Genomic DNA, 237,807 nt, shown 5'->3' on the forward strand with positions numbered 1-237,807 from the left:
TTCGTCCGGGGCCTCCGCATATCTTTTATCCACCCTCACAATCTCCCCCACTAATCTCTCCCTTTCTTTGCCCTCTTGTTTCTCCTTGTGAGCTCTGATGGAGATCAACTCTCCCCTAACCACCCCCTTCAGCACTTCCCGTCCTACCCCCACCTGGACCTCACCATCGTCATTGGCCTCCAGGTACCTCTCAATACATCCCCGCACCCTTCCACAGACCCCTTCATCCGCCAATAGTCCCACCTCCAGTCGCCAGAGTGGGCGCTGCTCCCTCTCTCCTAATTCCAGATCCACCCAGTGCGGGGCATGGTCTGAAACGGCTATGGCCGAGTACTCCGTTCCTGCCACCTTTGAGATCAGTGCCCTACTCAAAACAAAAAAATCTATCCGGGAGTATACCTTGTGGACGTAGGAGAAAAAGGAGAACACTTTGGCCAACGGCCTAGCAAATCTCCACGGATCCACTCCCCCCATTTGCTCCATGAACCCCCTAAGCACCTTGGCCGCTGCCGGCCTTCTTCCGGTCCTGGATCTAGACCGGTCTAGCCCTGGATCCAGTACAGTATTGAAATCCCCCCCCCCCCATTACCAGGCTTCCCACCTCCAGGTCCGGGATACGTCCCAACATCCGCTTCATAAATCCCGCGTCATCCCAGTTCGGGGCATATATATTTACCAGCACGACCTCCTTTCCCTGCAATCTACCACTCACCATCACACATCTACCCCCGTTATCCACCACTATATTCCTAGCCTCGAACGACACCCGTTTCCCCACCAATATCGCCACCCCCCTATTTTTCGCATCCAACCCTGAGTGGAACACCTGTCCCACCCATCCTTTCCTTAACCTAACCTGATCCGCCACCTTCAGATGCATCTCCTGAAGCATGACTACATCCGCCTTCAGTCTTTTTAAGTGCGCGAACACTCGGGCCCAGTTAATCGGCCCGTTCAGGCCTCTCACATTCCATGTGATCAGCCGGATTGGGGGGCCACCGGCCACCCACCCCCCCCGCCGACTAGCCATCCCCTAATCTAGGCCAGCCCCCCGTCCGGGTCCCGCGCACCCACCCATCCCCCAGGCGGCGCCTTCCCGTCCCGACCACCTCTTCTCTTGCTATCTCCCCCTTGCTCTCAGCAGCAGCAACTCAGTTAGTCCCCCCCCCGCCCGATCCCCATCTAGCATGGTTACTCCCCCCATGATGCTTCCGAAAGTCAGCTAACTCTAACTGACCCCGGCTTCCCCCGTTCTCTCCTTGACCCCCCTGTGCGTGGAACCCTCTTCCTTCCTGCGCCTATCTTCCCGCCATCATCTCCATAGTGCGGGGAAAAAAAACGCGCTTTCCTATCGGCCCCGCCCCCTATTGCGCAGCTCCCTCATTCCCCATCCCCCCTCTCAGTCCCTTTTTCCACCGGCGCCCACATTTCTCCGTGTCCCCACATCAAGAGGAGAGAAATTCCCCATCTATCGTTTCAATACTATGAACCTCCCATTCCCCAATTTACACTTCTGTACAACTACCTCGTTGTCTTCCCCCCCAACATCAGTCTCTCAGTTCTAGTCCAGTTTCTCCTCTTGGATGAAGGTCCGTGCCTCAGCCGCCGTTTCGAAGTAGTAGTGCTTGCCCTGGTGCGTGGCCCACACTCGCGCCGGCTGCAGCATCCCAAATTTTATTTTCTTCCTGTGAAGCACCGCCTTGGCCCGATTGAAGCTCGCCCTCCTTCTCGCCACCTCCGCGCTCCAGTCCTGATACATTCGTATCACCGCATTCTCCCACCTGCTACTCCGTACCTTCTTGGCCCAGCTCAAGACAGCCTCTCTGTCCGTGAAGCGGTGGAATCTCACCGCTATCGCCCTTGGTAGTTCTCCAGCCTTTGGTCTTCTCACAAGGACCCGGTGAGCCCCTTCCACCTCCAGGGGGCCCGCGGGGGCCTCAGCTCCCATTAGCGTATGGAGCATCGTGCTCACATAAGCCCCAACGTCAGCTCCCTCCATTCCTTCGGGGAGACATAGAATCCGGAGGTTCTTCCTCCTCGAGCTGTTCTCCAGGGCTTCGAGCCTTTCGATACACCTCTTATGTTAGCCTCATGCGTCTCCGTTTTTACCACAAGGCCCTGTATCTCATCCTCGTTTTCGGCTGCCTTTGCCTTCACCACATGGAGTTTTATCGCCTGGGCCTTTTGTGTTTCTTTCAGCCCATCGATTGCCAATAACATCGGCGCCAGCACCTCCTTCTTTAGTTCCTCCACACACCGTCGGAGGAATTCCTGCTGGTCCGGGCCCCACGTCGTCTGGGCTCCATCCGCCGCCATCTTGCTTCTTCCTTCTCGTGTCTGCCGCTGCTCCAGAGGATCCTTCGCAATCTGGCCACTGCCACTGGTCTTTTCCATACACACCCGGGGGTGGCACCTTCCTTCGTCACCTCACACTGGGTTTGGTCTGAAAAAATTTCCGTTGGGGCTCCCGAGAAGAGCCCAAAAGTCCGTTAGAACGGGAGCTGCCGAAACGTCTGGCTTAGCAGTGCATCGCCGCAACCGGAACTATTGAAGCCACAGTTCTAGCCACTTGTGCTACCATGCCACACTGAGATCCAGGAAGGGGCTTTTCAGTCACTGGAAGGAGGTGGTTGAGGAGGATTCCTCATAATGAGCTTTCCCAAATGGGAGAGTAGGGAAATCCCTCTGCAAGTTCCACAGTCCGACCTGTCTCCCTCCTTGAAGATGGTCACAATTGAGACTTCCGGGTGCGGCGATGACCAGCTAAGTCGCACGTTTCGGCACCTCCCGTTTCAACGGACTTTTGGGCTCTTATCGGGAGCCCCAACGGAAATTTTCAAAGGCTAAACCCAGTGTGAGGCGACATAGGAAAGAGTCCCGCCGGGTGTGGATGGAAAGAAGTGATAGTAGTGGCCAGATTGTGGAGGATCCTCTGGAGCAGTGGCAGAGAAGGGAAGGGAGAAGCAAGATGGCGGCTGAGGGAGCCCAGTTGGTAAGGGGCCTGGAACAGCAGGAGTTCCTCCGGCGATGTGTGGAGGAGCTCAAGAAGGAGGTGCTGGCGCCGATGACGCAGGCGATTGAGGGGCTGAAGGAGACGCAAAAGACCCAAGAGATGGAGCTCCGTGGAGTGAAGGTAAAGGCTGCCGAAAATGAAGACGCGATACAGGGCTTGGTGGCGAAGACGGAGACTCATGAGGCGCTACACAAGAGGTGTATGGAGAGATTGGAAGCCCTGCAAAATAGCTCGAGGAGGAAGAACTTAAGGATTTTGGGTCTTCCCGAAGGGGCAGAGGGAGCGGACGTTGGGGCGTACGTGAGCGTGATGCTTCATACCTTAATGAGAGCTGAGGCCCCGACGGACCCCCTGGAAGTGGAGGGAGCGTACCGGGTCCTCGTGAGAAGACCAAAGGCAGGGGAAATACTGCGAGCAATAGTGGTGAGATTCCACCGCTACAAGGACAGGGAGATGGTCCTGAGATGGGCTAAGACGACACGGAGCAGCAGATGGGAGAACGCGGTGATCCGCGTCTACCAAGATTGGAGTGTGGAGGTGGCGAGAAGGAGGGCGAGTTTCAATCGGGCCAAGGCGGTGCTCCACAGGAAGAAAGTAAAATTCGGAATGTTGCAGCCGGCAAGACTGTGGGTTACACACCAGGGCAAACACCACTACTTCGAGACAGCAGAGGAGGCGTGGACATTCATTCAAGAGGAGAAGTTGGACTAGATTTGGGAAAGGATGTTTGGAATGAAGTAGCGAGGTGGTGGCAAGAAATTGTAAATCAGATGGGGGAATTTTTTCCCCTCGAAGGGGGGGATACACGAAGAAATGTGGCCGCCGGTGGGGAAGGGGATGGGGAAGGAGAGAGGGAGCTGCACCATTAGGGGTGGGGCTGAGAGAGAAGCGCGGGCTCTGTTCCCGCGCTATGAAAACTGTGGCGGGAAAAAGGGGCGTAGGAACGAGGGGGCCTCACACACAGGGAGGCTAAGGATAAACGGGGGAAGCCGAGGTCAGCCAGAGTTTGCTGACTCCGGGAAGCAATATGGGGGGTGCAATCAAGCTAGAGCGGGGGCGGGGGGGGGGGGGGGATTAACTGGGTTGCTGCTGCTGTCAAGGGGAAGAAGGGGGAGCTGTTACAAGATGGGATGGTCGGGACGGGAGGGTGCTGTCTGGGGGACAAGCGGTTGCGTGGGAACCGGGTGAGGAACTGGTTTAAAAAAGGGGATGGCTAGTCGACGAGGGGGTAAAGAGCCCCCCAACCCGGTTGACCACGTGGAACGTGAGAGGGTTGAATGGGCCGATTAAGAGGGCAAGGGTATTTGCGCACCTAAAGAAGCTAAAGGCAGACGTGGTTATGCTTCAGGAGACGCACCTGAAACTGGTGGATCAGGTCAGATTCAGAAAAGGATGGGTGGGACAGGTATTCCACTCGGGCTTGGATGCGAAAAATAGAGGGGTGGCAATACTGGTGGGGAAAAGGGTATTGTTTGAGGCGAAGACCACAGTGGCGGACAGTGGGGGTAGGTACGTGATGGTGAGTGGCAGATTGCAAGGTGAAGCGGTGGTGCTGGTGAACGTATATGCCCCGAACTGGGATGATGCGAACTTTATGAAGCGTATGTTGGGGCGCATCCCGGACCTGGAGATGGGAAAGTTGGTAATGGGGGGGGACTTCAACACGGTGCTGGACCCAGGGCTGGACCGGTCCAGATCTAGGAGCGGGAGGAGGCCGGCAGCGGCCAAGGTGCTTAAGGGCTTTATGGAGCAGATTGGAGGAGTGGATCCCTGGAGATTTACTAGACCGAGGAGTAAAGAGTTTTCCTTCTTCTCCCACGTCCATAGAGTGTACTCCCGGAAAGATTTCTTTGTCCTGGGAAGGGCGCTGATCCCGAAGGTGGCAGGAGCGGAGTACCTCCCACAGATAGTCCCGTTCTTTACGCAAAGAGTAGTGAGGCCGTGGAATGCCCTACCTGCTACAGTGGTGAACTCGCCAACATTGAGGGCATTTAAAAGTTTATTGGATAAACATATGGATGATAATGGCATAGTGTAGGTTGGATGGCTTTTGTTTCGGTGCAACATCGTGGGCCGAAGGGCCTGTACTGCGCTGTATTGTTCTATGTTCTATGTTCTAGTACTCGGATATAGCCATTTCAGATCATGCTCCACATTGGGTAGATCTGGAACTAGGTGAGGAAAAGGAGCAACGCCCGCTTTGGAGATTGGACATGGGACTGTTGGCGGACGAGGGGGTATGTGGAAGGGTGAGGGGATGTATTGAAAGATACCTAGAGGTCAATGATGACGGAGAGGTCCAGGTGTGAGTAGTCTGGGAGGCGCTGAAAGCGGTGGTGAGAGGGGAGCTGATCTCTATAAGGGCCCATAAGGGGAAACAAGAGGGTAAAGAAAGGGAGAGACTGATTGGGGAGATTTTGAGGGTGGATAGGCAATATGCGGAGGCTCCGGACGAAGGGCTATACAGGGAAAGACGTAGACTACACACGGACTTTGACTTGTTGACCACGGGTAAGGCGGAGACGCAGTGGAGGAAGGCACAGGGAGTACAGTATGAATACGGAGAGAAGGCGAGCCGACTGCTGGCCCAACAACTTAGGAAGAGGGGGGCGGCGAGAGAGATCGGAGGAGTTAGAGACGAGGATGGAACAGAGAGCGGAGAGGGTGAACGGGGTATTTAAGGTATTCTACGAGAGGCTGTATAAGGCCCAACCCCCGGAAGGGAAAGAGGGAATGATGCATTTCCTAGACCAGTTGGAGTTCCCGAAGGTTGAGGAGCAGGAGAGGACAGGACTGGGAGCGCAGATTGAGGTAGAGGAGGTAACATGCAGGCAGGGAAGGCCCCGGGACCAGATGGGTTCCCGGTGGAATTCTATAGGAAATATGAGGACCTGCTGGCCCCACTCCTGACGAGAACCTTCAATGAGGCTAAGGAAAGGGGGACACTACCCCCGACGATGTCGGAGGCGACGATATCGCTGATCCTGAAAAGAGACAAAGACCCGCTGCAGTGCGGGTCATACAGGCCTATCTCCCTCCTGAACGTAGATGCCAAGTTATTGGCCAAAGTGATGGCGACAAGGATAGAGGATTGTGTCCCTGGGGTGGTGCATGATGACCAAACAGGATTTGTTAAAGGGAGGCAATTGAATACCAATATACGGAGGTTGTTAGGGGTGATGATGATGCCCCCACCGGAGGGGGAGGCGGAGATAGTGGTGGCTATGGATGCAGAGAAGGCATTTGATAGAGTGGAGTGGGACTATCTGTGGGAGGTACTGAAGAGATTTGGATTTGGAGAAGGGTTTCATTAGATGGGTTCGGCTCCTATACGGGGCTCCGGTGGCAAGTGTGATTATGAACAGGCAACGATCCGACTACATCCGACTATATAGGGGCACAAGACAGGGGTGCCCCCTGTCCCCGTTACTGTTTGCGTTGGCAATTGACCATAGCACTGAGGGGCTCCAGGAAGTAGAGAGGGGTACTTAGAGGATGAGAAGAACATCGGGTGTCATTATACGCGGATGATCTGCTGTTATATGTCGCGGACCCAGTGGAGGGGATACCTGAGATAATGCAGACACTCAGGGAGTTTGGAGAGTTTTCGGGATACAAACTGAATATGGGAAGAGTGAACTGTTTGTGATGCACCCCGGGGAACAGGGCAGGGGAATAGACGAGCTGCCGCTGAGGAGGGTAACAAGAGATTTCCGGTATTTAGGGATCCAGGTGGCCAGGGACTGGGGAACCTTGCATAAGCTTAACTTGACGCGACTGGTAGTGCAGATGGAGGAGGACTTTAAGAGGTGGGATATGGTGCCCCTGTCATTGGCGGGCAGGGTGCAGGCGGTTAAAATGGTGGTCCTCCCGAGGTTTCTTTTTGTGTTTCAGTGCCTCCCCATACTGATTACAAAGACCTTTTTTAAGAAGGTGGACAGGAGCATCATGAGCTTTGTGTGGGCCGGAAAGACCCCAAGGGTAAAGAGGGGGTTCCTGCAGCGCAGTAGAGATAGAGGGGGATTGGCACTGCCGAGTCTGAGTGATTATTATTGGGCCGCTAACGTGTTTATGATATGTAAGTGGATGAGGGAAGAAGAAGGAGCGGCGTGGAAAAGGCTGGAGATGGCATCCTGTAGGGGAACTAGCTTAAAAGCACTGGCAACGGCGCCGCTGCCGTTCTCCCCGAAAAGGTACACCACAAACCCAGTGGTGATGGCGACTCTGAAGATTTGGGGGCAGTGGAGACGACATAGGGGAGTGACGGGGGCCTCAATGTGGTCGCCGATAAGGAACAACCACAGGTTCGTCCCGAGAAGGATAGACGGGGGATTTGAATCTTGGCAGCGAGCAGGAATTGCAAAACTGAAGGACTTGTTCTTGGACAGGACGTTCGCGAGTCTGGGAGCACTAACAGAAAAATACGGGTTGCCACCTGGGAATGCATTTCGTTATATGCAAGTGAGGGCATTTGTAAGGCAACAGATAAGGGAATTTCCGCAGCTCCCGGCGCAAGGGATCCAGGACAGAGTGATTTCGGGGGCATGGGTGGGTGACAGTAAGGTGTCCGATATATACAGGGAAATGAGAGACGAGGGGGAGACGATGATAGAGGAATTGAAAGGAAAATGGGAGGGGGAGCTGGAGGAAGAGATTGAGGAGGGGCTGTGGGCAGATGCCCTAAGTAGGGTAAATTCCTCGTCCTCGTGTGCCAGGCTCAGCCTGATCCAATTCAAGGTACGACACAGGGCGCATATGACGGGAGCAAGATTGAGCAGGTTTTTTGGGGTGGAGGATAGGTGCGGGAGGTGCGCGGGAAGCCCTGCGAACCACACCCACATGTTTTGGTCATGTCCGATAATGCACGGGTTCTGGGTGGGTGTGGCAAATGTGATTTCAAAGGTGGTGGGGGTCCCGGTCAAACCAAGCTGGGGGTTGGCTATATTCGGGGTTGCAGATGAGCCAGGAGTGCAGGAGGCGAGAGAGGCCGATGTTTTGGCCTTTGCGTCCCTAGTAGCCCGGCGAAGGATTCTACTTATGTGGAAAGAAGCTAAACCCACGGGCGTGGAGGCCTGGATAAACAACATGGCAGGGTTTATAAAATTGGAGCGGATAAAGTACGCATTAAGAGGTTCGGCTCAGGGGTTCACCAGGCGGTGGCAACCGTTCCTCGACTATCTCGCAGAACGATAAGGGAAAATAGGAAAGACAACAGCAACAACCCAGGGGGGAGGGTGCATTCGGGTCTTTTTTTTTTGTGTGTTGTTACATAATTGTTGTTCATATTTATCTTCTCAATGTTACTATTTCTTTTTGTTTTTTATTTGTGTTGGCACTTGCCGTTAGTTAATCTATTATTTTTAAAACGATCAATGTATATACTGTTACAAAGTTGTAAAAATGGAAAATTCTTGGTTGATCGAAAAACTTTAATAAAATATATATATTTTTTAAAAGATGGTCACAATTAAGGAGTCTCTGAGAATGCTCACTTCATTCCAGACAAGGGTGATGAGATTGTGGATTCTCATCAAGATTACCTCTCCTCCGCATTTTAATACTTCTGCGGGGATTTCATCTGTGCCAGAGGCCTTGTTTTTCAGCTGTTGGATGGCTTTTTCAAACTCATGGCAAACTGGGGTTGTGCTGAGATGGCAGCGGCTAGTGTGTTGAGGGATGGTGTCGAGGGCACTTGGATCGAAGACTGTGTCTTAGTTGAGGTCCTTGAAGTTCTCTCCACAGCTGGCATTGAGTGCCTCTGTCTTTGATGAGTGCCTCTCCGCTATTTGGCTCACAGTGGAATGGGTTCCTGGATACTCAGAGTGTAAGTGGTTTTTAAAAAGATTTTCCAATTAAGGGGCAATATACCGTGCCCAATCCACCTACCCTGCACAAATGTGGGTTGTGGGGGTGTGACCCACACAGGCACAGGGAGAATGTGCAAACTCTACACGGACAGTGACCTGGGGCCGGGATCAAACCCGGGTCCTTGGGGGCATGAAGCAGCATGTGCTAATCACTGCGCCACCCCTTGCAAAGGTTTTAACCACATCGTGGTTGCGGGCAGGTTACTGAATCTACTGCACTCTTTCCACCTACCATCTGTTTTTTAGGTTGCAGGTTATTTATTGCACCTTGGCCTTGTCTGAAGGCTTCTTTAACCTCACGAGTTTTGGTGGAGCTGCTAGTTCAGGAATGCCTTGCGTTTGCGGTCAAGGAGATCCTGGGTCTCCTGGTCGTCCTATTCGAACCAGTCTGGTCAAGAGCCGGTGTCTCCTCGCCGATGCCGACTTTTAAGGTGGACCAAGTGCTGTGAGCATTCTGTGATTCTGGCTTGTTGGTCGTTGGCAAGTTAGCTGAGGCGCCGACTGTGTAGCACTTTCTTCACAGGATCTTTGAGTCCAGCACATTTGAGTATCCTGCAGCAGTTTTTTTTGTCTGTGCCGGTTTGGGGCCAGGATGCTGGAGCGGATTAGTCAGTGGTCAGTCCAGCAGGGGGAGTTCATTGAGATGTCTGACCTTTTTGTTTTTTTTTTACACAGTGAAGCTGACCCCATAAGAGTTGATGTTCTTCTTCTAGTTTGCCTTTCCAGAAGGTGTATCTGCCACTTTGTTCTTTAAGCTGGTCTTCTCCTGCCAGTTGTGTCTCGCTCAAGGTGGCAATATTAATGTTGTGGTGCTGGAGTTCCTGGGCTATAATTGCAGTGTGGCATTCAGGTCTGTTGCTGCTGTCTATAAGGGTCCTGACATTTCAGATCCCAAAATTAATTTGGGTGGGTGGAAGATGTCTGTGCATGGATTCTTTTAAAGTGGGGTAGTCGTTGCACACCAACCACCACACAGTTCCAGCGGCAGGGAAATCTGAGCCGACTAGAGACCAGACTTTGCTGTAGGACGGGGACTAACAAACACGCTGGTAGGGAGCGGCATTGACCAGGCGAATAAAGATAGTAGCCAATCTTGCCCATAGTGCTAGTGCATCAAAATTACAGTCACCGAGTGGATAGGGGGGGACACTGATGCGATGGGCAAGTTTATTTAAAACTGTGACAAGACAGATGTCAAAGCTCAATTTGTTAGCAAGGCTAAAAATAGGAACCACATCAATGTCAATCTTTCAAAGCCTCTGGATTGATCAAAGATTTGACGTGGATCAGAAGGAACCAAGGTCTTGGATACCAGCACTGATGGAATGTAAACAGCAGATACTACAAGCTACTAACACAGGTTAACTTCCTGCTGCTTGCTCTATTCAAATTGCTTTATTAGGTATCTGGATTAATTGGAGATTACAGATTGTCAGATATTTCCTTGTGCCTTGATGATATACCCGTTACATATCATCTATGTCAGTATACATCTAGATTTTGTCAGCCACTTTACCTGCATAACTTAGATTTGTCTGTCCTCACACATCTTGGCACATACAGCTTTTTTGATGTTGATAATTGATGACCTGTCTTTCACTCAATGTATGTGGAAGAATGCATTTCTCAGAGCAATTCAGCAACCTCCCTGTCATTCTATCCTTCAAATCTTTTTGGTTTATTTTTGATTCCCAGGTCTTACTGGCTGCAGCATAAGCCATTTTTGCTGTTGCCAGATGCTGAGCTGATAGTTGCATGATTCAGTCCACCAGCTTCTCGAGGGCAATTAGGGATGGACAATAAAAGCTGGCCTTTAAATTTGGCAACATTTATCCTGGCATGGTTTTACCATGTGGATTCAAAAATGGGTCTTGAGTTTGAAGTTTTAATTGGATGAGCCTGTGGTCCACCCAACATCAAGCTACCCCACAGCTTATGACTACAACATTTGACATCCTTTAGTCAGTTAGGTGTCAATGATAGCAATACAATGAAGGCACTTTGATGCTATGAAGACTCATGACAATGTTGGTAAGGAAAGCATCCTAATGAGCAGTATTTCATCATTGTTGGATTTCCCTATGCCAAGTCTAATCTTTTTCAAAGCATAACCTAGTGTTAATTTATGGTTCCCTTGGGAGTTTTTTTTGGTGTGGCTAGGGGCTAGGTGGCATTAGAAAAACATAATTAACAAGAACCAGGACTGCCTACTTCTATCCGCAGAGTCATGCATCAACTTCAATATACAATATTAGTTACTTGACTTTAGAACCAGGTAGCACAAATATACTGATACCAATTTGGAGTAGGTCCAAGATAGTTGCACTTCTCTTCAAATTGTAAAATCTACAATTTCTGTTCCATTTGAAAGGTTTCAGGTCAACATATTGTGAATTTAAAATACTTTGTTTAGCAGTGTTGGTCAAGAATTCTAACTTTGCTGCAAAATAATGCAGAAGGAAAACTTAATTCAGTCGCACTTTACAGATTGCACACGGATGCAAGTAAACTGATGTTTCTTTTATTTAATAAATTTAAAGTGCCCAATTCCTTTTTATTTCCAATTAAGGGGCATTTTAGCTACCTACCCTATACATCTTTGGGTTGTGGGGGTGAGACCCACACAGACACGAGGAGAATGTGCAAACGCCACATGGACAGTGACGCAGGGCCAGAATCAAACCTGGATCCTTGGTGCACTGCTAACCGCTGCACTAACCTTGTAAACTTGTTATTTATTCATTCACAGGATGGGAGTCTCGTTGGCTAGGCCAGCACTTATTGTCCATCCCTTTTTGAAAATAAATTTAGAGTACCCAATTCATTTTTTCCAATTAAGGGGTAATTTAGCGTGGCCAATCCACCTACCCTGCACATCTTTGGGTTGTGGGGGCAAAACCCTCGCAAACACGGGGAGAATGTGTAAACTCCACATGGACAGTGACCCAGAGCCGGGATCGAACCTGGGACCTCGGCGCCGTGAGGCAGCAGTGCGATCCACTGTGCCACCATGCTGCCCCTATTGTCCATCCCTAATTGCTCTTGAGAAGCTGGTGGTGACAAGATGCTAGCCTTCTATAAGAATTTAATATCAGTCTGTGAAAACAATTTAGAAACAGCTCAAATGGTAGTTTTCATATTTTTAGTACCTCTTCTGCTGTGGTGTCAGGCAATACTTGTAATTATAGCTGGAGATAAATAAGGGATCTGCAGAATTGTCGAGTTAATTCTAATAGTTAACTAGAAAGGTAAAAGCTCACTTGGGAAAGAATGTTATACAGATATAAGTCAAAGGACATCATGCCCTTCCCTACACTCGTTTACTTCAGGGTAATTATAAGATGCAATATAATAAAATGGTGGATTCTCCAGTCATTTGAAGGTGAGTGTTCAGCAAGGAGACCAACTGTTCATTGTCTAGAATACTGTTGTCTCGAATTTGATTAATCCAAATCTTGATTTGCAGATCCAATTGCAAATATTACACACAAAATCACTGCTATGTGGTGAAGGCACTGGTTTTTCTGCACGCTCACTTGTCCTGTTGGGTCCTGATTCTTTTCTCACCAAATGTTGAGATGCTGGATGACAGACTTCTCAATTTACATCTGTCCATGATTCAGAGAAATAAATGGTAGCGGTTCTACCTTCGATAGACGTAACCATGAACAAAATCCACAAACTGAATCTAAAATATGGCTGTTTTCAACATTCAGCAGGGTATTGGATTGAATTTTACATTTTAAAAACACTCTACATCTGTGGTTTTGCACATGAAGACGCATAATTGAGCACGGTTAGAGGTGATGGGAAGAATGGTAAAAGAGATGTGTTTGGAAGGGCAACAGAGCATTGCTGTTTCATTGCAGTGACTGATGAATTTGAATGGAGTGACTGTTTAAGGATGAAAGGGACAGACATTTCAGGGCTGGTTTAAGGAGGGTGAAATCAGCTGTCACATTCCAGGAACATTTCAGCTCCAAAGTGCTTCTCTGTGAAGGACGAGGATGGTTCTCAGTGTCTAGAAGTTACATTAAAACTGACTTCGATAGACCAGAATAATGTGGCTCAGCCAAGTGCAGTGAAGTGTACAGCGGGCCAAAGACAATGGTGCAAAAGTAATTATAACATTTTCTTACAGGCAAGTATTGCATTTATAATAATTTTGCCAGAGACAATGGCTGTCAAGTCTTAAGTGCATTTTGAAACTGAATATTTAGACATACAGTAATTTTAACATACAATAAATTGGTAGGCTTAAGATAGTAGAGAGTTGGTGAACTTCAAGAAAACAGAAATGTTCTCAATATAATGTAAGATGTCACAAAAGACTGTCAAACCAGTGTTTTCTTTCGAAGTTCTTGAAGGGTATAGCAGCAGTTTATAACATTATTTCCCATCTGCTTCCCAATTTTTGTTAGAAACCAAAAGGAGATTATCCAATAAAAGTTATAACAGCTCTAATTCATTTTTTATCAAAACCTGGTGTTCGAAAAACACAAAAATTGTTTCCACTAGAGTTACACAGTGAGCCCACATGGCAGACAAGGCATAGCTCCAATCAGCAGTCTTTATTTATGTAGAGATATGTATTAAAACCAGCCACTTACAAAGTGCCAGTTTGAGCAAAAAGACTAGAAGAAACTGATGTGAAATTTACATTACAATACATACCAGCAAGCTTATGCTGGTTTGGATCAGTATCTCACCTGGGGACTGGAAACCTCTGTTCCTGTGCTGCCTATAATACAATATAATATTACAAATTTTATTATCCAAGTCACAGTAGCCAAACCACAAATAAACCAGTGCTCTGCTACAGATTTATAATGCAAGATTTCCAGGTTAAGATGCAAGGTGTCATTCATGCAAAGAAATACCATTATACCAAGAGGAAACAATACAAGCAATACAAGTTTGTGACATAACTTAAAAATCCAAATTGGGCAGAAAATTAATCTGGGAAGGAACAGAGTAGAAACTGCAACCCTTTTCAAAACTAAACCAAAAACCCTGATCTTAAGTAGCCGATGAGAAAAAACCTCACTTAAAAATTTCCAAAGTAGTTTATTTTACAGTACACATTGACGTTCGTTAATTGTCATCAGAAATCAGTAGATTCTGAAACAGAGCATGACTGAACAAAGGTTAAGCAACTGTTATTTTTTGGTCACCCAGTGATCCAAATCTGACCAATTTTGTTCTAAAAAAAGTTGCTGTTATCAAGAGGGTTTTTGTCCCCTACCCTGAAGGCAGCTGGTGCTGATGATATAGAGCAGCATAGTCCAAAAACAGTTGATCTAATTTCTTGTTGGCAAACCATGCACTTTCATCTTAGTTGGTGTCCATTTTGTCTTCTTCATTTTTTCTATTCTCACCATTCTCTTCAGCAGGAGGACTCGAGGAAGCAGATGAACTGTTGTAATGGCTATTTGTGTCTCTACGTTGGTAGAAAAGAACATATGCTGCTTTTGTCTAGGAAAAATAGAAATCACAGTTAGTGTCATGTTCTGATGCTGGGGGCAATGCAAATCATGAAACAATAAGGCATTTGCTGCTTCTTCCTCGATCTCCTTTCCTAATCCATTTCTTGACCTGACTCAAGTCATTCACGGCTATTAAGGGAGTGGGCAATAAGGTGGCAGATGGGGCATAATATGGGCAAATGCCCAGTTACTCACTTTGGTAGTGTGAAGAGAAAAACAGAAAAAAGTATGAATGTCTAAATATGTTGATGTTCAGATTTGGGTGTACTCAAGGTTAGCACTCAATACAGGAAGACAAATAGTTCAGTGGTCTTTACTGCAAGGGCATTGAGTACAAGAATAAAAAGTACTCTTCCTCCAAATGTAGGGTTTTGATGAGACCATATAAGGTGTACTGTGGTCAGTTTTGGTCTTATATTATGTGGGAAGATATTCTCTGGAGTTCAGAAGAATGGGAAATCTCATCAAAATGTACAAGGCTCTGAAGGGCTCGACAGGGTGCACATGGAGACTGTTTCTGCTAGCTGGGAAATCTAGTACCTGAAGGCACAGCCTCAGGTTAAGGGGTTGGTCATTTAGGATTGAAGTAAGGAAGAATCTTTTCATTCAAATTGCAATTGTTCGAAATTGTGAATGTTCCATCATTGAGTTCATTCAGGATAAACAGATTTTTGGTGCCTCAGGTATTCAAAGGAAGGGAATGAGCAGGAAAATTAAGTTGAGGCAGAAGGTCAGTCATGATTATACTGAATGGCAGAGCAGACTCCAGGGCTGCTTGGTAAACTTGCTATTTATGCTCAATCCCTCTCTCTGGCAGCAGAGAACAAGCTAGTCTGTTCGCAACCATGGTGTCATATTTGATCTTGAAATGAGTTTCTGACCTCTGAGTCATGCCATCACTAAAACCACCCATTCTACCTCCGTAACATCGCCCAACTTTGCCCATCTCAACTCATAAGCTATAAAAACCATCCCATCCTATTATTTCTTGCAGCTAAAAAAACAAACCTGCGATACAAAAGACTCTGGGAATCTTTTCCAACCAAGTTCTGCAAACTGAGTTTTCTAAGCTGTCAGAAAATCACATTTGGAAGCCAATGCGCAGAACAAGTATCCAAACTAAAGTACTTCCTTTTGTGTTTCAGATAATGCAATCTTAGCGGGGCAGATGTGTTTCTGTGCCCATGGGCTTGTGAGTAAGAGTTGTTTCTGACTACTGCCCAGTGATCCCTGACAGAAAGTGCAGTTGTGGATGATAGGCAAGGGAAGGATCAGGCACCAATATGATGGCCTTCCTAAAAAGAAAAGACAGGATATTCCAAACATCCAAGTGCCTTTGTAATATAGGTAATCTGGCAGAGTTGATTGACAGATAAATATTGATACCACAGGATCTTTTATATCCACCTGAGGGGGCATACGATCCTTGGCTTGTTAGCACCTCTGACTGCAGAGGGCCATTAGTGGGTGTCAGCTTTGCTTTTGTGCTCAAACCCTGGAATGGGACTAGAACCCACAACCTTCTGACTGAGGTGAGTATGTCACCAACTGAGCCACAGCAGACAACAGTCAAACAGTATGCAGACATAGAAAAAATGGGTTCTTGGGTGAAGTACCAGAGGGTTTTAAGAGCTTGGACAGAACACCAGCAAATAAAAAAAACACTTTCAAAAGAGAAACCTGGGAGGGGCGGAGGAATCTAAATATTTGTTATTTTGCTTTTTCCAAAAAACCTGGACTCTGCTAATGCTGCTTTATTAGTGCTAGAAATGCACTCTCAAGAGCCTCACTCATTGCCAGAATTTTCCTTTAAGGGAAACATCTTTCACTCAGTCAAGTGGTTGGAAATTCAATGTTGAGAACCATTATTTTGAACTCAGGCACTTCCCTCGGAACATTAGCACTTTGCACTACCTACTTATTTTGCAAGGAACATGCTTGGAAGCTGATCATGTGCTCCGATGTGTATGTGAAGAATAGGAAAGTAGAGGATGGAACTTTGAGGTGACCATGTTTGAATGGGAGTGGAAGACATGCAAGCACCTGGTGAAATGGAATTATTAATGGGCAGTGACCAAAAGTTGAAAATGGAGGACTAGCAGTAGAGGAGATAAAAGTTGTTCAAAACAAAGGATGAAGTCCAATTTTATGCATTGGCATCACCATGACATCAGTGTTTTACTAGGGTTGACTGGATGATATGGTTGAGAAGCTGGGTTGGAGGGAAACAAACAGGAAATGATGCTAGAAATACAAGGTTAAAAGTAAAAAATATGAAGACTCTATTCGCTCATCAAGTGAGGTCAACAAGCAGCTCGGACTTTGATTTGTTCTGCCTTAATCTTAGGAGTGAAACACTTTTCATTTTTATTTTCCAATTAAGGGGCAATTTAGCATGGCCAATCAATCTACCCTGCACTCTTTTGAGCTGCGAGGATGAGATCCACACAGACATGGGGAGAATGTGCAAACTCCACACGGACAGTGACTCCGAGGCTGGGATCGAATCTGGGTCCTTGGCGCTGTGAGGCAGCCGTGCTAACCACTGTGCCACAATGCCGCCCTGTGAAACTCATTTTGAAGAGAAAATGTCACTTTGCTGCATTTATGGAGATGTTTTTCAGGACACATTGGCAGCAAGTGACAAAGTGAATTCATGAGATTGTAATATATCAGCTAGTGGGAACAGTAAATGTGACCTTGTCAGTGTCATCTATACCGGGAGAACAAGTTTGTTAAAAAAGCGAAACAGTCAGGCATTTCACACATCCTGGTCAGGAGGAGGCTGAGGACTAGGGCATTGATTGATATTTGGAATATTTGGGAATATGTATTAACAAAGAAATTTAGGAAAGAAATGTCAGGGTAGATGAAAATCTCAAATCCAAAACTCAAACTCTCCGCATCTATCAGATTAGTTTGTCCCCAGATTGTGGAACTGGACATATGACTGTTCTATGCAAGCAAATACTCAATTAATTTTTTAAATGAGAAATTTCCAAATGAACCATTATATTTTCTGTACTGTAATTAGTGTAACTTACTACAATCTGATCTTCTGATGCTCCTGATACACTACTGTCATCAAAGTAATACCATTGTCCATCAATTTTATTTTTAGCATATGCAGTATCTGTTGGCAGAAAGACATAGCAAGTTATACATTTACATCCACAAAGATGTTAATGTCCTTCAATTTTCAGTTAACAAATGAAAAGACAAGTTACTTACAATGGCCGCCTCCCATTCCTCCATAGTGGTTAGTTACTGCAACAAGGTCATAGATGCAAGGACCAGCTTTGGGGTTGTAGACAAACTCAGACATGTTCAGATCCCTACAAGCCCAATAAAAGAAAAATCTTTAACAATAATGTTTCAGAAAATATAGAATATGCATTTACAAAGACTCAACAATGCACTGACAACTTCGTTCCACACAATAGAAATCTTGAAGCAAGCTATTTACTCATACCTCAATAACCTCATTTTAATAAGGGATAAGGGACTTGGCAACAATTAAATAGGCAGAAAAGTTAGCAAACAGGATGATAGATCAACAATGGAGAACGTTGAAGCAACACTACAATGGAAATTGAGTGAAAACCCGCACAATCTTGGAATTTTATTTCTATGTTCCCAAGGATTTAATGATACTCAACCCGAAAATAGAAGCTGCCACTAAAACAAAATGGATATTGAAAATTAGTTCAATTACCTGAAGTAGGAAAATCCAACCCTAACCCAGTGAAAGGAACAAATACCATTGTGACCCAGTGAATCGAGAGAGTAATAGATACCGTGGAAATCAAGCAATTTAGAGCAGGGACACCAAAAATGAAGAGTCATTCATTTATAAATTAATAATATGAATTTGAGTGTTGGCACAGCAACAAATTTACAAAGTGATGGATGAACAGGCATACCAAATAATTAAAGGGAATGTAGTGAGCACCAGAAGACCAAGTCAATAAAATAATTGGGTGGAGGCACAATGCATCAATATATTCATTAAAAAATAAATTTAGAGTGCCCAATTCATTTTTTTCCAATTAAGGGGCAATTTAGCATGGCCAATCCACCTATCCTGCACATCTTTGGGTTGTGGGGGCGCAACCCACGCAAGCACGGGGAGAATGTGCAAACTCCACACGGACAGTGACCCAGAGCCGGGATCGAACCTGGGACCTCGGCGCCGTGAGGCAACAGGGCTAACCCACTGCGCCACCATGCTACCCTCATCGGCATATTCATAAAGCAATGGGTAGATAAACAAAGGAATTGGAGGGTACTAGTGAAGTAATAAATTCAGAAAGATAGGCTTTAACTTAAAGAGCTCCTTAGCGTATTATTTTAGCTAAAAGTTAGTACTATATTTTTATATAGTGTTAGCAAATCACATAATAATAATAATCTTTGTCACAAGTAAGCTTGCATTAACACTGCAATGAAGTTACTGTGAAAAGCCCCTCTTCGCCACATTCTGGCGCCTGTTCGGGTACACTGAGGGAGAATTCAGAATGTCCAAATTACCTAACAACACGTCTTTCGAGACATGTGGGAAGAAACAGGAGCACCTGGAGGAAACTCACGCAGACACGAGGAGAACGTGCAGACTCCACACAGTCAGTGACCCGAGCCAGGAATCGAACCTGGGACCCTGGAGCTGTGAAGCAACAGTGCTCCCCACTGTGCCTAAGCAGACCTATACTTCAACAATGTGCCACTGGCTACGTCATTACAAATATGCATTGCTATGAGCAAAGTGACCGAGGAAGTGGTGAGGGCTGCAGAGAAGTATGGAAACTGCAAAAAGTAATGGGAGTGAGTACAAGGCCCAAGGTGGTAAGCCAGTAAAGTAACTATATCACCAGGGAAGCAGGGTTTGGTAGGGTGATGATAGTAGGGAAGCCTGCAAATGTAAGAGGAAGCTATACATGCCTTGCTTAAACTGAGTAGAAAGATACAAGGACACATATATAATTTGGAATTAGACCACCTAAAGGGAATGACAACCTGTTTCAGAAATTTACCAAAATTCGGTGCCAGGCGACGTAGGGAAGCTGAATGAGAAGGACTGTCAACAATTTCCAATAGTAAATATCAACAAAAAAAAACAACCAAAAATCACAATGCAGTAAGGCCGGTGTGAAGCAAGGTGTTTGTTAATTACCTTAAGTCAATTTTCCCTGACTTTTCACAAGGAGATTCAAGACCATGTGTAACTTTTGTGGTTAATGGGCGACATGTTGGCGTAGTGATTAGCACTGCTGCCTCACAGTACCGAGGACCCAGTTCGCTCCTGGGTCACTGTCCATGTGGAGTTTGCACATTCCCCCTGTGTCTGCGTGGGTCTCACCCCCACAACCCAAAGATATGCAGGGTAGGTGGATTGGCCATGCTAAATTGCCTCTTAATTGGAAAAAAAATAATTGGGTGCTCTAAATTTATTTTTAAAAAACCTTTGTGGTTAAGAGGGGTTAGAGAACATTAAATAATTAGACTAGGACACCCAGAACTAATTCAGTTCCAAGTCATACATTCTGTGCTCATTTTTATAAAGAAGTATGGATAGGTGCATGATTTTAATGGACTTGAACATCAAAAACAAAGATCTTAATGTGCTGATGGCACAAAGTTCTAGTATACAGCAACTGGAAGAGAGAACTTCAGAAAGACAAAGGATGCTGCAGAACGAACAGGCAAATGGTACATGCGATTAATATGGCAAAGTATGGGTCATGTATTTTGGTAAGAAAGATAATACACAGTGCTAAGTGCTAAAGCATGCAAATGAACAGAGACCGCAGGGTTGAAATACATAATTTCTTAAAAATTAAAGTAAATAAAAATATCTAATAGGTCAACAGCCTTTTGGGTTTCACAAACAAGGATGGAAAACAAGTGCAAAGAGTCAACCATACACTTATACAAGAATATTGTGTATAGCGAACAGAGAAAGATATTTTCCATTGGTGGGATGTTGAAAGTCTCCAACATGGAAAAAAAACATTAATACTCTACAACTAATCAATTCTATGATCAGTAGCCGACATTGGTGTGCAACTTGGGAGATCAAATCAGCCTTTACAGGTAACCAACAATGGATTTGCACAGGGATTAGGCCTCGCACCAGCTCTATTCAACATATATACAATTGATTTCCTTCCCACAAAGTACCCTTGGGTCTTTGGATTAGTAGTCCACAGACAACAGCACTACACCGCCATCTTCCCCCTAGCTTTCCAGGCTAAAAAACTTCAGGGCATTGACTCACTGAAGATCTATGTTCTCTGGAAACCTACTTCAGAAAATGGACATTTCGACCAACAGTGCCAGGACGGTTGTTTCAACCTTCCACATGAATACTCGAAGGCCAGGAAAGAACTTCACGTCCAATTCTGTGGCCGACCACTCACCCACAACCCAAAGCCAAAATATCTTGGCATTACTCCTGACCAGCAACACCTTCAGAACACCAGAGTTAAATTCAAGCCATCAGTGAATCTCATATGGAAATTGGTAGGTACCACCTGGGGGAGCAGAGCCAGCACATTGCACACTGCTTCACTCCCCCTGGTTTATCTAACAGCAGAGCACTGTTGTTCAACCTGGCTCAGGAATCGCCACACAAATGCAGATATCCATCTCTGGGAAGCCACAAGGATTATTTCTGGAATGTTGAGACAAACACAACTTGAGTGGCTTCCTGTGCTACCTTGAAGCTTCAAGGCCATAGCGAACACTGGGGCAGAGGAATTGGCTTTTGAATGCTCAAAGAATTAATATAGACAACAGACTGAAGGGCCTTTACAAATGCTATAGACTTTACTTCCTCCATTCAAAAAGAAACAGACAATGAATTTTAAGAGGAACTTGGACTGAACTTCATCTTTGCTACTAAGTTCATTTTTCTGATAGTTTGAAGGCACAACATTATACCCACTCAGCATGTATAGGGTTCAACCAATAAATGTTACAAGAGGCACAAGTCGATTTCGGCGTGAGAACAGCTGGTGAGTGGTGAGTCAGTTTCAGCGGGAGCATTGCGGAAGGAGGTTGCTGGGAGGTAAGTCAACCTTTAAAAGCACTTGTCTTTGCAGGGGCAGGCCAGTCGATTTCGGCGGCGTGAGAACAGCTGGTGAGTGGTGAGTCAGTTTCAGCGGGAGCATTGCGGAAGGAGGTTGCTGGGAGGTAAGTCAACCTTTAAAAGCACTTGTCTTTGCAGGGGCAGGCCAGTCGATTTCGGCGGCGTGAGAACAGCTGGTGAGTGGTGAGTCAGTTTCGGCGGGAGCATTGCGGAAGGAGGTTGCTGGGAGGTAAGTCAACCTTTAAAAGCACTTGTCTTTGCAGGGGCAGGCCAGTCGATTTCGGCGGGAGAACAGCTGGTGAGTGGTGAGTCAGTTTCAGCGGGAGCATTGCGGAAGGAGGTTGCTGGGAGGTAAGTCAACCTTTAAAAGCACTTGTCTTTGCAGGGGCAGGCCAGTCGATTTCGGCGGCGTGAGAACAGCTGGTGAGTGGTGAGTCAGTTTCAGCGGGAGCATTGCGGAAGGAGGTTGCTGGGAGGTAAGTCAACCTTTAAAAGCACTTGTCTTTGCAGGGGCAGGCCAGTCGATTTCGGCGGCGTGAGAACAGCTGGTGAGTGGTGAGTCAGTTTCAGCGGGAGCATTGCGGAAGGAGGTTGCTGGGAGGTAAGTCAACCTTTAAAAGCACTTGTCTTTGCAGGGGCAGGCCAGTCGATTTCGGCGTGAGAACAGCTGGTGAGTGGTGAGTCAGTTTCAGCGGGAGCATTGCGGAAGGAGGTTGCTGGGAGGTAAGTCAACCTTGAAAAGCACTTGTCTTTGCAGGGGCAGGCCAGTCGATTTCGGCGGCGTGAGAACAGCTGGTGAGTGGTGAGTCAGTTTCAGCGGGAGCATTGCGGAAGGAGGTTGCTGGGAGGTAAGTCAACCTTTAAAAGCACTTGTCTTTGCAGGGGCAGGCCAGTCGATTTCGGCGGCGTGAGAACAGCTGGCTGGTTAGTCAATTTCAGCAGGAGCTGAGAATTTTTTTTATTTTTTTTTATTTTTTATTTTAAATTAGTTTTTTAGGCGGGAACAGGAAGTCGACCCGCGGACGTCTGGGAAGACCCTCCCCAATAAATTCTGGTGGAGAGGAAACCCGAGACACTACACGTGTAGTGTCTCCCACCCGCCCTCCTCCTCTAACCTAATAATAAAACCCATTGGTCTGAGGTAAGTACCATATTTTATTATATTATTATTATTTTTTAGCCAGATCTTGGTAGAAAGTTAGAGGAATGGCAGGGAAGGGAGTGCAATGTTCCTCCTGCAGGATGTTTGAGGTGAGGGATGCAGTTAGTGTCCCTGCTGATTTTACCTGCAGGAAGTGCTGCCATCTCCAGCTCCTCCAAGACCGAGTTAGGGAACTGGAGCTGGAGTTGGAAGAACTTCGGATCATTCGGGAGGCAGAAGGGGTCATAGATAGCAGCTTCAGGGAATTAGTTACACCAAAGATTGGAGATAGGTGGGTAACTGTAAGAGGGACTGGGAAAAAACAGTCAGTGCAGGGATCCCCTGCGGTCGTACCCCTGAGAAACAAGTATACCGCTTTGGATACTTGTGGGGGGGGGGGACTTACCAGGGGTAAGCCATGGGGTACGGGCCTCTGGCACGGAGTCTGTCCCTGTTGCTCAGAAGGGAAGGGGGGAGAGGAGCAGAGCATTAGTAATTGGGGACTCTATAGTCAGGGGCACAGATAGGAGATTTTGTGGGAGCGTGAGAGACTCACGTTTGGTATGTTGCCTCCCAGGTGCAAGGGTACGTGATGTCTCGGATCGTGTTTTCCGGGTCCTTAGGGGGGAGGGGGAGCAGCCCCAAGTCGTGGTCCACATTGGCACCAACGACATAGGTAGGAAAGGGGACAAGGATGTCAGGCAGGCTTTCAGGGAGCTAGGATGGAAGCTCAGAACTAGAACAAACAGAGTTGTTATCTCTGGGTTGTTGCCCGTGCCACGTGATAGTGAGATGAGGAATAAGGAGAGAGAGCATTTAAACACGTGGCTACAGGGATGGTGCAGGCGGGAGGGATTCAGATTTTTGGATAACTGGGGCTCTTTCTGGGGAAGGTGGGACCTCTACAGACAGGATGGTCTACATCTGAACCTGAGGGGCACAAATATCCTGGGGGGGAGATTTGTTAGTGCTCTTTGGGGGGGTTTAAACTAATGCAGCAGGGGCATGGGAACCTGGATTGTAGTTTTAGGGTAAGGGAGAATGAGAGTATAGAGGTCAGGAGCACAGATTTGACGTCGCAGGAGGGGGCCAGTGTTCAGGTAGGTGGTTTGAAGTGTGTCTACTTCAATGCCAGGAGTATACGAAACAAGGTAGGGGAACTGGCAGCGTGGGTTGGTACCTGGTACTTCGATGTTGTGGCCATTTCGGAGACATGGATAGAGCAGGGACAGGAATAGATGTTGCAGGTTCCGGGGTTTAGGTGTTTTAGTAAGCTCAGAGAAGGAGGCAAAAGAGGGGGAGGTGTGGCGCTGCTAGTAAAGAGCAGTATTACGGTGGCGGAGAGGATGCTAGATGGGGACTCTTCTGCCGAGGTAGTATGGGCTGAAGTTAGAAACAGGAAATGAGAGGTCACCCTGTTGGGAGTTTTTTTATAGGCCTCCTAATAGTTCTAGGGATGTAGAGGAAAGGATGGCGAAGATGATTCTGGATATGAGCGATAGTAACAGGGTAGTTATTATGGGAGATTTTAACTTTCCAAATATTGACTGGAAAAGATATAGTTCGAGTACAATAGATGGGTCGTTTTTTGTACAGTGTGTGCAGGAGGGTTTCCTGAAACAATATGTTGACAGGCCAACAAGAGGCGAGGCCACGTTGGATTTGGTTTTGGGTAATGAACCAGACCAGGTGTTGGATTTGGAGGTAGGAGAGCACTTTGGGGACAGTGACCACAATTCGGTGACGTTTACGTTAATGATGGAAAGGGATAAGTATACACCGCAGGGCAAGAGTTATAGCTGGGGGAAGGGCAATTATGATGCCATTAGACGTGACTTGGGGGGGATAAGGTGGAGAGGTAGGCTGCAAGTGTTGGGCACACTGGATAAGTGGGGCTTGTTCAAGGATCAGCTACTGCGTGTTCTTGATAAGTATGTACCGGTCAGACAGGGAGGAAGGCGTCGAGCGAGGGAACCGTGGTTTACCATGGAAGTGGAATCTCTTGTTAAGAGGAAGAAGGAGGCCTATGTGAAGATGAAGTGTGAAGTTTCGGTTGGGGCGATGGATAGTTACAAGGTAGCGAGGAAGGATCTAAAGAGAGAGCTAAGACGAGCAAGGAGGGGACATGAGAAGTATTTGGCAGGAAGGATCAAGGAAAACCCAAAAGCTTTCTATAGGTATGTCAGGAATAAGCGAATGACTAGGGAAAGAGTAGGACCAGTCAAGGACAGGGATGGGAAATTGTGTGTGGAGTCTGAAGAGATAGGCGAGATACTAAATGAATATTTTTCGTCAGTATTCACTCAGGAAAAAGATAATGTTGTGGAGGAGAATGCTGAGCCCCAGGCTAATAGAATAGATGGCATTGAGGTACGTAGGGAAGAGGTGTTGGCAATTCTGGACAGGCTGAAAATAGATAAGTCCCCGGGACCTGATGGGATTTATCCTAGGATTCTCTGGGAGGCCAGGGAAGAGATTGCTGGACCTTTGGCTTTGATTTTTATGTCATCATTGGCTACAGGAATAGTGCCAGAGGACTGGAGGACAGCAAATGTGGTCCCTTTGTTCAAAAAGGGGAGCAGAGACAACCCCGGCAACTATAGGCCGGTGAGCCTCACGTCTGTAGTGGGTAAAGTCTTGGAGGGGATTATAAGAGACAAGATTTATAATCATCTAGATAGGAATAATATGATCAGGGATAGTCAGCATGGCTTTGTGAAGGGTAGGTCCTGCCTCACAAACCTTATTGAGTTCTTTGATAAGGTGACTGAACAGGTAGACGAGGGTAGAGCAGTTGATGTGGTGTATATGGATTTCAGCAAAGCGTTTGATAAGGTTCCCCACGGTAAGCTATTGCAAAAAATACGGAGGCTGGGGATTGAGGGTGATTTAGAGATGTGGATCAGAAATTGGCTAGCTGAAAGAAGACAGAGGGTGGTGGTTGATGGGAAATGTTCAGAATGGAGTACAGTCACAAGTGGAGTACCACAAGGATCTGTTCTGGGGCCGTTGCTGTTTGTCATTTTTATCAATGACCTAGAGGAAGGCGCAGAAGGGTGGGTGAGTAAATTTGCAGACAATACTAAAGTCGGTGGTGTTGTCGATAGTGTGGAAGGATGTAGCAGATTACAGAGGGATATAGATAAGCTGAAGAGCTGGGCCGAGAGGTGGCAAATGGAGTTTAATGTAGAGAAGTGTGAGGTGATTCACTTTGGAAGGAATAACAGGAATGCGGAATATTTGGCTAATGGTAAAGTTCTTGAAAGTGTGGATGAGCAGAGGGATCTAGGTGTCCATGTACATAGATCCCTGAAAGTTGCCACCCAGGTTGATAGGGTTGTGAAGAAGGCCTATGGAGTGTTGGCCTTTATTGGTAGAGGGATTGAGTTCCGGAGTCGGGAGGTCATGTTGCAGCTGTACAGAACTCTGGTACGGCCGCATTTGGAGTATTGCGTACAGTTCTGGTCACCGCATTATAGGAAGGACGTGGAGGCTTTGGAGCGGGTGCAGAGGAGATTTACCAGGATGTTGCCTGGTATGGAGGGAAAATCTTATGAGGAAAGGCTGATGGACTTGAGGTTGTTTTCGTTGGAGAGAAGAAGGTTAAGAGGAGACTTAATAGAGGCATACAAAATGATCAGGGGGTTGGATAGGGTGGACAGTGAGAGTCTTCTCCCACGGATGGATATGGCTGGCACGAGGGGACATAACTTTAAACTGAGGGGTAATAGATATAGGACAGAGGTCAGAGGTAGGTTCTTTACGCAAAGAGTAGTGAGGCCGTGGAATGCCCTACCTGCTACAGTGGTGAACTCGCCAACATTGAGGGCATTTAAAAGTTTATTGGATAAACATATGGATGATAATGGCATAGTGTAGGTTGGATGGCTTTTGTTTCGGTGCAACATCGTGGGCCGAAGGGCCTGTACTGCGCTGTATTGTTCTATGTTCTATGTTCTAAGATTAAACTGAAGACAAAGATCCTAATTTCAGACTTTGATTTTGCCAATATTAACTACGCAAAAATAACAAATTGAATAACATTTTTCATGCATATAGCACCTTTAAAATGAAAATATATGCCACATCACTTCACACAGCTAATCAGACAAAAATGAATGTTGAACCAAAAGGAGATATTAGGAAGTGACATCAAAATTAGACGAGATGGAGGGGTTTAAGTGAAATAATTCCAGGACCTGGTGCTTGGACAGCTGAAGGGACAAGCATTAACTAATTGTGAATTGAAAAGGGCAGGGGATACGGAGGGACTAGAAGTAGAGAAATTACAGGGCTGATACAAAAAAATACAACTTTCTTCCCTTCCACTGGTCAAATTTAGTAGCATTGCAATGTGTTGCAAAGTACCGATCCAGGCTAACTGGAATCACCTGTTCTTTTCAATTTAATATTCAAGTTTCATATAGTGTTTAATTTGCAAAACTGCCCCAAGAGGCTACAGGTGCTCTGTTCCTGCAATACGTTCTTCAATGCCTAATGACGAATTAGTGTTTGTACAGGCCAGTAAATAGGCTAAAATGATGGTTATAAAAACATATTCTGCTGCTGGAGAGAGATCAGTTAAGTTTCAAGCAGCAGCTCGAAAGGATAATGCATCAATGAGGCTGTTCCATTAAATAGAAGGTTATCCAAAAATCAGTTTCTTCCTGTTAATCATTTTTAGTTTCATACCCTTTCATATTAATAGTTCAGGAAGTATACAGGTTATTGTTAAGGATTATAGGAGAACCCACAACCTGTGCATTGTGTATCGGCGTGGAGAACATACGGCCCAGGTTCTCGAACAGCAATTTTAATGATTTTTGTTGTAAAAATGCAGTAATTTTAAATAAAAACTCTAATACACCGTAAAACAAACCAGTCTGAATGTCTCACCTTATAGGAAACTCCACTAAAGTGTCAAGTTTATCTCTCCAATATCTATTATATGAGAAACGCTTCAGATGTACCACGAGGATCTTTGGTAGTGACCACAAGTCAAACTTCTTCGTGGCCTGCTGGTGCTTTTTACAGGTGGGGCAGTACCTGTGGAGACAAGTAGCAGTAAGGTACTAATGCTTCATTTTCTCAAAGATGCTCTGAATATGAAATAGAAATTGATTACTGGACATTACATTCATTTTAACAACCTTTTTGCCTCCCTTTCCCTATTTTGTTCTCCTTCAGTACTCAGCTCCTGAAGATGTTGACTCCTTACTGGGATAGTTCCATTACTATACAAAGTAAAGGTTTATCAGGTAACTATTTGATCCAAGCCCAACCCTAAAATCCTCACAATTGCCCTTCCACCAAGAGTCATGGGGTAGAGATGTGGAATATGAACGCAGAGCAATTTTACCTTGTTTACCCAAGGGAATTATCAATTGTTCCTCTTACTCTAGTCCTGACTCCACAACCAATTAACTCAGCACCTACCAGCATACATTGCCACTTGATGCCTGGTGCTTGGACGAGCCAACCCATCGTAAGAGCTGTTTGCAGTTTGATAACTTCAATGTGGTCAAATTCTCCTTCACCACCCTCCCCCAACTCATGTATCCTTTTCTTTTGCTGCCTTTAGTTTCAATCCTATATTTACCTATTGAAATGCAGCAGGTGTCTGACTTCAAGTACAATTTACTCCAACCAAGTCTACATTAATTTACTTCTTAGATTTCGTTTTCAGAGAATGTTTTTTCCTAAGGAATAGATTCGGATTTTTTTCTGCCGGAAACTATAGGCAAGAAGTACAATGTCCATATATTCTTTTATTTCCAGCCAAGAGTGTACTGTGTTTTGATTTCTGACAGCTTCTGGAGCTGGCACGGAATGTTGGACATGCAGAATTCCCACCCCTTAGGGAGATAAAAAAGTAATTTCCACTGAAAATTCAATAACTTGGATGATAATTAGTGAAGCTGAATTGAGGTGAATAAGACCAGCTTTCAAAAATTCTACATTTTAATCATTGTGGAAATGAAATACTCTGAGTATTAACTATTCCAGGCACACCAGTAGAGCATTTCCCATTGGTAGGTGAAGCGAATGAACTTGCAAAGTGACGTTCTGATTAAGACAGGTTGGCAACAGTCGATGGCCCGTAACTTCAGAGTGGCAATCTCCAGCAGACTTACCCACGCTGGGATTTCAAAGCTTGTCTCACCTAATCTTCCTCACTGGAGCAGTGAAGCGCAATACTGGCTGCATTGGCATGAAGTAACTGGAGGCAGAGAGATAAAGAACGCCCCCTTTTTACAGTACCAGCTACTGCAAAGGAGGTATTTAAAGGGACAGTTAGACATTGGGGGGGGGGGGGGGGGGGGGGGAGAGGAGAGAGAGAGAGAGAAAGAGAGGGTGGGGGGGAGCAGTTGTGTGTGGGAGCTGACCCATGCGGGGGCTGGATTTTAAAAAAAGAATAGCTTTTTAAAATAAAATTTAGAGTACCCAATTTTTTTTCCCCCAATTAAGGGGCAATTTAGTGTGACCTATCCTAAACAGTTTTGGTTTGTGGGGGTGGAACCCAGGCAGACACGGGGAGAATGTGCAAACTCCATACAGACAGTGACCTGGGCCCGGGATTGAACATTGAACCCGGGTCCTCAGTGCCGTAGGCAGCAGTGCTAACCACGCGCCACCGTGCCGCCCTTTAAAAAAAAGTTACTCTGTAGTTAGAAGTGATTTTGTTTCCACTAACTCTTTCAGAGTGACTGTCAGGGTAAAACTGGCAGAACCATTCACAGTTAGCGATTTAAATAACTTCTGTCAGACGGTTCCTAGCCCAGCACAATTGTCCAGAGGATGTTAGCACTTCTGGGCAATTGCTGGATAAACCCTTACATGGGAACTTCCTAGAGGGTCTTCACAGTGCATCATTGGACATCCCCTAAATGGGACACTGGGGAACCAGGGAGTTATTGACCAATCTATTTTAAAGAAATACCGGAACAACATTGCTAAGAATTCTATTATTTTAGTTTACTCAAACTTCCCTGCTTACCACAAAAATAACCAGTTCAAATCCCAAACAAAATTAGGTTTTGAACTTTCAACATCTTGAATCAGAAGTAACCATTGCTTTGTTTCCAAGGAAACCTCTAATTTCAAAATTGCCTTTGACTGGGGTGGGCACAGTAGGAGGTTTTACAACATCAGGTTAAAGTCCACCAGGTTTGTTTGGAATCACTAGTTTTCGGACCGTAGCTCCTTCATGAGGTGAGTATTTTTAAAGTTATGCATTTGCAATGTATTCTCAAGGGCGGCACAATGGTTAGCACTGCTGCCTCACGCCGACGAAGGCCCTGGTTCGATCCCAGCCCCGGGTCACCGTCCTTGTGGAGTTTGCACATTCTCCCAGTGTCTGCATGGGTTTCACCCCCACAACCCAAAGATGTGCAGGGTAGGTGGATTGGTCACGCTAAATTACCCCTTAATTAGAAAAAATTAATGGGTACTCTAAATTTATTTTTAAAACGACAATATATTCTCTACATTTCTGAATTGGTTGTGATGCTTCTTTTGAAAGTTTCTGTTTGTATTATTTAGGACGGTTTCTTCTGCTTTACACAAATTATTATTTAAATGATAAAATATTAAAACATGCTGCTGTGCAGAGAGACCTGGGTGTGCTAGTGCATGATTCGCAAAAAGTTGGCTTACAGGTGCAACAGGTGATTAAGAAGGCAAATGGAGTTTTGTCCTTCATTGCTAGAGGTATGGAGTTTAAGACTAGGGAGGTTATGCTGCAATTGTATAAGGTGTTAGTGAGGCCACACCTGGAGTATTGTGTTCAGTTTTGGTCTCCTTACCTGAGAAAGAACGTACTGGCGCTGGCAGGGTGTGCAGAGGAGATTCACTAGGTTAATCCCAGAGTTGAGGGGGTTGGATTACGAGGAGAGGTTGAGTAGACTGGGACTGTACTCGTTGGAATGTAGAAGGATGAGGGGGGATCTTATAGAAACATATAAGATTATGAAGGGAATAGACAGGATAGATGCGGGCAGGTTGTTTCCACTGGTGGGTGAAAGCAGAACTAGGGGGCATAGCCTCAAAATAAGGGGAAGTAGATTTAGGACTGAGCTTAGGAGGAACTTCTTCACCCAAAGGGTTGTGAATCTATGGAATTCCTTGCCCAGTGAAGCTGTTGAGGCTCCTTCATTAAATGTTTTTAAGATAAAGATAGATAGTTTTTTGAAGAATAAAGGGATTAAGGGTATGGGTGTTTGGGCCGGTAAGTGGAGCTGAGTCCACAAAAGATCAGCCATGATCTCATTGAATGGCGGAGCAGGCTCGGGGGGCCAGGTGGCCTACTCCTGCTCCTAGTTCTTATGTAAACTGATTGATACACAGCCTTTTCATCTCTGGGACCAGGAATCCAATTTAGCCCAAACTGATGGGAATGGGTATTTTTTGAATACTGGCTGCAAAACACATTCCTATACGAAGTTTCAACAGTCTTGCGCAATTTCCTAATAGGCAATATCAGTTGAGCACTATTGGTGGGTAGCCGATTTGGCGAATTAAACAAAAAACGGTGCTCTTCAGAGAATAGGGATGCGGCGTGGTGGGTCGAAAGAGAATAAACTTTCCTCACAATCTGTATTGTACTTGATGTGGGACACTAGCAGAGAGGAAATATGCCATTCCCTCATCCCCAGTCTTGATGAATAGGAAAATGAAAACAGCAAAAGGCTAATAAAGTCAAATAATTAAGTTATTTTAATTTTTTAATGTGAAAAACAATAAACCTTCCCAAGGTGTCAAAATACATTAATGCTTTCAGTACACTGTAAACTTGCATCCACATGATAACTCGAAATAACATTATGAAGTTTTGTAGATGTGATGATTCACTGGATGATTAGCTGAAGTCATTCTGCTGTAATTAGTTGAGATTGTCTTTTTTAAAAGAGTTTTTATTGCCATTTTTTGCAGATCAGTTTAACATAGTGCACCTGATATTTACATGTTGTGACGTTTCTATTTAGAAATTTTACATCAATTCTCTCCATCCCCCATCCCTGTTTCTCCCCTCCCCCGCCCCTCCTCCCACCATTGGTAGTCTGGTTCTTTACCCTGAAGGCTGCCACTGAAGTTGCCTTTTTTCTTTTCTTTTTAAAAAAAAAAGATATTTATTAAAGTTTTTTAACAAAACAAAACAATTTTTTCCCCTTACAAACAATAACCCCCCCCACATAACAAAATAACGCAAAATTGCCCTGAGCAAGATATATACATGGTAAGATGATATATTTACAGAGCTTTATACACTGGCTCTCGCCCGTTTCGTGCCAGTTTCCCGCACCCTCCATGTTATCCCCCGCTCGTCCGTCCCCTCAAACAATCTCTCGTTCCCCCCTCAAACAATCTCTCGTTTCCCCCCCCCCCCCCCCCCCCCCCAGGGTTGCTACTGCTGCTGACCGACCTTCCTCTAACGCTCCGCGAGGTAGTCTAAGAACGGTTGCCACCGCCTGTAGAACCCCTGCGCAGACCCCCTTAAGGCAAACTTAATCCTTTCCAACTTTATGAACCCAGCCATGTCGTTTGTCCAGGCCTCCACGCGAGGGGGCTTCGCCTCCTTCCACATTAGCACGATCCTTCGCCGGGCTATTAGGGACGCAAAGGCCAGAATGCCGGCCTCTTTCGCCTCCTGCACTCCCAGCTCGTCCACTACTCCAAATATTGCTAGCCCCCAGCTTGGCTTGACCCGGACTTTCACCACCTGAGATATTGCTCCCGCCACTCCTCTCCAGAACCCCTCCAGTGCCGGGCATGACCAAAACATATGGACATGGTTCGCCGGACTCCCTGAACACTTTCCACATCTGTCCTCTACCCCAAAGAACCTACTCAACCTCGCCCCGTCAAGTGCGCTCTTAAATTGTATCAGGCTGAGCCTGGCACATGAGGAGGAGGAATTGACCCTACCCAGGGCATCAGCCCACAAACCTTCCTCGATCTCCTCCCCCAACTCCTCCTCCCATTTACCCTTCAACTCTTCTGCTAGCGCTTCCCCCTCTTCTTTCATCTCTTGGTGTATTGCCGAAACCTTGCAGTCCACGACCCATACACCCGAGATCACCCTGTCTTGAATTTCCTGTGTCGGGAGCAGCGGGAATTCCCTGACCTGTCGCCTCACAAAAGCCCTCACCTGCATATATCTGAATGCATTTCCCGGGGGTAGCTCAAATTTCTCCTCCAGTGCCCCTAGGCTCGCAAATGTCCCGTCGATGAACAGGTCCCCCATTCTTCTAATCCCTGCTTGGTGCCAGCCCTGGAACCCCCCGTCCATCTTCCCCGGGACAAACCGGTGGTTACCCCTGATCGGGGACCACACCGAGGCTCCCACTGCACCCCTATGCCGTCTCCACTGGCCCCAGATCCTTAACGTTGCCGCCACCATCGGGCTCGTGGTGTACTTTGATGGCGAGAGCGGCAACGGCGCCGTCACCAGCGCCCCCAAGCTCGTTCCTTTGCAGGACGCCATCTCCATCCTCTTCCATGCCACCCCCTCTCCCTCCATAACCCACTTACAGATCATCGCCACGTTAGCTGCCCAGTAGTTTACGAGTGGGGGAGATTTATGCTGCCTAGCTCCCTAGGTTTGGCAGCGCCAGCCCTCCTCGGTCCCTACTGCGCTCCAGGTACCCTCTCCTTACCCTCAGGGTTTTGTTCACCCACACAAACCCCATAATACTCCTACCTACTCTCTTGAAAAAGCCTTTGGTGATCACGATGGGGAGGCACTGGAACACAAACAAAAACCTCGGAAGGACCACCATATTTACCAACTGCACTCTACCCGCCAACGAGAGCGGCAACATGTCCAATCTTTTGAAGTCCACCTCCATTTGGTCCACCAACCTCGTCAGATTCAGTTTGTGTAGGGCCCCCCAGCCCCTGGCTATCTGGATCCCTCGATACCAAAAACTCCCCTCCGCCCTCCTCAGCAGTAGGTCCCCTATCCCTCTTTCTTGGTCCCCTGCCTGTAGTACAAAAAGCTCGCTCTTCCCTACATTGAGCTTATAGCCCGAGAACTCCCCAAACTCCCTCAAAGTCTGCATGACCTCCACCATCCCCTCCATTGGGTCCGCCACATACAGCAGCAGGTCGTCCACGTATAGCCACACCCGATGATCTTCCCCCCCCGCGACCACCCCCCTCCATTTTTTAGACTCCCTCAGTGATATGGCCAAGGGTTCGATCGCCAATGCAAACAACACGGGGGACAAAGGGCACCCCTGCTTCGTTCCTCGGTACAGCCGAAAGTACTCCGACCTCCGCAGGTTCGTCACCACACTCACCACCGGGGCGCTGTAAAGGAGCTTAACCCAGCTAATAAACCCTCCCACGAACCCAAACCTGCGCAACACCTCCTAGAGGTACTCCCACTCAACTCGGTCAAAGGCCTTATCCGCGTCCATGGCTGCCACTATCTCCGCCTCGCCCTCCTCCGATGGCATCATTATCACGTTTAAGAGCCGCCGCACATTCGTATTTAATTACCTGCCCTTTACAAATCCCGTCTGGTCCTCATGTATCACCCCCGGGACACAGTCCTCAATCCTCGTGGCCAGCACTTTTGCCAATAGCTTAGCGTCCACATTTAGGAGCGAAATCGGCCTGTACGATCCACATTGCAGTGGGTCCTTGTCTCGCTTCAGGATCAAGGAAATTGTCGCCTCCGACATTGTCGGGGGCAGGGACCCCTCCTCTCTTGCCTTGTTAAAGGTCCTCACTAGTAGCGGGGCCAACAGGTCCACATACTTTCTATAGAACGCCACCGGGAACCCGTCCAGCCCCGGGGCCTTCCCCGCCTGCATGCTCCCCAAACCCTTACTCAGCTCCTCCAACCCGATTGGTGCCCCCAAACCAGCCACCTCTTGCTCCTCCACCCTCGGGAACCGCAGTTGGTCCAGGAATCTTCCCATCCCCTCTTCTCCCCCTGGGGGCTGGGATCTGTGCAGCTCTTCGTAGAAGGCCTTGAATACCTTATTTATTTCCGTTGCACTCTGGACCATAGCTCCCCCACCATCTTTGACTCCCCCTATTTCCCTCGCTGCCGCCCTCTTACGGAGCTGGTGTGCCAGCATCCGACTGGCCTTTTCCCCGTACTCGTAGGTCGCCCCCTGCGCTTTCCTCCACTGTGCCTCCACCTTCCCCGTGGTCAACAGGTCAAACTCTGTCTGGAGCCGTCGCCTTTCCCCAAGTAATCTTTCCTCCGGGGCCTCTGCGTATCTCCTGTCCACTCGCAAAATCTCCCCCACTAACCTCTCCCTTTCCCTGCCCTCAGTCTTCTCCCTATGAGCCCTGATGGAGATTAGCTCTCCCCTGATCACCGCCTTCAACGCCTCCCATACCACCCCCACTCGCACCTCCCCGTTGTCGTTGGCCTCCAAGTACCTTTCGATACACCCCCTTACCTTACCACACACCACCTCATCTGCCAACAGTCCCACATCCAACCGCCACAGCGGGCGTTGGTCCCTCTCCTCTCCCAAGCCCCACTTCCACCCAGTGCGGGGCATGGTCCGACACGGCTATGGCCGAATACTCCGTCCCCTCCACCCTTGGGATGAGCGCCCTGCCCAAAGAAGTCTATCCGGGAGTATGCCTTGTGCACGTGGGAGAAGAAAGAAAATTCCCTGGCCTGCGGTCTTGCGAACCTCCATGGGTCTACATCCCCCCATCTGGTCCATAAACCCCCGAAGCACCCTGGCCGCCGCCGGCCTCTTTCCCGTCCTTGATCTGGAGCGGTGTAGTGCTGGGTCCAGCACTGTGTTGAAGTCCCCTCCCATTATCAGTCCTCCTACCTCCAGGTCCGGGATGCGCCCCAACATGCGCTTCATGAATCCAGCATCATCCCAGTTCGGGGCGTATACATTTACCAACACCACCCACGTCCCTTGCAACCTGCCACTCACCATCACGTATCTCCCTCCATTGTCCGCTACGATAGTCTTGGCCTCAAATGACACATGTTTTCCCACCAGAATTGCCACCCCTCTGTTTTTCGCGTCCAGTCCCGAGTGAAATACCTGTCCTACCCATCCCCTGCTTAACCTAACCTGGTCCCCCACCTTCAGGTGTGTCTCTTGGAGCATAGCCACATCTACCTTCAGTCCCTTCAAGTGCGCGAACACTCGAGCCCTCTTCACCGGCCCATTCAGGCCCCTCACGTTCCACGTTATCAGCAAGATTGGAGGCCCCCCCCCCCCCCCCCCCACTCTTCCCGCCGACTAGCCATCTCCTTTTCTGGGCCAGTCCCGTGTCCGAGTCTCCCTCGCCTCCGTCCCGGCCACCTCTTCTGTGTCCCATTCCCTTTCAGCCAGTGCAGCAGCAACCCTGTTCTCCTCCTCTCCCCCCCCCCCCCGCTAGACCCCTGTCTAGCTTTTTTGCTCCCCCATATCACTCCCGTAAGTCAGCTGACGCCTGCTGACCCTGGCTTCCCCAGCCATCCCTTTGACCCCCCCGTGTGGGAATCTCCCCATCAGTAGGTGTTCCTACGCTCCCCCTCCCACCTTTCTACCCGCGCGCGGGAGAAAAACCCCGCGCTTTCCAGAGCCTGCCCCCCCCGACGCAGTTTCTGTTGCGGCCTTGTCTCTCGTCCCCAGCCCATATAACATTCCCTGCGCGTGCTTACCCCCCTATTTACAACCGCCATCATACTTCAACCCTCAAATACCCCCCACCCTCACAAACCCTCAATTAGAATCCAACTTTTCAGTTACTATAAAGGTCCACGTCTCTTCGGGCGTTTCGAAGTAATGGTGTTGGCCGTTATATGTGATCCACAGTCGCGCTGGCTGCAACATTCAAAATTTCACTCCTTTCCGATGCAGCACCACTTTGGCCCGGTTGAAAGCCGCTCTCCGCTTAGCGACCACCATGCTCCAGTCCGGGTATATTCTAATCTCAGCATTGTCCCACTTGCTGCTCCGCTCCTTCTTGGCCCATTTCAGGACCCTCTCTCTATCGGTGAACCGTTGAAATCTCACCACCATCGCCCTTGGCGGCTCGTTTGCTTTGGGCTTCCTTGCCAGCACCCGGTGCGCCCCTTCCAGCTCCAGCAACCCCGGGGGGGCCTCCGCGCCCATCAGTGCCCCGATCATCGTGCCCGCATATGCCGCGGCGTCAGCCCCCTCCACTCCTTCTGGGAGACCCAGGATCCTCAAATTGTTTCTCCTCTACCTGTTCTCCAGGTCTTCGAGTCTTCCCGCCCACGTCTTGTGTAGCGCCTCGTGCCGCTCCACTTTCACCGCCAGGCCCAAGAGCTCGTCCTCATTCTCACTCACTTTGTCCTGGATCTCCTGGATCTTCACCTCACGGGCTTTCTGGGTTGCCCCAAGTCCTTCAATTATTGCCAGCATCGGCGCCACCATCTCCTTGCGCAGCTCCTCGAAGCAGCGCTTAATGAATTCTTGCATCTCTTCTTTGTCCCCGGCCGCCGCCATTTTGTTTATTTTACCCTTCTTCTCCCGCTGCTCCAGTGCCGTTTTTTTTTGGCCGTTTCGCTGCGTGTCTGGTCCATACAGGTTAGTGGGGGACCTCTCTCCTCTCTTCCCCACGGGTTGGCTGTGTAAAAAATCCCGTTGGGGCTCTTCTATCGAGCCCGAAAGTCCGTCTTCGCGGGAGCTGCCGATTCGTGCGGCTTAGCTCCGCATAGCCGCAACCGGAAGTCAAGTTGCCTTTTTTCTAAGCGACAAAATCTTGTCCCCTCAGCTGTTCTTTCCTGGCACCAACCTTTGCCCTGGGTGCTGTATTACTGTGCTCTGCTCCTCTCTTCTGTGGTTCCTGTTGTTGTCTTTGTGGCTTCCTGCCCGCTCCCCCCTCCCTTTCTCCATGTCTCTCTCTACGACTCCCCTGGGTTCCCTCCTTGCCTCCCCTCCCCTCTCTGCTCCTCTCGATTATGTGTGCTCTTGTCTACTCTCCTCAGTACCCCCTCCCCCCACTCTTCCCAGTCACTGTTTGCTTCGAGCAGGTCTTGGAACAAGCTGATGAATAGCCCCACACTTTGTGGAAGCCCTCGGCCGACCCTCGGATGGTGTACTTGATCATCTCCAGGTGAAGAAATTCCGACAGTTCTGTCAGCCTGTCTTCAGCTGTGGGCGGTGCTGCTGATCGCTGGCCAAGCAAGATTGCCTGGTGTGTGATTAGGGATGCAAAAGCCAGGGCATCGGCCTTCTTCCTCGTATGTAGTTCTGGCTGGTCCAATACCCCGAAGACTGCCAGTTATGGCCTTTTTGCCAAGCTACAAAATCTTGCCCCCTCAGCTGATTACAAACTGCATTTAACTCAGATTTGAGCCAACCCATAATCACAGAAAGGTCACAGCACTCAATTGCAAAAACACTGGGAAAGATGAAAGGGGATGGTACCTGAATTTAAAAAAAAAAAGGGGGGGGGGTGGTTGAAAGTGGCTTTATTGTGTACTAACCAAAGATCATGCTCTCCCAAGGTTTCCATCGTTGTAAATAAGTCTATACACTCTCTCAATGCAACTGAGCTTCTCTTCTTCTGAGGCTGTGACATACTTTCATGCTTTTCATAAGCCTGTAGAAGTGACAAGAAGTGGTAAATTATTCTAATTTCATACATATTTTTCAACGATACCACCAGTATAAAATTCTTTAGTCCAAATTTATTTTCTTGGCAAACACCAACAACATCACAAATAAATTAGATCATATTAAATCATTAATGATTACCAGCCGTCTAATCTATTTGATTACACCACTATATTATTCCCACATATTTTTAATCTCTACTTATTTTTCAGTTTAACCAACTACCTTTCACGGAATCATTCCAGCCAATAGCTGGAAGATTGTCAATCTGATCATATTGCCAGTTCAACCACTAATCATCTTTCAACACCAGGTTAAAGTCCAACAGATTTGTTTCGAATCACTAGCCTTCCTCGGGTCAATATTCCATTGAACTTTAACCTGGTGTTGTAAGACTTCTTACTGTGCTCACCCCAGTCCAACATTGGCATCTCCACATCATAATTATCTTTCATTCAAGAAAAGCCTGACCTTCACTAAGCAACCATTTTTTCAAAATTAAAAAACCATGATAAAAGATTGGGGCCCACACTAGAGGTCACCACAAATGTCAACGATCTTAGAAGAGAAGACAAAGTAATCAGGAAATCTCTGTTCTCCAAGATCTTAAACATTTGGGTTACTTCAAGCTTTCATCATGGTGTTTCGAAATTAAAGATAAAAGTAGTTAGGTGATGCTCTATTTGGATTTTAAGCCCTAAAAATTAGACCTTGCTCTGTGCAAATTAGCTGCCATATTTGACTACAAACAGTGTCTGTATTTCACCAGCAAATCATGGAGTCGAAAACTGTTTTGGGACACCTCAAGGTGTGAAAGATATTAAAGCAACTTTGTGCTAACTGGCACACTACCAACCGCAATTCTCTACTAACTGGAATTTCTGATGTTCCCCAACCACAAATCATTCAAATCATCCGCCCAGCGACCCGACCCGGAGAGGCCCGCCCAACAACGCGACCTACCTGGTGATGGAAGAAAGGAAAAATCCACGTGGAGGCCCAACCGGGCCTACTTCTAGATCCGACCCCAGGAGCGCCCAGGGAGGGAACAGACCATGGGACCCAGCCCAAACTGCCTCAGGAAGCCCCTGCCCACGACCCTAGAAACGGCGGAGACCCCGCGCGAGGACCAAATGCGCTGCAAGGTATTCCCGCGCCCGCAGAACGCCGGGACCCATCCGGATCACAAACATGCCCCCCAAGCAACCCCTCTACCTCAACCAGTGCCCGGGAACCCTGCCAGACGCGACCCCAGATACGTAAACAGCGCCCTGGTCCCCGCCAGACGCAACCACATACCTTCCACAAGAGCTGTCATCTGCCATCGGATCCCAGGATCATCCAGCAGCAGCCGCCGACCGAGGAAGCGAGGGAAACGCGGCGGTCTTCAGGTTAGACTGAAGCAACGCGGTTTCAAGACCCCTCTCCCCAGCATACTCCTGGCAAACATCCAAGCGATCGAAAACAAGCTGATGAACTTAACGCCAGACTTACCTCTCAGAAGGAAGCAAGAGACTGCTGTGTGCTCTGTTTCACAGAGACATGGCTCACCCCCGCCTCACCGGACTGTGCCATACAACCTGAAGGCTTCTCAATTCACCGGGCGGACCGCACAACATCATCAGGCAAAGCGAAGGGTGGAGGGGTTTGCCTCCTCATCAACTCCTCCTGGTGCTTGGATGTGGCGACTCTGGCGACCTACTGTTCCCCAGACCTGGAATACCTGACCGTGAAGTGCCGCCCATATTATCTTCCACATGAGTTCACTTCAGCCATTATCACAGCGGTCTACATCCTACCCCAGGCAGAAGTGAGGAAGGCGCTGGACGAACTATACACAGTAATAAACAACTACGAAACAGAACACCCGGAGGCCTTGTTCATCGTGGCCGGAGACTTCAACAAGGCCAACCTCAAGAGTGTACTGCCAAAATTCCACCAGCACATCTCCTGACCCACCAGGGGCGACAACACTCTTGATCTGATACTGCTACTCAAAAATCAAGGGCGCCTACTGTTTCATCCCCCGACCGCACTTTGGGAAATCAGACCTTAAGACGGTGCTCCTCCTCCCGGCATACAAGCAGAAACTTAAGTGGGAGAATCCAGCTAAGAAGGTGGTGCAGTGCTGGTCCGAGGGGACAGAAGAGCTCTTACGTGACTGCTTAGAGACAGTGGACTGGTCCATATTTAAGAACTCAGCGACCAACTTAAATGAGTATGCCACCACTGTCACAGACTTCATCAGCAAATGTGTGGACGACTGCGTGCCAAAGAAAGCAGTACGTGCGTTCCCCAACCGGAAACCATGGCTCAATCGTAAGATTGACTCCCTACTGAAGGACAGATCTGAGGCGTTCAAGGCAGGCGACCCTGTCCTATACAAGAAATCCAAGTACGACCTCCGCAAAGCCATCAGAGATGCCAAGAGAGAATATTAAACCAAGCTCAAGTCACAGACTCTCGGCGGTTGTGGCAAGGACTAAACAACATAATGGGCTACAAAGCGAAGCCGACAGTATCTCTGGCAGCAGCGCACCCCTCCTCGATGAACTCAATGCATTCTATGCTCGGTTCGAGCAGGTAACCAACAATCCGCTGTCGAGTGCCCCAGCAGCCCATAATTTACCCATACCCAGCATCACAGCTTCCAAAGTCAGATTGGCCTTCCTGAAAGTGAACCCTCGGAAGGCGACGGGCCCGGACGGGATCCCTGGTCGTGCACTCAGAGCCTGCGCGGACCAGCTGGCAAAGGTATTCGCGGACATCTTTAACCTGTCCCTACTCCACTCCAAGGTCCCCATCTGCTTCAAGAAGACCACCATCATACCGGTACCAAAGAAGAACCAGGCAACGTGCCTCAATGACTACCGACCAGTGGCCCTGACTTCAGTCGTAATGAAGTGCTTCGAGAGGTTGATCATGAAGCGCATCACCTCCACACTCCCAGAATGCCGTGATCCACTGCAATTCGCATACCGCTGCAACCGGTCCACATCAGACACCATTTCCCTGGCCCTACACTCATCCCTAGAGCATCTCGAAAACAAGGACTCCTACATTAGACTCCTATTTATTGACTACAGCTCCGCCTTCAACACCATAATCTCAGCCAAGCTCATATCAAAGCTCCAAAACCTAGGACTTGGCTCCCCACTCTACAACTGGATCCTCGATTTTCTGACCAACAGACCACAATCAGTAAGAATGAACAACAACACCTCCTCCACAATAGTCCTCAATACCGGCGCCCCGCAACGCTACGTACTTAGCCCCCTACTCTACTCCCTGTACACACACGACTGCGTGGCAAAACTTGGTTCCAACTCCATCTACAGGTTTGCTGACGATACGACCATAGTGGACCGGATCTCGAATAACGACGAGTCCGAATAAAGGAGGGAGATAGAGAATCTAGTGGAGTGGTGTAGCGACAACAATCTCTTCCTCAATGCCCGCAAAACTAAAGAGCTGGTAATTGACTTCAGGAAGCAAAGTACTGGACACACCCCTGTCAGCATCAACGGGGCCGAGGTGGAGATGGTGAGCGACGCTACCACCAAGAAAGCACAACAGCGCCTATATTTCCTCAGGAAACTAAGGAAATTTGGCATGTCCACATTAACCCGTACCAACTTTTACAGATGCACCATAGAAAGCATCCTATCTGGCTGCATCACAGCCTGGTATGGCAACTGCTCGGCCCAGGACCGCAAGAAACTTCAGAGAATCGTGAACACCGCCCAGTCCATCACACGAACCTGCCTCCCATCCATTGACTCCATCTACACCTCCCGCTGCCTGGGGAAAGCGGACAGCATAATCAAAGATCCCTCCCACCCGGCTTACTCACTCTTCCAACTTCTTCCATTGAGCAGGAGATACAGAAGTCTGAGAACATGCACGAACAGACTCAAAAACAGCTTCTTCCCCACTGTCACCTAAATGACCCTCTTATGGACTGACCTCATTAACACTACACCCTGTATGCTTCATCCAATGCTAGTGCTTATGTAGTTACATTGTATATGTTGTGTTGCCCTATTATGTATTTTCTTTTATTCCCTTTTCTTCTCATGTACTTAATGGTCTGTTGAGCTGCTCGCAGAAAAATACTTTTCATTGTACCTCGGTCCACGTGACAATAAACAAATCCAATCCAATCCATTACTTTACCAACTGGAAGCAATTATGAAATTATTCGAAACCCGTACCTGTATACTGTATTATTTTATACTTTATGTTTTAATGTTCTGTTGAAGATTAATTGCAGATTGGTTTATGCTCCAAGCATTGTGCTATATTCCATTGGTAAATGGAACCCACTTTTTTTTTGGAAATATTTTTATTGAACTTTTAACATTTTATGTCAAAATGTTACAAAACAATACCAAACACATGGATCAAAAGATTACAAACGACAACAATAACCCCAGTAACAGAAATGCGACCTAAACAACCCCCCCACTAACAGCTAACAGTGACCAATTCCTTAAAGTACAATATGAATGGTCGCTATCGACCAACCCCCTCACTGTAAACTTAACCTTTGAGGTACGAAAACTCCAAAGTCATCTAGCCACACTGAAGACTAGGTGGCGTCGCTGTCTCCAGCTCAGCAGAATTCGCTTCCGAGCAATCAACAAAGTGAATGCCAGGGTATCCGCTCCCCCACCTGTCCTCAACGAGGCTGGTTTGATACCCCAAATACAGCTGCTAATGGACAGGGCTCTAAATAAGCATTTAGGATTGCTGATATGATGAAGATAGACCCCCAAAAACTCAACAATTTGGGACAGGACCAGAACATGTGTGTAAGGTTCGTGGGCCCCCTCGAACACCGCTCGCACCTATCTACAAACCCTGCAAAAAAATCGACTCATTCTGGCCTTAGTGAGGTGCATCCAAAAGACTATCTTGAGCTGCATCAAGTTCAACCTCACACAGGATGTCGTAGCATTCACCCTGCAGAGGGACTCACTCCACACCTCCTCATTCAATATGGGTTCCAGTTCCTCCTCTCACCTGGCCTTCACCTCTTCTACCGAGACTGTCTCTTTCCCCAAGGTCCGTCATATATCACATGCGTGCTGTCCTCTGCCGACTCCACGCAGGAGAGAACCCTCTCCAATAAAGTGGATGGCGGCACGACCGGGAGTGTCTGACATTTTGGCCAAACAAAATCCCATATCGGGAAGTACCTGAATGTATCCAAACCCACAAGTCCTGCTTTCTCCTTCAACTCCTCTAAGCTGGCAAACCGCCCCTCCAAAAACAAATCCCTCACCCTCTCCAGCTCCTTAGTTTTCCACCCCCCCATATGTGCCATCCAATTTAGCCAGTTCAAACAAATGATTCCTACAGAAAGGGGTCCATCTTGACACTGCTCATAGCTAAATATGTTGACGGAGTTGCTGCCATATTTTTAAAGTGGAGACAACTACCGGGCTCGAAGAACATTTTGCCAGAGCAAACAGCAGAGGCGCTGCCACCAGCGCCTCCAGGCTAGACCCTTTGCACGAGCCCCGACTCCATCCGCACCCAGGTAACGTCCTGGTTACCAGTCCACCCCAAATAGCTTCTCTGCCTAATAATAAAACATTAAATTCGGCAGCCCCAGCACCCCCACTGCTTATCCCTCTATAGGACCCCACTCCGAATCAGGGAAGTTCTCCCCGACCAAATGAAACCCGCTGAGCCACTCCATCCCCCGGAAGAATGACTTGGGTAGAAAAACTGGGAGGCATTGAAATAAAAACAAGTATCGCAGTAAGATGTTCATCTTCATGGATTGAACCCGGCCTGCCAGTGACAATGGAAGGATGTCCCGCCTCAGTAGATCCGCCTTGATCCTGTTCGGCAGGCTGGTGTAATTCAATTTGCGAAGCCACACCTAATTCCGCGCCACCTGGACACCACTCCCGATACCGGAAACTAGCCCCAGCCAGGTAGAACAGTAGACCCCCAACAAAGCTCTCTATCCCCCCCCCTCCCCAAGGACTAACCATAAAATACTCGCTCTTTCCAAATTTATAACCCGAGAAGGATAGAAGGACGCTTTGGATAGATCTCGGGAACTCATATTAGTGCGAGATGCAAATTTGTCAGAAAATAATCCCGCTCTTTCGGTATTCATATCGCGACATCAAACGAGATCAGGGTATATCTCGCGAGTCGCGCAGATCCCGGAAGTAGAATCTCCCAGCAATATTGGTTGCTTTGCGCCGCCTTTCGGGCACAATGCGACCAGTAGATCCCGTCCAACATGCAGCTGTATCTTTAGCTTCTTTCCTCCACCCAAAGTTTTCTCCTTTTTTACCTCTCCACCCTGCCACTTTTTGCAGTAAGCCACACTACATACAATATGCTGCAATAGTGGTTAAAAAGTTCGAAAGAAAATCCATCTACCTCAGCTTCTTGATCATCATAATACATCTTTTTGACCTCCGGATCCCAGTCTATAGCAACTGTGGAATGTGCTGGAGAAAAACAAATATTGCCATGTGAATCACAGAGTGAAAATTCAGTCAAATTAATTGGTGACAGGCCAGTTTTGACTAGACTGGTGCTAATGGTCCCATATAAAAATAAAATATTGTACGTCCCAGGCATCCCTTCCCGCTTATGACTTATACCCAGCAAATCGATGGTAGATAGGAATCACAATTACAATTCCTAAATGTGTACTGGCAAAATTAAGTCGAAAGTTCATCAATTGGAAATTTTGATCTGTACAAAATCTGATGACTCATTCTAAATGCATCAAATTTCCCCAGAAACATGTTGCGCTGTTGTCATTTTTAACTACTTGAATTTCCAGCCCAAATTTACATTCCTCATTTTAAAGAAAACCAGAATGGCATTCGGATTGTGGAGAGAGAGAGGGGAGAGAGATAGAGAGAGAGAGAGAGAGAGAGGCGAGAGAAAGAGTGACAGAGAGGGAAACAAGAGGAAAAAGCAAACTTTTAGAATGTAGTAAATTGTAATCTATATAATGTAACAATTCTCCACTCACCAAGTGTATGCGTCAATAAATTATTTAGTCAAGCATGTTTCCATTTTAAAAAAATAAACTACAATGATAACATTTTTATTTATTTACAGGGCGAGAGCTTCACTGGCCAGGCCAGCCTTTATTGCCCATCCCTAGCTGCCCTTGAGAAGGTGGTGGTGAGCTGCCTTCTTGAACCACTGCAGTCCCTGTGGTGGAGGTACACCCACAGTACTGTTAGGGAGGGAGTTCCAGGATTTTGACCCAGCGACAGTGAAGGAACAGCGATATATTTCCAAGTCAGGATGGTGAGTGACTTGGAGGGGAACCTGCAGATGGTCGTGTTCCCAGGTATCAGATATCAGAAAGTAAAAGACTATTCTGCACAAATCTAGCAAATATCTTTTGATGTGGTAATGAGATTACTGAACAAGATCTATCCAATGCATGTAATTTACTTGGATTTTCAGAAGCTGCTTAATAAATTAATGCCTATAAAGCCTTTGACTGATGTTTTAAGCCATATCTTAAGGTTTAAACTTAGTGTGTCTCCTTTGGGATATTGAATTGGGGCAAGTTCTGTTAGGAGAAATTGTGTATGATCTGTGGGAAGAAGAGTCTTAAACAGTCTTTTTTTATTCCAAGCACTTAATATTTTTGGTTGAGCATCATCTTAAACTTTGTGTGGCTTACAGTTTAACTTGAGGAACGCCCCATCTTCCGTAATAGAGCTGAAATCTGAGGTGCCATAGGCATTCACCACACTGAAGCTGAAGAGTTTCTTTTTACAGTTCTGCTTATTGCCTTTGGTGGTGCGTTTGGTGGGCCCATTTTCCATTTTATCATTCTCGTCAGCTGCAGAACCATCTGATTGGCTGTTTTCAGGTTCAGAATTATTTTCCTCATTATCTCCCGCTACATTTTGAAGATCCATCTCCTCCTCAGCTAAAGAAAGTAAAACACAAAAATGAACAGATGGAAGTCATCAGAAATCTTAAAAGAAACAAATTCATAAAATTCAGTTGCTAATTGAAGTTTCAACACATTACGGTATCACCTAAAAACATTTATCCTTTAAAGCTTTCAGACATCATTCTCAATCAAATGCTTAATGATAGAATTATTAACAGAAACAGAATGATAGAAGCTTTTAGTTTCCTGGGCAGGCAAACTGTACGGGAATAGTCTAATAGTCTTTTTGTAATAAACATTTTATTGAGGTATTTATGGTTTTACAACAACAACAAAATAAACAATGTACATGAAAATATAAACATAGTGCAAAAGCCGTCTTCCTCCCTTACAGGTCCCACCTTTACTAATCCCCTACTCTAAACTAAGCTAACCCTCCCGTGACGGTTAATTTTCCCCAAAGAAGTTGACAAACGGCTGCCACCTCCAGGCGAACCCCAACACTGACTCTCTCAAGACGAACTTGATTTTCTCCAAACAGAGAAAGTTAGCCAGGTCTCCGTAATTGGGGGCTTTGGGTCCCTCCAAGCTAATAGTATCCGTCTCCGGGCTACCAGGGAAGCAAAGGCAAGAACGTCTGCCTCTTTCTCTTCCTGGATCTTCCGACATTCTGAAAATCTTGACTCGGTGCCACCCTTGTTTTTAATACCTTGGACATGACATCCGCAAACCCCTGCCAGAATCCCCGAAGCTTCGGGCATGCCCAGAACATATGGACATGGTTTGCTGACCCTCCCTCACACCTTGCGCACCTATCTTCTACCCAAAGAACCTGCTCATCCGGGCCACTGTCATGTGGGCCCGGTGAACGACTTTAAATTGTATCAGGCAGAGCCTAGCACATGTTGTGAACGTGTTGACTCTACTCAACGCATCTGCCCAGAGACCATACACTATCTCACCTCCTAACTCCTCCTCCCACTTACGTTTCAACTCCTCGGTCTGCGTCTCCTCTGACCCCATGAGTTCCTTGTAAATGTCAGAAACCTTCCCTTCCCCCACCCTGGAAACTACCCTGTCCTGTATCCCCCTTGGTGGTAGGAGCGGGAAGGTTGAGACCTGCCTGCGTAGGTAGTCCTGCACCTGCAGGTACCTAAACTCATTTCCCCTCGCCAATCCAAATTTCTCCTCCAGCTCCCTCAGGCCAGAAAAGCTCCCCTCCATAAACATATCCCCATCCTCTCAATCCCTGCTCTCTGCCATCTCCGGAACCCTCCATCCAGCCACCCCGAGGCAAATCGGTGATTATTACAGATTGGAGACCACACCGATGTTCCCTCCGCTCCCACATGCCTCCTCCATTGCCCCCAGACCCTCAGGGCTGCCACCACCACGGGACTGGTGGAGTACCGTGCCGGTGGGAACCGCAGAGGCGCCGTTACCAATGCCCCCAAACTGGTGCCCTTGCATGATGCAGCCTCCACACGCACTCATACTGACCCCCTCCCCACCACCCACTTCCTGATCATGGTTATATTCGCCGCCCATTAATAATTACTAAAGTTCAGCAGCGCCAGCCCGCGCACCCCCCTGGCTCTGCTCCAGCATCCCCTTTTTTACTCGCGGGGCCTTACCCACCCATACAAAGCCAGTGATCACCTTATTGACCCGTTTAAAGAAGGACCGTGGAATAAAGATGGGGAGAGACTGAAACACAAACAGGAATCTCGGGAGGACCGTCATTTTCACTGTCTGCACCTTCCCAGCTAGTGACAACGGAAGCACGTCCCACAGTCGAAAACTGTCCTTCATTTGGTCTACTAATGGGGCCAAATTTAACTTGTGTAGCCATTCCCGTGCCACCTGGATGCCTAGATACCTACCACCCTAAATGGCAGCTCCCCCAATCACCTCTCCTGCCCCCTTGCTTAGACCGCAAACATCTCACTTTTCCCCATATTTAGTTTATACCCCAAAAACCGGCCAAATTCCCCCATTTAGCCCTCTCACATTCCATGTGATCAGCCTAGTTGGGGGGCACATCGCCCCCCCCTTTCGCCGATCAGCCATCACCTTTCTTGGGCCAATCTCCAGCCCGCCCCCAGGCAGCCTCCGCCCCCAACCTTCTTTGTCCCACAGCAAATGCCCCTCCTCTATCAGCAGAACATTTCCCCCCCCCCCCCTATGTAAACCAACCCCCTCAACAAGCATAAAATCTGCTCACCCCCCACTGTGTTTCCGTGAGCTAGCCCGCCCAGCTAGCTTGGTGACACCCGTCCATGGTGCCAGACATTCTCCCACCTATTGTTATGGGGCGTTATGTATGCCCCAGAGTCCGCTCATTCGTACCCCTCTGGGAAACTGACGATTCTCAAGTTCTGCCGGCGGGACCTATTCTCTGGTTCCTCCACCTTCTCCAGGAGCTTCTTCTGCTAGTCTCGTAGCATCCCCACCTCCAACTCCACCGCAGTTTGATGTTCCTCCTGCTCAGCCAGCACCTTCTCTACTTTCTGGTTCGCCCGGTCTTGGACATCCAGTCTAAGTTCCAGCCGCGCAATCGATTCTTTAATCGGGTCCAAGCATTCCTGTTTCTGCTTGGCAAAGCCCTCCTGAATAAACTGCATCAGCTGCTCCGTCGACCACTGGGTCGACAAGCCAGGACTCCGGTCGTCCGCCATGCTTTATCCCACTGCGGCTTCAGCCCAAGCCTTCTCTGTTCGTCTATTTCTTCCTTTGCGAGCAATTCTAGGCCTCTCCATGCACCGATGTAGGAATCCACTCCACAATTACCTCCGCGATCAATTTACCGAATGAAGTCCGACAGAAATTGGGGGAAAAGGTCCAAAGGTCCGACCCGAGCGGGAGCCACCAAATGTGAGACCTACTCCTTCATAGCTGCCACTGGAAGCCCTAATAGTCTTTTTGTTAAAGTATTTTTATTCCACAAATTTTGTATGTTTTTACAATTTACAACACCCCTCATCACACCCAAGCCAACAGCCCCCCCCTCCCCCCACACAGTCAATGGTAACCAACTCCTCGAAATGCATGATAAACAAACCCCAACAATTGTAGAACCCAGAACTCATCTCCCCCTCCCGGAACAAATTTCACTTTTCCCAGGGTCAAAGCTCCAGCAGGTCTCCCCCCGTCACGCCAAGGCACAGGGTGGAGAAGCTGACCTCTACCCAACAAGACCCCCATGCGAGCAATCAGCGAAGAAAACATCTTCCCCTGCTCCCGCCTGCAGCCAACACCCCAAATATGGCTTCTTGGGGACCAGGCTCCACCGTACCCCAAAATGGTGCTAAACACCATCCTCCAAAACCTTTCTAACTTCGGGCAGGACCAGAACATATGCACATGGTTCGCAGCGCCCCGACCACATCGCTCACAGATATCCTCCTCCACCCCCTCAAACAGCCAGCTCATCCTAGGCTTTGTATGGTGCGCCCTGTATTCGACCGTCAGCTGTATCAGCCCCAGCCTCGCTCACAAGGGGATCGTCTTTAAAGAGGGACATTTCAAAGAGAAGGAAAGATAGGTCAAACAAAGCAGGAGCTCTAAAGTGTGCAAGATGAAGCAAAAAAAAAAGATGTGCATGACAGCCGTCAGGTTTATGATACAAGTGAGGACCAGGCCAAGAGTTAAGGGGGGAATAAAAGTATGAGAAGGAACTGGCTTTAAAGGGAATCCAATAGTCTTCTATAGGTGTATAAATAGTCGAAGAGAAGAGGAGGGGAGGGGAAGGTTGATTAATGACCAAAGGGGATTATTTATGCAATGAGGAAGAGGGCATAGATAGGATACTAAATTAGTACTTTGCATCTGCCTTTACCGGGGAAGATGCCGCCAAGTCACAGTGAAAGAGGAGGTGTTGTGTTCACTAAAGATTGATAGAGGCTCAGGAGGACGGTCTGTACGTAAAGTTGAAAAGCCACCAGGGCCTGATGAGATGCATCTGAAGATGTTAAGGGAAGCAAAGGGGGAAATTACAGAAGCATTGGCCATAGTCTTCTAATCCATTTTACATACAGGAGTGGTGCCAGACAATTGCCAATGTTATAATTCTTGCTCAAAAAGACAGGTGCACGAGTACAGCCCGCAATATAGACCAGTCAGCTTAACTTTGGTTGAGAAAGCTTTCAGAAACAATAGTCCGGGACAAAATTGTCAATTGGACAAATATGGGTTATTTAAGGAGCGCCAACACGGGTTTGTTAAACTTCATTCAGTTTTTGTTGATGAGGCAACAGACAGATTTAATGAAGGTTGTGGGGTTGATGTAGTATCCATGGAAAAACAAAATGTCACATAACAGGCTTATCAGCAAAGTTAAAACCAGTGGAATAAAAGGGATAGTGGTAGCACAGGTACAAAGTTGACTGAGTGGTAGGAAACAGTAGAAGTGAATGGTTGTTTTGCAGACAAATGGAAGGTATACAGAACAGATTTAAAGTCAACTGGACAATGATTTGCAAGATATTAAGAATCAAAACAAGGTTTTGCAACACATCTTTGTAGAAAGACAGACTTGCATTAATATTGCTCCTTACAACAATAGTTGCTCAACCCGGTCATCCATTTGCTGAGTAAAATTTCTCATTGCAGATTGTGAAACATTTATGAAATTATTCTGCCTGCACACTGGTAAAAATGTACTTCACCGGAGTATCTAACTCCATCTGCTCGCAAATAGCAGGAAGATACAAGGAAAATCAAGCAGCAATTCTTACTGCTTTCCAGTAAATGGAAACTATCACAAGAAGACACAGTAATCTATGAAAACAGATTTCACTATGCCAGCTCAACAAATTACATACTTGCTGCTTTGCTTTTAAATTGACATTTCTTGCTTGCTATAAAACATACCTAGGTTAATATATAGAGTAACCGTACCTTCATCATTAATACCATTTATCGTACTGGACAGGCCGTTGTCTGTGCTCTGATTTCCAGAGTTATGACTTTCATACATTTCCTTGCACAATTTCACGTAACGGCTGAAATGAAAAATGGGATGAATGTACATTCGTTAGGCCAATTACATCAAGTTTATGGTTTAAATAAGCTTTCATTTAATTCTCATTTGAAATCTATAACAAAGGGCAGTCTCAATTTTAACAAGTTTACCTTCTGGACACGCAGACTTAACTTTACTGCAAATCACAGGCAATTGCATCCATGTGGTAATACTGTTTTATTTACAGAACTGAAAATCCCTCATATTTACAGCTCTCAAAAACAGCTTAATGGTGATTTCAAACTAACAGTATAGAGCAGACAAGCCTAAATCTAGTCTCTGGTGAGAGTCGCAAGAGCACAAGAAATGAGGAATAGACCATATGACCTGTTGACCTTGCTCTGCCATTCAACACGATCATGGCTTAACTTGGACTTCAACACCACTTTCCCACCCATTCCCCATATCAATTGATTCACTGAGACACCAAAACTCCACCCATTCCAGCCGAGTCAATGATGGAGCATCCACAACCCCCGGGGGCAGAAAGTTTCAAAGATTCACAGCTCTGAGGTGAAGAAATTTCTCATATCAGTCTGAAATGATTGTCCCTTTATTCTGAGACTGTACTCCCTGCCAGGGAACACAACCTCATAGCACTGTATCTATTCTGACATGCATCTTTAGAATTTTGTACGTTTCAACCATATCCTTAGTCAGATAGCAGTTTTGTCAGTCTTAAACTGGATTAGTAAATTAGTAAATGTCACAACAGCCTGGGCTAGTGCGTGGTCAATTCCAGCCCGACTTGACCCAGAGTCGCTACACAATTGAATGAACCAATAATTCTTGGATACATACCCAAAGTCTTTGGCCCTTGGCTGCCCAATAATTACAGAAACCAGATTTGCCAATTTATTTATCAATGTTTTTATTGAACGTTTAACATTTATATTAAAAATTTACAAAGCAAAACTAGATGGCGTTGCCTGCCTCTCACACAGCATTCTGCAATCAACAAGGCGAGTGCCAGGGCATGCGCCCCGCACCCTTCCAACACCCCAAATAACGGACAGGGCTGTAAAACAACGCTTTGTATTGCTGATGCGGTGCTGAAGAAAGACCCCCAAAAACCCACCAATTTGGGACAGGACCAGAACCTGTGCGTGTGGTTTGCGGGCCCCCTCGAACACCGCTCGCATCTGTCTTCAACTCCCACAAAAACATAGACTCATTCAGGCTTTGGTGTGCCTTAAACACCACCCTGCTGGATCAAACTCACCCTCGCACAGGATGAAATAGTATTCATCCTGTGGAGGGACTCATTCCACACCTCTCCTCCAACATGAGGGGCAGCACGGTAGCATTGTGGGTAGCACAATTGCTTCACAGCTCCAGGGTCCCAGGTTCAACTCCGACTTGGGTCAATGTCTGTGCGGAGTCTGCACATCCTCCCCGTGTGTGCGTGGGTTTCCTCCGGGTGCTCCGGTTTCCTCCCACAGTCCAAAGATGTGCAGGTTAGGTGGATTGGCCATGATAAATTGCCCTTAGTGTCCAAAATTGCCCGTAGTGTTGGGTGGGGTTACTGGGTTATGGGGATAGGGTGGAGGTGTTGACCTTGGATAGGGTCCTCTTTCCAAGAGCCGGTGCAGACTCGATGGGCTGAATGACCTCCTTCTGCACTGTAAATTCTATGATAAGTCCCAGCTCCTTCTCCTACCTGGCCTTCACCTCTTCTACTGAGATCTGCTCTTCCCCCAAGATCCGTCCTCATATCCAGGCATGCTGCCCTTTTCTGACTCTGCACGGGAGAGCATCCTGTCCAATAAAGTGGACGGTGACGCTACTGTGAATGTCTGAAATGTCCGCTGAACAAAATTCTTTATCTGAAAATACCTGAATGTATCCAACCCGACAAGTCCTGCTTTCTCCCTCAACCTCTCCAAGCTGGCAAACCGTCCCTCCAATAACAGATCCCTCACCCTCTCTTGCCCCTTTCGGTTCCACCACCTAAATATGGTATCCAATTTAGCCGGCTCAAACAAATGATTCCTGCAGATTTTTTTTTTGGGGGGGGGGGGGGGGGGGAATGTGGGCGTCGCTGGCTGGGCCAGCAGTTGTTGCCCGTCCCTAATTACCCTCAAACTGAGTGGCTCGCTAGGCCATTTCAGAGGGGACAGTTAAGAGTCAACCACATTGCTGTGTGGGTATGGAGTCACATATAGGCCAGACCGGCAGATTTCTTTCCCTGAATGACTTTAGTGAACGAGATGGGTTTTTATGACAATCAGCAATGGTGTCAAGGTCACCATTATACTTTTAATTCCATATTTTTACTGACTTCAAATTACAACATCTGCCATGGCAGGATTTGTACCCAGGACCCCAGATCATTACCCTGGGCCTCTGGATTCCTACAGATAGGAGCCCAGCTTGACACTCCCCCCAGCCCAGCTTGACACTCCCCCCAGCTTAAAATGCTGATGGTGTTGCCTCCAGTCGGGCGGCACAGTAGCACAGTGGTTAGCATTGTTGCTTCACAGTGCCAGGATCCCAGGTTCGATTCCCGGCTTGAGTCACCGTCTGTGCGGAGTCTGCACTTCTCCCCGTGTCTGCGTGGGTTTCCTCCGGGTGCTCCGGTTTCTCCCAGTGCACCCAAACAGGTGCGAGAGTATGGCGACTAGGGGATTTTCACAGTAACTTCATTGCAGTGTTAATGTAAGCTGACTTGTGATACTAATAAAGATTATTATATTTTCAAAGTGGAGACGACCACTGGATTCAAAGAATATTTCGCCGGAGCAAATGGCAGAGATGGTGTCACCAGCACCTCCAGACTAGACCCTTTGCATGGCCCTGACTCAATCCGTTCCTGGTCACCACATCACCCAGCCAATAATAAAAAATCAAATTCGGCTGTGGCAGCCACTGATGCTCCTCTGAATCCGAGGAGTTCTCCCCATCCAAATGAAACCCGCTATGAGCTGCTTCATCCCCCTGAAGAACGCCTTAGGTATAAAAACTGAGAGGCACTGAAAAAAAACAAGAATTGCAGCAAGATATTCATCTTAATGTATTGAATCTGGCCCATCAGTGACAACAGAAGCCTGTCCCACCTCTGTAGATCTGCCTGGACTCTGCTTGCCAGTCTAGTGTTATTCAATTTGCAAAGCCACGCCCATTCCTGAACCAGCTGGATCCCCAGATACTGGAAACTAGTCCCAACCAGTTGGAATGGCCAATCCAGGTCCTCCCCCCGAAGGGCTAACCACAAAATACTTGCTCTTCCCAAAGTTCAATTTATACCCCGAGAAGGAGCTAAACCTCTTCAATATACCCATGACATCCCCATAATTAGCCCCGGATCCTTACATACAACAAGAGGTTATCTGCATAAAGGGACACCCTGTGTTTTACTCCACCCCTCACAATCCCTTTCCACTTGTCCAAGGCCTCAAAGCAATAGCCAATGGCTCGATTGCCAATGCAAGCAAAAGAGGAGAGACAACATCCCTGCCTCGCCCCCCTATGAAGCCAAAATGATCCCGAATTCGTGATGTTAGTGCACACACTAGATGACGGAGCTTTGTGTAACAGTCACAGCCATGACACAAACCTAGGACCCAGCCCAAACATCTCCATAACTGCGAAAAGGCAGCCCCACTCAACCTTATCAACCATTTTTTCTGCGTCCAGAGTCCCGGTTATCTCCGGTTCCAACCCCACCACTGGTGTAAGAACTATGTTAAGTAGCTGCCTCGCGTTGGACGACGGTTTTCTGCCCTTCACAAGTACGGTCTGATATTCCCTCACCATCTCCAGGAGACAGGGCTTCAACCTCAATGCTAAGAGCTTAACCAACAGCTTCACATCCATAATGAGCAGCGAAATAGGGTAGGATAACGAGCACTCTGTGGGGTCCTTATCCTTCTTCAGGAGGAAGGAGATGGACGCCTGCACCACTATCTTCGGGAGAGAACCCCGCTGCAGTGAATCGTTAAAACATCTGCAACACCAACGGGGCAAACTGATCTGCGCACTTCTTATAGAATTCTTCTAGGAACCCATCTGGCCCTGGCGTCTTCCTCGTCTGCATCTGTATTTGTTTCAGATGGTTGTCTTTCGCACACAATTCTTCAAACCAGGCTTTCAGGTCGAGATTTCTGCTTTCCAGTCTGGTTTTCACTGTAGATTCATTCAGATTCTGTGAACAGCGATGCTGGGAGAGAGAGAGAGGGAGAGAGCTGGTCCTTGTCCCTGTGCCATGTCTCAACTCTGCTTTCCTTAGGTCTCTGGAAATCATCGCACTCAGGCAGGATCCAATCACCAGCTGTTACCAGTAGAGCACAGCCTTTTGGCCAATTCAATGGCCACCAGCCAACCAAACGAACCGAGTGCCACTTGGGTGCCGCAGAGTCTGCGTTTTTCTGTCCAAAGCTAGCAGAGTTCTCAGTTGTAACTCCTGAATTCCTCATTCTCTCTGCTGCTTGATGTAAAAATATATGGGGCTGGTTTAGCACAGAGCTAAATCGCTGGCTTTGAAAGCAAATCAAGGCAGGCCAGCAGCACGGTTCAATTCCCGTACCAGCCTCCCCGAACAGGCACCGAAGGCCTACTTGTGACAATAAGCGATTTTCATTCATTTCATTCATAAGGGCAGCACAGTAGCACAAGTGGATGGCACTGTGGCTTCACAGCGCCAGGGTCCCAGGTTCGATTCCCCACTGGGTCACTGTCTGTGCGGAGTCTGCACGTTCTCCCCGTGTCTGCGTGGGTTTTCTCCAGGTACCCCGGTTTCCTCCCACAGTCCAAAGACGTGCAGGTTAGGTGGATTGGCCATGATCAATTGCCCTTAGTGACCAAAAAGGTTAGGAAGGGTTATTGGGATAGGCTGGAAGTGAGGGCATAAGTGGATCAGTGCAGACTCGATGGGTCGAATGGCCTCCTTCTGCACTGTATGTTCTATGTTCATGTCCCTTATGCATCCATGGATCAAAAATAAAGGGGAAATAAGGAGTCAACAGGAAGGGCCTCTGCATAACAAATAAACAAGGGCAAAGCATTTGGTTGATTTCCTATTTCCAGAAGACCGAGTGTCTGAGTTGAATGGCTAACATAACTTTCATTAGTATTTTATTTTCTTTGGCTGAGGACCTACGGGATGGATTACCTTTGCAAAGTATTCAGGTGGATTTAATTTTAATTTGAAGCACAAAATTAATTGCAATTTAAAAAAAAAGTTTGATGAAACTTATGGCTATATGGCTGCACTGTAGTAATTCGAGACATGCATATCCAGCCTGCAGTGATGTAGAAGACCATGGAAGTGAGCTAGCGAAAAAGTAGCACCGTCACTAAGCTGCGGGAGCTTGCCCAGTAGAATTGCATTGGTTAATCAAATTCATTGTTTCAAGCTGCTGTCCACCATCATCACTGACAGATCTTGAACCATCAGTATATTTCCCTTGCGTTAAGCGCCAAAATGCTTTCTTCAGAGATAAAGTTTGGAAAAACAAAACTGGATGGATGACAGCACACAAATATCACATTCCTGTTACATCTCTCTTAAAATCCAAACAGCACTGGAATGGACAAAGCTAATAAACTCTGTCACAAATATGCCGGGAAGGAAGCTGCTTAGAATGCACTACAGGGTCAGAAATGCCTGGATTGTGAAGGGAAGTAGTTTGAAACTTGCATTGGAGACAGTGGAAGTTTTACATTAGTCCCTGCGATGAGAGACTGAGTAAATTGAAGTTCAGACGAATGAGAGATGATTTTGAAGGGGCTCAACAGGGGAGATACCAAGGGATTGTTTTCCGTGTCTTGGCAATCTAGAAAAAGGGCAAAGTCTCAGGAAAAGGAGCCGATCATTTCGGACCAAGATGAGAAGAAATCTCATCACTCAAAGGGTTGTGAATCTTTAAGATTTTCTACCCTGGACTTCCGGTTGCGGCTATGCTGAGCTAAGTTCGGCAGCTCCCGCCAGAAATGGACTTTCGGGCTCTTTATAGGGGCCCCAGTGGCATTTGTTCGACGGTTCCCAGTGTGGGAAGGTGACAGTACGATTTTCCCGGCACTGTATGGATTGGAGCGGTGAAAAAAGTAATTCTGGTGCAGCAAAAAGTGCGAGGGAGGAAAGCCAAGATGGCGGCGGGTGGAGACCAGGCAGCGTGGCAGTGGTCGCAAGAGCAGCAGTAGTTTCTCAAGCGCTGCTTCACGGAATTGAAAGCAGAGCTGCTGGAGCCGATGAAGGCTTCGATCGACAAGCTGGTCGAGACCCAGAAGGTCCAAGGGCCGGCAATCCAGATGGTGCGGCAGAAGGCCTCGGAGAATGAGGACGAGATATTGGGCCTGGCGGTGAAGGTGGTGGTGCACGAGGCGCTGCATAAGAAATGGCAGAAGTTCGAGGACATGGAGAATCGGTCGAGGAGGAAGAACCTGCGGATTCTGGGTCTCCCGAAGGGTGTGAAGGGGTCGGATGCTGGAGCAAATGTGGTCACGATGCTGAACACGTTGATGGGCGCGGGTGCCTTCCCGAGGCCTCTGGAGCTGGATGGGGCCCACCGAGCGGTACTGGTGTGGTTCCACCGCTTGGTGGACAGGGAGTGTGTCCTAAGATGGGCAAAAAAGGAGCGGAGCAGCAGGTGGGAGAATGCAGAGGTCCGTATATACCAGGACTGGAGCGCGGAGTGGCCCAGAAGAGGGCCGGGTACAATCGGGCTAAGGCGGTTCTGCATCGGAAGGGGGTGAAATTCGGGATGCTGCAGCCGGCGCGACTGTGGGTCACGTTTAAGGACCGGCACCATTACTTTGAGACACCGGAGGAGGCGTGGACCTTTATTCAGGCCGAAAAGTGGGACACGGACTGAGGGTTGGTTGTAAGGGGAGGTCGCGTGGGGCTACTGTGATTACTGTGCTTTGGGGGCTGTTCTGTATTGTTCCTTTGGGTGCTGGGTGGGGTAGGGTGAAATGGTTCGAAGTGGAGGTTTTGTGAGAGTGTGGGCGTCGGTGGTTGGAAGGACGGGGCCCCCGTTGGGGAGGCTGGGATTAGGCCGCAAAAGGGAGCTGTGCCAGAAAGGGTGGGGCCGGTTTGATGGAAACGCGGGCTTTTTCCCGTGCTAGGGAAGGAAGGGGGCAGGGCCGGGGAGGGGGGGGGGGGGGGGGGTGTTGGAGAGGAGTGCCCGCTGATGGACACGAAGGGGGGAGAGAGAGACTACCACACTGGGAGGGTCGATGGAGTGGCGGGAGTGGCCGGGGTCAGCAGGAGTCAGCTGACTTACGGGAGTGTTATGGGGGGAGCAACGCAGCTAAGGGGGGGACCTAGCTTTTGCGGGGGGGGGGGGGGGCGGGGGGACACGACCTGGGTTGCTGCTGCAATGTCCAAAGGGGAGCTGGAGCTCGGAGAGAGAGTCGGGGCGGGGGTCTGCCGATGGGGGGGAATGGAGAGTGCGGGAGGCGCGGGCACGTGGCTAGCCTAGAAAAGGGGATGGCTAATCGGCAGGCGGAGGGCGGTGGGAAGCCCCCTGAACCGGCTGATGACTTGGAATGTGAGAGGCCTGAACGGGCCGGTCAAGAGGGTCCGTGTGTTCGCGCACCTGAAGGCAGATGTGGTTATGCTCCAGGACACACATTCGAGGGTGGCAGGTCAGGTTAGGTTGAGAAAGGAGTGGGTAGGGCAGGTTTTCCACTCGGGGTTGGACGTAAAGAATCGAGGGGTGGCAATTTTGGTGGGGAAGCGGGTGTCGTTTGAGGCACTGAACATCGTGGCAGACAATGGAGGTAGGTATGTGATGGTGAGGGGTAAGCTGCAGGGGGTTGGTATTAGTGAATGTATATGCCCCGAATTGGGACGATGCCGGATTTATGCGGTGCATGTTGGGCCGGATTCCGGACCTGGAGGCAGGGAGCTTGATAATGGGGGCAGACTTCAACACGGTACTGGATCCAGCATTGGACCGCTCCAGGTCCAGGACGGGTAAGAGGCCGGCGGCGGCCAAGGTGCTGAGGGGTTTATGGACCAGATGGGATGAGTGGACCCATGGAGGTTTGTCAGGCTGGGGAATTTTCTTTTTTTCCCCACATCCATAAAGCCGACTCCCGGTTAGACTTCTTCGTTATGAGTAGGTCACTAATCCCGAGGGTGGAGGACACGGAGTATTCAGCCACAGACATCTCAGACCATGCCCCGCATTGGGTGGAGCTGGAACTAGGGGAGGAGAGGGACCAGCGCCCGCTGTGGCGCCTGGATGTGGGCTTGCTGGTGGATGAGGTGGTGAGCGGGCGGATCCGGGGGTGCATTGAAAGCTATCTAGTGGCTAACGATAATGGGGAGGTACAGGTGGGGGTTGGCTGGGAGGGGCTGAAGGCGGTGAGTAGGGGTGAGCTAATCTCCACTAGGGCCCACAAGAAGGAGAGGAGAGAGGGGGAGAGATTGGTGGGGGAGATATTAAGTGTGGATAGGAGGTATGCAGAGGTCCCCGAGGAGGGACTACTCAAGGAGCGACGAAGCCTCCAGGCCGAGTTCGACCCGTTGACCACCAAGAAGGCAGAGGTGCAGTGGAGGACAGCGCAAGGGGCGGTGTACGAGTACGGGGAGAAGGCTAGCCGGATGTTGGCACACCAGCTTCAGAAGCGGGAGGCAGCGAGGGAGATTGGGGGAGTTAGGAATAAAGGGGAGAACACGGTGCGGTGGGAATAAATGGGGTATTTAGAGACTTTTATGAGGGGCTGTATAGGTCTGAGCACCCGACGGAGGGGGGATGCGTTGATTTTTGGATCGACTGAGGTTCCCGAGTGAGGAGGAGGAGCAGGTGCCTGGGCTTGGGGCCGGACCGGTAGGGCTGGAGGAGCTGATTAAGGGGCTGGGGAGTATGCAGGCGGGGAAGGCACCGGGGCCAGATGGGTTCCCGGTGGAATTTTACCAGAAGTACATGGACCTGCTGGGCCCTCTATTAGTGAGGACTTTCAATGAGGCGAGGGAGTGGGAGGCTACCCCCAACGATGTCCAGGGCACTGATCTCGCTGATCTTGAAACGGGACAAGGACCCATTACTGTGTGGGTCGTATAGGCCAATCTCTCTCCTCAACGTGGACGCGAAGCTGTTAGCGAAGGTGTTGGCTACCAGAATTGAGGACTGTGTCCCGGGGGTGATTCACGAGGACCAGGCGGGTTTTGTTAAGGGAAGACAGCTGGATACCAATGTGCGGAGGCTCCTTAACGTAATCATGATGCCTGCAGTGGAGGGGGAAGCGGAGATAGTGGCGACGATGGACGCGGAGAAGGCCTTCGATAGGGTGGAGTGGGGGTACCTCTGGTAAGTGTTGAGGAGGTTTGGGTTCGGGGAGGGGTTCATTAGTTGGGTTAGGCTACTTTACGAAGCCCCGGTGGCGAGTGTGGCCACGAATCGGAGGAGGTCGGAATACTTTTGGCTGTACCGGGGACGAGGCAGGGGTGCCCCTATCCCCCTTGCTATTTGCATTGGCAGTTGAGCCTCTGGCTATGGCTCTAAGGGAGTCCAGGAACTGGAGGGGGCTGGTCCGGGGGGGGGGGGGGGGGGGGGGGGGAACACCGGGTTTCGTTGTATGCCGATGACCTGTTACTGTATGTGGCGGACCCAGTGGGGGGGATGCCAGAGGTGATGCGGATCCTCAGGGAGTTTGGGGACTTTTCCGGGTACAAGCTCAACGTGGGGAAGAGTGAGCTCTTTGTGGTACACCCAGGGGACCAGGGAAGGGGGATAGACGAGCTTCCACTGAAGAGGGCGGAAAGGAGTTTTCGGTGCCTGGGAATCCAAGTGGCCAGGAGCTGGGGAGCCCTACACAAGCTCAACTTGACGAGGCTGGTGGAGAAAATAGAGGAGCAGTTTAAAAGGTGGGATATGCTGCCACTCGCCCTGGCGGGTAGGGTACAGTTGGTGAAGATGACAGTGCTCCTGAGGTTCCTTTTTATATTCCAGTGCCTCCCCATCCTGATCCCTTAGGCCTTTTTTAAGCGGGTCAGTAGGAGCATCATGGGATTTGTGTGGGCGAAAAAGACCCCAAGGGTGAGAAGGGTGTTTCTGGAGCGGAGTAGGGGCAGAGGAGGGTTAGCGTTACCTAATCTGTGTGGGTATTACTGGGCTGCCAATGTGGCGTTGATAGGCAAGTGGGTAATGGAGGGGGAGGCGTGGAAGAGGCTGGAGATGGCGTCCTGTGTGGGCACAAGTCTGGGAGCGCTGGTGACAGCACCGCTGCCGCTCCCGCCGACTAGGTACATCACAAGTCCGGTGGTGGCGGCGACTTTGAAAATTTGGGGGCAGTGGAGACGCTACAGGGATGAGGTAGAGGCTTTGGTTTGGTCCCCGATCCGGGAGAACCATCGGTTCGTCCCGGGGAGAATGGATGGCGGGTTCCTGAGCTGGCACAGGGCAGGAATTAGAAGGATGGGGGATCTGTTTTTAGATGGGACATTTGCGAGCCTTGGGGCGCTGGAGGAAAAATTTGGGCTTCCCCCTGGAAATGCCTTCAGGTACATGCAGGTAAGGCCGTTTGTAAGATGGCAGGTGAGGGATTTCCTGCTGCTTCCAGCACTCAGGATCCAGGATAGGGTGCTCTCGGGGGGGTGGGTTGGAGAGGGCAGGGTCTCGGCGATTTACCAGGAGATGCAGGAGGAGGAGGAGACCTCGGTGGAGGAGCTAAAGGGTAAATGGGAGGAGGAGCTTGGGGAGGAGATAGACGAGGGTGCGTGGGCGGACGCCCTGGGTAGGGTTTATTCTTCCTCCTCTTGCGCCAGGCTTAGCCTGATACAATTTAAGGTTCTTCACAGAGCGCATATGACAGGGGCGAGGCTGAGCAGGTTCTTTGGGGTGGAAGACAGGTGTGGGAGGTGCTCAGGGAGCCCAGCAAATCACACCCACATGTTCTGGGCGTGCCCAGCGCTGGATGGGTTCTGGATGGGTATTGCGAGGACGGTGTCTAAGGTGGTGAACACCCGGGTTAAGCAGAGCTGGGGGTTAGCACTATTTGGGGGATCGGACAAGCCGGGAGTGCAGGAGGCGAAAGAGGCCGGTATTCTGGCCTTTGCGTCCCTGGTAGCCCTGCTACAGTGGAAAGATGCGAGGCCCCGAGCGTGGAAGCCTGGATCAGCGACATGGCAGGGTACATTAAATTGGAGAGGATAACATTTGCCTTACGAGGGTCTGTGCAAGGGTTCTTCAGGCGGTGGCAACCGTTGCTAAACTTTCTAGCGGAGCGTTAGGAGGTGGTCAGCAGCAGCAGCAACCCAGAGGGGGGGTAGGTGTTTTGTGTTTTCTACTGTTTATTATTGCTTAATGGGGGGTTTGTATATTGGGGGAATTCGTGATGTAGTTGTAAGATATTTATTTATGTGTTCTTTGTTTTTCTTTTTTCTGTAAGGGGGGGTTTGTTGAAAATATGTAAATATTTGACTAAAAATATTTCTTTAAAAAAAAAATTCTACCCTGGAGGATTCTGGATGCTTCATCATTGAATATATCTAACGTTGAAATAGTCAAATGTTTGATCTCATGGAGAATCCTGCAATACGGGGAGAAGGTGGGAAAGTTCACAGTGTCGACTAATGGTCACAAGCTGCACCTGCATCTGCCACGGTGCCAAAACAAATAAACAGATTTGCTCATCAAATGTCCTCCTTCCCTTGCTTGTGAACTCAATCCCTACTTTAATGATTTATTAAGCCTGATCTTTGCCTGTTTGGACCTTTGGACTAGATATTAAGTCATGACCCAGTCGACATGCTTCACTGGCTCAAGCCGGTATTAAAAGTTACATAAATAAATAAGAGTAAGGAGGACCTGGCCGCCATTCTTTCCTCAACTAATACAACCAAACAGATTATGTGGCCATTTGATCTCATTACAGTTTATGAGATCCTGCATAACAGTAGCTGCAGTTAACTGCATGCGTAATAAGTGGTAGAAATGTTAAATGCACATTTTTTCTTTCAAATAGCCAAACATAAAGTTTCCATTATGTAAAATTGGCCAGGGTATTTTCAAACGTGGTCCCCAAAGCACATGAATCATTTTAATCTTGGTATTTGATCAACTATCTATAAACATGCTATGAAGGAATTTTTCATAATGGGCTGCCTCAATTGTGGCAGGAATATTTGGAGGCTAGATGGCAAATTTATACAGTCGATGTCTACTTAAAGAAATTTCAAGGATAATAATAATAATGTATCCAAGTTATAATATGAGACTGTGAAAATAACTTGGATATTAATTATGACCCAGTAACTTTCTGGTTTAAAAATGGCAAATTTGATATTATTCTCCCAAGTGCACACACATGAAATAGTATTCATCCTGTGGAGGGACTCATTCCACACCTCTCCTCCAACATGAGGGGCAGCACGGTAGCATTGTGGATAGCACAATTGCTTCACAGCTCCAGGGTCCCAGGTTCGATTCCGGCTTGGGTCACTGTCTGTGCGGAGTCTGCACATCCTCCCCGTGTGTGCGTGGGTTTCCTCCGGGTGCTCCGGTTTCCTCCCACAGTCCAAAGATGTGCAAGTTAGGTGGATTGGCCATGCTAAATTGCCCTTAGTGTCCAAAATTGCCCTTAGTGTTGGGTGGGGTTACTGGGTTATGGGGATAGGGTGGAGGTGTTGACCTTGGGTAGGGTGCTCTTTCCAAGAGCCAGTGCAGACTCGATGGGCCAAATGGCCTCCTTCTGCACTGTAAATTCTATGATTCTATGATAAGTAGAACCTTGGATTCTGGCAATTAAATCAGTCTGATTTTAATACAAAGGGTTATAGAATTTTGCTGGTGGTTTAAGGATAGCACGCTGCAGTTACATTCAACTTCCTATGAAATCTGAGAAGTAGCGGCCTTGCTCTTGGCGAATCGGGTCCTCATTTATCAGATATTTGGTTATAGTGATGTAGTGATTACAGCACAGTATGGAACTTGCAATGCAGAGGTGACACATTCATAGCAATTTGCAAAACCATGATCAGTAACTCTTGTGTTTTGTGGGCTAGTATCAGAAAAATGACTGCGAAAGAAACTGGCTTGTTGTAAAAACAAAGTATTTTGCTTCAGAGAAAGGAATCTGCCGCCCCTACCTATAGTATAATATATAAATACCCCACTGACTGAACAAACCATACAATCGACAGAGAAAACTGACATACAATAACAGCATTGTCCACATAACTGAAACATTTTTCAAATAAATAATTTATTCCACATTGCTTATCATATAAATACTGTTGACTATTTCATTTTCCACGGCTGAGCGAACATGCAATTGAACACTTAAATGCCTGGACAACTTGACATTCTGGAAGGATTTGAATTGCAACTTACCATTATAAAAAGGCAACACAGGAACTGGAAACGTACACATTCACAAACAAATTAGAAGTAGCTAAGATGCCAGACACTTAGACAATTGAAGAAGACTGTAACAATGGACAGTTATTTAAAAGTTTATCAATTACAAGGAGCTTTTAACAGAACCACAAATGTGGCAGCAAAAATAAGACAGTTCTGCTCAAGTAAATGTGCAAAAACAAACTTAGCTGAACAAAGCAGCTGAAAGATTTTTTCCTCACAATATGAGGATATTGGTAAACTTACGAAATTCGCGCAAGGACTAGTTCATAGAGGCTGTCCACAGTAACATTATCCCTTGGAATAGAGACCAATAGAGGTTGACCAAACAGAATAGTGCCAGCAGGTGTATTCGAGGATCGCATCCTTTTCTCACGGAAGTAAACTGGTAGATTGATCAATTTCGAACTGTCAGAGTCTTCCTCTCGAACACTTGGGACCTCATAGCTGGAAAATATAAGGTGTTGATCAGCAGCTGCAAGAAAATAAACTTCATACAGAAATTAAACAAAAAATGGGCACAGTTACAGAACATCATTCTGCGATAGAATTGACTGATAAGACTGTGGTTCGATTCTGCACCCCCCCCCCCCCCCCCAAATTCAGTATTATGTTGAGATGTTACAGCAAGGAGTTGTCTGCAGGCTGCTTACAAACTTGTTAATCAGTTGTGGGAGCAATGAGTGCTATTTGGCTAAACGAGAGTGCTTTGTAGTTGGGTGAAAATGGAGTTCAAGGATGCTTGATTGCAGTTGGGAAGATCACAATTGTGACCTATGAAAAGCAGTGGGGCGGAGCACAGCACTCCAGAACAAAAACAGTGAGGTTAGCTGGTGGCCGAGCTCAAAGTGACTATTCAGAAGGTGACTTGCGGCAGTGGAGGCAGCTGATTGGTGAGTAACAATCAGGTGGGGGTTTCTTCCCTTTAACGCTTTCCGGGATGTTAGTTTTGGAAGTAGCTAGTGTTTAAAGGAGAGGAAGGTACCTTGCGCAACCTGTACTCGAAATTGAAGGCAAAAACAAAGAGCTCAGCTCAAGGGTATGGCAGGAGAACCCAGCCCCGTGGAATGCTCATCCTGCAATATGTGGGAAATAAGGGACACTTCCAGTGTCTCTGGTTATCACGTGTGCAGGAATTGTATCCAGTTGCAGCTCTTGAATGACCGCATTGCATGGCTAGAGCTGCGGGTGGACTCACTAAGGAGCATCCATGATGTTGAGGTCACATGCCAGCAATGATTGGACAGGCAGAAAAGCATTGGGAGACCACTAGGAAGAGTCATAGGTGTAGGCAGGTAACGCAGGAGTCCCCTGTGCTCATTTTCCCCTCAAACTGTTGGATACTGTTTTTGGGGGGGGGGGGGGGGGAGAGGAGGAAGGAGGAGTGTTCTCGGGGAAAGGATCAACAGCCATGTTTGTGGCACGATGGTTGGTTCTGCTGGGGAGGAAAAACATTCTGGAGTGCTTTTGTGACAGGGGACTCTATTGTAAGGGGTGCTGACCAAGTGTTTCTGTGGCTGCAAATGAGACTCTCGAATTGCATCCCTGGTGCCTAGGTCAGAGATGTCTCATTATGAAGGGGCAGTGAGCAGCCAATGGTCGTGGTACACGTCGGTACCAGCGACATGTGTAGAATAAGGGATAAGGCTCTGCAACAGGAGTTCTACGGTTATCATCTGGTGCCATGCTCAGAGTATAGGAATAGGAAGATAGGTCAGATGAACATAGAACATAGAACGATACAGCGCAGTACAGGCCCTTCGGCCCACGATGTTGCACCGAAACAAAAGCCATCTAACCTACACGATGCCATTATCATCCATATGCTTATCCAATAAACTTTTAAATGCCCTCAATGTTGGTGAGTTCACGACTGTTGCAGGTAGGGCATTCCATGGCCTCACCACTCTTTGCGTAAAGAACCCACCTCTGACCTCTGTCCTATATCTATTACCCTCAGTTTAAAGCTATGTCCCCTCGTGCCAGCCATTTCCATCCGCAGGAGAAGGCTCTCACTGTCCACCCTATCTAACCCCCTGATCATTTTGTATACCTCTATTAAGTCTCCTCTTAACCTTCTTCTCTCCAACGAAAACAACCTCAAGTCCATCAGCCTTTCCTCATAAGATTTTCCCTCCATACCAGGCAACATCCTGGTAAATCTCCTCTGCACCTGCTCCAAAGCCTCCACGTCCTTCCTATAATGCGGTGACCAGAACTGTACGCAATACTCCAAATGCGGCCGTACCAGAGTTCTGTACAGCTGCAACATGACCTCCTGACTCCGGAACTCAATCCCTCTACCAATAAAGGCCAACACTCCATAGGCCTTCTTCACAACCCTATCAACCTGGGTGGTAACTTTCAGGGATCTATGTACATGGACACCTAGATCCCTCTGCTCATCAACACTTCCAAGAACTTTACCATTAGCCAAATATTCCGCATTCCTGTTATTCCTTCCAAAGTGAATCACCTCACACTTCTCTACATTAAACTCCATTTGCCACCTCTCAGCCAGCTCTGCAGCTTATCTATGTCCCTCTGTAACCTGCTACATCCTTCCACACTGTCGACAACACCACCGACTTTAGTGTCGTCTGCAAATTTACTCATCCACCCTTCTGCGCCTTCCTCTAGGTCATTGATAAAGATGACAAACAGCAACTGCCCCAGAACAGATCCTTGTGGTACACCACTTGTAACCGAACTCCATTCTGAACATTTCCCATCAACCACCACCCTCTCTCTTCTTTCAGCTAGCCAATTTCTGATCCACATCTCTAAATCACCCTCAATCCCCAGCCTCCGTATTTTCTGCAATAGCCTACCGTGGGGAACCTTATCAAACGCTTTACTGAAATCCATATACATCACATCAACTGCTCTACCCTCGTCTACCTGTTCAGTCACCTTCTCAAAGAACTCGATAAGGTTTGTGAGGCATGACCTACCCTTCACAAAGCCATGCTGACTATCCCTGATCATATTATTCCTATCTAGATGATTATAAATCTTGCCTCTTATAATCCCCTCCAAGACTTTACCCACTACAGACGTGAGGCTCACCGGTCTATAGTTACCGGGGTTGTCTCTGCTCCCCTTTTTGAACAAAGGGACCACATTTGCTATCCTCCAGTCCTCTGGCACTATTTCTGTAGCCAATGATGACATAAAAATCAAAGCCAAAGGTCCAGCAATCTCTTCCCTGGCCTCCCAGAGAATCCTAGGATAAATCCCATCAGGCCCCGGGGACTTATCTATTTTCAGCCTGTCCAGAATTGCCAACACCTCTTCCCTACGTACCTCGATGCCATCTATTCTAATAGCCTGGGTCTCAGCATTCTCCTCCACAACATTATCTTTTTCCTGAGTGAATACTGACGAAAAATATTCATTTAGTATCTCGCCTATCTCTTCAGACTCCACACACAACTTCCCATCCCTGTCCTTGACTGGTCCTACTCTTACCCTAGTCATTTGCTTATTCCTGACATACCTATAGAAAGCTTTTGGGTTTTCCTTGATCCTACCTGCCAAATACTTCTCATGTCCCCTCCTTGCTCGTCTTAGCTCTCTCTTTAGATCCTTCCTCGCTACCTTGTAACTATCCATCGCCCCAACTGAAACTTCACACCTCATCTTCACATAGGCCTCCTTCTTCCTCTTAACAAGAGATTCCACTTCTTTGGTAAACCACGGTTCCCTCGCTCTACGCCTTCCTCCCTGCCTGACCGGTACGTACTTATCAAGAACACGCAGTAGCTGATCCTTGAACAAGCTCCACTTATCCAGTGTGCCCAACACTTGCAGCCTACTTCTCCAACCTATCCCCCCAAGTCACGTCTAATGGCATAATTGCCCTTCCCCCAGCTATAACTCTTGCCCTGCGGTGTATACTTATCCCTTTCCATCACTAACGTAAACGTCGCCGAATTGTGGTCACTGTCCCCAAAGTGCTCTCCTACCTCCAAATCCAACACCTGGCCTGGTTCATTACCCAAAACCAAATCCAACGTGGCCTCGCCTCTTGTTGGCCTGTCAACATATTGTGTCAGGAAACCCTCCTGCACACACTGTACAAAAAACGACCCATCTAATGTACTCGAACTATATCTTTTCCAGTCAATATTTGGAAAGTTAAAGTCTTTCATAATAACTACCCTGTTACTTTCGCTCTTATCCAGGATCATCCTCGCCATCCTTTCCTCTTCATCCCTAGAACTATTTGGAGGCCTATAGAAAACTCCCAACAGGGTGACCTCTCCTTTCCTGTTTCTAACCTCAGCCCATACTACCTCGGAAGATGAGTCCCCATCTAGCATCCTCTCCGCCACCGTCATACTGCTCTTGACTAGCAGTGCCACACCTCCCCCTCTTTTGCCTCCTTCTCTGAGCTTACTAAAACACCTAAACCCCGGAACCTGCAACATCCATTCCTGTCCCTGCTCTATCCATGTCTCCGAAATGGCCACAACATCGAAGTCCCAGGTACCAACCCATGCTGCCAGTTCCCCAACCTTATTTAGTATGCTCCTGGCATTGAAGTAGACACACTTCAAACCACCTACCTGAACACCGGCCCCCTCCTGCGACATCAAATCTGTGCTCCTGACCTCTATACTCTCATTCTCCCGTACCCTAAAACTATAATCCAGGTTCCCATGCCCCTGCTGCATTAGTTTAAACCCCCCCAAAGAGCACTAACAAATCTCCCCCCCAGGATATTTGTGCCCCTCAGGTTCAGATGTAGACCATCCTGTCTGTAGAGGTCCCACCTTCCCCAGAAAGAGCCCCAGTTATCCAGAAATCGGAATTCCTCCCGCCTGCACCATCCCTGTAGCCACGTGTTTAATTGCTCTCTCCCCCTATTCCTCATCTCATTATCACGTGGCACGGGCAACAACCCAGAGATAACAACTCTGTTTGTTCTAGTTCTGAGCTTCCATCCTAGCTCCCTGAAAGCCTGCCTGACATCCTTGTCCCCTTTCCTACCTATGTCATTAGTGCCAATGTGGACCACGACTTGGGGCTGCTCCCCCTCCCCCTTAAGGACCTGGAAAACACGATCCGAGACATCACGTCCCCTTGCACCTGGGAGGCAACATACCAAACGTGAGTCTCTCTCGCTCCCACAAAATCTCCTATCTGTGCCCCTGACTATCGAGTCCCCAATTACTAATGCTCTGCTCCTCTCCCCCCTTCCCTTCTGAGCAACAGGGACAGACTCCGTGCCAGAGGCCCGTACCCCATGGCTTACCCCTGGTAAGTCCCCCCCCCCCCCCCCCCCCACAAGTATCCAAAGCGGTATACTTGTTTCTCAGGGGAACGACCGCAGGGGATCCCTGCACTGACTGCTTCTTCCCAGTCCCTCATACAGTTACCCACCTATCTCCAATCTTTGGTGTAACTAATTCCCTGAAGCTGCTATCTACGACCCCCTCTGCCTCCCGAATGATCCGAAGTTCTTCCAACTCCAGCTCCAGTTCCCTAACTCGGTCTTGGAGGAGCTGGAGATGGCAGCACTTCCTGCAGGTAAAGTGTGACTAAAGGGTTGGTGAAGCAGAGAGGGCTTGAGATTTTTGGATCATCGAGACAGTTTATGGGGTAGGTGGGACCTGTACAAGCTGCATCCGAGCTGGAATGGGTCCAATATCCTTGCTGGGAGGTTTGCTCATGCTGTTGGGGAGGTTTTAAACAAATTTGACAGGGGAATGGGACACAGAACAGATGTACAGTTGGGAGCGAGTACGTTTTTGGGCCAGTACGTAGATTGTCTGACTAGGAATGGGACAGTGCTAGACCTAATCGGAGGAACTGAAGCCGGTCAAGTGGTTGAAGTGACAGTGGGTGAAGATTTTGAGGATAGAATAGAAAGGGATAAGGATAGTCCTGAAATCAAATGTCTGAATTGGTGGAAGACAGATTTCAATATCATTAGGCAGGACCTGGTAAACGTAGACTGGGAGCAGCTACTTGCAGGTAAATCTAGATTTGGAAAGTGGGAGTCTGTTAAAAATGAAAGTGAGAGGTCAGGGCCAATGTATTCCGCGAAGAATGAAGGGCAAAGGTGGCTTGTCCAGGGAACCCTGGATGCCAAGAGTATTGACGGTTTGATGAAGAAAAAAGAAGGAAGCATATGGTAGGCACTAAAATTTGGGCCGGCCCTTCAGGCGTATATTTTGTGGAGGGGGTGCTAAAAAAATTAGAAGCGTAAAGAGGGGCCATGAAATAACATTGGCAGATCGGATTAAGAAAAATCCCACGGCATTTTAAAAGTATATTAAGAGCAAGAGGATGACCAGGGAAAGAGTGAGGCCCATTAGGGACCAAAGTGGCAATCTGTGCGTGGAGCCAGAGGATGTGGGCGACATCTTAAATATTTTTCATCTATATTCACCAAGGAGAAAGACATGACAGCTGGAGATTTCAGTTGGGACAGTGAAATTCTAGAGCACGTTAAGATTAATATTGGGCGTTTTAGCAGGCATAAAGGCACATAAATCCCCAGCGCCTGATGAGATGTATCGTAGGCTGTTATGGGAGACATGGGAGGAGATTGCTGAAGCCCTGACCATGAGACATAGGAGCAGAATTAGGCCATTCGGCCCATGAAGTCTGCTCCGCCATTCAATCATGGCTGATATTTTTCTCATCCCCATTCTCCTGCCTTCTACCCATAACCCCTGATCCCCTTAATGACAGAGATATTTAAATCTTCGTTAGCCACAGGTGAAGTGCCAGATGACTGAAGGATAGCTAATGTTGTACCTTTATTCAAGGAAGACAGCAGGGATAAGCCAGGTAATCACAGGCCAATTAGTCTAACGTCAGTGGTATTGGAAAAATTCTGAGGGACAGGATTAATCAACACTTGGAAAGGCAGGGGTTGATCAGGGATAGTCAGCATAGATTTGTTGGCGGGAGATCCTGTCTAACTAATTTAATTGAGTTTCTTGAAAAGGTAACGAAATATATTGATGAAGGTAGCACAATTGATTTGGTTTACATGGACTTCAGTAAGGGCTTTGACAAGATCCCACATAGAAGGCTGGTCCAAAAGGTTAGAGCTTTTGGGGTCCAAGGCAAGTTAGCAAATTTGATTCAAAATTGGATTGTTAATATGAGGCAAAGGGTGATGGTGGAGAGTTGTTTTGTGATTGGAAGCCTGTAATCAGCAGTGTACCACAGGGATCATAGATGTCATAAAATCTACAGTGCAGAAGGAGGACATTTGGCCCGAGTCTGCCCAGCCCTCGGAAAGAGTACCCTACTTAAGCCCATGCCTATCCCCGTAACCCAGTGAACCCAACTAACCATTTGGACTTTAAGGGACAATTTAGCATGGCCAATCCACCTAACCTGCACATCTTTGGACAGTGGGAGGTAATTGGAGCACCCAGAGGAAACCTACGCAGAGACGGGGAGAAAGTGCAAACTCCACACAGTCACCCGAGGGCAGAATTGAACTCGGGTCTCTGGAGCTGTGAGGCAGCAGTGCTAATCATTGTGCCACCGTAACGCCCAAGTACTGGGACTCTTGCTGTTTATTATATACATTATCGATCTCCATGTGAATGTAGAAGGTATAATTAGTAAGTTTGTAAATGACACGAAAATTGGTGGTGCTGGAGGAGTCTTAGTTTACAGACTTATATTGATCAGCTGGTAAATTGGGTAGAGCAACGGCTGATAGAATTTATTCCTTATAAGTGTGAGGTGATGCATTTTGGGAGGTCTAATTAGGGCAGGATATACACAATGAACGGTAGGTGCTGAGGGAGTACTGAGGAACAAAAGGACCTGGGACCTTGATGTACATGTCCATGGTCCCCGAAGTTGGCAGCACAGGTAGAAAAGGTGGTTAAGGCAGCATACGGAACGCTTGCCTTCATTAGATGGAGAATATAGCAGGAAGGTCTTGGTACAACTGTATAAAATGTTACTTAGGCCACAGATGGAATATTGTGTGCAGCTCTGGTTGCCTCTGGAAGGACATGATTGTACAGGAGGGGGTGCAGAGGAGATTCACCAGGGTGTTGCCTGGGATGGAAAGTTTCAGTTATGAGGAAAGACTGGATAGGCTGGGTTTGTTTTCCCTGGAGTAGAGGAGGTTGAAGGGGGATCTAATAGAGGTGTACAAAATTATGAGAGGCATAGATAGGATAGATCGCAAAAATCTTTTCCCTGTAGCAGAGGTGTCTAAGACCAGAGGGCATAGGTTTAGGGTGAGGAGTAAGTGGCTTAGAAGGGACCAGAGGAAGCATTCTTTTCAGCCAGAGGGTGGTTGAAACATGGAGATCGCTGCCTGAGAGGGTAGAGGAGGCAGCTACTCTCGCAACATTTAAGTAGCATCTGGATGAGCACTTAATTCGGCATGGCATAGTAGGCTATGGACCAAGTGCTGGTAGGTGGGATTTGTATAGATTGGTATTTGATGGTTGGCAAAGACATGGTGAGCCGAAAGGCCTGTGTGCTGTATGGCTCTCTGACTCAGACTGCCCACACGCTCATACTTTGGAGGGTGCCTTAAAGACGAAGGGGGGGGGGGGGGGGGGGGGAATTTAACATTAGACTCTCTCACAGGATTCAAAAAAAGGCCCTGCCCAAAAGTATCAATTCACACTAACACATCACCCAAATAATCATGCCTGTCCTCAAATGTCCTTAATTCAGTTAAGGGCACTAGATAGCAATCAGGAACAATGACCCTGTGATTACTTTGCTCCTTGCGATAGCCAAATGAGCGTTGATATTTGCTCAAATTTAAAGTTCAGTGCTTTGTATGGCCCAATATATTAAATTCACGAGGCCAACCTACCAATGGATTAAGATGATATTTTTCACAAAATGATAAAAACATTATGCTTTTACTAATTAAATGGATGTACTTTTTTTTTTCTGACAAATTTTAAAGCATTTTCCACAGCGCAAAACTAGGGCCTACAAAGATCTAGGCCGATGTTCCCTCTAAGCTGCTCAGCCTGCAATAATCTGGAAGTACCGTGAAGTACAGTAAACAGATTGTGCATAAAGAAAGATTTGAAGGGAAACTGAAGAAAACCACACGAGCTACAAACTACTTGTCACCATTAAAATAGACACTGGAAACAGATGGCTTTTACACTCACACAAAAATATCATCCCTGTCCATAATGTGGTTCAAGGCTTCATCTTGTCGGTAGGTTTTGTGGAACCGATGATTATAAACATCAGCTACTACCATCTGATAAAGAAATATAAAGGAGTTATACATAGCTTTATTTTGAAGCTGTAAAATTACTTCATGAGATCAATTACAATTTAATATATCTCCACTGAGATGATGGGAATTTGGCATAAGTGATGGGGTTTTTTTAGTACTTGGAGAATGCCAATTTTTAATACTGCAGATATTTGGGTAAAAGTTAGCAACGGTGAGTGAGTAACACGTTCAGGGAGTTGTCAATCCCTTAAACTCTCACTTGAGATGGGTAGCTTGTTTGAACATTCTCCATCAATAATCAACTTGGCTCCTGACACTTCATAAAGAATCTAGGTGTTGAAGGTCACCAGGCTATCCATAGGGGCCATCACAAGTGTACCTAATGCAATATCTATGGGGCAGCAAGGTAGCGCAGTGGTTACCACTGCAGTCTCATGGCGCTGAGATCCCAGGTTCGATCCCGGCACTGGGTCACTGTCCGTGTAGAGTTTGCACATTCTCTCCGTGTTTGCATGGGTTTCACCCCCACAACACAAAGATGTGTCAGGTAGGTGGATTGGCCACGCTAAATTGCCCCTTAATTGGAAAAAATTAATTGAGTACTCTAAATCTAGAAGAAAAAAAGTGCAATATCCACCCCAATGACTGCAAAGCACAATTACTTTTTAAACAAGCACAGCAGATTGTGATCACAAGTAGAAGCCCTGACTGGAGCCTCAGCCACACCCATCTCCTCACGACCACCACTAATAAAACCTGGCCAGGTCAATTACGTTCCCATCACTAATATTAGAGAAATCTAAGAATTTTATTTTCCAGAACTGAGTACCCTAGAATTTACAGTGAAGAATTAGGCCATTCAGCCCATCAAGTCTGCACCGACCCTTAGAAAGAGAACCCTAACTAAGGCCACACCCCTACTCTATCCCCGTAACCCAGTAACTATACCTAAGCTTTCTTTGGACACTAAGGGCAATTTATCTTTTTAAAAAAAAAAATGTATTGACGTTTTCACAAAATAGCAACAACAAAATGGAAAAAGAACCCAATAGAATTAAATACAAAACAAAATAAAACAACCCCGTGCCCCCCTCCCCCCAATACATAAATAATAAATTAACACCCCGAATTAACACATAGCAAATATATACACCCCTCAGATCCCCCAGTGTAGACAACCAAAAATAAAATAGAACCCCCCCCCGGTTGCTGCTGCTGCTCACCATTGTCTACCGTTCTGTCAGGAAGTCCAAGAACGGTTGCCACCGCCTGAAAAACCCTTGCACCGATCCCCTTAAGGCAAATTTCAAATTTCACCCTCTCCAATTTAATAAACCCCGCCATATCGTTGATCCAGGATTCCACGCTTGGGGGCCTCGCATCCTTCCACTGAAGAAGAATCCTTCGCCGGGCTACCAGGGACGCAAAGGCCAGAATACCGGCCTCTTTCGCCTCCTGCATTCCTGGCTCCCCTGCAACCCCAAATATTGCGAGCCCCCAGCCCGATTTGACCCTGGATCCTACCACCCTCGACACCGTCCTTGCTACGCCCTTCCAAAACTCCTCCAGCGCTGGGCATGCCCAGAACATATGGGTGTGGTTTGCTGGGCACCCTAAGCACCTAACACAGCTGTCCTCACCCCCAAAAAACCGGCTCATCCTTGTTCTGGTCATGTGTACCCTGTGCAGCACCTTAAACTGTATGAGGCTGAGCCTCGCGCACAAAGAGGAAGAGTTCACCCTCCCAAGGGCATCTGCCCACTTACCTTTCAACTCCACCACCGAGGCCTCCTCCTCCTCCTGCATCACCTGATAAGTTGCCGAGATCTTCCCCTCTCCAAACCCCCCCCCCCCCCGCGAACTTCCCATCCACAAACAGGTCCCCCAACCTTCTTATCCCTGCCCTGTGCCACCCCAACAACCCTCCATCTATTCTCCCTGGGACAAACCGGTGGTTCCCCCGTATTGGGGTCCACACCAAGGCACCCACCTCCCCCCTGTGCCGCCTCCACTGCTCCCAGATTTTGAGGGTAGCCGCCACCACCGGGCTTGTGGTATACCTCATTGGAGAGAGCGGCAGCGCCGCCATTGCCAGCGCCTCCAGACTCGTACCCTCACAAGACGCCGTCTCAAGCCTCTTCCATGCAGCCCCTTCCCCCTCCATCACCCACTTGCGCAGCATCGCCACATTGGTGGCCCAGTAGTACCCAGAGAGGTTGGGCAGTGCCAGCCTCAGCCCCCCCCCCCCATCCCTACTCCACTCCAGGAACACCTTTCTCACCCTCCGAGTCCCTCGCGCCCACACAAACCCTGTTATGCTCCTGTTGACCCGCCTAAAGAAGGCCTTCGGGATAAGAATGGGGAGGCACTGGAACAGGAGCAAAAACCTTGGGAGCACCGTCATCTTAACTGACTGCACCTTACCCGCCAGGGACAGCGGGCAACGCGTCCCACCTCTTAAACTCCTCCATTTGCTCCACTAGCCTTGTGAAATGAAGTCGATGCAGGGCCCCCCAGCTCCTGGCCACCTGGACCCCCAAATACCTGAAGCTCCTCGCCGCCCTTTCTAGTGGGAGCTCGCCAATCCCCCTCTCCTGGTCCCCTGGGTGAACCACAAACATCTCGCTCTTCCCCATGTTGAGCTTGTACCCTGAGAAACCCCGAACTCCCTGAGAATCCTCATTACCTCCGGCATTCCCCCCCACCGGGTCCGCCACATATAGCAGCAAGTCGTCCGCATAGAGCGACATCCTATGCTCCTCCCCACCCCACACCAACCCCCTCCAGTTCCTCGACTCCCTCAGTGCCATAGCCAAGGGTTCAATCGCCCGTGCGAAGAGCAGGGGGAACAGGGGACACCCCTGCCTCATCACTCGATGCAACCGAAAGTACTCAGACCTCCTCTAGTTCGTGGCCACACTCGCCATCGGGACCTCGTACAACAGCCTAACCCACCTGACAAACCCCTTCCCAAAACCAAACCTCTTCAGCACCTCCCACAGGTACCCCCACTCTACCCTATCAAAGGACTTCTCAGTGTCCATCGCCACCACTATCTCCGCCTCCCCCTCCCTCGCCGGCATCATAATAACGTTCAGGAGCCTCCGCACACACGCGTTCAACTGCCTCCCTGTCACGAACCCCGTCTGGTCTTCGTGAATCACCTGCGGCACCCAGTCCTCAATCCTCATGGTTAAGACCTTCGCCAGCACCGTGGCATTTACGTTTAACAATGAAATCGGCCTGTAAGACCCACACTGCAGGGGATCCTTGTCCCGCTTCAGGATCATGGAGATCAGTGCCCGGGACATCGTCGGGGGCAAAGCCCCCCCCCCCCCCCTTGCCTGATTGAAGGTCCTAACCAGCAACGGGCCCAACAGGTCCACATACTTTTTGTAGAATTCGACCGGTAAACTGTCCGGCCCCGGTGCCTTCCCCACCTGTATGATCCCTATCCCTTTGGCCAGCTCCTCCAGCCCAATCAGGGCCCCTAATCCCGCCACCAGTCCCTCCCTCCACGTTCAGGAACCTCAATTGGTCCAGAAAGCGGCCCATCCCTCCCTCCTCCAGTGGGGGCTCGGACCAATACACTTCCTCATAAAAGTCCCTGAAGACCCCATTGATGCCAACCCCACTCCGCACCACACTCCCTCCCCTATCCTTAACTCCTCCGATCTCCCTAGCTACGCCTCGCTTCCGAAGCTGATGCGCCAGCATCCGGCTTGCCTTTTCCCCATGTTCATAAACCGCCCCCTGGGCCTTCCTCCACTGCGCCTCCGCCTTCCTGGTGGTCAACAGGTCGAATTCGGCCTGGAGGCTACACCTCTCCCTCAGCAGTCCCTCCTCCGGCACCTCCGCGTACCTCCTGTCTACCCTCACCATCTCTCCCACCAGCCTCTCCCTCTGCTCGCTCCTCTCCTTGTGGGCCCGAATGGAGATCAGCTCTCCCCTAACCACCACCTTCAGCACCTCCCAGACCATCCCCACTCGGACCTCCCCGTTATCGCTGGCCTCCAGGTATCTCTCTATGCTTCCTCGGACACGCTCACCCACCTCCTCGTCTGCCATCAGCCCCACCTCCAAGCTCCACAACGGGCGCTGGTCCCTCTCCTCCCCCAGTCTAGGTCTACCCAATGCGGGGCGTGCTCTGAAATGGCTATCGCCGAGTACTCGGTATCCTCTACTCTCGCTATCAGCGCCCTGCTCATAATAAAAAAGTCGATCTGGGAATAGGCCTTATGAACATGCGAGAAGAATGGAAATTCCCTCGCCCCCGGCATTGCAAATCTCCAAGGGTCCACCCCTCCCATCTGGTCCATAAAGCCCCTCAGCACTTCAGCCGCCGCCGGCTTCCTACCCGTCCTAGACCTGGAGCAGTCCAGTGCCGGATCCAACACAGTGTTAAAGCCCCCCCCCGCCCCCCATTAACAGGCCCCCCACTTCCAAGTCCGGGATCCGACCCAACATGCGCCGCATAAAACCCGCATCGTCCCAGTTCGGGGCGTACACGTTGACCAGTACCAGCCTCTCTCCCTGCAACTTACCACTTACCATTATGTACCTACTGCCATTGTCTGTCACACTGCTCGACGCCTCGAACGACACCCTCTTTCCCACCAAGATCGCCAACCCCTGATTTTTGGCATCCAGCCCCGAAGGAAACACCTGACCTACCCACCCCTTCCTCAATCTTACCTGGTCTGCCACCTTCAGGTGTGTCTCCTGGAGCATGACCTCAGCCCCTTCAAGTGTGCGAACACCCGGGCCCGCTTGACCGGCCAGTTCAGTCCCCTTACATTCCAGGTTATCAGCCGGATCTGGGGACTACCCGCCCCCCCTCCCCCGCCGACTAGCCATAACCCCTCCTCGGCCAGCCACGCGCCCGCACCCCACGCCGGCCCGTTCCCCACGGCGACAGACCCCCGTCCCAACCCCCTCTATACACTCCAGCGCGCCCTTGACCATACCAGCAGCAACCCGGTTGATCCCCCCCCCAAAGCTAGGACCCCTCCAAGCTGCTCTCCCGCAAGTCAGCTGACTCCTGATGACCCCGGCCACTCCCACCTCTCCTTCGACTCCTCCTATTGTGGGACATCCCCTCCTCCTCCATTACCCATCAGCAGGCTCTCCGCCTCCCCCTTCCATCCCAAGCGCGGGAAGCAACCCTCGCTTGCCCGCCCCGCCCCACCAGCCTTCAGCACAGGAAAAAGCCCGTGCTTTCCACCTGCCCGGCCCCACCACCTCTGACGCAGCTCCTTTTACAGGCCCAGTTCCCTCACCCCCGACTCGGGCCTCACCCGCGGGGCCCCATCCCCCATACTGGCCATCCACGCCTACTTCATTTACTTGCCCCCCCTCCAAGAGCCCACCCGACAGACCCAACCAAAACAGTGCCCAACCCACCCTAACCACCCACACCGAATCAAAATAAAACAAGAGCAAAGAACCCCCCCTCAAAATGTAACACACCAACATCAATCCCCGACCACCCATCCTGACCCTCAGTTTGTGTCCAGCTTCTCGGTCTGAACAAAGGCCCACGCCTCCTCCGGGGACTCAAAATAATGGTGCCGGTCCTTGTAGGTAACCCACAGTCGCGCCGGCTGCAGCATGCCAAACATCACCTCCTTCCTGTGCAGCACCGCTTTCACCCGGTTGTACGCAGCCCTCTTCTTCGCCATCTCCGCGCTCCAGTCCTGATATATTCGAACCTCCGCATTCTCCCACCTGCTGCTCCTCTCTTTCTTGGTCCATCTGAGCACGCACTCCCGATCAGCGAACCGATGAAATCGCACCAGCACCGCCCGTGGCGGCTCGTTAGCCTTGGGCCTCCTCGCCAGCAGACTGGAAGGACCCCGCTCCCATCAGCGAGTTTAACATGGTGACCATAGGCCCCCACGTCTGACCCCTCCAGCCCCTCCGGGAGGCGCAGGATCCGCAGATTCTTCCGCCTCGACCGATTCTCCATCTCCTCGAACCGTTCCTGCCATTTCTTGTGGAGCGCCTTGTGCGCCTCCACTTTTACCGCTAGGCCCAAGATCTCGTCCTCGTTATCGGAGATCTTTTGTCGGACCTCGTGGATCGCCACCCCCTGGGCCGTCTGGGTCTCCAGCAGCTTATCGATAGAAGCCTTCATCGGCTCCAGCAGGTCCGCTTTGAGCTCTCTGAAGCAGCGCTGGATAACCTCTGCTGCTCCTGTGCCCATTGCATCCACACAGCCTGGTCCCCACCCGCCGCCATCTTGCTCTTCTTCCTTCGCACTTTCTTTGGGTTCACCACCACTTTTTTAGTCGCCCAGCTCCTGGTCCAAGCCATACACTGTCGGGGAAATGTTGCAGTCTTCTTCCCACAACGGGAAATGTCGAAAAAATTCCGTTGGGGGCCCTGAAAATAGCCCAAAAGTCCGTTCCAAGTGGGAGCTGCCGAACGTGCGACTTAGCTCTGCATAGCCGCAACCGGAAGTCAAGGGCAATTTATCATGATCAATCCACCTAATCTACACATCTTTGGACTGTGGGAGTAAACCGAAGCACCCGGACGAAACGGGGAGAACGTTGCAGACTCCGCACAGACAGTGACCCAAGCCGGGAATGGAACCTGGGACCCTGGAGCTGTGAAGCAACTGTGCTAACCACTGTGCTACCGTGCTGTCCAAGTCAAGTCAGAACAGGAAGAGTCCCAAATACATTCCTATTATTAAAGATCACAGTTAATGAAGCAAAACTATCACAAAACAGGAAATATCCCCAAATGTTCAGATTCAGATTGTATCCCCAGGTCAGATCAGTCAGGTATTTTGAGAACTCACTGATGCACCAGCATGCACAGAGTGCAGGAATATAACTTCTAAAATGAATACACAAATTCTAATGTTAAATTTCAGTCATGACTGGAACAGCTTACCTTTTCTGCAGCAACTCCTGAGATTTGAAAAAGGGCTGTACACAGGTCAGAGATTGCACCCATCTTTGGAACAACTATTCTATACTGTAAAATAAAGTCATCATTTAACAGGTCACAGAAGAATTTGCTAAAAATAAAATCAACTGTTTAGTGAGAACAGGAAATGTCATTATTTTCTCAGCCACATATCTTGTCTGTGTATCTGTGTGGACAACCAGTAAGCACAGAAGTTCGCTGCATACTACTTACCGCCTATTCCTTACTATCTGTATTCAAAGTTTGAACAGACTTATTCCCCCACCATTGCTAATCATGCAAATTAATAATTCTGTTAACGATTTTCAAAGGACCAATAACAACGACAACGCTGAGCCATTCAGTACAGATATTATGAAGCACCGAATCAGAAATTTACACCCAGGGGCAATAAATGTTCGCCTAGCCTGTGAAGCCCATATTTCTTGAATCAATGTTAAAAAAGTAGGGGGAGGGCGAATTTGGCTCATTTTTGTGTTGGATCCTTGCTAAAGTAACCTAAAATTAATTTCCTGCACTCTTCCCATTTGCTTAGTTTAAAAATGAGTTCTCCGGATGTGGCCGTCACTGGCTAAGCTCGCATTTTGCATTGCCCATCATTAATTGCTCTTGAGGCGGTGGTGGTAAACCACTTTCTTGAACCGCTGCAGTCCAGGTACATGCACAGTGCTGGAAGGAAGGGAATGCTAGGATTTTGAAGTTCCAAGTCAGGGTAATGTGTGGCTTGGAACTTGCTTATTTCTTCCTCGGGTTCAAATCTTTATCTAATGTTCCCTTGAAAGATGCCACAGTTTGTGTCTCAAGAATTCATGCTCAAATAAAATGATTTCTTCTAACCTGTCGCTTTCAAAAATTTAAATCAATCATTCCTCATCACTGAATCTTCAATTCGAGGAAATTGTCTTTCATATGCAAAACAAGTCATGTTAAAAACCTACGGCCAATCTTGTCTTAGCCTTTTCTGCTTTGGTGGAAATGTTTCCAGTATTTCAAGTCTCTCCTCCTAACCATAGTTTCTTACCTTTACTATGTTGATCACCAAGCATTAGTTTATTGCAGAGAACCTGATCTTACCTGAGTTGGCCGAGATGAGTCTGCCCGTACAAGAAAGATTTCCATTGTGCGGTCCTTCTTCATAGGTAACGGAAGAGTTAAGTAACAGAAGGGATCAAATGTCACAGAAATTTTGGAACATTCAGGACAAACTAGGGTGGATTTAAAAAGCCCATGGAAGATGTCCACAATGATAGAGTTGTTTCTTAACCTGTGGTTTTCCCACGCTTCTTTAGCTACCACCTACAACCAGAAAGGGGACAAGAATATTTGATTGTGCTGTTCATCATTAATGAATGACCGACAGTATTACACGCTTTATTACATGTTCAGGATGTCCCAAAGCACTTCACAACTAATAGAATTTTCTAAGGTGGAATTACTGATTGCCACATCAGCAAGTCAGGTAGCCAATTTGAATGCAACGTTCTACAAGCAGATGAAAGCAAATCCAGTTCTGGTGGCAATATCTAATGCCAATGTTTTGACCAAGGCAGCAGAACCTGCTGCTCTTCTTTGAATAATACCATCTGATATCTGAGCAGCTAGACAGCAGCTCAGTTTAACATCGCAACTGAAAAATTGTACTTCAGACAGCACAGTATTATGAGAAAGTGATGGCCTGAATAACATACTCAAGTCAGCATTGGAGCTTTGAATCTTTAACCTTTTGAGCCAGAGGCACTTTAGCTGATATTATAGATGAACATGCAAGAAACAATTTTTGCTAGAACTTTGTGAACAGGGCTGACAACAGACTTGTCCCCAGCAACTTTTGAACCAACCAAGGGAATGGAATAAGCTTTCTCTTGCTATTACTATTCGCAAAAGTTCATCATTAAAAAATATGCATAAGAATGAACTGGTTTGTAAATTGTCACGAGGTGTAAGAAGACATATAAAATATAACTGATAAAAGCATGCAAATAAATTGTAGGACAACAGAAGTATGAACTACCAAAATAGATGTCATTTAATGTCATATGATGCGACAGAATTGTATATTCCTTAAAATGCTCCTTGAGATTTTCATGGATTCAATCAGAGGGATATTTTGATAGTCAAGCACAGGAGCCAAATAAAATAAACTCCTTCGTTTGTATGGGTGGATGCAATGCTGGCTGGAGTTTAAAACTCTCCTGTTAAAGAAGTTAAACAAGAGCAAATAGACAATGCTAGTTAAACTGTCCAGTAACCTTGAAGGTGACACATGATCAGTTTAGAATTGTATTATTGCCTGGACACCATATTTGTACTGAACATTTGTATTTGTACTGAACAAACTTTTCATATTTGTACCATTTGTACTGTATACCAAAAGGTTTTGCCGCAATCAGTCGGTGATCGCTTGAAAATATACTAGGAGGTACTTCAGTGCACATGGCATTCACTGTCCAGTTACTCCTCCCCTCAGTCATGCTTGAAAAATCTGTTGAATGGATTTATAATAATGGATATATTTCCAAACAATGGATCGATAGTAAACAATATATGTCCAAACAGTGATTTTGAGGAAAATTTAATATTTATCCTACAAAATGTATGTGAAATGTTTTGCAACAGCCCGAGGATGTGAAAGGCACTGTAAACCAAATAACAAAACATGCTTTACTCAATGTCCAAGATGCAATAAGGAGACTTGCATTATTTAAAGGGTTATTCAGCCACACCCACCTCATCTTCCCTACCATTGGCATCTTTAAGTTCTAAGTAGGGCTTTTTCTTCACACGATTTAAATCTTCATGTAAACCATCTAAAAGAAATGCAAGCAGCTCTTGAGAATCCTGTTGCTGGTATCCTGAAAACTGGGGTGCAAAACACCCAACCTGTGTCTGGAGAAAGAAAATGTTTCATACTCAGCTGGATGACTCTCTAGTTTTAAACATACACTTTATTTAAAAATACTTAGAAGGCAGAGTTTTTAGAAGCAATTTCAATTAGTCTAGTAATAACTTACTAAGATTCCGTCAAATGTTTCACCAGAAACTCTCGTTCTGGGCAACTCAAAAACGTAAATATTTACCGGAAACAAGGACAAATTGTGTATTACTTCCTACCTAATTCTAAATCATACAACTCAACTCTGAAAATGATAAAACAGCTTTGGCAGCCTGCAAAGAATGCAAAATGAAAGTATTTATCCTCTCCACCCCAATTTATGCTCCAATATTTTAGTCATGGTCTAGTATCACAGTAACATTTTAAAGCCCATCATTGCTTTTCTTTTGTTTTTTGAGGTCAGATGGATGGTTAATTTGGAGCACTTGTGGGAGAAACAAGATAAAGCAGTATAACGTCGAGTCGAACATACATATTTTAAAAAACAAACATTTTTTAAGATCTAGTAAATTCTGCAATTTAACTATTAGATTAAAGTTGTGTGGTTCATTGGAGATTTCATCAGATCCACCAGTGCTCTGAGGTTTTGAATAGTTTTTGCATCTTATACTATTGTTTTGCTTGACAATAGAAGTTAACACTACCGTTCTTACTCTTCGCGGTCCTCAAGACTTAGACTGATGTTTGGAAATGTTGTTAGCAGGGTAAATCAGAAATGCAGAGCAATTTCTTCTTGCAAGGTAGTTATCATTAAAATACTGCTCTTTTCAACCAACGTAACATTTAAAAAAGTTTTAATTACAACAGCATTTGTTTCTTTTCATTAATTGTAGCTTCTAATCTTAGATTAGATGAAATGAAATGAAATGAAAATCGCTTATTGTCACAAGTAGGCTTCAAATGAAGTTACTGTGAAAAGCCCCTAGTCGCCACATTCCGGCGCATGTTCGGGGAGGCTGTTACGGGAATCGAACCGTGCTGCCGGCCTGCCTTGGTCTGCTTTCAAAGCCAGCGATTTAGCCCTGTGCTAACCAGCCCCTAGATTAGTTTGTTCATTTAACTTCTCCTTAATTTCCCTGACAGAACTGCTTTCTCCCATTACGAAGTTGTTTGTCACCAAGCCCAAAATTATATCTCAGGGATAATTCTTCATATTCAAAAACAAAACATTCTGTAATTTGCTTTGGCCTCCTTAATCAGAAAGCTGTGCAATAAATGTGATTTGATAAGAGAGGGGAAATATAAATCCAAAAGCTGCCTTTCCATGAGTTTGGTATAGCATGTAAACAGGTGGAAACACAACGCAACAAGTCTTCCTTTTGTTAGATGGGCAGATACACAACCAGAACGCATTCTTATTTTGGGAATTATATGGCAATTATTTGTGTTATATGGAAATTACATTTGGGCATCTGCTGCAACATATTTTATAAAAATATTGATGAACAAATTTGTTAGTGAAGTTATTTACAAAGACTCACTTGCGCACTCAGTATTTGGATGAAAGATACAGCATAGCACAAACATTAAATCTAATGAACAGATCACAAGCATGTAAACCCGCTTCAAACTGTGCAAGGGTAAAAGATATGGGGACAAAACGTTGCTGATATGAAACAGAAGATGCCACTGAAATTCTTGATTTTAAACTCATCCCATCTTTGAGGTGCTGGCCTTAGACTAGTAATAAAATATAAGCTTCAATGATCATTAGGAGCCAAGTAATTCAAAAGAATCTAACAGGACTTACTTTGAACATCCGTGGCGCCACGTAAGAGCTTCTCCCCGACCACATCTGTTTGATAAGTTCAGCATAGGCTTCAGCAATTTCTCCCCTCATTCCCAAAGGGTTTTCCCGATTTAGCTCTTCTTCATACTTTCCTTGCAGGAAGTAATCAGTCAATGGACCAGTATTACTCAAACACTAAAAGAGAGATCAGAAATGGAGAATGCTCTTAAACCGTGTTCAAATATGTGCCTATGAAATTACTATTGTAAGATTGTTAGGGAGCGAGAATACAATTTAAGATCCAGCGACTCATGTATTGAAGCAGGATGAGAACTTTGAATATTTGTGAAGTCTTACCTGCAATGCTGAGTTCATGAAGCAAGTATTACCAAGATTACTTAGACCACAAAGACCTGCTTGGCTTGGTGCATGAGATTCTCTATAATTATAAGAACTATTGTATGAAGATCCATACCCACTCAATCTGAAAAAACAAACACAATATCAACTAAATTCATGGCAATTGGAAATAAGTTTATATATTCTACCTAGAACATATGAAATGTGCAAATTTAAGAAAATGGCTAGATCAGGCAATGACCACATAACAAATCAAACTGTGTAAAATTGTCAGCAAAATTATGTGCTACTTAGGACAACCATACAAAACAGCATCATTAGACATCAAAATTACAGTGCACCACAATGACAGCAAGTAAAAACTGAACCGCAACCCAAAATGCTGAACATGTCAACCAGTCTTCACAGTCATGAGACACTTTTATCTTTTCTAGAAGGTTTTCCCTACAAATAGAAAATACTGTAAAAGATATTTTGTCAAAGCTTTTTGTCTTGCGCTCATCCGGACAAGCGCACGAATACCAACATCAGGGGAAACAACAACTTTAAATTGGATGAGAAGAGTGCGCGGATTGGTTAGCAAGTGAACTCTGATTGCTAGAGGCATTCCCATGGAGAATGCACCAATTAATGGTGACTGACAGTTAACTGCCAAGCGTTATTTGAAAATTTAAACCAGGCAGCTCGACTCTGATTAGTCATGGCATTGCCCTCAGAAATGAACCAGCAAATGGCTTTCACCGATTTAGTTTAGCTCTGTGTACATGTTCTTTCTGTCTGAAAAGAACAGGGCCTTATGTATTTATATATGTCGTTTTCACCATTTGGCGTGATTCCACGATTGGACAATATTTGTCAAATAATCCTCAATATGCTAAAAAGTAGGTTGACAACCAATTTAAGATTGAATGTTGTTGGGATTGCAGTATGATGCATTTGCGTGTCCTGGAAGCTACATATATTAATACACAAAGCCCTGTCCTTTGCAGACAGAAAGTACATGTACACAGCTAAACAATATCAGTGACAGCTATTTGTTGGTTTATTCCTCGGGGCAATGCCTTGGCCAATCAGAGTCAAGCCACATGGTTTAAATTCTCAAACAAAGCTTGGCAGTTAACTGTCAGCCACCATTATCTGGTGCATTCTCCATGGCAATGTCTCCATCAATCGGAGTCCACTTTTCAACCAATCAGCACACTTCTTATACAGCATAAAGTTATTGTTTCTGCTGACATTGTTATTCTTGTGACTGTCCTGAGTGCAAGATGAAAAACTTTGACAAAATGCCTTTTCAGCAATACTCTGATTACCAAACGACAATTTAAACACAGTAAAAGTTAGCTGAGCACATCTACAGTATCAAGGGAACCAGACAAAACAATAAGGCCATGCAATAGAATTTTTCAATGCTACTTTTAACCAGTTCAAAGTGAATGGTATAACAAATATTCATCTGAAAACATTAGAAAGAATACACTCGAGTTTGAGGTTTGTTGAAATAGTGAACACAAACTAGATTCATTATTGCAGCATGCTCGCAACTTTTATTTCAGAAATGTTAAAAATACAGGCCCCAAATAATTATTTTCTTCACAACAGAAAACTGGAGGTAAGAAACAACAGCTTTACAAAACTGGCAAACTTCCAGGAGCTGGATCACGATTATAGGGGAATAACAAAAGGATATCTTCATTTGTCATTGCACTGCAGCAGCAATTGGTCAACTGCTCGTCAGATATAAAGAGACTATGCTACAAAGAAATCAAAATTTCTCAGGATGTTTACATCAAGGAATTTAATAAATTTCAAGATACTTCCATCATTGCTTTTGATGGAGAGGGAGAACACCAATTATTTCAAAATGTAATAAAATGTACATTTCTATTTTACAACAGTTTATGATTTAACTTTACGTGGGTCAAATGAGCAGACTCAACAGGGACCTCAATCTGCGGTTAGACTGGACCCTTATACAGCCAAGATCCTTATGTGAAATTGTGTATGACAGACGGATAGGATAAATGAACAGAAAAGAGAAAATATAGGTTTAGGTGTGAGTGAAGAAAGACTTTGAAATTAAAGCCACCGGGTCACATTTTTTAGTTTGAATTAAAAACTGATTGAGCCATTTAAGGCAATGTCTTTCCACCATGCAGGCACACTCACCCCCTGGTGGAGCTGGAGCTGTTTAATATGTAGCTGGAGTTGCTGGAGTTGTTGCTCTCACCATTAGAGACTGTAGAAGGGGAGGACAAGGACGAGTAGGAGTTGCAGCTAGTCGAGGATTTTGGAGAGGTAGATAAATTTCTGCTGGTGGCAGTGCTGGATCTGTCAGAAAAAAAAAAGGGACGAACACTGATTTACAAATCATATTGCCAGATGCAAGGCAACACTGCCAAGACAATGCTTTTAAGAGCAGTCTTGCATGCCTAGCAATACAATTACTCGAAGAGCTGAGCAAGGGGGATTATAAATGTTATTCTGTCAGAAGTTAATTGATCACTATAGAATGGTAACTGGAACAAGAGTTTGTATGTCTATCTATCATGAGGATCCTCATTGCCTCCGGTGATTCCAGAAAAGCGAAATGAAAGAAATAATAAATAATGGAGGGAAAGAGATAAAAAGGGACAGAATATGATGTTTGGTCATTGTGTTGTAGGGTACTGGGAGAATGCTAGAAACCTCAGTAGGTTTCCCACAGTTCAACCTTGTGACAATGGAAAATGATGACCCATGTCCCATTACAAACACAAATACACAGATGCAATCCTGTCACTGTGCGGCTTTGTCCTCTCTGGATAAAAAGCGAAACTAGGAAAACGTACAATCCTGTGAATTATAAAGCAGTAGACCAAATGCTTTGTCTAGAACTGTCATTTTAAGCTGACAATTACTGACTCCATTTATTAAATCCACTTTTTAAAATTTAAAAACACGTTTTTCCTGTTGCACAATAACAGGCTTATGAGGTGAAGCTATATTTGAAGATATTCCGAGAATTAATGTAGCCAGGTTCTTTTGCTCACTCCTTTTTCTACCAACATTGTCCCTAATCCATCATCCGTACAGGCATGGACTTCTTTAAGATGTGGTTCCATGGGAGCACGCACCATCAATTTCACAGAAGCTTTTGGGTTGCTCCCTACATCATAACTGAGCTTTATCTTGCTTTTATCCAATATCTATTCAAATGAACTTCTATATCGGGCTATCGGATAGAAATCAGAGGCAGGTAAAGATTGTCCCTTTGACCTATGAACTCGAGGCAAATTAAAACACCGTTACCACATGGCTGGAGTCAGCTAATTCCAACATGGATTAGAAATCAAACCAGAGGCCTTCCTGATCTACATGGCTCAACTACCCATGGAAAACCTATCAGTTGCCACCTGAAAATAACATTGAAAATAACAGCAAAACCCATGTTGTACCCAGAATTCAAGAATACTTCTGGGCGGCATGGCAGCACAGTGGCTTCACAGCTCCAGGGTCCCAGGTCTCCTTCAGCACTGTAAATTCTATGAAATTCTATCTATGAAATTTTCATATCAAAATGCCAGTGAAACTTGAAATCTACAGCTTTCTTTTTCAAAAAAGTGTATTTCCCATATATCATTCAATCAAGCCCAGGTTGCCATTGGTCTAATCTGGAAATTGACTGCAAATTTCCTTCAGTAATCTGATGCCATAACAGTGCTCTTAATTCTCCCCATTCTGCAGTGCATATGTACCACACCCTGGGCTACTTCAACATCTTTTAAAATCCATGTGTACAAGCACAGAAATTGCATTTTGCATGTTTACAATGCACGATAGTCCACAGAACAAACAGAAAGATATAATGTGCGAACGATGGACTTCAAAGGCAGACTCAATAGAATCTTTCTTTTCTAACTTTATTACAAGATTCCAACTAATAGAAACAACAGAAGTGGACTCTGCACATGCTTAATGTTTGACCAGGTAACATTTTCCTCCAACCTTAACTGCCTGGTACATATCTTTTTGGCCATAAAAATCTAAACAATGTAGACATTCAATTGATACCAAATAGGTGGCAAAGTTAGGAGTGTCCAGGCAACTGAAAAAGTTTGCTATTGTCTTAGACTATTAAACCGTCAATATGAAATAAAACAAAATACAGCTTATTGCTCCAAGAACAGCTACACAAATCTGTATGGCTCAACTACCCTCTAGGTAGTTCAAAAATGAAACCAAGTGTATGATTTTGTGCAATTCCAGGCTTAAATAATCACACTCATATATCCATCTCATGGTAAATGACATAGCCAATAGGGAAAACAGGACATTCTTAAACATCCACATCCCATTAAATGCTACTTTTAGATTGGCTAAATATGTTGCCCCATTAGATTTGCCTTTAAAAAATAAATGAGTTCGGAGTCTGATGCAGACAATATGAAAGTGCCAAGATATTTGTACTCGCATAAAAATATTAGTCCTCAGCCACTTTTCCCCAGTATTATTAGCATCCATCTGAATAAAATGGCAGCAATGTAGAAAAATGTAAATGATAATTTAATTATTTGTTTATAGAAATACTAACATGAGAAATAATTCAAAATAATTTTAGGAACTAACAGATTGAAAATACAATTCTCAAAACACTTGTGCTTAAAAGCTAAAGCTGAAAGTAAACACACAGTTCATAGAACATAGAAAATACAGCACAGAACAGGCCCTTCGGCCCACGATGTTGTGCCGAACCTTTGTCCTAGATTAATCATAGATTATCATTGAATCTACAGTGCAGAAGGAGGCCATTCGGCCCCCTGAGTCTGCACCAGCTCTTGGAAAGAGCACCCTACCCAAACTCAACACCTCCACCCAACACCAAGGGCAATTTGGACATTAAGGGCAATTTATCATTGGCCAATTCACCTAACCCGCACATCTTTGGACTGTGGGAGGAAACCGGAGCACCCGGAGGAAACCCACGCAGACACGGGGAGGACGTGCAGACTCCACACAGACAATGACCCAAGCCGAAATCGAACCTGGGACCATGGATCTGTGAAGCAATTGTGCTATCCACAATGCTACCGTTCTCCTGCCTTTAGCTGTAGATGCAGGTATAAACTGCCCAAATTACCTGACAGCTTTTGTAGATCCACCCGTTGGCAAATTTAATGAGCTGCCATGAGATGCACAAATTGCCCTTCTGCATGGTACTTGGAGATTGATAGAAAGGTAAATTGTTGTAGGCAAGCAACAGCAGCCGCCGCGTAAAAGCACCATTATTTTCTTCCCAACTTCCTCGGACTACAAACCCTCCATGGCCCATAGATCAAGGAAACAAATTTCTGACATCCACCAACAGGAGTAATTCTAACATGAAAGCACAAGGTAGCTTTGGCCACCTGGCCTCTCCAGAACACCTCCGAAAGTTCAGAAGAAGAAGAATCGCTTATTGTCACAAGTAGGCTTCAATGAAGTTACTGTGAAAAGCTCCCAGTCGCCACATTCTGGCACCTGTTCGGGGAGGCCGGTACAAGAATTGAACCCGCGCTGCTGCCTTGTTCTGCATTACAAGCCAGCTGTTTAGCCCAGTGTGCTAAACCAGCTCCTGCACGTGCCAAATCAAACTTCATGTCAAATTGCAAGTCAACTTCAGGTAACCACACTTTTTCCTCGAGTACGGGAGGAAATTTATGTTTTGTAACACTTCTCAATGTACTTCAGACAATTACTTAAGGGCGCAATAAATTATGTGAATGGCAACTTGGTATTTACATAGTGCCTTTTAAGCATTCTCACATAGTCTAAAACAAACTTTGACCACAAAGTCGCAGAAATATTAAGCCAGAATAATAAATGATTCTATATATAAATCACACTTTTCTTCCACACATTAAGTTACTTTATTGTAGAGAGGTTTAGTTTGTCTTTCATTTAATTGACCTTATATGCATTGTGACGCCCTCTGGATCCCCCCCACCCCCCACCCCCCCCCACCCCCACCCCCACCCCGGGTTTTGGCTATGTTTTGCTTTTATTTTCCGGGAAAGCTCCCTCCTCTTCTCTTCATTTGTGGTTTCCCCACCTTCCTTCCGTCTTCTCTCCCCACTGCCCCCGGGTTGTGCAATCCATTGGTTCCTCATCTATCTTGGTTTTTTATTAACTTACTCCTCGTTGCGGGCCTCAAACAGGTTTTGAAACAGGCCAACAAATTGCTCCCAAGTATCCAGGAAGCCTTCCACCGACCCTCGGTGGGAGGAATTCCCAGGTGGAGAAATTCCGAGAGGTCAGCGAACCAGCCTGCTGCTGTGCGTGGTGGTGCTGCTGATCGCCAGCCTAGCAGGTTTCTCGGACGTGCGATTAGGGAAGCGAAAGCAAGGGCGTTAGCCCCCTTCTCCATGTGTAGGTCTGGCTGTTCTGATACCGAGAAGTTTGCCACTATCGGGCATGGCTTCATCCTCACTCCCACAACCTTGGACATTGCCTCGTAGAAGGCTATCCAGAACCCAGCTAGTTTGGGACAAGCCCAGAACATGTGAATGTGGTTGGCCGGGCCCCTCTGGCACCGTTCACATTTATTTGCCACTTCCGCTACCACTGGGCTCGTTGTGTATCTTGTTAAGGGGGTGGGAGTGCTGCTGTAGCCAGGGCCCGGAGGGCCGTTCCTTTACATGAGGCCTCCTCCATTTGTACCCAATCTGTGCCGGGTTCTTGTACCCACCCCTCACTCTTTCTGCCCAGCCATTGCTGCCCAGTGGTAGTATTGTAGGTTTGGTAAAGCCAAGCCCCCTTTGATTTTCCTTCTTTGCAATGTCGGTTTGGGAATTCTTGGGTTTTTACCCCCCCCCCCCACCCAACACAAATGCCATGATTAGACTGTTTACATTTTGGAAAAAGGTCTTGGGGATGAAGATCGGTCTGCACTCTCCCTGCCAGGGAGAGGGGGAGTGAGCCCCACCTTTGAAAGGCCTTTTTTATTTCCTCCACAAGGAAGGCCAGGTTCCACTTGTGGATCTGTGTACAGACTCTGGCTATCTGGAGCCCCAGGTAACGGAATCTGTTCTGGGACGGTTTAAACGGGAGCCCCTCCAGCTCTGTCCCTCCCATATTTGGGTTCACTGGGAACGCCTCACTTTTGCCCAGGTTAGGTTTGTAGCCCGAAAAGGTTCCAAACTGAGGCTTTGCAGTATTGCCGTCAGTCCCTCCTGTGGCTTTGAGACATAGAGGAGCAGGTTAGCTGCATAGAGTGAAACTCTGTGCTCTCTAGCTCCTCTCCGGATTCCCTTCCAGCTTTTCGCATCCCGCTGGGCTATTGCTTGGGGTTCAATCCCTAAAGTGAACAAGAGTGGGGACAGGGGGCAGCCCTGTCTTGTTCCTCTCTGTAGCTGGAAGTATTCAGAGCTGGTGGTGTTAGTTCAAATACTCGCTTTGGGACCGTTGTACAGGAGCCTCACCCAGGCAGTGAACCCCGTTCCTAGCCCAAACCGTTCCAGTACCTCGAGGAGGTAGTTCCATTTGACTCTGTCGAAGGCCTTTTCTGCGTCCAGGGAGACGATCACCTCCGGTGATCTCTCACCGGGAGGGGTCATTATTACGTTCAGCAGCTGCCTGATGTTCGTTATGAGCTGCCTACCCTTGACAAAGCCCATTTGGTCCTCTGCAACCACCTCTGGCACGCAGCCCTCCAGCCTTTTGGCCAGGACCTTTGCGCGTATTTTCGCATCCACGTTCAGCAGTAAACTGGGTCTGTATGATCCACATTCCGTAGGATTTTTATCGTTTTTGGGTATCAGTGAAATTGTGGCCTGTGCTAGTGTGAGGGGCAGAGTGCCCCTTGCCAGTGAGTTGACGAAAATGCCCCTTAGGTGTGGGGCCAGGACTGGTGCACATTTTTTGTAGAAGTCCGCCAGGAAGCCGTCAGGTCCCAGTGCCTTCCTCGCCTGCATGGAGCTGATGCTCTCCATGATTTCTTCCAGATCTATTGGTGCTTCCAGCACCCCCCGTCTCTCTTCCCCCACAACTGGTAGTTCCAGTCTGTCCAGGAACTGTTTCATCCCCGCATCCTTGTTGGGGGGCTCAGAGGTGTACAGTGCCCGGTAGAAGGTCTTAAATGCCAGAATGACCTCCTTTGGTTCTGTTATCAGTCTGCCTCTGCTACCCTTTACCTGCGCTATTTCCCTCGTGGCTGCCTGCTTTCTCAGCTGGTGAGCCAATAGGCAGCCAGCCTGGTCTCCGTGTTCGTAGAAGGTCCCCCGTGTCTAGCAGAGTTGGTACACTGCTTTCCTAGTGGATAGGTTTAAGTCCATTTGCAGCTTTTCCTCTCCGTCAGCAGCTCCACAGTCAGGGCCTTGGAATATTTTCTGTCGACTTCCAGACTGGAGTCCACCAGTTTTTGCCTGGCCACCCTCTCTTCCCTATCTCTGCTTCCCTTGTAGGCTATGATCTCTCCTCTAATCACGGTCTTCAGTGCCTCCCAAAACGTGGAGGGTGCGACTCCCCGTTTTGGTTGTTACTATGCCCGCGATATTTTTTGGCAGAAGGCCTTGTCGGCCAGGAGGTCCGTGTCCAGCCTCCATGCGGGGCGCTGGGCATGGCCTGTCTCCAACCTTACATCCATGTAATGTGGAGCGTGGTCGGAGATAACGATTGCGGAGTAATCCGCTCCCGTGATCCCTGGAAGCACCGATTTCCCCACTGCAAAGTCAATACGGGTGCACACCTTGTGCACTTGTGAAAAGTATGAGAATTCCTTTTCTCCTGGATGCAGGAACCTCCATTAGTCCATTGCCCCACCTGTTCCATAAAAGCTCCTTAGTTCCTTAGCCACGCCAGTCTTTTTCACTGTTCTGGGGTTTGATCTGTCGGTCAGTGGATCCAGAACGCAGTTAAAATCGCCCCCCATAATCAGTTGATGTGTGTCAATGTCAGGGATTTCTGCCATGTTCTTCTTTATGAATTCTGTGTCATCCCAGTTGGGAGCGTACACATTTACCAGTACAACTGGTGCCCCTTCCAGGACACCGCTGACCACGACGTATCTTCCCCGTGGGTCCGTAACTGTCTTGGTTTCTGTAAACCTCGTCCTCTTGTTAATTAGTATTGCTGCCCCCCTAGCCCCCGTCCCGTAACATGAGTGGTACGTCGGTCCCATCCAGCCCTTCCTTACCAGCAGTCGGTCCTTCACCCTCAGATGCATCTCTTGTAAGTAGATTATGCCTGCTTTTAGACTTCTTAGGTAGGCGAAGACTCTGGATCTTTTCAGTGGGCCGTTGAGTCCCCTTACGTTCTAGGTGACAATCCTGGTGGGGGGGGGGGTTTCTGACAACACGGTCCTGCAGGGTCACCCATATTTAACCTGTCGATGCGCCCCTGCACTCCGGGGTTTCCCTTTGTTAGGGGGCCGTCCAAAATGACCACGTTCGCCGCTCTCACCATGAGGTCGGGCCCTAGCGCTCCAGGGTTTCCCTTTGGCCAGGGGGCACCCAACATGGCCGCCAGCTATGTGGACGCCACGTGGATGCGCCCCTGCACTCCAGAGTGTCCCTTCGCCCTGGTTCCCTCCCGAGTGGCTGTTTGCGGCGGCATCTTGGTTCTTCACCCTTCTCCATGCCTGCCGAGGCCTGTGTCCGTTCTGCTTCTCTGCCTCAACCTTCTCATTGCTTCTTTTTTGTTCTGCGCTCCTCCCCCTATCCCCCTCCCTAGTCCCTGTCCCTCCCGTGTTTTTCCCCCCCTTCTGCCCCTCATCCCCTCCTCTTTGTGCCAGGCGCTCCCTCTCCCCCGAGAGGCACACCGTGGCCCTCCTTTCTTTCTGCCCTCCTGTGTTGACCCTCATAGCTAGGGCGGTAGCTCCCCTCCCACTACTTGACCAGCTCTGGCCCTGCTTTACCTTCCTTCTTCCACCCCTTGTCTCGCCCTCCTGTCTCCTCATCTCACCCTCGCTCCCCTTGCTCTGCTCCCCCTCCTCACATTGAGGGAAGAGACGAGCCCGAAAACAAGGCAGTACAGTCCTGCGTAAAACAGAAAACAAATGTGTACAGTTCATGATCTTATTGTCTCTGTTTGCGGTCTGACCTCCCCTCTTTGTTCCGGTTCTTTTATCCCCCCGCCCCTGTGGCTTTCCTTGTGGTTGCGGCTGTTCCTCCCTCAATTTGTTTGATTTAACGAACTCTCCAGCCTTTGCTGGGGTGTTGAAATCCAGTTCCTTTCCCTTGAATGTTATCCAGAGTCTGGCCGGGAATAACATCCCAAATCGCACCCCACTTTTGCAGAGTGCTGATTTTGATCTGTTGAACTCGGCCCTCTTTTTGTCAGGTCCGCCCCAATGTCTTGGTACATCCTTCTATTCTTCCCTTCCCACAGGCACTATTTTGGCTGATGGGCCCACCTTAGGATTTTTTCCCGATCCTAGAACCGGTGCAGCTTCGCAATAATCGCTCTGGGCTGCTCCCCGGCTTTGGGCCTGGGTCGAAGCGACCTGTGTGCCCTGTCCATTTCTGGGGGCTTTGGAAAGCCCTCCCTCCCCACTAGTTTGTCTAGCATTTGGGCGATGTAGCCCGTTGGGTCTCTGCCCTCCATCCCTCTGGCAGACCCACTATTCTGCCGTCTGGACCTGATTTCCTGGTCCTCCACTTTCCCTCTTAGGCTCCCCGGGCGTTACCAACCTTCTCACCTCGGTTTCCAGAGCTACAATCCTGTCGCTCTGGTCCGAGGCGGCCTTTTCCAACTCCACGATTGTTTTCTCCTGCGCCTTCACCTTTCTTCCCAGGCCTTCGATGGTTCGCAGCATTTTGTCTGTCGTCTCCGAAAGCACCTCCTTCATCTTCTTGTGGAGCTCCGTCCTGATCGCCTCCTTTATGCCGTTTAGCTCACTTTTCATAACGCTTCTCCATTCTTCCTCTTGTGCGGGGAGGGGGATGGTCGCCACGCTCTGTTCCTGCTCCGCTGTTCGGCTCCCCAGCGTTTCCCCTTCCTGGTTCACCTGAACCTCTTTCTTGCCTCGTGGGGCCGTCTGCCTGTGCGTCCGCAGCTCCTGCCCTTTTCCTTTGCTGTTGCTCCTTACATCTCGCCGTTCCCCCGATTTATTGTTATTTGCAGGCATATTCCTTTCATGTGTCTTTCGCCCTTTGCTGGGTTTTGGTGGAAAGAATTTTTTTTTAAACATTTTAAAATTAAAAAAAAAAAAAAAAAAAAATTTTTTAAATTTCAGGAGAAAAAAAATGTATCCTCTCCGTGCTCTTTGAGCCCTCCGACTATAAAGTTCTTTCTTAGGGATCAAAGTCGCGATCCCCGATCCTCCTCCACGTGCAGTCGCTCCGCTGAACTCACTGGGACCAGTTTCTCCTCTCTCGCCCTTTTTAAATCTCCGGCTCCTTAGAACGGAGCTTTGACAGGACGAGGAAAGCAGTGCCTACTTCGAATGGCTCTAATTTTTTTTAAAAACCACCGGGGAACCCCCGAAAAAGACCGGAACATTGAGGATCGGCGGGAGCCTATCCTTAACGCAGCCGCTCCGCTCGCGAACGCCACCGGAACCCCTACTTCCCATCTTAAACAAAGGGACAACATTGGCTATTCCCCAGTCCTCCGAAGCCTCGTCTGTGGTCAAAGATGATGCAAAGATATCCGTTCATGCCCAAGCTATTTTTCTCTTGCCTCTGACAGTAACCTGGGATATATCCCATCCGACCTAGGAGGCTTGACTACCTCAAAGCAGAATAAGACCGAGTCAGCTGAAAACATGACTGTTAATGGTGGAGTGATAGAAATTGGGTATTTGCAAGAGTCCAGGATTGAACAAGCGTACAGCTGTAGGGCAGGAGGAGGTTACTTGGATAGGCAAGAGTAAGATCGCAGAGGGATTTGAACGCAAGGATAAGGGTTCGAAAATTGATATCTTGCTGGACCAAAAGCCAATATACCGGACTAAAAGCCAGTATACATCAAATTTGTGCACGATCTCACAAACAGCAATACCATGGCAAAGCAGTTGATAATTTTTGGTGGTTTCAAGGCAGACATATCGGTCAACAGAACATCCCGGTATTTGAGTAATGTCATGTGATGAACGCAAGAAATTGTCTTTTTTTTAAGTAAAGTTATTAAAACCTGGGTTAAGGTGCATACAGACAGTATGTCGGCGAAAGCTGCGATTAAGGGGTCATAAAAGTGAGTTAATCATTGATTTTGCAGGTTGAGGCGTTCTGCTAATGGCATATTGTTTATGTTTAAAGGGCAACTGTGGTGTAGATAATTTGAGGGGTACTGTGTTTGGTCCTGGCTAAATAGGGTCATGGGACATCTTGTGGGAGGAGACAGAGAACACCTTATGCTTTGTGTACAGATGATGCAATTAAGGGAAGGAGCCAGGTCTGTCTGACAAGTTAGTTCTTCCTCAGCTTTTAATCTGAACAGAGGTGTTTCAGCTTTGGTCCTGAAAGGTTCTCTCGCCAAAGAGTCTGCACAGAGGCAAGCAAGTAGAAACCTGATTTTTAAACTTTTGAGTGGTATTTGGACTATATTGGTTTGCTTCAGGAATACCTGAACCACCCAGAAAGATAGATGATACCTTGTACAACATTTAATCCAAAATCTGGCATTTTAGTACAGTAACGCACTGGCTTGTTGACCAATGGCTCTCATCTCCAAATTACAAAATTCAAACCCAACTCAGTAAATTGAGATTATATGTTCATTTCCAGGAATTGGGCTTCAACTTTTGAGATCTAATGGATGATGGCAGCACCAACACTGCAAAAGAAATAATGATACCTAATTGATTATAAAATGTTTCACAACATCTAGAAGTTGTGAAAGGTGTTAGAAAAATGCTTTCTTTCAAATTGAACCCACTGAAATTGATGAAAAACCTTTGTTCAAAGTCAAGATCACAAACAGAATAAATTAGAATTCCAACAGCTTTCATGTTCTTCACAAAATCATAATACAAAACATTCAGCAGTGGAATGTAGCAAACATTATTGGGGTAAGTTAGTTTGCTGTAACAAGTGAATTTTTGTGGATCCTGAAAAAAATAATTCTGAAAAAAAGTTAACTGCCTTTTGATTTGAACTACAAATTTTAAATTGTAAGTCAAAATATTTGAAATGTTCAAGAATATAAAGCCGTTTAAATTTTGAAAGTTAACTCATTGCACCTGCAACATTTTTTTCACTTTGATAGTTTCAGAACTAGGGATGACTTCTCTCATCTGGTTAAATTTGTGCAGCGAGCACCTTGAATGATCCCTGAAGGGCAGCACGGTAGCACTGTTGCTTCACAGCTCCAGGGTCCTAGGTTCGATTCCCGGCGTGGGTCACTGGCTGTGTGCAGTCTGCACGTTCTCCCTGGTTCTGCGTGGGTTTCCTCTGGGTGCTCCAGTTTCCTCCCACAAGTCCCGAAAGACATTCTGTTAGGTAATTTGGACATTCTGAATTCTCCCTCTGTGTACTCGAACAGGAGCCGGAATGTGGCGGCTAGGGGTTTTTCACAGTAACTTCATTGCAGTGTTAATGTAAGCCTACTTGTGACAATAAAGATTATTAAAAAGAAAGTAGGCCAGCATCTGCTCTGGTGGGTGGAACTTCTAAATGATGACGATATAAAACTTAAAGTCATCATTCCCATTAAAAGGTTTTGGTGTCAGCAAATTGGAGGCAATTTATTTTTTGATTAGATTTCACCTTGAAACTGGGACAAGGGAAGAAAGGGTACCACTAAACATCAGAAAGAAAAAATGTCAAATACAGCAAGACTTAAAATTGAATCTTTAGGCTGCCCACCACTTTAACCATTGGGGCAGCCTGCCCTGAAATCTTTAAAGACAATGCTGAGAATGACAAAATATCCTGAGAAAATGTGGACACTTTAAAAGCACACACTTACTGACCACTTAAGGGAATCAATTCAAATGCTAGTCTCAAGAAGAAAACAGGATGCAAAATGCTCCTGTTGCCTCCAGAGTTTTAATGTTAAACACGCATTACCACTGCCTCAAGAAATTACGGTTGCCTCCAGAGTTTTAATGTTAAACACGCATTACCACTGCCTCAAGAAATTACGGTATACCACATTATCATAACTTACTTTGCTTGAGATGTTTGCCTTGGCCATGTTCCATCATCATTCTTCTGTTCTATTACTAAAACCTGAAAAAGATGCAATATACTTGGTTAATACCAGATCAGTGCTTCACAGCACAACCAGGCTAACTGCATTGGGACTTAGTTTTAAAGTGGCATCTCTCGCTGTCCTTTTATTACCACTTATTTACGAACCCAAGACAACAGACATGTAGTCTGCTCTCATTTCTATGCCAATGCCGCAAGATAATAAATGTGACCCAGTAGGGAAGTGCTTAGTTTCTGCCTTGTCCTTTCAAATGCTTCAAATAAGGATGTTGTATATGGTGTATTGTTCATGAGAATCAGTTGTGCTGAATTTGATACAACATACTAAAACAGCAGACTTGAGGATATGCTGTTAACCTTCATTTTCTTCCTCCCGCACCTAACCTGATCCTACATTAATCAACAAAGTTATTCTTAACCAGATAGCAGAAACTCCAAATTATTTCTGCTTCCTTTATAGTGGTGCCTGGATTCTACAAGCCCTTCCCACATCTGTATGGGTGCAATCACAAGTCGGACCTTACACATAAGAAATAGGAGGGTAGGCCATTTGTGCCCTCGAGCCTGTTCCACCATTCAATTAATTCATGACTGATCTTATTCTGGCCTTAATCTCTATGCCGCCCAGAATCCTTGATTCTCTTGTAGGTCAAAATTTCAGGCCACAAAGTTTAGAACATTACAAGAAACAAATTAGGGTTACAGAAAGGTTAGTAAAGAATCACCAGAACAATGGTTAAATATGAAGAATTTCAAAAGAAATGTTTGAAAAATACTTTTAAAACCTGAAATAGCGAAGGTTAAAGGCATTTCGATCAGATATTTTCAAATGTGAAAGATGATTTTGCGAGTTGGCAAATTTGTAACAAGAGGACAATAATGGCAGAAATACTCCACACAGGGTTGTTAGAACATGGAACGCTTCACCATAAATAGTTACAGAACAGAGACTATCACTTAAAAGTGAATTGATTTTGTAACAGAAGAGGTGGGAAATAGAAAGAATATGATTAAGAGCAGTGAAAGATTAGCATAGATGGTTCCAATCAGCTATAAATATAAACTTGTTTCAATAGCAAATAAGGGAATTAAGACAAAACTACAACTCACCTACTAAAAATTAAATCTACCTGCTGTCTTGTACCATATGTCACTGATGCGAAATCAAGAATCCTCTTAATTGCAAACAGGCCATCAGCGACAACCATCAATCTGACATAGCTGGTATTTTACAGCAGTTGTAGACCAGAAATCTGCTGTGCGACTTCCGGGTGCGGCGATGACCAGCTGAGTCGCACGTTTCGGCAGCTCCCGGTGAAACGGACTTTTGGGCTCTTGATAGGAGCCCCAACGGCAATTTTGATGGCTAAAAACACTGTGCGGTAAACCAGAAGGGAATCCCCCCTGGATACGGATGAAAAAAGGAGGAGAAAGTGGCCGGATTGCAGTGGATCCTTTAGAACAGCGGCAAGGAAGGCAAGCAAAAACCAAGATGGCGTCGGAAGGTGGCAGTTTAACATGGGGCCCTGAACAACAAGAGTTCTTGAAATGCTGTGTGGAAGAGATAAAAAAGGAAATGAAGAAAGAGCTGTTGGCCCCGATACTACAGGCGATCGAAGGGCTAAAGGAGGAACAAAAGACCCAGGAGCGGGAGCTTCGGGTCGTGAAGGCAAAGGCAGCCGAGAATGAGGATGACATACAGGGCCTGGTGGTGAAGACGGAGACGCATGAGGCACTTCAGAAACGATGTGTGGAAAGGTTGGAGGCACTGGAGAACAACGCAAGGAGGAACAACCTGAGATTCTTGGTCTTCCTGAAGGTGTGGAGGGAGCGGACGTCGGGGCATATGTGAGCACGATGCTGCACTCGTTAATGGGAGCGGAGGCCCCGGCGGGTCCGTTGGAGGTGGAGGGAGCATACCGAGTGATGGCGCGAGGGCCGAGAGCAGGAGAAATTCCCAGAGCCATAGTGGTGAGATTCCTCCGTTTTAAGGATAGAGAAATGGTCCTTAGATGGGCAAAGAAAACTCGGAGCAGTAAATGGGAGAACGCGGTGATCCGCGTTTATCAAGACTGGAGTGCGGAGGTGGCGAGAAGGAGGGCGAGCTTTAATCGGGCCAAGGCGGTGCTTCATAAAAAGATAAAATTTGGAATGCTGCAACCGGCAAGACTGCGGGTCACATATCGAGGGAGGCACCACTACTTTGAGACGGCGGATGAAGCGTGGACTTTTATTGTGGAAGAAAAACTGGAATGAGCGGGTTATTAAAAAGAACGTTTGAACAAAGTGGTGGGGCGAATGTGGGGGGCAAAGAGGGGGGTTAAAAAGGGGGAAAAGAGGAGTTTTATGTACTAATCCTGCGATGTGGTAACCTTTCTCTCTTCCACAGGTGGGGATGTGGGGAGATGGGGAGGTGGAGGAGATGGGGAGTTGGCCATTGGGGGCGGGGCCAAGGGAGAAGGGCAGGCTTGGTTCCCGCGCTATGATAATCATGGCGGGAATAGAGAAGCAGGAAGGAGGGGGCGTCGCACGGTGCGACCCGAGGTCACGGGGGGAAGCCGAGGTCGGCCAGAGTTTGCTGACTTCTGGGAGCAACATGGGGGGAGTAATTACGCTAGCGGGGGATCTAGCGGGGGGGGTGGGAGGCGGGAATTACTGGGTTGCTGCTGCTGGGGAGAGGGGGGAGCTGGTATGGGAGGGGATGGGCGGGGGGGCACGGCCTGGGGGAGATACAGCTGCGTGGAAACCGGGTGAGGAGCTGGAAAAAGGGGATGGCTAATCGACAAGGGGGGGGGGGTAGGAAGCCCCCCAACCCGGCTGATCACGTGGAACGTGAGAGGGCTGAACGGGCCGATAAAGAGGGCACGGGTACTCGCACACCTTAAGAAACTTAAGGCAGATGTGGTTATGTTGCAGGAAACGCACCTGAAACTGATAGACCAGGTTAGGCTACGCAAAGGATGGGTGGGGCAGGTGTTCCATTCGGGGCTAGATGCGAAAAACAGGGGGTGTGGCTATATTAGTGGGGAAGCGGGTAATGTTCGAGGCAAAGACTATAGTGGCGGATAACGGGGGCAGATACGTGATGGTGAGTGGCAAACTACAGGGGGAGACGGTGGTTTTGGTAAACGTATATGCCCCGAACTGGGATGATGCCAATTTTATGAGGCGGATGCTAGGACGCATTCCGGACCTAGAGATGGGAAAGCTGATAATGGGGGGGAGATTTTAATACGGTGTTGGAAGCAGGGCTGGATAGGTCGAAGTCCAGGACTGGAAGGAGGCCGGCAGCAGCCAAGGTACTTAAAGATTTTATGGAGCAGATGGGAGGTGTAGACCCGTGGAGATTTAGCAGACCTAGGAATAAGGAGTTCTCGTTTTTCTCCTATGTCCATAAAGTCTACTCGCGAATAGACTTTTTTGTGCTGGGAAGGGGGTTGATCCCGAAGGTGAGGGGAACGGAGTATACGGCTATAGCCATTTCGGATCACGCTCCACACTGGGTAAGACTTGGAGATAGGGGAGGAAACAGGAGGGCGCCCACCCTGGAGAATGGACATGGGACTAATGGCAGATGAGGGGGTGTGTCTAAGGGTGAGGGGGTGCATTGAAAAGTACTTGGAACTCAATGATAATGGGGAGGTCCAGGTGGGAGTGGTCTGGGAGGCGTTGAAGGCGGTGGTTAGAGGGGAGCTGATATCAATCAGGGCACATAAAGGGAAGCACGAGAGTAAGGTTCGGGAGCGGTTGCTGCATGAACTTTTGAGGGTGGACAGACAATATGCGGAAGCACCGGAGGAGGGACTGTACAGGGAAAGGCAAAGGCTACATGTAGAATTTGACTTGCTGACTACGGGCATTGCAGAGGCACAATGGAGGAAGGCACAGGGTGTACAGTACGAATATGGGGAGAAGGCGAGCAGGTTGCTGGCACACCAATTGAGGAAAAGGGGAGCAGCGAGGGAAATAGGGGGAGTGAGGGATGAGGAAGGAGAGATGGAGCGGGGAGCGGAGAGAGTGAATGGAGTGTTCAAGACATTTTATAAAAAATTATATGAAGCTCAACCCCCGGATGGGAGGGAGAGAATGATGGGCTTCTTGGATCGGCTGGAATTTCCCAAGGTGAAAGAGCAGGAAAGGGTGGGACTGGGAGCACAGATCGAGGTAGAAGAAGTGGTGAAAGGAATTAGGAGCATGCAGGCGGGAAAGGCCCCGGGACCGGATGGATTCCCAGTCGAATTCTATAGAAAATATGTGGACTTGCTCGCCCCGGTATTGACGAGGACCTTTAACGAGGCAAAGGAAAGGGGACAACTGCCCCCGACTATGTCTGAAGCAACGATATCGCTTCTCTTAAAGAAGGAAAAGGACCCGCTACAATGCGGGTCCTATAGACCTATTTCCCTCCTAAATGTAGATGCCAAGATCCTGGCCAAGGTAATGGCAATGAGAATAGAGGAATGTGTCCCGGGGGTGGTCCACGAGGACCAAACTGGGTTTGTGAAGGGGAGACAGCTGAACACGAATATACGGAGGCTGTTAGGGGTAATGATGATGGCCCCACCAGAGGGGGAAACCGAGATAGTAGTGGCGATGGTTGCCGAGAAAGCATTTGATAGAGTGGAGTGGGATTATTTGTGGGAGGTGTTGAGGAGATTTGGTTTTGGAGAGGGGTATGTTAGATGGGTGCAGCTGTTGTATAGGGCCCCGATGGCGAGCTTGGTCACGAATGGACGGGGATCTGCATATTTTCGGCTCCATAGAGGGACAAGGCAGGGATGCCCTCTGTCCCCATTATTGTTTGCACTGGCGATTGAGACCCTGGCGATAGCGTTGAGGGGTTCCAAGAAGTGGAGGGGAGTACTTGGAGGAGGAGAAGAACACCGGGTATCTTTGTATGCGGACGATTTGCTACTATACGTGGCAGACCCGGCGGAGGGGATGCCAGAAATAATGCGGATACTTGGGGAGTTTGGGGATTTTTCAGGGTATAAATTGAACATGGGGAAAAGTGAGTTGTTTGTGGTGCATCCAGGGGAGCAGAGTAGAGAAATAGAGGACCTACCGTTGAGGAAGGTAACAGGGCACTTTCGTTACCTGGGGATCCAGATGGCCAAGAATTGGGGCACATTGCATAGGTTAAATTTAACGCGGTTGGTGGAACAAATGGAGGAGGATTTCAAGAGATGGGATATGGTATCCCTGTCACTGGCAGGGAGGGTGCAGGCAGTTAAGATGGTGGTCCTCCCGAGATTCCTCTTTGTGTTTCAGTGCCTCCCGGTGGTGATCACGAAGGCTTTTTTTAAAAGGATCGAAAAGAGCATCATGGGTTTTGTGTGGGCCGGGAAGACCCCGAGAGTGAGGAAGGGATTCTTACAGCGTAGCAGGGATAGGGGGGGGCTGGCACTACCGAGCCTAAGTGAGTATTATTGGGCCGCTAATATTTCAATGGTGAGTAAGTGGATGGGAGAGGAGGAGGGAGCGGCGTGGAAGAGATTAGCGAGGGCGTCCTGTAGGGGGACTAGCCTACAGGCTATGGTGACAGCCCCATTGCCGTTCTCACCGAGGAACTACACCACAAGCCCGGTGGTGGTGGCTACACTGAAGATTTGGGGACAGTGGAGACGGCATAGGGGAAAGACTGGAGCCTTGGGGGGGTCCCCGATAAGAAACAACCATAGGTTTGCCCCGGGGGGAATGGATGGGGGATATGGAATGTGGCAAAGAGCAGGAATAACGCAACTGAAATATCTGTTTGTGGATGGGAAGTTCGCGAGTCTGGGAGCGCTGACCGAGAAATATGGGTTGCCCCAAGGGAATGCATTCAGGTATATGCAACTGAGGGCTTTTGCGAGGCAACAGGTGAGGGAATTCCCGCAGCTCCCGACACAAGAGGTGCAGGACAGAGTGATCTCAAAGACATGGGTGGGGGATGGTAAGGTGTCAGATATATATAGGGAAATGAGGGATGAAGGGGAGACTATGGTAGATGAACTAAAAGGGAAATGGGAAGAAGAGCTGGGGGAGGAGATCGAGGAGGGGCTGTGGGCAGATGCCCTAAGCAGGGTAAACTCGTCGTCCTCGTGTGCCAGGCTAAGCCTGATTCAGTTTAAGGTATTACACAGGGCGCATATGACTGGAGCACGGCTCAGTAAATTTTTTGGGGTGGAGGATAGGTGTGCGAGGTGCTCGAGAAGCCCAGCGAATCATACCCATATGTTTTGGTCATGCCCGACACTACAGGGGTTTTGGATGGGGGTGACAAAGGTGCTTTCAAAAGTAGTCGGGGTCCGGGTCGAACCAAGCTGGGGGTTGGCTATATTTGGGGTTGCACAAGAGCCGGGAGTGCAGGAGGCGAGAGAGGCCGATGTTTTGGCCTTTGCGTCCCTAGTAGCCCGGCGCAGGATATTGCTAATGTGGAAAGAAGCCAAGCCCCCGGGGGTGGAGACCTGGATAAATGACATGGCGGGGTTTATAAAGCTAGAGCGGATTAAGTTTGTTCTAAGGGGGTCGGCTCAAGGGTTCACCAGGCGGTGGCAACCGTTCGTCGAATACCTCGCAGAAAGATAGATGGAATGGAAAAAAGAAGGCAGCAGCAGCAGCCCAGGATCGGGGGGGGGGGGGGGGGGGGGGGAACCAGAAGGACTCTCAGGGTTGTTAATATATACTGTATAATATGTATAGGTCGTTGCGACAGATAATTATATATTGGACTGTTAAATTATATTTTTGGAGAGTGTTACTTGTGATAAGGCAGTTGCCAATTAGGGTTAGTTTTCATTTTTGTTATTTATTATTTATTCATTTTCTGTTTATAAAATAGGTCATTGTTATTTGTGTTGTTATAATATTGTGTAAAGGATGCACAATGTACTGTGTTGGTTGACCAAAAATTTTCAATAAAATATTTATTAAAAAAAAGAAATCTGCTGTGCAATTGTCAGCTTTAACTTCAGTACATGCCTGTAGACTACACCACCAAACTAAAAGTTCATCATAATTCAGCGACTCAAAGCGAAATCAAGCTTTATTTGTGGTAAAGGCAGTCACAGCTTCTGCAATTCCCATTTCCCTTTGCTTTCGAAGCATAGAATTCCTCCAGCGCAGAAGGAGGCCATTTAGCCCACCGAGTCTGCACCGACCCAACAGCTTTCTGCTTTTCAATTACACCAAACTCCAGACTTTATGCCTTTGTCACCCGTTATCAACCACGATGTTTGACTGTTCTTAATAACACTTGTACATAAACAAGAACCACCTCTGAATACAGCTATCAAGCAAGGATAAACAAATCTACTTTAAAACCACTTGTCTGTTCCTTACCAGTAGTTCATCTTATGTGACTGCTTAGAGACAGTGGACTGGTCCATATTTAAGAACTCAGCGACCAATTTAAATGAGTATGCCACCACTGTCACAGACTTCATCAGCAAATGTGTGGACGACTGCGTGCCAAAGAAAGCAGTACGTGCGTTCCCCAACCGGAAACCATGGCTCAATCGCGAGATTGGCTCCCTACTGAAGGACAGATCTGAGGCTTTCAAGACAGACGATCCTGACCTATACAAGAAATCCAGGTATGACTTCCGCAAAGCCATCCGAGATGCCAAGAGAGAATATCAAACCAAGCTAGAGTCACAGGCAGACTCTCGGCGGTTGTGGCAAGGACTAAACAACATGACGGGCTACAAAGCGAAGTCGCACAGTATCTCTGGCAGCCGCGCTCCCCTCCCCGATGAACTCAATGCATTCTATGCTCGGTTCGAGAAGGTAACCAACAATCCGCTGTCGAGTGCCCCAGCAGCCCATAATTCGCCCATACCCACCATCACAGCTTCCGAAGTCAATTTGGCCTTCCTGAAAGTGAACCCTTGGAAAGCGACGGGCCCAGATGGGATCCCTGGTCGTGCACTCAGAGCCTGCGCGGACCAGCTGGCAGAGGTATTCGTGGACATCTTTAATCTGTTCCTACTCCACTCCGAGGTCCCCACCTGCTTCAAGAAGACCACCATCATACCGGTACCAAAGAAGAACCAGGCAACGTGCCTCAATGACTACCGTCCAGTGGCCCTGACCTCCGTCATAATTAAGTGCTTCGAGAGGTTGACCATGAAGCACATCACCTCCATACTCCCAGAATGGCTTGATCCACTGCAAGTCGCATACCGCTACAACCGGTCCACAGCAGGCGCCATTTCCCTGGCCCTACACTCATCCCTAGAGCATCTTGAAAACAAGGACTCCTACATCAGACTCCTATTTATTGACTACAGCTCAGCCTTCAACACCATAATCCCAGCCAAGCTCATATCAAAGCTCCAAAACCTAGGACTTGGCTCCCCACTCTGCAACTGGATCCTCGATTTTATTTTTTTTAAAAATTATTTCTATTAAGGTTTTCACAGAATATCAATAACAAAATGAAAAAGGAACCCAACAGGGTTAAATACAAAACACAGTCAAAAAACAACCCTCCATACCCCCCTCCCCCCGTACATAAATAATAAATTAACACCCTGACTTAAAACAAAGCCAACATAGCAAATATTTACACCCCCTCAGATCTCCCAGTGTAAATAAACATAAAGTAAACCTCCCCCCCACCCCCGTGCTGCTGCTGCCTTTGACCAATGTCTACCGTTCTGTCAGGAAGTTTAAGAACCCTTGTACCGACCCTCTCAAGGCGAATTTCACCCTCTCCAACTTAATAAACCCCGCCATATCGCTGATCCAGGATTCCACGCTTGGGGGCCTCGCGTCGTTCCACTGAAGAAGAATCCTCCGCCGGGCTACCAGGGACGCAAAGGTAAGAATACCGGCCTCTTTCGCCTCCTGCATTCCTGGCTCCTCTGCCACCCCAAATATTGCGAGCCCCCAGCCCGGTTTGAACCTGGATCGGACCACCCTCGACACCGTCCTCGCTACGTCCTTCCAAAATTCCTCCAGCGCTGGGCATGCCCAGAACATATGGGTGTGGTTTGCTGGGCTCCCTGAGCACCTAACACACCTGTCCTCACCCCAAAAAACCAGCTCATCCTTGTCCCGGTCATGTGTGCCCTGTGCAGCACCTTAAACTGTATGAGGCTGAGCCTCGCGCATGAAGATGAAAAGTTCACCCTTTCCATTACTTTGCCTACCACCGAAGTAAGACTAACTGGCCTGTAATTCCCAGGGTTATCCCTAGTTCCTTTTTTGAACAGGGGCACGACATTCGCCACTCTCCAATCCCTTGGTACCACCCCTGTTGACAGTGAGGACGAAAAGATCATTGCCAACGGCTCTGCAATTTCATCTCTTGCTTCCCATAGAATCCTTGGATATATCCCGTCAGGCCCGGGGGACTTGTCTATCCTCAAGTTTTTCAAAATGCCCAACACATCTTCCTTCCTGACAAGTATTTCCTCGAGCTTACCAATCTGTTTCACACTGTCTTCTCCAACAATATCGCCCCTCTCATTTGTAAATACAGAAGAAAAATACTCATTCAAGACCTCTCCTATCTCTTCAGACTCAATACACAATCTCCCGCTACTGTCCTTGATCGGACCTACCCTCGCTCTAGTCATTCTCATATTTCTCACATATGTGTAAAAGGCCTTGGGGTTTTCCTTGATCCTACCCGCCAAAGATTGTTCATGCCCTCTCTTAGCTCTCCTAATCCCTTTCTTCAGTTCCCTCCTGGCTATCTTGTATCCCTCCAATGCCCTGTCTGAACCTTGTTTCCTCAGCCTTACATAAGTCACCTTTTTCCTCTTAACAAGACATTCAACCTCTCTTGTCAACCATGGTTCCCTCACTCGACCATCTCTTCCCTGCCTGACAGGGACATACATATCAAGGACACGTAGCACCTGTTCCTTGAACAAGTTCCACATTTCACTTGTGTCCTTCCCTGCCAGCCTATGTTCCCAACTTATGCACTTCAATTCTTGTCTGACAACATCGTATTTACCCTTCCCCCAATTGTAAACCTTGCCCTGTTGCACGTACCTATCCCTCTCCATTACTAAAGTGAAAGTCACAGAATTGTGGTCACTATCTCCAAAATGCTCCCCCACTAACAAATCTATCACTTGCCCTGGCTCATTACCCAGTACTAAATCCAATATTGCCCCTCCTCTTGTCGGACAATCTACATACTGTGTTAGAAAAGCTTCCTGGACACACTGCACAAACACCACCCCATCCAAACTATTTGATCTAAAGAGTTTCCACTCAATATTTGGGAAGTTAAAGTCGCCCATGACTACTACCCTATGACTTCTGCACCTTTCCAAAATCTGTTTCCCAATCTGTTCCTCCACATCTCTGTTACTATTGGGGGGCCTATAGAAAACTCCTAACAAGGTGACTGCTCCTTTCCTATTTCTGACTTCAACCCATACTACCTCAATAGGGTGATACTCCTCGAACTGCCTTTCTGCAGCTGTTATACTATCTCTAATTAATAATGCCACCCCCCCACCTCTTTTACCACCCTCCCTAATCTTATTGAAACATCTATAACCAGGGACCTCCAACAACCATTTCTGCCCCTCTTCTATCCAAGTTTCCGTGATGGCCACCACATCGTAGTCCCAAGTACTGATCCATGCCTTAAGTTCACCCACCTTATTCCTGATGCTTCTTGCGTTGAAGTATACACACTTCAACCCATCTCCGTGCCTGCAAATACTCTCCTTTGTCAGTGTTCCCTTCCCCACTGCCTCATTACATGCTTTGGCGTCCTGAATATCGGCTACCTTAGTTGCTGGACTACAAATCCGGTTCCCATTCCCCTGCCAAATTAGTTTAAACCCTCCCGAAGAGTACTAGCAAACCTCCCATTACACAAATCAGTGGTTGCATGTCTACACTGGTTTTATCTCATGTATTTTGCAAAAACCCACACCATTGCAGCTGGGATATCACAAGAAACTGGTTTTAAAAAGTCTCCATGCTTGAATTTTCATAACTCCAGATACCATGATTTGTAATGAAAGTCAAAATGTTAATTATTAAAAGGATGCAAACGTAAAATGTAATGGTGGCTGAAAACTGTGCCCTTATTTTTCAAACCCTTACACTTGGTGTTGCATTTCCATAGAAACTCAATTCATGATGATAGATCAAAATACAAAGCTGCTTATTCACATTGGATTACATAGGATATACGGCCCACAAACAGGCCATTCGTCAACCAGTGCACATCAGCATTTATATTCCACTCGAGCCTTCTCCCATCTTTTCTCATCCAAATCTCCCATTGTAACAATCTATTTTCTTCTCCTTTATACACTTGTCTAGATTCCCCTTAAATACATCTATGCTGGTCACAAGAAAGTAGCACTATTTACAGTCCTGGTGATAGCGATGACAGGAAGCAGCAAAATATGGAATTTCACAATATATTGGTTAACTGCCACTAAAAACTCTCTACAAAACTGATTCAAAAACATCCTCTTTAGAACTACATTTTGTCTTATCACAGTGCTTAACTTTCATTTTGGGATCAATGTGGACCAAGTAGGGCAGGTCGAAGGTGGGAGGGGGCACAGAGAGAGCTGGAAAACATCTGCAAAAATCACTTTCTCATAAATTCCACCCACTTGGATTTCTTCAGCCAGAGGGTGGTGAATCTGTGGAACTCTACTGCAGAAGGGTGTGGAGGCCAAATCAGTGTCTTTAAGACAGAGATAGATAGGTTCTTGATTAATAAGGGGATCAGGGGTTATGGGGAGAAAAACATATCAGTCATGATTGAATGGCAGAGCAGACTCGATGGGCTGAATGACCTAATTCTGCTCCTATGTCTTATGGTCTTAAATTGTGCTTTTCACGCTTCCAAAACGTGACCTGCCCTCACCCTCAGCCCCACTGTCTCCATACAAAACAGTAAAATGGAATACCCACCTGTCCCTGATACAGACCAGCATCTTGTACAGTGCTATCTGGCTTGTTAAGCTGCTCGTAAGTATTTGTCATGTACCTATTCCACAACCTCGTCTCCTTCCCAACTGAAATATTGAACAGTTTTCGCATCTCCTTTTCTATTGTATCTATTGAAAGAACACAAATGTAAATGTCAATGAAACATTCAAATTTATCAGAAATATTAATTATCAAATGCAACAATCCTAATTGGGTCACTGACCAACAGAAAGCAAGATCATTCCGGAAACATCTACAATAAGTAAACAATTTTGAAAGTTATCGTCACAATGTTAATTGGCAGACCATTTTAATTAAATGGGTATGAAAGCATGATGTGTACCAGGTCGAAGGTGGGAGGGGGCACAGAGAGAGCCAAAGATGTGCAGATTAGGTGGATTGGCCATGCTAAATTGCCCTTAGTGTTCAAAATTGCCCTTGGTGTTGGGTGGGGTTGCTGGGTTATGGGGATAGGGTGGAGGTGTGGGCTTGGGTAGGGTGCTCTTTCAAAGAGCCGGTGCAGACTCGATGGGCTGAATGGCCTCCTTCTGCACTGTAAATTCTATGAAATTTCACTGATGCAGAGTAGACAACCTGGGACTTATTCATATATGAATTAGGAGGAATAGGCCATTCGGCCCTCAAGTCTACTCCACCATTTAATAACGTTGCGGCTAATCTGATTGTGTCCTTAACTCCACATTCCGCCTAAACCCAGAAATGTTTGACTCCCTTGTTAGTCAAGAATCTATCTCCCTCAATGGTAAAAATATTCAATGGCCCAGACTCCACTGCGCTCCGGAGAAGACAGTTCCAAAGACACATGACCCTCAGAAAACATTTCCTCTTTTAAGCTGAGCCCCTTAGTTCCAGTCTCTCCCACAAGGGGAAAAATCCTTTTAGCATTCACCCTATCAAGTTCCCCCAGGATCTTGTGTCTCAATAAGATCAGCTCTCAATCTTCTGAACTCCAATGCAGTTTCAACAGAGACGAGAGAGAATTCTGATTTTTCTGTGGCAAAAATCAGGAGAGAAATCATTTTAAACTGAGTCATTGAAACCAACAAAAATGGGTAATTATGGTCAAAACAGCACTTAGCTGGTGGTATCCAAGTGATGAAATTGAGTTCTTTCTGCCCTCAGTCAATAGCTGAGTCGGATTTATAGGTATTTCTTTATTTTATTTCAACCCGCTTGCAAGCCTCACTCACCCTGACAAAGATCAGAGACCACAGCCTCCGACTTCTCCAGAGTGAGTGAACAAAGAGAGACAAAGTATGTGTTCTCATTTACATTCATGTAGCATCAAGTTTCACATACACCCGACCAAATAAGGTAATGGTAACGAATGCATGATTCTCATAGGTCTTTCTCACACATTCGTTGACCTGGCCAGAGAACCTGATCTTCACAATTACTGATCCTGATAGACCCACTATACATTCCTCAGCCCTGGGGCCCCTTTCTCCCAGCATCCTTTGCAGCATCCTTTGCACAAAGAACCGGTCCTAATGGTTACCCATCCCCCTCCCGGCCATGCTTTGCCCAGCCCCTTTGTCCATTCCCTGCAACCCGAATTAATGTCTATAAATGCACTATCCTAATCTTCTGCTTTCCTATATTAGGTATACCTCTACACTATCCTAACTGGTCATCCCAGTCTAATGCCCTTTTCTTTAGTTCAATTCCTCACAAGATGTGGCCGCTTCCCAGGGAATGCTCATGGTTCGGATAGTGGATGAAGAGGGTGGGTAAACCAAAGACAAATATCAAAGGGGAACAAAAAAGGTAGATTGACAAAAACCATTTTACTGGTTGGGGAGACTAGGAATAGAGCTTACAAATTAAAGTGGAAGATTCCAGGAGTGAATTCACACACCAGGAGTGATGGAACTTAAAAGTTCTCGTCTGCAAACTGCGATTGATATACTCTTTGCTAACCAATGGTATTGAGGAATGTTGTCTAAATAGGATCAGCAGCGATTGCATTAAATGGTGGAGCATTCTCATAGGGCTAAATGCTCCACTACGGTTCCAAATCTTGAATGAAAAACAAGAATTCCTAATTCTCATAACTTGGCTCCAAGTTATGAGATGAAAATGGGATGAAATGAAAATCGCTCATTGTCACAAGTAGGCTTCAAATGAAGTTACTGTGAAAAGCCCCTGGTCGCCACATTCCGGCGCCTGTTCGGGGAGGCTGGTACGGGAATTGAACTGTGCTGCTGGCCTGCCTTGGTCTGCTTTCAAAGCCAGTGATTTAGCTCTGTGCTAAACCAGCCCCAGATGGATGAAACAGTCTAGCAGTAGAGATGATGATTTGGTTGAAAGTCTTTTTCTGTACCTATACTTGGCAAAACCTCACTCAAGGGCAGCGTGGTGGCACTGTGGTTAGCACAGTTGCTTCACAGCTCCCAGGTTCGATTCCTGGCTTGGGTCACTGTCTGTGTGGAGTCTATACGTCCTCCCTGTGTCTGTGTGGGTTTCCGCCGGGTATTCCGGTTTCCTCCCACATTCCAAAGATGTGCAGGTTAGGTGGATTGGCAATGCTAAATTGCCCGTAAGTGTCCAAAAAGGTTAGGTGGGGTTACTGGGTTACAGGGATAGGGTGGAGGCGGGGGCTTAAGTAGGGTGCTCTTTCCAAGGGCCGCTGCAGACTTGATGGGCCGAATGGCCTCCTGCACTGTAAATTCAATGGTTCTAAGTATATGTAAAACAAGGTGGTGCGATGGCTTGCACGGATGCCTCATGGAGCCTAGGACCCAGGTTCAGTCCGAGCCCCGGGTCACTGTCCTTGTGGAGTTTGCACATTCTCCCCGTGTTTGCGTGGGTCTCACCCTCACAACCCAAAGATGTGCAAGGTAGGTGGATTGGCCAAGCTAAGTTGCCCCTTTATTTGATAAAAAAATTGGGTACATTAAATTTTTTTTTATTTTTTAAAAGTATATGTAAAACAAAATAGCATGGATTTTGGGACTAACTTTATTTCGTAAATAACACACTTAATTCTGTGGCTTATGTAGCAAAATGTAAATAACTTTTGTCAAATTGATGAGTCAGTCATGATAAAACATTTGGAATTAGACTTCCGGTTGCAGCCATGCCTGAATAGGTCGCACGTTCGGCAGCTCCTGCCGGGAACGGACTTTAGGGCTCTCTAGAGGGGCCCCAACGGCACTTGTTCGATGGCTTCCAGTGTAGGAAGGTGACAGCAAGGTCCCCCCGACCGTGTATGGATTGGACCAAGAGTGGAGCGGTGAAAACAGGGATCTTGGAGGAACGAAAAGTGAGAGGGAGAAAAAGCAAGATGGCGGTGGGTGGAGACCAAGCAGCATGGGCGCAGTGGTCGCAGGAGCAGCAGGAGTTTCTTAAACCCTGCTTTGAGGAGCTGAAGACAGAGATGCTGGCGCCAATGAAGGCAGCGATTGAGAAGCTAGTGGAGACCCAGAGGGCGGCGATCCAGGAGGTGCGACAAAAAGCCTCGGAGAACGAGGATGAGATCTTGGGCCTGGCGGTGAAGGTGGAGGCACACGAGGCGCTGCACAAGAGGTGGGCCGAAAGACTTAAGGACCTGGAGAAAAGGTCGATGAGGAAGAATCTTCGGATTCTGGGTCTTCCTGAAGGAGTTGAGGGGCCCGATACCGGGGCATATGTGAGCACGATGCTCAATTCGCTGTTGGGCGCGGGAGCCTTCCCGGGCCCCCTGGAGCTAGATGGGGCTCATCGGGTCCTGGCAAGGAGACCCAAGGCCAACGGGCCGCCAAGGGCTGTAGTGCTGAGGTTTCACCGCTTTCTGGATAGAGAGTGTGCCTTGAGATGGGCCAAGAAAGAGCGGAGCAGCAGGTGGGAGAACATGGAGATCCGAATCTACCAGGCCTGGAGTGCAGAGGTGGCCAAGAAGAGAGCTGGCTTTAAGCGGGCCAAGGCGGTGCTCCATCAGAAGGGGGTGAAGTTCGGTATGCTGCAGCCAGCGCGATTGTGGGTCACATTCCAAGATCGGCACCACTATTTCGAAATGCTGGAGGAGGCTTGGAGCTTTATACAGACTGAAAAGTTGGACTCAAATTGAGAGTCTGTGGTTGGGGGGGGGGGGTCCGCCGTCTGGAGAACTGGAGGGTGCGGGAGGAGCGGGCACATGACTGACCTAGAAAAGAAGATGGCTAGTCGGCTGGGGGTGAGAAGCCCCCCAATCCGGCTGATAACTTGGAATGTGAGGGGCCTGAATGGGCCGGTTAAGAGGGCCCGAGTGTTCGCGCACTTAAAGGGACTGAAGGCAGACGTGGTCATGCTTCAGGAGACACATTTGAAGGTGGCAGACCAGGTCAGGTTGAGAAAGGGATGGGTAGGACAGGTATTCCATTCGGGGCTGGATGCGAAGAACAGAGGGGTTGCAATACTGGTGGGGAAGCAGGTGTCGTTTGAGGCAATGAATATTGTAGTGGATAATGGAGGTCGATATGTGATGGTGAGCGGTAGGTTGCAGGGGGTGTGGGTGGTACTGGTAAACGTATATGCCCCGAACTGGGATGATGCCGGATTTATGAAGCGCATGCTGGGTCGGATTCCGGACCTGGAGGCAGGAAGCTTGATAATGGGGGGGGGATTTCAACACGGTGCTGTGTCCAGCATTAGATCGCTCCAGATCCAAGACGGGAAGAGGCCGGCTGCAGCCAAGGTGCTTAGGGGGTTTATAGACCAGATGGGGGGAGTGGACCCATGGAGGTTTGCTAGGCCCCTGGCCAGGGAATTCTCATTCTTTTCCCATATACCTAGAGCCTACTCCGGATAGATTTTTTTGTTTTGAGTAGGGCGCTAATCCCGAAAGTGGAAGGAACGGAGTATTCGGCCATAGCCATCTCAGACCACGCCCCGCACTGGGTGGAGCTGGAGTTAGGAGAGGAGAGGGACCAGCGCCCGCTGTGGCGTCTGGATGTGGGATTACTGGCGGATGAGGTGGTGTGCGGGAGGGTGCGGGGGTGCATTGAGAGATACTTGGAGGCCAATGATAACGGAGAGGTGCAAGTGGGGGTAGTCTGGGAGGCGCTGAAGGTGGTGGTCAGGGGAGAGTTAATCTCCATTAGGGCCCACAGGGAGAAGAGAGAGGGCAGGGAGAGGGAGAGGTTGGTGGGGGAGATCTTATGGGTGGACAGGAGATATGCAGAGGCCCCCGAGGAGGGGCTACTTAGGGAGCGGCGAAGCCTCCAGACGGAGTTTGACCTGTTGACCACAGGGAAAGCAGAGGCACAGTGGAGGAAAGCACAGGGGGCGACGTACGAGTATGGGGAGAAGGCGAGCCAGATGCTGGCACACCAGCTCCGTAAGAGGGTGGCAGCGAGGGAGATAGGTGGAGTTAAGGATAGCAGGGGGAATACGGTGCGGAGAGAGTAAATGAGGTATTTAAGGACTTCTATGAGGAGCTGTACAGATCTGAGCCCCCAGTGGGGGAAGAGGGGATGCGATGATTTTTAGATCAACTGAGGTTCCCGAGGGTGGAGGAGCAGGAGGTGGCTGGTTTACGGGTGCCAATTGGGTTGGAGGAGCTGGTTAAAGGATTGGGGAACATGCAGGCAGGGAAGGCCCCGGGGCCAGATGGGTTCCCGGTCGAGTTTTATAGGAAATATGTGGACCTGCTAGGCCTGTTGTTAGTGAGGACTTTCAATGAGGCAAGGGAGGGGGGGGGGGGGGGGGGGCCTGCCCCCAACAATGTCCGGGGTGCTGATCTCGCTGATTCTGAAGCGGGAGAAGGACCCACTGCAATGTGGGTCGTATAGACCGATCTCGCTCCTCAATGTGGATGCTAAGTTGCTGGCAAAAGTGCTGGCTACGAGAATTGAGGACTGTGGCCCTGGGGTGATTCATGAGGACCAGACGGAATTTGTAAAGGGCAGGCAGCTAAACACTAATGTGCGGAGAGGCTCCTCAACGTGATTATGATGCCATCGGTGGAGGGAGAAGCGGAGGTAGTGGCAGCTATGGACGCGGAGTAGGCCTTCGACCGGGTGGAGTGGGAGTATCTTTAGGAAGTGTTGCGGAGGTTTGGGTTCGGGGAGGCGTTTATCAGTTGGGTCAGGCTCCTATATAGAGCCCCGGTGGCGAGTGTGGCTACGAATCGGCAGAGGTCGGAGTACTTTCGGCTGTACCGAGGGACGAGGCAGGGGTGCCCCCTGTCCCCGTTGTTGTTTGCATTGGCAATCGAGCCTTTGGCCATGGCACTAAGGGAGTCCAGGAAATGGAGGGGGTTGGTCCGAGGGGGAGAGGAACATCGGGCGGTGCTGTATGCGGATGACCTGTTGCTGTATGTGGCAGATCCAGTGGAGGGGATGGTGGAGGTCATGCGGATCCTAAGGGAGTTTGGGGACTTCTCGGGCTATAAGCTCAACATAGGGAAAAGTGAGCTCTTTGTGGTGCATCCAGGGGACCAGGGAAGGGGGATAGACGACCTACCATTGAAGAGGGCGGAAAGGAACTTTTGGTACTTGGGGATCCAGGTGGCTGGGAGCTGGGGGGTCCTGCACAAGCTCAATTTGACGCGGTTGGTGGAGCAGATGGAGGAGGATTTCAAAAGATGGGATGTGCTGCCACTCTCGCTAGTGAGCAGGGTACAGTCGGTTAAAATGACTGTCCTCCCGAGGTTTCTCTTTGTGTTCCAGTGCCTTCCCATTATGATTACCAAGGCCTTTTTTAAACGGGTAGGTAGGAGCATCATGGGTTTCGTGTGGGCAAATAAGACCCCGAGGGTAAAGAGGGTGTTCCTGGAGCGTAGCAGGGACAGGGAGGGCTGGCGCTGCCGAATCTGTGCAGCTACTATTGGGCAGCCAACGTGGCGATGATCCGGAAGTGGGTAATAGAGGGAGAGGGGGTGGCGTGGAAGAGGTTGGAGATGGCGTCCTGCAGGGGCACGAGCCTGAGGGCGCTGGTGGCGGCACCGCTGCCGCTCTCGCTGACAAGGTACACCACGATTCCGGTGGTGGCGACAACGTTGAAGATCTGGGGGCAGTGGAGACGGCATAGGGGCGAGGTGGGAGCCTCGGTTTGGTCCCCGATTCGGGAGAACCATCGGTTCGTCCCGGGAACGATGGATGGGGGGTTTCGGAGCTGGCAGCGGGCAGAGATCAGAGGAATGGAGGACCTGTTTATAGATGGGACGTTTGCGAGCCTAGGGGCGCTGGAGGAGAAGTTTGGGTTACCCCCGGGAAATGCGTTCAGGTATATGCAAGTGAGGGCGTTTGTGAGGCGGCAGGTGAGGGAATTCCCATTGCTCCCGGCACAGAGGATTCAGGACAGGGTGATTTTGGGTGTATGGGTCGGAGAAGGCAAGGTTTTGGCGATCTATCAAGAGATGAAAGTAGAGGAGGAGGTTTCAGTAGAGGAGCTAAAGGGCAAGTGGGAGGAGCAGCTTGGGAAGGAGATTGATGAGGGTCTGTGGGCTGATGCCCTGAGTAGGGTTAACTCCTTTTCCTCTTTCGCCAGGCTCAGCCTAATACAATTCAAGGTTACTCACAGAGCGCATATGACACGGGCGAGGTTGAGTAGGTTCTTTGGGGTGGAGGACAGAAGTGGGAGGTGCGCGGGAAGCCCGGCGAATCACGTTCACATGTTCTGGTCGTGCCCGGCACTGGAGGGGTTTCGCGAGGACTATGTCCAAGGTGGTGAAAGTCCAGGTCAAGCCGAGCTGGGGGTTGGCACTATTTGGGGTAATGGACGAGCCGGAAGTGCAGGAGGCGAAAGAGGCCGGTATCCTGGCCTTTGCGTCCCTGGTAGCCCGGCGGAGGATCTTGCTATTATGGAAGGACGTGAAGCCCCCCAGTATGGAAGCCTGGATAAACGACATGGCAGGGTTCATTAAGTAGGAGAGGATAAAGTTTGCCTTGAGAGGGTCGGTGCAGGGGTTCTTCAGGCGGTGGCAACCGTTTCTAGACTATCTCACGGAGCGCTAGGAGGAGGTCAGCAGCAGCAGCAATCCGAGGGGGGGTGTCTCTGTCGGGGGTGTTTCTGGGCGGGGGTTTCCCCAAGGGTACTTTTGAATGTTATGGGGGGGGGGGTTAATATATGTGGGAGAAACCCAATGTATCAGTAGTTTATTATTTTTGATTGTGTTCTTTCTTCTTTTTGTTAGGGGGGGGGGTTTGTTTGTTATAAAATTTTGTTGGAAAAATTTGAATAAACATATTTTTTAAAAAACCATTCGGAATTAAGGAAGTAACCCATTAAAAAACATCTGCTTTTGGAAATCACAAATGCCTTCTAATTGCCTCACTGCAGGTAAAAGGCTGCAACACCAATTCCAAAAGTCTAAAAACCACCATCTTGCACCACTTCTCCAGCCAAACATTCACATGGATTATCTTCCCGATTATGTATTTAGCAGCATATACAACCAGAGAGCAATCCAGAGATTAACACCATTGAGGTCCCATTCTTTCATCTTTTCCCTAACTCTTGAAACTTTGCCTGTAGGACAACACCGTTCCTCTAAATCATTGATTTTAACTTGGATTACCACTTCGAGCTGTTGCTATCCTTCTTGTAGAATGCCTTTGTTCACTTTTCCCAAGTAACTTCATTTTCTCTACCCATCCCCGCAGGTCTTAGGTTACATTATAAATTTGCTATATAGCTGAAAGTAATCCAAGCAACCCATATCCTACCAAATCAGATGTAGGTAATTACGGAAGCAATAAGCAATATACATTCAATGCTCGATTCAAAGGAAATCTGAAACAACTGCAAAGCTTAAAAATCTTGCCAGAGTTTCAGGTATCAAGAAATTAATTTTTAGTAATAGCAAATTCCAAGAAGTTGGATTAAAAAGCAATATCTTGCTCGACATTTCAGTTTTATATGGTATAATCATCAAGATATACTTCACTGATCATAAGGTTTGGAGATAAGTGACATGGTTAACTCTCTTAATCCAGAAGTGATCAGAGTTGGGCAGCACGGTGGTGCAGTAGTTAACATTGCTACCTCACGGTGCTAAAGACCCGGGGTTGATCCCGGCCCTGGGTCACTGTCCGAGTGGAGATTGCACATTCTCCCGGTGTCTACGTGGGTCTCACCCCCCACAACTCAAAGATGTGCAGGGTAGGTGGATTGACCACGCTAAATTGCCCCTGAATTGGAAAAAAAAAATTAATTGGGTACTTTAAATTTTAAAAAGGAAGCGATCAGAGTTCTACTTTAGTTTCCAGTCACAATTTATACTCTAGTCCTTAGAGTAAACTGGCTATTCTAATGTTGCTTTTGCTTGTCATAAGTAGTGTCAGAATGAAATTACTCAAATCCAACACCAGAAATAAGCAAACTGGAGTGATACATTTGCCATCCGTTAACTGTAAGAAAAGGTGGTAAATCTAACCCCATGGCCTGCTGAATTGAGTGCAATGAACTGTGGATGTCTATGCAGGACTGATCTGCTCCATGTGGGAATCTGAAGGAGTGTTATACACAACTCAAAGTGAAACTTTACATTTGTCTCATCCACAGACTGTTTGAGTGCTGCCACTTGTTACATCTGCCTTGGACAGCTGTTATCTCGGGGACCAGGAATTATAATTATAATAGAAACAATACAAGTGGTTTACTGAGTAGGGGGCAATAATCCACAACTTGCAAATCTGCAAAACTGCTATTTCTGCAGATTAGCAGCTCAAAATCTAAATTACTTGCTTTCTTGGCTGCAATGTGATGTCATCATGCACAGTGTGACTTCTTGCATACTCTCAAAGCCCTCAAGGACTCAAGTTATCCACAAGTCTGCAGCCATGAAAACTGAAGACAATATCCCCCACCGCAAAGCGGCAATCAGGACAGGAGGCTCGGGCGGCGTGTGGCACAGTGGATAGCACTGGGACTGCGGCGCTGAGGACCCGAGTTCGAATCCCGGCCTTGGGTCTCTGTCCATGTGGAATTTGCACATTCTCCCCATGTCTGCGTGGGTTTCACCCCCACAACTCAAAGATGTGCAGGTTAGGTGGATTGGCCATGCTAAATTGCCCCTTAATTGGGAAAATAAATAATTGGGTACTCTAAATTTATTAAAAAAAGAAACCGGACAGGCTACAAAAGGAGATGCAAGAATCAAGACCCGACACAAAAAATGAAACTTGGTATTATAGTAAATCTATTAATGAAACTCTCATTCAGATTTGACATCAACCAAGAAATTTATTGTAAAAAGCTAGCAATGCAGCTTGTGCTTTTTCCATCTCTCTACTGTTACCAGCTCTCCATGATTTGTCACTGCTTCTCCCAATCATGTCATCTCTCCATTACCCACACCTTCGGAATCTGAACCCTTCCCTTCTGCTGGATAGGAAAAATGTTTTTTGTTGGGTGGCAGTGGTGGGTTAGTCTGCTGCGGTTGCTTTCTTAGTGACTGCACTTCTTGCTGGTTCTCTTCTAATTAGGTACTTTATGTCAGTAGTTATAATGCACCCATCTAAACTGGTACCTTTTTAAAACATAAGGTAAACGGTTGTACATAATTTGGTAATGTGATGTATAATCTACATCATCGTCCAACAAAAAATCTTTGAAATCGCTGCAGGAATTGACTTCAACGTCAGGAATCAAAGAGCACTAGCTAAACTGGAGTCATTGGGAATCAGGAGGAAAACTCTCTGCTGGTTGGAGTCATACCTGGCATAAAGGAAGATGGTTGTGGTGGTTGGAGGTCAATCATCACAGCTCCAGGACATAACTAACTGCAGGAGTTCCGCAGGTTAGTGTCCTAGGCAGAACCATCTTCAGCTGTTTCATCAATGACCACCCTTCCATCATAAGGTCAGAAGTGGGGATGTTGCAGCTGACTGCACAATGTTCAGCACCATTCTCAAATCCTCAGATAATGAAGCAGTCCATGTCCAAATGCAGCAAGACTGGACAATATCCGGGCTTGGGCTGCCAAGTGGCAAGTTAAATTTATGCCACACAAGTGCCAGGCAATGACCATCTCCTACAAGAGAGGATCTAACCATCGCCCTTGACATTCAACGGCATTACCATCGCTGAATCCCCCACAGTCAACATCCTAGTCCAGAAACTGAACTGGACTAGCCATATTAATACAATGGCTACCAGGGAAGGTCAAAGACTAGGAATCCGACAGCGAGTAACTCACCACCTTTTTTGGAGAAAAATCTCTAAACCATAATATTCACAAATAAAGGAAATGTAGATAGGATATTTAATAATTGTTATGAGCTCATGTAAGTGATGTAGGCTTTGAGGTCTTACTAAAAGCAGTTTTTTCAAAACCATTTGGGACTGATAAGGAATTTCTTGGTGAATCTTTAAAATTCTCAACCGCAAAGGTCAGTCAATGAGCATGTTTAAGACAGATGGATTGATTTCTTGAGATGAAACACCTCAAAGAATTTGGGGATAATTGCAGAAAATGGCCATGGTCTAGTTGAATAATGCAATGTTTAGGATCAAAGCACGAGTTTAAAAAAACATGCAATCATATTTTACACCAGAACAATGTCCAGAAGTAACAAAGATTGGAAGGGTTTTTACCTATGGTATCTGCTTTGCTGAAATGGCGTGTCACCACATTTTCCATGTTGTTGTTCTCACACAATTTCAATTCTAGGAGGTAAACCTCTACTTTACAGTGCTTTACAAACATTCCATGCTCAACCACCTGTGAACAGAATGCATCATTACATTAAAAAAACACAAAGCTAACAGATTATGGAAATACATACAGAGAAACAAAGTTATATCTTGGTATGAATACACAATCCCCTCCACCCCAAAGCCACACATTTTTTGTCTTTCAAAATATACAGGCAGAAATGCCATTCCAAGCAAAGATCCTTGAACCAATGCTACCAGATCTCTGCTAATTGGACACTGAAACTGGTAGGAGGCTCTCCTATGTGGTTATGGAGAAGTAGACAGCCCTATCTACCCTCACTAACAATTTACATTACCATTTCGAGTCATCTGCAAAGCTAACTCAAAAAGAACTATTGCATCACTTGCACAACGATATTCAAACTTTTGTTGTGTTGGATGAGTGCATTTCATGTTTTCACGTGTGATTCATTCATTTACTGTACTGAACACTATAAAAGTTTGACAATCAGCAGAGATTAAAACAGAGCAAATTAGCTAGCTGGATGTTACTCATCGGTTGAAGTCCAAAAAGCACCACACTGTAATACATATAGCACATCAAATACTTTTAAAATAAATACGATGAACACTTAATCAAAAGAATTAGGAAATGGATTTTCATATTCACAGCAATAATATCCTGCAAACATCACGTGGATGCATCACAGCACACACATATTTAACAATCAAGTTTAGATACTATTCTTTAATGTGGCCCTTCAAAAGGAAACAGAATTTTAAAAACTAATTTCAATTATGGTCTACAAAATAGAATTAAACTATATGTGACTTACACAATAAACCAATCTTTTAAATACATATAAAATATGGGCACGTTGCTAGTATATCACAATGGAATTTTTAAAAAATCTCACATCTTGACTGCATCTGGGTACTGCTACCTACAACATTAAAGTGTTGTGCTCTCAACTAAAAAAGGTTTTGATCCCTTACTCAGTGGATATTAAAAGTGTGAGGTGCAGCTAATACATCCATGACAAGATTCCAATGATTCCGCTGTTGACCTTGGACTGTATAGATTGGGGTGGGGAGCAGCGCAGATGTATACCAGTTTACAAAGATAAGTCAAAATAGATTGCAGACTGGGGGTATATAGCCTCGTGGATTCAAATTTAGCGCAAATATTTGTTGGCTGTCTATGAATCAAGTCTCTGCAGTCTAAACTCAGTCCCCAATGGGAATGGGCTTGCAACATAAAGCCACACCCAAATGAACACCAAACAATCTCAGTCTGTATCAAACCAACTAGATCTAATTTGTGAACAATATTGGTACTGGGTAACCAAAAAAGGTAAAGATTTCACTCAGAGCAAGTATCCTTCACAGGCAGTTTAAGTTAGAAATCTGTTTCTCATTAATAAGCAAGTTAGTTACACGAATGACTAACAGAGATAATAACTGTTCATCTAATTTAACAAAATGCAAGTCATAAAAGTACATGAAGTAATGGCTAAGTTCTACTCTTCTACTAAAGTAGCATAAAATGATAGACCTTTGATAATCAACTCCAAATTTTATCCTCAAGAAACATGTTTATGTCTCCTCTTTCATCATACCAAATTACGATGAACATGTAATAAGCACAACATCTGGGGTTTTGAGTTCAGACACCACTTGTATAAATCCTGACATATAACACTCGGGTATATGTGACAGTGTCTGGCACATACTTGTATTGTGCGATGCCAAAGAATTTAAAAGATGGAGCTTTGGAGTTCAGATGCTCGAGTTTGTTTTTCACATTAACAAAAACAAAAGCAGCTGCCAAGAAAATAGCATGGTAAAAGCTCCCTTTTGACTCCTGTTTAGACCATAAGACAATAAGACATAGGAGCGGAAGTAAGGCCATTCAGCCCATCGAGTCCACTCCACCATTCAATCATGGCTGATTTCAACTCCATTTACCCGCTCTCTCTCCATAGCCCTTAATTCCTCGAGAAATCAAGAATTTATCAACTTCTGTCTTAAAGACACTCAACGTCCCGGCCTCCACCGCCCTCTGTGGCAATGAATTCCACAGACCCACCACTCTCTGGCTGAAGAAATTTCTCCTCATCTCATTTGTCCTCATCCTCATCATTTGAGTCAGCAAACCTCAGTTGTAAAATACAGTATAAACAGAGCTTAAATTAACCAGACTAATGTCTTTATTAAAATAAATTTAGAGTACCCAATTCATTTTTTCCAATGAAGGGGCAATTTAGTGTGGCCAATCCACCTACCCTGCACATCTTTGGGTTGTGGGGGCGAAACCCACGAAAACACGGGGAGAATGTGCAAACTCCACACTGACAGTGACCCAGAGCCGGGATCGAACATGTACCCTCGGCGCCGTGAGGCAGCAATGCTAACCACTGCGCCACCGTGCTGCCCTCCAGACTAATGTTTTAGCAACATTTTCTCAACTCAGTTGGCCCACCAACATCTCCTTTCCATATTAAAACCATTCAAAGAGTGTACTATTTTTACAGAATGTGTAGGAGATACTCGCCTCATAGAGGTCTACCTCCAGAATAGGTCATAAATTTATATCAATAAATCAATGAATCATTCATAGACCAACCTTCTTGATTTCACTGTAGTAACATGGCTGCTCAGAATTGAAACACAGACGAGCAGAAAACTTAACAGTGTGACTGGATTTCAGCGGTCATGTTACATCAATACGGAGGCTGGGGATTGAGGGTGATTTAGAGATGTGGATCAGAAATTGGCTAGCTGAAAGAAGACAGAGGGTGGTGGTTGATGGGAAATGTTCAGAATGGAGTACAGTCACAAGTGGAATACCACAAGGATCTGTTCTGGGGCCGTTGCTGTTTGTCATTTTTATCAATGACCTAGAGGAAGGCGCAGAAGGGTGGGTGAGTAAATTTGCAGACGATACTAAAGTCGGTGGTGTTGTCGATAGTGTGGAAGGATGTAGCAGGTTACAGAGGGATATAGATAAGCTGCAGAGCTGGGCTGAGAGGTGGCAAATGGAGTTTAATGTAGAGAAGTGTGAGGTGATTCACTTTGGAAGGAATAACAGGAATGCGGAATATTTGGCTAATGGTAAAGTTCTTGAAAGTGTGGATGAGCAGAGGGATCTAGGTGTCCATGTACATAGATCCCTGAAAGTTGCCACCCAGGTTGATAGGGTTGTGAAGAAGGCCTATGGAGTGTTGGCCTTTATTGGTAGAGGGATTGAGTTCCGGAGTCGGGAGGTCATGTTGCAGCTGTACAGAACTCTGGTCCGGCCGCATTTGGAGTATTGCGTACAGTTCTGGTCACCGCATTATAGGAAGGACGTGGAGGCTTTGGACCGGGTGCAGAGGAGATTTACCAGGATGTTGCCTGGTATGGAGGGAAAATCTTATGAGGAAAGGCTGATGGACTTGAGGTTGTTTTCGTTGGAGAGAAGAAGGTTAAGAGGAGACTTAATAGAGGCATACAAAATGATCAGGGGGTTGGATAGGGTGGACAGTGAGAGCCTTCTCCCGCGGATGGATATGGCTGGCACGAGGGGACATAACTTTAAACTGAGGGGTAATAGATATAGGACAGAGGTCAGAGGTAGGTTCTTTACGCAAAGAGTAGTGAGGCCGTGGAATGCCCTACCTGCTACAGTAGTGAACTCGCCAACATTGAGGGCATTTAAAAGTTTATTGGATAAACATATGGATGATAATGGCATAGTGTAGGTTAGATGGCTTTTGTTTCGGTGCAACATCGTGGGCCGAAGGGCCTGTACTGCGCTGTATTGTTCTATGTTCTATGTTCTATCCCTGTCTGGCTCCCATTATATTTTATTCTTCTGATCTTTATTATCTGCCAGTGGGCAAGGAACATGTTATGGGAAACTCTTAGTTTGAGACCTGTATTAAGAAAGCTTTGACTTAACTTTTACTGGCCATGTCCAAACCATACATATAGTGTAGTGGTTATCTTCATGGACTAGCAACCCATGATAAACTGTAGATTTTAAGTTCAATCAACTTAGTAATTGGTGAGCTGGCACCATGAAAGTTGCAGCACTCTTTTGTGATTTCCTACATGTGATCCCAGTCCCACGACATTAGTTTATTCCTAATGCCCATGGGGGCCGTTGGATAGTCCTGCCTCGTCTAATGCCCACAGGGGAGGAGAGACTAAGAATAGGCAATAAACACAATAAAATATTATTTTTTAGAATTCATATATTCTCGAGTTAAGTGTTGTAGAATTATGTTCATTTCTATTTTTCAATGTGCACTGGAAACAATTCCATCCAGCTTTGGTACAATTTTGAGTTCATTACCAAAACAATTACTTTTAAAAGGGCAGTAATTAAACTGAAATTCAGTTGCTAATCATAGCCAAATCACATCCTTGGATTAACAATCTTACCTTTCGTACAATGGGTTCCTGACCCACAACACATGCATACCAATTGACCAACTTGTTCCAAGCTTCAGTGGGAACCAAAACATAATCTAGCTCATCAATCAAGTGATCCTTCAGGGCTTGTGATTCTACAGCTATATAAAAAAAGTAACAGATTACAAGTTAAGATGTTACAATATTAATAACTTCTCAGCATTTTCCAAGCATCTTTAGTTGAGTTTGGAGGACGGTGACGCAAGTCCAAAGATTTAAAATATGTAACCCTAGTTATATGACTAACACAGGTGTAGTCTTGATGTTATTGCGTAAGGTAAATGTTTTCTCAAGAATAACTTACATCCTTGAGAACATTTAGATGGATAGACAAGTTGTGCACCTGTAGCTCATGATGAAGTGAACAATAAGCTGTTTTATCACATAATATACAATACTACAGGCAACTTATATGCAGGACTAAGGTAAATGAGCAAGTTTAGGTAAGCTAAAATTCCTTTTTTTTTTTTTTTTTTTTTTATTCGTTCATGGGATGTAGGTGTCGCTGGGCCAGCATTTATCTCCCATATGAAAATCGCTTGTCACAGGTAGGCTTCAAATGAAGTTACTGTGAAAAGCCCCTAGTCGCCACATTCCAGCGCCTGTTCGGGGAGGCTGGTACGGGCTGGTTCACGGAGGCTGATATCTGAGGGCATTTAAGAGTCAACCATGGAGTCACATGTAGGCCAGATCAAGTAAGGGTGCCAGATTTCCTTCCCTAAAAGACATTAGTGAACCAGATGGGTTTTTAATAATCTTTATTATTGTAACAAATAGGCTTACATTAACACTGCAATTAAGTTACTGTGAAAATCCCCATGTCACCACACGCCTGTTCGGGTACACTGAGGGAGAATTCAGAATGTCCAATTCACCTAACATGGCTCCATCCAAGATGGAGGCACAAATCAACAAACCGAAGGGTCTCAATTATATGCATGTAGTTTTTGCGATAAGAGAAAAGAATTAAGAGTTGTTAAACAAATAAGCACAGACCCAAAACACACAATTAAAACCTTCTTGTGGACAATTTTACCATCATTTACATCTGTTATTACAGCAAGTAACCTGCTTACTAATTTGCTGTGTAAGTACAACTTTAGAAACATTTGGTCAAATGCTACTAACCTGGACTAACAAAAAATACCAGATGGTTACATTAATCTAATTCACTCGATTTGAGCCAAATCATGTACTGTGCTTTCCTCAAGAGACGGGTTTACTGGTCTCTAATTATTAGGTGAAATTACCATTTAGAATTAATTTCTTTAGAAAGATGCTGTGGAGATTTATGAGCATCTTTGATTACATGACAATCACTAGTTGGCAGATACCACACAAAACAAGCCTGATTTCATGGGTAGCAACTGCATCTATTCTGAACCAGTCGCATAACTATCAACAGAAGCCAAGGATGTCAGGCAGTCACCGTGCATTAATCTGACCCCTGGATGCTCTAGGAGCATTTCAGCCAAGAAGCCTGTTTCAGCAGTTCTATTTTAGGAAGGACACTCAACATGAACTGACATAAACGAAGGAACAATGTTTCAGACTGCAAGGAGATAAAACTATTTTGCAGGCAAACATTAGACCTGATCACAGTTCATCGGACAAATTTGTATCTGGGAAGCAGGTTGCCTGTATCAGACACATTTCAAGCCCACAACAGGCATAAATACCATTCCCAAAAAAAGTTACCTTATTTTACTAAGTCACAATTAACACGGCCAGGGACAGGGGAGGAATATTAATGCTGCAGATTAACATAAGCAGTCTTATGCGGAAGAGTAGAATCATTAATATTTTTTGCACATTAAAACAAAAACAAATTTTTAAAAACTGACAATTTCAGATGCAACGATGTGTAATGAAAATTTCAGAAAAATGTAACTTATCATGTGGGCCATGCTTGACCTATATCATAAATGGAACTGACCTACCTCCATGTCTCTGTCTTTGCTGCCCTAAATTAGTTGATAGAAGGCACCCAAGAGCAAACATGGAACAACTCTCCATCCCCACAGCAGCACAGTTCAGTTTAGCAAACTTTGCAATGTGGTGGTTGTTTCAAAACTCATTAAATAGCTCTATAGTACCATATTTACAAAAGCAAGGATTCGGAGCCAAGTTTTATTTAAAAGAAAGTTACAATCACAATTCAAAACTCTGAAGTCTACCCTTTTCAGATTATCCAAGAAGCCTTTAGAGTTTATAGGTACAGGAGTAGGCCATTCAGCCTATCAGGCCTGCTCCACCATTCAATACGTTCACGGCTGATCGAAATGCCTTTTACACCCACTACCCCCATAACCCTTTACATTACTGTTCATCAGAAATTCATCAATCTCTGTTTTAAACATAATCAATGACTGACCTCACACAGCTCTCTGGGGTAGAGAATTCCAGAGATTCACAACCCTCCGAGTAATTACATTTCTTTTCATCTCGGTCCTACGTTGCATCCCCCTTATTTTGAAATTGTGCCCCCTGGTTCTAGACTCCCTAACCAAGGGAAACATCTTATCTACAATAACCTTATGCATTCCTTTAAGTATTTCAAAGTTTCTCTCATTCTTCGAAACTCTAGAGAATACAGACCCAGTTTTCCCAATCTCGCTTCATGGTTTTGCCAGCCCTGGAACAAGTCTGGTGAACATTTGTTGCACTGCCTCTCTGGTAATAACATCCTTTCTGAGGTAAGGGGACCAAAACTGCACACAGTTACTCCAGGTGCTTTCTAACCAAGCTCCTATACAATTGAAGCAATATCTCACTACTCCTGTACTCAAATCCTCTTGCGATAAAGACTAACATTCGATCAGCCTTCCTAATAGCTTGCTATACCGGCAAACTAGCCTTCAGTAACTTATGGAGAAGGACACCCATGTCTCTTTATACATCTACACTTTCCAATTTCTTATCATTTAGGAAATGCTCTGCACTATCGTCATTAAATTGTGAAAAATCTTTTTTGCTTTCAAAATAGGCATCCCTTTCGCACTTGTACATGCCTATCCAAGTAAAATTACACATGCAAAGCCTAATTATGCTCTAACAAATGTAATCAAAGTTCAGCTACATATTGATACAGAGCTACAAGCATTAGTCCTTCAAGGAGATCATCATCATTGTTTGGGTAATAAACATTCAACCCCACAAGGCTATTCCATCATTTTATTGGTAATGGATGATTTGAGATCTCAACGCCATTTGACTGTATTTCATATTTAATACCCTTCCTGGGTAAAACAATCTGTTGATTTCAGTTTTGGAAATATGCAAACATACAAACTTCTAAACTCAGGAGAATACAAGCCAAATATTGTATATCCAAATACAGCGAAAACAGCGCGACCGGAGAGAGAGCCGGGACAGCGAAAACAGCGCCGGAGGAGAGAGCCGGGAGATTTAAAAAGCGCGGGAGGAGAGAGCCGGGACAGTGAAAACAGCGCGGGAGCAGAGAGAGCCGGGACAGCGAAAACAGCGCCGGAGGAGAGAGCCGGGGCAGCGAAAACAGCGCGGGAGCAGAGAGAGCCGGGACAGCGAAAACAGCGCCGGAGGAGAGAGCCAGGAGATTTAAAAAGCGCGGGAGGAGAGAGCCGGGACAGCGAAAACAGGGCGGGAGCAGAGAGAGCCGGGACAGCGAAAACAGCGCCGGAGGAGAGAGCCGGGACAGCGAAAACAGCGCGGGAGCAGAGAGAGCTGGGACAGCGAAAACAGCGCCGGAGGAGAGAGCCGGGAGATTTAAAAAGCGCGGGAGGAGAGAGCCGGGACAGTGCTGGGAGAGATGAGTGCACAAAAGGTGTGGCAAGAGTGCCTTTAGTCACGGAGTGCTGATTGGAACAGAGTGCATCTGAGTTTAGGTGGGTGAGTGGCCAGAGAGGGCTGTGTTTTTGTTGGTGTTCGGGTTTATCCTTGAGGTTCTATAAAAAAAAAATTTTTTTTTTAAGCATTTAAATTAATTAACTAGTTGAATATGGCTGGACAGGTGATGTGCTGTTGCTGTATGATGATGGAACTGGTGGGTCCCATTGAGACCGTCAGTGACCACATCTGCAGCAAATGTTGGCTGCTCGAGGATTTTCGGCTCAGAATTGATGAGCTGGAGACCGAGCTGCACACACTGCGGCACATCAGGGAGGGGGAACATTACCTGGACGCTTTGTTTCAGGAGGCAGTCACACCCGGTAGAATAAGTACTGTTAATTCGGACAGTGGTCAGGGACAGAGTGGTGTGACTACAAGGGAGGCAGGTAGGGGGATCCTGAGTTTAGGAGTTGAGGAGCCTCAGCCCTTGACCTTGTCCAACAGGTATGAGGTACTTGCTCCCTGTGTGGATGAGGAAGAGGGCTGTAGGGAGGATGCGTTGACTGACCACTGCACCGTGGTACAGGAAGCCATTCAAGAGGGGGGAGCAAAAAGACAAGTGGTAGTTGTAGGGGATTCTATAATTAGGGGGATTGATGGCATCCTTTGTAAGCCAGATCGAGAGTCCCGCATGGTATGTTGCCTGCCCGGTGCCAGGGTGAGGGACATCTCTGATCGGCTTGAAAGGATTTTGGACAGGGAGGGGGAGGATCCAGTTGTTGTGGTCCACGTTGGGACTAACAACATAGGTAAGAATAGGAAAGAGGACCTGTTTGGGGATTATCAAACACTAGGGACTAAATTAAAGAAAAGGTCCTCCAGGGTTATAATCTCTGGATTACTACCCGAGCCACGTGCCAATTGGCATAGGGTTGAGAAAATTAGAGAAGTTAACACATGGCTAAAGGAGTGGTGCGGGAAAGAGGGATTCCATTTCATGGGGCATTGGCATCAGTACTGGGGCAGGAGGGACCTGTACCGTTGGGACGGTCTTCACCTGAACCATTCTGGGACCAGTGTTCTAGCGAATAGGATAAATACGTTGGTCACAAGGACTTTAAACTAGCAAGTTGGGGGGAAGGGAAGTGTAAAGCTATGGACAGTATAATGGTTAATGGAGATCAAGGCAGCAGGTTACGTGACAGGTTATTATGTAGAGATATGGGTTCAAAGACAAGGGAATTTGGAGAAAGGGTAAGAGGAAAAATAAATTGCGAAAAGGTACTGATCAAGGTGTTAGGATTCATAACAAAGACATAAAAAACAGCTTAAGTGTACTTTACCTGAATGCTCGTAGTATACGAAATAAGGTAAATGAGTTGATGGCGCAAATCATCGTGAATGACTATGATTTAGTGGCCATTACTGAAACATGGTTAAAAGATGGTCACGACTGGGAGTTAAATATCCAAGGGTATCAGACTATACGAAAGGATAGAATGGACGGTAAGGGCGGTGGTGTAGCCTTGTTGTTTAAGGATGGCATCCGGGCAATAGTAAGGGATGATATTGGTGCTATGGAGGACAAGGTTGAATCAATTTGGGTGGAAATCAGGAATAGTAAGGAGAAAAGGTCACTGATAGGAGTAGTCTATAGGCCACCAAATAGTAACAGGATGGTAGGGCAGGCAATAAGCAAAGAAATAACGGATGCATGTAGAAATGGTACAGCGGTTATCATGGGAGATTTTAATCTGCATATCGATTGGTTTAACCAGGTTGGTAAAGGCAGCCTTGAGGAGGAGTTTATAGAATGTGCCCGAGATAATTTCCTGGAACAGTATGTAATGGAACCTACAAGGGAACAAGCGGTCCTAGATCTGGTCCTGTGTAATGAGGCAGGATTGATTAATGATCTCATAGTTTGGGATCCTTTTGCAAGGAGCGACCACAATATGGTGGAATTTAAAATACAGTTGGAGGATGACAAGGTAAAATCAAACACTAGTGTTTTGTGCTTAAACAAAGGCGATTACAATGGGATGAGAGAAGAACTAGCTAAGGTAGACTGGGAGCAAAGACTTCATGGTGAAGCAGTTGAGGAACAGTGGAGAACCTTCCGAGCGATCTTTCACAGTGTTCAGAAAAGGTTCATACCGACAAAAAAGAAAGACGGTAGAAAGGGGAAAAATCGACCATGGATATCTAAGGAGGTGAGGGAGAGTATCAAATTGAAGGAAAAAACATACAAAGTGGCAAAAATTAGTGGGAGACTAGAAGACTGGGAAGTCTTTAGGGGGCAACGGAAAGCTACTAAAAAAGCCACAAAGAAGAGTAAGGTAGACTATGAAAGTAAACTGGCTCAGAATATAAAAGCAGATAGTAAAAGCTTCTACAAATATATAAGACAAAAAAGGGTGGCTAAGGTAAATATTGGTCCTTTGGAAGATGAGAAGGGAGATTTAATAATAGGAGACGGGGAAATGGCTGAGGAGCTGAACAGGTTTTTTGGGTCAGTCTTCACAGTGGAGGACGCAAATAACATGCCAGTGACTGGTGGAAATAAGGATATGATAGGTGAGGACCTTGAGATGATTGTAATCACTAAGGAGGCAGTATTGGGCAAGCTAATGGGGCTAAAGGTAGACAAGTCTCCTGGCCCTGATGGGATGCATCCCAGAGTGTTAAAAGAGATGGCTAGGGAAATTGTAAACGCACTAGTGATAATTTATCAAAATTCACTAGACTCTGGGGTGGTCCCAGAGGATTGGAAAGTAGCAAACGTGATACCACTGTTTAATAAAGGAGGTCGGCAGAAAGCGGGTAATTATAGGCCGGTAAGCTTAACTTTGGTTGTAGGGAAAATGCTGGAATCTATCATTAAGGAGGAAATAGCGGGGCACCTGGAGGGAAATTGTCCCATTGGGCAGACGCAGCATGGGTTCACAAAGGGTATGTCGTGTCTGACTAATTTGGTAGAATTTTTTGAGGACGTTACCAGTGCAGTAGATAACGGGGAGCCAATGGATGTGGTATAACTGGATTTCCAGAAAGCTTTTGACAAGGTGCCACACAAAAGGTTGCTGCATAAACTAAAGATGCATGGCATTGAGGGTAAAGTGGTAGCATGGGTAGAGGATTGGTTAACTAACAGAAAGCAGAGAGTGGGGATAAGTGTGTGCGCCTCTGGTTGGCAACTTGTAACTAGTGGGGTCCCTCAAGGATCAGTGTTGGGCCCGCAGTTGTTCACAATTTACATAGACGATTTAGAGTTGGGGACCAAGTGCAACGTGTCAAAGTTTGCAGACGACACTAAGATGAGTGGTGAAGCAAAAATGGCAGAGGATACCGGAAGTCTGCAGAAGGATTTGGATAGGTTAGGTCAATGGGCTAGGGTCTGGCAGATGGAATTCAATGTTGCCAAGTGTGAGGCTATCCATTTTGGGAGGAATAACAGCAGAATGGATTATTATTTAAACGGTAAGATGTTCAAACATGCTGCTGTGCAGAGGGACCTGGGTGTGCTGGTGCACAAGTCGCAAAAAGTTGGTGTGCAGGTGCAACAGGTGATTAAGAAGGCTAATCGAGTTTTGTCTTTCATTGCTAGAGGGATGGAGTTCAAGACTAGGGAGGCTATGCTGCAATTGTATAGGGTGTTGGTGAGGCTGCATCTGGAGTAGTGTGTTCAGTTTTGGTCTCCTTACCTGAGAAAGGACATATTGGCACTGGAGGGAGTGCAGAGGAGATTCACTAGGTTGATCCCAGAGTTGAGGGGATTAGATTATGACAAGAGGTTGAGTAGACTGGGACTGTACTCATTGGAGTTTATAAGGATGCGGGGAGATCTTATTGAGACATATAAAATTATGAAGGGAATAGATAGGATAGATGCGGGCAGGTTGTTTCCACTGGTCGGGGAAAGCAGAACGAGGGGGCATAGCCTCAAAATAAGGGGAGGTAGATTAAGGACTGAGTGTAGGAGGAACTTCTTCACCCAAAGGGTTGTGAATCTCTGGAATTCTTTGCCCAGTGAAGCAGTTGAGGCTCCTTCTTTAAACGTTTTTAAGAAAAAGATAGATGCCTTTCCAAAGAATAAAGGGATTCGGGGATATGGTGTACGGGCCGGAGAGTGGAGCTGAGTCCACAAAGATCAGCCATGATCTCATTAAATGGCGGAGCAGGATCGAGGGGCCAGATAGACTACTCCTGTTCCTAGTTCTTATGTAAATATATGTATGCGGCCTTTCCTCATAATTTAATCCTTTAAGCCCTGGGATCATCGTGGTCACTCAGCTCCATATTCCCTCCAATTCTGACATTATCTTGCCTGAGGACCCTATAATTGAACGCAGTACTCCAGCAGAGGGCAGTGGAGCGGAGATGCTGATTGGCTGTTTATGGGGAAATTTGCATACCTCCGTTGTGCTCACCCTAACTTGAAGTTGGTTTGTGATGGGGCTGTTGTCAAGTGACACTTAAACCCAAAACACTTCTTCAGTATTTCTGTCCCTAACCCCTCCTCTAACCAAAAAAATCATAACCGCTGTAAAGATCAAGAGGAAGGCTCGAGGGCAGGTAGAAGTAGAAAGAAGTTGAACCGTGACATCACAGCCTGCAGGTAAGGGATTGACTGGTAAGTAGATTTTGTTTTATTTTCCCTCAGGTGTATCGTGCGGGGCGCAGAGGTTGCTGAGTGAGTGCTTGCTGAGAAGGGGAGTGAATAACAGGTAAGCTCTTTCTTCTTTTCCATTTTTTATCTAGAGGGGATGGCAGGGAAGCTAGTGCAATGTTCCTCCTGCAGAATGTTTGAGGTGAGGGACGCCGTCAGTGTCCCTGCTGATTTCATCTGTGGGAAGTGCACCCATCTCCAGCTCCTCAGAAACCGCGTTAGGGAACTGGAGCTGGATGAACTTCGGATCAGTCGGGAGGCAGCGGTGGTCATAGATAGAAGCTTCAGGGATGTAGTTACTCTGAAGAATAAAGATAGATGGGTGACGGTGAGGGGCCTGGGAGGAAGCAGTCAGTACAGGGATCCCCTGTGGTTGTTCCCCTTAATAACAAGTATATCGCTTTGGATACTGTTGGGGGAGGGGGGGGGGGGGGGGGGGGGAGACTTACCAGGGGTACGCCATGGGGTACAGGTCTCTGGCACAGAGTCTGTCCCTGTTGCTCAGAACGGAAGGGGGGAGAGGAGTAGAGCATTAGTCATTGGAGACCCCATAGTTAGGGGGATAGATATGAGATTCTGTGGGAACGAGAGAGATTCACGGTTGGTGTGTTGCCTCCCAGGTGCCAGGGTGCGTGATGTCTCGGATCGTGTTTTCGGGATTCTTAAGGGGGAGGGGGAGCAGCCACAAGTCGTGGTCCACATAGGTACCAACGACATAGGTAGGAAAAGGGATAGGGATGTAAGGCAGGAATTCAGGGAGCTAGGGTGGAAACTTAGATCTAGGGCAAACAGTTATTATCTCTGTGTTGTTACCCGTGCCACGTGCTAACGAGACGAGGAATAGGGAGAGAGAGGAGTAGAACACGTGGCTACAGGGATGGTGCAGGAGGGAGTTTCAGATTTCTGGATAATTGCGGCTCATTCTGGGGTCGGTGGGACCTCTACTAACGGGATGGTCTACACCTGGACCAGAGGGGTACCAATATCGTAGGGGGGAAATTTGCTATTGCTCTTCGGGAGGGTTTAAACTAGTTCAGCAGGGGCTTGGGAACCTGAATTGTAGCTCCAGTATACAGGAGGTTGAGAGTCGTGAGGTCATGAGTAAGGTTTCAAAGTTGCAGGAGTGTACCGGCAGGCAGGAAGGTGGTTTAAAGTGTGTCTCCTCCAATGCCAGGAGCATCCGGAATAAGGTGGGTGAACTTATGGGTTGGTACCTGGGACTTTGATGTTGTGGCCATTTCGGAGACATGGATAGAGCAGGGACAGGAATGGTTGTTCAGGTGCCGGGGTTTAGATATTTCAGTAAGCTCAGGGAAGGTGGTAAAAGAGGGGGAGGGGTGGCATTGTTAGTCAAGAACAGTATTACGGTGGCAGAAAGGACGTTTGATGAGGACCCGTCTACTGAGGTAGTATGGGCTGAGGTTAGAAACAGGAAAGGAGGGGTCACCCTGTTAGGGGTTTTCTATAGGCCTCCGAAAAGTTCTAGAGACGTAGAGGAAAGGATTGCAAAGATGATTCTGGGTAGGAGCGAAAGCAACAGGGTAGTTGTTATGGGGGACTTTAACTTTCCAAATATTGACTGGAAACGCTATAGTTCGAGTACTTTAGATGGGTCTGTTTTTGTCCAATGTGTGCAGGAGGGTTTCCGGACACATATATAAATAGGCCAACGAGAGGCGAGGCCATATTGGATTTGGTACTGGGTAATGAACCAGGACAGGTGTTAGATTTGGAGGTAGGTGAGCACTTTGGTGATAGTGACCACAATTCGATTACGTTTACTTTAGTGATGGAAAGGGATAGGTATATACCGCAGGGCAAGAGTTATATCTGGGGGAAAGGCAATTATGATGCGATGAGGCAAGACTTAGGATGCATCGGATGGAGAGGAAAACTGCAGGGGATGGGCACAATGGAAATGTGGAGCTTGTTCAAGGAACAGCTACTACTTGTCCTTGATAAGTATGTACCTGTCAGGCAGGCAGGAAGTGGTCGAGCAACGGAACCGTGGTTTACTAAAGCAGTCGAAACACTTGTCAAGAGGAACAAGGAGGCTTATGTAAAGATGAGACCTGAAGGTTCAATTAGGGTGCTCGAGAGTTACAAGTTAGCTAGGAAGGACCTAAAGAGAGAGCTAAGAAGAGCCAGGAGGGGACATGAGAAGTCTTTGGCAGGTAGGATCAAGGATAACTCTAAAGCTTTCTATAGATATGTCAGGAATAAAAGAATGACTAGGGTAAGAGTAGGGCCAGTCAAGGACAGTAGTGGGAAGTTGTGTGTGGAGTCCGAGGAGATAGGAGAGGTGCTAAATGAATATTTTTCGTCCGTATTCACATAGGAAAAAGACAATGTTGTCGAGGAGAATACGGAGATTCAGGCTACTAGACTAGAAGGGCTTGAGGTTCATAAGGAGGAGGTGTTAGCAATTCTGGAAAGTGTGAAAATAGATAAGTCCCCTGGGCCAGATGGGATTTATCCTAGGATTCTCTGGGAAGCTAGGGAGGAGATTACTGAGCCTTTGGCTTTGATCTTTAAGTCATCTTTGTCTACAGGAATAGCACCAGAAGACTGGAGGATAGCAAATGTTGTCCCCTTGTTCAAGAAGGGAAGTAGAGACAACCCCGGTAACTATAGACCAGTGAGCCTTACTTCTGTTGTGGGCAAGGTCTTGGAAAGGTTTATAAGAGATAGGATGTATAATCATCTGGAAAGGAATAATTTGATTAGAGATAGTCAACACGGTTTTGTGAAGGGTAGGTCATGCCTCACAAACCTTACTGAGTTCTTTCAGATGGTGACCAAACAGGTGGATGAGGGTAAAGCAGTTGATGTGGTGTACATGGATTTCAGTAAAGCGTTTGATAAGGTTCCCCACTGTAGTCTACTGCAGAAAATACGGAGGCATGGGATTCAGGGTGATTTAGCAGTTTGGATCAGAAATTGGCTAGCTGGAAGAAGACAAAGGGTGGTGGTTGATGGGAAATGTTCAGACTGGAGTCCAGTTACTAGTGGTGTACCACAAGGATCTATTTTGGGGCAACTGCTGTTTGTCATTTCTATAAATGACCTGGAGGAGGGCGTAGAAGGATGGGTGAGTAAATTTGCAGATGACACTAAAGTCGGTGGAGTTGTGGACAGGGCGGAAGGATGTTACAAGTTACAGAGGGACATAGATAAGCTGCAGCGCTGGGCTGAGAGGTGGCAAATGGAGTTTAATGCAGAAAAGTGTGAGGCGATTCATTTTGGAAGGAATAACAGGAAGACAGCGTACTGGGCTAATGGTAAGATTCTTGGCAATGTGGATGAGCAGAGAGGTCTCAGTGTCCATGTACATAGATCCCTGAAAGTTGCCACCCAGGTTGAGAGGGTTGTTAAGAAGGCGTACGGTGTGTTAGCTTTTATTGGTAGAGGGATTGGGTTTCGGAGCCATGAGGTCATGTTGCAGCTGTACAAAACTCTGGTGCGGCCGCATTTGGAATATTGCGTGCAATTCTGGCCGCCGCATTATAGGAAGAATGTGGAACCATTGGAAAGGATGCATAGGAGATTTACCAGAATGTTGCCTGGTATGGAGGGAAGATCTTATGAGGAAAGGCTGAGGGACTTGAGGCTGTTTTCGTTAGAGAGAAGGTTAAGAGGTGACTTAATTGAGGCATACAAGATGATCAGAGGATTGGATAGGGTGGACAGTGAGAGCCTTTTCCCTCGGATGGTGATGTCTAGCACGAGGGGACATAGCTTTAAATTGAGGGGAGATAGATATAGGACAGATGTCAGAGGTAGGTTCTTTACTCAGAGAGTAGTAAGGGCGTGGAATGCACTGCCTGCAACAGTAGTCGACTCGCCAACACTAAGAGCATTCAAATGGTCATTGGATAGACATATGGACGATAAGGGAATAGTGGAGATGGGCTTTAGAGTGGTTTCACAGGTCGGCGCAACATCGAGGGCCGAAGGGCCTGTACTGCGCTGTAATGTTCTATGTTCTAGATGGGCCATTATCAAATCTCAGTACAAGTAAAGTATCACATCCTCCCTTATGATTTACAGTCCCATTGAGATAACGGCCAACATTTCATTCAGCTTTCTGATTACTTTTTCTATGCATATACTAGCTTTTAATAATTTTTGTATCTGGCCATCTGAATCTATTCCTCCTCCACAGTTCCTAGTCTCTTAGTATTAAAAAACTATTCCGACTGATCTTGCTAAATCGAAAGTAAACAATGTCATGCTTCCCTACTTCGATCTCCCTTCTTCCACAATTTTTGCCCACTCATTTAATCTGCTGGGTCCTTTTTAATTTGCTGCTCCCACCTACACAACTGACTCTGTCCCAAACTTAGTGCCCATCTGTAAACTTGAATGTACAACTCTGTTCCTTCCAACTTAATTGTTTATGCTACAGGCAGAACTACCATGTGAGCATACATTACTTAATGGGCTAGATATGGCTTCCCTGTGCTGCAAACTTTGATTTATTAGATTTTAAAAGTCAGGCAGCACATACAATGCATGATATATTCAGATATTAAATCCAGTTGCTCTTCTCCAGCTTTTACAGGCAAGAAATATCCGACTGGATTACAAGAATTCAACAGATTTTTGTTTTTTCCCTGAAATGACTGCCCAGAAATCACGCATTAATTGAAACATGCAACGGTGACTTGTGTTCAATTAAATAAATTCCTCCACAAAATGAATCCACATTTAATCAAAAGATTAATCTAACTTCTGTGAAATTTTCAACAACTAGAAAAATCTAACATGAGCATATAAAACGAGGTTAGACAATGTTTGAGTAAATCAAAGCTTTTCAATACCTGTAAAGAGCCCAGAATTATCAATTGGGCCTGGAAACATTCCTCGTTCTCCCACGTTGTACGTGTCCCAGCTGTCAAACCCTACATATTTCTTCCATTGTTTAAACCACCTACTGTCTATTAGGAACCTAGAAATCAGAACATTCAACAAGTTATTTTGAGGGTATTAAATCTCTATTTTCTTCTTATTCATTTGACTAACCACATACCTCCAGCAATCTTCAGGGCTGACAGGTGGCCTATTCCCAAACCTCTGTCAATGTGCTTCCAGCTGTGCCAGAAAGTACAGCTCTGATATCATCCATCTCCACAGTGAGCCACCAAGAGAACAAGGTTTTTAAAAATCTGTTCTTGGGATGTGAGCGCCTCTAGCAAACCCAGCATTTACTGCTCATCCCCAATTGCCTTTGAAACCCAGTGGCTTACCAAGACCATTTCAGAGGGTGAATACCGGGCCATTTCAGCGGGTGGTGACCAGGCTATTTCAGAGGGTGGTGACCAGGCCATTTCAGAGGGTGGTGACCAGGCCATTTCAGAGGATAGTTACCAGGCCATTTCAGAGGGTAGTTACCAGGCCATTTCAGAGGGTAGTTACCAGGCCATTTCAGAGGGTAGTTACCAGGCCATTTCAGAGGGTAGTTACCAGGCCATTTCAGAGGATAGTTACCAGGCCATTTCAGAGGGTAGTTACCAGGCCATTTCAGAGGGTAGTTACCAGGCCATTTCAGAGGGTAGTTAAGAGTCAACTACATCTGCTGTGGGCCTCGAGGTACATGTAGACCAGACTGGAGAAGGACAGAAGACTTCCTCCCTCAAGGACCTCAGATGGGTTTTTAGGACAATCCTGTAGTTTCATGATTATCAATGAGACTAGTTTTTTTTTTTTTAATTCCAGATTTTGTATTAATGGAATTAATGTTATGGTGGGGTTTGAACTAATGTCTCTGCAGCATTAGTGTAGGCCTCCAGAATTATAATCCAGTAACATTACCAGTAAGTTAGGAAGATACAAGGTATAACTTACTCTTTCTTTGCCAAATGAGGATGGTATGTGACTTGGAGGGGGGGACTTGGTAGATGGTCATGTTCCTACGTGTTTGCTGCTTTTGCCCTTCAGGTGATGCAGATCACAGGTGTGGAAGAGCCTTGGTGAGGTGCCGTATGGTACACACTGCTGTCACTGTGCATTTGTGGTGGAAGGGGTGAACATTTAAGGTGGTGGAAGGGGTGAACATTTAAGGTGGTGGATGGGTGCCAACCAGGTAGACTGATTTGTCCGGACGATGCTACAGGTTTTGTGCTGTTGGAGCTGCACTCACCCAGGCAAATTAAGGGTATTCCATTACACTCATGACTTGTACCTTGTAGATGGTGGACAAGCTTTGAAGCAGTGGTGTGCAACCTGTGGCCCAGGGGCCCCATGTGGGTTTTGAGTGTGCCCCACAAAGCATTTTGTTGACCGTTGACCATGTGCAGGGTTGCCGCATTCCACTGATTTCTGACATGTAGTTTTTTTCCCCTACCAATATAACTGAAGTGATCCACACGTAAAGCAAGGGATAGAAAAGTGAGGTACATGGTGGTTGCACACAACATTGACTGTGAGAGCCGTGCACTCCCTTTGAGTCCAAAGCGTAAATATTTATTTTGATTTTATCATTTCTGGTTGATGACAGTTCTATTAATATGCAAATGATTAAGCATTTTCAAAAGTTATGAAATATTTGCCGTGTATTCAATGTATTTAATCTTATTCATGGGGTCAATTGGTGAACAAGCCTGATTTCAATCTTGCAGACCAGTAAGATGTAGGAGGGCAATTCACACCACCCACTCACTTGCCTAAATTGCCTGATCACTGCTTTCGAGAGTCAGGAGGTGGGTTACTTGCTGCAGAATTCCCAGCCTCTGCTCTGCTTTTGTGACCAAAGTATTTATATGACGGGTTCAGTTCAGTTTCTGGTCAGTGGTCACCTTCAGGATAATCTCACCTCCAAGTAAAAAGGCCATGAGTAGAAACTCCACTCCAGGATATCAGTACATCGTTGGAAAAGAGAAGACTCAGGGATGATCTGATAGAGGTCATTCGGTTTATAAAGGAGTTTGAAAGAGGTGTAGAGTTGCTCCCACTTGTGGAGTTCAAAATTAAAATTCATAAATATAACAGTCACCAATAAATCCAATAAGGGATTCAGAAGCTTATGTATGCAAAGAATGGTTTGAATGTGGAACTCTACCAAAGGGAGCAGTTGAGATGAATTATGTAAATCCAGTTAAAGGAAGTTGGACAATTACGAGGAAGTAAAAATTCAAAAAATATGTTGACGGGGTTGGATGAAGGCAGGGGTGTGAAGAGAGAGGAGCATTAACAGTGGCTGTTTCTATGATGTAAACTCCATGTAATTCATTGTTCGCGTAACATTGTTGCATGCAAAATTGACGGCTGCATTAGTTTTACAGTAGTAATTCATAAAAGTAATTAATCGGTCATGAAGCATTTTGGAACACTCCAAGGAAATGAAAGACAGCTTATAAATATTTTAGCTTATCTAAACAAAGTATCTCATCTGTGAGCTTTTTGTAATTACAGCTCACTGTTACAGGTTGAAGACCAGATCATTTTGCTAGCATTCCCCAGGATTGATTTTTCTAAGCTTCCAAAGCATCATTTTCCCTTTGAGCTTGCAGCTATAAACCCAGACATCAGACTCTGATCAATTTTTGTCTGCCAGCATTGCGGACTCCAAGGTCACTATCAATAACATTCATTTATTACATTAACAAATCTTATCTTTACTTTTCATAAGCCTCCACAAGCCAAACTTAAAAATCTCTCAAATAGCAAACTGTGTAATTAACTTAACAATTCTTCACTACTTTAATGCTTGGGTTCTTTTTCCTAAAAAATGAAGTGCTTATGCAGAATTTTACAACTTGCAGAGATAAAACTTCCCCAAAAAGGACAAAACATGAATGCACAGGTTCAAACTGAGGCTGAAATAGCTCAATCGGGAGACCAAGATTTATTGGTCCAGAATTTCAGCCATTATTTCATTATATTCTGCCTGGCCTGTTAGTGTATTTGAAGCATTTTCTGTGGATAACGCATGCACCAGCAGTATTTATTTACATCTCCCTGCACTGATCACTTATACCAATTGCAAATTAGGTCTTTTCAAATGCTTCTGCAGCCTTTCTTGTTGTGAATTAGGTAAATGTTTTAGATTTACAAGGATGATAGAAATGCATGAATATGTCAGGTAAGGATAAACAGGTTGGGTCTCTTTTCTCCTGGAAAAAAAAACCTGAAGGGTGACCGGGTATTAGAGGTTTTGAGAGCTATGGTAGAATGGATACAGAGAGAATGTTTCCACTTGTGGCAAAAAGCATATGATAGAGGCCATCAATACAAAATAAATAATTCAAAGTAACTTTTAAGGGGAAGCTAGAAAAAGCATATGATGGGGAAATTAATAATAATAATCTTTATTATTGTCAACCGTAGGCTTACATTGACACTGCAATGAAGTTGGGCAGCACGGTAGCACTGTGGCTTCACAGCGTCAGGGTCCCAGGTTCGACTCCCGGCTCGGGCCATTGTCTGTGTCGAGTCTGCACGTTCTCCCCGTGTCTGCGTGGGTTTCCTCCGGGTGCTCGGGAATCCTCCCACAAGTCCTGCAAGATGTGCTATTAGGTAATTGGGGTATTCTGAATTCTCCCTCTGTGTACCCGAACAGGTGCCGGAATGTGGCAACTGGGGGCTTTTCACAGTAACTTCATTGCAGTGTTGATGTAAGCCTACTTGTGACAATAAAGATTTTTATTATATTATAAAATCCCCTAGTCGACACACTCCGATGCCCGTTCAGGTTCACTGAGGGAGAATTCAGAACGTCCAATTCACCTAACAAGCATGTCTTTCGGGTCCCACGCAGACACAGGGAGTACGTGCAGAGTCCGCACAGACAGTGGCCCAAGCGGGAATCGAACCTGGGACCCCGGCAGTGTGAAGCAACAGTGCTAACCACCTTGCTACAAATAGGGGATTCTGAAGCGGAAAGATGGGCGGAGGCGTGAGTGGAGCAGAAACAGTGAATGGCCTATTTCAGTGCCGTATATACTATGCAAAGTGTATGTACACAACCTAATGCTACTAAAGGAGCTAAATGCTAGATCAGTACATTTAACTTTTCATTAAAAATATTTAACTGAAAGATGTGAGCACCAAAAGCAAAGGATCAGTTGGGGGTGGGGTGGGGGTTGGAGGAGAAGAGAGCGCGAGAGACAGGCACCCAGGGGATGGGAGAAAGATTATTCTATCTATTTTAAAAAGTACTGTGCAACAATTAGCAGGTACTCATAATGAAGCTCTTCTAAAGTGTATTCAGCACCAGTGCTTCCAAATTTCCTGATGCAAATAAACTACACCAAATAAACCAGCAGGGGCAGCACGGTGGTGCAGTGGTTAGCACCTGCTGCCTCATGCCGCTGATGACCCGGCTTCGATCCCAGCTCTGGGTCACTGTCCCTGTGGAGTCTGCACATTCTCCCCGTGTCTGCGTGGGTCTCACCCCCACAACCCAAAGATGTCCAGGGTAGGTGAATTGGCCACGCTAAATTGCCCCTTAATTGGAAAATAAAGAACTTGGTACTCTAAAGTTTACAAAAAAAAAAGAGGGGAAAAATTAAAATAAACCAACATTCCGGATGCTCATGAACACTCATATGAAACCCGATAAATGCAGAAATGTTCACTTAGAAATTGTACACTTTCAATAAGAATTTCTCTTTTTCTGTTCCCCAAAGTATTTGACCCAGTCTACTGGCACAGAAATAAGGTGGTCTTTCACAACAACTTTCTTATGCTTGTCTGGAATCAAACTGCTGGCTCTTTAACTTTCCTTAAAAAAACCCATGAAGGAATACCAATTCTGTGTTTCTTCTTTCACTTCATATATTTGTAAAATGAAACTGAAACATAAAAGCATGATGTGACACAATGTTCTACTGTCTCTGACTCAAGACAGCCTTCTGGGAGGAGCAGAATTTAACTTTTGTCTGCAGAAATTAATTAGAAGAGTTTGGTTGAAGTTCTGGTGCCTGTGGACCATGCAACTAGTCAACAATTATAGCGCAACTCTGTTCAGTCTCACATTCATATCTTTAGTCCAATGATTTGCATACATCGTGTCAAACTGTGTGGAGATAGTGCTAATATTTCCGTTGGGAAATTTCAAAATGTGCTGCAAGCTGTAGGAGTGAAGACAAAATGTTTCTGGTGTCAATAAATAATAATAATATGTAATTGAATTTAGTATAATTGAATTTAGTAATAACATTGTACTACAAAAGTGAAGAAGATTAATGTACTGGGCATATCAAGAAAGACCTTGAGGGGTTAGTGTGTGCAGGTACAAACTTGAACTGAACATGGTCACAGACGACGGAAAGTGTTTAACTTGCGGAAAAAGGCACTACAGAAACTGTTACACAAAAAGAGAATCATCGGAGCAGATACGATGCACATGGAGATGGAGTGAAACAGTTGAATGTATTTGCAACAAGCAGTTATGGTTGTATGTGTGATTGTAACAAATACAAGAGAGGAAGTAAGCAAGATACAATTTTGAGGTGATGTGAATTTCGGTACACTTGTTCTTCTTGATGGAAGATATCATTGGAAAGTGCTACTGATTATGTCTTCGTGGCTTAAGCAGTGCATCCAGTAAATCGATCAGTCTTTCTCCCATCCCCTGGGCGCTCTCCACCTCCCTCACCACCCCCCATCCTTCGCTCTTGCAATTTTAACTTCAACAAATTCCTTCAGGCACCCAAGTATTCGAAGATGCAAGAGTCAACAAAACACATGGATAAAATTAAACAGGATTTCTAGAACTTTTAAATCCACTGAAAGAAACAGCAAAAACAAGGGGTCTAAGATGAGGCTGCTAAATGGCTTAAATGTTTTGCCATCAATGTGGGAGCTGAGGGAAGCAGATATACAGGAGTCCAGAGATGCAGACATATAACATAGCAAAGTTCCATAACAGCAATAAAGGATCAGATAATCTGATTTAATTATGCTGAATTAAGCATGAATGTTGTCCAGAACAGGAGAGCTCACCACTTTCTGCAATAGTGCCATGGGCTTTTTTATATCCACCAGAGTGTAGACAATTTATTGCCTCATTCAAAAGATGGTATCTCTGACAATGCAGCACTATCACAGTACCTCACTCAAGTATCAATGTAAATTCAGTGCTCACATCTGTGACATGCGGCTTGAATCCACAACTTTCTGACTCAGAAGCCAGCAGAGGCATGGTTGGTTGGCATACACAGGTCAACCGCACAAATTACTTTCGTAAAATTCTCCCTTACAGGTGCAAATTCAAAATATTTTATTATCTTTCCTCTGTGCAAAAATAACTTAAACAGCACTGGGAAGTTCACTCATTGCAAAGGTTTGATGTTAAGTTTCTCTTGATAATTTCAGCCCCTTTTCCCAGGGTAGAGGGATCAATTACTAGGGGGCATAGGTTTAAGGTGCGAGGGGCAAGGTTTAGAGGAGATGTACGAGGCAAGTTTTTTTTTTTTTTACACAGAGGGTAGTGGGTGCCTGGAACTCGCTGCCGGAGGAGGTGGTGAAGCAGGGACGACAGTGACATTTAAGGGGCATCTTGACAAATACATGAATAGGATGGGAATAGAGGATACGGAACCCAGACGTGTAGAAGATTTTAGTTTAGACGGGCAGCATGGTCAGCGCAGGCTTGGAGGGCTGAAGAGCCTGTTCTTGTGCTGTACTTTTGTTTGTTCCTGAAGCATTGCATATCTACAGCACAAAGGTTGCCTCTAATTTGGCATGAACTGGCACCTAGTTCCAATGTGAGTAGTGCTCTTCCAATCTCGATTCAAGGTGTATTTTGGGGGGACAATGGTTTGTATCTGCATCAAACTGTGGGAGTTGTTGCATTGACAGCGAATGACAGAACTGAAAAAACACTCCACTCCCAAGTGTACATCTCCTTCCCTCGATGAATACAGTGACAATTATCAAGCGTACAAGGGCAGCCCAGTGAAATTTCTTCAGTTTTCCCTTCCCTATGATAAATTACCTATTCTCTCTTTGTACCTTCTGCAACAGTAACAAAACCTTGCCAATCAAGAACTAGTCCAGAATATATAGAAATTCACTTTCAAACTACTTTAAAGCAAGCACGTTGATAAACTGAGCGAATATAATCTCACAATAAAACTGACTGAGCAAGAGACATGTGTTTAAACTAAAATTTCTGAAAGGCATCTGGGACTTAAAAACTGGGGCTGAAGACTTCCTTCTCCCCTAGTCTGAACAGAATAAAGTTATTTTGAAGTGCCCTAAAGTTTCCTTAAGTCTGGCTGCCGTAGAGCCACATTCTTAAATTATTGACCGCTGAAAGGAGAATAGTTTGTGAATAAACAACTAAAAATGATTCGTCACATCTCCAGAGGAAGGGGTTTCTCTTAAATAACAAAGATTCAAGGTGCTAAGAAAGTCTAAAAACAATAAGGGAACTTTAAAATGGGGCGAGAGAGAAACGGGATGTTTGGGGAGCCACCCAATTGTCGGGGCTGGACAGCTGTTTTGTGTGGAAATAAACTTCACGACTAAAGTGCTGGGTTATTTACTGCAAAATGTTATTCCAAGTGTGCCTGTTGCGGGTGGACCAGCCAAGTCTCAACACAAACACATCGGATCAGGGACCTGGATATCCCACTTTCGTGTTCCAGGCAGGATCGCTTGTAAAGGGGTCTCCTCCGGGACTTAGTGTGCTTTCCGAGTAGAAGCTGGCCCCGGGGAGTTGGTGCCGAGGGTTCGGAGCTTCCCGGGACACTGCACTACCGGAATCCCGAGGCCTAGGCCAATGACATAGCAAAGCGGCCGTTTGCCCGCCGGCTCTGCCCCCGCCCTCCTCCCCCGGGAGGAGGGGGGGGGGGGGGATTTGACCCTCACTCCCCGGCTCACCCTGGCCCCATTTCACTCACCCCGGCCAGTGGGAGAGGGGGGCCCCGGCTGGGCTGAGGCGGGGTTCTCACCCTGGGCCTTCATTCACCCTGAGCCACTGACTTGCCAACGACCACCCACCCCCACCTCCCTTCCTTCCCTTACCACGAATCTCCTTTCTTCAGCGCCGTCTTCAGTAAGTTCCCGATCTCGTTCTTCTGGCTCTCCAGGTCGGGGGCGCCGCCTTCCGCCATTTCTCTCACCGACAGAGGGGAGCGACAGGGAGCGCGAGTAAACCGAGCAACTCCCGCACCGCGCGCATGCGCGCCGCCGCCGGCAGCAGCGCGCACCTGCGCGCACTCCCTTCCCGCCAGGCCCCGCCCCCTCGCGGCCGGCCGACCGACCTTCCCTCCCCACTGCGCAGCCGCCGCCCTAGCCTCGCACGCGACGCTGGCCAACGTGGGTCTCCGCCTCTACGTCATTGCGCACCGACGCGCCACGGATGGGGAGGGGGCAACAACAACCAAAAACGCCCGTCGTCCCGCAACGGTCGGCTTCCTGTGACGTGTCGCTGGTCGCCCAAAGCCTCTGAGGCTTTCCTCAGAAAAACATTAAAAAAAGAAATGTTTTAAAAAAACAATAATTTATTTATTTTGTAAATTTCCTGAGCTCGAATTAGCCTTTTCGGAATTAAGGAAGCAAAGATTAGGAAGGTCCAGCCAGAATGTCCACCCACCCTCCACACCTTCTAGATGCTTCCCTCCCGCCGTCTTGGATCCCTGGCATCGGCCCTAAGCTGGACCTGAATTTGTTTTAAACCCATTTACAGGACATGGGCGTCATTGCCCAGCCCAGGGGAGGGTGGCGGGGAGCTGACTTCTTGCACCCAGGATTTTTGACCCAGCAACAGTGAAGGAACTGCGATATTTCCAAGTCAGGATGGTGAGTGCTTTGGAGGCGAACATCCAAACCTTGTTGTTCCCCTACATCTGCTGCCCATATCCTTTTAGATGGTTGTAATCGTGGATTTGGAAGGTGCTGCCTAAGGAGCCTTGTTGAGTTGCTGCAGTGCATCTTGTAGATCGTAGAATATGGTACACGCTGCTTCCACTGTGCATGGTTGTGGAGGGAGTGAATGTTACTTTATGTGGTGCCAATTAAGCATGCTTTGTCCTGAATGGTGTTGAACTTCGAGTGTTGTTGCACTCATCCAGGCAAGTGGACAGTATGCCATCACACTCTTGACTTGTGCCTTATAGATGGTAGACAGGCTTCGAGGAATCAGAAGGTGAGTTAATGGCTCCCGGACAGAGAGTGACATTTTTTATTTGTTCATAGGATGCGGGCATCTCTGGCAAGGCCAGCAGCTATCGTCCATCCTTCATGTTGAATTGCTGCAGTCCATGTGGTGTAGGTACACCCACAGTGCTGTTAGGAAGGGTGTTTTAGGATTTTGACCCATGACAGTGAAGGACCAGTGACATATTTCTAAGTCAAATGGTATGTTACATGCAGGGTAACGTGGTGCCCTTGTCCTTCTAGGCAGTAAAGGTTTGGAAAGTATTGCTGAAAGAGGTTAGATGAGTTGCTGCGTGCATCTTGTGGACCATAAGACGTAGGAACAGAAGTAGACCATTCGGCCCACCAATATGCTCCACCATTCAATGAGTCATTGGCAGCACGATAGCACAGTGATTAGCATTGTCGCTTCACAGTGCCTGGGTCCCAGGTTCAGTTCCCAGCTTGGGTCAGTGTCTGTGCCGAGTCTGCATGTTCTCCCAGTGTCTGTGGGTTTCCGCCGGCTGCTTCGGCTTTCTCCCACAAGTCCCAAAAGACATGCTGTTAGGTGAATTGGCCATTCTGAATTCTCCCTCTGTGTACCCGAACAGGTGCCAGAATGTGGCGACTAGGGGCTTTTCACAGTAATAATAATCACTTATTGTCATAAGTAAGCTTCAATGAAGTTACTGTGAAAAGCACAGTATATGTCACTGGTCCTTCACTGTCATGGGTCAAAATCCTAAAACACCCTTCCTAACAGCACTGTGGGTGTACCTACACCACATGGACTGCAGCAATTCAAAATGAAGGATGGACGATCTGTGGGTTCTTCATTTCTACCTCAACAAGGACAGTTAATGATGTAAAACTTCACACATGGGCATGGTGTCAAACAGGAAATAATGGGCCACTAACTTTGGACTACTACAGTTAAAAATAAAGGTTTTTAAGAAACCTTTGTATTTATGTCAGGCAAATGGAGGAGAGCCGAAAGGAACAAAGGTAATATTTGGAAGTGAAACCTCAGATAGTGGTTATTTTGTTTTCCTGGCATCAAGCAAACCTTGATCATTAGAAGTTTCCAAGGACCTCCTGTCCAATAGTGACTGATGAGCACAATGAGTGAGTCACACGATTTCTCAATCGATTGCATCCAAATATGGTTCTGTTGGAGCCAGTCAGTTGCTACTGTGTAGCTTTGAGGTTTTGTGTGCTCTATGTAGTCAACACAACTTCACATTCTAACCAGGTCTTTGCAGTACAGATATTACATGACTCACTATTGTCTGTCAACAGATCTTTTTATCAATTTAGTGTTAGGTGCACTTATGCATTTTCTCTCCCTTCCTTCTTGCCTGTAGTCAATCACTGACTTTCGTATGTGAAACAGGGCAGGACCATGGGCAGGGTGAGAAGTTCACAGAATTTGGCAAAAGAATAAAGCCAGTACTGATCCTCAGGAAGTGAGTCTTTGGAATTAATTATGGAAACCAAGGAAATGGCAGCAATGTTCAGCAGGTATTTTTTGTCTGTCTTCACACTAGAAGACTTAATCAAGGGGAGAAAGGAAGGATGAACTTAAATCAATCACCATCGCCAGGGAAAGATGCTGGGTAACCTTTTTGACCTAAAGGCTGACAAGTCTCCAGGACCAGATAGCTTGCATCCTAAGGTGTTAAAAGAGATGGCTGCAGAAATAGTAGAAATGCCTTGGTATATGGAAGGGCCACAGTGGGTTGGAAAATAGCAAATGTAAAACCTTTGTTCAAGAAAGCACGGAGACAAAGCAGGAAACTATAATGCAGGTAGTCGAACATCTATCAAAGGGATAAAAACAAAATAATGTGGATATCGGAAAAAAAAATGCTGGAAACACTCAGCAGGCCTGGCAGCATCTGTGAAGGGAGAAACAAGAGTTAATGTTTCAAGTCCAAAAGGACTCTTGTTTGGATCCATCCCCCCTCATCCGTCTCGATCTGGCTTTGACACAGTTAACCACTGCCATACTCTCCAACAGCCAGCTGGATAAGACTGCCTTCATCTGATTCCATTATTTTCCATCCAGTCTTAGCCAGAGAATTAGCTGCAATGGCCTCTCTTCCCTCCCCTGCATCATTATCACTGCAGTCTCCCAACAGTCTATTCTTGGCTCCCTCCTATTTCTCATCTGCACGATGCCCCTCAAATGATCTCATCTGGAAACACATCCGGTGTCACATGAATGATGTCAATACTCACTATAACCCTCCTGTTTCCTGATTTGTCCTGCTACTTGTATCCAGTCCTGATGAGCAAAAATGTCTTTCAACCACATATTGGAAAGATCAAAGCAATTGTCTGCAAGGCTGAACCAGACTTTGGCAACCCCTATTGAACACCCAGATGAACTTCTGACCACCTGCTCGATTACCAATACAGCCTCTGTAAGATTGATTCTTTCTGCGCCTGCCTCCGCTCAAGTGCTGCTGAAACACTCCTGCATGATTTTAGTACCACTGAACTTGACAGTTTCAATATTCTCCTGGCTAGACTTCAATTTTCATCCTCATAACGTTGAACTCATCTAAAATTATGCTACCCATATCAGAATTTGTATCAAGTCCTATTCACATGTCACCCCTGTGGCCACTGAACTTCATTGGTGCTGTCTGGAAACTCAATTTTAGAATTCGCATTGTTGTTTTTAATTTTCTCTACCACCTCACTCCTGATCACTAAGCTCTTCCATGCTTCCAATCCTCTGAATTGAGCTTCGAATCACCTATTTAAGCCATCACTAAGATCGCCTATTTTCACTTCCATAACATCATTTAACTCCACCTCTGTTTGAGCTCTTCTGCTGCTGAAACCTTCATCCAAGCTTTTTCACCACTAGACTTGACTATTCTAACACACTCCTGTCTGGCCTCCTACAACACCCCATCTATGAACTTGATGTCATTTCAAAACTATACTGCCCATGTTACCCAAGTTACACCAGATCCTGTGCTTGCAAGCTCCTATTTAGGCAATGGCTCAATTTTAAAATGATCATCCTCATTTTCTAATCTCCCCACAGCTTAAAGCTATCTCTGTAACCCTCCTGCAGCTCCACAACTTTGAGATATTTGCACTCCTTGCATTCTGGCTTTGATTTTAATCGTTCCACCAATGGTGCCTGTCTGGAATTTGCTCCCTACACCTTTCTGCTTCCTCACCCATTTTCCTTCTTTAAGGCACTCTCTAAAACTTATGTTTTTTTTTTTAAATCACCTGTGCCCTTGTACACGGTTTAGTGTCAAATTTTGTTCCAAAAATGCACTTCATAGAACCGTTATCAATGTTAAAAGCCCAACATAAATCCCAGTTACTGTTGCAATTTTTCTTCCCTCCTTGTCTGAAGTAACTGACCCTAGTAAATCACTCTTGTATCTTCATGCGTGGGAATGGGCAGTATGTGCAGGCTGTCTTTTGACCTTGACAAGGAACCACATCCAGTTCCATTCTTGCACCAGACAGCCACAGGCATGAACTTTCTAGCAGGGAAACTTGCCTGATTTTCCTTACACAGCCTGAAGGAGCAGATGAAAGCTAGAGTACCTATATTTATACTCTGGGTCAGGTTCAGCAAATTCAAAAAAAAGACTGGGAATTGAAAATATTCTCCCTGTTAATGTCTTTAGATGGGGGCCATCGCAAAGCTAGCATTACCATAGTATAGAATTTCAGCTTGGTCTTCAAAGGGTGACGCTATGCTAACTCCATTTTTATTAATGTAGAGTGAATTTATGTTCTTGATACAAGCCCATATATTTTGATCAATGAGCATACACTGAGTCATGGGCCAGGACTTCTGAAGAACGGAGATCATAGTCAGATGGCCAATCTGCTTCTTTATACTTGGCTTAGTCGGAAATTGTACATTTCCTGTTGGCCTTCCAACATGAGTTTGTTCAGAAATGTGCAGCATACTGGTTCCAGGGACTCACCAATGGGGTGCAGCAGTGTCAGGGGAAGTAAAGCCATGCCCCTTCTTGTGGCACTAGTTGTCTTTTGAAAATAAGTTTAGAGCCAATTTACATTTCCACAAAGGAGGATACCAGGAGACAGCGGTTCCTACTTATCATTGTGTTTTGTTTTTGATATTTTCTGCAGCTCATCCTACTATAACTGGAAACAAAACACATCTTAATGGAGCAGCATGGTAGAACAGTGGTTAGCACTATGGCTTCACAGCACCAGAGTCCCAGGTTTGATTCCCAGCTGGGTCACTGTCTGTGCGGAGTCTGCACCTTCTCCCAGTGTCTGCTTGGGTTTCCTCCGGGTGCTCTGGTTTCCTCCCACTAGTCCTGAAAGACATGCTGTTATGTAATTTGGACATTCCAAATTCTCCCCTCTGTGTACCTGAACAGGCGGCGGAATGTGGCGATAGAGGCTTTTCACAGTAACTTCATTACAATGTAAGCCTACTTGTGACTATAAAGATTATTATTATGTCTTCAAGTCTCACTGCTACCGCCTCAAATATCATCAGTTAGAATGAAGTCAATTCTTCCTCAAGCAATACCATGAGTTAGCATTATCCTATTCATCAAGTTTCATTTATTTCTGTACAATGGAACACATTTGGCAATTACCTCACATCTTCCCCCCCCCCCAAGGTGGCACGGTGGCCCAGTGGTTAACACTACTGCCCATGTGGAGATTGCACATTCTCCCCATGTCTGCGTGGGTTTCACCCCCATAACCCAAAGATGTGCAGCGTAGTTGGATTTATCATGCTAAATTGCCCCTTTGAAAAAAAAAGAATTGGGTACTCTAAATTTATTTTTTTTAAATTCACATTTTCCCTATGGCACCAATATCCATTGCAAATGCCACTTGTAAATTCTCATAAATGCAAATTGTATGTATAAAACATGTTCACTTCACAGTAGTTGCTTTTGCTTTCTAGGACACGCAAACCCAATAACCATAATAAATTTACATTTTTTTTGTAGTCTTTCCCAAAGATTCTCATCTCAAATCCTTGCTTGCATGTCTGCCAAACCAAAATTAAATACCTGTAAAGTTCCACTAACAGATGTCAAGCAGATTAAAACCTATAATTGACACTGGTATACAAAACTAAATACATGTATGTTCTCAGAAACCATGAATAGAATCCCCATGAATCATCCTGGAAATGTGATGCCTATTTCACAACATTGAATCAATCAAATTGCCTCTGTATGTAATACAGAGCTATTCATGTCCATTAAAGGAGGGAAACCTCCATTTCTATGTTTTCCTATTTTAGGAATCTCTACTTCTTTAAAAGAACTCTTTGTGCCTGCATAGGACAGATATTACTACATTCAGTGTAATAGAAACCACTGTATTGCAAAAATGACAACTATCTAAACGTAGGCTATTTCTTTCTTAAATGCTGTAAAGTCTCTACTTGGTACATCGGTGGCATGTAGGATCACAGCTGGGAGTCCACATCTTAATACAGCAGCAAGGAGATCCCCATTCAGAGGTTCCCTTGCCACTGAACTAGACAGACCTGAACTGGACCAACCTTTGTTGAGGACCGACCTTGTGTCTGCTGATGTGCAACATCATTCCAATGTTAAAATATTTTCAGCACAAGGCATTTACTGAGAGGAAATCAATACAATCTCCACACAACAATCTCTTTGGCGAGAGGCGATGGGGGCAGAACTGTGAGATCTGGAAGTCCCTAGCTTCGGACCGGCATGTAGGTGGTGGGGTTTGATTCAGTTGTTGCGCTCTTGGAATAGGGACAGGAGAGCGTTTCGGCAGATTTTTTCACAACTGAGTAGCCCCCTTCAGAATCCATTCTGCTCACCTCTCATGGGGAAAGGACTAGAAAAGGTGCCCTAAAAAGTCTGTTCCGTCTCCAGCCTGGCTGGAAAACAGCATCTAGCGGGCTCATCTACCTGCAGTCTGAATTCAATTTTGTAACCTGGAATGTGCGAACTCTCATGGTTAAGATCCAAAACAGCTGGAATGGAGAACTGCCTCTGTTGCCAGTGAACTCGAGCAGTTCCAACATTGACTTCGCTGCCCTGCAAAGACCCAAAGGGCAGCTGAGGGAAGAATGTGGTGGGTGCATCTTCTTCTGTAGAGGAAAACCTGAGGATTAGGGTGCATGGAATTGGATTCGCCATCAAGAACAAACTCGTCAACCAACTCTCCGAGATCCCTATCGGCAACAATGGGCTCCTCTTGACTCTTCCGTCTACAACTTGCCAAGACCCAGCAGGCAACGGTCGTGAGTGCCTGTGCCCCAATCCTTGATGCCTCTGATGAGTCCAAAGAAGGCTTCTAATCCACCCTGGAACTCATACTCTCCAACATTCTTACGGTAGATAAGATCATCCTTCTTGGGGACTTCAATGTCAGGGTTGGAAAGGACTCCCAACTCTGGAAACGAACCATTGGAAAGGAAGGAGTTGGGAATTGCAACTCCAATGGGATTCTACTGCTCACCAAATGCGCGAAACAGCAGTTTGGCATTACTAACATACTGTTCTGCCAAAAAGACAAGTTCAAGACTTCCGGGATGCATCCACGATCAAAGCATTGGCACATGATTGACTATGTCATTGTCCGATCCAGAGACCAAAAGGATGCCATCATCAAAGTGATGATCAGTGCAGACGACTGCTGGACTGACCACCAGCTCATTCCCTCCTCTATGTCCATTGAATTTCACCAGAAGCAGTGGAAGATGAAGAAACAGCTCAGAAAAAAGATCCTGCATTGACCAGCTTCAAGAGCCACGCATGTTAGTGAACATCCAATGAAGTCTTCTCCAAAGCATTCATTCTAATGGAATGGAAGAAAACTAGAAAGAGCTGAAGACAGTCAATCTCAAGCGATGAAGAAACCATTGGCTACAAGACTAGGAAACACCAAGATTGGTTCGACAAGAATCTACACATCATCCAAGACCTCATTGGCAATCAGCTCTCCACGCCTGGCAAGAGAATATCATCAGCAAGTCAAAGAGCATAACTCATTAAACAAAAAAGATGGAGGAGGTACAGAGCTTCCCAAGAGAGCCGGCTTCCACATTGCTGGAGGCGGTGCTGACGACAGGAGGCCTGGAGAAGGGGGCAGTATCAGCGGGGTTTACGGGGCTATTTTGGAGGAGGAGAAGGCACCACTAGAAGGGATCAAGGCAAAATAGGAGGAAGAGTTGGGAGAGGGTATGGAGGAGGGGTTCTGGTGTGAGGTCCTCCGGAGGTTGAACGCCTCCACCTCGTGTGCAAGGTTGGGGCTGATAAGCTGAAGGTGGTGTATAGAGCGCACCTTACAAGGGCGAGGAAGAGCCGGCTCTTTGAGGGGGTAGAAGATGTGTGTGAACGTTGCGGGGGAGGCCTCGCAAACCACGTTCATATGTTTTGGCCCTGTTCAAAGCTGGAGGATTACTGGAAGGAGATGTTTGGGGTAATCTCTAAAGTGATGCAAGTGAAACTGGACCCGGGCCCTCGGGAGGCCATATTCGGGGTATCAGACCAGCCGGGTTTGGAAACAGGCGCGGAGGCAGATGTTGTAGCCTTCGCCTCGTTGATCGCCCAAAGGCGGATCCTGTTAGGGTGGAGATCAACCTCTCCACCCTGTGCCCTGGCATGGGGGGGGGGGGGGGGGGGGGGGACCTGCTGGAATTCTTAATGCTTGAAAAGTTCAAATTTGAACTGAGGGGATGGATTGAGGGGTTCTACAATTCATGGGTGTTATTCATTATGCACTTTCGAGAATTAGATCACATCGAACATTTGGGGAGTTGGAGGCTGGGAAGGTTGGGGGAGGGGGACTATGTGTTAATGGTGACTATGAGTGATTCCTGATTCCTTTTTGTCGTCTATTTATGTTAACATGCGGGCCAATGTCTGGGGTTTGGTGGCAGGATGGGATCGTTGTTATTGATATGGGGATTGACATTACATTCGTTACTGATTATTGTTTATTGTTGGGTGTAAATCTGGGAGAAAATGTGAAAAAGGAGAATAAAAATTTTTTTTTTTTTTTTTTAAAAACAACAAAGGCGGAGTTAGAAAGAAGAATTAGGGAAATCAAGAACCAATGGTAGGCTGAGAGAGCTAAGGAGCTGCAACTCTTCGCTGACAAGCATGACACCCAGGGCTTCTTTAGTGCCACTGAGGCAATATATGGACTCAACACCCTAAGTCTCAACTGTTGGGGTATGGAAGGAAGCCTTTTGACAGACGGAGAAAAACATCAGCCTTCGATGAAATGAACACTTCAAATATCTCCTAAACCATGATACAATTGTATGTGTTCAAGAAAATCACTCAACTCCCCATCAAAGATGATCTTGGACTCCCACCAAGTACAGATGAAGTTGAAGGTGCCATTAAACCTATAAAGAATAGCAAAGCCACAGGAGTGGAAGGAATTCCAGCGGAGATTTTCAAACTTGAATAAATCACTTGTCATCTTTATCAGCTGCTCCTGAAAATCTGCAACAGAGAAGAAATTCCTGCCGATCATCACCACAATCTTCAAGAAAGGAGACAAAGCAGGCTGTGGGAACCACTGAGGAATCTCCTAACTTTCCATTACTGGGAAGAGAATTATCCAAATCCTCACTAGCCGCCTCCTCCCAGTCTCTAACAAAAACGTTCTGGAAAGCCAATGTGGTGTCTGACCAATCCCTGGAATAATGGACATGATTTTCACTGCTTGACAATTTCAACAGAAAAGCCAGGAGCAACATCAACCACTCTATCATGGCTTTCAAACGGACCAAGGTTTTTGACTCAGTCAATCGGGAAGTGTTATGGAAGACCTTGTCAAAAGCTGGCTGTCCAGAGAAATTGATCAACATCCTCTGTCTCCTCCACGACAAGACGTTGGCGACAGTCCTCACCGACGGAAATAAGTCAGAACCTTAGCGGACAAAACTGGAGTCAAGCGGGAATGTCATCATCTCCGCCCTTTTCTCCATCTTCATTGCCACCATCTTTCATCTTGTCAAGAACAAGATTCCCAGTGGAGTGGATATGGTCTACCGGATGGACAGAAAACCTTTCAACCTCAACCAGTTGAAATCCAATAAGATACCAACAATGACATTGCTTGTGGAACTTCAGTAAGTGGATGCCAACGCCAACTCTGCTCTCAGAAGAAAATCTCCAAGCCATGCTTGATGCCTTTGTGGAAGCATGTCAAAGAATTGGTCTCAGCCTCAATCTCAAGAAGACAAGTCTTTTACCAATCTTCCCCAGGGTAAAGTCCGGTCTTTCCCTCCATCAAGATCAATAGAGAAACCCTCCCGACAGGATAAAAATTTTCCTACCTGGGGAGCCACCTCTCATCTAATGCCAACATCGATGCAGAGATCCAACATCGTATGCAATTCGCATGTTCCTCCTTCGGATGCTCAAGTACGAGAATCTTCAATGACTAACATTCGTGCTGATTCCAAGAGCCTCCTATACAAGGCAGTCGCCCACCAAACTCTTCCACATGGCTTAGAAACTTGGACTATGTGCAGACAGTACCTCAAGGCCCTGGAGAAGAATCATCAACTCTGATTCTCTGCATCAGCTGGGAGGACAGGCAAAATAACATCAGCATCGAGACCATGATTTAGATTTGTCAAGTGTACCGAGGTACAATGAAAGGTATTGTTCTGCGTACAGTTCAGGCAGATCGTTCCATACATGAAAAACATAGGATATCCGAATAATACACAATGTAAATAAATAGACATTGGGTGAAGCATATGGAGTGCAGTGCTATACAGTAGAGAGGATGCATGGAGAGTTCAGTCCATAAGAGTGTCATTCAGGAGTCTGGTAACAGCGGGGAAGAAGCGGCTTTTGAATCTTTTAGTGCGTGTACTCAGCCTTTTGTATCTTCTGCCCATGAAAGAGGTTGGAAGAGAGTATAACCCATGTGGGAGGGTCTTTGATTATGCTGCCTGCTTTCCCAAGGCAGCAGAAGGTGTAAACAGAGTCAATGGATGGGAGACGGGTTTGCGTGATGGACTGGGCTGTGTTCACGACTCTCTGTCGCGTCTTACGGTCTTGGACTGAGCAATTGCCATACCAGGCTGTGATGCAGCCAGATAGGATGCTTTCTCTGGTGCATCCGTAAAAATTGTTAAGAGTCAATGTGGACAGTTTCCTGAAGAAGTATAGGCGCTGTTGTGCTTTCTTGGTCATAGCGTCAACATGGGTGGATAGGACAGATTGTTGGTGATATATACACGGAGAAATTTGAAGCTGTCAACCATCTCTACCTCGGCACCATTGATGCAGACAGGGGTATGTATGACCCTTCGCTTCCTGGAGTCAATGACCAGCTCCTTAGTTTTGCTGACATTGAGGGAGAGATTGTTGTCTTTCACCATGCCACTAGTTTCTCTAACTCCCTACTGTACTCTGATGACGTACCGTTGATTGAGATCCGATCCATTACAGTCGTGTCATCAGCAAACTTGGAGATGGAGTTGGAGCCGAACATTGCCACACAGTCATGTGTGGACAGGGAGTATAGTAGGGGCTAAGTATTATGATGTTGAAGGCGGAACTGTAGTCAATAAATAGGAGTATGACGTAGGAGTCCTTGTTGTCAAGATGCTCCAGGGATGAGTGTAGGGCTAGGGAGATAGCATCTGCTGTGAATCGATTGCGGCGGTATGCAAATTGCAGTGGATCAAGCACTTCTGGGAGTATGTTGGTGTGTCTCATTATCTTTTTTTTTAATAAACAATTTTATGGAGGTATTTTTGGCATTGTAAACAGTTACAGTGTACAATAATGTGCAGATATCAACAAAAACATAGTGCAAATGACCAATCCTCGCTCAAACAGTACCCGCCTATTTATCCCCCCTGTTCTACTCTAATCTATTCCCCCCCCGGCTGACGTTTAATTCCCCGCGAAGAAGTCTATGAATGGTTACCACCTTCGGGCGAACCCCAATAAAGATCCTCTCAAGGCGAACTTACTTTTTTCCAGACGAAGAAAGCTCGACATGTCCGAGAGCCATACTTTGGTCTTCGGGGGCTTTGAGTCCCTCCATGCCAGCAACGTGTATGTCGCCGGGCTACCAGGGAAGTAAAGGCCAAGACGTCGGCCTCATTTTCCTCCTGGACCCCCGGGTCTTCTGAGACCCCAAAAATTGCCACCTCTGGACTCATCACCACCCTAGTTTTCAGTACCTGGGACATGCGTCCACAAATCCCTCCCAGTATCTCCTAAGTTTTGGACATGCCCAAAACATGTGGACATGATTCTCTAGTCCTCCCGCGCATCCAGCACACTTGTCTACACCCCTCCATCTGCTCCATGAACCCCCTCAGTTCCCTTGCCATCGCTGGGAGCCTACCCGTTCTGGAGCATGAGTGGTCGAGTCCAGGGTTGAGGACCGTGTTGAAGTCTCCACCCATGATCAGCTTGCGTGAGTCTAAGTCTGGGATTTTCCCCAGCAACCTTTTAATGAAGTCAGTATCGTCCCAATTTGGAGCATATACATTCACCAGGACTACCCTCACCCCCTCAAGCATACCACGAACCATAAGAAATCTACCACCTCCGTCTGCAATTGTGCCCTCCGCCTCAAATTGAACCCATTTATTGATCATGGTTGCCACCCCCCTGGACTTGGAGTCTAAGCCCGAATGGAAGACCTGGCTAATCCAGCCCTTCCTTCATCTGGCCTGGTCAGTCACTTAAAAAAAATATATATTTATTAAAGTTTTTTAACACAATTTTTCACCCTTACAAACAATAACCCCCCCCTCGTAACAAAATAACAAGAAATCACGCAGAGCAAGATATATACATGGTGAAAATGATATGTTACATAGCTTTGTACACTGGCTCTCTCTCGCACGAGCCAGTTTCCCCGATCCTTCATGTTTTCTCTTGCTCATCCACCCTCCCAGGCAAGCCCCCCCCCCCCCCTTCACAGAATGTGTGTCCCCCCCCCCCTCCCGGTTGCTGCTGCTGCTGACCGACCTTCCTCTAACGCTCCGCGAGATAGTCTAGGAACGGTTGCCACCGCCTGTAGAACCCCTGTGCAGACCCTCTCAAGGCAAACTTAATCCTCTCCAGCTTTATAAACCCAGCCATATCATTTATCCAGGCTTCCACACTGGGGGGCTTCGCCTCCTTCCACATTAGCAAGATCCTTCGTCGGGCTACTAGGGACGCAAAGGCCAGAATGCCGGCCTCTTTCGCCTCCTGCAGTCCCGGCTCGTCCACTACTCCAAATATTGCTAGCCCCCAGCTTGGCTTGACCTGGACTTTCACCACCTGAGATATTGCTCCCGCCACTCCTCTCCAGAACCCCTCCAGTGCCGGGCATGACCAAAACATATGGACATGGTTCGCCGGGCTCCCTGGGCACCTTCCACATCTGTCCTCTACCCCAAAGAACCTACTCAACCTCGCCCCCGTCAAGTGCGCTCTGAACCACCTTAAATTGTATCAGGCTGAGCCTGGCACACGAGGAGGAGGAATTAACCCTACCTAGGGCATCAGCCCACAGACCTTCCTCAATATCCTCCCCCAGCTCCTCCTCCCATTTACCCTTCAGCTCCTCTACCAGCGCTTCCCCCTCTTTCATCTCCTGGTATATTGCCGACACCTTGCCCTCCCTGACCCATACACCCGAGATCACCCTGTCTTGAATTTCTTGTGCCGGAAGCAACGGGAATTCCCTCACCTGTCGCCTCACAAACGCCCTCACCTGCATATATCTAAAAGCATTTCCCGGAGTATCTCAAACTTCTCCAGTGCCCCTAGGCTCGCAAACGTCCCGTCAATGAACAGGTCCCCCATTCTTCTAATCCCCGCCCGATGCCAGCTCTGAAACCCCCCGTCCATCCTCCCCGGGACAAACCGGTGGTTACCCCTGATCGGGGACCACACCGAGGCTCCCATTGCACCCGTGCCGTCTCCACTGGCCCCAGATCCTTAGCGTTGCCGCCACCACCGGGCTCGTGGTATACTTTGACGGCGAGAGCGGCAGCGGTGCCGTCACCAATGCCCCCAGGCTCGTTCCTTTACAGGACGCCATCTCCATCCTCTTCCATGCCGCCCCCTCTCCCTCCATCACCCACTTGCGGATCATCGCCACATTTGCTGCCCCGTAGTAGCTCCCTAGGTTTGGCAGCGCCAACCCTCCTCGGTCCCTACTGCGTTCCAGGAACCCTCTCCTTACCCTCGGGGTCCTATTCGCCCACACAAACCCCATAATGCTCCTGCCTACTCTCTTAAAAAAGGCCTTGGTGATCACGATGGGAAGGCACTGAAACACAAAGAGAAACCTCGGAAGGACCATCATTTTGACCGACTGCACTCTATCCGCTAGCGAGAGCGGTAACATGTCCCATCTTTTGAAGTCCTCCTCCATTTGCTCCACCACTCTCGTCAGATTCAGTTTATGTAGGGCCCCCCAACTCCTGGCTATCTGGATCCCCAAGTACCAAAAGCTCCCCTCCGCCCTCCTCAGCGGTAGATCCCCTATCCCCCTTTCTTGGTCCCCTGCCTGTACTACAAAAAGCTCTTCCCTACATTGAGCTTATAGGCCGAAAACTCCCCAAACTCCCTTAGAGTCTGCATGACTTCCACCATCCCCTCCGTTGGATCCGCCACATACAGCTACAGGTCATCCGCATAAAGCGACACCCGATGCTCTTCTCCCCCTCGGACCACCCCCCTCCATTTCCTAGACTCCCTCAATGACATGGCCAAGGGTTTGATCGCCAATGCAAACAAACGGGGGGACAGGGGGTACCCCTGCCTCGTCCCTCGGTACAGCCGAAAGTACTCCGACCTCCACCGGTTCGTCACTACACTCGCCACCGGGGCTCTGTAAAGGAGCTTAACCCAACTGATAAACCCTCCCCCGAACCCAAACCTACGCAGCACTTCCCAGAGGTACTCCCACTCTACTCGGTCAAAGGCCTTCTCCGCGTCCATAGCTGCCACTATCTCCGCCTCTCCCTCCTCCGATGGCATCATTACCACGTTTAAGAGCCGCCGCACATTTGTGTTTAATTACCTGCCCTTTACAAATCCCGTCTGGTCCTTGTGGATCACCCCCGGGACACAGTCCTCGATCCTCGTAGCCAGCACTTTTGCCAACAACTTAGCATCCACATTGAGGAGCGAGATCGGCCTGTACAATCCACATTGCAGTGGGTCCTTGTCCCGCTTTAGGATCAAAGAAATCGGCGCCTCCGACATTGTCGGAGGCAGGGTCCCCTCCTCTCTTGCCTCATTAAAGGTCCTCACTAGTAGCGGGGCCAACAGATCTACGTACTTCCTGTAGAACTCCACCGGGAACTCGTCCGGTCCCGGGGCCTTCCCCGCCTGCATGCTCCCCAAACCCTTGCTCAGCTCCTCCAACCCAATTGGTGCCCCCAAACCAGCCACCTCTTGCTCCTCCACCCTCGGGAATCTCAGTTGGTCTAGAAATCCTCTCATCCCCTCTTCCCCCGCTGGGGGCTGGGATCTGTACTCATAGCTCCTCATAGAAGGCCTTGAATACCTCGTTTATTTTTGTCGCACTCCGCACCGTGGATCCCCTTCCATCCCTTACTCCCCCTATTTCCCTTGCTGCCATCCTCTTACGGAGCTGGTGTGCCAGCATCCGACCCGCCTTTTCCCCGTACTCGTAGGTCGCCCCCTGCGCCTTCCTCCACTGTGCCTCCGCCTTCCCCGTGGTCAACAGGTCAAACTCCGTCTGGAGCCGTCGCCTTTCCCCAAGTAATCTTTCCTCCGGGGCCTCTGCGTATCTCCTGTCCACTCGCAAAATCTCCCCCACTAACCTCTCCCTTTCCCTGCCCTCAGTCTTCTCCCTATGAGCCCTGATGGAGATTAGCTCTCCCCTGATCACTGCCTTCAACGCCTCCCATACCACCCCCACCCGCACCTCCCCGTTGTTGTTGGCCTCCAAGTATCTTTCGATGCACCCCCTCACCTTCCCACACACCACCTCATCTGCCAGCAGTCCCACATCCAGCCGCCACAGCGGGCGTTGGTCCCTCTCCTCTCCCAGCTCCAGTTCCACCCAGTGCGGGGCATGATCCGAAACGGCTATGGCCGAATACTCCGTTCCCTCCACCCTCGGGATGAGCGCCCTGCCCAGGACAAAGTAATCTATCCGGGAGTAGGCTTTGTGCACGTGGGAGAAAAAAGAAAATTCCCTGGCCTGCGGCCCAGCAAACCTCCATGGGTCCACTCCCCCCATCTGATCCATAAACCCCCTAAGCACCCTGGCTGCCGCCGGCCTCTTTCCAGTCCTTGATCTGGAGCGGTCCAGTGCTGGGTCCAACACCGTGTTGAAGTCCCCACCCATTATCAGGCCTCCTACCTCCAGGTCCGGAATGCGCCCCAACATGCACTTCATGAATCCAGCATCATCCCAGTTCGGGGCGTATACATTTACCAACACCACCCACATCCCCTGCAACCTACCGCTCACCATCACATATCACCCTCCGTTATCCACTACGATAGTCTTAGCCTCAAATGACACCCGCTTCCCCACCAATATTGCCACCCCTCTATTCTTCACGTCCAGCCCCGAATGGAATACCTGTCCTACCCATCCCTTTCTTAACTTGACCTGGTCCGCCACCTTCAGATGTGTCTCTTGGAGCATGACCACGTCTGCCTCCAGTCCCTTTAAGTGCACGAACACTTGGGCCCTCTTCACCGGCCCGTTCAGGCCCCTCACGTTCCACGTTATCAGCCGGATTGGAGGGGCTCTCACCCACCCCCCCCTCCTCCACCCCCGCCGCCGACTAGCCATCTCCTTTTATAGGCCAGTCCCGTGTCCGCACCGCCCTCACCCTCCAGTCCCCCAGCCGGGAGACCCCCGCCCCGACCACCTCTTCTGTGTCCCGTTCCCTTTCGGCCAGTGCAGCAGCAACCCCTTTCCCCCTCCCCTCCCCCACCCCCGCACCCCCCCGCTAAACCCCTGCCTAGCTTTTCTGCTCCCCCCATATCACTCCCGTAAGTCAGCTGACACCTGCTGACCCCGGCTTCCCCCGCCGTCCCATTGACCTCCCCGTGTGGGAGTGTCCCAATCCGTGTGAGTTTCTCCATTCCCATTCCCGCCTTTCTTCCCTAGTGCGGGAAAAACCCCGCGCTTTCCGAAGCCTACCCCGTCCCCTCTGGCGCAGCTCCTGTCGCGGCCTTGTCTCTCTCCCCAAGCCCATATAACATTTCCTGCGTGTGGTTGACCCCCTATGTACAACAACCATCACACATCAAACATCCCCCCCACCCTCACAAACCCTCAGTTTGAGTCCAACTTTTCAGTTTGTATGAAGGTCCACGCCTCTTCAGGCGTTTCAAAATAATAGTGTTGATCCTTGTGTGTGACAGTCGCGCTGGCTGCAGCATTCCGAATCGCACTCCTTTCCGGTGCAACACCGCCTTGGCCCGGTTGAAACCCGCTCTCCTCTTTCCAACCTCCGTGATCCAGTCAGGGTATATTCGGATCTCTGCATTGTCCCACTTGCTGCTCCGCTCCTTCTTGGCCCATTTCAGGACTCTCTCTCTGTCCGTGAACCGGTGAAATCTCACCATCGCCCTTGGCGGCTCATTTGCCTTGGGCCTCCTCGCCAGCACCCGGTGTGCCCCATCCAGCTCCAGCGGCCTCAAAGGGGCCTCCGCGCACATCATCCCCCCGAGCATTGTGCTCTCGTATGCCCCGGCATCGGCCCCCTCCACTCCTTCAGGGAGACCCAGGATCCGCAGGTTCTTTCTCCTCGACCTGTTCTCCAAATCTTCGAGTCTTCCCGCCCACCTCTTGTGCAGCGCCTCGTGCTCCTCCACTCTCACCGCCAGGCCCAAGATCACGTCCTCATTCTCACTGACTCATTTCTGTACCTCCTGGATCTTTACCTCGTGGGCCTTCTGGGTCATCCCTAGTCCTTCAATTGCCGACAACATAGGCGCCAGCATCTCCTTCCGCAGCTCCTCGAAGCAGCGCTTGATGAACTCCTGCAGCTCCGGCCCACACTCCGCTTTGTCCCCGGCCGCCGCCATTTTGCTTTTCTTCCCTCGCTTCTCCCGCTGCTCCAGTGCCACTTTTTTGGCCGTTTCACTTCTGGTCCGGTCCATAAAAGTTGAAGGGGGACCTCTCTCTTCCCTTCCCCACGGGTGGTCTTCAAAAAAATTTCCGTTGGGGCTCCTCTAACGAGCCCGAAAGTCCGTGATAGCGGGAGCTGCCGAATCGTGCGGCTTAGCCGCAACCGGAAGCAGTCAGTCACTTTCAGATGTGTCTCCTGCAGCATGATTACGTCCGCCTTTAGAGCCCGCAAATGTGCGAACACACACGCCCTCTTGACTGGCCCGTTTAGTCCTCTGACATTCCAGGTGATCAGCCAGATTGGAGGGCACCTGCCCCCCTCGCCGATCAACCAGAACCCTTCTTGGGTCCGCCCCAGCCCATGTGTCGCGCCCCTCCCGGTTCACCTCCTGGCAGTTCCCACCCCCGACCTCCTGTTACCAAATTTAGGTCCCTCCCATGTAATCAGAATAGCTCCCCGCCCCCCCCAGCAACAACAACTCTCTGTAACCCGACCCCTGCCATATACTGGCTGTATGCACCCCCCCCCCCCAACCTGGCTTCCTATTCCTGCTAGCCCGGTACTCATCTCTCTGGCGCCCACTTGTCTTGCTCCTGTTGTTCACCCGTGCTCATCCCCCACCCATCCACCCCAATTCCCCTGGTCTGTCCTGCTCGAGCAGTCTCTCTGAAGTAAGGAAGATCAAACAACAAAGGGAAATCAAACAAAGAACCGAGACCGCCCCAGCTGTAATGCTATTCCAGTTGTGTAAACAGATGAGTGATACCAATCGCCCCTTTCTGCGCATTAATAAAGAAAAACACAGCAATACAGTATCCGCGTAACCCCCCTCCATCAAATAACTTTAACCCTCATTGCTTCCCGGCCAAATTTCTGTTACACAAAGAAAAAGCAAAAAGGAAGAGCGAGGGGGCACCCGTCCCCCCCTCGCACCTTGTAACCAAAAGTAACGAAAAAAGTACAAAGTGAAGCAGCAAAAAGTAGAAAGTCAGTCCAAGAAAAATAGAAGTCACATAAACAATAATACTCAGACTCTGAGTTCGGCCCCCAATCCCTGATCCTTTGCGAACTCCATCGCCTCATCAGGGTCTACAAAGTAGTATTGCTGGCTCTGATGCGTGACCCAAAGACGCGCCGGGAAGAGTAGATCGAACTTCATGTGCTTTTTGAACAAAACCTCTAATTCGTTCAAAGGCTACTCGTTGCCTGGCCACCTCCTGACTCAGGTCCTGGTAGATGCGCAGGACATTGTTGTTCCATGTACAGCTCTTTGTGCTCTTTGCCCACTGAAGGACACGCTCCTTATCCGTGAACCTGTGGAACCTGGCCACCACTGGTCGGGGGGGGAACCCCCGGTCGCGGCTGCCTGACCTGCACTCTGTGTGCCCCACCCAGCTCCAGCGGTCGCGGGAAGGAGTTAGCCCCCATCAGCTGTTGCAACAGGTCTTTCACAAACGTCGTGAGGCCGCTCCTTCGGCCCCCTCCGGGAGGCCAATAATTCTCAGATTTTGTCTGCGGGCTCGGTTTTCCAGATATTCAAGTCTGTCAAACAGCCTTCTCTGTCGCTCCTTTAACCCATCTATTTCTATTGCAGTGATCGTTTATGTGTCCGCCTGTTCCTCCACCGCTTGCTCCAGCTCCTTGACCTTTTTGTCCTGGGCCTCCAGCCTTTGGTTCAATTGCCTCACCGCTTTCCGAAGCGGTTCTAAGTTATCCTGCTTCAATGCTTCAAAACTTCCTTTTATGACTTGCAGCATATTGTCCAGCACTGCTTGGATTGTCTGGTCTGCGGTCCGTACGTCGGCCATCTTTGATCCCGGGTCAGCTCCCACACCACTTTGTCTCTGCCCTTTCTTTTCCTGCTTTCTGCTCTTTGTTTCCATGCAGCTCCGCACGTTTAAATCAGCAACTTTGTGGCCGTCTTTTCTAGCGCTCAAAAGTTCCAAAAAGTCAGGAAACCAGGTCCAGAAATCCGGCCAGAGTGAGAGCCACCGAATGTGCGGCTCACTCCCTCACAGCCGCCACCGGAAGTCCGATGTGTCTCATTATCAACCTCTCAAAGCACTTCATAATGATAGATGGCTTCCCCTATGGGCCATCCCCTATGGACAAGCGCTCTGTATGCACAGGATCTGCTCAGACGAGGAGGAGCGTAACAGACATCTACAGACATTGAAAGATGCCCTCGTACGAACGGGATATGGCACTCGATTCATCGATCCACAGTTCCAACGCGCCACAGCGAAAAACCGGACCGACCTCCTCAGAAGACAAACATGGGACACAACCGACAGAATACCCTTCGTCGTCCAGTACTTCCCCGGAGCGGAGAAACTACGTCATCTTCTTCACAGCCTTCAACACGTCATTGATGACGATGAACATCTTGCCAAGGTCATCCCTACACCCCCACTACTTGCCTTCAAACAATCGCGCAACCTCAAACGAACCATTGTGTGCAGCAAACTACCCAGTCTTCAGAACAGTGACCACGACACCACACAACCCTGTCATGGCAATCTCTGCAAGATGTGCCAGATCATCGACATGGATACCACTATTACACGTGAGAACACCACCCACCAGGTACACGGTACATACTCGTGCGACTCGGCCAACGTTGTCTACCTCATACGCTGCAGGAAAGGATGTCCCGAAGCGTGGTACATTGGCGAGACCATGCAGACGCTGCGACAACGAATGAACGGACATCGCGCAACAATCACCAGGCAGGAATGTTCCCTTCCAGTCGGGGAACACTTCAGCAGTCAAGGGCATTCAGCCTCTGATCTCCGGGTAAGCGTTCTCCAAGGCGGCCTTCAGGACCCGCGACAACGCAGAATCGCCGAGCAGAAACTTATAGCCAAGTTCCGCACACATGAGTGCGGCCTCAACCGGGGCCTGGGATTCATGTCACATTACATTCATCCCCCACCATCTGGCCTGCGAAATCCTACCAACTGTCCTGGCTTGACACAATTCACACCTCTTTAACCTGGGGTTACCCCATCTCTGGATCTGTAAAGATTTAATCACCTGCTAATGCTCGCATTCCTAGCATTGTTTGGCATCTTTGAATTTGTCTATATATGTGTTTCTGGAACAGACCTCTTCATTCACCTGAGGAAGGAGCAGCGCTCCGAAAGCTAGTGACATCGAAACAAACCTGTTGGACTTTAACCTGGTGTTGTAAGACTTCGTACAGAGGCTGGAGAGGAAATTGCTGAGGCCTTGACAGAAATCTTTGGATCCTCGCTGTCTTCAGGGGATGTCCCGGAGGACTGGAGAATAGCCAATGTTGTTCCTCTGTTTAAGAAGGGTGGCAGGGATAATCCCGGGAACTACAGGCCGGTGAGCCTTACTTCAGTGGTAGGGAAATTACTGGAGAGAATTCTTCGAGACAGGATCTACTCCCATTTGGAAGCAAATGGACGTATTAGTGAGAGGCAGCACGGTTTTGTGAAGGGGAGGTCGTGTCTCACTAACTTGATAGAGTTTTTCGAGGAGGTCACTAAGATGATTGATGCAGGTAGGGCAGTAGATGTTGTCTATATGGACTTCAGTAAGGCCTTTGACAAGGTCCCTCATGGTAGACTAGTACAAAAGGTGAAGTCACACGGGATCAGGGGTGAACTGGCAAGGTGGATACAGAACTGGCTAGGCCATAGAAGGCAGAGGGTAGCAATGGAGGGATGCTTTTCTAATTGGAGGGCTGTGACCAGTGGTGTTCCACAGGGATCAGTGCTGGGACCTTTGCTCTTTGTAGTATATATAAATGATTTGGAGGAAAATGTAACTGGTCTGATTAGTAAGTTTGCAGACGACACAAAGGTTGGTGGAATTGCGGATAGCGATGAGGACTGTCTGAGGATACAGCAGGATTTAGATTGTCTGGAGACTTGGGCGGAGAGATGGCAGATGGAGTTTAACCTGGACAAATGTGAGGTAATGCATTTTGGAAGGGCTAATGCAGGTAGGGAATATACAGTGAATGGTAGAACCCTCAAGAGTATTGAAAGTCAAAGAGATCTAGGAGTACAGGTCCACAGATCACTGAAAGGGGCTACACAGGTGGAGAAGGTAGTCAAGAAGGCATACGGCATGCTTGCCTTCATTGGCCGGGGCATTGAGTATAAGAATTGGCAAGTCATGTTGCAGCTGTATAGAACCTTAGTTAGGCCACACTTGGAGTATAGTGTTCAATTCTGGTCGCCACACTACCAGAAGGATGTGGAGGCTTTAGAGAGGGTGCAGAAGAGATTTACCAGAATGTTGCCTGGTATGGAGGGCATAAGCTATGAGGAGCGATTGAATAAACTCGGTTTGTTCTCACTGGAACGAAGGAGGTTGAGGGGCGACCTGATAGAGGTATACAAAATTATGAGGGGCATAGACAGAGTGGATAGTCAGAGGCTTTTCCCCAGGGTAGAGGGGTCAATTACTAGGGGGCATAGGTTTAAGGTGAGAGGGGCAAAGTTTAGAGTAGATGTACGAGGCAAGTTTTTTACGCAGAGGGTAGTGGGTGCCTGGAACTCTCTACCGGAGGAGGTAGTGGAGGCAGGGACGATAGGGACATTTAAGGGGCATCTTGACAAATATATGAATAGGATGGGAATAGAAGGATACGGACCCAGGAAGTGTAGAAGATTGTAGTTTAGTCGGGCAGTATGGTCGGCACGGGCTTGGAGGGCCGAAGGGCCTGTTCCTGTGCTGTACATTTCTTTGTTCTTTGTTCTTTGTGCTCACCCCAGTCCACCGCCGGCATCTCCACATCATGGCTTAAATCTAAGGACCAATCCCACCAATTCCCATGCGAGTCAGCCAGGATCGGGCTCATCAGCAACACAAGGACTAACAGAATCCACAGTTATCCTCTGACCAGTGACACGCAGTTTCTTAGGTGGACAATCACACTCGTTAGTGTGTGTTTACTGAAGACAACTCCATCTACAAGTTTGCTGACGATACGACCATAGTGGGCCGGATCTCGAATAACGATGAGTCCGAATACAGGAGGGAGATCGAGAACCTAGTGGAGTGGTGTAGCGACAACAATCTCTCCCTCAATGCCAGCAAAACTAAGGAGCTGGTAATTGACTTCAGGAAGCAAAGTACTGTACACACCCCTGTCGGCATCAACGGGGCCGAGGTGGCGATGGTTAGCAGTTTCAAATTCCTAGGGGTGCACATCTCCAAAAATCTGTCCTGGTCCACCCACGTCGACGCTACCACCAAGAAAGCACAACAGCGCCTAGACTTCCTCAGGAAACTAAGGAAATTTGGCATGTCCACATTAACCCGTACCAACTTTTACAGATGCACCATAGAAAGCATCCTATCAGGCTGCATCACAGCCTGGTATGGCAACTGCTCGACCCAGGACCGCAAGAAACTTCAGAGAGTCGTGAACACCGCCCAGTCCATCACACGAACCTACCTCCCATCCATTGACTCCATCTACATCTCCCGCTGCCTGGGGAAAGCGGGCAGCATAAGCAAATATCCCTCCCACCCGGCTTACTCACTCTTCCAACTTCTTCCATCGGGCAGGAGATACAGAAGTCTGAGAACACACACGAACAGACTCAAACAGCTTCTTCCCCACTGTCACCAGACTCCTAAATGACCCTCTTATGGACTGATTTCATTAACACTACACCCTGTTTGCTTCATCCGATGCCAGTGCTTATGTAGTTACATTGTATCTGTTGTGTTGCCCTATTATGTATTTTCTTTTATTCCCTTTTCTTCTCATGTACTTAATAATTTGTTGAGCTGCTCGCAGAAAAATACTTTTCACTGTACCTCGGTACACGTGACAATAAACCCAAATCCAAATCGACCATCACTGGATTGCAAAAATTACTATATAAACATAATAGGCTATTTATTTCTTTTTTTTTAAATATATTTTATTAAAGTTTTCAAACAGAATTTTTCCACTTTACAAATCAACATAAAAATAACATTTAAATAAAATAGTGAACTAACAAAGTAACAAAAAAATATAGTGCTTCCCCCCCCCCCCTTCTGGGCTGCTGCTGACTATCTATTTTCCCTTAACGTTCCGCGAGATCGTCAAGGAACGGTTGCCACCGCCTGGAGAACCCCTGAGCCGATCCTCTCAACGCAAATTTCATTCGTTCCAGTTTTATGAACCCTGCCATATCGTTTGTCCAGGCCTCCACGCCGGGGGGTTTCGCTTCCTTCCACATAAGTAGGATCCTTCGCCGGGCTACCAGGGACACACAGGCCAGAATATCGGCCTCTTTCGCCTCCTGCACTCCTGGCTCTTCCGCTACCCCAAATATAGCTAATCCCCAGCCTGGCTTGACCCGGACCTTCACCACCTTTGAAATCACCTTTGCTACTCCCCTCCAGTACTCATCCAGTGCCGGACATGACCAGAACATGTGTGTGGTTCGCCGGGCTTCCCAAGCACCTCCCGCACCTGTCCTCCACTCCGAAGAACCTGCTCAGTCTTGCTCCCGTCATGTGTGCTCTGTGTAGAGCCTTGAATTGTATCAGGCTAAGCCTGGCACATGAGGAAGAGGAATTTACCCTACTTAGGGCATCAGCCCACAGCCCCTCCTCAATCTCCTCTCCCAGCTCCTCTACCAGCGCCTCCCCTTCGTCTCTCATCTCCTGATATATTTCGGACACTTTGCCCTCCACGACCCATACCCTGGAAATCACTCTATCCTGGATCCCCTGTGTCGGGAGCAGCGGAAATTCCCTCACCTGTTGCCTCGTAAACGCCCTTACTTACATGTATCTAAAGATATTCCCCGGGGGCAACTCATACTTTTCCTCCAGCGCTCCCAGGCTCGCAAACTCCCCGTCAATAAACAAGTCTCTCAGTCTCCTAATTCCTGCCCGATGCCAGCTCTGGAACCCTCCGTCCATCCTTCCTGGGACAAACCTATGGTTAGTCCTGATCGGGGAACACACCGAGGCACTCATCACCCCCCTGTGTCGCCTCCATTGCCCCCAGATCCTTAAGGTTGCCACCACCACTGGGTTTGTGGTATACCTTTTCGGTGAAAGCGGCAGCGGCGCCGTCACCAGCGCCTTTAGGCTCGTTCCCTTACAGGACACCATCTCCAGCCTCTTCCACGCCGCCCCCTCTCCCTCCCTCATCCACTTACAAACCATCGCCACATTGGCGGCCCAGTAGCAGTCGTCCAGATTCGGCAACGCCAGTCCCCCTCTGTCCCTGCTGCGCTGCTGGAACCCCCTCCTTACCCTCGGGGTCTTCCCTGCCCACACAAAACTCATAACGCTCCTGTCTATTTTCTTGAAAAAGGCCTTCGTGATCAGAATGGGGAGATGTTGAAACACACAAAGAAACCTTGGGAGGACCATCATTTGTACCGCCTGCACTCTGTCCGCCAGTGAGAGCGGCAGCATATCCCACCTCTTGAAATCCTCCTCCATCTGCTTCACCAGCCGCGTCTGATTGAGTTTGTGTAGAGTTCCCCAGCTCCTGGCTACCTGAATCCCCAAGTATCGGAAGCTCCTTTCCGCTCCTTAACGGCAGGGCGTCTATTCCTCTTCCCTGATCCCCAGGGTGTACTACGAAAAGCTCACTCTTCCCCATATTTAGCCTATATCCCGAAAAATCTCCAAACTCCCTCAATATCTGCATAACCTCTGTCATCCCCTCTACAGGATCCCCCGCCACATATAGCAGTAGGTCATCTGCGTAGAGTGACACTCGATGTTCCTCTCCCCCTCTAACCACCCCCCTCCATTTCTTAGAGTCTCTCAACGCTATGGCCAGTGGTTCAATTGCCAACGCGAACAGTAATGGAGACAGGGGGCACCCCTGCCTTGTTCCCCTATGTAACCGAAAATACCCCGATCTTTGCCGATTTGTGACTATACTTGCCACTGGGGCCCCGTATAGGAGTTTGACCCAACTGACAAACCCCTCCCCGAACCCAAACCTCAACATCTCCCATAGATACTCCCACTCTACCCTATCGAATGCCTTCTCTGCATCCATCGCCACCACTATCTCTGCCTCCCCCTCCGCTGGGGGCATCATTATCACCCCCAACAGCCGTCACACGTTGACATTCAGTTGTCTCCCCTTTACAAACCCTGTCTGGTCTTCATGCACCACCCCCGGGACACAATCCTCGATCATCCTCGCCAGCACTTCTGCCAGCAGCTTGGCATCTACATTCAGGAGTGAGATAGGCCTATATGACCCGCATTGCAGTGGATCTTTATCCCGCTTCAGGATTAGTGATAGCGTCACCTCAGACATTGTCGTGGTAGAGTCCCCCCCTTCTCTGGCCTCGTTAAAGGTTCTCGCCAGCAGCGGGGCCAACAAGTCCACATATTTCCTGTAAAATTCCACCGGGAACCCGTCTGGTCCCGGGGCCTTCCCTGCCTGCATGTTCCCCAGCCCTTTAGTCACCTCAATTGGCGTCCCCAGACCTGCCACCTCCTGCCCCTCCACCCTCGGGAACCTTAGTTGGTCCAGAAACTGTTGCATTCCCTCTTTTCCCTCCGGGGTTTGGGACCTATATAGCCTCTCATAAAAGGTCTTAAACACCTCGTTTACCTTCCCGGCTCTCCGCTCCGTAGTTCCCGTTTCATCCCTGATTCCCCCAATTTCCCTCGCCGCTATCTTGCAAAGTTGGTGGGCCAGCAGCCGGCTCGCCTTTTCCCCATATTCGTATCTCATCGCCTGTGCCTTCCTCCACTGTGCCTCTTCCTTTCCTGTGGTCAGCAGGTCAAACTCCGTCTGAAGTCTTCGCCTCTCTCTATATAGTCCTTCGTCCGGGGCCTCCGCATATCTTTTATCCACCCTCAAAATCTCCCCCACTAATCTCTCCCTTTCTTTGCCCTCTTTTTTTTCTCCTTGTAAGCCCTAATGGAGATCAACTCTCCCCTAACCACCACCTTCAGCGCTTCCCATACTACCCCCACCTGGATCTCACCATCATCATTGGTCTCCAGGTACCTCTCAATACATCCCCGCACCCTTCCACAGACCCCCTAATCCGCCAATAATCCCATATCCAGTCGCCAGAGTGGGCGCTGCTCCCTCTCCTATCCTAATTCCAGTTCTACCCAGTGCGGGGCATGGTCTGAAACGGCTATGGCCGAATACTCCGTTCCTGCCACCTTCGAGATCAGTGCCCTGCTCAAAACAAAGAAATCTATTTGGGAGTATACCTTGTGGACGTGGGAGAAAAAGGAGGACACTTTTGCCAACGGCCTAGCAAATCTCCTCGGATCCACTCCCCCCATTTGCTCCATGAACCCCCTAAGCACCTTGGCCGCTGCCGGCCTTCTTCCGGTCCTGGATCTAGACCGATCTAACCCTGGATCCAGCACAGTATTGATATCCCCCCATTACCAGGCTTCCCACCTCCAGGTCCGGGATACGTCCCAGCATCCACTTCATAAATCCCGCGTCATCCCAGTTCGGGGCATATACATTTACCAGCATGACCTCCTTTCCCTGCAATCTACCACTCACCATCACATATCTATCCCGTTGTCCACCACTATGTTCCTAGCCTCGAACGACACCCGTTTCCCCACGAATATCGCCACCCCTCTATTTTTCGCGTCCAACCCTGAGTGGAACACATGTCCCACCCATCCTTTCCTTAACCCAACCTGATTCGCCACCTTCAGATGCGTCTCCTGAAGCATGACCACATCTGCCTTCAGTCTTTTTAAGTGCGCGAACACTCGGGCCCTCTTAATCGGCCCATTTAGGCCTCTCACATTCCACGTGATCAGTCGGATTGGGGGGCCGCCCGCCCGCCCACCCCCGCCGACTAGCCATCCCGTTCTAGGCCGGTCCCGCGCACCCACCCATCCCCCAGGCGGCACCCTCCCATCCCGACCACCTCTTCTCTTGCCCTCTCGCTCCCAGCAGCAGCAACCCAGTTGATCCCCCCCCCCGCTAGATCCCCATCTAGCATGGTTACTCCCCCCATGATGCTTCCGAAAGTCAGCTGACTCTAACTGACCCCGGCTTCCCCCGCTCTCTCCTTGACCCCCCTGTGCGTGGAACTCTTTTCCTTCCTGCGCCTATCTTCCCGCCATCATCTCCCTAGCGCGGGGGAAAAAAACGTGCTTTCCTGGGTCAGCCCCGCCCCCTATGGCGCAGCTCCCCCATTCCCCATCCCCCCTCTCAGTCCCTTTTTCCACCGGCGCTCACATTTCTCAGTGTCCCCCCCGTCAAGAGGAGAAAAAATCCCCGTCTATCGTCTCGATACTGTGAACCTCCCATTCCCCAATTTACATTTCTATGCATCGACCTCCCCCCCCAGCATCAGTCCCTCAGTTCTGGTCCAGTTTCTCTTCTTGGATGAAGGGTCCATGCCTCATCCGACGTTTCAAAGTAGTAATGTTTGCCTTGGTGCGTGACCCACAATCGCGCCGGCTGCAGCATCCAAAACTTTATTTTCTTCTTGTGAAGCACCGCCTTGGCCCAATTAAAGCTCGCCCTCCTTCTCGCCACCTCCGCGCTCCAGTCCTGATATATTCGTATCACCGCATTCTCCCACCTGCTACTCCGTACCTTCTTGGCCCAGCTCAAGACAGCCTCTCTGTCCGTGAAGCGGTGAAATCTCACCGCTATCGCCCTTGGTAGTTCTCCAGCCTTTGGTCTTCTCACAAGGACCCGGTGAGCCCCTTTCACCTCCAGGGGGCCCGATGGGGCCTCAGCTCCCATTAGCTTATGGAGCATCGTGCTCACATAAGCCCCAACATCAGCTCCCTCCACTGCTTCGGGGAGACCCAGAATCCAGAGGTTCTTCCTCCTCGAGCTGTTCTCCAGGACTTTGAGCCTTTCGATACACCTCCTATGTAGCGCCTCGTGCGTCTCCATTTTTACCGCTAGGCCCTGTATGTCATCCTCGTTTTCGGATGCCTTTGCCTTCACCCCACGGAACTCTATCTGGGCCTTTTGTGTTTCTTTTAGCCCTTCGATTGCCAATAACATCGGTGCCAGCACGTCCTTCTTTAATTCCTCCACACACCGTCGGAGGAATTCCTGCTGGTCCGGGCCCCATGTCATTTGGGCTCCATCCGCCGCCATCTTGCTTCTTCCTTCTCTTCTCTGCCGCTGCTCCAAAGGATCCTTCGCAATCTGGCCACTACCACCGATCCTTTCCATACACACCCGGGGGGACACCTTCCTTCGTCACCTCACGCTGGATTTGGTCCAAAAAAAATTCCGTTGGGGCTCCCGAAAAGAGCCCAAAGGTCCATTAGAACGGGAGCTGCCGAAACGTGCGCCTTAGCAGTGCATCGCCGCAACCGGAAGTCGGCTATTTATTTCGTAAATGCAGTGATGTCTCCATTTTGATGCATCACCCAATGATATTATTGAGGTCAGGACATCAGTGGTATGTAGGGTCACAGCTGGAAATCCACATCTTAATACATGCTGATACTTTGGGCAAGATTTTCCCCATAGGCTTTGGAATTCCAACAGTGGGGAAAGAAACGGGGCCCTGAGCCTGCGCTGACTGGGAGCCAGACTGAGGGAGCTATTTCCCTGGAGGCAACTTCTTAATTTACCACCTCTGATCTTGGCATCCTATTAAGGTGGGTGGTCTCCCAACTCTGCCAGTCCAACCACAGGGCCAGCATCTCAAGAACCTAAAACAGCCCGTCTGGGGGACATGCGCACTCCGAAACAAGCAGGCGATTGAGGGCACTTAATAATGATATTGACTTGAAAATTACCCTCAGATAAAAATTTATATAAATTCAGCAAAGGCGAGCAGGCAGGACTGAGAGGGAAACCTCACTAGTGGCAGTATTTGGGCATTGGTGTGGCCTTTGTTGTTGGATTGGATGGGATTTGTTTATTGTCACGTGTACCGAGATACAGTGAAAAGTATTTTTCTGCGAGCAGCTCAACAGATCATTAAGTACATGAGAAGAAAAGGGAATAAAAGAAAATACATAATAGGGCAACACAACATATACAATGTAACTACATAAGCACTGGCATCGGATGAAGCATACAGGGTGTAGTGTTAATGAAATCAGTCCACAAGAGGGTCATTTAAGAGTCTGGTGACAGTGGGGAAGAAGCTGTTTTTGAGTCTGTTCGTGTGTGTTCTCAGACTTCTGTATCTCCTGCCCGATGGAAGAAGTTGGAAGAGTGAGTAAGCCGGGTGGGAGGGATCTTTGATTATACTGCCCGCTTTCCCCAGGCAGCGGGAGGTGTAGATGGAGTCAATGGATGGGAGGCAGGTTCGTGTGATGGACTGGGCGGTGTTCACGATTCTCTGAAGTTTCTTGCGGTCCTGGGCCGAGCAGTTGCCATACCAGGCTGTGATGCAGCCCGATAGGATGCTTTCTATGGTGCATCTGTAAAAGTTGGTAAGAGTCAATGTGGACATGCCGAATTTCCTTAGTTTCCGGAGGACGTCTAGGCGCTGTTGTGCTTTCTTGGTGGTAGCGTCGACGTGGGTGGACCAGGACAGATTTTTGGAGATGTGCACCCCTAGGAATTTGAAACTGCTAACCATCTCCACCTCGGCCCCGTTGATGCTGACAGGGGTGTGTACAGTATTTTGCTTCCTGAAGTCAATTACCAGCTCTTTAGTTTTGCTGGCATTGAGGGAGAGATTATTGTCGCTACACCACTCCACTAGGTTCTCTATCTCCCTCCTGTATTCGGTCTCATCGTTATTCGAGATCCGGCCCACTATGGTTGTATCGTCAGCAAACCTGTAGATGGAGTTGGAACCAAGTTTTGCCACGCAGTCGTGTGTGTACAGGGAGTAGAGCAGGGGGCTAAGTACGCAGCCTTGCGGGGCGCCGGTGTTCAGGACTATTGTGGAGGAGGTGTTGTTGTTCATTCTTACTGATTGTGGTCTGTTGGTCAGAAAATCGAGGATCCAGTTGCAGAGTAGGGAGCCAAGTCCTAGCTTTTGGAGCTTTGATGAGCTTGGCTGAGATTATGGTGTCGAAGGCGGAGCTGTAGTCAATAAATAGGAGTCTAATGTAGGAGTCCTTGTTTTCGAGATGCTCTAGGGATGAGTATAGGGCCAGGGAAATGGTGTCTGATGTGGACCAGTTGCAGCGGTATGCGAATTGCAGTGGATCAAGGTGTTCTGGGTGTATGGAGGTGATGCGCTTCATGATCAACCTCTCGAAGCACTTCATTACGACTGAAGTCAGGGCCACTGGTCGGTAGTCATTGTGGCACGTTGCCTGGTTCTTCTTTGGTACCGGTATGATGGTGGTCTTCTTGAAGTAGGTGGGGACCTCGGAGTGGAGTATGGACAGGTTAAAGATGTCCATGAATACCTCTGCCAGCTGGTCCGCGCAGGCTCTGAGTGCACGACCAGGGATCCCGTCTTGGCCCGTCGCCTTCCGAGGGTTCACTTTCAAGAAGGCCAATCTGACTTCGGAAGGGTATGGGTGAATTATGGGCTGCTGGGGCACTCGCCAGCGGATTGTTGGTTACCTGCTCGAACCGAGCATAGAATGCATTGAGTTCATCGGGGAGGGGTGCGCTGCTGCCAGAAATACTGTTCGGCTTCGCTTTGTAGCCCGTTATGTTGTTTAGTCCTTGCCACAACCGCCAAGAGTCTGTCTGTGACTCTAGCTTGGTTTGATATTCTCTCTTGGCATTCCGGATGGCTTTGCGGAGGTCGTACCTGGATTTCTTGTATAGGTCAGGGTTGTCTGCCTTGAACGCCTCAGATCTGTCCTTCAGTAGGGAGTCAATCTCGGATTGAGCCATGGTTTCCTGTTGGGGAACGCACGTACTGCTTTCTTTGGCACGCAGTCATCCACACATTTGCTGATGAAGTCTGTGACAGTGGTGGCATACTCATTTAAATTGGTCGCTGAGTTCTTAAATATGGACCAGTCCACTGTCTCTAAGCAGTCACGCAAGAGCTCTTCTGTCTCTTCGGACCAGCACTGCACAACCTTCTTAGCAGCCCTCTCTTTAGGGGTGGACCTTCCGACCTGTCACAGGGAGGCGGTTTCCATTGTAGTGGCAGCCTCCTCATGCTGGCAGGTCCTCTAACTCACCCCTAATTCGTCCTTAATAGTTTAAATATGTCTGCCAAACTCGCTTTAGTGGGCTGCCAAACTGTAGCCTGACCCCCTCTAAGAAACCTACGTTGTGTTCGGAATGCATCATGGTGCCAATCTGTCACAGGTCCCCATTATTTTCCCAGCACTCATTCCTCGTCCTCCAAGCCTAGTGCCTCGCAGCCGGAAAGGTTCTACCCTTTGCTTCAGTGTTTCAGTTCCATGTCACTGCATTCTTTCAGCGATGTCATCTTGAGATTGTGATGTTAAACTAACCATCTTGCTTGCAACTTGAAATTCATTTTGTAATATGGCTTGCAAAGAGTATCTAGTTTAGACTTCGCCTTCTAATTTATATAATTACGAACATGAATGGATTCAACTTCACTTAAGCTTTTGCAGAATTTAAAATAAAAGAAACATTTTTCTTCTTTTAAAAAGTACAGAAGCTTCAGTAACATCTATAGATAAGTTCTTCCTCCTGAGTGAAACAAAAGTAGAACTTCCTTTTCCCATGCCCAATAGTAACATCAAACATTTAAGAGCCGACTGTACAGCAGAACTGGTTATTCACAGACATGAATTCCCCTACAGTGCAGGAGGCGGCCATTCGGCCCATCGAGTCTGCAACGACCCACTTAAGCCCTCACTTCCACCCTATCCCCGTAACCCAATAACGCCTCCTAACCTTTTTGGTCACAAAGGGCAATTTATCATGCCCAATCCACCTAACCTGCACATCTTTGGGCATCTCAAACAACCTGCAAGGTCATGCTACTGCAGTGGTGAGCAACCTGCAGCCCAAGGCCATATGCAGCCCCTCAAGGTTCTGAATGCGGCCCACGGGACATTTTGTTGACCGTTGCCCATGTGCATGGTTGCCTCGTTCTACTGATTTCAGTCGTTTTTTTTCCTACCCGTATGACTGAAGTGATAAACATGTAACACAAGGGCATGTGAAGTGAGATACATGCGGATTGCAACACAACATTGACTGTAACAGCCATGCACTCCCTCTGCATCCAAAGTGTAAATATTTATTTAGTTTTTACCACTTGAAGTAGATGCTGGTTCTATTATGGGTAGCACAGTGGGTAGCACTGTTGCTTCACAGTTCCAGGGTCCCAGGTTTGATTCCCGCTTGGGCCAGTCTGTGTGGAGTCTGCACGTTCTCCCAGTGTCTGCGTGGGTTTCCTCTGGGTTCCGGTTTCTGCCCACAAGTCCCGAAAGACGTGCTGTTAGGTAATTTGGATATTCTGAATTCTCCCTCTATGTACCCGAACAGGCCGGAATGTGGCGACGAGGGGATTTTCACTAACTTCATTGCAGTACTAATGTAAGCTTATCCGTGACAAGAACGATTGTTTTTTAAAATGAAGCACTTTCTATAACTAAAGACGCCTGATCCCGCCTTCCCCCATACCTCTTGATCCCCTTTGTCACAAGAACTATATCTAATTCCTTCTTGAAATCACACGTTTTAGCCTCAGCTATTTTCTGTGGTAGTGAATTCCACAGATTCATCACTGGGTGAAGCCATTTATCCTCACCCGAGTTCTGAAGGATTTACCCTTTTATCCTCAAACCACGACCCCGAGTTCTGGACTCTCCCAGCATGGGGAACATTCTTTCTGAATCTACCCTGTCTAATCCTGTTGGAATTTTATAAGTTTCTATGAGATCCCCTCTCACTCTTCTAAACTCCAGTGAGTATAATCCGCTCCAGTGAGTATAATCCGAACCAACTTAGTCCCGCCATCCCAGAAATCAGTCTGATAAACTGTCACTGCACTCCCTCCATAGCAAAAACATCCTTCCTCAGATAAATATGGAGGTCAACATACCATTTGCCTTCTTTACTGCCTTCTGTACCTGCATGCTTACTTTCAGTACCTGATGCGCAAGGACACCGAGGACTTGCTGAGTATCCACTTCTCACAATTTACATCTGCCCTCCTATTTTTGTGGAAGTGGAATGTCTCATTTATCCATTCTACTGCATCTGCCATGTAGATGCCCACTCACTCAGCCTGTCCAAATCACGCTGAAGCATCTTTCCATCCTCCTCATAGCTCATCCAACTTTGTGTCATCTGCAAATGTGGAGAAAATACATTAATTTCCTTGTCCAAATTAATAGATAATGGCACTGCCTGCCAATCGGAAAAAGACTCATTTATTCCAACTCTTTGCTTCCTGTCTGCCAACTATCTCAAGACACTATTCCAAATCCCACGCGCTTCAACTTTACATAGTAATCTGTTGTGCGAGACCATGTTGAAAGCCTTCTGAAAGTCTAAATAAACCACATCCACTGGTTCTCCGTAGTCAACTCTACTCGTTACATCTTCAAAGCATTCCAGTAGATTTGTCAAGCATTTTCCCTTTGTAAATCTATGCTGACTTTGTTTGATTATACCACTGCTTTCCAATTGCTGTGCTAAGAAATCCTTGATAATGGGCCCTAGCAACTTCCCAACTACCGACGGTAGGCTCACTGGTCTATAGTTCCCGGTTTACTCTCTACCACCCTTTTTTAAAAGCTGGTTTACTTACATTAGCTACCCTCCAATCTGTAGGTATCCATCCTACTGCCGCCCTCACCCTGGAGATGAAATATGTGCCCTTCTAGTCGGTTTTTCCGCAGGTGCTTCTGACAGTTCTTTGTCGTTTTGATGTTATGTCTCCATGCAGTGCAGAGGATCTTACATAGGCAGGACTGGTGACATCTTTTCTGTTTTTTCCATATCTCGCTGGCATAGTTTGAAATTGGTACTACAATGATCATAGAGTCGCCATGGTCATACTGATGCTGTTGAATGTCTGCAACGAGTGCAGCTGCTAGAAGACAGATGCTGCTTTGCTAATTCTTGTAGAGGTCAACCTCGACATCACCCTCCCTAGAGATGGTGCTTACAAGCTGAGAAATGATCAATGTTTTCAGTGTTCTGTTGCCAGTTGGTAATGAGCGGACCTTGTTCCTGTCTTGGTCGTCTCGCTGCTGATGCATGGGCCCAGTAACCCCCACTTAACATTTTCCGAACACTAAGGGCAATTTAGCATGGCCAATCCACCTAACCCGCACATCTTTGGACTGTGGGAGGAAATCGGAGCACTCGGAGGAAACCCACGCAGACACGAGAACATGCAGACTCCGCACAGACAGTGACCCAGCTGGGAATCTAACCTGGGACCTGGAGCTGGGAAGCAACTGTGCTAACCACTATACTACCGTGCTGCCTAAGAAGTAGCCATACTGGTATTTCTCAAAAGTGAAACAGGAATTTACATTAAAGTTATAGGCATACAGTTGTGTGGATGTCACTGTATTCCTTAAGACACGTAGAACAGTGGTTAGCATTGTTACTTCACATCGCCAGGTTCGATTTGGCTTGGATCACATTGTCTGTGTGGAGTCTGCATGTTCTCCCTGTGTCTGCATGGGTTTCCTCCGGGGGCTCCGGATTCCTCCCACAAGTCCCGAAAGACGTGCTGTTAGGTAATTTGGACATCCTGAATTCTCCCTGTGTACCCGAACAGAACTGTGGCGACTAGGGGCTTTCACAGTAACTTCATTGTAGTGTTAATGTAAGCATACTTGTGGCAATAAAGATTATTATAAGGGAAGGATGTCAAATAAAGACAATGAATATATATATATTGATGTAGATTTTATACATTACATAATTGGACGTTACGTACAGTATTTTGTAAAGCCAATAAATCAATAAAATTGAGATGACATCATATAATAGTACAAAACAGTTGCGTGAACAATTTATGATTATGCTCCTGTAGTCATTTTAAGTAATTTAGAATAATGGAGGCAGTCAATTGTAGTGCTCAAAAAGGAAAACATTTTAGACAACCTAAAAATTTGCAAATGTTTGGAATAGGACTCTATATCTTAACCAATTTCTATAAAATTAAATTGTAGGTTAGTCAGGTTTTTTGTAAATGGGCTTGATTACAGAGTTTTGAAAGGCATCGAATCTATTTGGTCATGATATTCATATACCCTAAATACATTTGAATGGTATCATCTTGAAGCACACTTGAGGTTTTGAAGCTAAATTTAGCGATCAAGTTTGTTATCAGGGCAGCACGGTAGCACAAGTGGATAGAAGTGTGGCTTCACAGCGCCAGGGTCTCAGGTTCGATTCCCTACTGGGTCACTGTCTGTGCAGAGTCTGCACGTTCTCCCCGTGTCTGTGTGGGTTTCCTCCTTTCCTCCCACAGTCCAAAGACGTGTAGGTTAGGTAGATTGACCATGATAAATTGCCCTTAGTGACCAAATAAAGGTTAGATGGGGTTTATTGGGTTACGGGGATAGGGTGAAGTGAGGGCTTAAGTAGGACGGTGCAAACTCGATGGGCCGAATGGCCTCCTGCACTGTATGTTCTATGTTCTAATTAAAAATCTAGCATTTTCTCCCTGTTCAAAGTCTCCCCAGTTTTAAAAAAATAAATTTAGAGTGCCCAATTCATTTTTCCCAATTAAGAGGCAATTTAGCGTGGCCAATCCACCTACCTGCACATCTTTGGGTTGTGGGGGCGAAACCCACGCAAACACGGGGAGAATGTGCAAACTGCACACGGACAGTGACCCAGAGCCGGGATTGAACCTGGGTCCTCGGCGCCTTGAGGCAGCAATGCTAACCACTGCGCCACCATGTTGCCCTACCGTGCTGCCCTAAGTCTCCCCACAGTTGCTGTATTCCATTTCTCATTCAAGTGTTTAATGGTGGTTTGATTTTGGCCATTTCTCTGTATGAAAGTATCTCAGCTCTGTCCAACTTCTATCCCATAGAAATCCATCATGGTAGGAATCTCACCAGAATGTGAACATTTGTATTGTGTCATCAAACCAAAAATGTTTTTTGTTCTCAGTGAGAGCCATCAGCATCAAAAACAGAATGCAATTAGGTCTAAACATTCCCATACGGTGCCTGACCATGAATAGATCAGGGCTACAGCAATGTAACATTTTCACTTTCCACAACAGTGATTTGTACGGTGGTGCTATACCAAGATGGGCTCAAATTAAGACTGCTCAATTAATTGCCATGGGCACCCACCCTTGTGAGCAAGCAGACATGTGTCTCCTTTGAGGCCAGCTTTAAGAGTGGAAGATTAATAATGGCTTTGACATGTGCTAGAAATGCGACTGATTGACAGTTTAACAACAGAGACATGAGCATCAGAAGCAAACAATGCCCTGGGATCTGAAGAAGAATGTGTCAGAGATTACAAGCGTATTCTTGATAGATTTTTGAAAAAGCTTCAGAAAGGAAACACCGAGTTGGAGAAAGTTGGGAATAAGTTAGTCTACAGCGCACGTGTGTCTACAGCAGAGTAAAAGGTGCAAAGAGTTAAGGGAACTGGTAGATAAGTGGAGCTGACTGCAATCAGTTACGTTGGGGACAGAAGGCATATAATATGATGCGTGGTGCTAAGAAAAAAACAAAGATATTGATTTACGGTCAGAAAATACAAGACCAAGTGAGGAGTTAGACGATGAACAGGGACTTTGAGGAAGTTAATTCAGCCACAAAGTGCCACCTCCCGTAAAGCAGACCACTCCCTGTGTTTAGTTACAATTAAGCACCCGGAGACACAAATCAGCCAAATAGCAAGCAGTTCTAGCAGTTGCCTCCAAAACCAGGACAGTTGAAAGCACTCCTCCCTTTCCGCTTCACCTGTGAGAAGGGAATGCCGGCATGTGAGGTTAGCCATGATGTCTGCACCGTCATGATCCTTGGCCCTTTTTCCGAGTTTGTTTGCCTAGTTGAATGAATACCATACATTGGAGTCGTCATTGTTAAAGTAGGGTGTTATTTACAAGCACCACAGATTCAAAGCATTAGCTTGGGACGAAAATTCATTTAATTCTAACTGCTCTGATACTTGGCTGTTTTAAAGAAATTTGAACCGTGCTAGAATTCACAAGGGTTGTGCTGGAGTTTGAAACAAAACAAGCAGGACAAATTTTAGTTTGCGATCTGCCTGTTCCAAAACAAAGATGGCATGAATTTGGCAGCAATCCAATTTGAATTTTCCAAAACATTGGAGTTATAAAAAAATGTTTGAAATTTACAGCTGTGAGAACGTGTTGCTTTTGTCTTAACCAAGGTAGTCGAGAGGCCTGACCCCCCTCCTTCTTGATCTGAACATCCTAATCCCACTGATCCACAAACTGATTCCCGTCAACCCTATCAGAACAGCACAAACCGGGGGCACGGATTGTGACATGCCATGTACAGTGGCCCAGTTAGCAGAAATAGCAAAAATTATCCCGGTGTATGAGCCATACCAGACCCAGGGGGAACACTTGAGGAAAAGGTAACGGCCAGACTAACGGCTGTGAGATACAATGGAGCAGACCTGATAGAAAATCTGAATAAGTGCAAAGGAAAGGGGAACATCACACATCCTTTGCAAACCGCCTGTGGACACTAATGTTCCAAGGCTCTGACACTACAGTTAAGAGAACCCAAATACCTACCTTCCTCACAGACAATTCCAGTCACAAAGGAGAACAGCATGAAAGTCAGATCTTGACGGCGAACGATCACAAGAGACTGTTCGTGCCAACACAAAAGGGCGGTGAAGCCCCTGCCACACCCTTAGAAAATAAATTGTCACGGCACAGAAGGCAGATGAGGATATGGAACAGATCAGGGATGGAGTGTTTCCAGCATCTTGTAGGATATGGAAAACCCAAAATAATCCAGACCACTATGCTAAGAAAGGGGACCTTAGACACACCAGGCTGGTAAATGGGACATGGAAGAATTTACAAATAGACTATTTGCGCGCCTTGCCACCATTTAAAGGGAGGGAGGGGGTGACAAATACATTTTGGTCATCATTGATATTGAAGCATTCCCTACAGGGACGGACAAGAATAAAGTAGTAGTTAATGTGCTGGTACAGCAGGTGTTCACTAGATGGAGACTCCCCTGTCCACATAGCCTATCCTCCACAGACTAGTGGTAGTGTTAAGAATGAAACTAACTTTGAAAAACATGATTCAGTCCACCAGAATAACTAACCTAATAAGATCCTAGTTAAGAAATTTTGACCGATTGGCTAGCAAGATCGACACCTTGATGTTTTATACATCAAAATTAGATCATAGAATCATAGGATTTACAGTGCTGAAGGAGCCCATTCAGCCCATCGAGTCTGTACCGGCCCTTGGAAAGAGAACCCGACCCAAGCCCACACCTCAACCCAATCCCCGTAACCCAACTTAACGTTTTTGGACACTAAGGGCAATTTAGCATGGCCAATCCACCTAACCCGCACATTTTTGGACTGGGAGGAAACCGGAGCACCCGGAAGAAACCCCCACATACACGGGGAGAACGTGCAGACTCCGCACAGTGACCCAAGCGGGGAATCGAACCTGGGACCATGGAGCTGTGAAGCAACTGTGCTAACCACTTTGCTACCACGCCGCCCAATGGACCACGTGTGATGTTTGCTACCATGCCGCCCAATGGACCATGTGTGACGATAACAACGACCTGTAGAGGACCATCAGGTTGCCCAACCTGATACGAACGAGCTCCCAACAATGAAGTGTAGTCTGGACTAGGAAGTGATCTGATCTACCATGTGGTGACATTTGTAAAGATCAGATCTTGAAGCTTGGTGACTGAAAGCATGAAACAGTATCCGATGGGGAAACTTCAACAAAAATGAATAGACTGAGAGAACTGTAACAGGACTTAAAACGGTATTATCTTGAGGGTTGTTGGGAAAAATGTGACAAATAAACAACTATTGCCAGAAATTAAGAAATCTTAAAAAGTTAAAAAATATAATCAAAACCGACATAAATGAAATTAAAGAAACTAGTTGGATATACAGCTTTACGCATGGGAACGAATTATATCGTATTTAGTAATAATAGCCATGCTTACTATTTTAGTGTATCAACTTATAATTTTGAAGCGCTGTCAAGTCAAGATGGAAAATAAATTGTGATGGGAGTTTTTTGCAAAAACAGGAACGATTGATGGGAAGATTATGTGCCTAATGTTATGATTAGTTGTAATGCAGCTTGAATTTCAATGTTTGCCTGATTGGAAGAACTGGCTAAGGTTTTTTGTGATCCACTGCTCAGTTCAGTGGATCGAGGGAGGGAGTACTGAATGGAAAAGATGGCTCACATTATGTTGTGAGGTTTGATGGGAAAAGAGGAGAATGTCTAACATTAAAGAAACCAACAGAGAAAGCTGCAGCTCTCTGCAAAATGAAATCCGTGGGAACAGACAGAAATACGACTTGCAACTGGACATTCTTCTGATAACACTGGTTTGGAACAACGAGAATAAGGCACTCTCAAGGATGAACAATGCCTATAAACTACAACTAAAACATTACAAAATAGGGGGTACTTCCAAGATTCAAGGGCGAGAAGCCGGGGTCAACATTCGCAGGGGGAGACCAGAGTTTGAAAGCTCAGCCATATACCCTCCAGATCAAGTCTAGCCAAGTTCTGTCTCAGTGGGTTGTAGAATTTTGATTCAAGCTGTGAGCCTTGAAACTTATGTAACTGTTTAAATAAACACAGAAAAAGTCTGACAAATAATAAAAGCAGTATAAAATTGAATTAACTTGGCTGTGAGTACTCAATTTGTCTGCTGATGCCCCACGTTTGACGTCAACATTACTACCTTGCTCAGATGATTTAACCATTTCTGTTTGCGTTGGCTATGATGCATCATTGGCATCAAGTTGCTGTGTAGGTTTCCAACATTGTCATTAAGCATCAAATGAACTGAAATTTAAGTAACAATGAGAAAGATGTAGTCTGAACTCACCAGTTCCACACCTTACTCTAGGATTCCCATTTTCCACTGTAAGCTGCAATGCAGATATTTCGCCAGAGGGAGACAGATAAAATGCTATGAAGACACGCTAAAGAGCACCTAAAATTTTTGCGACGTTAACCCTGACATCTGGGAAGACAAAGTCCACCAACTGATCACAATGGTGTTACATACCCACGGCTGGCTTGAATTAATTTTGAAGTTGAGAGATCTGGCTGCCAAACACTCGGAACACAAGGTAACTCATCTACGCATCTCACCTGGTTTCAGTGCAATATATCTGCATCTAGGAAAGAGCTCATCTCCCATCAGCATCCTGATAACTATGATTTATCCACTGCTTCAACAATATGTTACACAATTAGAATACCACAATGTATGTATTTTTAAAAAAATACCACCAGTCTTAGTTCTGGCAACCAAATGCTCAGAGGATAACACTGTTTTATCACTGTACAAAAATGAAATACTTCTCATCATGAGGCCATTAGAAATAATGTTACACTTGAAAAGTATTCTTACTCAAAAACTTTATTAAACACCAATATTGAAAATAACATCTCGTACAAAACTGCTTATTGTCTGCAAAATAATACGCAGATAGTATCCGAGAATAGTGTCCTTAAATATGGGATTTAAAAAAAAAAATTTTTAATTTTTTTTACACAGTGAACATAAAAAGACAGTTGCAAACCTGATAATGAAAAAGGTCCGCAATTCATACAAGGATCAGTCATGTTCTAGCAGAGTGCACATTAAACCATGTAGGTTCTACAGGTTTTCACATCCTCCATCTTTAGGAAGGCCTTGTAATTGAAGAGCATGCACAAGTTTAACAATATATTTGAAAAGCAGGATGTTCTCTTGTATTTGTTTAGAAAAGTTGGCGATTAACTATTGTAATAGCAGCTGAGGTGGCATTGCACCAAAAGCAAACTTAGACATGGGATGGAGCAACTGGAGTGTGCTGGAGTAACATATGCACAATCAAAAGACCTACCTCTCTTCTTGAGGGTGTACCCAGTAAAGGTCAATCATAGCGGTCTTGTTCACTGCTTTTATGTCCATTCTTTGTTTTTGAACCTAACAATGAGCTTAGCAATTCATAATCTTTCTCGTCACAAAAATGGTACTCCTCTGCACTGGAACAATTTAAAATTACAATTTCTACCATCAAACTTTGAGACAGCATTAGCCTGGCTAAATTTGAAGTCTACATTTGACCATTCATCTGAAAAAGGTTAAGTTTTAGGGCAGCACGGTAGCACAAGTGGATAGCACTGTGGCTTCACAGAGCCAGGGTCCCAGGTTCGATTCCCCGCTGGGTCACTGTCTGTGCGGAGTCTGCACGTTCTCCCCGTGTGTGCGTGGGTTTCCTCCAGGTGCTCCGGTTTCCACCCACAGTCCAAAGACGTGCAGGTTAGGTGGATTGGCCGTGATAAATTGCCCTTAGTGACCAAAAAGGTTTGGAAGGGCTATTGGGGATAGGGTGGAAGTGGGTCGGTGCAGACTCGATGGGCCGAATGGCCTCCTTCTGCACTGTATGTTCTATGTTTTCATTTTCTGCTCTGAATTTGTCAGAGTTAGACTTCATGACCATGTTTATTGGTTACTTTTAACAAGATAACGTTATCATAGGTCAGGATGATTTTTACAGCTCCTCCAATTGACAATTTCTGTGAGTGAGGAAGGAAAAGAAATGATAAATAATCCTAGAGGTGATGTATACTCTTACTCCAAAAGGACTGATGTGAGTTTCCTCAGCAACCTCCACTGTTTAAATTAAAACAATTTTAAATTTAAAGTAAGCAATTTATTTTTTCAATTAAGGGGCAATTTGGTGGGCAGCACGGTGGCACAGTGGTTTGCATTATTGCCTCATGGCACCAAGGTCCCAGGTTCGATCCCGGCCCTTGGTCACTGTCCGTGTGGAGTTTGCACATTCTCCCTGTGTTTGCGTGGGTTTCGCCCCCACAACCCAAAGATGTGCAGGGTAGGTGGATTGGCCACACTAAATTTGCCCGTTAATTGGAAGAAATGAATTGGGTACTCTAAATATATTTAAAAAAAATTAAAGGGGCAATTTAGCGTGGCCAATTCAACTACCCTGCACATCGTTGGGTTGTGTGGATGAGACGCACGCAGACACGGGGAGAATGTGCAAACTCCACACGGACAGTGACCCGGGTCCAGGATCAAATCCGGGTCCTTGGCGCCGTGAGGCAGCAGTGCTAACCACTGAGCCACCATGCCGTCCACAACTGTTTAAATAAAATGAATCAGAAACAACATAGAACTATCAGGTAGCTGTATCAATGCTCAGGTCAACTGCCACTCATTTTATTACGGCTCAGTCAATAGCCGATTACAATTGGTATTCACACAGAGACATCTGTATTAATACAGATAACGACTCATACTACAGATACTACAATCTTTTATCTGCTTTATTTCCTTCTCAGAATGACAACTGTGAACCACAGTCACTTTTTGGAAGTCAAGGTGCAGTGAGACTTAAATTGCAATCAGATTCAACAAAAGAGGATTTTATCAGAAACATCACTGCTGTTCTTTAACTCATAACCCAAAGCATGTGACTGATTAGTAGACCTCACTTAGTAACAAGCATAAATGTAATTTTTATAATGAACATCCAACTAAACATTGAAACGATAAAAATGGACTTTAAACTAACAACAATAAAAGCAAGCTTTTGGTCAGGTTAAAGACGACTCCTTTTTTTCCCTCCAGGAATAAAATGGCAATAAATCTCTTTTCACATGTTCAAAACTCACATTTGAAACGAAAGCAGATCACCGAATTGAGCCAAGATGACATGTTTCGCCATTTAACTGCAGTTAACCAAATGTCCCTCAAGGGAACTACAGGATTCGGATAGTGCTGAGTATTTCGGGGAGGTTTTAAAAAAACTACACATCCAAAGTTAACCATTCAGCTCTTGACCTTCCGATCAAGAGCTGTTAAAACATCGTGCTGGAGCCAAAGTTGAACATTGATGTTTCAGTGCTGGAAACTGAGAAACGGATAGTGCTGATCAGGTGGCCAGCAACAATGTACAAGATTTCAATTAAGTAAGCCAAATGCAGTTTGCAAGTCACACTGCTGTACAAGTTACTTCCAATTCTAATGTATGAAATTTCACCACAAAGGGATTCATTGTACTTGCTCATCTCCTAACCGCCAGCTCAGAACTGGTGGTTTTGAAAGATCAAAGAAAACCAGACACAAATTTACCTCTTGCCAAAAAGAGCCCACCATCTTGTTTTAGACTTACCCATTCAGAAGGAGGCTACATGGTGCTTTTTGCATGCCTCTTGTTGCAACTTATGAAATTTCCATGAGCCAGGACAGGCAAGTAGAATTCTGCAGTACATAATCATTCTGATTTACAGAGCAGCAGCACAAGGTGCAAGGTCACATTCACAGGGTGACTAATTCAATATTGTAATTAACTAAAAACACATGGAATTGTCACCGTCATTCATCACTGCCAATAGCATGCAGTTCACTTCGAAAATCACTTAGAACCACACAGGTTTCCGGGTGACTCAGGCTGCAGGGGTATTGCCAGGTGCAGTACGGAGCTATTAATGCAGGTTCAATTGCGAGTATTCACCAAATTCAACTAGGATGGTGCAGAACAATTATTTGAATTAACCACAGGATCTTGACAAATTGGTAGGATGGTGTGAACGAGAGTAAAAGGATTCAAACTTTGATGCCTCTCAGCAACTGATTAATTTTATTTTTTTTAATTTAGAGTACCCAATTAATTTTTTTTCAAGGGGCAATTTAATGTGGTCAATTCACCTACCCTGCACATCTTTGGGTTGTGGGGGCGAAACCCACACAAACAGTGAGAATGTACAAACTCCACACGGACAGTGCCCAATCGGGATCGAACCTGGGACCTCGGCGCCGTGAGGCAGCAATGCTAACCACTGCGCCACTGTGCTGCCCCAAATTGTTTATCACTACTTTGTTTCTAGGCTTAACAAGTGAAGAGTGCCGATGAGGGTTAACTGCATCTGCAAAACCATATCCAAACGTAAGTTGTCACCATCAAGGAAGGAGGAAGGGTATTGAGAAGAAAAAAGGGGTAAAGGAAAACGAAGGTTCAAATGCAACATTTGTTGTGAGCCACACCAGAACGTACATGTAAACCTCTATTTTGTTGGACAGTTTGTACCTGAGACATGCCAGAAATCACATTAGGAAGCAACGCCTATTTACAAACTGAAACCCTTACACATACAAAAAGAAAGTTGGATTCATACACAAGTTTAGACAAACTTCATATTAGTTTGAAAACAAGGAGAATGACATCTGATTTGGTCCAGAACCAACTCAGTCCTAGTTTTGATTGCTGGACAAATTCATAAGTGCAGAAAAATTGGTATGAATTTGACAGCTTAATCCCAAGTGCATAAACAATTTCTGCCTTTAACCTCCTACTCAAGGTTCCCCCAGAATCAGAGCTATTATATCAGTAATTGCTGCATACATTTTAAAGCCCCAAAAAAGTCAAAGTCAATATTGTCAATTATTTTTCTATTCCTCACTTATTGCCAAACAAATTGTTGCTTGAAGAATTATATTGGATTTGAAACGTTAACTCAGTTTCTCTCACTACAGACGCTGCCAGATGGCTGCATTTTTCCAGCATGTTCCATTTTTATTTCAGATATCCAGCACCTGCACTATTTTGCTTTGATTAAGTTGTTTCCCAGTCTTCACAAACAAGCTTTGGATGGTGTATGTCAATGTGCACCACAATTCTGTTCAAAACTATCCAAACCCAACATTCACACAGGTGTATTTTCAGCATAGATTGTTAGGCAGTGGTCAGAAGTTGGAACCCTGGGTGATTTTTCTTTAAACAAAGTAAGCTGAGAACAGTTGAAGCTTTCTCATTGCCAACATGGCTGAAATCAGCCAATGGCAAAGACTGAAATTGAACTTGGAACTTTCCTGTAATGTATAGCTCAGCTATTCACTTACATTACATAGGATTACAGTAGGATGGGAGACGGAGGAGGCAGTAAACAGTTTTCTCCTCAGCTATCCCAAGCATAAATAGCTGATTTAATGTGTCAGAAAAAAATACAATAATCGAATAAATGAACTTCAAAATGTGTTGTTAGTAAACAGGATATTTCAAAATGCTAAAACAGAGGTCTGATTATATGCTGAGGGTGAGCCCCCCGCACACCTGTGTAAATGCTGGGAGAGAGAGTCCGCCTTCACTTAGCCATCTTGCCCCACTTTGACTTTTCAGGTGATGACCCTTTAAATTAGCATGAGGTGGAGCTTGCGCCAGTTTCCACGGGGAGGTCCTGTCTCAGAGCTGCCCATCAATGGAGGCCAGCAGCTCTGCAATGCCAACAAGGGCGGTAGCCACTGCTGGTGCCACATAGACCAAGGAGACGATGTTCAGTAATGGATCCAGACATTCAGGCTGACAGGCCCTGGTGGTGGTGGATGTGAAGAAGAATTGTGGGGAGGGGTCTCCAATTGGTACTTTTGGGGGGGGGGGGGGGGGCACACACCTGGCAAGAGGCACCCCCTCACTTCAATGGGCTAGCATCCGCAGGATTAAACCTGCTGGGCTGCACATGTGCTGGCCTCTCCTGTCACCTGTTAAGCCACAGCAGCAGCTGAATGAGGCTCTTCATTAGCATTAATTGCCCACTTAAGGCCTCAATTGGGGGCCTTAATTGATCCCTCCCTTGCCATTTATAAATCTGGTGGGACAGGCAGTGGGGGGAAATCCACCAATGGCGCGGCACTCTGCGTGCCCGCTTGCTTGCTTTCCTGCATGCAGGTGGCCTGTAAAATGCAGCCTAGAGTTTCAGTAAGCTTCCATTTCTCAAGCAAATAATTAAATAAAATGATGTTATTGTGGAACATCGCTGCAGCACTTCGCCATTTTATGGTTGAAATAATAATTTCCTTCCTTGCATGATAGTGAGCAGTCATCTCTGGGTTACCAATTTATGACAGCAATACGATGTGAAATTACAGGAATAGGAAAGCCAAAAAGAGATGTACAATTACATTTATGGTAATGGTCATGCAAGGGTGCATTTGATGTTTGACATCCTAGTTGCCATATCTTGTGGTAGTGCAATTTCCGTGAGTCTGCAGAGCCAAGAAACTCAGCTTTGAAGAAATCTTTAGATGAATTTTCTTTTAATAAAAAACAGTTATATTGGATTAATTGGGGCTGTTTATGCTGGACACAAAATAGTTCCCTTTCCACCAGAAAAAGCCTAACTATGCATTATGTAACTTCCGCATAACTTTTCATTACATCAACCTTTCATTACATCAACCAAGATATCAACACAATAAACCTCAAATTGAGTTATTTACTCCCAATTGCCATAGCATTAGTAATACAGAAAAAAGTGAACTTGGTAGATGCCAACATACAGACACAAAATGCAGGTCACTTCTGGACTCTTGACCAATGCAGGATGAACCTAATGGAACATATTGCAACTGCAGTGTTATCCGAAAGAAACACACTTACCTACATGGTAACAGTATAATGTTTCACACTTCTAAAAACAAGAGTGGATTCAGTACATTTGGTCATAGACACCATGGACTTCTAAGTCACTTGCACTTTTATGGATGAATGGGAATCAATTCCTACAGGGTTGGAATGAACAACCATCTATTCTTGTCTAGTATCTATACAAGATACTGACTTACACTGAACTTCCAAATTCACAGTAAAATATCAAATTAGTGGTTTGTGTAACTTGAAGCTGTAACAAATGTTTCTAATGCTGTCAAGTGAATTTTTAAGACTTCAGGAGAAATGTCAGTCTTACTACAAACACAAGTTCAGGTAGCAGGAGGTTATGATTGGGGACCACTGGCTCGGATGCTTCAGAACATCGATGTTTCGATTTCTTTGCTGAACATCCCTTCAAAATTAAGGTCTTTGGCCATGAGTTCCTCTTCAACTTCTTCTAAGGCCCACTGATGATCCGTGATTTCCAAAGCTTCCCATTCAGCCTACAGAATAAAAAACATGAGGCACACACCACTTGAGTATTAATTTCCCCACTTTAACTCGGCATTGCTAATTGCAGTTTATCCCAACTTTTGTTCAAGTTTTCTTCCCTTTTCAGTTTTTTTCCTTCTCTCCTTATAGTGCTCGAATGCCTACAGACTACTTTTAGTCATTCTTCATGTATAAGTAAATGCTGGCAAGCTCCTTGAATATAGAGAACATAAAAGCTTCTCACCTCTCCATGCACACTTTTCAGCAAAGGTCATTTCTTAGTGATCAGGAACAGGAGTTAATTGTAGCTTCCCCCAACTATTAGCACAGCTGAGAACTAACTTTGCACAGACTAGATCAATACTGGGATTTTATCTTGTGTTCCATGTGATAGATTTGAACAGGAGGTGGTCAAGAACCAAATCTAATAAATTTGTTTCTCATTCATTACTTCCAACAGTGGGGGATGTCAAACTCCACAAAGGCAGACATGAACAGATTGCAGGCATGTCCTAGGAAAATGCTTTTACTCACTGAACTTGCTGCCACAAATCCTTCCACAGTCCAAAGATGTGCAGGTTAGGTGGATTGGCCATGATAAATTGCCCTTAGTGTCTGAAATTGCCCTTAGTGTTGGGTGGGGTTACTGGGTTATGGGGATAGGGTGGAGGTGTGGTCTTGGGTAGGGTGCTCTTTCAAAGAGCCGGTGCAGACTCATAGAATCATAGAATTTACGGTGCAGAAGGAGGCCATTCGGCCCATCGAGTCTGCACCGGCTCTTGGATGGGCCGAATTGCCTCCTTCAGCACTGTATGATCTATGAACCCCAATTCATGTACCATTTTTGTCCCATTTGGTGAATTTTCAATTTTGTATCAACTGGTGGGGACACATGTTTGTGCACTGGGGAAATGCAAAATGACTGCCAAGACCGTCTTTGCATAGAGCGATCACCTCAGCCCAGAGGCACATTTATACTCTTGGGGCCCCACGCTCTCCTCTTTGCGGCGGCCCTACGTTACGCTTTGCCACTGGTGACGTGGTGGCCCACCCTCCAATGACATTGAGTCCCGTCCCAAATTATGTCAGGCTCCACCCCCAATGCACCCCTGACCCCGCCCACTCAGCTCACACAAGACAAGGAACAGAAACACAAAATCACTGCAGTAGTGCTCTTTACCTTATGGCATAAATAAGCCTGTACTAATTGATAAATTGAAATCCAAGCCTACCTGTTGTCAGCATGACTGTAGAGATGGTCAATACTGTGATCTGTGTCTTTTTTTAAATTTCGACTACCCAATTCTTTTTTTCCCCAATTAAGGGGCAATTTAGCGTGGGCAATTCAACTCATCTTTTGATTTGTGGGGATGAGACCCACGCAGATACGGGGAGAATGTGCAAACGCCACAAGGTCAGTGACCCAGGGCCGGGATCGAACTCGGGTCCTCGGCGCCGGCGATCTGTAGCTTGAGGTGAGCAAACATGAACTGGCTGATGAGCAACGGGATGGAGAAATCTGCCGATGATATGACCACAGCAGAGCAGAATGAGACAGAAAGTCGAATGCAGGAGCAAATACTCCAATGAAGTGGCATGTCCAGTCCAAGCCTAATATCAGTGGCAACTGACTGGCAAGATTCAGTTCTTTAATTGTCCAGAAGAGTAAGAGGAGGAGACTTTCCTGAAGGCCAATAAAGGGCGATGGGGGATGATAGTTACTCACTGGTTTAACTGTCTGCATGAGACAACCAGCTATTATACCAGATCAGCATATGTTCTCTCTTGAAGAGCAGAATTTAGACTGGAGAACATGGGAGAGGGACAGATTTTTTAGATTTTCTTGCATCATCAATTGTATGCAATCCATGGCAACTTAGTTGGCTTTTTTCTGCACTTTTGTTCACAAAATCATCAATCACATCATTGTAGGTAAAATCTGGTAAGGATGCATTTTCATTGCCAAATGTTCCTGATTCATTGTTCTTCACAGATAATTTTTCACTTTTTCAGTACAGAGAAAGAGAAAGAACGTTCACCGGAGTCATGTGACAGGTGTTAAAAAAAATCTTCAGAATGGTTTCCACATTTGGAAAGGTTACCTGCAAACTCCATCACGTACAAGTCTATACAAATCAGCTGGTGATCTCGAAACACAAGAGTTCTTCATTATCGATGAAATGAATGAATTGTTTCATTTCATCTTCAAAACGATTTGTGTCTATGTCTTCCCAATGTAATGCAATTAACCTCTTACTGCAGCGGCTCTTTGCATTCTCGTTCAAACTACTGCCACAAAGCACGCAAGGTAATTCGACAGTCTTCAGAGATTCACTTCTACTCTGCAGTCGCACCATTATTGCGACACAATTAACACTGACAATCTCAATGATGAGCTTCCCTTTCCATTTTAAAGTGATTTAATTGTCTCTAGTTTCATCTAAATAAACCATCCTGTGTCTTGTACGCTTATCATCAGAGGGACCTGTAGTCTTTGTTCATGGCAATTTCGTACTTTTCAAAATTCTTTGCTAAGGATTTTGCTTCAGCTTCCACATGTGGTTCCTCTGAATTTCATGTGGCTATGTCTGATAAGCTACCTTTTCGATCAACACAGTTTATTCTCAAAACCAAACAGCATCTGCATGAGCGGACCACCTGCTGTCGCAAATTCTTTTGACCGTCAAATGTTTTCCATGTGCCTGCTCCAAGCGTGATTGTAACATATTCCACCGATGTATGCCTTTTCAGTTTCCACACAAGTTTTGAACAAAGCAAGAAACGTACGGCTGCTTCATATGATTCGGCTGCTGCGTTGCAGATTAAATTCAAGGAGTGAATGGTACATGGGGTGAATAATGCACGGGCTTACATTGTTCAGTCTTGCTTGTGGACCTCAATATTTTCCTGCCAAAGCTCTGCCAAACATCAATAATTGAAATGGTACCAAAACTGTTGTCTCCACGAGCTTAGGTGTGGAATTGTAGCTGGACAAAACCGAGAAATTGCTCTACAATATCACAATCGCTGGTCACGTATCTTAAAATTAATGTTAACTGGTCCACATGACTCACATCTGGTGTTGAATCAACTTTTATGAATAGTATTTGGCAACTTTGGCTTCATCAGTGAATTGGTTTCTGAGTCGCTATGTCATTGTAATGATGAAGTCATTGTAGTTCTGTGTGTTAAAAGGCTGGTCTTCCTTGAACCACAATATTGGTAACTTTTCAAATGCTCGTTGAGAAGCTCATCAAATTCACGGAGATATTCAAGGCAGGCTAAAAAATTACCTCTTTGACTTGACACTGATGACTCATCATGTCCTCTCAGAGGTAGTCCCAAAGAAGACAGCAGTTTGACTGTGGCAACAACACATCACATCACATTCCTCCAATAAGAAAATTCCTTTTCAAACTGAGCCGATAACACAATCAAGATGTAAGTAATTCTTCCAGATAACTTACATCTTTGAACGAATGCACACATAGTCATAATATGACTTTTGGAAGTTTCACGATCAGCAACATCTCTCCAGTTATAAAGTATCCAAACACAAAGTGTTTCCCTTTACTAGGACCAGAGAATAATTTGCAAACTTAACAGTAGACTGCTTTTCAGGTTTCCGAAAAAAATTAACCAATTTCCCCTTTCCGCCATGCCACTTCTCTTCACCCTCGGAAAATGGTACTCATGAAGACTTCTAAACTGGTTTTGAATTCGAGCCTCAAACGCTTTTCACAAATTTTCTGCGATGCTGACGGATGGTCAAGGCAAACCAGGTATCATAAAAGACGCCGCAATCGATGAGAGAGAAATGACTAACACCAAAAAAGGCAGTAAGTTCAACATGAAAAACAACAAGAAGAAAGAAGATGTCGGTGGCCCAGCCCTCTCACTCTCAGCCCTGCCTGGCTGGCCACTGGCACTGTTTGAGTCGCCCCGCAGCGTCCTGATTCCAAGAGACATGACGCCGGCCTTCTTTGTACCATCCGACTACTGCTCTGCTCAAGCTCAGCTCTCGTTCGGGTGGCCGGGCCTCGAGCCTCCTTGACCATTGACGATCGCGTGTGCTTTTGGATGGCTGTTGGCTATCTGGCCTGGCCGCTGCTCTGTCTTGCCCTCACAACCCAGTCCGATTGCTGCCCAGCCCAGACATATCAATCTCAGCCTTGCTGCCTGGCTGGCATCTGGTTGCGTCGCCCTGCTGGCCGTTGCTCCCTGAGACACAATGTCGGAGCTTACCTGGCATTCTTCACCTCTTCTGACTGCTGCTCTGCTCACCTCTCACGGCCGGGCCTCGATGACTATGTGGCTACGTCTGATAAGCTACCTTTTAGATCAACACAGTTTATTCTCAAAACCAGAACAGCATCTGCATGAGCGGCCCAGCCTGGCTGCTGCTGGCATCTATTCTTTTTGGCTAGTTGCCTGCCCGCCCGCCCTCCTCAACCCTGATCAGGAGGCCACGTCACCCCGCTGAATCCCTCGACAGTACTTGTCCAGCGCCTCCTCATCACCTCCCAAAGGCTTTGTAGGCTTGCATTCTAATGTTAAGTCGGCCTCAGGCTACCCGCCAGACCAAATGCCAGAAACCTGGCTGCTGCTTTGCATCTTTACTCAATAAAAGTTTGGAGCTTCACGCCAATTCAGGAGATCAGTGTCTGAACTGTTCGAAGTCTCCCCCACCTCTCAACGTCTGACAAATATTTTCCTGCTCTAAAAGGGGAGTCCACCAATCAGAGCCCAACGTTGTCCCGTATTGCCTGCCGGTCAGAATGAGCCTATGAGCAAATTTAGAGCTACTCATTGGTGTTTGCATTGTATTCCGCATGATTTTCTGACCACAACAGCCACCCCTCCATATGGGATACCCCCATTGGCAGGGGCCCACGCTGCAGCGTTGTGGGTTTCATTGAAAGTCTGCCTCAGCCCAATCTCAAAGTTCCCATGGCAACAAATCCATTCACTGCCACAGCTCAATGGAAGATATATCGGAATAAAGTTCCAACCTGAACACTTCTAAACTTTATTTTAAAAATTGAAATATTTTACATTTTCTCCTATTTTCCAGCGAAGGACCACCTCCCAAGTACCAAAGTAGCAGGATAACTGAGCAAGACTCCATAGTGGGATAATAGGGGCTGGTTTAGCATAAGGCTAAAGAGCTGGCTTTTAAAGCAGACCAAGACAGGCCAGCAGCACGGTTCAATTCCCGCACCAGCCTCCCCGAACAGGCGCCGGAATGTGGCGACTAGGGGCTTTTCACAGTAACATAATTTGAAGCCTACTTGTGACAATAAGCGATTTTCATTTCATTTATTAGAAATTATATAATTAAAATGTATGTAAAATAGCATACCTTAAAAGCTTTATTTGTATCAGGAGGCATTGCCATTGCAGCACCCGTCATCTGTTCTTGCATAACCCGTGACTGGTCTGCAGCTGCAAAGAGGTAAAAAAGGAATCTTTGAATTCATTGGATTCAATGTCAAAGCAGAAAAAAAAAGAAAGACCAAAAAACACAAAACGTTTTGCCCCATTCGTTCCAGAAGCAAATACACATACTATAGCGAGCTGTTTCTACAAATATGGTTTATTTTGCATGTGTTGTGAATCCCACAATTAATAAGATGCTTTCGAAATCAATTTATTTCTTGCGACAACCAAAAAGCTCTCTAAAAGCTAGCAATTTGTGAAGTAAATAAGTTAGACCTCTTTAAAAATAGACAACGGTTTGTTAAATTATCGATCTCCATCCCTAAGTTGAACCCAGAGTGTATATAAAAAAGATTAATAATCTTCCTTTAACACACCTCTGCATACAACAATAACCTATGCCCAAGCTGTATCTTCACTCATCCAAATAACTGGTTGTTGAAACTGTCGAACACAAATACAAAACTGAGGTTCTACAGTTTATAGGCTGCTTCATGGTTTTCCCTGCTGATGTAATTAGATCATAACCACCAACCCATCATTTCTTGTCTGATGGGAGGGCAAATAATTTGGTCATGTCAATTGTTGATACAAAGTACCATTACTTGCTGACCCAGCCACAAATTTTCCATCACGCAGTCCACACCGAAAAGGTGGAATCATAGAATTTACAGCGCAGAAGGACGCCATTCGGCCTATCGAGTCTGCACCAGCCCTTGGAAAGAGCACCCCATTTAAGCCCACACCTCTAACCTATCCCCGTAACCCTACCTATACTTTTTGGACACGAAGGGCAATTTAGCTTGCCCAATCCACCTAACCTGCACATCTATGGACTGTGGGAGGAAACCGGTGCACCCGGGGAGAACGTGCAGACTCCGCTCAGACAGTGACCAAATCCGGGAATCGAACCTGGGACCCTGGAGCTGTGAAGCAACGGTGCTAACCACTGTGCTACCGTGCTGCCCACTAGAAGACTTTGTTAATGTTTGAAATTTACCATTTATCAAATACACGCTAACAACTCTGTAGCTAACAGCTGTGCCATTATTTTGGAATATTTTAACTGATATCTGTTAACCAAATTCCCTATCCCCCCCTCACAAATGTTATCTGTCCCTCAAGCCACTTGCATGGTTTTCAAGGCTGCCAGTAACAAACTTGTGTTTAAAATCAAAATCATACAGGGGTAAACATTTGCTGACTATTTTATCATAGACAGGCGCACCACAGCCAAGTTCAGTTCCATTCTCAAAACATCCACTTATGTTCCAGCTGGAACACTGCCTGAACTTTCCTTATCAGAGTTGATGTTGATGCCAACCTAGATCAACAAACTCAGAGATCAAACCTAAGCCACAACAGGAGCAACAATATTAAAAGCACAAGACTAAGGGAACTATTCTGCCTTTTTCATGGTGGTGGGGAGCGGCGGCTGTGAAGAACAACAAAACATCATCGTCATTACTTCCTCAGTCTTCACTGTAACTGGACATTACATCCTGAGTATGGTTCCCCTGCCACTGAGTATATCATATTGAGTTTCCACCAGATGCCCTGAACTAAATATGATCTTTGTGGGATTTACTTAGATCATATCCAAATGTACTATGTGCACAGGATTATCAGCCTGACTCATACATAAAATTCCTATCTCTCTTCTTCGCTCTGAAAACAGTAGATAACGCAGCTATTTATTTATATCAGTAGAATAAAAATTCACACCTCAAAAAGGTCAAAAGTTGAGTTGTATTAATATTCAAACTGAGCAAATAATTGCTGCAATTTGCTGAAATTCAATTGTGACCTAAATTGGAAGTATTATCTCACAATAAAATACAACACAATGGAATAGCATTTTATTTTTTAATTTGTTTGAGTTACTTTTTTTCCCTCTTTATTCTTTCATGAAATGTGGACAACGCAGGCTGACAAAGCCAGCATTTATTGCTCATCCCTAATTGCCCTTAAACTGAACGTTTCAGAGGGCAGTTAAGAGTCAACCATTGCTGTGTCTGGAGTCACATGTAGGCCAGACTGGGTAAGGATGGCAGATTTCCTTCCCTACAGGATATTAGTGAACCAGATGGGTCTTTGCAGAAATCACTGATAGTTTCATGGTCACCATTACCGAGACCAGCTTTATATTCCCGTTCAAAATATCAGAGGCCGTTTCTGCTGTTCATACCATATCAACCTCGGAATTCATTTGCAGACTGCTAATTATTTTCCATTACCCAATTTGCCTCTTGGGGGGTTGGGGGCAAAACATGTGTAGATAGAAAACAGAACCTTGTAGTTTCAGAGCTCACGAAGCTCAACCTCTGTCCAGAAACAAATGCTAGTTATCAGAGATTCAAAGTGGAATTGCCTACTTCAGATTCTAATTATTCCTCCCAAACGCACGGGTTAACAAGTCACCCCACATAATATGTGACTTTGCTTGTGTAGAGGTCAGGGAGTGGGTTGGAGATAATGATATGAGCAACTCAGCATGCATAACATTATGTCCTTGGCTACCTCGGTATTTTAGTTTCCTTTCAGTTTTATTCAGGCCATAGAGTATTCAACAAAAATAATTAACACCATTAAGATACACCTACATCTTAAATGCTCAACTGCTCTTTAGAGAAGATGTTCAAATGGGCATTTAAGATTCATGGTATTTTTTGAAGAGCAGGGGCTTTTCTTGATATTTTGGCTAGTAGTAACCATTAATTCAGACAACCAAATATAGATTCATTAGTAATTTAGTTCACTGTTTGTTTGCAAGACCTTGCTGTGCACAAAACAGTCACTGTGTTTGGCCCGCATGACACACCCAAGCAGTTACCTGTATGTGGAAGATTTTGGAACATTTTCAAAAGATGCGGTAATGCACTGTATCAATACAACTCTTTCTTTCATGCATATTTACATTTCTTTTGACAAATAAGTTTAAGTAAAATGAAACCAACAACTTGCACATCTTTCTCTTTATTCTCACTTTGAAATGTGTTTAAGTACAAGGATTGGTCAATGTTTACTGAGACTAGAGAACACCTACCAGCTTCAATCTCCACAAGCTGTAGGCAAAACATTGAAGAGTCTTGTTTTTCAAAAACTACCAAAGAACATGGAAAATAGTCCCATAATCACTTCATATACATGTATAGCTTCATAACTGTATATGAGAATTGTACCATGTGTTTCTTCAAAATCAAAAAGAAAAAAAAAACTAGAATTTAAATCATACCATATTCCTATAGAACCTGTTTGAAGCAGTGATTTATGCAAAGAAACATGGTACCCAATTAGCTACGTCAAGACCCTAGGAACAGCAGCTGGATGAATGGCCAGTTAATTTGTTTCCTGATGGTGTTGGTTAAAGGAGTAATGTTAAGCTAAGGCATTGGGAGAATTGATGCTTTTCTTCAAATGATTCCATTGCATCCTTCGCACTTACCTGACTAAAGGACAATGGCTAGATTGTGATGTACTACAAGGCTGCAACACAATTTGAGGATTCTCTTAAGAGCCAACAAGCTCAGTTTATAAACCTTTAGAACTAATTTGTGTTGGAGCCCATAGCTCACTCAAACCCAGCTGTTATTTTTGAGATCTATTCCCAGTGTTACAGTCTGAAGGGGTGGATGGGTCTCTCAGGATAGTCTTTAACACACAGTACAAGATGCAACTGAAAATCTGTTTCATACTAAATTCCTCCAATAAAGCAATCAAAGACAATAAATTGTCCATGCTTCATTTCAGACTCTTCCCCCCCTTCCTCATCCCAATAAAACATGTCTATTTTTATTTATTACTCTTTATAGATGCACCAATTAGAGGATTGTGTAGATGAGTTGCTTTCTCTATGAATGCCAGGTACAGATGAATCACTGGATATACAGATCAGCAAGACTTACAGTTCTTTCCTTGTGGGGAAAAGTTACCACTTTTATTCCATCTTTTTCTCGGTCACTGGTACCTTCACCACCACCATCCCTTCCAACACACATTATGCACCCATCAAAACATAATGACTAAGTGGTTATATTTACCATTATCTTGTCCCAGGAGTAAGGAATACATGCTTCTGAGCCCAAACACATTCAGAAAGTACCATGATGCAGAGCTTACCCTAAGATGAACAAAGGAACAATGTAATATTAGTTTGAAAGGAATAAAATACATGTTAGAAGTAAAAATGATAATGTTTCCCACTCAACTTTGTATACCTCTTGCTACAGCAGATATCCTCCTCTAGTCAAGACATTGAATGTTCAAGGACTAGCAAAGCATCCCCATTATATATATATATATATATATATATATTTATTTATATATATATATATATATATATATCTGTCCCTCATAACCTGCTTCTATATTGTGCCCCAACTAGTAGCAAAACTTTGATCAAACTCAAAATCAAATGTCATGTCATTCATGCTTTCTGTTTATTTTCTTCAATTTCACGAGACTCTTCACCCAAGGACAGATCAGACAAAGGTATGTCTCAATGGGCAGTGGCTGCTGGCTGTTGAAAATCTGAACTCATGCACAGTGACAATGACTTTCCAGATATGGACATGGAGCCATTTGTGTTGTACTTATTGCCGGAGTTGGTTTAGCTCAGTTGGCTTGGGATGCGGGCATAGGGTGGATGCGTGGACTTAAGTAGAGTTCTCTTTCCAAGGGCCGGTGCAGACTCAATGGGCCAAATGGCCTCCTTGTGAACTGTAAATTCTATGATTCTATGAAAAGTACGGGTTCAATCCCCATATCGACTGTGGTATTCATGAAGTACCCACCTTCTCAACCTTGCCCCAGGTATGGTGATACTCAGGTTAAATCACCACCAGCCAGCTCTCCCCCATAGTCTTCTTAGACTCTGGCAACTTTAAAACTAACATTTTACAATTACTTATTGCTGCTACATTGGATGCGATTTGCCAATTGAAAAAAACAAAGTATATCTTTCCAGACTATGGTTAAGGACTGGAATTCTATCACAACAGATGCGCCAAGAAAGCTCATCACTTCTGCACAGTAATAACCTCATTCCATTTATACTCTGTGGGTGATAACGCACAAGTTGAATTCTTACATTCTGCCAAGATCAACAATATCCATTTACAATTACACAACATTTCTCACAAAGATGATTAGAAGGCAGAAAGAGTCTAAGAGTGGAATTGAAGTGGTAGATTTTGGAATGTTTAATATAAAACTCATCAGGATTTTAATGGAGTCTTGAATGACCCAATTAATCTACTTTCCATTTAAAAATCAATAGACCTTCTGAATTTTCAGTAGACTGGAGTCGCAGGAGTTTATGACTCTGATTTGCAGCTTTTATGAATACCTACTCTGCTTTAATGGATGTCATAGTACTGACTAGATCGAATGGCTAGCATTCAGGGAAAATTATGATTCCTTTTGATGCATTCCATCTATTGTGAAAAGGGAGAATTTTAAGGCACTATCTTCTTAGTTTTATTTTTACTCTTGGTTTCACAATTAATGGCCATTCCTTTAGATATTATTCCCAGACTTGCAGCTTTGTCCCAAAATCTCTGTCCCTCAACTTTTAAAAGGCTTGTAAAAACACTGTCCCTTGCCTTTGAATTTCCATGTCCCCTCTTCAAAGCAGACCTGTATTTCTAAAGCACTCACGATTCAAGGAAAAACATTTTTAGCAGTTCACATGCAATGATAAAGGTGAATGCTAAGCAGGAGAGGGCTAGAAGCAAAGAAAGGGGTGCAAAAGCAAGGTATTTTGGGAGAGAATTGTAAATGTTGAAGGAATGCCTACTGATGATACAGTAGGAATAATACTTTGCCAGAGAAAGAGGTACATGTGAAGATGCATAGCTGGAGGAAATTGCCGAGATAAAATGTCGGGGAGCACAGAAGGATTTGAAAATGAAAACAAGACTCAAAGCAATTTGCTGTTTTAAAAAAAATATTTCTCTTTGGGTCCATTAATATGGTGAATGATAATTAGCCTATTACCCCTGAAGGTTCCATTTCTCAATTACTGTGATAGCGTTATTGGCTTTTTAAATACTAAAACCGTAAGTATGCTGTTCTAAGTGTTAAGGTCATTTAACATAAGCAGTTTTGCTTCAAGCCAAGAAAGGATAATTTAGTGATAAGAGAGAAGCCTGTTGTGCCAAAAACATGTGTTGGCTGGCCTTTGGGGCATCACATTGGCAATACGTGCTAAAGGGATGAGTGCTGATGGGTTGGAACCTTTTTCTGAGCCCCGATTTCTCTCGCGTGTACTTTCCAACTTACCAGGAAGCATCCAGTGAGAGGAGTTCAATTCCCTGCTGTAACATAGGCTTGAAACGCAGTGTCAAAGGAAATGGAACTTTGGCTAAAGAGAAAAGAAAGTGTTTTAGTATTTGCAAAAACATTCCATCTTCCATTTCCTGAACACATTCTTAACTTTTAGACTATGTCTAGATTTGTAGCACTATCTGCAATTATAGATTTCCTTTTTATTAATAAATAATAAAATGAATTCCACCAAGACAGTGCAATGGAATTAAATCAATGTTGAAACAGCGGCACTAATTTCACAACAGCCATATGGGGAAATGTTGATTGAAATCAAGACAATACTACTCGAACTGTAGACTACAAGATCTCAAAATTAATAGGGTATATCACTTCACTTTTTGTGAAAGAATAGGTACACAGAACATAGAGGTAAAATATGGGGACCAAAATTTCATTGACAAGACAGTGAATAATATTTTGAAAATTTTAAAAATGACTTTAACAATAAAAACTTGTATTTATAGTGTTTTCTTTTTGTGGGATGTGGGTGTTACTGGCATGGCTGGCATTTGTTGCCATTGCCACTGGCAATTTCCTTCTCTCAAGACGGTAATGAACAAGGTGAATGTTTCAAACAATCGATGATAGTTTCATGGAAACTGATGTCTAACTTTTCAATACCAGATTTAGTTGTTGCATTTAAATTCCATCAGCTGCCGTGAATTTGAACCCATGTCTTCCAAGAATTCACCTGGGTCTCTGGATTACTGGCCCAGTGACATTACCATGATGCTACCATCTCACTAAGTGCAAGTGGGCAATTATGGAGTTGATGAGCCAAGTAAGGTTAAGTTTTGGATCAGTTAGGAGTTTATGGAGGGTGGAGAGAGGATACCAGCAAAGACATTGGAGAAATTAAGTCCAGAAGTGACAAAAACACAGATAAGGGTTTCAGTGCTGGAGGCTAAACTGCAGATAAAATTGTAGAGTTATGAAATAAGTGGTCTTCATGTTTGTACGTACTGGGGCAAACGGTGCAGTCATTACAAGGGAATGGAACTTTATAGCTTCTGTCGTCCCAACTGGAGGAAATTTTCTTTGTGATATTGGTAAAAAGGTGGTCACCTACTTGCAGTTGATTTTTTTTAAACATTTTGTTTACATACAGATTTTTAAAACAATTAATTTTAGCTTCCGCTCTTCAACAGTGTGTTATTACTTACTGGTAACAAAACCAGAGAAGGTCCAGTTAATCCAGCCACCAATGAGGATCATGGGAAGTACATTCGTCACATTGCCTTTCATCATATCCATCACCATAGTGGGATCTGAAAGTATGAAATTGGCAAGTCGCTAGGTTTCAGTCTCATTTTTTTTTTTTAAATCACAAGCATTATAAGAACTCTAGCTCAGGTACCATTTCTATCATATTTACTAGCCATGTTGTGACCTTAAATCAGTAAGTCATCCATTTTAAGGACTAAATTGTCTCTCTTAAGATACAAAAATAGAAAAAGAAAGCAAGTCAGATGAAATTCCTATCTCATGCACCAATCTTTGGTTGAAAGCAGGTAAATGTATTTTCCCAACTTCAATCTTTTGCTTGGGAGGTGCATGTAAACATACTGGACAGATTAATGTTCAGATTTTGTATTTTCTGGCAGTTGAGGCTGGGAGCTGAAGAAAGAGAATGGACCTTACATTCACTTTCTCTTTCAACGGATCAGCTAAAATGGAGAAAACAATGGGCATGAATCAATATTCTACAATTTCTCACTGAAACTTCAGCGTAGAAATCTGGGCTGCCATTCCAGTGCCATACTGACGGAATTCTACACGGTATTTTGCATGAGACATTAAACCAAGCCCCACCTGCTCTCTCAAGAGGACGCAAAAGAACCCATGGTACCATTCTGAGTAGGAACACGTAGGTTATTCCCGTGTCCAAACCAATATTTTTCTGACAGTCGGCACTGCTCAAAACAAATACTCTGATCATTATCATACTGCTGTTTCTGGAACCTTGCTGCGCATAAATTCACTGTTGCGTTTCCTACATTTCAGCTGTGATTACACTTCAAAAGCATTTCAATGGCAGGACAGCACGGTGACCCAGTGATTTGCACTGCTGCCTACGGTGCTGAGGACCTGGGTTCGATCCCGACCCTGGGTCACTGTCCGTGTGGAGTTTGCACATTCTCCCCGTGTCTGTGTGGGTTTCACCCCCACAACCCAAAGATATAAAGGTTAGGTGGATTGGCCACACTAAATTGCCCCTTAATTGGGGAAAAAAAAAAAATTAATACGTACTTAAATGGCTATAAAGCACATTGCAACATTCTGAATTCATGAAATGCAAACCTTTTTATGTAAGTTTTTATTACAATGCAACAGTATATTAACATGCTTCATCGACCAACATTAAAAGTCCACATATTTATAGTTGTAACACGTTACTGAAAACAAACATGTATTGTGGTTTTTTTTCTCCCAGAAGAGGTACCCTGCACAACTGGAAAAGATGGAAGAGACCTTCCATCACTGACCATCACTCCCCATTAAAACAAATGTTTGCTCACAAATCATGGAGGCTTTTGCTGCAGTCATTCTACAAAATATACAGTTTTGACTATCCAATAGCCTGAAGGCAACAATTGCACCTTGCAGAAGAAAGTAGGCGCAGGGTGAAATTAAATTTCCTGAGTATATTCCTAATTTTAACAACTGATATGCCAGAAGATTACTTTCTGTAAAAATGTTGCATTTGACCATGTAGACATGTGTACAATTATCAGTCTCTTACAACTGCACCTTTTACTTTGTTTATTCTATACTTGATGACAGGCTGACCAGGATGCTGGTTGAGACGCCAGGAGAACACTCCTACTCTTTTACAAATAGTTCTATAGCATCTTTTAAGTTCAGCACAATTTGGATCTCCTATCAAAGAAAGATTACGTAGCCTCTACCCACCATATTAGAAGAAACAGAACACATTACCGGTCATGGGAGAGGGTGGAACAACTTTTCTTTTGGTCTTCTTGAAAAATCCATCATCTGGGTTGTTAAAATAATATTTCCGTGTTAGGAAGGACTGGAATATTAAAAATAGGGAACCAGGTCAAAATGAATAGAATTTAAATACAAAAGAAAAACATGGTTAGTTAGAAATACATCCAAGCTATAAAGAGACTTGAAGACAATATCAAGATATCTGGTTTTGATATAGATTTGGCACTTTGGAAAGCAAAACATTAAAAACAAATTTCAATTGTCAAGTTCCCAATTTCATCTGAGCTTTTTGGGAAAGACCCCATAAAGCTACTTATCCAGTTTTTGGAGATGGTGAACGTGCAAGGTACTCTTAACACATCTTCCAATGGCCAACTAAAACTCAGTGATTGTCAAAAAGAATGACCAAGTCACCCTTATGCCTCATCAGGCAGGGAGTACAAGTGAGCATCTAGTTTTTGTGGCTTTAATTCAGTGCAGCCCTGTTGAGGGTGCACTAGTATGGACAAGAGGAGAAAACAGGATGGGTTTGACTTTGATTTTTTCAAAAGGCTCTTTTGCATGCTACAGTCATTGATGGATTAGTACATGTATGCAATGAGCCTCATCATCCCGTTAAAACTGGAGAATGAGAATGACCAGAGTTCCTGTTCCGAATGGGCAACTTTTTACGTCCGCTGCATGTTCATAGGTTTGGATGCAAGTGGAAACAATGTGAACATGCGAACAAGGCGGCACGGTAGCACAGTGGTTAGCACTGTTGCTTCACAGCTCCAGGGTCCCAGGTTCGATTCCTGGCTTGGGTCACTGTCTGTGCAGAGTCTGCACGTTCTCCCCGTGTCTGAGTGGGTTTCCTCCGGGTGCTCCGGTTTCCTCCCACAAGTCCCGAAAGACGTGCTGTTAGGTAATTTGGACATTCTTATTTCTCCCTGTGTACTCGAACAGGCGCCGAAATGTGGTGACTAGGGGCTTTTCACAGTAACTTCATTGCAGTGTTAATGTAAACCAACTTGTGACAATAAAGATTATTAAAAAAAGGAGTAGGCCATTTGGTCCCTTGGGCCTGCTCTACCATTTAATAAGATCATCCAATCTTTACCTTAAAAATACTTAGATTCTGCTTCCACTGCCTTTTCATGAAGAGAGTTCCAAAGACTCACGGCCCTCAGATAAAACATTTTCACCTCATCTCAGTTTTAAATGGGCGACCACTTATTCTTAAATAGTGACTCCCTCGTTCTAGATTCTCCTACAAGAGCAAACATCCTCTCCACATCCACCCTGTCAAGACCCCTCAGGATGTTGTATGTTTCAATCATGCTCTTGCTCTTCTAAACTCAGCAGAGCCTGTCCAAACGTTCCTCATAACACAATCTGCCCATTCCAGGTATTAGTCTGGTAAACCTTCTCTGAACCGTTTCCAACACATTTACATCCTTCGTTAAATAAGGTGACCAATACTGTACACACTGCTCCAGATGTAGCCTCACTTGTTCTCTGTGTAAAACTTAATTATGATCTCCCTACTTTTGTATTCAATTCCCCTTGCAATAATTGATACATTTCTATTAGCTTTCCTAATTACTTGCTGTACCTGCACACCAGCCTTTTGTGATTCAAGCAGCAAGACACCCAGATCCCTCTGTATCTCAGAGCTCTGCAAACCCTCACCATTTAGATAATTTGCTTTTCTTGTATTCTTCCTGCCAAAATTGACAATTTCACATTTTCCCACAATATACGCCATTCGCCAGATCTTTACCCACTCACTCAACCTATTAATGTCCTTTTGTATCTTCCTCATGTCCTCTTTACAACTCACTTTCCTACAAATATTTGTATCATCAGAAATTTGGCAACCATCCCATCCATCCCTTCATCCAAGTCATTTATGTAAATTGTTACGGTCCCAGCACTGGTCCCTGTGGCACACCACTCTAAACATCTTGCCAATCTGAAAAAGACCAATTTATGTTGCTTAGCTGCAGTCAAACAGCCTGCCAATGTTCAAGAATGGCAACTCAGACTAGTTGCTGGAGTGCAGCTGACATCTATAGAACCATATCCCAGCACAAGTCACTATATTCAAAGCATATTGCAGATGGGAATGCCAATAAGTTTTAGCATAAAATCTGAAAAGCTGAATCGGTTATTTGGGCCTCTCTCATGCTCCCTCTAGTCGTGGATCAAGAACATACTCACCCTCCAGACAGCAGAATGATACATGATTCATGAAATAAAATCAGGCGGGTAAGTCAACAGTCTCTCAGTTGACACTCAATTGAGCAATGAACTAATCGGCTCGAAACCCACATTAGTCATCCAAGGGTCGGAAACTTTTTGGAATGGAGAGAACTTAAGAGTTACCTGCTTTGGGATATATCGGCCATTTTCTCTCAGAATCCTACTTCTGATCAGAACTTGACTGTAAAAAGTAAACAAATCAATTATATTTTAACAGACTAAGTAATTGCAAGGGAAATTGATACTTTTCCAGACAGACTAAAATATCAACATTTGTACCAGTTTGGTAACCTCCCAAAAAACATCAAAGGTTTTGCACTTATTTCACACGAGTGCCAATACAGTATTTCAGTTAATCGCTAATTTATTTTAAAAGTTATTTCCCTTTTCTAAAGAAAAAAAATCAAAGCAATTTGACAACAGCATCTGATGAGACCACAGCAGGAAATAATGGTGTGGATAAAAATAAAACACAGATTGGTTTTGGGGGCCATACCACAGGTCCAATAGGCTTGCTACACGAGTGGAGCTATCGTCAGCTGTCCAGCCGATTAACCTTATTGAATAGCAATTCCAATGGTTTTCAGTTTGTGTAGGTTCCATCCAGTGGTTATTCTGTGCTACGTTTGCACTACATCTTAGAGCATAATTGTTGGAAATGCTACACTGTTTGATGTACATTTTTGCATTTACAACTCATCACCTTTTACGCATTTAATTTTTTTCTATCCTTCTTTAGTCTCTGAGCTCCCCTCTGGGACCATTATTCTAACCCTGTTATCTAGGTTTAAGCTTTGTTATTGTGCTCAAGATCACCCGGAAATGTTTGTTAATTATTGACTGGGACTATTCTATGCCTCCGCAGGATTTTCTTCCATAAATTGCGGTCGCGCTTCAACATCAAATCATGTTTCAAATGTTGACTATCAAGTGAATTTATTTAAAAACAAGCCACTGAACGAGAGCACTATCCTCACTGGCTATTGAAAGGAAACCAAATGCTCACAATCTCGAGAATAATTACCACCACAGATGAAGACAAATCATCATGCTTCCACCATTCTCCTCTCCCCCTACACCTCATATTTTCAACATCCACAGTGCCTTTTGCCCAAACTGATTCTGAGGAAAGAAGAAATTCTAGAAATGCCCAATGGGGGTCTGGCAGCATCTGTGAAAAAGAAACAGTTAATGTTTGAGGTCTGCACCTTTCACCAAACTGCAATATTTTGCTTTTGATTTTGTGTGTTGTATATTAATTTGTATTGTGTTGATCTGCTTGTTACAGTAACAGATTCACTGAAGCAAATTGAGGGAATATGATACTACTGTGCACTTTTCAATATTTTCATCTTACTTCGCTCAAATCAATTAATTTGAATTATTTTGGCCAAATTTTAAATTTAATCCTTTGCCATTCCCTGGGTAAAAAAGGTCAGGCAGATCATCTTATTCTATCTGTCTACTACTGTTGCACCCCAGCAGAGGAAAAAATAGAACCCAGTTTAAAAACAGTATATAAAGTAGGAGCTAAAAGAAATGGCTTTGATCTTCACCTGGAGAAAGTTTGAACTCTCCCAGTCCAATCAATCCTATCAAGCTATCTGATAATTCATAGCTGGTCAGTGAGTCAAGAGCAATGTTGACTTGGATAAAGGGACCAAGTCTATTATAGCCAAATCCACTGATCATACAAAGATACGTTTGAAAACAACTGGTGAGAAGAACACAAGAGGTTTGAAGTTTACAGGGAGAGGTGGGGTGCACATGTTGCTCGACCCCAGGGTAGAAAAGTTCTGGGGGCAGCCTTAACGAGTACTCTGTTCCTCAGACACAAGGTCCTGCTCTACAGAGCTGCCGGCCAATCTGATTGGAGGGGGTCGGGTCAGGCTTTTGGGTCAGAGGCAAATGTGGTGAAACTGTGGGGGGCGGGGTTCTGCTCCCAATGGACACCGAGCACCCCCTCCCGAAGGGGGTAGCCTTCTTCCTTTCCAATTGAAACAGCGCCTTCCCCATCCGCACATATTATTCTGCCAAATGCTTGCCTGTTTGCTTAGGTGATGGAAACAGGTTTTTAAATCGGGTCATTAATAGGTCTATTGAGGTTCTTAACTGGCCAAAGAGTACGAAGGGTGGCTGGTGCCTTATACATACACCGTATTATACCGTATTATGGGGGACAGCTGGAAGGTGGGTTGGAAAGCAATACACTAGGCCCACCACTATCTTACTTACCCCACGCCTCTCCCAACCTGCAAATATCCAGCTTGGGGAGGGGTTGCAAAATTCCCCCTCAATAAGTTTGCAAGGGGTTTAGATAGGCTAAGCAAACAGGCAAGCATTTGGCAAATGAAATATAATGTGGGAAAATGGGAGGTTATCCACTTTGGTAGGAAGAGTAGAAAAACAGAACGTTATTGAAATGGGAATAGACTGCAGAATGCTGTAGTAGAGGCATCTGGGTGTTCTCGTATATTAAACACAATGTTAGCATCCAGATACAGCAAGTAATTAAGAAATTGAATAGAAACCTGTTCATTATTGCAAGAGGATGGAGTATAAAATTAGGGAAGTCTTGCTGCAATTGTACATACAGGACCTTTCTAGAGTCTGGTGTACGGTTTTGGTCTCCTTATTTCAGGAGGGATCTGCTTGCATTGGAGGTAGTTCAGAGAAGGTCACTAGTTGATTCCTGGGATGACGGGGTTGTCAGATGAGGAAAGGCTCCAATACCCATTGGAGTTGAGGAATTAGGTGATCTGATTGAAACATACAAGATTCTGCGGGTGCATGATGGAATCTTTCCCCTTCTAGGGGAATCTAGAATTAAAGGGAAAAGGGGCTCCGGTTTAAGACAGAGGAGGAGAAAGTGCCTCTCTCAGATGGGTTATGAATCTTTGGAATTCTCTATCTCACAGAGCGGTGGATGCTGGGGTCACGGAGTATACTCAAGGCTGAGATGGACAGATTCTTGAACTATAAAGGGAGTTATGGGGAACAGGGGGAAAAGTAGAGTTGACACAAAGATCAGATAAACTTATTGAATATCAGTGCAGGCTCGAGAGGACACATGGAAGATTCATGCTCCTATTTCTGATACTCTCATGTACAAATGAACCCGAACTGTAATATCACCCAATGAAAGTCAGAATATGTGGGGATGGGGAAGCTATTGCTGCAGGTGTGCTGACTGTGTGGGGACAGGGCCAATTCCTTCTGGTGCCCTGCTGAACTTCGATCAATCACTACAGAACAAATACCGTGAGAGCTTCATGGACAGAATGCCTCAGCTCTACACCAGGCTGTGTATTAAACAACATTTGAGGAACTTGTACAATAATATCTGGATATATAGATGTAATGCCTGAGTCCATTGAGTCCATGCTGACTCCAGTCAGTTACATTCCCCTGCTTTATTCCTGTAGGCCTATAGTTTATTTCCTTCAAGTGTCCATCCAATTACCTTTTGAAATCATTGATGTCTCCTTCTCCATTCTGGCAGGCAGTGAATTTCAAATCGTCACTCACGGTTCCTCACATCCCGTCATACCTTTTGCCTTATATCAGTGTCTCCAAGCCCTTGCTCCATCAGTTAATGGAAACAATTGCCTTTGTCAACCATATCTAAACTTCACATAATCTTGTACACACATCTCAATCTCGCAAAAATCTCCTTTGCACCAAGGAGTGCAACCCCAGCTTCTCCATCGTGGAGAATACGAAGTCATCTTTTATGCTTCACCCTCTCAAAACCTCACTTTGAAAACTTATTAAAGATCCTCTGCTCCAGTAAAACGAAATTCCAGTTCTACAAGTCTCTTCTCACAATCGTAACTTTTCAGCCCCTGTACAATTCTAATACATCATTGCCAATTCCGTTCCGTGCCTTTAATCATCCTGGAGTCAGTAAAGCACACATTGAAAAATTTAGCCGAATCAATCCATTATATAAATTCAACATCATTTCCTTGTTTTTATATTCAATGTCGATGTATAAAGTTCAAAGTCATGTTTGTCTAAACACGGTAGCACAATGGATAGCACTTTTGCTTCACAACGGCAGGGTCCCAGGTTCGATTCCCAGCTTGGGTCACTGTCTGTGCGGAGTCTGCACGTTCTCCGTGTCTGCGTGGGTTTCCTCCGGGTGCTCTGGTTTCCTCCCACAAATCCTGAAAGACATGCTGTTAGGTAATTTGGACATTCTAAATTCTCCCTCCGTGTAACTGAAAAGGCGCTAGAATTTGGCAACTAGGGGCTTTTCACAGTATCTTCATTGCAGTGTTAATGTTAGCCTACTTGTGGCAATAAAGATTAATATTATTAAATGGAGAAATCCCAGGACAAATACATCCATCAAACAATTGACTCCATCCTACCAATTAAATCACACCCACCTTATTCCTGTTCTTTGTCCCACACCCATCTTTCTTTCAATGTAACTATATTCCCTTCAATTCCACTGTTAGATCTTTCCAAGAACAAAGAACAAAGAAAAGTACAGCACAGGAACAGGCCTTCGGCCCTCCAAGCCTGCGCTGACCATGCTGCCCGTCTAAACTAAAATCTTCCACACTTCCGGGGTCCGTATCCCTCTATTCCCATCCTATCATGTATTTGTCAAGACGTCACTATCGTCCCTGCTTCCATCACCTCCTCCGGCAGCAAGTTCCAGGCACCCACAACCCGGTGTAAAAAAACGTGCCTCGTACATTTCCTCGAAACCTTGCCCCTCGCACCTTAAACCTATGCCCCCCAGTAATTGACCCCTCTACCCTGGGAAAAAGTCTCTGAATATCCACTCAGTCTATGCCCCTCATAATTTTGTAGACCTCTATCAGGCCGCCCCTCAACCTCCGTCGTTCCAGTGAGAACAAAACGAGTTTATTCAACTGCTCCTCATAGCTAATGCCCTCCATACCAGGCAACATCCTGGTAAATTTCTTCTGCACCCTCTCTAAAGCCTCCACATTCTTCTGGTAGTGTGGCGACCAGAATTGAACACGATACTTCCAAGTGTGGCCTAACTAAGGTTCTTTCAATTCTGGTGAGAGGTACAGCAAATCTGTTATCCGTTATACACCTCATACAATTTTCCTTTCTATTTACTGAAACTGACCTGACACCACCAGTTTTAGGATTCCACCAAAGCCAAATGCTTTGCTCATGCTATGAAAATTAACAAGGATTTGTCTTGTGGCCACATAAGAGACAAGTATCTATAACATTAACACAGATTAGGCCACTGAACAGTCAGTGTTGAAGACAGGATTGCATTTTATTAAATCCCACAGTGGACAGCAGATTTGAACAGTAGTTAGCACTGCAGCCTCACAGTGCCAGGGACCCGGGTTCAATTCCGGCCTTGGGTGACTGTCTGTGTGGAATTTGCACGTTCTCCCTGTCTCCGCATGGGTTTCTTTTGGGGGCTCTTGTTTCCTCCTACAGTCCAAAGGTGTGTAGGTTAGGTGTGTAGTTACGGGGTTATGGGGATAGGGCAGGGGAATGGGCTGAGGTAGGGTGTTCTTTTGGAGGGTTGGTGCAGTCTTGCTGGGCCGAGTGGCCTTCTTCTGCACTGCAGGGATTCTATGAAATATGGAAAAGAAAAGCAAATTCCTTCGAATAAAATCAAGGCTCAGCACTGTACTGATGTGAAGGTGCCAGTGTGATCGGATTCTTCAGCTATCACATGAAACTAAGGGTTTGAATGTTTTAATCTGACAGATGTTGAAAATCTCATGGTGGGGAGCGGCTGTGTTTTTGCGAGCACTGTCACTACTCATGTTTCAATCCTTTTTTTAAAATCCCGATGCACACTCAAGAAAAAAATAATTGTGGGTTGTATGTCCTGTGCTATGTTCCTGGATGATTCGGGCTAGATCTTGGGTGGTGGAGAGCTGTGTTAAGACAAAAAAATCCTTATTTGATTGGGGCAGTTGGAGGCGGCCGGGGTGGGGCCAAGCTTTGCAGTTACGGTTTTGCTGGGGAGAGGGCCTGTCCCTCAGCGATGCGGTTGGTGTCGAGATGATGGCTGCCATTGTGAATGTTGTGGACGATGGTCTCGGCTCCTTGACGCAGCTTGTTGGTGCTCATGTTGATGAACTGCGAGATATCCTTAAGAGAATGGATGAAGCGGAGAAGAGATTCCTATCACTAGAGCAGTCTCCTTGGTGGGGGTTCACCTCAAGTCCTCGGAAATCCTGTTACCTGGTATATTGAATATCCTGGTTGTTTCTGAGAGATGGGGCCGGACGGGACCTGAGGACACCCAGTCTTCTAAGGGAACTGGGGACAAATTCCCAACCAAATTGGAGAACTGACTGCCATGCTTTAGCAATCTCGATTTGAAGATTGGGTGTTTCGAGTTTGATGGAACACATTGTATCCGGTCGTCGAGGCCTGGGGGCGGTTAGCGATCAGACCACTGTTTCTACATTGTCTTGCCCTCGGATGTTCATCGAGAGGTGTTGGAGGCAGCTGGACGCAATGGGTCTCTGCCTCCCACCGGGAAGCTTTCTGTGCAGCTTTCTCATGTATTTGGTTTGGTTGGCCCCTTATTCTGCACTGTAACCAATCACTGTTTGTCGATGTACCATTTGTCAATGTACTCTGTTGATTATTCTTTTTGTCTACTATGTACGTACTGTGTACGTTCCCTCGGCTGCAGAAAAAAACTTTTCACTGTACTTCGATACATGTGACAATAAATCAAATCAAAGCAAATAAATAAAATCTTCCTTTTTGTCTTATGGTGGGAGCATGCACAATAGGGCCATGAGCTCATGGCTATATCCTGAGATCTTCTGCTCCTGTTAGTATCTTTTCATCCTATCATGGTCAGTGTGATGGAGGCACCGACCACAATAATTACAATCGGAACCAACTGTATGTATATTTGCAGGTCTTCTCTGTAAAATAGTGTGGAATGATGATTTCTCGGTACTGTGCTGGATTTTGAGGATTTGTTGCGCCTTGTGGTTAAGTACTAATGACTTTGCTAATTTCTTCTGCTTTTTTCCCGTTATTTTGGGATTAAAGAATCATTGGTTGGCTTCTGCAACGGTAGACAGGTCTTATATCCGAGAAAAATACGTTATATGTTATTGATGCCTCTGGTACGATTGGAGTGGGGGACACATGAGTTGTGGAACGCGCCCTAACATGACATGAAAATTCTATCCTATATTCTGGATGGCTATACGAGCAGTCACTACATGTGAGGGTGTGTGCCATTTTGCCATGTTGTCTTGGCTTTATCCTCTTCTCCCTCATTCTCTAGCATATCCATTGGTACATATGGAGGTACAAAGTTTGATGATTAAACTGAACCAACTATGTTGTTGTTCTCCGGTCTTTCTGTATATTCATGTATGCTGAGGCACTAATGCCAATCTGTACCGTTCCGGAGGATTTGTTATGTAATTTGTAAAAATAGAAAAACTCTAATAAAAATATATATTTTTTTAAATCTCATGACAATATCATAAGAGAAGTAGGAAGTTGCTCTGGTGTCTGTAATCAGACAGGTCAACTATTCATTCACATCATTGTTGTTTATGGGACTTGCTGTTCCCAAAATAACCAGTACATCTGCTGACATAGCAGCCACTGTGCCCTGAAGTAATTAATTGGATGCACAGTGGTTTGAAAGACACAAGGCACAAAGTACAATCTGTTTCACCATTCCAACCTTTGTAAGGAGTCACAGTACAAATGTCTTTCCATCAGCTTAGTACAGATTTCACAAGCAAGGACTGGGTGCTCATGAAACAAATGCAGAAAATAGAAGATTTTAACCACTTGCAGAAACCAACAGTTGTTTAAAACAGTTCAATCCAATGCAGCAGTAAAAGATTTTGACTAGCGTTGAGATCATATCACCAACACAAAATTAAGAATTCAGTAGGCCAAAAGACACTAATGTACTGAATTACAAAGCTGAAGATAACATTGAGGAAAGACACAAAGGTACAATTGAAAAGAAGGTTTTGAGGTGCTATGGAAATTAGAGAGATAAGGCAAAGCATTTTGAGAAGAAAGGCCCAGGGGAACATTGTAGCTAAAAAATCAGCTTCTAGTTGAAGACGAGCAGTAATCTTAAATCAGAGGAATGGAAGATGTCATCTGAATATTTTGCTGGCAATTAGCTAAATAATATGGAGCGAGTCTGTGGATGAGAATCTTGGATAATGGAGTCAATAATATATAAGTTGTCAAACAATGGCAACTGAGTTGGATAGCACAGCAATTCCAAGGCCATTGAAAGAAAGGGATGGTTGGAGGTAGGATGGTAGTTTGAAAGAAATTAGTGAATGGGAGGGAGGGGTTTGTTTTAAAAAGGGCGAGGGCAACAGCTGAAGAGAGAGAAAATTTAATAATTCCCAAAGTACAGAGACAAGACAAACCTGGGGAGCAGGGTAAGCTTTATGAGCGAAGAACCCTACAACAGTTGAGGGAGGAAGAAGAAAACAGAAAAATTGCATGGTCTAAGGATGACTATAACTGGGATCAAAGGGGAGGTGGCAGTGGATGCAAACAACTTTCAAACAGATGTCCATGAGCCCCTCACAACTTGAATCAGCAGTAAGGATGGCGGAAGTACACCAGCACCACTCCCTGTAAGGGAGGGAAGTCTGGAAGTCATCAGTGGTGGTAAAGTTATTATTTGCCCCCTCAGAATACTCTGGAGCAATGGATTTATTTTTCATTTATTGTTCTTTTCACAGAATGTGGGTGCTGCTGTCTAGGCCAACATTTTTATTGACCAATCCCGATTGCCCTTGAGAAGGTGGCGGTGAACCATAAAATGTAGGTTAACCCATTCACAATGCTGTTAGGGAGGGAGTTGAAGGATTTTGATGCAGTGACAAAGATAATAGTGACCAAGTCTGGATGGTGGATGGCTTGAAGGGGGAACTTGCAGGTGGTAGTTTTCCAATGTATCGGCTGCCCTTGTCTTTCTGATGGAGGTCCTGTGGGTTTGGAAGGTGCCGAAGGACCTTTGATGAGTTGCATTTTGTAAATAGCACACACTGCAGCGAGGGACAAAAAAGGCTCTGGCCAAATTAGATATAACAGTTTAAGAGTGCTCATCCCATGTACTTGAGAACATGGGTAACCAGGAGTGGTGACTGCAGAGATCTGGTGGGTGATTAAGGAATCAAAGGCAAAGCAATTGCTGAGTGAGTATGCGGTTTGATGGAGGTGCCAATGTCAGTGCAAATGGCAGAGCAGTGGTAATGGTGCTGGTGAATATTTTGTTAGGGGCACAAATTGATGCAGAGGGAACAGCTAGGCATAGAGATAGGAGTCTTAAAATAAATTATACAATGATTGTAGAATTACAAGTTAATGAAAAGACAAAAGTGGATACGGGTAACCATCAGATCATATGAGTAGGGTGACCTCAAGCACAGCTTAATAGTGTTTTTCACCCCCCCCCCCCCTCTCTCTCTCTTCCACACCCCCCACCCCACCCCTCAAGACCCACTTTTTCCAACTGGCCAACCTTTGTAACCCACTTTCTCTAACCTTTTATTTGACCGCTGAGCCTGTTTGGTCCTCAGCACAATCTCACTGAATCAGGTTCATAGGAGGAGAGGGCAATGTGCATATCAGATGCAGAGTTCAGCCAATTCCTTTGCGCCATTTTCATCTTGTGAGAATGGAAAATCCAATCTCGCATATGTAGGTCGTCGTGAAGGGTAATAGCAACAAAATGCTAGTGCTACTCAGCACTGGATACTCCTCGGAGATTCTACTCAAGAATGCTGATAACCATTTGGACATTTGGTGTATTTTTAATGTGCTGTCACAGGTCAGGCACAGAAGCTCAGTCACACTGTTATAGTGTGGGGCATTTTCTCTTTAGCTACATGGTAAGCTACCATGTAAGAGGCTAATTGTGCTTTGTCATTCAATGTTATATTTCTGCCAAGGGCTTCAACTGATGATTTTCTGCCAAGGATTTCAGCTGGTGATTTAAGTTCTCACTGCATCCTTTGAAAAAAAATCAAGAGGTTTGTCCTCAAACTCGCCATGCTTCGTCTTCAAATGCCTTTGAAATTTTGAGGGTTTTAAACTCTCATTCGCTAGCACTTCCCTGAATAGGAACCGATGCAGGAAGTCAGAGGGAAGCAAAGTGAGGACAGAAACAATAGGCAGTAATGGGACAAGTGGAAGGCAGAGAAACCAAAGACAAAAATCAAAAAGGGCCACATTATATTATAATTCTAAAAGAGCAATCGATATTAAAAAAAAGTCTGAAGGCTCTGTGTCTCAATGCTAGGAGCATTTGTAATACGGTTGACGAATTAACTGCGCTGACGATCATTAATGGATATGATGTAATTAGGATCACGGAGACCTGGCTCCATGGTGACCAATATGTCGAGAAACCAACTATAGAGCAGGCCATCCTAGACTGGGTATTGTGCAATAAGAGAGGATTAATTAGCAACGTTGTGATGTGAGATCCTTTAGGAAAGAGTGACTATAATATGGTAGAATTCTTCATTAAGATGGAGAGTGACACAGTTAAGTCTGAGACTAGGGTCCTGAACTTACAGAAAGCTAACTTTCTTGGTATGAGACGTGCATCGGCTAGGATAAGCTGGCAAAGGATACTTAAGGGGTTGACTGTAGATAGGCAATGGCAAACATTGAAAGAACACATGGATGAACTTCATCAATTGTACATCCCTGTCTGGCGCAAGAGTAAGGTGGGGAAGGTAGGTCAAACATGGCTAACAAGGAAAACCAGGGATAGTGTTAAAGCCAAAGAGGAGTCATATAAATTGGCCAGAAAAAGCAGCAAGCCTGAGGACTGGGGGAAATTTCAAATTCAGCAGAGGAGAACAAAAGATTTAATTCAGAAGGTGAAAATAGAATACGAGAGTAAGCTTGCAGAGAATATAAAACCGGAATATAAAAGCTTCTATAGGTATGGGAAGAGAAAAGGACTGGTGAAGACAAATGTAGATCCCTTACAGTTAGAATCAGGTGAATTCATAATGGGCAAAGAGATGGCAGACCAATTGAACAAATACTTTGGATTTGTCTTCACTAAGGAGGATGCTAGGGGACAGAGGGTCTAGCATGAAAGAGGAACTGAAGGAAATCCTTATTAGTCAGGAAATTGTATTGGGGAAATTGATGGGATTAAAACCCGATATGGCCCCAGGGCCTGATGCTCTGCATTCCAGAGTACTTAAGGAAATGGCCGTTGAAATAGTGGACGCATTGGTGATCATTTTCCAACATTTAATAGATCTTGGAAGAGTTTCAATGGATTGAGGTTAGCTAATGTAACTCCACTTTTTCAAAAAGGAGGGAGAGGGAAAATGGGGAATTATAGACCAGTTAGCCTGCCATCGGTGGTGGGAAAAATGCTGGAATCAGTTATTAAGTTGAAATAACTAAGCATTTGGGAAGAGGGGACAGGATCAGTCCAAGTCATCATGGACTCACTAAAGGGAAATCATGCTTGACAAATCTTCCATGAATTCTTTGAGAATGTGGTCAGTAGAGTGGACAAGGGTGGATGTTGTGTATCTGGAATTTCATAAGGCTTTTGACAAGGTCCCACACAAGAGATTAGTGAGCAAAATTAAAGCTCATGGTATTGGGGGTAATGAATTGAAGTGGATAGAAAACTGGTTAGCAGACAGGAAGCAGAGAGTGGGAATAAACTGATCTTTTTCAGAGTGGCAGGCAGTGACTAGTGGGGTTCAGTGCTGTGACCCCAGCTGTTTGCAATATACATTAATCATTTGGATGAAGAAATTGCATGCAATATCTCCAAATTTGCAGACGACACTAAGCTGAGTGGCAGAGTGTGCTGTGAGGAGGATGCAAAGAGGCTGCAGGGTGACTTGGACAGGCTGGCTGAGTGGGCAAATGCAATATAATGTGGGTAAATGCGAGGTGATCCACTTCGGTGGCCAAAATTGGAAGGCAGATTATCTGAATGGTGGCAGTTTAGGAAAAGGGGAAGTACAACGAGACCGGTGTGTCATGGTGGAACAGTCGCTGAAGGTTGGCATGCAGGTACAGCAGTCAGTGAGGAAAGCTAATGGCATGCTGACCTTCATAGCGAGAGGATTTGAGTATAGGAGTATAGGAGTCTTGCTGCTGTTATACAGGGCCTTGGTGAAACCACACTGAGTATTGTGTGGAGTTTTGGTCTCCGAGGAAGGACATTCTTGCTATTGAGGGTGTCCAGCAAAGGTTCACCAGACTAATTCCCGGGATGGCAGGACTGACATATGAAGAAAGACTGGATCGACTGGGCTTATACTCACTGGAGTTTAGAAGAATGAGAGCGAATCTCAAAGAAACATATAAAATCCTAATGGGACTGGACAGGCTAGATGCAGGATGAATGTTCCCGATGTTGGGGACGTCCTGAACTAGGGGTCACAGCCTAAGAATAAGGGGTAAGCCTGCAGGGTGACTTGGATAGGCTGGCTGAGTGGGCAAATGCACTATAATGTGTGTAAATGCGAGGTTATCCACTTCGCATTGTTGTGAACTTGTGGAATTCTCTACAACAGAAAACTGTTGGGCCAGTTCGCTAGATATATTCGAGAGGGAGCTGGACGTGGCCCTTGCAGCTAAAGGGACATGGAGAGAAAGCGCGAGTGGGATACTGAATTTGCATGATCAGCCATGATCATATTGAATGGTGGTGCAGGCTCAAAGGGCCAACTCCTGCACCTGTTTTCAATGTTTTTATGTTTCTAACACACATGGGCTTTGCATCCTGATTTGCATTGACACAATTAACAAAATCATACCTCAAGAAATCATCTTTATACTGCTTTGATCCTGATTTAAGATTTTCTTTATAGGTAATTTAGGCTGTTCACCGGCGCTGGAACTCTGCACAGAGCCAACACAGCACTGTTCTGCCCTGTCCTCTCCTGAGCAGCTCTCTCCAACAGATTCAGATGTGAAATCCTGCCTGTGTGTGTATCTGGCCATCTCTTCCTTGTAACAAAACGATCCATCTTCACAGTCCTGTTTTGCTTGCTAGCAGCTAGAAAATGGAAGCAGCTTGCCTCCATGCCAAAAGTACGTAGGTACAGGACACTTGGTGTCAAGCATAAGTACAGGGGCTTGACCTGCTCACTGCTGCCACTTATGACCAGAAAACTGCACGCTCGCCCTCATTTTGTTCTCTTTTAAAAGCTGGTAGCAGCCGCCATTCTGAATTTAAAAGCCGGTAATAGCCTTTGGGTGCTTCTCCTGCAATCATGACCACCACGGGAACGTCGTGACCAATTGTTCCGCGGTCCTCCTGAAAACCGCCCCCACCCTCACTTTGAAGAACCTTGGCTTAATTTGAGGACCTTCAAAAACGGTGGGCGAATCGTGGAAATTTTGGGACAAAAGAAACTGGTGATTTTGAGAGGATCCCTGATAGGCAATGGGAATCAAAGGAGATGCATTTAACTGAGGAAAGAATGCAGGAGCTGCATGAGGATTTGGCAAGATGAGACCTGGAACGTGGTGAACACTCAAAAGACAGAGGAAATATCGAACTGGGCAAGTGGAGAAGGAGATAAAAGTTGACTGCTCACAAATCCAATTTTTCAGCAAAGTCTAGTGGAGTCTAAACTTAGATGGGGAAAGAGGGGGGGGGGAAGGAAGAGCAAGAAAAATACCCATGTTAAAAGGCCATAAGTCTGCTCTAAAGACAAGGGCTTAATCTAGCACCAAGGACCACAGTAGGGAGAATCACAATGGTACTTGGAGGACTGGGGCACAATACAGTTAGTTAGGTAGTAGGCGCAAGACAGTGAAATATAACACCTATAATACATTTGCAGGTCTTTTTCTAAACAAACATTTAGGTCAGCCTACTTTTAAAACATAGAGGAAACTCCTTTTACAACATAATGAAAAACATGTGTGCACTGTGGTAACCTTTATTCAATAAATGTGCACAGAGACTATATGTTTGACACTTAAACAAGCTGCCAATATACACTGGACAACAATGTTACATAGGAACATAGAAATTAGACAATTCAGTCCTTCGAGTCTGCTCCTGCATTCAATTGGATCATGACTGATCTCTTGCTGGTCCCAAATCCACCTCCCTGTCTGTTCCTCACATCCGTTTAACCCATTTTTACAATCCAAAATATATCTATCGCCTTCTTGAAACCATTTAATAATTCAGACTCCACCACGCTATGGGGCAGTGAGCTCCACAAATTCACCTCCCTCTACCGCACTCAACCTGTGACTTCACATTCTAGATGGCCCCACAAAACGGAACATTTGGTCTACATTTACTTTATCAATCCCTCTTGGTATTTTATATATCTCGATCAGACCCCGCTCATTCTTCTAAACTCCAATGAGTATAAGCCCAAACTGTTCAATCTCTCCTCATACTTCAACCCTTTCATCCAGGAATGTTGCTAATTAAGCATACTATAGCTGCAATCAATGACATTGGATCACCAAACACAGTGCTGCCAAACATCATTGACAGATGGTGATGGAGAATCCTAGCCAACACCTCCTCAATACAATAAAGAGAGGAGTGGAAGCTGGGCTCTACTGCAGAATAAATGGGTTTGTATTAATCACCAATTCAACTGGAGAATGCATGAGCCCCAATGACCCTTGCAATTGGTTAGTGGGTGTTTCCTGTATAAACCCAAAAAAAGGAGAAAATGTATCTGAGATGACAATGGGGCGATGCAGAGAAACACTTGTCATAACACAAATTATCATTCATTAAGGTTATAGGCTACAGTTCAAGGACAAAATTAAACTGTAGTTATAATTTTAAAAGATCAAAAATAATGTATCAGACTTTAGTGAGAAAAGGTACAAAGGAAGGATGGTCAAGTTCCTCAAGATTGATTTATGCCTCCTCTCCCCCCCCCCCCCCCCCCCGGAATCTTGGACCATAAGTTCTCAATTTATTTCATTCAGAATGTAAATTACACCAATAAATCAAGTTCTGAGTGTACATGTAGATGTGAACTGCTTTGGCCATCTAAGTCAGATGTCTTAGCCATCATTTAAAAAAAAGAATCTACACGCACACAATTTGTTCTGGGCACAAAATAGTGCTACTCACGCAACACAGTAACAACATTTACATGGCTCTTACAAGTGCAGAGTCAGGATTATGCAACTCCAGTCAGTCTCAATTCTCATTTGCTTCTGTCAAAAAATAGACAACACATTGAAAGTTCATCTCAGATGCGGGCTAACCCTCACCCTTCCACACACAGTGTGCGGAACTGCTCCTTTCCATACAGCCCCCGTAAATTGTTCCTTCGCCATTTGTCCCTCAGGCAAAAAAACAGCCTGGAATAAGCTGGGTTTCAATTACTCAGGATCAGGACCTCCAGGGAGATGGTCCAGGGACCAGGCAAACTCTTCATTTCAACCCCTTCCGTACAAATAGTATAATGTGACATGCAAATGTCAGAAATGTGAGGGGAAATAAAGCATAACGTAAATAGTTGAAAAGCTGCAATGGCTGGAACATCAGACGAGATTACGGGAAAGAGTTAGCAATGTAAAAGCAGAAAGGCCAAACTGAACACGGATGTTCTCTGACAACCGCTCCAGAGGTTCTGAGAAAGAAGATGGTCTCCATGGAAATGGAGCAGGTCCTTGTTTAGCCGCTGAAAGTAACCCGCCTACCTGTCGGAAACCTGCTCCTCCGTGAGCTTCTTGTCGCTCTGTAACAGAATGGAGATGTAATGCCGGATCAGGCCCACGAAGAAAGTGATGAAGACGATGGGCAACACCACCCACAGCCTGATGTTGGAATCCAACAGCAACTCCGGCTCCGCCATCTTCCGCCGGAAATGACGCGCCGCCACTCACACGCACCGGCACCTACTGTTGTACGTCAGACGTCAGCAATGTGCTACGCCAGGAGGACGTTGGTGCGGCTGCCCATGTGCTAGGCCCCGCCCATCCTGCAGCACTGGCTGCTTCAGAAACCCTGCAATGCAGGAGGTCATTCGGCCCATCGATCCTGCACTGATCCACCAAAGGAGTTCTGGTTTCTCCCACAGAGGGAAACATCCTCTCACCGGCCATTTTTGTCAAGTTCCGTCTCTCGAGATCTTAAAAAGTTTCTATAAGATCATCTCTCATTCTTCTAAATGGCAAAGCAATTATGAGAAATGAGCAATTTATGTTCTTTTTACATGTTGTTTCTACATGAATAAACTCTGGTTAACAAAGAAGATGTCAACAATAGTGCTTGATGGGAAATAAGATGTCAAGTGGAGTTTTGTGTAAACTGCAGTGCCCAAGTTGTTGTAGCTGTGAGACTGACCTTCGGGAATGAACAGGATCTACAATAGCAGGATGCAGGTGCAGACGGGAGGCCTCATCCTACATCATTTTTAATTGACGGTTCAAGGGTGTACCAGGAGCTAACTGAAACCACTGCTAGGCAAAGCAAGGGGGAAGCCAAAGTGAACATAACAATTCCAAATAAGGAATCACTGATAAGGAAACTGCCATCGGGGCAGAGAGTGGGGTGTGTTTCTCAGAGATTGTATATAAAAAACCATGCTGTTAAATTCTGTGTGTCTGCTACTGTTGACAAGCGGCACCCGTTCTTGCAAGATCGATTGAATAAAATACTTCTTCAGAATTTGACCAAGTGCAAATTATTATCAAGTGAGCAGTGTTTCTCACAATTGGGGGCTCATCCGGGACCATCTTCATTGATCGAGGGGGGCGGCTCAAGAGGAACCGAGAAGACGTGTCCCGTTATTTAAACGGTCTCGTACTTCGTCTTGAGTAGTTACCCACGGTCAACTGAACACGTTCCTAGGGTAGTCATTCTGAAGAAGCAAATAACGGAGTATAGTGGCAGGCACGCCGTGAAAGTGAAAGTCAGGCAACTCTGTGCACGGAGCAAGGTAAGAAAAACGACTTTTAAGTATTACCTTGTTGACTTGGGTTCGTATCTAGACATCCGTATAAGTGTATGGGCGTATTGATGATATAAGGACTCTGGAGTTTATATCTATACATCCGTATAAGTGTATGGGCGGATTGATGATATAAGGACTCTAGAGTTTATATCTATACATCCGTATAAGTGTATGGGCGGATTGATGATATAAGGACTCTGGAGTTTATATCTATACATCCGTATAAGTGTATGGGCGGATTGATGATATAAGTATTTTCAAAATTGTGATTGTTTTTTAAAAAATATATTTTATTCAAGTTTTCAAACACAATTTTTTCCCTTACAAATCAAAAAAAAAGTAACATAATAACTGCAATATAACATTGTTTAACTAACATGGTAAACTAACCAAATAACACGAAGTAATACTCCCCCCCGCCCCCTCTCCCCCTCCAAAAACCCAAACAATTTACCCCCCCTCCCTCCCCGCCCCCCTCCCCCTGGGTTGCTGCTGCTGGCCATCTATCTTCCTTCCCTCTAACGTTCCGCTAGGTAGTCGAGGAACGGTTGCCACCGTCTGGTGAACCCTTCAGCCGATCCTCTCAGCGCAAACTTCATCTGCTCTAGTTTTATGAATCCCGCCATATCGTTTATCCAGGCCTCCAGTCCGGGGGGTTTCGCTTCCTTCCACATGAGTAAAATCCTACGCCGGGCTACTAGGGACGCAAAGGCCACGACATCGGCCTCTTTCGCCTCCTGCACTCCCGGCTCATCCGCTACTCCAAATATAGCTAACCCCCAGCCTGGCTTGACCCGGACCTTCACCACCTTCGAGATCACTCCCGTCACTCCCCTCCAATACCGCTCCAGTGCCGGACACAACCAAAACATATGTGTGTGGTTCGCCGGGCTTTCCCCGCACCTCCCACACTTGTCCTCCACTCCGAAGAACCTGCTCAACCTTGCTCCCGTTATGTGTGCTCTATGCAGCACCTTAAATTGGATCAGGCTAAGCCTGGCACACGAGGAAGAGGAATTTACCCTGCTTAGGGCATCAGCCCACAAACCCTCCTCAATCTCTTCCCTGAGCTCTTCTTCCCATTTTCCCTTCAGTTCGCCCACCAACTCCTCCCCCTCTTCACTCATCTCCCGGTATATCTCTGACACTTTGCCCTCCCCGACCCACAACCCCGAAAGCACCCTGTCCTGGATCCCTTGTGTCAGGAGCTGGGGAAATTCCCTCACCAGTTGTTTCGTGAACGCTCTCACCTGCATATATCTAAAGAAATTTCCCCGGGGCAGCTCATACTTTTCCTCAAGGGCTCCCAAGCTCGCAAACGTCCCGTCTATAAATAAATCTCCCACTCTCCTGATTCCTACCCGGTGCCAGCTCTGGAATCCTCCGTCCAGCCTCCCTGGGGCAAACCTATGGTTGTTCCTGATCGGGGACCACACCGAGGCTCCCAGCACACCCCTCTGTCGCCTCCATTGCCCCCAGATACTTAATGTTGCCGCCACCACTGGGTTCGTGGTAAATGCTTTTGGGGAGAGCGGTAGTGGCGCCCTCACCAGCGCTTTTAAACTCGTCTCATCTCCAACCTTTTCCACGCCGCTCCCTCTCCCTCTATCATCCATTTACAAATCATCGCCACATTGGCGGCCCAGTAGTAGTCGCCCAAATTCGGCAACGCCAGTCCCCCTCTGTCTCTGCTACGTTGTAGGAACCCCCTCCTTACCCTCGGGGCCTTCCCTGCCCACACGAAGCTCGTGATGCTCCTATCTATTTTTTTAAAGAAGGCCTTAGTGATCAGTATAGGGAGACATTGGAACACAAATAGGAACCTCGGGAGGACCATCATCGTAATTGCCTGCACTCTGCCCGCCAGTGACAGCGGCTGCATGTCCCACCTTTTGAAATCCTCTTCCATTTGTTCCACCAGCCATGTCAGATTGAGTCTGTGTAAGGTTCCCCAGCTCCTGGCTATCTGAATCCCCAGGTATTGGAAGTTTCTTTCCACTCTCCTTAGCGGTAGGCCATCTATCCCTCTACTCTGGTCCCCAGGGTGTATCACAAAAAGCTCACTCTTTCCCATGTTAAGCCTATATCCCGAGAAATCTCCAAACTCCCTCAATATCTGCATGACCTCTGTCATCCCCCCCACTGGGTCCGTCACATACAGCAGTAGGTCATCCGCGTAGAGTGACACTTGGTGTTCCTCTCCCCCTCTAATCACCCCTCTCCATTTTCTGGAGTCTCTCAGCGCTATGGCCAGTGGTTCAATTGCCGGCGCGAACAGTAATGGGGACAACGGGCATCCCTGTCTTGTTCCTCTGTGTAGTCGAAAATACTCCGACCTTTGCCGACCTGTGACCACACTTGCCGTTGGGGCCCCATAGAGGAGTTTAACCCAGCTGACAAACCCGTCCCCGAACCCGAACCTCCTCAGCACCTCCCATAGATACTCCCACTCCACCTATCAAATGCCTTCTCTGCATCCATTGCCGCCACTATCTCTGCCTCCCCCTCTGCTGGGGGCATCATTATCACCCCTAATAGCCGTCGCACGTTGACATTTAGTTGTCTCCCCTTTACGAACCCTGTCTGGTCTTCGTGCACCACCCCCGGGACACAATCCTCTATCCTCGTTGCCAGCACCTTTGCTAGCAACTTGGCGTCCACATTTAGCAGTGAGATAGGCTTATCGGACCCGCACTGCAGCGGATCTTTACCCGCTTCAAGATTAGCGATATCGTCGCCTCCGACATTGTCGGGGGTAGGGTCCCCCCTTCTCTGGCCTCGTTAAAGGTCCTTACCAGCAGCGGGGCCAACAAGTCCACATATTTTCTATAGAATTCCACCGGGAACCATCTGGTCCCGGGGCCTTATCTGCCTGCATGTTCCCCAGCCCCTTGGTAACCTCGTCCACCCCAATCGGCGCCCCCAGGCCTTCCACCTCCTGCTCCTCCACCCTCGGGAACCTTAATTGGTCCAAAAACTGCCGCATCTCCTCTTTTCCCTCCGGGGGTTGGGACCTATATAGTCTCTCGTAAAAGGTCTTAAACACCTCGTTTATCTTCCTCGTAAAAGGTCTTAAACACCTCCGCACCGTAGCTCCCATTTCATCCCTAATTCCCCCTATCTCCCTCGCAGAGATGCATACCCCTAAGAGGCGGGGTATGAGAACCAATGCCGTCCCAGCAGCCTTCACTTCTGTAACATCGCTGCTGGGTGCAATTCTATCTGATTAAAGCTGAATCGATATGACTCCACGTGGACTCAAGCGTATTGATTGCGTATCAATTTAATCAGATAAGTACTTCTGAAGGATGGATCTCCGCATCAAGCCGACGTGCCTTCAGCTCAGCCCGCACGCAGAAAATTCTACCGAGATTTTAAGCATTGGCTGGCATGCTTCCAGAGCTACCTCGAGACGGCTGCCGACACCCCCACAGAAAGGCAGAAAATGCACCTCCTACGCTCGCGGGTCAGCCCGGCGATCTACCCCCTGATCGAAGGGGCGGCGAACTATGATAAAGCCATGGAACTGCTGGAAGGACACTACATTCGTCCACTTAATCAGGTCTACGCCTGTCACCTGCTGGCAACGAGACGGCAGAGCCCAGATGAGACGCTAGAAGATTTCTACAGGGCACTGATCATGCTGGGCCAAAACTGCGGCTGCCCAGCGGTGACGGCGAACGAGCACTCCAAACATTTAATTTGAGACGCTTTTGTGGCAGGCATGATCTCCCCCGACATTCGCCGAAGGCTGCTCGAAATGGAGACGCTGGGCCTCACCGAGGCCCGGGCCCTGGCAGGGTCCATGGACGTGGCGTACAAAAACACCCTTGCGTACGCCCCGGCACGCACCGCGCCCCCCTGGGCTGCGTGGCACCCCACCGTGGCAGCCCCCCAGACTTACCCACCTAACCCCCAGACTTACCCGCTAACTCCGCAGGCCTGCGCGGCAAGGCGCCCCGCTACCGCCACCGGCCAACGCTGCTTCTTCTGCGGCCAGGCGAATCACCCGCGCGCGCGCTGCCCGGCCCACACCGTCACCTGCAAAGGGTGCGGCAAGAAAGGCCACTATGCCGCAGTCTGCCTCGCCCGCGCGATGAACGCGGTATCCAACGACTTCCCTCAGCCGTTCTTCCACGTCCCGACCGACCCAGGCCCACCGCCGCACTCCCTTTCCCAGACCCACAGGCCCAACGCGCACCGCAGCGTTTGCCCCGCCAGGCTGCGTCGCAGCCGCAGCCATTCTTTCCCCCTCCGGCAACCATGCTGGAGGAGTACACACAGCCATTCTGTCCCTCGCCGGTCCAATCGTCGGGGTCTCCGTCCCCGAACTCCATGGGCGATCCCTGGCCAGCGCCAACTTGGATGGGGCCTCAAGCCCCCAGCGCGGCTGGCTACGCGGCGCCCGACCAAAACCCTTTGTTGCAGCTGGCCTCCGCCACGCAGGAGCAGCGCGCGCCGCCAGTTTGCTCCTCCCCGCCGCCATCGTCCGAGTCCCCGGATTCCACGTGCGATCCATGGCCGGCGCCATCTAGGATGGGCCCCCAAGCCCACAGCGCGGCTAGCTACGCGCCGCCCGACCAAAACCCTTTGTTGCAGCTGGCCTCCGCCATGCTGGAGCAGCATGCGCCGCCAGGTTGCTCATCCCCGCCGCCATCTTCCGAGTCCCCGGACTCCACGTGCGATCCATGGCCGGCGCCATCTTGGATGGGGCCCCAAGCCCCCAGCGCGGCTGGCTACGCGCCGCCCGACCAAAACCCTGTGTTGCAGCTGGCCTCCGCCACGCTGGAGCAGCGTGCGCCGCCAGGTTGCTCATCCCCGCCGCCATCTTCCGAGTCCCCGGACTCCACGTGCGATCCATGGCCGGCGCCATCTTGGATGGGGCCCCAAGCCCCCAGCGCGGCTGGCTACGCACCGCCCGACCAAAACCCTGTGTTGCAGCTGGCCTCCGCCACGCTGGAGCAGCGTGCGCCGCCAGTATGCTCCTCCCCGCCGCCATCTTCCGAGTCCCCGGACTCCACGTGCGATCCATGGCCGGCGCCATCTTGGATGGGGCCTCAAGCCCCCAACACGGCTGATGATGCGCTGCCCGATCTTCACTCCTTGCTGCAGCTGGCCTCCATCACCCTGGACCATAGTCGGCCCCGAACGCTAGCAAAGGCCACCACGACGATCGGCATCAACGGCCACGTGACGTCATGCCTCATCGACTCCGGGAGCACGGAGAGTTTCGTCCACCCCGACACGGTAAAGCGCTGTTCTCTGGTCACCTACCCCACCCAACAAAGGATCTCCCTGGCCTCCGGGTCACACAAGGTGCAGATAAAAGAGTTCTGCCTCGCGAACCTCACCGTCCAAGGCAGGGAATTCCGCAATTTCCGCCTATACGTGCTGCCGCACCTCTGCGCAGCCACCCTTCTGAGACTGGATTTCCAGTGCCACCTACTAAGCCTTACTTTTAAATTCGGCAGCCCTATACCCCCACTTACGGTTTGCGGCCTCGCGACCCTTAAAGTCGACCCGCCTTCCCTGTTTGCGAACCTCACCCCGGATTGCAAACCCGTCGCCACCAGGAGCAGACGGTACAGCGCCCAGGACCGGACCTTCATCAGGTCCGAGGTCCAGAGGCTGCTGAAGGAAGGGGTCATCGAAGCGAGCAACAGCCCCTGGAGGGCTCAAGTAGTGGTGGTTAAGACCGGGGAGAAGCATAGGATGGTCATCGACTATAGCCAGACCATCAACCGGTTTACGCAACTGGACGCGTACCCCCTCCCCCGTATTGCCGACCTGGTAAACAGGATCGCGCAATACAAGGTCTTCTCCACGGTGGATCTCAAGTCTGCCTACCACCAGCTACTCCTCTGTAATAGCGACCGCCAGTACACTGCCTTCGAAGCAGGTGGCCGGCTCTACCACTTTTTAAGGGTTCCCTTCGGTGTCACAAACGGGGTCTCGGTCTTCCAGCGTGAGATGGACCGAACGGTTGACCGGTACGGCTTACACGCAACGTTCCCGTATCTTGACAACGTCACCATCTGCGGCCATGACCAGCAGGACCACGACACCAACCTCCGTAAATGTCTCCAGACCGCGCACCTCCTGAATCTGACCTACAATAAGAAGAAGTGCGTGTTTAGCACCGACCGTCTAGCCATCCTAGGCTACGTAGTGCGAAATGGAGTCATAGGTCCCGACCCCAAACGCATGCGCCCCCTTATGGAGTTCCCCCTCCCTCACTGCCCCAAGGCCCTAAAGTGCTGCCTCAGCTTCTTTAGCTACTATGCACAATGGGTCCCTAATTACGCCGACAAGGCTCGACCCCTAATCCAATCCACGACCTTCCCCCTGTCGACGGAGGCCTGCCATGCCTTCTGCCGCATCAAGGCGGACATCGCAAAAGCCACAATGCACGCCATCGACGAGTCCCTCCCCTTCCAGGTCGAGAGCGACGCGTCTGACGTAGCTCTGGCCGCCATCCTCAACCAAGCAGGCAGGCCCGTGGCTTTCTTCTCCCGCACTCTCCATGCCTCCGAAATTCGTCACTCCTCGGTCGAAAAGGAGGCCCAGGCCATAGTGGAAGCTGTGTGGCACTGGAGGCATTACCTGGCCGGCAGGAGATTCACTCTCCTCACGGACCAACGGTCGGTGGCCTTCATGTTCGATAATGCACAGCGGGGCAAGATTAAGAACGACAAGATCTTGCGGTGGAGGATCGAACTCTCCACCTTCAATTACGAGATCTTGTATCGTCCCGGGAAGCTGAACG

At 46.5% G+C, this 237,807-nt stretch overlaps 2 protein-coding genes across 3 annotated transcripts; both read right to left on the reverse strand.

Moving 5' to 3' along the window:
* Positions 1-13,431: 13,431 nt before the first annotated feature.
* usp4 (ubiquitin specific peptidase 4 (proto-oncogene)) lies at positions 13,432-149,203 on the reverse strand. Of its 2 annotated transcripts, XM_072472958.1 has the most exons (22): positions 149,030-149,203; positions 140,878-141,005; positions 127,549-127,679; positions 123,058-123,184; positions 111,520-111,665; positions 99,584-99,645; positions 87,686-87,847; positions 85,514-85,640; positions 85,178-85,351; positions 83,262-83,420; positions 81,609-81,830; positions 80,499-80,582; positions 73,522-73,616; positions 64,637-64,837; positions 50,960-51,063; positions 45,842-46,093; positions 44,566-44,636; positions 38,028-38,143; positions 27,491-27,640; positions 17,598-17,701; positions 17,411-17,499; positions 13,432-14,355 (listed from the first exon to the last, which is right to left on the reverse strand). In XM_072472958.1, the coding sequence occupies exons 1-22, from the start codon at positions 149,116-149,118 to the stop codon at positions 14,215-14,217; spliced, it is 2,934 nt and encodes a 977-aa protein (XP_072329059.1). In that variant the 5' UTR covers positions 149,119-149,203; the 3' UTR covers positions 13,432-14,214. The 2 variants fall into 2 exon arrangements, with proteins under 2 accessions (XP_072329059.1, XP_072329060.1); XM_072472959.1 differs by lacking the exon at positions 87,686-87,847.
* Positions 149,204-190,755: 41,552 nt separating this feature from the next.
* emc3 (ER membrane protein complex subunit 3) lies at positions 190,756-229,966 on the reverse strand. The gene is made up of 8 exons (XM_072472968.1): positions 229,786-229,966; positions 214,234-214,291; positions 211,855-211,948; positions 210,078-210,182; positions 208,867-208,948; positions 206,625-206,704; positions 202,508-202,590; positions 190,756-197,156 (listed from the first exon to the last, which is right to left on the reverse strand). The coding sequence occupies exons 1-8, from the start codon at positions 229,938-229,940 to the stop codon at positions 197,028-197,030; spliced, it is 786 nt and encodes a 261-aa protein (XP_072329069.1). The 5' UTR covers positions 229,941-229,966; the 3' UTR covers positions 190,756-197,027.
* Positions 229,967-237,807: the final 7,841 nt, after the last annotated feature.

Source organism: Scyliorhinus torazame, chromosome 13 (assembly GCF_047496885.1).
Source record: "Scyliorhinus torazame isolate Kashiwa2021f chromosome 13, sScyTor2.1, whole genome shotgun sequence".
Taxonomy (NCBI): domain Eukaryota; kingdom Metazoa; phylum Chordata; class Chondrichthyes; order Carcharhiniformes; family Scyliorhinidae; genus Scyliorhinus; species Scyliorhinus torazame.

Bases quoted from the DNA above. Each gene is read 5' to 3' on its own strand.
- emc3 (XM_072472968.1), bottom strand. From the start codon at position 229,940: ATGGCGGAGCCGGAGTTGCTGTTGGATTCCAACATCAGGCTGTGGGTG. The intron at 208,949-210,077 runs GTAAGTAATAAC...TTTTCTCTTTAG, and splicing joins CTTCTCTGGTTTTGTTACCA to CCAAAGTTCCATTTCCTTTG. The intron at 202,591-206,624 runs GTAAATATAACC...ACCTCTTTGCAG, and splicing joins ACTCCTGGGACAAGATAATG to CTGCAGACCAGTCACGGGTT.
- usp4 (XM_072472958.1), bottom strand. From the start codon at position 149,118: ATGGCGGAAGGCGGCGCCCCCGACCTGGAGAGCCAGAAGAACGAGATC. The intron at 127,680-140,877 runs GTATTGAAAAGC...TTTTTTATATAG, and splicing joins TAATTCTGGGCTCTTTACAG to CTGTAGAATCACAAGCCCTG. The intron at 81,831-83,261 runs GTGGGTGTGGCT...TTCTGGTTGTAG, and splicing joins CCAATGGTAGGGAAGATGAG to GTGGTAGCTAAAGAAGCGTG.